We start from the raw sequence: 288358 nt of genomic DNA, 5'->3' as shown, positions 1-288358 counted from the left end.
GGTGGTGTCATCTGCATATCTGAGGTTATTGATATTTCTCCTAGCAATCTTGATCCCAGCTTATGCTTCATCCAGCCCAGCATTTCACATGATGTACTCTTCAGATAAGTTAAATAAGCAGGGTGACAATATACAGCCTTGACATACTCCTTTCCTGATTGGGAACCAGTCTGTTGTTCCATGTCCAGTTCTAACTGTTGCTTCCTGACCTGCATACAGATTTCTCAGGAAGCAGATCAGGTGATCTTGTATTCCCATCTCTTTCAGAATTTTCCACAGTTTGTTGTGATCTACACAGTCAAATACTTTGGCATAATCAATGAAGCATAAGTAGATATTTTTCTGGAACTCTCTTGCTTTTTCAATGATCCAACAGATGGTAGAAATTTGATCTCTGGTTCCTCTGCTTTTTTTAAATCCAGCTTGAACATCCGGAAGTTCATGGTTCATGTACTATTGAAGCCTGGCTTGGAGATTTTTGAGCATTACTTTGCAAGTGTGTGAAATGAGTGTAATTGTGCAGTAGTTGGACCTTTCTTTGGTATTGCCTTTATTTTGGATTGGAATGAACACTGAACTTTTCCAGTCCTATAGCCACTGCTGAGTCTTCCAAATTTGCTGGCTTATTGAGTGCACCACTTTCACAGCATCATCTTTTAGGATTTGAAATAGCTTAGCTGGAACTCCATAACCTTCACTAGCTTTGTTCACAGTGATCCTTCCTAAGGCCCACTTGATTTTGCATTCCAGGATGTCTGGCTCTATGTGGGTGATCGCACCATCATGGTTTTCTGGGACATGAAGATCTTTTTTGTATAGTTCTTCTGTGTATTCTTGTCACCTCTTCTTAATACCTTCTCCTTCTGTTAGGTCCATACCATTTCTGTCCTTTATTGTGCCCCTTTGCATGAAATGTTCCCTTTGTATCTCTAATTTTTTTGAGATCGCTATTCTTTTCAATTCTATTGTTTTCCTCTATTTCTTTGCATTGATCACGAGGAAGGCTTTCTTATTTTCCTTGCTATTTTTTGGAACTCAGCATTCAAATGGGTATATCTTTCCTTTTCTCCTTTGCCTTTCACTTCTCTTCTTTTCTCAATTATTCATAAGGCCTCCTCAGACAACCATTTTTGCCTTTTTGCATTTCTTTTCCTTGGGGATGGTCTTGATCACTTCCTCCTATACAATATCATGAACCTCCATGCATAGTTCTTCAGGGACTCTATCAGATCTAATCCCTTGAATCTATTTCTCACTTCCACTATATAATCGTAAGGAATTTGATTTAGGTCATGCCTGAATGATCTAGTGATTTTCCCTACTTTCTTCAGTTTAAGTCTGAATTTGGCAATAAGGAGTTCCTGATCTGAGTCACAGTCAGTTCCCCACCTTTGGCTGCAAAGCATATAATCAATCTGATTTCGGTGTTGACCATCTGGTGATATCCATGTGTAGAGTCTTTTCTCGTGTTGTTGAAAGAGGGTGTTTGCTATGACCAGTGCATTCTCTTGGCAAAACTCTGTTAGCCTTTGCCCTGCTTCATTCTGTACTCCAAGGCCAAATTTGCCTGTTACTCCAGGTAGCTTTTGACTTCCTACTTCTACATTCCAGTCCCCTATAATGAAAAGGACATCTTTTTTGGGTGTTAGTTCTAGAAGGTCTTATAGGTCTTCATAGAACTGTTCAGCTTCAGCTTCTTCAGCATTACTGGTTGGGACATAGACTTGCATTACTGTGATATTGAATGGTTTGCCTTGGAAATGAACAGAGATCATTCTGTCATTTTTGAGATTGCATCCAGGTACTGCATTTCAGACTCTTTTGTTGACTATGAGGGCTACTCCATTTCTTCTTGGTGATTTTTGCACACAGTAGTAGATAGAATGATCATCTGAATTTAATTCACCCATTTCAGTTCATTTTAATTCACTGATTCCTAAAATGTCAATGTTCACTCTTGTCATCTCCTGTTTGACCACTTCTAATTTACCTTGCTTCATGGACCTAACATTCCAGGTTCCTATGCAATATTGTTCTTACAGAATCAAACTTTACTTCCATCACCAGTCACATCAACAACTGGGCATGGTTTTTTCTTTGATTCTGTCTCTTCATTCTTTCTGGAGTTATTTCTCCACTCTTCTCCAGTAGCATGTTGAGCATCTGCTGACCTGGGGAGTTCATCTTTCAGTGTCATATCTTTTTGCCTTTTCATACTGTTCATGGGGTTCTCAAGGTAAGAATACTGAAGTGGTTTGCCATTCCCTTCTCCAGTGGACCACATTTTTTTCAGAACTCTCCACTATGACTTATCCATCTTGGGTGGCCCTTTATGACATGGCTCATAGTTTCATTGAGCTAGACAAGGCTGTGGTCCATGTGATCAGTTTGATTAGTTTTCTGTGATTGTGGTTTTCATTTTGTCTGCCCTCTGATGAATAGGAATAAGAGGCTTATGGAAGCTTCTTGATGAGAGAGACTGCCTGAGGGGGAAACTGGGTCTTGTTCTGATGGGCGGTGCCATGTTCAGTAAATCTTTCATCCAATTTTCTGTTGATGGGCAGGGCTGTGTTCCCTCCCTGCTGCTTGACCTGAGGCCAAACTATGGTGGAAGTAATGAAGAAAATGGTGACCTCCTTCAATAGGTCTTGCCACACTCAGTGGCCCCGACCCCACAGCAGGCCACCACCGACCCACGCCTCCACCAGAGACTCCTGGACACTCACAGGCAAGTCTGGGTCAGTCTCTTGTGGGGCCACTGCTCCTTTCTCCTGGGTCTTGGTGTGCATAAGGTTTTGTTTGTGCCCTCTATGAGTCTGCTTCCCCAGTCCTGTGTAAGTTCTGGAAACTCTGTGGTGGGGTTAATAATTAAATTGGGCAGAGTCAAAGATACACATAGGAAAGATACACAAAGATACACACATCAGGAAAGAAGGTGGTTAAGCAGAGGTAAAACGAAGAGCAACAGGTGTTCGTTTCTCTCATGGAGTTTACAATCTAGTAATCTCAAAAGCCTCCCCACCTTATGGCTCAGACGGTGAAGCATCTGCCTACACTGTGGGAGACCCGGGTTCGAGCCCTGGGTTGGGAAGATCCTCTGGAGAAGGAAATGGCAACCCACTCCAGTACTCTTGCCTGGAAAATCCCATGGATAGAGGAGCCCAGTAGGCTACAGTCCATGGGGTCACAAAGAGTCAGAAACGACTGAGTGACTTCACTTCACTTGACTTCAATCTCAAAAGCAGATATGCACTTTTGCCAGCTAGAACTCTCTACTCCACTCTGATTCTGATTAATTTCTACTTATCCTTTAAGAATCATTTTAGGGGAACTTCCCTGGCTAGGAGTGGATATGAATTGATTTGTCAGTGCAGGGGACATGGGTTGAATCCCTGGTCTGGGAAGATTCCACGTGCCACAGAGCAACTAAGTTCATGCGCACAGCACTGAAGCCCACTTGCTCTAATGCCTGCCAGCCACAACTAGCAAGCCCCTCTGCCACAGCTACTGAGGCCCCCAAACCCCGAAGACAAGTCACAACCACCGAGGCTGCATGCTACAACTACTGAAGCCCATGTGCCTAGAGCCTATGCTCTGCAACAAGAGAAGCCACCACAATGAGAAGCCCGTGCCCCTCAACTAGAGAGGAGCCCCCGCCTGCTGCAACTAGAGAAAGGCTGCATGCGGCAATGGAGACCAAGCCTGGCCAAAAATAAATAAATGAATACAGCAATGTGTTAATGTCAAAAATAATGAGTATATATATACATATATATATATACGAATCATTTTAGAAACAAATTATTCCATTAAACTTTTCCAAGTTATATGCTATGATGATCAGATTTATGGATTAATTTGGTTCAGCTACAGTCCTCAGCTATTTGATCAAACAGTATTTTAGGTGCTACTGTGAAGGTATTTTGTTGACATATGATTAAAGTTCATAATCAATTGACCCTAAGCAAGGAAGGTTATCTGAAATAATCTGGGAGGGCCTGCTTCAATAAATTGAAAGGAACATACAGCAGAGCTGGGGCTTCCCTGTGAAACAGTAAATTCCACTTTTGAACAGCAGTGTCAGCCTTTGCCTGAAAGGTCCAACCAGCTCTTATGATGGTCAGCTCTGCAGATTTCCAATTGGTCTTGACAATCGTGTATGTCTGTTCCTTGCAATACATACATTCATACATACACCAGTGAAATAATGACTGCACCAATGAATGTAATAATCAGTGAATTAATGAAAATTAACACTTGTCTGGTTAAACGCTGACCAATACAGATGCTTCTATCTTATTTCTAACATAACACTTATTACTCTCCTATTATAATTGTCTCTATTATAACTAGTTTTTGGAAACATAATAGATAAATTCTCCTTGCTAGGAGAACACCTGTCACATAGTGAATTCTGTATGGATTTGTCTAATTAAATTAGTTTTAGATAACTGTCATTAGTAAATATCCTCTAAGGATTAAGCTTTTGGGTGTTAGGAAGACCTCAGTTTTTGAGTTTTGTCTCTCATTAACAGTGAGGTTTCAGGCAAGTTATCTAATACTTTTTACGTTTTATTCTCCTGCTTTAGTCTGGGATGCTATGACAAAAACATGATAGACTGAGTGGCTTATACAACAAACATTCACAGCTCTGGTGGTTGGAAGGTGGAGGATCAAGGTGCTGACAGATTCAATGTCAGGTAAGAACCTGCTTCCTGGTCATAGGTTGCTATCTTCTCACTGAGTATAGTGAAAGCAGGAAGGGAGCGCTCTAGGATCTTTTCTCTGAGAGTGCTAATAGGGCTTCTCTCTCATGACCTAATGACCTTCCAAAGGCTCCACATCTAATAATATTACACTTGGGGTAAAGGCACTAACATATAAATTTGGGAGGGACATAAACATTACATTCATCTTCTTTTCAGCAAAAAAGGTAGTGATAATATATCTACCACATAGAGTGATTTTAGGAGATATGAGAATAATTGCATTAAAATAGCATACTCAGAGAAGGCAATGGCACCCCATTCCAGTACACTTGCCTGGAAAATCCCATGGATGGAGGAGCCTGGTGGGCTACAGGCCATGGGGTCGCTAGGAGTTGGACACGACTGAGTGACTTCACTTTCTCTTTTCACTTTCATGCATTGGAGAAGGAAATGGCAACCCACTCCAGTGTTCTTGCCTGGAGAATCCCAGGGATGGGGGAGCCTGGTGTGCTGCCATCTCTGGGGTCACACAGAGTTGGACACGACTGAAGTGACTTAGCATAGCATAGCATAGCATAGCATACTCACTGTCAAACATTAAGAATATGATAAATATTTGCTATTCTTGTTCTTATAATCAACTGAAATGTAGAACAACTCTATGTGGCCTTTCTTTGAGAAATGTCCAATTAATTACCCAAAAGCAATTAATCTTTGTATCTGTGCCTTATTCCTGATGCTAGATGCCTCAGAGAACAGCACCTTGGCTGAGGTGCCTGCTGACCCAAGTCTCTGTAATGGACAGCCAATAACTAATAAGGTGCTGATCCCACTTTTAGGATTCTCTCACACATGCATGCATAATGAATCCAATGAAATCTCAAACAGTACTTTCTTTTCATAAACATACCAAATCCATACAAGAATATACAACACCTCGCTCACTCAACTCTTCCCTGAAAAATGCAGCAATGATAAATCCACCACCACCAAGGGCACTCATATCTATGTGGCCCTATCCCTTCAAAGCATTTTAATATTAAACAACCTTCTTTGAACCTTAGAGTAATCATTTAATGAATAGAGAGCATTTGCAAGTTCCCTTGGGCATTTGATGAGACAAATGATTTTTATATTGGTCTGTCAATTGTGTGAAGGAATTTATTTAGACTCCATGCAGCTTAGATAAAGACACTGGGGAACATCTCCCACTTACAGACTCTGTTTGCTAGTGTCTCTGCTGTGAGAATCTAGATCTTATGTACTCAAAACGTTTTCTGGGAGCACCAAAATACAGGGATGAAATATTGCCTTTTCTTTTCAAGTTCCAACTCTAACATTATGAGTTGTACACCCTTGTACAATTCACTTAACCTTTCTGAACCTCAATTTCTTTAACTGTAATGTTGGCAATAGTAGCATCTCCCTTAGAGGATTGTGAGGATTATAGTTACTAACATAGAAAGTAGCTCATAGGATCCTTTCAAGAAATGTTAGCTACAAACACCTTTTCTTTCGAGAGGCCATTGTATGGCGTAGGAGAACTGCTGCTGCTGCCTGCTGCTAAGTCGCTTCAGTCGTGTCCGACTCTGTGCGACCCCATGGACTGCAGCCTACCAGGCTTCTCCATCCATGGGATTCTCCAGGCAAGAACACTGGAGTGGGTTGCCATTTCCTTCTCCAATACATGAAACTGGAAAGTGAAAGTGAAGTCACTTAGTCGTGTCTGACTCTTAGCGACCCCATGGACTGCAGCCTACCAGGCTCCCCCATCCATGGGATTTTCCAGACAACAGTACTGGAGTGGGGTGCCATTGCCTTCTCCCTGTAGGAGAACAAGCTGACCCAAATGCTTATTCCCCAACCAAGCTCAACAGAGACACATAAGATGACATATTAACAAGAACAGCCAAACAGTGAATAAAGAAAGATTATAGCAAATGTCTATATTAATGATGTAGAAAGGTCATGGTTACAGAGTATTTTTCATTTCACAAATTTCCACCTGTGATTAAGGAAAGCAAAGTATACCTATGCTTTTCCTTCATCAATATCAGTGCCTACTCATGAGATCCATATGCTAAGTACAGAGAAATCTATCAAGAATATTATTAGAAAGACATTTTTAAAACAGCAGTGAAAAATCTTAAAATTTATGAGTTTTACTTATTTCCTTCATTTCCTAAGTTATAATCTTTTTCTCAAAGGATAGATGCTCTGATATAGTATCATAAAAACAAATAAAATATGTTTAACCCTTTCTTGCTAAACAATGTGAGCAACACTGCCACTTTCTGAATTTCTTCTCCATATTACATCCATTCTGAAATCTGAGCTCTAATAAATTTTTTAATATAAGATAATGTTATTTATTTCCCAGAACCAATAGCTTAGTTTATGTCTTGCAGCTGGTGTACCATATCAAAAATTCTGATAACATTATTAGGACCCTAAAACATCTTCATAAGATAGAATATTGAACGCTTCTATTGGTCATTTTCTGAGGCAATTTGATATTGTCCCATTTGGGGAAAAATAGAGCACTTATATAAGGGCTCTCAGAAGCAGATCTTTACTTCTTTCTCTCAGCTGCAAAAAAAGAACTTACTATCTGACATCTACCAACTCTGTTTCTTTCTGTGAATATAGCAAGCCTCAGCACCTTGTCCAGCTCTCTATCATCACCTTCACCCTATTCCCACATCTGTCTGCACATTTCACTAACTAACCTAATCTTTCCCACATCCTTCCACTCTATCCTCCAAAATATACAGACTGCCTTATTTAAAAAAAAAAAAAAAGAAAACCTTTATATCCTTAACTTGTTCATTGATGTTTCTGTTAACCTTTCTCTCCCCACTTAATTGAATGTGATCTTTCCACAAGGATACCACTTGCCCTAAGCCCTCTCAAGTAGAAAGTCACTTTTTCCTCCTGCACTCCAACACCTCAAGGCTAAGAAACAGGCAGAGTATTCCTCATACTATTTTCACTCCCAAGCTAATTTTTATCCTTCCCCCCACCCACACACAGACACAAAAAATCTTAGAACATAGGTTTTGAAGTTTTAATCATCGTAACTAACAACCACTATCCCTTCCCTTCTTTTGTAGATGTCATTTCCCAACCTCTCCTTGCCATTCCTCTCATTTCTTTTAAAATGTTAAGGTGCTCCTAATATCTGTCTTCACCTCTTATCTGATCAGGTGTATCCTTGAAAACACTTTAGATACTCTTGGATAATCCACTCATGACTCTGATCTCTCTTTTTCTTAACTTTCTCATTTACAGTTATCTTTTCCATCATCTCAATTCAGCCACCAGTTACTATCACCAGTATCATTCTCAATATTTGCAACTTCTTCTAGCATTCAAACTTATTGCTTCTAGAAACACCATGTAAAAAAAAAATCATATTTTTTTATATTGCCCATTTATTAACTCTAATTTCAATTAAGGTATAATCTCATATATTACAATGAACTGAGTATTAGATTTCTGCTTACTCCCCATACTAGCAAATATTTAATGACAGCTGGTATTTTTTCACTTCTATATTCTAGTGGATATCTGGTAATATTTCATATAAGTTTAAATTAGCATTTCTTTGATTACTAGTGATGTTGAGCATCGCTTCATGTGCTTATTGAGCATTCACATGTTTAATTTTATGAAGAATCTGTCAAATCTTTTAATATTTGTGTATGTGAAAAATATGTGTTCACATAAAGACTTGTACGAAAGTGTCCATAGAAGTTTTAACTACAATTGCATGAAAAAAGAAAGTGAAACTGAAGTCTCTCAGTCATGTCTGACTCTGCAACCCCATGGACTGTAGCCTGACAGGCTCCTCCATCCACGGGATTTTCCAGGCAAGAATACTGGAGTGGGTTGCCATTTCCTTCTCCCGGGGATCTTCCTGACCCAGGGATAGAACCCAGGTCTTCTGCATTTCAGGCAGACTCTTTACCATCTGAGGCACCAGGGTAACCCTACAGCTACACGCTGCTGCTGCTGCTGCTGCTGCTAAGTCACTTCAGTCGTGTCCGACTCTGTACAACACCATAGACGGTAGCCCACCAGGCTCCGCCATCCCTGGGATTCTCCAGGCAAGAACACTGGAGTGGGTTGCCATTTCCTTCTCCAATGCATGAAAGTGAAAAATGAAAGTGAAATCCCTCAGTCATGTCTGACCTTAGCAACCCCATGGACTCCAACCTACCAGGCTTCTCCGTCCATGAAAGTTTCCAGGCAAGAGTACATACAGTAACACAAATATAAAAACCATTATGTTGAATGAAAAAAAAACAGACAAAATAGAGTTCATACTGTATGACTATTTGTTTGAAGTTCTAAAACAGGCCAAACAAGCCATAGTGACAGAAAACCTATCAATGTTTGCCTGGAGCTAGAAGCAGGTGGGTGTAGGTATAGTTTGCAAAGTACACAGGAAACCTTTGAGTTGATGAAAATGCTATATCTTAAGTTAGAAGTAATTTCATGAATATGCACATATTAAACCTCTGAATCAGTTCAATTTATGGTATGCAAAATATACTCTAATACATATTATTTTTTAATGAAAACATATTAATTTCAACTTGGGCCTAATAGGAAACACTGAATAAAGTAATGTTTACCCCTCACTGCACTCAGTGTGATTAAAAATTCAAATGTTACAATGAAAATAAGGCTATTATTTGGAGAGTTCTATATATGACTCTGTATATCAGGGTAATATGTGGCTCAATCATTTTCACTTTGAATGAGAAAATTGGGGCCATGATGCAATTATGAGTTTATAACTCTGGTGAATAAGAATGAATGAGAAACTGAACTTTGCTACCTAATGAAGTATGCATGAAGATTATTTATCCAGATGAAAAATAACAAAAAAAGAAAATTTTACAGAAGAGTAATACTTTTAGAAACTCGCAACCAATTCAAAACTATTCAATAACAAAATATAAAAAGGTAGAGTAACATTTTGTGTTGAAGGAAAACTATTAATTAGTATAATACATAATAAAATATATAGTCATATATATGTTATGTAAAATGTTTTATAAGCACTATAAAGTATTATTTTGGATGTTTCAAATATCCATAAGAGTATCACACTCTTACTGTGTTTATTCTACTTTGGGGATATAAAAGTTGTTTAAGAAAAAAACTCTAAGGCAAAGAGCTGTAGTTGGAAGGATCCTCAACACTTAGTATCATTAACAGCTCTATGTCTGTTGGTGAGATATTGCACAAGGGTGTTTTTACTTATGTATATCCTAGACAGTATTGATGGTTTCTCTGAAATGTGAAACCTGATTATGTGAATTTGCTTCACTATTCTGTGACATTGCTTCAAGCTGTTTTTGTGCCTGATCTATCAATCTCTTTCAACTACTGTCATTTGAAAATGGGATTTCCAGACACCAGCCCAAGGACTTGAAAGCAAAACAACTCACTAGTCTGTGAAACTAGGTACTGGTGTTTCCTTTAAAAAAAAAAGTCATTTATCAGCTGCCTGTCCTTTTCCAAGAAAGAAAATCATGAGAATTCCAGTGCCATTCTTATCCTCAATCCTGGCCTCTCTGCAAGCTGTTATCTTCATAGTACTGGGATTCTGACATTTCAAAATGATTTGCGTAAGTGCAAGTCTTATTCATCCATTGTGGCAGTTGCTTACTGTCCTCTTCACTGTTAAGACCCATGTTCTTCAATCATGGGAACTTGTATACTATTTCTTTGGTATAAAGTCATCTCTTTTAATCTGTTCTACATTTATGAAATAATAGGTATTCTAATACTGCTTTTCCTGGATGAATCCTAAATTTTCAAAACATTCTCCCCAAAGCAGATGTAATTTAATCTGCTTTTGAAAAATCTTCCATGGTTTTTATCATCTAACACAAAGAATTTGTGGGAAAAATAGAAATAAAGTTTATGCTCCTGGAAGCTCAGCTTTTCTAATAATGAGTAGATTGATACTAACTTTCTCATAAGGAAAAGCCCCATGCTCAAGGTTGTCTTCTCATGCTACTGCTGCTGCTAAGTCGCTTCAGTCGTGTCCGACTCTTTGCAACCCCATGGACTGCAGCCTACCAGGCTCCTCCGTCTATGGGATTTTCCAGGCAAGAGTACTGGAGTGGGGTGCCATTGCCTTCTCTGTATCTTCTCATAAGAAGGACTAATCCATGGAAAGAATTTAAAAAACAACAAAATTTAAGGGAAAATGTAAAAAATTGTAACACAATTGGAATTGGATTCTCAGAACAAAACGAAACACAGAACATGCTAGAAGTAGTTTTCCATGTTTAATGCCTAAGAATTTTCCAGAACTGATGAATGAATCTATTTCATAGATTCCAAACCCCAGAAAACCCTGAGCAGGATAAATTTTAAAAATAATAAAATTTAATATACAAAATAACAAGTGGATACATTTTGAAACTGCTAAAAATCAAAGATTTTTCATCTTAAATGAGCAAAGGTAATAGAGGTAAATCATCTTCAAAGGAGAAAGATTGGTATTTCTTAATAGAAACTAGAAAAGCCAACTGACTAGACAATAGCATTGTTTAAGTGTTGAAAGAAAAATATTGTCATATTAGAATCTTATATCTTACAAAAGTATCCATCAAAACATGAAGTTTAACCAAACATTTTCAGACACACAAAATCACAGATAAATTGTCACTTGAGTGTCTGAACCAAAAGTAACAATAAAAAGAATTTCTTGGGCTCAAGGAAAATGATGTCAAATGGATGCACAGAAATGTTAAAAGGAAAAGGTCCACTGTAAAGGGTAAATGTTGACACACTGCAGTGTTCAGTACAGTTTAGATATGTGTATTCCTTGATGGTACCTGGTGGTTTCAAAACCGCAGTAGCCAAAGATTTTTACTCTTTTATGTATTTCATGATAGAATATATCTGGACCATCCTGATCTCTCTTACCAAAAAGCATGAGACATAAATAAAGCTGAGTGTCATGTGTCTTACTGTAAAAAAGCCTCCATTACTCCATGGGGATGCATCATGCTTATAAAAATCATCTAGGCTGCTGTTCCCACTCCTTCACTCCTCCTCCTTGTAACTGTCTTCTTCTCTACTGCTACTGCTAAGTCACTTCAGTCTTGTCCGACTCTGTGTGACCCCATAGATGGCAGCCCTCCAGGCTCCCCCGTCCCTGGGATTCTCCAGGCAAGAACACTGGAGTGGGTTGCCATTTCCTTCTCCAATGCATGCAAGTGAAAAGTGAAAGGGGAGTCGCTCAGTCGTGTCTGACTCTTCGCGACCCCATGGGCTGCAGCCCACCAGGCTCCTCCATCCATGGGATTTTCCAGGAAAGAGTACTGGAGTGGGGTGCCATCTCCTTCTTCTCTGCAGCACCACCTTTTACCTTTCTTACAGAAAACAGGGAGGGTCCCTGGCAATGCCTGCCAGAGATGCTGCTTTGATCTGGACAGTGACCCTGGGGTATTGAACCACTCAGTCATTCCTGAGTACGGAAGGACTTGAGCTCTGATCCAGATCCCATTACCTCCTATGGTATGTGACATCTAGGGAAACACTATACTTTGAGCTTCAAATGTCCCTTTCTATGAGATAGGGGTCATAGAAATAGGTATGGCACAAGATTGCTGTGCTTTGACCATCCCAAAGCTCTGGGTTCCAGGTTCCAGGTTTTCATCTCCCTCATAGTTCAGGGACACCCAAGGAAACATGAAAGGGCTTCCTTGGGTTGTATCCTGTGAGACCGACAGCCCTTTCCATCAAAGTGTTGGTCACTGGAATGAAAAGAGGGCCAAGTTAAGGGTGTATGAGAGCATTGCGATCCTGAGTGATTGGAAAGCACATCAAAGAATGTTTTAGGGTTCCAGACAGCTTTGACGCTGGAATGGAAATGAATGGCTCTGTGGCATCTAAATGAGGAAAATTGATGGGAATCAGGTGTTCATTGGTGACCACTTAGCCTTAACAATCACATCAGCCATCTCTACAGATACTAATGTAAGAGTCGCAGGGAAGAAAAAAGTGGGAAATGTGGGCGTGCCATATATATTCCTGAAGGGGACAGTATTTTTGCTTACAAGAAGAGGACTTTGCATGCTGTCTTAAATAAAATGGAACTTTTGGGAATCTAGTAACCACACACTATTGTATTCAATTCTGCTTCTACGCATTCAGGTAGAATGTGAAGTCTGACTCAACTAAGTCTTATGATCTTAGTTTTGAACCACACCACTTGCCCTTAACAGACAAACCATACTAATGGCCTTTGGTGAGAGTTTCTTATTGTAGGCATTTGTTGATATTTGGCTCTTTATATATTGTAAGTGGTGATTTTTAATTCTCATAATACTGTCATGTTTAAAATAGTTCTAAAAATTATTTTACACTGAAATAAAATATAGTAGTGGAATGGGAATTATTCTTCTGTATGATTGCCATCAACAATATTCATTGGATACCCTCTGTGTGCTGGAAACTCTGGAGAAAATTAAATATAAGATATTACCTTATATGCTTCTTTAGTTGGGAGGCTAAAAGGAGTCCTCCTGTATGCTTCTCTAACTAAGGGGGTAAAAGTGACTGTATGTATTCTCACACATACCGTCTGGTACAAGGCAATAAACACCAAATGAGAATGATAATTAAGTGGTTTCTAAACTGACTGGTCATTTAGATCATCTCAATAGTTTAAATTTCAAAAACCTTATTCCAACCCCCAAAGACTGATCTGATCATTTGGATTAAGCTGATTCTTGGGCATTGGAGTATCAGTATAATTTTAACACAAATTTTTAATATTATTTACACCTACAAAGTAAAATTTTTAAATTATAAAAATGTAATGAGATATGTTTTACTCATCATCTGTTCTCTTGTCTGCTTTCTCACAAGCAAACATTTTTACAAGTATTTTAATCCTGTGTGTGCGCACACACACACACATATCTTTTTTTGAAAAAGTTAACCCACATATACACTGTTCTTTTACTTTTTCACTTAATGGAACTTGAGATTGTTTTATATTCTCAGGTAAAAATTGTTGCAGCCCTTTAACAGACCAGAACCTGGTGGTCCGGAATCAACGATAAGAAAGTGAAAGAGAGAGAGAGAGAGAAGGAAAGACACGGGGACCCAAGCTCTGATGGAGCAAGGGTGCTTTATTAGCAGAAATGCAGGCTTATATATCATTAGTAAGATGATTACTCAGCTATTATACAGGATGAAATTTTATCAATAGCCACAATATGGATAGTCTAATACATACAAGGTCACTGACGCTGAAAAGAGTCACTGCATGTCTCATCCTATGACCTGAGTCCTGAGAACTGCGTAGAGCTCCACTGGTTCTCGGAAGAGGAACTGATAAGGAACAGAGAATCCTTGAGAAATAGAAAACAGCATGCAGGAATCCTCCTGTTAAATGTTCCCTGACAAAAAATAAAAATCATGTGCACAAACTGTGTCAGTATTGAGACCATTCCTTTTATGCCCAAGTAAGACTCTGATGCTGCGAGGGATTGGGGCAGGAGGAGAAGGGGACGACAGAGGATGAGATGGCTGGATGACATCACCGACTCGATGGACGTGGGTCTGAGTGAACTCCGGGAGTTGGTGATGGACAGGGAGGCCTGGCGTGCTGCAATTCATGGGGTCGCAAAGAGTTGGACATGACTGAGCGATTGAACTGAACTCAACTGAACTAAGTGGGGAAAAGATCATCAGGCTGAAAGAAGGACAGGGTGAGAGGTATGGAGAAAATAACATGAAAATTTACATTACCATATGTAAATTAGATAGCCAATGGGAAGTTCCTGTATGACTCAGGGAACTCAAACAGGGGCTCTATAACAACCTACAGGGTAGAATGGGGAGGGAGATGGTAGTGTGAGGTTCAAGAGGGAGGGGACATACGTATACCTATGGCTGATTCATGTTGATGTTTGACAAAAACCAACAAAAGTCTGTAAATCAATTATACTTCAATTAAAAATGAAGAAATTTTTTAAAAATATCAGACATACCAAAGTATGTCAGTTAGGAATTTTAACTGCAAACTACTCAAATTGGCTCCAAAATCACTGCAGATGGTGATTGCAGCCATAAAATTAAAAGAAGCTTACTCCTTGGAAGGAAAGTTATGATCAACCTAGATAGCATATTCAAAAGCAGAGACATTACTTTGCCAACAAAGGTCCATCTAGTCAAGGCTATGGTTTTTCCAGTGGTCATGTATGGATGTGAGAGTTGGACTGTGAAGAAAGCTGAGCGCCAAAGAGTTGCTGCTTTTGAACTGTGGTATTGGAGAAGACTCTTGAGAGTCCCTTGGACTGCAAGGAGATCCAACCAGTCCATTCTGAAGGAGATCAGCCCTGGGATTTCTTTGGAAGGAATGATGCTAAAGCTGAAACTCCAGTACTTTGGCCACCTCGTGCGAAGAGTTGACTCATTGGAAAAGACTCTGATGCTGGGAGGGATTGGGGGCAGGAGGAGAAGGGGACAACAGAGGATGAGATGGCTGGATGGCATCACTGACTCGATGGACGTGAGTCTGAGTGAACTCCGGGAGTTGGTGATGGACAGGGAGGCCCTGGCGTGCTGCGGTTCATGGGGTCGCAGAGTCGAACACAACTGAGTGACTGAACTGAACTGAACTGACTCAAATTCCAAAGAAGAGGAATTTTCAATGCAACCAAAGTGAAGTGCAATTGCCAACATGCATATGATATTTCAGTCATAAATATGAGACTAGATATGAAGCAGGACTGAGTGGACTTCTTCCAAAGCAAGAAAATTTCAGTTTCTTACTTATTATAATTCCCATGAGAACTTTTGTTAACTGTAATACTACTGCTTGTGGCCAAAGTAAAAATGATGTCCCAAAATATGATTATATCAAAAGTGAAGGAAACCAGAATGTTTGAAATAGAATATAAAATGAAGCTTAACAATATTTAGACTGAAATAACTGGAAAGTCATGGGCTCTCCTATGATGAAGACAATGGTCAATGAAAACTGGATTTCACTTCTTTCTATTTGACACAATCTAGTTTTCTTTGTCTTTTCAGTTTTGAAGTAAAAGTCAATTTCATCTGAGAGGCAAATGCTGATGTTATTGTTATTACCTTAGATTTTAGAACCAATTATTGACAGAAAATCAAAATCGAGAATCCCATTAAGAGAACTGGCAGGAAATTTCTGCCTGATTTGTGTAAAGTTACCATCAGCATTTCAACTGAATTGTTAGGAAGATGGAGCAAATGTAATGCTTTTAATAAAACAAGCATGTATATGGCATGCAGGATAATTCATTTTTCTGCTGTAGCTTTCATTTTTTCCCTATAAATTTGGGAAGTTGAACTAGATCAGAAAATTATGATTTGTGCCCCAAATCCAGCCTGCCACCTGCATTCACATATAAAGATTTATTGGAATACAGTCACACCATTTATTAGTACATTGTTTGGGGCTGCTTTTGTCCATGATGTCAAAGTTGAATAGTTGCCACTGGGATTATATACATGGCCATAAAGCCAAAAATATTTATGGAAGTTTATAAACTGCTAAATTAAATAATGACTAGCAAGATTTCACATTTGTGGAACACATGCTATATTCCACAAACTATACTAACAACTTTCTGTGCTTTATTTCATTTGTATTTGTAAAAATGTATAATGACTACTAAACTTTAGTACCTAAACTCATCTCAGGGGAAGTAATCCTAGTTCAGGTAAGATGGTTTTAAGGTCCTCATTCCTTATACAACACTTGTCAGTCTAATTAAGGACTAGGTGTATTTATGGTATGTGTATATTTGATAAGATATGATGGATTTAAGAAGTAAAATGCATGAGTAAAATAATTGTTAGGCTATTTGAGGACAGGCATGATGTCTTTCTATTTCCCTAGTAATTATCACAGAACTGTCCTGTAGTTGGCACCTATTAAAATTTGCATGAATGCATCAAGTCTGTGATCTTAAAGCCCCTTAATATTATATGAGATGACAAAAGACAATATAAAACCATAATAGAAGCCAGATATATTGTGGTATACTCCTCTAAGAGACATAAGAAAAGTAAGATGTGTTACTGGAGGGAGCAATCAAAGTTGAAGCTTTCTATAATGCCTTTGAACCAGAAAGTGAATAGGAATGGAATGAAGCTTGGACCTAGCTGCAGAATCTGTCTTCCAGAGCACAGCCTTAAAATTCCAGTTAATTCTCCAAGGCATAGAGTGCTTACTGTCACACATCTGGAGAATACAAGTACTAACTACCCTTTCTGCATGTTTTCTTGTGTGTGAGGAGACCTCCTAGACAAGGAGATTGCTTTCTAACTAGAAAATGTTATGACTTATTCCTCTGGCCACACCTCATTCAAAACAATCAACTGAAAAATTTCTAACTTCCTGTAGTACTAATAATTCTCAAAGCAGTCTCACAGGGATCAGTTTCAAATCCGAACCAGAAAAAGTATTAAGAGATGTTATATAGATTTCATGTATTAGAGTAAGAGATCCCCAACCAAATCTAGGGGTTGCCAGAGTTGGTTAAATATTACTTTTATGTATTCTCTGGTTTTATGTGCCTATCACTTTGAAACTCTTATAAATGAAAGATATTTGCCTGTTCCCATCTGCAACAATAGCCCTTCACTAACTCAAAAACTGTTTACACTTGAATGATTCAACTCAGCTTAACACTAGGTCATATTTGTGACCATAATGTGATCGAAAGACACAAGCAAAGAACACTTAATCTCCTCTGTCAAATCTCCAGTATTATATTTTATATCAACTAGTCCATGTAGGAGCAAAAGCCAATAGTGATTAAACTTCTGCAAGTCATAAAAGGAGGACTGTGATGAGGTGCCAGCCACCCACTGATGATTTCCTGGGATCATCAAAGCTTGTTGTCTTGAAGGAAGGAAGGGTCGCGCTGTTCAACTATCATAAGTGTGAAGTGAGGATAGCAGCAACACAAACAAGGAAAGGAGCAAGCAATGAGCACACAGAATCATAAAAAATAATTGACCTCAGAAGCCAGAATACCAAGTGACTGACAACTTCCCCCATGGTCATACGTGTGAATGGAAATATGGGAAGCTTCCTTTCTTAATATTACAAGACACTGAAAGTCCTGTATTTCATAAAACACACACACACACACACACACAGCCAGTAAAATACATGCACTTGGGTTAAAAATACATCTCACATTCAAGGAAGTTCTAGACTGATTTTAAATCTTAGCATGCACCTGAAATATGGTCAAAATTGACTTTTCTTCTGATTGACCTCTCTCAAACCTACGTACCATCCCAGTGGTTTCAGAGTCCTTATAACAAAATCCTCTGCTTTTAACTTGAGAACCCAGACCACCTGCATCCACAAAGATTGGGATCTATTTGTGTCAACATGACTCTTTCTTATTTGCTCAAGAAGATTCTTAGCCAAGAATATAAGGCTATAAACCAATAAATCACTTCACTATTGGTTCCAGGAATTTTCTAAAAGCCAATATATTTGATTGAATAGTTTGCTCATCTGAGCAAACAGTCTCTGCTCTAGGAACAATGAGTTGGTCACTTAGCCAAAAAACTCACTTATCAAACAGCTATTCATCAAAACGCCTTATAAGACTTATTCCCCTGTGTCCACCGAACCAAAAATACTACCTCATGAACTTTATCCAAATCCAACTCAGAAAATGCCTTGAAGGACCTGTCCTAAACCATTAGGTCTCCCAAAGTTCAAACTCCTACCAATATCTACTCCTGACTTCTTTTTGAGGCACTATTGAGACTGGCAAAGTGCTACTCTCCCTTCCTGCAATAGGTTTAATGAGCTTTGTTTTGAACAGTAGTTTATCCTGATGGTCTTTTGAGATGTTGATAGTCAATCTTTCCCAACTATATACCTGTCAGCTGCAATCTCCCCTGCTCTCTGAATAATTAAACTTCAGTAAGCATGGTGGGAATGTAGAAGAACAAGCTACTGGGGATGTAAATATGGAAAACCTATTCTACCTTCAGACATTTAAACTAGCTTGTCAGAAACAAATAAGACCACAATTTTATCTAAAATCAAAAAGGTGTTTTTGTCATATATGTGTATATTCATGAATCATCAAATACCTTTAAAAGACTATCGTGAGATTTTATGATTCACATTTCAGATTATTTAATAAGAAGTAATAATACCTGAAAAGATAGGAAAAAGAGAAAGAGACATTCCAAACACAATTTGTAATATACATTTTGTTATTTTAAATAGCTTCTCAACACTCGTTCCCACCCCCCCACCTCAATTCCCTTACTTCCTCTCCTGGTAAATGGCTTTGTTGACATCGGGTGTCCAACAATGCTTTGGAATTTTGGACATATTTTGGAATGTTAAATCCCCCATGTTAGCTCAATTTTGTCAGCCAGAAAATTTCCTCCTTTCCATCCTTCATCCTTGTTTCCTTCCTTCCTTCTATTCCCTTTCTTTCTTTTTCTTCCTTTCTTCCTCCCTTTCCCATTCCCATCCCTCCCTCTTTCCTTCCTTTCTTCCTTCCTTCTTTCCTTCCCTCCTCTGATTTGCTTCTTCTGTTTTTTGTATTAATAATATATAAATATTATAATGATATTATAATATATTAAATAGTTAAATATATTAAAATATATTTAATATATTAAATAGTTCTAATGATGCTATGCTAGTCTGTATCAATGAATAACTGGAAATGTTATGTGAAATATGCTTTATAAAAGATAATTTCATGACAGAGCTAGTTTTAAACTTTTCTGCTCAATTATATCTATACCATTTGACCTCTGGGAGATAGTGAAGGATAGGGAAGCCTGGCACACTTCAGTCCATGGGGTCATAGAAAGTTGGACATGACTGAACAACTAGACCTCATCGTCAGCTCTCCTAGGGGTCACACGCTCTGAGTCACTCTAAGAGTTTTTATTTATTACTGGTTGATTACTCATTTAATTCTTCCTGCGCTGTGTTATGCTGTCCTTGGTTGCTCAGTTGTGTCCAGCTGTTTGAAAACCATTGGACTATAGCCCACCAGGCTCCTCTGTTCACAGGGATTCTCCAGGCAAGAACACTGGCGTGGGTTGCCATGCCCTCCTCCAGGGGATATTACTAACCCAGATCTCCCATGTTGCAGGCAGACATTCTTTACTGTCTGAGCCACAGGGGAAGCCCAAGAATACTGGAATGGGTAGCCTAGACCTTCTCCAGGGGATCTTCCTGACCCAGGAATCAAACTGGGGTCTCCTACATTTTAGGCAGTTCTTTACCAGCTGAGCTACCAGGGAAGCCTTAAGTCTTTCTGCTCAACCCAAATAACAAAATTAGCTATGTATTAAGTGTTGTTTCCCTGTTGGCTCAGATGGTAAAGAATCTACCTGCAATGTAGGACACCCAGGTTCAATCCCTGGATTTAGAAGATCCCCTGGAAAAAGGAATGGCTACTCACTCCAGTATTCTTGCCTGGAGAATCACCATGGACAAAGGAAACTGGGCTACAGTTCATGGGGTCACGAAGAGTTGAACACGACTGAGTGACTAACCCTTTCACTAAGTGTGGTTGTTTAAAAGAATGATTCATAAAAACATCCTACTATTACATTTTATGTTTGTTTTGTTGTGTTTTAAAATGTAGGGTTTTTTATTTTGTAGATATGGTGAGGCCAGCGGATCAAGAGATGATTACCACTGGAAAAAATAGTTTGTTACTCACAGTACTCCAGAGAAGGGGGCACACCAGGCCACACAGGACTACATAGGAAAGCAGCTAGGTTAATTAGGAAGCAGCAGTAAGGGGAAAGTATAAGCAGGAGCCCCAATTGTGGTTTTTGCGGGAAAAGTAAGACACCACAGGATAAGTAGACTTAGAATAAGCTAGTCTGAAATATTTCTGTGTACAGCACTTCTGGGTGATTAAAAGGTATTTTAGGTTTTACCATGCCAGTAGTCATATAGCGATTTTCAATTATGGTTTCAATTTCCATTTTCCTGATAAAAAATGATGTTGAACACTTTTATGCATGTTGGTTAGTACCTCTCCAGGATGTTCTACCATTTTTCACATTGAATTCTCTGTGTTTTTTCCTCAGTTAATTTGTAGAATTCCTTTACCTTTTCTGAATATGAGTCCTTTGACAGGTAAGTATTTAAAAATATTTCCTCCTAATCTGTGACTTCACTTTTATCTTTCTTAACAATGTGTTTTGACAAATAGAAGACCAATGTATGGTGGCTCAGATGGTAAAGAATCTGCCTGCAATGTAGGAGACCTGGATTCGATCCCTGGGTCGGGAAGATCCCCTGGAGGAGGGCATAGCAACCCACTCCAGTATTCTTGCCTGGAGAATCCCCATGGATAGGGGAGCCTGGCAGGCTACAGTCAATGGGATCACAAAGAGTCAGACACGACTGAGCAACTAGGCACAGCACATGTAGTTTTTTACTTTTATTTATTCTTTATCCATTCATCTGTTGATAGACACTTAAGATGCTTCCATCTTAAGCAGCATCTTAGCAATATGCTGCTTTGAACATGTATCTTTTTGAATTAGTCTCTTCAGTAAGTAGACAGTTACATTTAAAAGAATGAAATTAAAACATTCTCTAATACCATATACAAAAATAAACTCAAAATGGATTAGAGACCTAAATGGAATACTAGAAACTATAAAACCCTTGGAGGAAAATATAAGCAGAACACTCTTTGACATAAATCATAGCAATATTTTTTAATCTGGCTCTTAAAGCAAAGAAAATATAAGCAAAAACAAGAAGGCAGACCTACTTGAACTTAAAAGCTTTTGCACAACAAAGGAACCCATTGACAAAATGCAAATATAGCCTACAGAATGGCAGAAAATATTTGCAAATGATATGAACAATAATGGGTTCAGTTCAATTCAGTCGCTCAGTCGTATCCAACTCTTTGTGACCCCATGAACCGCAGCATGCCAGGCCTCTCTGTCCATCACCGACTGCCAGAGTCTACCCAAACCCATATCCATTGAGTCAGTGATGCCATCCAACCATCTCATCCTCTGTCGTCCCCTTCTCCTCCTGCCCTCAATCTTTCCCAGCAGCAGGGTCTTTTCAAATGACTCAGCTCTTCGTATCAGATGGCCAAAGTATTGGAGTTTCAGCTTCAACATCAGTCCTTCCAATGAACACCCAGCACTGATCTACTTTAGGATGGACTGGTTGGATGTCCTTGCAGTCCAAGGGACTCTCAAGAGTCTTCTCCAACACCACAGTTCAAAAGCATCAATTCTTCAGCACTCAGCTTTCTTTATAGTCCAACTCTCACATCCATACATGACTCCTAGAAAAACCATAGCCTTGACTAAACAGACCTTTGTTGACAAAGTAATGTCTCTGCTTTTTAATATGCTGTCTAGGTTGGTCATAACTTTCCTTCCAAGGAGTAAGCGTCTTTTAATTTCATGGCTACAGTCACCATCTGCAGTGATTTTGGAGCCCCCAAAAATAAAGTCAGCCACTGTTTCCACTGTTTCTCCATCTATTTGCCATGAAGTGATGGGACCGGATGCCATGATCTTCATTTTCTGAATGTTGAGCTTTAAGCCAACTTTTTCACTCTCCTCTTCCACTTTCATCAAGAGGCTCTTTAGTTCTTCTTCACTTTCTGCCATAAAGGTGGTGTCATCTGTATATCTGAGGTTATTGATATTTCTCCCAGCAATCTTGATTCCAGCTGGTGCTTCCTCCAGCCCAACACTTCTCATGGTGTACTCTGCATATAAGTTAAATAAAGGGTTAATATCTAAACTATATTAATAACTAGTACAAATTAGCATTGAAAAACAAACAACCCAATCAAAAAGTGGACAGAAGACCTGAATGGATGTTTTTCCATAAGAGAAATGCAGGTGGTCAATAAATACATGAAAAGATGTTTGACATCATCAGGTAAATGCAAATCAAAACCTCACACCTGTCAGAATGGCTATCATCAAAAAAGAACACAAATAACAAATGTTGGCAAAGATGTGGAGAAACAGAAACTGTTGGTGGAGATGTAAATTGGTGCGGCCACTGTGGAAAACAGGATGGAGTTTTCTCAAAAAACTAAAACCAGAACTACCATGTGATCCAGAAATTCCACTCCTGGGTATACATATCCAAAAGAAAGTATTTCCTACCAGTTCTCCTTGAAATCCTCAGATGGATATTATGACCTTGAATTTTGTTATAAACTATGGTAAGGACCAAATGTGACTGATCAGAAAAATATAACAACCACATTAAAAAACTCCACTGTGTGGCTACTTTCCCATAATCCTTCATTATTTAATAAATATATATTGATTTAATATATTAGGAGAAGGGGACAACAGAGGATGAGATGGCTGGATGGCATCACTGACTCGATGGACGTGAGTCTGGGTGAACTCCGGGAGTTGGTGATGGACAGGGAGGCCTGGCGTGCTGCAATTCATGGGGTTGCAAAGAGTTGGACACGACTGAGCGACTGAACTGAACTGTACTGAGACTATAAAGCTGAACAAGAAAAACATGGTCCTGAACCCTCAGGAAACTTCGGGAACTTCTATTATAGTAGGGTAAATGGGTCAATTCATAGACCAGAAAAATAATAATTGCAGGATATAATGAGTGAAATAAAAGCAAGTGCTTTGACAGAGAAGAAAGGGGCCAGGCCAACCCTCAGATAATAACAAGTGATCAGGGAAGATCACTGCAAGGAAATACAGAGCATCCACAGAAAATTAAGCTAACCATACAATCTAGCCAAAGAATTGATGCTTTTGAACTGTGGTGTTGGAGAAGACTCTTGGAATCCCTTGGACTGCAAGGAGATCCAACCAGTCAATCCTAAAGGAAATCAGTCCTGAATATTCATTGAAGGACTGATGCTGAAGCTGAAACTCCAATACTTTGGCCACCTGATGCAAAGAACTGATTCATTGGAAAAGACCCTGATGCTGGGAAAGATTGAAGGCAGGAGGAGAAGGCGACAACAGAAGATAAGATGGTTGGATGGCACACTGACTTGATGGACATGAGTTTGAGCAAGCTCCGGGAGTTGGTGATGGGCTGGGAAGCCTGGCATGCTAGATGGGGTCACAAAGAGGAAACAACTGAGTGACTGAACTGAACTGAACTGCAATCTATCCAGGCAACTTCACATGCAAATTGCTCACTGAGGCAGGTAAGAGAGCACATTGACAGGAGGGAGGTCAGTTGCTTAATTTGCTTATTTATCTGACTTTGAAAGTGGAGCAGACAAGACTAGAAATAAGAGCAAGTTTGTAAAATACTGCAAGTGAAATCCCAAGATGGGCTGTCAGTCGTTCTCTCCAGGAAAACCATGTCAGTATCACTGGGAGTCCTTAAATCCTGCTTGTGCCTACACACATAAAGGCATAAAATAAAATAATTCTTATGGCACAACAGACACCCAGCCTACAGCCAGGAAAATGTCCAGAGATCCAGAGAGAACATTTGGTCTCATGGACTTCGATCTGGCCAACCTATAGTCATGGGACATAAACTATTCCAATTTCCCCCAATTCTCTCTGGCTGAAGTTTATTTTAGCCTTGCCACTGATGGGTTTATTATTTTTAATGGTGTTCTGGGCAAAAGTACAACCTATTTCTCAAACAGAGCCTTGGTTTGTTCCACAAAATAATTTAACTTCTTCAGAAGACCCTGAAACTTTCTCAACTAATATAAAAAGAACTTTGAGATCTAGCACATTGCATTTTCATCTAAACAGTTCATATTTAGAGTGTAGAGGCATTTTTGTCTAGCAAAGGAAACACCAAATTTTTCTTCCTCTTTTATTAGCTCTAAGTTAAAAAAGAAACATTTCTTTAAATTTTTTTTTGTTATCTTTTGGAATTCTTTTTTTTCTATAACTATTCTGTGCTGCTACTCTCACAATAAAATAGAGAACACAGCACAACTATTTTCTATGAAGGCTCTGGATTCTTTTCACCAAGGATTCTCTGAACTTGATGTATTTCAGAATGTTAAGATACATGAATTAGAATATCTGGTGACTAGATCTCAGTCTCTTATGATCAAAACTCAACTAAATATTTACAAAATCTGCAGTGAGATGGCCCCATGGTGTCCAATATTCAGGTGTAACAGAGAGGAAGAATGCTAGATTTTTCCCCCGTTTCCATCCTCAAGAGTAAAACTGGAAGAAACATTGTCGGTGAGATATTGTTTTCTTTGGACTGATACTCTGAGCAAAGGCTTGAAATCACTCCTAGATGAAAAACAAGTGCCTCAGAGAATTCAAGAAGAAATACTGAAAAATGTGTTTATGAGGTTAAAGTTAGCACAATAAATTGTTTAATCCTCTCTAGGTGGAAACTAGATAGATAAGCAAAAATTGTAAATATATGTTTATGAGGGAGAGTTATATGCTGAGTTGTTTCCTATCAAAATTCTTATGCTGAGGTTCTCACCCCATTCCCTCAGAATATGATTCTATTTTGACATATGATCTTTACAGAGCTAATTAAGGTTAAATGAGATCATTAGGGTGGGTCGTAATCTAATATAACTGGTGTCTTTCTAAAAAGAGACTAGGACGCAGACAAACATAGAGGAAAGAGCAAATGAAGACGTAGGGAGAAGACGCAGCACTGTTCTCCCTGAAGATAAATAGGTAGATGTCCCAGGTGACATGTAGTAAAGAACCTGCCTGCCAAGGCTGGACATGTAACAGAAGCAGGTTTGATTCCTGGGTGGGGAAGATCCCCTGGAGAAGGGCACAGCAACCCACTCCAGTGTTCTTGCCTGGAGAATCACATGGACAGAAGAGCCTGGCAGGCTGCAGTCCACAGGCTGGCACGGAGTAGGAATGACTGAAGTGACTTAGCATGCAGCACGCAGGCATGTATCCTCTAAAAGTCCCCTGCCTTTAAGAACACAATACCCAGGCATGAACAAAGCAGGTTGGCTAGTTTGATTAAGATTAAAGTGCATGTAGAGAAGAAGTGGACAATACATTTGAGAACAAGGGGTACTAAAAAGGGCACTGACTGCAAGTTAGGCAGTCTGGGCTTTTGCCTTGCTTCTGCTACTTAATAGACTCGCCAAACCTGAGTAAGTCATTCCACTTACTGAGGCTTCTGTTTCTTCATCTGAGAAATGGGTATCATAACATTTTCACTTTTACCCTCAGCAAAAGTTATGAGAATCAAAAGAGACTGTGAATAAGAAGATGCCTTGAAAACTAGTGCACTGTATAAATATAAATTGTTTTTTCAAAAATTACAGTTTGTGCCCCAAATAGAGAAAACTAAACTCACAAAGCAAATGCATTGTTTTTATGTCGAGACATTTGCATTTCCTTCAGAATGGGGTCTTGTTTATAGCAAGAGCATTTTCACACTAGAGGAAGGATACTAATTAGCTATCTGTAAAAGCGAAAGGGTAACCTTTCTATTTTTACTATAGAAACTGTAACTTAAACTTATGCAAGTAAATTTGTATTAAATTCCATGCAGCATTTTGTTCTCTGATTTTCTGCTCTTAATTATGGATCGCAGCTATTTGATTACTATAAATGTATACATGCATATTGTTCAGAAATATTTTATGTTCATTTAAGGTATGACTTTTATTGTCTTTTATTATGACTTTTATTGTCTCTTTGGTAGACCTGTTGGGTAGACTATGTCTTGTGTTTCTGAGAGAACAAGATGTTTTCTGATATACAGAGAGGCATATTAAGCTATGGAAAAATATAATAATATACCCATGTAGCAGCATATTCCAAATTCCTATTTCCATTAATATAGAATTAAATAGAAAATATCTTCTCCTATAGAATTTACTGGCAAGTCATCTTTTAGCATGCTAAGAGTGTCTCTACAAATTCTGAATTTCACAATTCACAATTTGTGATCTAATAGTTTAAAAATGTTGCTGTTTAGTCGCTAAGTCGTGTCTGAGTCTTTTGTGACCCCATGCACTGTAACCCACCAGTTTCCTCTATCCATGGATTTCCCAGGCAAAAATACTGGAATAGGTTGCCATTTCCTTCTCCAGGGGATCTTCCCAACCGGGCATTGAGCCTGATCTCCTGCACTGGCAGGATTCTTTACCACTGAGACACCTATGAAATTCATTTAAAAAATAATCCTAGCTAATATTTTTGATAGACAATTATGTGCCAAGAACTGTGAATTCTTTACATGCCTTAACTCATTGAATCTCTAAAACAAAGCTACAATGTGCTTGTTATTAAGATCCTACTTTTATAGATCAGGAAAGAGTGTGTATCTCTCAGGATTAATCAAAGGAAACAAAAACTACTCTAAGTGTTTATGGCAGAATTTTTAAAAATCATTCTGCTTAATCATTCACAATTTAAAGAAAACTCTTAATAGACATTTTTAAAGATTAATGGCAGACACTACATATCAAAGCACATGGAATGCATCAAACATAGTCATTTGAACGATTTTGTCATCTTAAATACTTACATTAGAAGATGTTGAAGCCTCAAGATGAATGAGCTAAGCATTCACACTAAGAATTAGGTGGTCCACTAAAAACCATAAATAAACCCAAATAAAATGAAAGAGAAGAGAGAGTAAACATATAAACAGAAATTCATATTTAAAAAAAAACAGCAAGAAAGTTGGTTCTTTTAATAAAAATTGTAACAAAGTTACCTATGTTAACATTTTTAGAGAAGAGAGTAGATGCGATATTACAAATGAATATAATCACAGATAGTATAAAGGATAAAAAGATGAGAATATTAACAACTCTTTGTCATTCCTAAGGAAAACATGCAATTTACAGGAAGAAATTGAAATTTTGAATAGTTACATAATCATTAATGAACTTGAAGCAGTGATGAATCTATAAACCAATACCAAGGTCCTTTTGGTTATAAAACACAAGTTCTACAAAACTTTGCACGAATTTCTGTACCTATTTTCCTGATCAACAGAAATGGATGATTATTCCTCAATTCAAAGTATGATACCAAAACTAGACAAATCATTATGGGCTTGCTTCATTCGTAAATATAGAACCAAAATTCCTAAAAAATAAAAAAAAAAAAGTTTAAAATTATAATGAAATAGTGCATTAAGAAGATAATGTATTCTGACCAAATTGGATTTATGGCAGGTATACAAAAATAGTTTATAAAATCTAGTAATGTAATTTTCCACAGTAATGGTCTAAAAGAGAAAATTATATAATCATCTCAATAGATGCACAAATGTAACAAAATGCAAAACCTATTCAAGATAATAATCTATTAGTACATTAGAAATAGAAAGGAACCTCCTTAACCTAATAAAAAATATATCTCCCAAAATCATACATTACTCTGAAGCATTAGCTTTAAAATCAAGACAAGAAAGCAAATTTATCACCTTTTTAGCTTTGTTTTTGTTTTTTTATTTATTTTATTTCAACTTTCAATGATTCTTTTTTTTTTCTTATTGGAATATATTTGCTTTACAATGTTTTGTCTGCCATAAAGAGTGAGGTAAGTCAGAAAGAGAAAAACAAATATTGTATATTAATACATGTATATGGAATCTAGAAAAGGGTACAGATGAATCTATTTGCAGGGCAAGAATAGAGATGCAGACACAGAGATATCTATCACTTCTAATCTACAGTGTGTTGAATTTTAAAGCTACTAGCATTAAGCAAATGAAAGAAACTAAAGTCACAAGAATTAGAAAGGACAACATTAAACTGATATATTCGCATGTACTCTCATTCACCTACAAACCCCAGAAAATGCATAGAAAAATAATTAGAAAAAATAGCAGCAGTTAATAAGGTGAATGGATATAAACATTACATAAAAGTCAGATATATTTTTATTCTCCAGCAGCAAAAATGAAAAAAGCATATTTAAAGAGAGGATTCCATTTAGAACTGTATCAAGTAAATATTAAGTGCATAAAAATAAATCCAAAAAAATCATGTTCAATATCTGCAAAGGAAAAATTTTAAAACTCTGTGAAGTGGTATTCAAGAGTACCAAAGAGATATAAACCATGTTTATGGACAGGCAGACTTAATGTTATGAAAATGTTAGTTTTCCAAAAATTAATCTATAAGATGAACAAAATTTCAAAAGCCTTCCTCAAAATGTTGGGGTTTTTTTTAGTGGAACTTTACAAAGACTATTCTAAATGTGTATGACAAATTTGGAGCTGAGCATACCCAGGAAAATTCTAGTAAAAGCAAGAGGGAAGTATTCTCCTTATTATATATCAAGATTGATTATAAAATGTAAATAATCATGGATAGATAATAAGAATACAGGTCTTTGAGATGACAGATATATTACGTAAGATGAAGAAAGCAGAGATTAGAAATAAGTAATAAGTCAATTTGAACACTCTTTGCCAAGGCCTTTCTTTGGGATTGGAATGAAAACTGAACTTTTCCAGTCTTGTGGCCACTGCTGAGTTTTCCAGATTTGCTGGCTTATTGAGTGCACCACCTTACCAGCATCATCTTTTAGGATTTGAAATAGCTCAACTGGAATTCCATCACCTCCACCAGCTTTGTTTGTAGTGATACTTCCTAAGGCCCACTTGACTTCACATACCAGGATGTCTGGCTCTAGCTGTGTGACCACACTATCATAGTTATCTGGGTCATGAAGATCTTTTTTGTATAGTTCTTCTGTGTATTCTTGTCACCTCTTCTTAATACCTTCTCCTTCTGTTAGGTCCATACTTTTCTGTCCTTTATTGAGCCCATCTTTGCATGAAATATTCCCTCGGTATCTCTAATTTTCTTGAAGAGATCTCTAGTCTTTCCCATTCTATTGTTTTCCTCTATTTCTTTGCAATGATCACTGAGGAAGGCTTTCTTATCTCTCCTTGCTATTCTTTGGAACTCTGCATCCAAATGGGTATATCTTTCCTTTTCTACTTTGCCTTTCACTTCTCTTCTTTTCACAGCTATTTTTAAGGCCTCCTCAGACAACCATTTTGCCTTTTTGCATTTCTTTTCCTTGTGGATGGTCTTGATCATTTCCTCCTGTACAGTATCATGAACCTCCATGCATAGTTCTTCAGAGACTCTGTCTATCAGATCTAATCCCTTGAATCTATTTCTCACTTCCATTGTATAATCATAAGGGATTTGATTTAGGTCATACCTGAATGGTCTAGTGATTTTCCCTACTTTCCTCAATTTAAGTCTGAATTTGACAATAAGGAGTTCATGATCTGAGTTACAGTCAGCTCCCAGTTTTGTTTTTGCTGACTGTATAGAGCTTCTCCATCTTTGGCTGCAAAGAATATAATCAATCTGATTTTGGTATTGACCATCTGGTGATGTCCATGTGTAGAGTCTTCTCTCGTGTTGTTGGAAGAGGGTGTTTGCTATGACTAGTGCATTCTCTTGGCAAAACTGTATTAGCCTTTGCCCTGCTTCATTCTGTACTCCAAGACCAAATTTGCCTGTTACTCCAGGTAGGTCTTGACTTCCTACTTTTGCATTCCAGTCCCCTATAATGAAAAGGACATCTTTTTTGGGTGTTAGTTCTAGAAGGTCTTGTAGGTCTTCACAGAACTGTTCAACTTCAGCTTCTTCAGCATTACTGGTTGGGGCATAGACTTGCATTACTGATATTGAATGGTTTGCCTTGGAAATGAACAGAGATCATTCTGTTGTTTTTGAGATTGCATCCAAGTACTGCATTTTGGACTCTTGTTGACTATGAATGCTACTCCATTTCTTCTAAGGGATTGGTGCCTGCAGTAGTAGATATAATGGCTATCTGAGTTAAATTCATCCATTCCAGTCCATTTTAATTCACTGATTCTTAAAATGTCAATGTTCACTCTTGCCATCTCCTGTTTGACCACTTCCAATTTGCCTTGATTCATGGACCTAACATTCCAGATTTCTTTCCATATTGCTCTTTATAACATTAGACTTTACTTCCATCACCTATCACATCCACAACTAGGTGTTGTTTTTGCTTTGGTTCCATCTCTTCATTCTTTCTGGAGTTATTTCTCCACTCTTCTCCAGTTGCATATTGGGCACCTACCAACCTGGGGAGTTCATCTTGCAGTGTCATATCTTTTTGTCTTTTCATACTGTTCATGGGGTTCTCAAGGTAAGAATACTGAAGTGTTTTGCCATTCCCTTCTCCAGTGGACCATGTTTTGTCAGAACTCTCTGCCATGATCCATCCATTTTCTGTGACCCTACATGACATGGCTCATAGTTTCATTGAGCTAGACAAGGCTGTGGTCCATGTGATCAGTTTGATTAGTTTTCTGTGATTCTGGTTTTCATTTTGTCTGCCCTCTGATGGATAGGGATAAGAGGCTTATGGAAGCTTCTTGATGGGAGAGACTGCCTGAGGGGGAAACTGGGTCTTGTTCTGATGAGTGGGGCCATGTTCAGTACATCTTTCATCTAATTTTCTGTTGATGGGCGGGGCTGTATTCCCTCCCTGTTGCTTGACCTGAGGCCAAACTATGGTGGAGGTAATGAAGATAACAGGGACCTCCTTCAAAAAGTCCTGGGCATGTGCTGCCACACTCAGTGCCCCCGACCCCACAGCAGGCCACCACTGACCCACGCCTCCGCCAGAGACTCCTGGACACTCACAGGCAAACGTGGGGCAGTTTCTTGTGGGGTCACTGCTCCTTTCTCCTGGGTCCTGGTGTACACAGGGTTTCATTTGTGCCCTCCAAGAGCCTGTTTCCCCAGTCTTGTGTAAGTCCCAGTGGTTTTATGGTGGGGTTAATGGCGACCTCCTCCAGGAGGGCTTATGCCATACCCAGGCCCACTGCACCCAGAGTCCCTGCAGCAGGACACCCGTTCCTCCACAGGAGACACTCAGACACAGTTCCAGTTCAGTCTCTGTGGGTTGGGCATGTGTTTTGTGCCCTTCCAGGTCTGAGCAGCTCAGGCAACCAGGTGCTTGGTGGACGCATTGTCCCAGGTGGGCCATGCGTCTTAATCACCTTCCTGGTCCTGGCCGCTCGGTTTCTCCAGTGCACCGTGAAAGCACCTTTTCAGGTGTGCCGTATGTCTCCTCTGGAGAGCTGATCTCGGGCTGCAACCCTCCTGGCAGGTGTCAACTATTCACGATCTCGGGAAGACATGGTTAGCAGCTGGGAGCCTGCTTCCAGTTTGGTGAAAGATGCCATCTCTGGGGCTGAGATTGTAGCAGCCCCTTGCCTTCCAGCTCTGGATGTTGTAAGCCCATCTCTCTGCCTCCAGGTGGGGAGGGGCCGGTATGCAGCCAGCTACATTTCCTTTGGTATTGGCTCAATCCTTTGTTCTGTGAGCAGGCCAGGCTTCAGGCTAGGGTGTTAGGTTAGAGCTTTTCTCAAGAAAGTTTTCTTTTCTGCAGTTGAGGTTAGGCATGTATTCTGTGGGGTTTTTGGTTTTTTTCTCCTGCTGGTGTTGCCTTCTGAGATTACAAAACTCCCCATAGACCTGCCTGTAAGAGGGTTTCCTACTGTGTGGAAACTTCTCCTCCTTCACGACTCCCTCCCCAGGTCAGATCTCCATCCCTAACTTTTTTGTCTCTCTTTTCGTCTTCTATATTTTGTCCTACCTCCTTTCCAAGAGAGTGGGCTGCTTTTCTGGGTGCCCGGTATCCTCCACCAGTGTTCAGAATTTGTTTTGTGGAAGTTGCTCAACATTCAAATCATCTTTTGATGAATTTGTGGGGGAGAAAGTAGTCTCCCCATCCTATTCCTCCTCCATCTTGAAGATCACTTTGACTGTGTGGATCACAACAAACTGGAAAATTCTTAAAGAGATGAGAATATCAGACCACTTGACCTGCCTCCTGAGAAATCCGTATGCAGGGCAAGAAGCAACAGTTAGGACTGGACATGGAACAACAGACTAGTTCCAAACAAGGAAAGGAGTGTGTCAAGGCTGTATATTGTCACCTTGCTTATTTAACTTATATGCAGAGTACATCATGCAAAATGCTGGGCTGGATAAAGCACAAGCTGGAATTAAAATTGCCAGGAGAAATATAAATAACCTCAGATATACAGATGACTCCACCCTTATGGTAGAAAGCAAAGAAGAACTAAAGAGCCTCTTGGTGAAACTGAAAGAGGAGAGTGAAATAGTTGGCTTAAAGCTCAACATTCAGAAAACTAAGATCATGGCATCCAGTCCCATCACTTCATGGCAAATAGATGGGGAAACAATAGAAACAGTGAGAGACTTTATTTTGGGGGGCTCCAAAATCACTGCAGATGGTGACTACAGCCATGAAATTAAAAGATACTTGTATTCCTTGGAAGAAAAGCTATGAGCAACCTAGACAGCATATTAAAAAGCAGAGAAATTACTTTACCACTGAAGGTCCATCTAGTCAAAGCTATGGTTTTTCCAGTAGTCATATATGGTGTAAGAGTTGGACTATAAAGAAAGTTGAGTGCCTAAAAGTTGATGCTTTTGAGCTGTGGTGTTGGAGAAGACTCTTGAGAGTCCCTTGGACTACAAGGGGATCCAACCAGTCCATCCTAAAGGAAATCAGTCCTGAATATTCATTGGAAGGACTGATGCTGAAGCTGAAACTCCAATACTTTGGCCATCTGATGTGAAGAATCAACTCATTGGAAAAGACCCTGATGCTGGGAAAGACTGAAGGTGGGAGGAGAAGGGGATAACAGAGGATAAGATGGTTGGATGGCATCACCAATGCAATGGACATGAGTTTGAGTAGGCTCCAGGAGTTGTGATGGACAGGGAACCTGACGTGCTGCAGTCCATGAGGTTGCAAAGAGTTGGACATGACTGAGTGACTGAACTGAACTCAACTGAACTGAGTAAGTCAATAATTAGTCAATAAGTAATAAGCTTCCCTGGTAGCTCAGTTGGTAAAGAATCTGCCTGCAATGCAGGAGACCCTGGCTTGATTCCTTGATCAGGAAGATCTTCTGGGGAAGGGATAGGCTACCCATTATGGTATTCTTGGGTTTCTCTTGTGGCTCACCTGATAAAGAATCCTCCTGCAATGTGGGAGACCTGGCTTCCATCCCTGAGTTGGATAGATCCCCTGGAGAAGGGAAAGGCTACCCACTCCAGTGTTCTGGCCTAGAGAATTCCATGGACTGTATAGTCCATGGGGTTGCAAATAGTCAAAAACAACTGAGCAACTTTCATTTTCACTTTTCAGTCAACAAGTAAAGTAGGGGAACTTGGCTATTTGTATAGGAAAAGATGAAGTTGGATCCCTACCTGATACATTATGCAAAATCTACTCCATATGAATTAGGACTTAAATATGACAAATAAAAATTAAAACTCTTAGAAAATATAGGTTATAACTTTTTAGTCTTTGAGATATGAAAAAAACTTTTATATGTTTACTGTAAAAAAAAAATTTAAATCGATAAATTATGCTGTGCTACATTAGGGTCAGGAAGATCCCCTAGAGTAGGAAATGGCAACCCACTCCCATATTCTTGCCTGGAAAAACCCACAGACAGAGGAGCCTGGTGGGCTACAGTTGCAAAGAATCAGATACAACTGAGCACACACACATTAAAATTAATAATTTTGTTCAGCAAAATAAAACTTTAAGGACTTTTAAGAAAGTGAAAACACAGGCCCCATGCTTGCATGATATATTTATATTACACATAGTGGACAAAAGATTAATATCAAGAAGATATAATATAATATAAATTAGCATCCAAAACAAATACAAATATAGAAAAATGGGAAAAGAAATGTTAGAGTTCTTCACAGAGCAGGAAACATATGATCAATAAATGTGAAGAGCTATTCATTATATCAGAGAGAGAAAAATTAAGACCATAATGAAATACCATTTCACATCCTTTCAATTCACAAAACTTAAAATATCCGAACATTCCAAGTGTTAGAAAGGATCCACGAGATCACTAAATTTTTTCTGATGGGGATAAAAATAAGCACAATCACTTTGAAAAAGTTTGATTTTATAGTCAATTATTGACTTCTCATATATCTGAAGGCTCAGTAATTCAACTCATTTTGTACACAAGAGAATCTCTTGTGGAGGTTTAATAGAAGTTTCATTCAGAATATTCATAGCAGTCCTCTCTGTGATAGCAAAAACTTGGGAATACCCCAGCAGCCCACTGAAGACTATATAAACAAAATGTGTTTTATTCACATGACAGAACATTGCATTGCAGTTAAAATGAATTAACTACAGTGTCATGCAACAAGCTAAATGAATCGTAGTCATATATTAAGTGAAATTCTAAGTCTCAAATGATTACATGAAGCATGCTCTATTTTAAAAGCTGAAAATAACTTTTAAAAAAAGACATAGTGCTTTAGGAATGATTATAGAGGCAATGAAAATGAGAGCAAGGGGACAATCATAGGAGTCAGAGGAGCGGGGATTCCTCTGGAGGACAGAACGAAAAGCGTGAAGCATATAGCTGGATATAGATTATTTTCAAGGTCTTGGTTGTAGTTTTGCATGACAGGCTCACGGATGCTTATCAAATTATTGTTTAGCTTATATATACTAGTGTGACTATGTTAACTGCAACCTCCTAACTTATCCCCCTTTCCCCTTATCACATTATTAAAAACAACTAGCTGAATATATAAATAAACATGGGGCATTCATTGACCATAGAGAAAAGTGTATCAAAGGATAACAAAAGAAAACTGCAATGTTTATATATTGAGTATTCCTAAATACTCAATAGAAACTCTCCTTTATATTACTGTGTGAACAGCCAAGGTTGGAACAGTGCAACAAAAAACAATTACAGATCATTAATCATGATCTAGATCTGTTCCAAAATGATTTCAATTTCTAAGGAATTTTGCCCTAAAAGTTATTCTCCCTGGGTGCATCAGTCCCTCAGTTGCTACACGCACTTCAAAGGATCCCAGTTTATGACAATTTAAATAATTTATACTCAACAAGTAAAGCAAAGCATGAAAATTAAAGACATCTTAAATCATTTTAAGGTTGCATAAGCATAATAGAATAATCTGAGAAGTAATTACATGATACCATGGGTGTGAATAAAGTCTAGCTCATGAATTAGGTTGCCTGTATCCTTTCTTAGTTCTCTACAAATGAGTCTGCATTTTAGAAATTTAAAGAGAGTTTAAACTAAGACCTCAGTGAAATTCTCTTTAGGGGCGAGCAGGCTGGCTCCTGAGTAGATGTCTGATATATGAAACAAAAAAAAAAAAAGGCATTTTTCAAGACATTTCTTTTTTCTCTTAGATAGAGGAAACATCCCTGTTTATCAAGTTCATCAGCATCTAAAATATGTTGCAGAATGACAATAAAGCTGTCATGGAGAAAATAATCCTAACCAATTTACTTCAGATGAGTCAACCCACTGTGTTATCTTCTCCAAGGGAGTGAAACAGTAACACCACAGGAGCAAACGCAGCAGGTTTAGAGGAAGGAGGACTATTATTTCAGTGGTGAAGTGAACCTGCTTAGCAGGGTCAGCGAGCAATTGAGAGCCTCCCTTTATCACAGTATACTGATAAAAGATAAGTTTAAACTGCCTTTCAAATTAGCAAACCACATATAATATGTTAAGTTTGCATTTGGTGGAAAATGCTCAGAGATCCACCTTGGGTATGAGACACAAATTTAATAGCTTTAAACCACTCTGTATGGATAGAAAGAGTAACTTCCTAAGTTTCTGCAGGGAAAAAAATAAAACCAAAGAATCACAGTCTGATACCTGTGGCTGTAAACTGATGTCATTGACAATGAAGAGTCCGAAGAGTAAATAGGATGATTTGAGTCAAGACCAACCACCCAAATATATTCCTATAGTGCTTGATTCACCTCGGGCTGCCATCACAAATTGCCACAGATTCAGTGACATGAAACAACAGAAATATATTCTCTCACAATCCTGGAAACCATTAAATACTGGATCAAGATGTTAGCCCATGGTTATTCCTGCTGGAGACTCTGAAGAAGAATCTGCTCCATGGTTCTCTCCTAGATTCTGATAATTGCTGATGATCCTTGGTGTGCCTTGGCTGGTAAACTCCTCTTTCCATGCTCTCTCCACTTTTTAATGGAGTTTTCCCCTGGAATTCATCACATAATGTTCGCCTAATGTGTCTGTCTCTGGGTCTCTTCTCTTTTTACAAGATATCAGGTATACTAGATGAGGGTCCACCCTAATCAAGCAGGATCTCATCTTAACATGATTACTTCCACAAAGATACTATTTCCAAATAAGGTTACGTTCATGGGCCCTGGATGTTGGCTCTTTAATATATTTGAGGTGGGGGGGAATTCAACCCACAACACTAATCAGTGGGAAAGTTTCAGGAGAAAGAGAGAGAATTATGGTCATAAAAAATAAAATTTCCTTCCCTGCCCTTTTATTCTGAGAACATCATTTGATTAAACATTCTGGGAATTAATAAGTTCCCAACAGCAAAGACCAGTAATACATTTATATGTCTCATAGGCTAAGAAGGTAACACTATTGAGTGAAATAGACTGCTTAATATGAGTTGATTTATTCACTTTATACATTAAAAAAAAAAACAGCCTTAATAGAAAGTTTAATCCCTACCTTCTTTTTCAAATCACCATGTACCTTTTCCATATATATTTTCCATGCAATTTTCATAATTCTCATTATGGTTTGTTTTACATAGGCATCTTGCATTGAACCTTTGACAGAGACACTTCACTGGAAATGTAGAAATACTTCTAATTTCCACAAGGATATATGTTTTGTCTCAATTTTCTTGAAACACACACTTAGTCTAGCATATATCCTCTAACTTTTGATAGAATTATAGGCAGAAAATCATTTCCCTACTCTAAGACAAACTATAGTAAAAGCATAATGACATGCAGTGGCTGACACACAACTTCAGTGATAGGTGTCAGTAGGGAAGAGTGGGGTTTGCCACACCTGTCCAAAAGAGGAAGACGCTACTTAACTTCAACCAGTTAGCGCCAGAAGAGCAGGCATGGGCAGTCCTGAATGCAGGATGTCCAGATAAGACATTTTAAGAGAAACTGGAAATCCAGTTCTGGTTTTTCAAGAGAAACTACAAAACCACATTTTTATGAAAAATCTCCAGATTTTTTAAAAACATAAAAATATTATTTTATGAAAGCCAAATAAAACACAACTGTGAATTACATTCAGTTATAGACCACTTGGACTGCAAGGAGATCAAACCAGTTAGTCCTGTATGTTAGTTCCTCAATTGTGTCTGACTCTGCAACCCCATGGATTGTAGTGCACCAGGCTCCTCTGTCCATGAAATTCTCCAGCCAAGAATACTGGAGTGGGTTGCCATGTTCTTCACGGGATCTTCCCAACCCAGGGATAGAACCCAGGTCTCCTGTATTACAGGCAGATGCTTTACCATTTGAGCTACTAGGGAAGCCCAGTCCTAAAAGAAATCAACATATCAACCTTTAATATTCATTAAAGGACTGATGCTAAAGCTGAAGTTCCAATGCTTTGGCCACCTGATGCAAAGAGTTGACTCGTTGGAAAAGACCCTGATGCTGGGAAAGATGGAAGGCAAAAGGAGGAGGGGGAAGGGAGGTGGCAGAGGATGAGATAGTTAGATAGCATCACTGACTCAATAGACATTAATTTGAGCAAACTCTGGGAGTTACTGAAGGACAGGGGAGTCAGGTGTGCTGCAGTCCATAGGACCACACAGAGTCGGACACGACTTCGTGGCTGAAGAAATAGGCTACTACTTGTATCCTTGAGACCACCAGGACAGCCATTTGAATGAATAGTTTTCCCTTTGGAAAGATTGGCTTCCCTGCCTCCTTTCCCATTTCACCACTTCCTGTCACTGCCTCTTCCTCTTTCTCCTTATCCTCTCTTTCTCCCTCCATGACTATGTTCTGGCTCTCAAAATATGCTCTCTTCAAACAGAATTTGAAAAACTGAACCTAAGTAATCAGCTACTAAAATTAAACTCTTGTTGCCTAATTTGTAGAAGAAAATTTAATCTATGAATAGAAGAATCTCGATTTTAAAGTTTTCTTCCTCAAACCAGCCCATGTGTTTTACCACTGACAGGAGACTTGATTATGTACAGTTTGACAGCTTTAGCTCTCTGCAACCCATCTTTATTGGATGTTATTTTCCATTGCATACATGAAATTAGACACTTTTTTTTTGCTAATATACAGATTTTTTGATAGACATTCATCATTCTCATTAGCTACACAATAAGAAAATCTTTCTTCTTTTATCTTCTGAAATCTCAATTTCACAAAACAAAGGAAAACGATTCTCTTACTAGAAAGTTCAAAGAATGACTCAAGTACCCCAGAAGAAGTTGAAAATGCCAAATGCTCATGCTTCACTATCAGATGCACCAGCTAGAATTTTGATACCCAAGTTAGGACCAAAAAGTAGCAGAATCTGTCCACAATCCTTTCTGGTGAGAGTGCTAGACAAATTGACCAACTTATAGAAATCCACCTTGACAGGCAGCAGGGAAAGTAATGGTTCTAGCTATAATGAATGATATTCAGCATTTGAGAACTGGTGGTGTCAGCTTGAACATCTATACCCAGGAGCAATGTTCAGTGGCAGTCCCCAGAAGGTCTTCATGTCCCATGGCATAACATAGGCACTGCTGCTGGCCGTGAAATCTCTAAGCTCAATTTTCCACATATCCAGAAGATTATGGATGATGTTGGGAAAGACTGAAGGCAGGCGGAAAAGGGGATGACAGAGGATGAGATGGTTAGATGGCATCACCGACTCAATGGACATGAGTTTGGGTAAACTCTGGGAGTTGGTGATGGACAGGGAGGCCTGGTGTGCTGCGATTCATGGGGTTGCAAAGAGTCGGACATGACTGAGTGACTGAACTGAAACTAAAAACTGAATTTCAAGTAACCAGATAATTTCTGTTGCTTGTAACCAAGTTGCTTGATTTATATAAAAATTAAATGGTAACAGTTATAGTATTTGTCTCATGATGCCTAAGAATTTTGCCTGATGAATAGCTTCCAGAACCACTGTTCTAGAGATGGAAGCAAAGCATAGTGGTTATTATTATGGACTCCACCTTAAATCCTGGCTCTGCTAACTCTTTGCACTTCAGTTTTCTCATATGTAAAAAAAGGAGTGGGTGCAGTAATAATGAACAATTATGAAATTTTTGTGAGGATTAATTAGACGCTTGAACACAATGAACACTCAATAAATGTTGCCTATAGACATTATTTTCTCCTGAGCTATGCCACACAATTAGATGGAATTAGCCATTCCATCTGGATGGATGATAAAGACATAGAGCCAGAGAGGAATTACAAGGTCTTGAAGCTGGAGTACTTAGGGTTTCAATCTCTTTTGAAAGCAGTCCGCTGATACAGGAGTTGGATTACCCCAAAGTCTAAAAGCTTAAGAGAAAAACTGCAAATAATATCTGTTGTTTTAATGCTTCCCTCCAAATTCTAAAAATAAAAATCCTAGGAAGTCTCACCATTTCCATTCCTACAGTTTTTCCTCAAGTCTGGTATTCTCACAAGGCTCTTGGGATCTTTCAGAGAATACAATTGGAGATCTCTGCCAGTAGAGCTTATAGTATAGAACAAAATATATAAATAAATTAATGATAAAGTAGTAGGAAGGTAATTCATATGGTATTTGCACTGTAGTAAGTATTAGGGGATATAATTGAGCAAGATAAGGGAAAATCTACAGTGTCTGGAGTCAGAAGTTATAGCAAGTTACAATTTTAGAAGAGGTTGATATTTGAGTAGAGTTAAGGAAATCAAGAAACTACCTGTGTGTGAATAGCTCTGGAAAGAGCTTTCCAGGAAGAGGGAACAGCCACTGCAAAGACGCTAAGAAAGTTACATGCCTAGTCTTTTGAAAGAAGAGCAAGGAGTTTTAGATGGAGCAGAGTCAGTAGGGGAAATTCACTGGATGAGATCACAGAGACAACTAGGGATTATTTTGTGGAGGCCTTTGTAGTTATTACAATGATTTTGACTTCTTCTGAGTGAGATGAAAAGCCACTGGAGAATTTTGAAGAGAACCAACCTCATACAGTTTATGTTCTAATAGCATCATTCTAGCTACAATGTTGACAATAAACTATAAACAGAGATAAGGCAAAGATAGAAAGAGGGAGACCTGTGAGGCAACCACTTCAGGAATCCAGCAGAGCAATGACAATGTCTTATCCCAAAATGGTACTAGTATACATGGTAAGAACTGGTCATACTCTATTTACAGTTTGAAGGTAGAATCAGTAAGAGTTCTGGATACTGATGTTTAGCTCTTCCCTGTGTCTTGTCAATCCCACTTCTGTATTTTGTCTTATCTCACACCAATGGCCATCTCTCCCGCTACATTGATGTGAGAGGTTCACTTCAGACATTATCATCCTACTTTCCTGAATTATCTTCCATGGCCCTTCACATATCTTACAATATAAACTCCTTAATATAACTCTCAAGACCTTTTATGAACTGGCACCTGTCCATGCACAGACTTTACCTACCTCTATCCCTGCAAAAGCGCAGTTGACTTCAGCCAAAGGATACTGAATGACGTGCCCTGTACTCATATTGCTACTTCACATGTCTGTGCCATCAGACCTACATTCCTCTTCCCATAACGTCTCTCTCCAGCACTTCATCTTGCTGACTTTTACTAGAGATCACTTAATCCAGTGTTTAATTAAGAAAAGTGATTTCAGGGAAGGAAAAAAAATGTCAACAGCCAACTACAGAATATTGACCACATTTATGAAAAGCTGGGAGCATAATTAGATTTCTAAGTTCATTGGATATGATTAAAAGAGATGAAGATTTCGTATGTGCAGAAGTTTCAGTTAACTACACATCAGCAAAAGCATTATAGCAGAAGGAAATTCAGAAAAAAACACTCTTTTTGTGTGTTAAAGTACACTCTTCATATCATTTAGTCAAGGAGTGACCTTAAGCATTCTCAAAGGACCCTTTCCATTGGAAAAAAAGTAGACTCTCTACCCATAACCTGCATCCAAGAGAATTTGAGGAAATGATCTGATATAAAAGTAAGTAGGGGAGTGATATAACCTGCTTACGTTTTTAAGATTATACGGGTTCCGTTGTATAGGATGGCAAGGAAGCAAAATTTGAGACAAGGACACCACTTAGGAAGCTATTGCAGTAGTGGTTCATGCATGAAATTGTGAGGCCTTAGACTAGGATTGTGGCTCTGAAGATGGTGAGCAGCAGCTAGATTCAAGATGAATGTCAAAAATAGGGTAGGTATAGCCCACTTGTGAAGGCTTATTCATGCTCAGATATAACAGCATGAGAGGAATCAAGAGTAACAGTCGGCTTTTGCTTGAAGCAATGATGTCAGGACAGTGGTTTGTACAGTGCTGTACATGATGTTGGAAGGTCTCTGTGAAGTCAGACATACACTGATATACCTGAATGTGAGTGACCAACATCTCCCTTTCTGCCAACCCTTTGGACAGCTCCATCACCTGGCTAGAATCAGTGCCTGTTACCTGTGGCTATGACATTTAAGAGTAAGATGCCAGATTAGCCATCTTCTCAACCTTGGAAACTTGTCCTGTAAGTTCCCACCATGAGTGGTTACTGGGAATGTCTCTTCAAATGTGCCCAGACACTATCTGCACCAGGCTGGTTTATAATCTAACACAGAAAGAACATTAAAACAAGAAAGAATTCTAGTGTTCAGAACACCAAACCATCTACAAATGTTCTCCAAACTTACCTAATTATCATAATAACTTGCTAACAATGCAGATCCCAGGACTCACCCTGGATCCATTGGGTCAGAATTTCCCAGAAAGGCAACTGTAAACTCATTATTTTTCTTTTTTAACAAGTTCCCCCAAGTTAGACCAATGAGGAGCTCAGTTTGGGAAACACTGGTCAACACCCAAACCTTCATTACAAGAGGAAATGAAAAGCCCCAAGGAGTTAAGTAATTTCAAAAAGAAACAGTTCCCCTCCTGCAACTGAGAGTTTTACTTTTTTGCTTTCTTCTTTTAACTTTCCTCACTCCCTGTGCAATATATAGAAGTTACACGTTTTTGATCAATTTCGGAGAGGACTTGCTAACACTTCCTAATCATGTCTCTCAGGAGAAGTGACTGGAAACCTGAAATGGTCTCGGGAACTGCTCTATCCTTTCCTCATAAAAAGCTCACCTTGAAACAGAGGCAGACAGTCTCTACTCTAGGAAAATTATTTCTTCTTAATTGGAACCATCTAGAGAGATTTGGACCCATAAAGTCTCTCTGCCAAGTCTAAAAAAAAAGAAAGCTGTCCCTTTGTCCTTATTATTTTCGAGATGATACATGTGATCTAACGGTTTTTGCACACCATGAGGCTCTCGTGGACATCAATAGGCATTATGCATGTAAAAGGGCAGCAGAAGTAGCTCATTATCTCCAGCCCAAGCAGAGAGAAATGCAATAATCATCGTTCTCTGCTTCTCTTCAAGCTTTTAACTGGCAATGGAAACGTAAGTAACCTTAATGCCTTGGGTTAGGTTGAGTAACACCTTTTTCAGTTGCCAGATGGGATTCAATACCTGCTTGAAGAGCACAGAGGACTCAGTGAAGGAGCCATGGAATAGTAGGAAATATTCTTGTCTCCAAAATGGAACAATTTGATTTGACTGAGAAGAACAGTGAAACCCCCAATAATACTTTCCAATACGCCCAAACTCTTAAGTAAATGAGGACTCTGTGTGTCCATCAAAGTTTAAAGTTATCTACATCAAAAATAAAAGTTGACTGGAGAAAATGCCAAAACCGACTTCAAAAACATTAAGTCAAATCACTTTGCTTATCGAGTCTTCTGTTCTTTTTCTGGTCTAGACATTGCTGTTGAATTGATAGAGCTTTATATCATACGAAGCCAGTTAGGTCTCAATTACCTGTTCCAATGACAGAAGCCCGGCACAGATCATTTAAAATAGAAAAGGCACATCTCTGGATCAAAGCCTTGGCTTTTCTTCCCTCTGAGAAGCAATATTATCCTCACTTTTAGTCTTTCTCTTTTCCTGTTTACATTCTGAAGCTTCCAGGAGAAGAGAGTCATTCATTCATCACTTCCTTTGCTGAAGCAAAAATTATAAGAAAAAACACTATTTTTTTCCTAATAATGATGGTTTCCTCCTCTCCACTTGTGTAGGCTCTCAAACTGCCTACTCTGTTGTATCTCACTCTTTTCCCAAAGGAAAAAATCCTTTTAAGATTCTTTTGGTCAGCATCCTTTCAGAAAGGTGATCTTTTAATTGAGAACTGGATTTCAGGATTAAGATTTGCCCTGAATATCTGTCAATACTGCTTCAGTCACCCAACCATTAATATCAGCGGTATTCCTTTCAAGCCAAGCTAATTCAGGCCAGTCATGCCATCAAGCATGATAAACAACAAAATCGATATTATGAAAATTGAGATGACAAAGATCTCAATTTCTCTAAGTAATTCATTGAGAACAGAGCTTTACTTTTGTCTTTGCATTCTAAGCTACAGTAAATATTCTGTTCTTTTTTCTTGCTGCCAATAAAAAACCTGTTTTTTTGTTTTAGTTTTTGAAATACATTTTGGCCACAGCCTTTTCAAATGCAGTGAAACATAGAAGGAGGCCGGCCTGATCCTTGCTCTCCTAGGGCTATTTCCAGAGCATTGATTTATCCTTGAATCACCATGTTCCCTGGGGTCTTTCTGCTGGAGACCAGGCCACTCAACTTCACACCCACTCCATGTACTCAGAGCTGATACCTCTCACTTCCTGCTGTAAATACACATGTGCACATCCCTAACACAAAATTGCATACCTGGGTATGAAGAAAGAGCTAAAAGCCAAGCATCCTGCCTTCTCAGGTGGTAATGGACGAGAAAAAAAGCCAAGAAGGAATGTAAGTATTCTTTTCATGCTTCAGGCTGTGTCACAAGCCTATTATTGTTATCAAATCACCTTTCTTTCTATAAAACCACCCTGGCCCCTGAGCTAGATGATTCCTTAAGAGGAAGGACTGTGATTGATACTTCTTTGCATGACTCTCAGCTCAATGCCAATCACACAGTAATGGTCAAGAAATTCTTATTAATGGGCAGAAAATGTGATAGGTTTTTTAAATCATATAATTTAAACCCTTTTTTAAAAATAGTAAAATGTTTTCAGAAAAATGAAATGTAATCTCTAAAGTCACATGTATAACCAACAGGAGCCTAAGGCAGGACTAGAATCCAGGAATTGAATCCATGAACATCTAGGCTTTTTGTGTTTCAAGAGCATGGTCAAATAGATCCTCAGAATGATTCAGATATAAGAGATGTGGAGTTCCACACTTCCAGCCACTCAACTAAGGTGTCCTGTCAGAGAAGCAGGCCAGAAATTCAATTTGACAGGGATGAATTGGGCACCTTCTACATACAAAACTCAGTGTCAGGCATTTGGAAGAAAATATAGTAAAGTATATTGGTTTATTTATACTTCACAAAAACAATGACCCAATTGTCTTTATATAGATCACATACTTAATGAGTATAAATGTGTAGTAAACAAGTACATCTTGAATGATTTTTATGAAAAATAATGTAGTTACTCAAAGGACAGAGTATTTTTATTCATTCACTCATGTATTCACTTATTCAAAAATACATGTTGAGAATCAAACATTTTCCAGGCCATCTCTCAGACAATTTGAATACAAAAATGAATAATTCCCAGCCATTATTCTTTGTGACTTTACATACCAAAAGAAAAGTAAGGACGACAGAGTGAGAAAAATGTTATGGCAGCAACTCTGCTCTGTAACAGACCATTGGCATGGAGATGGAAGTTCATGAGAAAGAAGAAGTCAGCTCATAAAGTATTTTAACTTGGAAGACACTCATTGAGCAGTTAAAGGTGAGATTTGTTTCAGATGGAAGGGAAAGATTAAGACACGAAGACTTGGCACCACCTTGATGAAGGCTGTGGAAGAAGAAAGGGATGAAGTCAGGGAAAACAACAGGAAAGAATGGGGAGAAAAAAAACAGATCAAAATCTTTAGGAATTGATAAAGATTTTGGATTTTATTCTGTGAGCAGTAGAAGCCAATGAAAGTTTTCCATCAAAGAAAGAATTTGATCAGATTTGAGGTGAAATGGGGAGATATGCTCAACAAAACATAGACAGCTAAATGATGCTTGAAGTTTTGAATTAGAAACAACTGACTTTTGAATACACAGTAGAGGTTTGATAAGGAAGCAGGAAGGAGGTAAAGAATTTGATAACAAGTTAGATTTTGGACTTTGTGTTAGGCAGAAGAAGGACTCTCCACAATGTCTCTGCTTTAATCTCCATAACCTGTGAACACATTACCTAACATGGCAAAAAAGATTTGCAGATATTAATAAAGTTATGAACCTCAAAGGCACAGATACTTTCCCAGCTTCCCAGCTATGGTCAGAGAGAGGTGAAATGAAAGGAGGGAGAGATTCAAAGTGTAAGAGGGATACAACTCTCCATCTCTGGCTTTAAATATGGAGAAAAGGGGCCAGGAGTTATGGAATATGGATGGCCTCTAGAAATGGGGAATGGGCCTCAGCTGATAGCCAACAAAGAAGGAGAGATCTCAGCCCTATAAAAACAAGGACCTAAATGATGTCCAAAAGCATAAATAAGCAAGGAAACAGATCCTCTTCTAAAAGCTTCAGAAAGAAACATAGTCTTACTGACATCTTGACTTTAGTTTGGTGAGATCTGGTGAGACCTATATCAAACTTCTAACCTAAAGAACTACGACATAATAAATTTAAGTTGTTGAACCCACCAAGTTTGTGGTAATCTATTGTGGCAGCAGTAGAAAACTAATACAGATTTGAAGACAAAAAAAAAAAAGTCTAAAGAATTCCCAGAGAGGGAAAAGAAGAAGAATCTTCCAGAGATTTTGTAAAGGAAGAATTGGAAAGGTAAAGAGAAATCAGAGGAAATAATAGAACCAAAAGAGGAAAGAACTCTGAGAAGGAATGATCCAAACTGCTAACTGCAAGATGTCAAATAATATTGGACTGGTAGCCTTTGCCAAAGATAGTCTTCAAATCTGTGAAAAGACTCTTTGAAGGATTAAACTAAAAGCTAGAAACAAAGCCTGTGCCTGGTGGACTGGCATCCCATAAATGAGTTGGTAATTTGCAAGAGATGATTTGACTCTAATTTGAATCAAGAGAGGAAAAGTCCATAGAACCAGTAAAGGCATGAAATGTGGTTTCTGTCTTCCTTTTGGCTTTATGTTTCATGAACATACACCCTAATAGGTTAAACCAGTTAGTTTTAAAGCACTTAAAGTATTATTTGAAAGCTAAAAAGGATAGTGATTTTCTCTATTCCTTGGGGTTCCAATGGCATGAAGTGCAGCTGCCAAAGAGCTAAAAAAACTCTAGTTGATCACCCTATTCTCCCACACGCTTTCAAACTTCTGAATGACTTTAATTTAAATACAGCTCTTTACACCTATACCAGCCGGGCCTATCTTACTCAACTTTGTATCTCCAGCACCTAATCAATGGTGGGAACGTAGTAGATCTGGAAGATTTCTTTCCTGACAGCATTGGTGAATAAAAAAGCCTCATTATAAGTTGGTGAAGTCATAATAATATCCAAAACACGAATTATCACATGACTTTCAAAGACTCCCATTACCATGCATAATATTCATTATATCTGAACCTAGTTCTATTAAAACCCATACAAAACAAAGTTAACAGTAGCATAGAGATAATATTCAAAGTATTACATGTTCCCACATACCTCACAGAGCTTTGTTCCAGAGAATAATTGTTCCCAGGAAGTACCTTATCCTAACAAGGCTGGTTTGGCACACAATTGTGATGTATGTCCTTGACTAAATTCAAATTCACAGAACACAATACATATTTTATTTTCCGAAATAACAGAGCATTGTCTTGCCCCAAGCATTCCTGGGAATACTTGGGTGTTATTTGAAAATCACTTTGAGATTCTCTGGGCAGCTTTTTTCAATATTTCCCCAAGTAGGTCTTCAGTTCTCTTTACCCACATTATCCTTAGCTGCCTTCTCTCTTTAAAGCTTGCCTCAGCTAGAGCCTCCAGGGCTCTCTCACAGCCCACCTCCACAAGAGCCTAAACTCGTCAACTTACTTATATGGAATTTAGAGACTGCTGGGGGATTTAGAGACTATTCAGTCCCACCAAGAAGAAGAGAAAATGGAATCAAAGGAACTGAGGTGAGATGTTCAGGAGATAAGGCTTATTAATGGCAAAGCCAGGCTGCAATCCTTGTTTATTGACTCAAAGGTGAATGTTCTTCCCACAACATACAGAAAGATGCCCATTCTTTTTTATAGGATTCAATCAACTTAGACAAAGTTTATATTCCTTGCCCCCTTTGCAGAATGATTCTTCTGGTTCTTTCTCAAAGTATTAGGCTGATTAATACTGTCCAATGCAACCCACTCCAGTATTCTTGCCTGGAAAATCCCACGGATGGAGGAGCCTGGTAGGCTGCGGTCCATGGGGTCGCTAAGAGCCGGACATGACAGAGTGACTTCACTTTGACTTTTCACTTTCATGCACTGGAGAAGGAAATGGCAACCCACTCCAGTGTTTTTGCCTGGAGAATCCCAGGGATGGGGGAGCCTGGTGGGCTGCCATCTATGGGGTCTCACAGAGTCGGACACGACTGAAGAGACTTAGCAGCAGCAGCAGCAGGAAGGCTCAAATAGTAAAGAATCCATATGCAATCTGGGAGACCTGGATTCTATCCCTGAGTTGGGAAGATCCTCTAGAAGAGGGCAAAGCCACCCACTCCAGTATTCTTGCCTGGAGAATCCCCATGGACAGAGGAGGCTGACAGGCTATAGTCCATGGGGTCACAGAGTCGGACACAACTGAGTGACTAAGCACACAATGTGTAGATTGTTAAACCAATCATAAAACCCCATGGAAATCAATCCATGATATCCTCAGTTGTGGACTTGTAACATCTTTTGGAATTCATGTTATTTCCCTCTCCAACTCACTTCTTTCTACTCAAATTAAATTACATCATTTAGTCTATTTATCCATTCTTTTATTCATTCGTTATTTATTTCTATTTATTCATGCATTCAATATTTTATACTTATAAACATTTATGTATCATTTAATATTATGACAATCTATTCCTAAGCACTAAAAATACAGAGATGAAAACAGAAATGCATGTGTGTGTGTGTGTGTGAGTGTGTGTGTGTGTTTGCTTGCTTCATGCGAAAGGTCACCAAGAGATTTGGTTTTATCCTCTTTATGTGTTATGCTTTTACTAGTGATATGGACAAGTTTATAGGCCCATGCAAATGGGAAAGGGGAAGGAGATTTCAAAATAGGAAAATCTGAACAAGAATTTTACCCCCCAAAATAGCTTTTATTTCTTCAGTGCAAGTGATTTACAAATAGCTTAATTTGTGACTGTCAGGTATATTCTGTTATTTCTTTGTAGTGATAAGAGTTTCCTTGGAGACTGGCAAAATCCAGGCTGGGAAACAGATTTTTAGACAGATAAAAAGCCATCTTCTATTTCAAGCATAGCATTTGGTCTCCTCCTTGTACTATATATGTGCTCAGTCACGTCTGACTCTTTGTGACCCCATGGACTGTAGCCTGCCAGACTTCCCTGTCCATGGGATTATCCAGGCAAGAATATTGCAGTAGATTGTCATTTCATCTTCTAGAGGCTCTTCCTGACCCAGGAATCAAACCCATGTCTCCTGCATCTCCTGAATTGACAGGTGGATTCTTTACTACTGAGAAATCTGGGAAGCACTTCTTCTACTAGATAACTACTTAAACATAAGAAAGATTTGATAGATAGATGATAAATAGATACATACATTCTTTCAGGGATTTCTGGCCCAAGATTTAGATGGATGCCTTTCCCTTTGCCACGCTCCAGTTAATCAACTGATTCTTTTTATATTTAGAACATGAAAGATTCCTACAGTTTCCATGATTCCCCAGATTCCAAGATTCCTCAAATGTCCCTTCAGGTGAACGTGCTCTGAGGAGCCTGAGCAGCTGACAGCCCCCATCTGCCACATGCCAGAGCAGTTATGTCTAGACCAGGTTCCCCTGGGGGCTGCTCTCTCTTATTAACTGAGCACAGCAGGGGATGAGAGCTGGACAGTTTCTGCCCAACACAGCTTCTCTGCTGGGCAACCTCTGCTCTGAGACTCTTGTCACCCTGGCCAAGACTCTCAGAGCTGCATGGAAATCTGAAACTCCTTCTTCCTAACTATTTACCCTCCCTTCTCTTCTTTCATAAAAGTCATTCAGGCACTGTGGGTGAGAGTCCCTTATGCCTGTTCCCAGTCTCAGAGGCAGAACTCAAGGAGATAAATATTAGTCAAGGGATGTTTTATACTTCTTTTATGGCTTCTAAGAGCTCTCTTGATAAGTTTTCTTTTTAATTTCAAAATTCTATGCTACAAAGAAATCCTCATCCATATTCTACCCATTTTAGGAAAGAAGAGAAAACGGTCTACAGGCAAGCCTTGTGGGTATGCCATGATTACTGCTTCCTAAGAAAGGAGGTGTTTGGATGATGGACCATGATTGTATTGAGTCACAGGTTTTCTTGAACTGAGGAGCAGGGAGGGGTCTTGAAGCCAGGATTTTTCTGTTGTGTAACAGAAATGTTGCAAAGGAGCAAAGCTAACTAATTCATCTAAATAAAGAATGAGATGTGAGTTCAAAAGCCTGTTGGTGTTTCTGTTTCTTCCCTCTGTCATAATTATATAAACCATCTTTTGTAATGAAATTGCCAAGGTCTTTCAGGAGTCAGGAAACACTTGTGATGTTCTAGGGGACAGACTATGGCCTGAATCATGCTCTCCCAAAATTCGCATGTTAACAACTTAACCCACCATATGACTATATTGGGAATTGAATCTTTAAAGAAGTGATTAAGATTCAATGAAATTGTAAGAGTGGGACTTTAATCTGATAGGACTGGTGCCCTTTTTTATTAATTAATTGATTTTTTGATCTTGCAGCATGTGAGATAGTAGTTCCCCAACCAAGGATTGAACCTGAACCCCCTTCACTGAAAGCACAGAGTCTTTACCTCCGGACCAGCAGGGAAGTCCCAGTGCCCTTATAAGAAGAGGTAAAAACACCAGACCTCTTGAGCTCTCTTTATCATGTGAGGACACAGTAGGAAGGTAGCCATCTACAAGCCAAAAGCAGATGCTTCAGACGGAAACCTACCTTGCTGATACTTTAATCTTAGACTTTCCAACTTCCACAATTATGTGAAATAAATTTCTGCCGTTAAGCTATCCAGTCCAATTTTAAGATAACTAATACAGGCATTAGGACAATTATCGTCTGTATTTTTCCAAATATTGTCATAGGGTAGGTGGCCAAGAGTCTCCTAATACAGTGACATACAAAGATACCTTTTAAGGAAAAAACCATTAATTTTCTCCTTTGGTTAATTTCCTATTAGATAACTTTTACTGCTTTTATATATTAGTTAAAATATATAACTCAGTACCATTTATTCTTTGATTAATTCAGAAGCATCTGCAAAGTTCTGCTAGCACCCAAATAGTATCTCAAAAGAAAAATATTATAAAAAGAGTTAAACTTTCACAATCAAGGCTACGGTTGGTACAAAAGTGTATGTGTGTTGGCGTGGGGCAGTAACATGTAATAGACAAGAGACAGAGATATATAGATAGAAAAAAAAAAGGATGCCTTTAAAAATTCCACTAATTGCTATTTGTTTTCCTTTTAATAGAAAAATGTTGGAAAATAACAAAGAATAAAAAGTTAACGGGAAGCCCCCTTTCTAACAGACATTTTTCTCTTACAATCAGTTAAAACAGTGATTTTATCTCTAGTAAAGCAAGGTCATGTTTTGTTTGTTCTCTGCAGTAAGTTTAGATGGAGTTCCTTAGAAAACTGAGAATGGAAAGGCTGAATGACAGTTGCAAAGTCAACTGTTGGAAAGTCAGGCAAGATACACTAAATGAAGAGTGGTGATCAGATTCCCCTCACAGACTCGAATAAGCACAGACCCTAGGACTGCTTTTTTTAGACCATGCTCCTCAGGATCCCTGGATTTCCTAGAGATATATCACGGGACTCCTGGAGTGGGATGGGGACCCTAATCAATTGATACTTAATGTTCCCTTCCTCAGCCCCTCTCTATTTCATAAAAATGTTTTAAAACCAAGCATGGTAGGTGCCTCCCCAAAAATGTTCAACTCCTGGTCTCCACATTGTGTGAATATATTGCCTCACATAGCAAAAAGGACTTTGCTGATTGATTACTGATTCTGAGACAAAAAGATCATCTTGGATAACACAATCACAAAGATCCTTATAAGAAAAAAGGGAAGTAGGAAAGAGTCAGAGAAGCAGATGTGACAGCAGAAGCAGAGAGCCAAGTGATGGAAGGGAGCATGAGCCAAGGAATGTGGGCAAAAGCAAGGAACCAGATCTCCACGAGGGCTTCCCTGGTGGCTCAGTAGTAAAGAATCTGCCTGCAATGCAGGAGACCTGTTTTCAATCCCTGGGTCAGGAGGATCTCCTGGAAAAGGGAATGGCTACTCATTCCAGTATTCTTGCCTGGAGAATTCCATGGACAGAGGAGGCTGGCAGGCTATAGTCCATGGGGTTTGAAAGAGTTGGACACAACTGAGTGACTAACATTTTCACTTTCTTTCAAATCTCCTCTAGAGCCTCCAGGAGGAATGGAGCCCTGTTGACACTTTGATGTTAGTCCAGTGAAACCCATTCTGCATTTCTGATGTCCACTCTGGACTTCTGACTCTCCCAGTTATAAGGTAATAAGCATGTATTAAGTCACTCAATTTGTAGTAATTCACTACAGCAGCAGCAATAAACTAACACACTGATGAAATACAACAAATATTTCTCTAACTTTAATATATATAAGCTTCATCTAGTATTTTTATAAAATATTAATTTCCAGACTCCATTTCCCAGAATTCTGATGTAAGTTGTCTTCTGGTTAGTCTGAGAACATGCATTTTTAAGGAATCCTTCTCCCTCCGCACATGATTCTGATTCCAGGTTTTCAACACTGAATGAAACCAGATTCACCATAAACAATCTCATAAGATACAGGAAACCATGATACTAGCTAGAATAGTGTTGCCACAAATATCCCATCCACCCTCTAGTACTTTCAGCAAACATCCCTAAGAAAGATGCATCAGACACTGAACTCTGCCTGTGTTTCACAGCAAGCTTCCAGTGTAAGCTTCCATCTTACAACCGTTCGTTGTGACAGTACATTGCAATGGAGGAGTTATTATTTACCTCACCAAAGAAATAATAAGTATAAGGAAATATAATTTAAAAGATCTGGGTCTTAAAATCAGTAGAGATTGATCGCACACTCTTCTGAGTCCCTGTCTAGATGCATGGCACTGGACTTCTCATCTTTGAACCTCGGTTTCCCCACATGTAAGGTGAGAGTTTTTAACAATCTCATAAGTACTTCCAGCAAGAATGTCCTTATGGTCCACTTGAGTCTACTTGAAAGCAAGCAAAAGACACCAGCAAATTCCACTTTTTTTTCCTTTTGTCTCTAATCAACTTTGCTTCCTAAGGACATTCAAGAATGTATGGAATGTATGGAAAAGGGTTTCTTTTCCACTTTCAGGTGTCTACATTCTTAGGAAAATTATATCCCTTCAAGGGGAAACATATGTACACCCAGAATATGCCTAGTTTCAATGACTATTTCTTTACAGGCACACTTTCCCTCCAAAGAAGGTCATGACATATGGAGGGCGTGCCTGTTCATCTGGCAGACCTACCATCTTCAATTACTCTGAGACTCATGCAGCATCCTATTAATCATCTGGTTCCTTTGTTTCACTACTTCTTTCTCCCACTAGACTCATCCTTATCAGTCCTTTGGTTTGGCGTAATTCCTAGAACAAGGTAAGTAACTACCTTTCTCCACTCTGAACTGCTTAAAACAGACCTGGAACATTAAGCTTACATTGGAGAGGGAGATGGCAACCCACTCCGGTGTTCTTGCCTGGAGAATCCCAGGGACGGGGGAGCCTGCTGGGCTGCCATCTATGGGGTCACACGGAGTCGGACACGACTGAAGCGACTTAGCAGCAGCAGCAGCAGCCTGGGGTGGGTGAGGGGTTGTTATCACATCTCACAAAAGAATTATAATGTACAATTAAGAACACCTACTTTAGAATAAGAAAAGGCCCTAGTTCAAATCCAGGCTCTGCCAATGACTAATACTAGATATGCATCTTTGGGAAAGCTACTCAACTTCTCCTTACTTTGGTTTCCTTAACTACAGATATAGAGAGATACAGATTTATATCTAAATCTATAGAATGAAGATGACAATACCTAATTCACATCATTGTGGACATTAAAGGTAATGTTTGTAAGGTACCTGGCACCCATTAAAAGCTTAATATGGTAGATTTTATTTTCCCTATTATTCTGGTCAGTGAACTTTGGCATGTCCAGAGCTTAGGGATCTAGGATGGCTAGACTCAAAGTCATAGCATAAAATTATAAATATCAGGAGTATTTGGCATAAGGAGACAGAACACAGGAGACAAAATAATTGTCTTTAAATATATGAAAAAACAAATTACATATGTTTTCTCCATTTACTGAGAACAGAGCAAAATTTGATAGGAGGATTTCTTTTCAGCCTAACAAATAATTTATTGACTTCTAGGACTGTGTGGGAATGGAAAGGACTCCCTTGAGAGGTAATGAGTATCCCATGGCTGAAGGAATTCAAGGGAAGCCCAGCTAGCCCTTTGGTGGGCATGTAATATAAAAGATTCAAGCATGGAATGAACTATTGGATTTTCATGACATTTAAAATACCTTCTAAGACTGAAATTCTATGGTTCTGTGATTATTACCAGCCCCAAAAGAGGAAGCAGGAGAAAAGTTTTAAAAGGTGAAAGAAAAACCAATCAATTTGGCTATCTACAAGAAATTCTTGAGAGAGACAGATGGGCTACAAATGTTGGCAGCATTAGTAAAACTAAGGATTGGGGATTGAAACATTCTGCACCTTCCCATTTACCATGGCTCTTAAATGTGCTTTTCTCAGTTGTAGTCCTGTAATGCCAAATACATTATGTAAAACCTAAGTGTATGGATAGATTGTGAGAGACTCTTTAAAATGTAAACTCAATGGCAGAGCCCATTACATGAAATTATGTTTACTTAACTAGCTAAGGGCTTCAAAGCAGTTAAAACACATAAACCACCTTTTCTCCAGCTGAGAGACCATGAAAATGGATATAAAGAGTGTTAACAAGTATCCAAGGATTTGTAAAATGTCAGGCCCAGTGAACTCTTGAGTTTTAAGGAAGTGTACATCCAAGTGTTTTGAAGTCTTAATAAAGGCTGCATATTGCTCTCTCACTAGATCACTGTCTTTGGCCCTCTCTCTCTTCTTCAAAATGATTCAAGCATGTCTCATAGAAACAAGAAGTTAGTAGGCTCATAATTGAAAAGAAATTATGGTAGATACTTTGGACATTATTTATAAAGAAAATTCAATAGAAGCATTTGAAAAAAGCTGATGATACATGTACGTACATGTACCTACACACACGCGTGCACACACACACACATACACACATATTACAGACTAACAGACTAATATCCTTCTCTAACACTAACAAAGTTAGGTGTTGATCTTAGGGCCTGACATAAATGCTAGGATGGATTTTCACCATGTATCAAATCACTTTTTAAAAAACAACATTCTTGAACTGTGGTATTGGGGAAGACTCTTGAGGCCCTTGGACTGCAAGGAGATCCAAGCAGTCCATCCTCAAGGAAATCAGTCCTGAATATTCATTGGAAGAACTGATGCTGAAGCTGAAACTCCAATATTCTGGCCACCTGATTCGAAGAACTGACTCATTTGAAAAGACCCTGATGTTGGGAAAGATTGAAGGTGGGAGGAGAAGGGGACAACAGAGGAGGAGATGGTTGGATGGCATCACCGACTCAATGGACATGAGTTTGAGTAAACTCCAGGAGTTGGTGATGGACAGGGAGGCCTGGTGTGCTGCAGTCCACGGGGTCACAAAGAGTTGGACACAACTGAGCAACTGAAATGAACTGAACTGAACTGAAAGTTTGCAAAGGGCTTTCAAGTCTATCTTTATTCTCACTCCAGTCTCTGTTGAACCAGGCAGGAAGAAAATTTGAGGATCAACTGTATTCTTAATATTATACATGGCATGTGTGACCAGCACACACACATAGAACAACATACACTTCTGAAACATTCAAAGTGGAGTCATCCAAAGATGCTGATGATTTTTTGTTTCATACAGTGATTATTATCAAAGTGCTACTCACATTTAGAATATTCATTGAAAGACAAGAAATAGATTATGAGTCCAGAATATCTTGCAATGTTCAAGGGCTTTTCTGTCACTCAAGAATGTATATATGCTTTTGAAAAGAGAGAATTTTATTCTTTGCAGTTTCTATTTAAGCAAATTAGAATGACTCCAGTGTTAAGCTTTGGTGACAAGTTGTACATTTAGTTTCTAAAAGCCTTTAAAAAGAATGCGTAGGTAATCAACAAGAAATGAAAATCTATCCATTATGCCCTGATTCTATCTGCAAATGGTACTATAAATAGGACCTAATAAAAGGACCAGAACAAAGCCCTCTAGTCAGGAGCTGGGCCCCAAATCATCTGAAATTCTATTTAGGAGATTAGATTGAAACCAATTCAATCCTTAAACAGAGGAACTAACATTAGACCTTAACAGAGATAACAAGATACGGTGATAAATGACATCAGAGGTGACCAGTAAGCCTAACAGGACTGGAAAAGCCTACAAGTCATTCAATTTGCTGCTTTTCCAAGTAAATCACTAATGTCCACAAGCTGGCTCCACAGGAGCTGTGGGTGTGACTTATGACCAAACCTGAGAGGCTGAACGGTGTAATTAATGGAACATAGAAAGGATCTAACACTGCCCACGCCTCTAAAGCAATCACTGCTGAATGCCCATGGAATGAACTGAAATCTCAAGTTTTTCTCCAAGGAGCTTTCCTTTTCAAATGAAATTTAATATGACATAGCTTTAAACCTTTACTATGAATAAAAATCATAATAATAACTAACATTTATTGAGCACATAGCATGTGTGGGTATCAAAATTCAGAACACCATGAAAAGGAAAGAATTCTAGATTTAGGCAGGTGTCTTAGGTTATAAAAAGTAAAAATGGCAAGGCATGAACACTGAAGACAAGAGCAGTATCTTTTTTTAGGATTAAAGAAAAAACTATTGAAAGCAACCCTGGATCTGGGAGAGCTCTGAGAAGTAGCTGTTCATCAACAGCCGCTGAATGCAGGGAAGAGCAGGGGACATGCAGGAAAGCAGGCTGCCAGCTAATAGGTATGATGCTCCAGAATGCTCTGTGTTTATGTGAAGGAATTTACAACCCAGCAATCACTACCGCAAAGCTTATACTTATCTCTTTACAATGCGTGCCTGCTCCTGGAGTTTTCCTGTTCCCTAACTCAGCTGTCGAGAGAAAGAGGGGATAAAGTCCCAGTAATAAGAACTGGAAGACAAACCACTATATTTAGATATAGATTTAACCCTCTGTCTATATAAGTAGTGTCCGTGAGGCACAAAGCTGCTTAATCTTCCTCTCTTTGTATGCTTCCAAATCCCATCTCGTTTTGCATCCTGTGTGCTCTGCACAAATGCCAATCCCCTTGGATTCAACCCTGATGTCAAATGACAAAGGGAAACATTCCCACTTGAACTCCTTCCCTTTCAGCCTTTTTGCTTCAAGTCTCCTTCAAACAAAGAATGCCTCTAATTCCCAGCTTGAGACTCCTTTCTTACATGACGGGTAGCCTGGTGTGGCCAGGCACTTAAGGAAAAAAAAGGCAATGCCTTAGATTTCCCCCATGATGTAAATTAGAGAGTTGCAACCCCATCAGGGTCCTCCAATGAAGCTGCCCGCTGAGTGAGAAAGTATTGGATTTCCATCTGTGTGCCTCATACCATTGGTGGCTATTGTTTAAATAAACATTACTTTGTATTGCATTTTTTAAAAATTCAATACATGTTGATGCCTGGTTAAAAGGAAAGAAAATTGCAGTATTAAAAGACTAGTATTTTCAGAGTCTTGTGATGTAAATTGCTAATTTAAAACCCAAAATATTGTTAAAGTGTCTTTATTTAATAGCAGGTGATTGCAAGCTGTAATTTGCAAGCTGTAGATGCAGATGGTAATGTTTTTCCTCCCTTTTCAGCACTGCAGTACAGTATTTATTGCAGATCTATGCAGACACAGAACAGCCAACTGTGAAAGAAAACATTCTGCAAGAAGATTAACCACAAAGTTCATAAGACCAACATGGCTTTTGAGACCTGAGCCACTCTGTCAAGGCAGGATCCTCTCCTTCCAAGCTTAGAGAATGTTTGCTCACCAAAAGAAGCTGAAGGTGACGTCATTGGTCTGCCAGGTCCCCACTAAGGTTAAAATACATGAGTGAGAAAGTGATATTTAATTTGGGCTTCATTTATTTATTCTCTGGCAGGAGAGAATCCAGGGAAGAGATGGAATGTAGAGATAGGGTTAGAAGATAAAATATAGGACTCTCAGTTAAATTTGAAGTTCAGACAGACAAACAATAATTTATTAGGATAATTGTATCCCAAAGTGCTTGGGACATCCTTACACTAATAAATTATGGATTCTTTATCTGAACTTCCAATTTAAGTGAGAGACATGTATTTTAATTGGGAGACATATATAGGAGGGCATGGCAACCTACTCCAGTATCCTTGCCTGGAGAATCCCATGGACAGAGGAGCCTGGTAGGCCATGGTCCATAGGGTCCCAAAGAGTGGGACACAACTGAAGTGACTTAGAACGCATACATAGACATATTTTTATTTGCTCAATCTTGCAACTCTATGTAGCAAGAAAGGGTAAGTAAATAAATCTCAATGTCATTTTCAGACAACAGACATGGCACTTGATGTTTATGAACACTGGGCTAGGGACTTGCCTTTTGCTGCCCATGTAATCATGGCGAAGATTTATCAATTAGCCTTATTTTGAAGATTCATAATTGTGGTTCAGAGACCTTTGGTAACCTTCCACATAGAGTTCACAGTAAGTCTGGACTTGGTGAGCAAGGTCTCTGTGACTTCAGAGCCTGAGTTCTTTCCATAAAATGATGCTGAGGGTTCACCTTTGTTCATTCTATCTCACAATACTCAGGGCATCTGACAGAAAATCAGTGCTGTTCACCAGCTCCTGGTGGCCTCCCAACTCTCTCAACCCTGTAACAAAACAAACCAACAAACAAACCCATCTATATCCCCCTGTGGGTGTGTGCTAAGTTGCTTCATTCGTATCCGACTCTTTGTGACCCCAAGGACTGTAGCTTGCCAGTCTCCTCTGTCCATGGGAATCTCCACTCCAACTGGAGTGGGTTGCCACACCCTCCTCCCAAAGATCTTCTTAATCCAGACGTTGAACCCAAGTATCTTACATCTCCTGAATTGGCAGGCAGGTTCTTTACCACTAGTTATGCCTGGGAAGCCCACCCCAGTGACAACTAAAGCACTATTTGCTTTCATTTTTATTTTCAACAAGGATAACAGCTGTTTCCCCATGCGTGTCATCCAAGTGAACTCCTGATAATTATTATATTCTCTTTGATTTGATTGTAACTGATTACCAAAAGACCTGGGAAGTCTGGCCTTCTTTGAGCACTTGACCTTACACATTTGTATGGAATTCCAAAAGTGGTGATGTAGGACTAGAGCAAGAACAAGAAGGGGGCTGTTGACTGCTGACTCAGTAGCCACACCTCCCTTCTTTCCTGTTGATTCAGTGTCCACTACCTTACCGATGACTTCATAGCAGGTCATGATTGAGTGGTAGGGCTCCTCAACAGGCGTATTGTTGGCATTTGGGTGACCTAATTCTTCATCCCAAGGGACTCCTCTGAATATCACACTTCTCCTTCCTGTATCCTGGATCCTTAGTACTGCAGTTGGGCATTTAGTCACTTTGTAAACCTAGAACAGCCCTACTCATTTCTAATACTTCTGTTGGGGCAGGGACACCTCCATCAGGCAATCTGGTTATCTCTTTACCTTAGCAGTCATGGTTTGGTGGCCAGAGTCATCCAGGTCGGGCCAATGTAGACCTGAAGGGAAGTCCACTTGGAGCTTCTAAGAAAGGTTTCCTCACTAAAGGAAAGAGAGTCAGGGACAGAAGAGTGTCTCTTTCATCACTGGGTGTGCTTGTGTCTGTGTGAAATGTGGAGCTACCACAGCAATTTTTCACCCATTAGGGCAAAAACTGAAACTGGGAAAATGGCAAAGTGCAAAAATGGAAAAATCCTGGGCCCATTATGACATCACTGAGCTGCAAATTAGCAAACCTTGGGGCTGCCTGACTTGAAGCGTGCTGTCCTTTTTAAAGGCTCTTGAATGTGGGGGAGGGGGAGCACTCAAGCCACTTGCAGCTCAGAGGACCCAACTGTTCCATGATCCAAGGGCCCTGGACGTTTGAAGGGAGGGCAAGGAAAGAACTATGATGGGTGTGGGGTGCCAGAGACAACTTTGGCACATGATGGTACAATTATAGGGGGAGAGGGGAAGGGGTGAAATCAGAGTAGTGGAATTGGAAGCCTAACTCTATCCCTAAATAACTTTGCAATCTTGAGTAAGGTCAATCATTATCTCAGCCTTACATTTCCAATCTGAAAACTATAAGGATGAAATTTACAAAAGGTTTTAGCTCACACCGTTGGGCCACCCTACACCGACAGGACTGCTGTTTTTCACTGGTCCCTCCTCCTGACACCTGTGTGGTTCAGCCATACAGACCACTAACCCCACAGTCTTATAGCCAGGCCTCTTCACTCATCTCACCTGTACAGTTTCTGAGCCACTTGAATTCAGCAACCCAACCTAAACCCACTCCCTTCACCCAGCTCCCTATCTGCCTACACTGCAGCCATGGCTCCTATGAAAAAGCTTGTGGCATAGGGATCAATGAAAAGAAGCAGATCCTGACGTTTCCTCTTGACAGTGCCCATCCTGTCAAAGATGGAATCATGGATGCTGTCAGTTTTGAGCAGTTTCTTCAGGAAAGAATCAAAGCGAGTGGAAAAGCTGGAAATCTTAATGGAGATGCTGTAACAATGGAAAGAAGCAAAAGTGAGATTACCATAACTTCTGAGGTGCCTTTTTTCAAAAGGTATTTGAAATATCTCACCAAAAATATTTGGAAAAACATAATCTATATGATTGGTTACAAGTAGTTGCAAAGTTACAGATTGCATTACTCCAGTTTAATCAAGATAAAGAAGAGGAGGAATATTTTGTATGATGTCTTGAATAAAATTTGGGCTTCCCAGGTGGCTCAGTGGTAAAGAGTCCACCTGCCAAGGCAGGAGACGAGGGTTAAAAACCCATCCCCTACCATCCTAGGAGATGTAGATATTGTATTTTATGGCTCTAATATGAATGTCATTTGGGTCAAGAATCAGCCTCAGGATCTCTGCTATTTCTACGCATCTTTATGTCTGCACCAAATGAATGTCATGCTAATTAAAATACCAAAACCCAGTTCTGAGACACCCACAGTTAAAAAATTACCAATTTTTACTTTCAAGGAGCACCTAGTATACAGAATACATAAATGTTAACATTGCATCCCATCCTGTTCAACTTCTTATTAACATTTATTTGCAGAAAAATAAAAATTACTTCTCTTCATCTACTTAGGAGTATTATATAAACCACTTAGATACAGGATTCTCTAGTGCCATCTAGGGGATTTCAGACCAAAAAAAAAAAAAAAACGAGAATCGTCGGCTCAACTGAAAGAGAAAAACAAGAACTGAAAAATCAGCTATGACTCACAATGTAATTTCTTATACATCCCCAATAATGTTTCAGTAATCTTTTATTTTACAGTTTGGATGGCTGAGCAAGATCACACATGGTGCAGCATCTGGGGAACACATTAACGAGCAAAATGTATGACATTGCACCCGTGCTCTGTAGCCTGATATTTCAAAAACATAACCTTGAGAGAAAATGTTTCCCTATTAAAATCAATGCTTCTTTCTAAAACCAAATCAAGCAGGGTTTGCTAATATTTTAAAATGTGTTTTCTACATTCCTGGTTCCTACATATTAATCATGTGCAGTTAAGAATCCCAGCAAGCTCCCTATAAAGTTAAAGAGAAAACCCAAAAAGTGATGCACTTTGCAAAGACCTCATCTTCATCCTCAGGCCTGAGCACAGTGCCAAGCAGATTGAGGTCACAGCTAAGATTTCATTTTATTGAACCGAGGTCAGTGAAATGAAAGTGAATGTCACTCCGTTGTCCGACTCTTTGCAACCCCATTGACTACACAGTCCATGGAATTCTCCAGGCCAGAATACTGGAGTGGGTAGCTGTTCCTTTCTTCACGGGACCTGCCCAATCGAGGGATGGAACCCAGGTCTCCCACATTGCAGGCAGATTCTTTACCAGCTGAGCCACCAAGGAAGGCCAAGAATATTGGAGTGGGTAAGCTATCTCTTCTCCAGGGAATCTTCTTGACCCAGGAATCGAACTGGGGTCTGCTGCATTGCGGACAGATTCCTTACCAGCTGAGCTACTAGGGAAGCCCAAACTGGGCTCAGTAGCTTCTAAATGGTGTTGATTGACAATATGCAGTCCATCACTTCAAACATGCCATGGGTGACCCAATTACAGTAGTCTCCATGGACCTAAATAGCACATTTCTTGGGGAGGTTTACTTATATGATGACACTGTGAGGCACTTCTCCCTTAGGGGACTGCATTTAATCCTTCCCTCCAAACCTCTGATTCTTATAAATACCTATTCCTATTTTATACATAAGAAAACTGAGGCAAAGAGAATGGAATAGCCTCTTCAAGGTAACACAGTAAAAAAATGTATAAGCAAGGTTTCAAATCCATATCAGACTTCAGCCTCAAGCAGTGTGCTTCTTCCAATAAGTGGAATTTCAAATATAGTATTTAAATATGTCTACCAAATATCTTACAAACTATTTCAGCCAAAGGGAAAGTGCTCATCAGGCTGAACCCTGTGAAATTCCTGACATTCAATCATTTTGTGCTACTGAAAGAGCACTTACATGCGATTCAGCACATGGGAAGGCAGACTCAAAGAAGTCTGGGGAGAAAAGAGACCTGTGTCTAAGGGTGTGCAGTACCCTGGGCTCTGCTATGTGAGCACCACCCCCAGACTCCAACCCCATGCATCTTTTACATGCAGCAGAATTCCCACACAATCAAAGAGATGGTCTTCATGGAGAAGCCTAGGAAGGGAAGAGATTTGTGTCCAGGTCAAGAATGGGGCACATGAAAAGTCTGACCACCTGGACAAGGGGGCAACATCTGACCTGGGTTCCTGGTACCCACATGTGAAATGACCCCCATTCCAGGCCTTAGGTCACACCTGCGGGGAGCCCACCAGGGCCCCAGTGCTGGTGTCCCAAGCTGAGGACTGCTAGCCTTCCCTCCCTGCTCCTTGGCAACAAATCTAAAGTTCTAACAACAATTCCATCTGGTAAGGGTAGCCCTGGTAAACAGGTCGCAGGTGCCTGTCTCTCTGCTGGTTTTCTGCCCTGAGGTCACATCCTCTCTGTCTTCTCCCTCCTCCAGACACTGTGCTGTGCTTCTACACACTTCCTGCCTGCAGCTGGCAAGCTCCTCGAGCTTTCGATCTTAACTTCCATATTCCTTTCCCTAGGAAGGGTTCACCTCACCTCCAAAGCTAAATCCATGTCCCTTTTATGTGATCCTTTAAGGCTGGTAGGAGGAAAAGGTAGCTTTTGTTACGTTTGATTTGCCATAAGCTTTTCAATTCTTCACTACTGCAGACTTTCTTCATTAAACTGAATTACCTCCAATGATGCAGCTTCCTCATGTATACTCATGTGCCTGTCAAGATGAAGGTTCCTAAACTTCACCTCCAAATGTATTGATTTTATTTATCCCACAAGTATTCTGTGATAGTAGGCACTGGCAAGGCAGCTCTCACATAATTTCTTCAGACTAACTTTGCTAATATCTGGCTTAAACAAATGTTCTTTCTCAGTTGCTTCATTTAGCTGGAATAAGTCTCCGTGAATGTGTTGAGTTTGATGGGGTGATCAGGAATAGATGATGGGTGGGTAGATATTTTATCTAGCAATGGGTCAGAGCACCTTATTATTTTACAAAACTGAAAAGCATTGACTGTTTAACGGTGACTCTCAAGCAACCCTGATGGAGCCGCAATGGGCCTTACAAAGGCCATATACTTGAAAGTAGAAATGATCAAGGCTTATTGGTTCTCATTCCAATAAAGCTAATGACTTCTGCTTAATATGCAGTCAAAGGCTAATTGGTTTTAAGCAAAGATTTCATAACTTACTTATACTTTGTTTCAAAATACTTTCTCTCCATCCTTACCTTTCAAATATAGCAGGGGAAAATATAATTTATATATGAGTATATATAACCTCCTTCTTTTGTTCAATCCATCTCCATCTACCCATGAAGGAAATATTTTGCAGAGTTGTCAAAGGAAACGAGGATAGGGACAGAAACTGGGGCCCACAGAAATGGCTGTGCAGAAGCACTTCATGGAAAACTAAAAGACAGGAAAGAAAACAAAAATTGAGCATGGACAGATGTTGTGGCAAACAGGAGAACGAGAGGAGTGTGAGCAAAGAATTTAAGAAATACTTTCATGGATGATGAAGCGGAGCATCTTTGACTTTATTGAAAATTATCAAATAAAATAATATTTCTCTATTATTTCAGAATGCTGAACTATAACCAATCAATTATGACCCTGCAGTGAGACTAGGCTATGTGGAGCCCTAAGATTTACTCCTCATAACCTGAGGCAAAGAACTGACTCATTTGAGAAAACCCTGATGCTGGGAAAGATTGAAGGCTGGAGAAGGGGATGACAGAGGATGAGATGGTTGGATGGCATCACTGACTTAATGGACATGAGTTTAAGTGAACTCCAGGAGTTGATGATGGACAGGGAAGCCTCATGTGCTGCAGTCCATGGGGTCGCAAAGAGTCAGACACTATTGTGTGACTGAACTGAACTGAAGATTTACTCAGATTACACTAATGTGATGTACAATAAGAAAGACGAGTAGAATTGTGACTTTGTATAGAATTATCCTGCCCAATTAGCCTGCCCTATTTCCTCTAGGGCTGCAGGATTTATTGCATTATTTGGTTTTCTGATTTTTATTGTCAACTCTACACAGCATCCTGACAACCAGTGTCTCTGCTGTTCCCCTTGCCTCAAATATCCCTCACCTGAAAAATCTCCTTACAGTATCAATTCTGAGTTCCCCTGAAAGAGAAGAGGATTATAGATAGAGAATGAAATAACACTTGAGATTAGACCTTTAGTGGGAATCTACCCAACCATTTACCAGGGCCTCAGCTAGTCTGCTGGAGAAGGCAATGGCAAGCCACTCCAGTACTCTTGCCTAGAAAATCCCATGGATAGAGGAGCCTGGTGGGCTACAGTCCATGGGGTCGCCTTGAGTCGGTCGCGACTGAGCGACTTCACTTTCACTTTTCACTTTCATGCAATAGAGAAGGAAATGGCAACCCTCTCCAGTGTTCTTGCCTGGAGAATCTCAGGGACGGCAGAGCCTGGTGGGCTGCCGTCTATGGGGCTGCACAGAGTCGGACATGACTGAAGCAACTTAGCAGCAGCAGCAGCAGCAAGTCTGCAAACCATCAGGATGCTCACTAAAACCCAAATCCCAGAGTTCCATCCTCAAAAATGATGACATCCAGACATTCAATATTTGAAGGCCCAGTGGTTTTCTTTACAGCCTTATTAACAAAGAGAACACTAAGAAAGTTCTCTTTGCTGACTTCTTTCTTGGCATTTCTTTTTTTTTTTTTTTTTTTTTTGCTTGATTGTTTTCTGTTGACATGATCTGTCAACAAAAAGGCACTGAAGGCGGTAAGCCTCATTTTAATTGTTCACAACGCCTTCTATCACCTTATACCACTGGCTTATCACAATCTTGGTCACTAATTTTGGACTTCACTAAGCCCCAGTTTTCCTAGTCTATGAAGTGAGATGTTGCAGCTTTCCTTTCTTCAATATATTTTTTTTAATATCCTATTGGATGGTTTGAGATGCACATTAACTATTCCTGACCATGAAAGGCTTATTACATTTTAGGCATTTAGCTGTTTAGCTAAATTTATGGCATTACATTATAAGTTTTTGATATAATATTCATTAGTGACATCTGAAATGTGTTCACAAGTACACTGGCATTTATTGGAACTAAAAAAACTAAGTTGGTTTAACTTTTACACTGTCTACAACTGCATATTTCTGACTCCGTGGGCTTAAATCGGTAACTTTACCTCTTTGATCTTCATTATTTCATGAATAAAATGACTATTAGAAAATTATGTTAATAACGATGGAAATGACTAAAATAAACACATTAGAATCTTAGTGGTTTGATACAACAGAAGGTTTTTCTTATTCACATAGTGTTCAGTATGGGTGTTTAGCATTGTCTTCCGTGCAGAGATTCAGGGATGCAGGCTCCTTTCATCTTACAGATTTGTCTTCCCCTTCACTATGGCTCAGAGGTTAAAGCGTCTGCCTGCAATGAGGGACACCCAGGTTCGATCCCTGGGTTGGGAAGATGCCCTGGAGAAGGAAATGGTAACCCACTCCAGTATTCTTGCCTGGAGAATCCCATGGAGGGAGGAGCCTGGTGGGCTACAATCCACAGGGTTGCAAAGAGTCGGACATAACTGAGCTACTTCACTTCACTCACTATCTGTAGGACTTCCCTGGTGGCTCAGATGGTAGAGTCCACTTGCAACACAAGAGATCTGGGCTCAATCTGTGGGTCAGGAAGGTCCCTTGGAGAAGGGAATGGCAACCCATTCCAGTATTCTTGCCTGGGAAATCCTATAGACAGAGGAGCCTGGTGGGCTACAGTCCACGGGGTCTCAGTCGGACACAAATTAGTGACTAAACAACAACAAATGGGCATATATGACTCTAAGCAAGCCTGGAAGAAAACTTGTGTTGGCCCAGGAGAAAAAGAAACTAGGGTCTTATAAATTCATAACATTATCTGCCAAAACACTTTTTTCAATGGTTGTGGAGAGGGTCATATGAGATAATGAGCATGCAAAATTACTTTGTAAATTATAATCTGCTATGCAACTACAGAATGCTATTTTTATTATAATTACTATATGTAACGTCTCTGTGAATACCTTACCACCAGGGAGTGGTAGCCTCCTTGGAAAGAAGAGAGTTTATGAATATAAAAAACACAAAATTTGGGGATTAAGCAAACTCTAAAAATTATGTTTTATGAAACAGGGTAATCAGAGCCCTTTCCTCCAACTTGGGTGCCCTGGACTGCCCTGAAATTTCTTCTTCCTCCATGGTAGTAACAAGTTTTGTATGCAGAGAAACAATTACCGAAGCACTTTCCAGGTTATCTCAGTAGTCAGATTATTCACTGTAAAATTGAAGTTTATTTATGATACCCTTCAATGCCAGAAACAATGAGTTGGAAATATAAAAATGAATCTACCCATAGTATTAACTAATTAACTAAAAAACTGTGGTTAATATTCTCTAAGAGTAAAGCACTGTGCTGGGAAGATAGGGCACATCGGAAATCATATAAACCAAGATAAAAACAATTCTCACTGTGATTCCTTCAATCAGATTTTTGAAGGTCTCACTTCTAAACCATTTAATGTTTGAGATCGGGTCATAGTATTTTTTTCAACAGCCTTCTCACAAAGTAGCATGAGCAGCCCAATTATTCCACTAATTTTCAAAGAGTTCACTTCTGTTTGTGTCTTTTAAATGATGGAACATGGAGAAAATGAAAATCCAAAAGATTGAATTAATTATATTGAATAGGGATAAAGCAGGAATGATTCATTCATTTATTTAATTTTTAGCCAAGAGAAACCTTGAAGGGACTTCCTATGAGGCAATTAGCCATTCAACCTTTGTAATTTCAAACAAACTAAGTGAATCAGACATTTAAAGGGGTTTACAAAGATCTCACAAACTATAGGAGGTAGAGTACAGATGCATTTGCAGACCACTGCGTTGACTAGTGGGGATGATGGCGCTGGTTGAGAGTAGTGATGTGGGTGTGTCTCTATGTCTTCATATTACATATAATCTCCACACTTGTAAATAGCCTGTGTTCAATGGATAGGGTATGAGTAAAGCAGTCCAAGTTTACCCTTATTCCCCAGCATAACTGATGGCTCAGTGGGTAAAGAAGCTGCCTACAGTGCAGGAGACACAGGAGATGCAGGTTCGATTCTTGGGTTGGAAAGATCCCCTGGAGGAGGGCATGACAACTCACTCCAATATTCTTGCCTGGAGAATCCCATGGACTGAGGAGCCTGACGGTCTATAGTCCAAAGGGTCATGAAGAGTCAGACACAACTGAACAACCAAGCATGCACACTCACTCTGTAGAGTGTTCCCAGTTTGGACAATTCATTATATGGACAGGCTGTCAATGGATATGTGTTCATGGCTTGATAAGCAGAACTTGGGAAGCTGGCACTCATGTCACCTCATAACAGCTTCAAAGATGATTAAAACATCAAATGCACAAATAACTGAGCACAGAGAAAGTAACAGTATCTCCAGCTCACAACTAAAATTCTTACTTTCCTTCTCATTAACATGGCCAGAGAGATCTGCAGCAACAAGAAGATGGCCAATCAGCACTGATTTGTGAACTGCCACCCCAGAAATAGGAGGTGAGTGGTTATTTGAGAATCTGTATGAACTTGTATCACCATTGCTAAAAGCCTGAACTTTGGCACCCGAAGTAACTTGTCCAATTTTATTAAAATGCAGTATTCCTTGCTTTGATCCAGTAAAAATAATGACTCTATATCAATTAAGTCCTTTACTTATCTTTTCCAAGGGTGAATCTTGGGTGTACTTATTTATTGCCTCATGATTGATTCTGAACTTTATTAATCATAATGATAACGTTTCATATGACAAGAGGTCAGAGAGAACTTGGGCAGCATCCGGTTCTACACACTTCAAGTTACAGCACCCAGAGAGAACTAAAGCATTAGCTTATTGGAAACCTGGGGGGACTCTCCCAGTCCCCAACTCCTTACCTATATCCAAGTCATCACAACACCAACACTTGACTTCTGCTGGTTTCCAGTTCCTGCATTAGTGTTTGGAAGCATTAATACTGGAAATGTATTTCTTTCTCTAGAAGAATTAGGAAAGAGAAAATGAGTTTGGCATTCAGACAAGATCGAGCAAGTTCAGGGTGGTATGACCATAGACTAAGCTAGCATTCAGTTAGAGAAAGATCAGTTCACCCAAGCCATTCCTCCTAATTTAGGGAATAACTGTAAAACTCTTGATTCCTCCTGAGATAGCATCTTGCTTGAATGTGTGCTAAGTTGCTTCTGTCATGTCTGATTCTTTGCAACCCTATGGACTGTAACCCACCAAGCTCTTCTGTCCATGGGATACTCCAGGCAAGAATACTGGAGTGGGTTGCCATGCCCTCCTCCAGGGATCTTCCTGACCCAGGGGTCAAACCTGTGTCTCTTATATTTCCTGCATAGCAGTCAGGTTCTTTACCACTAGCACCACCTGGGAAGCCCTGAGATAGCATCAGTCAACAGCAAATGATATGCTTTCTCCTCTTAAATGTTCTCGGAGCCCATGCTCTTCCACAATCAGCCATAACAATTCTCACAACCCTCCATGTAAGGATCTTTCCTTTGTTCACTGTTGTGTCCCCAAGACCTGACCTACTGTCTACCTGGGATCTCTTTCAGACATATTTGTAAATTCATGAAGAAATGATGAAGTTCCCAAAGGGAAAATGCAACCAGAATATGAGTCTTCTGGGCAGTAAGCAGCCACGTGTCCCCCTCACTGCCAGGACTCTGTAGAGTTGAGGAACCACCAGAGTCCCTGGGAAAACTGCCTTAGAGCCCAGAGAAACCAAGTAAGAAAGAGGTTTGCAGAAAAGTTATTAGCACTGCAAAAAGAAAGGAGTCGTTCCTGGGTGAGAATATTAACATTACAGAGACACAGCAAAAAATATATGCAAGAGGTGAATTGCTTATTGCGGAGGATAATGAAAGTGAAAGTGTTAGTCACTCAGTTGTGTCCGATTATTTCCAACCCCATGGACAGTAACCTCTGTCGGTGGAATACTCCAGGCAAGAATACTGGAACAGGTTGCCATTCCCTTCATTCAGGGGATCTTCCCGACCCAGGGATCAAAACCCACATCCCCTTTATTGCAGGCAGATTCTTTATCATGTGAACCATCGGGGGAGGATAATAGCATTTGGGATTGAGTGGAGGTGGTTGTTGATAGCTATAGACAACAGAAATAAGAACACAAACTGGCTTAAATAATCCTAATGTTATATTTTCTGACATAATTGCTAGCCCAGGGTAGCTAGGCTTGTGGGCTGGAGAATTCAGAGTCAAAATGTCATCATGGGTCCAGGTTCCCTCCAACCCCTGGCTTCTCAGAATCCTCACTATCAACATGACCTCGGAATGGCAGCACCATGGCTAAAGCAAGTGTCAAATCTAGATAACAATGCCCACAGGAAGAAGAGAGACAGACACTCCCTGTGGCTCTCTTTGTTTTATTTATGTATGTGTTGTTCATTTATTTTTGAAGAATGCATGCTCTTTATTACTATTAATGAGGCTGGTAATCCCCTGACTATCGTTTTCTCCCTGAACCAGAGCAAACATAATTCTTAGAGTCAGAAACTGCAGCTTTCCTTTACCAGCAATGAAACTTTTCCAAGAAGCTCTCAGTCTTTCCACTCACATCCCATTGATTGGATTCCACTTCTTTTCCTAACACATTCCTCAAAGCAAATGGAAATCCCCTTGCTGCTCTTATAGGGGCTGTGACAAGCTTAGGCTAAAGCCTATGACTGCATAGGGTGAACACCTTAAAAAAGAGTTATGCTAGAGAGAATAAAAAGAAACTGCTGTGTCAGCACCCATTAGGACTCCAGAGTAAGAGCATCAATGATTAATTAGCAACCAGGGTTAACTCTGTGACATGTGAAGACTGAGGCAATCCCAGAGAAATATCTCACACAGGCAAGGTACTTAGTTTAAAAAATCTTTCCAGATCTCTGAAGAGGATAGCTACTGTTATCCTACTATCCTCTTTCCAGATAAGGAAACAAAGGTTCAACTGACTGACACATCAAGTTGTATAATCAGGAAGTGGCAGTTGCGTATGAGGAGTCACACAGTTAGTGAAAATGTGTCTGGTTCCCTGTAATCAAAATTCCAAGTCACAGAGTTTTGAAAGAAAACTTGCAAGCAAATGCCCGAGACCCTATGAAGCCATATGTTAGATGTATTTCAAGAATCATAATCACATTCTTTTGGTACATCATTTATTCATTTATTCAGTGACTTATTATGTGCAAGACAAACTGCCAAATACTTGAGACTAAAAAGATGAAAAATACTCCACCTCTGTGTAAAGTCCTGAGTTCACCTAACAGGTAAGAGTAAAAGGAAATCATCAACCCTATTTCCTAATCCTAAAATGTCATCAATTGGAAAACATGCAAAACCACACTGAAAAAGGAAAGGGGAGAGAAAATGCAACGTTAAGTGCACATATTGATTGTAAACTGCATATAAGTTTCAGAATGGTTCTAACCTGGAGGGAAAGACTGTCAGAAGAGGAGTGCTCTGCCAGCCAGAGCACAGGTTCTATAATAAGGGAGACATGCAATGCTTCATGCAGGCACAGAGCTGAGTGTTCTCCAAGGAGGGTGTGGGGGTGATCGATGGGGAAGTTAACATTTTAAATACGAGCACAGGAAAATGAGCTTTCCAGATAGAGAGAATCCAGGAAGAAAGAACACAATAAGAAAACTGGTGCAGGTGAACCGAGTTCCAGGGTAGGAATAGAGATGCAGATGTAGAGAATGGATATGTGGACACAGCGAGGAAGGGGAGGGGGGAATGAATGGGGGATGAGGTTTGACATAAATACACTGCCACGTGTGAAATAGCCAGTGGGAGCCTGCAGTATATCCAGGGAGCTCAGCTTGGTGCTCTGTGATGACTTAGAGGGGTGGGATCGGGGCAATGGGAGGGAGGCTCACGAGGGAGGGGATATATGTATACAATATAGCTGATTCACGTTGTTGTATTACAGAAACTTCCCTGGTAGCTCAGCTGGTACAGAATCCGTCTGCAGTACCGAGACCCTGGTTCGATTCCTGGGTCAGGAAGATCCACCTGAGAAGGGATAGGCTACCCACTCCAGTGTTCTTGGACGTCCCTGATAACTCAGCTGGTAAAGAATCTGCCTGCAATGTGGAAGACCTGGGTTCAATCACTGGATTGGTAAGATCCCCTGGAGAAGGGAACGGGTCCCCACTCCAGTATTCTGGCCTGGAAAATTCCATGGAGTGTGTAGTCCATGGGGTTGCAAAGAGTCGGACATAACTGAGCAACTTTCACTTTCACTTTTCACTGCAGAGACAAATACAACATTGTAAAAGAATTATACTCCAATAAAATATTTTTTAAAAACCATGGTGTGGGAAACAACAGTGAATAATCAGTTCATTGTGGCTTCAAGGCAGGATCTTCCTCATTAAGGCAAGGGAAAAAAGGCACAGTGAGAAAGACAGTGAGAGAGAGAGAAAGAGAGAGAGAGAGAGAGCTGGGTACACATATAAACTAGGGCTTTTCAGCATGAAAATTTCAGCTACCCAATTATTCATTGAGCTACTGGAGCCAAATGCCTCTTGATGAGAGTCCTTAGCCCCTGCACTTACTGGCCTGGTCCTATAACTTCATTTTCCTAAGCCTCATCCCCATCCTGTGTAACAGTGGCAGAGTCCCCAAGCCTGCTTCTCAGGAGGACCTCTCAGGGCTTACTGCCAAGCTACCCAGGAGGCCAAGAGCTCAAAGCTTGGTGTGTGACAAGCATCCAATAAATGATAGCAGGCTAATAAAAATGAGGAAAAGAGACCATTACTCAGCTTGACATTCAAAGAAACACCTCTCTTGGGTGCCACTCACACCCCTTCAGGAGAGCAAGAGGGTTTAGACAGAGGGACTGTGACCCTAAATGTAAAAACAGCCCAGTGCACCTCATTTCTGCAACCACCTGAAAAAAAAAAAAATGGCAGGGTTGAATCTAGGGAAGAACAGAGTGGAGATGACAGAGAGAGAATTATAAGCTGTACCACCTAGTAATTTCTGGAGATGGCATGGGTGGGGGAGGATGAGAGAATCTCCCCTGAGGTGTGGATGATTTCAAAATAAGGAGACTGGTGTCCCATTTCATTTGAAGATGGTTGAAAAATGGGAGGTTTACAAACGAATCAGTGGAGTGTGACAGAACCAGATTGAAGTGTTTCTTGTCAAAAGAATGGCTCTCACCCATTCTTTATGCTCTGAAGGCACTGAAGGGCACTCAGTATGATTCAAGGCCACTGAATGGAGAGGCACAGAGGCTGGTGGGCCATCATGCTGGCACACTACTCTGGACAGCGGTCCACAATGTGGGCTGGCAGAAGCCCAAGTGACAACCCCTCCACCCCAAGAAGCAGAAGTAAAGCTGAATGCTAATGGAACATGGGTGGAGATGGGGACATGCGTGCCCCAATATAACACAAGCTCACCACCCTAGCTGTGAACCCAACATTAAACAAGTCCGGATAGAGACAGTGTATGCCACCCAGTCCCCCCACCAGATTCCAGGTCTTCCTGCTGTGAGCCTTGAACAACTCCCACCATGGGGACTAACCCAGTGATGATTTGGAAAACTGTCACCAGCAGAAACTCAGGACATGAAACACACAGGCTAACCTCCTTCCCCATAACCCAGATGCCATCCTGGGAGGACGAGAAGAGGAAACTCACTGAATATCTACCCCAAGGACACTAGGCTTTAAACCAGTAGAACTTTGGGATTATGTTTTCTGCCATGTGTTAGTCTGTTCAGATAGCTGCAACACAACAGCAGAGACTCGATAACTTATAAATAACAAACATTTGTTTGAGGCTGGGATGTTCAAGATCAAGATGTGGATAGATTCAGTGTCTGGTAAAGGCCCACTTCCTGGCTTATTGTATCTTCAAGTGGAGGGTAGAGAGTGAGCAAGCAGGCTCATCTGTCTCTTCTTTAAGGGCACTATTTACTTTCTTAAGGGCTCCACCCTCATGACCTAATCAACTTTCAAAGGTCCCACCTCCTAACACCATCACTTTGGGGGTTAAGGTTTCAACAAATGAACTTGGGGGGACATATACATTCAGCCCGCAATATAAGAGGCCATGAGAGGATTCATGAGTTAAAATGAGTTTAATCATAAGAAACCCAGGAGTTGAGAGAATTTCAGCTAACATTATTGAACCTTTGATTTTGTCAGGGGTTAGGTTACACATTTACATGGATTGCCAAATTGAATCCTCCTAAGTAGATAGCTGCTACTGTTATTTCTATTCCACAGGTGAGAAAACTGGTGTAAGAATTCTGTGCTCTTATGTACATATTGAGCAGAAACAGGAGTTAAAGGAGTAATACGCCATTTTATTCTATCTCTAAAACACAGCAGCAAACATCACCTTCATGGGGGAGGAGTGCAGATACCACCGAACACCCTTGAAATACCGTCTCGTAAAAACGTGTGTTCCCAGCGCATGGGGTCTCCCCGTCCATATCAGATGGGAAGGACAGCAGTATCCAGGCAAATGTGTGATAGGGTTTTGGCCAGTGCCTCCTGTTCTCAGTGGAAAGCCTGGACTCTGGATCTGAGCTGACCAGTCTTGTCATCCTACGTCTGTGTCAACTGGGAACGTAATTCCTCTGTGCCTCCCTTTCCATGTGCATCCAAGAAGATGAAAATGCCAATGTGTCAGTATTGTAACAAGGACGGGGAGCAAGATATGCACAATGATTTGTGTAACACCTGGCACAGTGCTGTTACTTTTGCCATCTCCACAGCCTCATTCTCAGATACCTGTTCATGTATTAATAGGGAGCAAATTTCTCCTATTTTATTAGATTAAGATTTTCCGTCTGTCAAATGAAGATTAAGATTTTCAATGGGTCAAATCCCTTTCCTAAAACAATAAGAACATCATTTTAACTTTTTCTTTATTTCTAAACTCATTCTCTTCAGAAAACATGTGAGATGGTCAGGGAATGAAGCCAATATATTTTGTGAAATATTAGTTATTAAAAAAAAAGAAATAAAACATCAAGAAAGGAGATAGAGTCAACCTGTTCTTCCAAAAGGTCATGCCAAGCTATAGCGTCTAAAAACAACAGACCTTGATCTGAGTGTCTTATGAGCTAAAACAAAGTGTTTGTGTTGCTCCCGAGAATTTACACCTTTAAAGCATCTTCACCTACATGTTTTATTTGTTCCTCTCAGGAATCCAGTGAAGAAGAAATTATACTCCCCATTCAGTAGATAAGGAAACTTAGATTCCAGAAAGCAAAACCATCAGACCCAGACATCTTAAATCCTTGTTCAATGGCTGTTTGACTCTTCTGTTACCCCTTAGCTACCTACTTTCCAGGACAAGGTAGAATTCTGAAGCAGAAGAGGACTTTCGAGGTTATATAGTCCAGTTTTTAGAGAGCTGTTTTGAATTATGCATGTGTTTCAATACTCACATAAATAGTATTAAATCCAATAAAATAATATTGAAATTCATGGTTATCAGTGGTACATGCTTGACAACACACCTGGCCACTTCCTTTGGGTTTGAGGTTGTATATTTTATGACACAGAGTAGCTAGAAGATCAAATTATATATTAGGGCATGATCCAGGTCCCTTTGGTTTTCTCATTTTGGGCATCAAGTGTCTAACAAGATTCATATCATTATCCCTGATAAGTCATGAATTAGGCATGTTTTTAAAAACTCTCCGTGGTTAAATAATACTTAGCAACATCATCCTCCAGAAGCACTTCTCTCCAGTCATGATTAGCCCTTTCTAATGATTCCGCTCAGCTAGGATTTTTAGTGTTTTTAATTGTGTATTTTTTTTTTTTTTTTTTTTTAATTTTTCAGCACTTTATTTATTTATTTTTTTTTTTGATAAATTTAATGCCTTTTATTGCCATACCTCATTTTACTGTGCTTTGCTTTAGTGAGCTTTATAGATACATGTTTTTTTTTTTTTTCCTTGTTAATTTTCTGTTTAGTTGATCTATCCATAAGTGTGAGTGGGGTATTAAAGTCTCCCACTATTATTGTGTTATTGTTAATTTCTCCTTTCATACTTGTTAGGATTTGTCTTACATACTGCGGTGCTCCCATGTTGGGTGGATATATATTTATAATTATTATATCTTCTTCTTGGATTGATCCTTTGATCATTATGTAGTGACCTTCTTTGTCTCTTTTCACAGCCTTTGTTTTAAAGTCTAATTTATCTGATAACTCCTGCTTTCTTTTGGTCCCAATTTGCATGGAAAATCTTTTTCCAGCCCTTCACTTTCAGTCTGTATGTGTCCCCTGTTTTGAGGTGGGTCTCTTGTAGACAACATATGTAGGGTCTTGTTTTTGTATCCATTCAGCCAGTCTTTGTCTTTTGGTTGGGGCATTCAACCCATTTACGTTTAAGGTAATTACTAATAAGTATGATCCGTTGCCATTTACTTTATTGTTTTAGGTTCGAGTTTATACACCATTTTTGTGTTTCCTGTCTAGAGAATATCCTTTAGTATTTGTTGGAGAGCTGGTTTGGTGGTGCAGAATTCTCTCAGCTTTTGCTTGTCTGAAAAGCTTTTGATTTCTCCTTCATACTTGAATGAGATCCTTGCTGGGTACAATAATCTGGGCTGTAGGTTATTTTCTTTCATCATTTTAAGTATGTCTTGCCATTCCCTCCTGGCTTGAAGAGTTTCTATTGAAAGATCAGCTGTTATCCTTATAGAATTCCCTTGTGTGTTATTTGTTGTTTTTCCCTTGCTGCTTTTAATATTTGTTCTTTGTGTTTGATCTTTGTTAATTTGATTAATATGTGTCTTGGGGTGTTTCTCCTTGGGTTTATCCTGTTTGGGACTCTCTGGGTTTCTTGGACTTGGGTGATTATTTCCTTCCCCATTTTAGGAAGTTTTCAACTATTATCTCCTCAAGTATTTTCTCATGGTCTTTCTTTTTGTCTTCTTCTTCTGGAACCCCTATGATTGAATGTTGTAGCGTTTAATATTGTCCTGGAGGTCTCTGAGATTGTCCTCATTTCTTTTAATTCGTTTTCTTTTATCCTCTCTGATTCATTTATTTCTACCATTCTATCTTCTAATTCACTAATCCTATCTTCTGCCTCTGTTATTCTACTATTTGTTGGCTCCAGAGTGTTTTTAATTTCATTTATTGCATTATTCATTATATATTGACTCTTTTTATTTCTTCTAGGTCCTTGTTAAACCTGTCTTGCATCTTCTCAATCCTTGTCTCCAGGCTATTTATCTGTGATTCCATTTTAATTTCAAGATTTTGGATCAATTTCACTATCATTATTTGGAATTCTTTATCAGGTAGATTCCCTATCTCTTCCTCTTTTGTTTGGTTTGGTGGGCATTTATCCTGTTCCTTTATCTGCTGAATATTCCTCTGTCTCTTCATCTTGTTTAAATTGCTGAGTTTGGGAGTCCTTTCTGTATTCTGGCAGTTTGTGGAGTTCTCTTTACTGTAGCGTTTCCTCGCTGTGTGTGGGTATGTAGAGGTGGCTTGTCAAGGTTTCCTGGTTAGGGAAGCTTGTGTCGGTGTTCTGGTGGGTGGAGCTGTATTTCTTCTCTTTGTTCAGTCGCTATGGGGAGGAGGGAGGGATGCTGCTAACAAATGACACTGGCGTGCGCTCGCAGTGCCTCAGCCACACTGGGTCTGCCCGCTCACGGGCGCGTGTAGCCTCCCTGCCCACACTGCTCAGGCTCTGGGTTGTTCCGCCGGGAACAATCCGAGGCTGGCCCTGGGTTGCATGCACCTCCCAGGTCCAAGCCGCTCAGGTTCAGGCACTCAGGTAGTCCTCAGAGCGCAGACTCAGCTGGGGCTGCGTTTTGTGCTCTTCCCAGGTCCGTGCAGCTCAGGTGATGAGGTGTTTGGCGGCGCCAATGCTGCGACTTATCGCCTCCCGCCACTTGGTTATCTGGGTGTAAAACCGGCGCACCTTCTCAGGCAGATGTTGACCGTCAGACCCCAATAAGTTTTAGTTAGCAAAGAAGCCAGTTTTATAGATAATGTCTCTCTGGGGCTGCGATTGCCCCCTTCCGGCTCTGGCTGCCTGTCAGCGGAGGGGAAGGTTTGCAACCGGCTACCTCTGTTTAGTCCTTTGTTCATCTGGCGGTGTCTTAGGTTAGGGCTGGCTTTTCGCATGGTAGATATCCCACAGTCTGGTTTGCTAGCCCAAATTATTTCGCTCAGATAGCGCTCAGGGTATTCGGGCCAGATTCTTACTCTCAGCGATGCAGCCCGTGCAGCGCCTCCCTGCCCAGCCCCGCTTACTAATGGCGGATGCAGGCGTCTGCGCTGCTTCTCCGCTGGAGGAGTTACCGTAGGGCTCATAATCTGCAGTTTTAATTGTTTATTTATTTTTCTCCCTGTTATGTTGTCCTCTGTGCTTCCAAAGCTCGCACGGATTCGCAGTGAGAAGGTTTCCTGGTGTTTGGAAACTTCTCTCTTTTTAAGACTCCTTCCCGGGACGGAACTCCGTCCCTCCCTTTTGTCTCTTTTATTGTCTTTAATATTTTTTCCTACCTCCTTTCGAGGAGTTGGGTTGCTTTTCTGGGTGCCTGATGTCCTCTGCCGCATTCAGAAGTTGTTTTAATGGAATTTACTCAGCGTTTAAATGCTCTTTTGATGAATTTGTGGGGAGAAAGTGTTTTCCCGTCCTACTCCTCCGCCATCTTGGCGCCTTCCCTAATTGTGTATTTTATGATATTTTAATTTTATGTTTATTCATTATTAATCATCTTTATTATATTTTAATTGTCAATGCAGCATCCTAAGCAGTGAGAGGGAACACTTCACATATAAGAATATTAATTTATTTGCCTTAAAATAACAATTAGGACTTTAATAAAATTACTTCTCTTAATAGGTCTCTGTGGAATGCTAATTCCCCATCCTTTAATGAACTAATGAGATACGAGGTGAATTTCATTAAGCGCTGTGCTCGCTTCTAACCAAAAAATTGTGAGCAACAATAGTAAACCTTCAAAATATTTACCTAAAGGTAAGTTGCTGATTCCCTCTAAAAGGAAACCTAAGAGTTGTACACAAAGAACTAACCTAAATGCATCCTCCCTCATTCTGGTGACTGTTGAGAGGATTGAATACACTGACACTGCCCATCCCATTGTGGGCTCCAAACCACTTTGCAGTTTACTTGCTCCCCTATAAGGAAAGGGCTCCCTATGAGCACAGTTCAGTTGTCACTCAGTCGTGTCCGACTCTCTGCGACCCCATGGACTGCTCCAACCATCTCATCCGCTGTCATCCCCTTCTCTTCCTGCCCTCAATCCTTCCCAGCATCAGAGTCTTTTCAAATGAGTCAGCTCTTTGCATCAGGTGGCCAAAGTATTGGAGTTTCAGCTTCAACACCAGTCCTTCCAATGAACACCCAGGACTGATCTCCTTTAGGATGGACTGGTTGGATCTCCTTGCAGTCCAGGGGACTCTCAAGAGTCTTAACCAACACCACAGTTCAAAAGCATCAATTCTTAGGTGCTCAGCTTTCTTTATAGTCTAACTCTTACATCCATACATGACCACTGGAAAAACCATAGTCTTGACTAGACAGACCTTTGTTGGCAAAGGAATGTCTCTGCTTTTTAATATGCTGTCTAGATTGGTCATAACTTTCCTTCCAAGGAGTAAGCATCTTTTAATTTCATGGCTGCAATCACCATCTGCAGTGATTTTGGAGCCCCAGAAAAATAAAGTCTGACACTGTTTCCACTGTTTCTCCATCTATTTGCGTGGAGTGATGGGACCAGATGCCCTGATCTTAGTTTTCTGAATGTTGAGCTTTAAGCCAACTTTTTCATTCTTCTCTTTCACTTTCATCAAAAGGCTCTTTAGTTCTTCACTTTCTGCCATAAGAGTGGTATCATCTGCATATCTGAGGTTATTAATATTTCTCCCAGAAATCTTGATTCCAGCTTGTGCTTCATCCAGCCCAGCATTTCCCATGATGTACTCTGCATATAAGTTAATTAAGCACGGTGACAATATACAGCCTTGACATACTCCTTTTCCTATTTGGAACCAGTCTGTTGTTCCATGTCCAATTCTAACTGTTGCTTCCTGACCTACATACAGAGCACACAACTCTGCAAAACATCCTCAGTTGCAGGACCATTCAAGGTGCACACCTAATTAAATAATATTGACTATTGATGATGCTGTCTTGCACCCAAAAATGTCACAGAGCTCTAAAAACATCATGTAAGCCCCACAAGTTCTCAACACCAGGAGAAGACTGCTGGTCCAGTCTTATAAACAGGGGAACTGAAGGGCAAGGAGAGGAAGCCACTTCTGTGATGCTTCCCGGACATGGTGGAAAGTCACATGGAAGAACAAGCTGGCCACAAGCAGGCTGAACTTGCCTGGCCCTTCATTAAACATGGACTATCTTAATGGCTCTTGAATTTGCCATTAAGTTCTCCTACTTATGTTGTCAACACAGGAAAGTTGTGTGTGTTCTTTCGAATGAATGTATTTTTTGTATTAAAAAGCAGAGACATTACTTTGCCAACAAAGGTTTGTATAGTCAAAGCTATAGTTTTTACAGTAACCATGTATGAATGTGAGGGTTGGTCTATAAAAAAGGCTGAGCACCAAAGGATTGATGCTTTCAAACTGTGGTGCTGAAGAAGACTCTTGAGAGTCCCTTAGACTGCAAGGAGATCAAATCAGTCAGTCTTAAAGGGAATCAACCCTGAATATTCATTGGAAATATTGTTGCTTAAGCTGAAATTCCAATACTTTGGCCACTTCCCAGATAGCTCAGTTGGTAAAGAATCTGCTTGCAATGCTGGAGACCTTAGTTTGATTCCTGGGTCAGAGAAGGAATAGGCTACCCACTCCAGTATTCCTGGTCTTCCCTTGTGGCTCAGCTGGTAAAGAATCCTCCTGCAATGTGGGAGACCTGGGTTTGATCCCTGGGTTGGGAAGATCCCCTGGAGAAGGGAAGGCTACCTACTGCAGTATTCTAGCCTGGAGAATTCCATGGACTATAGTCCATGGGGTCACAAAAAGTCAGACACAACTGAACGACTTTCACTTCATTCACTGACATGAAGAACTGACTCACTGGAAAAGACCCTGATGCTGAGAAATTGAAGGCAGAAGGAGAAGGGGTTGGCAGAGGATGAGATGTTTAGACAGCACCACTGTCTCAGTGGACATGAACTTGAGCAAATTCTGGAAGATAGTGGAGGACAGAAGAGCCTTTCAGGCTACTGTCCATACATGCATGCTAAGCTGCATCAGTCATATCCAACTCTTTGTGACCCCGTGGACTGTAGCCCGCCAGGCTCCTCTGTCCATGGGATTCTCCAGGCAAGAATACTGGAGTGGGTTACTATGCCCTCTTCCGGGAGATCTTCCTGACCTGGTGACTGAATCCGAGTGTCATGTTTCTTGCATTGGCAGGTGAGTTCTTTACCACTAACACCACTTGGTTGGCCTAGGCTACAGTCCACGGGGTCGCAAGGAGTTGGACACAGTGTAGGGACTGAACAACAACTCCAGCTTTTTTGTATTGCTGTCAAGGTTTGTTTTAATACCACCCATTGATCTTCAGCTTTCTTGTCACTTGACAGTTTTAATAATCTGCTTCCATGTTGCAGCAGTAATTTTTCAAGTTGATATTTCCTCTTTTGGCAGACAATGCTACAGCTAATATGGAATTAACCTAATATTCTTCCAGTATGATTTTAAAAATAATGCCATTATAATGGCTTTTTTGGTCATATCTGTTACTGTAGGATTGTGATATGTTCTTATACTGTTAATTTTCCAAATGCATAATTTATAAAAATCCTTCCCCAGAAGAGAAATACAAATGTTAGTAAATCTTCCCATGTAGGTAGAAGTTTTTGTTTTGTTTTGTTTCAATCAATGGTTAAAATAATTCCCTTCCCATGACTTTATTGTTTTCCTTTGAGGTCTCTGAGAGTAAACTAATTCACTTCAATGGAATCACTGCATTAGTCTATTTACCACACTGAAGTTTATAGTACATGACTACTAAATGAGACTAGCAGGAAAAAAAAAAAGCAACTCCATGAACTCTCAAGTAACAGTATGTTTTGTGCCCCAACACCCACTCCTACACACACGCACACACACACACACACACACACACACATCTTTTGCAGTGTAGTTTAGGCTCCAGACATCTTTTAAAAACCATTTGGTAACTGATTAGGAGAATGAGTCCCTCTCATTCTTTAAATGACCCATTAAAATATCATTGTAAAACCTTCTACTATAAAGTCCAATTCCCATGATATTATGAAACCCAGCCCAAGGAGAAGAACCACAGAAGTGTTATTTGTTGAGACTAGAAATAAGAAGGCTTTCAGAGCTCTCATTTCCAAGTTCTCTTTTGATCAATCAAGAAGTGAAGTCTAACAAAGATGTCATAAATCTAAAGGTATTTAACACCATAGCAACCTAAGGAATAAATCTTACAACAGCAGGACCCACTTCAAAGAGCTGAAGGTAAATGTGGGAAGTAAAATTGTCTTCAGCAAAGTGACAGAAGAGAGGGACAGTTCCAAAACACACTTGGGTTAATTTTATTTCTCTTTCCATGAATCAATCATGAATTCTTAGAGGAAAGTGTTGATCAAAATATCTTTACAAATAACAGAAATCAATAAGGGTGACACCAACATGTAGTGTGATTTTTGAGAATTAAACAATAAAGTCAACATTAAGAAATGTAAAATATACAACAGATGCCTGAAAGACACAATGGTTTTGTATAAACAAGCAAGTAAATCATAACGGACTTTATGTAATGAAAAGTAGCTGCTAAGTCACTTCAGTCGTGTCCAACTCTGTGCAACCCCATAGACGGCAGCCCACCAGGCTCCCCCGTCCCTGGGATTCCCCAGGCGAGAACACTAGAGTGGGTTGCCATTTCCTTCTCCAATGCATGAAAGTGAAAAGTGAAAGGGAAGTCGCTCAGTCGTGTCCTACTCTTAGCGACCCCATGGACTGCAGCCTACCAGGCTCCTCCGTCCATGGGATTTTCCAGGCAAGAGTACTGGAGTGGGGTGCCATTTCCTTCTCTGAATGAAAAGTAGAAGCTTATCTAAAGAATGAGAGGACCAAGCGCAAGGGATGGAGAAGGGGCTCCTTGAAGTTTAGGAAAGCAGAGTCAGAGAGCCTGGTGTTGGCAGAAGAGGGGGGCCCTGGCCCACAGGCTTGAGTCCTCCCGCTCCTGAATGTCACTTTTGTGGAGAATAGACTTGAATTACCTTAGCTCATTATTACTAGACATTAAACACCACCCTGACACAAACTCCCTTTGTTGTAGTGCTGTGCCAACCAGTCAGTCTTCTAATTCTCAACTCGCTTCCATAATAGATGTGCCGCCATTCTAGTCTAGTTATGTTGGTAGTTAAATTTATCTTGAGAAACCACCCAAAGTGGCATTTCAGTTGATACTTTCTCAATTGTGAGTTTGTTTAATCTGGTTTATAGAAACAACTGGAAAAATAATAAAATATATCTGAAGAGTTTAGGTCTGAAACTGTCTTTTCCATCTTCCCCTCTTAGGCTGTATCTCTTCCTCAGAGTCATTGAATTTCTGTTGCCCGCCCACCTCCATCACATCTCGGTGCCCATTGCTAATTGGCCCCTCTAGTTGATCTCTGAAGCTTCAGACTAGCCCCCGATATTAAGTTATCCTCACTTCCCCAGTTTAGAGGTTTTAGATCTCCAGATTACAACTGTGACTAAGACCCCTGACATCTGGGCAACCTACCCAGCTTTAATCCAATAAGAAAAATAGATCAGATAATGGAGGACTCAGCCTTCAGGCAAAAGATATTAAAGGTGACAAATTAAAATGAGACTCTATGCCCCATGGCACCAGCCAGCTCACTGCAGGACATCTGCCATCTCTGGTCTGCATCCACTGGATGGCTTTGGGGTCCTCTTACCACTGAGACAATAAAATAACCCCTACAAATGTCCAAAATGTCCCCTGGGAGTGGTGACATTGGTTGAGAAGCACTGTTTTAAGATTTCTCATAAGCACAGATCGCTGCCCTCCATCAAAATAAATAAATAAATAAAGCAGCCCATAAAATAAAAAAAAAAAAAATAGAAAGAGACCCTAATGCCTCCTTAACAATTTTGTTATATTTTCTTCTTCTCTTCATTGTCTTTTCCTCAGACTTGGCTGAAACGCAGAGAGAAATCTCCTGACCTCAGCCCCTACTGAAACCTACCAGCAGACTTCCTGTTATTCTTAGCTGGAAAGCCTGATTAGGATTCTGTGTCTCATATGAAACTGGGGACCCAAAGGTCGAAGGGACAATTTGAAATGTTTTCATCAAATAGCCATGACCCTTTAGGAAAGCCATCTGATATAGAGTCAAGGAATTTACGAGCTAGAAAGGACCTGAGAGATCACCTAATCTCATCCATCTATTATGACTCCATGTACATGGCAATGGCAACCCACTCCAGAACTCTTGCCTGGAAAATCCCATGGACAGAGGAGCCTGGAAGGCTGCAGTCAATGGGGTCGCTAAGAGTCGGACACGACTGAGCGACTTCACTTTCACTTTTCACTTTCGTGCATTGGAGAAGACAATGGCAACCCACTCCAGTGTTCTTGCCTGGAGAATCCCGGGGACAGGGGAGCTTGGTGGGCTGCCATCTATGGGGTCGCACAGAGTCAGACACAACTGAAGCGACTTAGCAGCAGCAGCAGCAGTACATAACAAGACTTCTCCAAAATCACATATATAAGATATGAAAGGGAAAATCATACTCACCCTCAAATGCAAATGTTTTTCCATTCCACCAAGCCTTTTCTTCTTAATTTTATTCAGTTCAGTTCAGTTTGGTCACTCAGTCATGTCTGACTCATTGCGACCCCATGGACTGCAGCACGTCAGGCCTCCCTGTCCATCACCAATTCCCGGAGTTTAGTCAAATTCGTGTCCATCGAATTGGTGATGCCATCCAACCATCTCATCCTCTGTCGTCCCCTTCTCCTCCTACCTTCAATCTTTCCCAGCACCAGGGTCTTTTTAAATGAGTCAGTTCTTCACATCAGGTGGCCAAAGTATTGGAGTTTCAGCTTCAGCATCAGTCCTTCCAATGAATATTCAAGATTGATTTCCTTTAGGATGGACTAGTTCAATCTCCTTGCAGTCCAAGAGACTCTCAAGAGTCTTTTCCAACACCACAGTCCAAAAGCATCAAGTGTTTGGCACTCAGCTTTCTTTATAGTCCAACTCTCACATCCATACATGACTACTGGAAAAACCACAGCTTTGAGTAAACAGATCTTTGTTGGTAAAGTAATGTCTCTGCTTTTTAATATGCTGTCTAGGTTTGTCATAGCTTTTCTTTCAAGGAGCAAGAATCTTTTAATTTCATGGCTACATTCACATCTGCAGTGATTTTGGAGACCAAGAAAATAGTCTCTCACTGTTTCCATTGTTTCCCCATCTATTTGCTACTTTTTAATACTTTGATAATTAATTTCATTATTAGCAAATAAATGGGTTGAATTTTAAAAGATTGTTACAATCTCTTTACAGTTGTAAAGATTGTAACAATCTTTTTAACAGATTGAAGCAATCTGCTATAGTCTCAACAACTCTTCTGAGTTGTTGAGACTATAACAACCTCGGCAATGTTTCTAGTATCAGATTCCTATCCCTATTTCAATTGAAATTGTAGAGAGAAGGAACTATTAGGGCACTATTAATTTGCAGAAAGTTCTGGTAGCATTGCTCAGCTTGGGGAATATAAGACATTATCCACCACCTATGAAACACATGCTGCCTGAGAATGAAGCCAGCACGGAGAAGGTAGATCTGAGAGCTAGAGACAGCATCCTGACAATGTCCCTGGGACATCTGGAAACAGGTAAGCTTAAAGTTAGGCCTGACTTCACACCTGAAAATTGCAGTTCTATGAATTTAAGGAAAAAAATCTCATTTTTCCTTCAAATAGTTTGGGTTCTGTCTCTTTCACTTGAAATCAGGAAAAAACCTAATACAATGATAACATTTTCATGCAACTTGAAGGAAAGTGATGGTCAATGATAAGGTTCTGAATTACAGAACAAAGTATTAAAAAGTGGACTGAGTATTCCAGAAAGCCTTGAGTCAGAACTGTGATTTGGGAAGAAAACTATCTTCTCTAGAATCCAGTTTTCTCATCTGTAAGACAAGACAGTACCTCCCTCACAGCGCTATGGTGAGAACTAAATTAGTTTATAAATGTAAAATGATCAGATCAGTGTCTGGCACGTATCTACATACCAGTGTGCATTTTACATTGCTGTTGTTGTTGAGTCGCCGTCATGTCCGACTCTTTGCAACCCGATGGAATATAGCCTGCCTGCCTCCTCGGTCCATGGATTTCCGAGGCAAGAATACTGGAGTGGGTTGCCATTTCCTTTTATATTGGACATTAATTAGAAATGAAAGCTAAAGTGTAAGTTATGGCAAAGGCCACTTGGGCTACACTCAAGTTGGGAGACCTCATTACTCCTGGCCCAGCACCCAAGGAACCTGGGGGAGCCCCAGATAGCAGGGGTTAATAAAAGGGCTCACTTCCACAGCTTTGAGAATCACATACAGATTCCAAAAGTGACCCTGGCATGTGAGTGCTTCATTAATATGAGTGCATTTGTGTGTACATTTTAGCTTTACTTTTTACATTTTGGAAGAATCAAGATCTTATTTTATGCTGTGGCAGCTATAGTCATCATACTGCCAATTGAGTTCTTCAACCCAGGTCCAAAAAGACAGTGACTTGTCTCTCTCATCACTTTTATTACAGTGATCATGCCAAGCTCCTAGGTTTTGAGGAAATCCCTTGCCTGTCTCATTTCCAGGCAGAGCACCAGTCAGAAAAACTGAGTAACAAACTTCTCCCCTTAGAAAAACACTTCCTCGTCACAATGAACTGACAGCATTCTTTTGAACTCTGCCTTTCCCATGTTTGTGATGTGAATAGACCTTGCAATTAATTATCAACATGAATAATATATGACTGTGAGCCCAAGAAATAAGTCAAAGGTTCCAAACTCTTTTTCTCTAGTTTCACCCATGAGTGTTCTTGCAAATCCATGTTCCATTTTAAACATGTCAACACATTTGGGGATAGAAACATTTTGGTGCTGGTCTTTTCAAAGGTGGCTCATTAGTGAACAACTCATGCAATTGATAAGTTACCGACCGAGGATGGAGACTCACATTTCTTATCTCTGCCTTTGCATGTTCAAGTGTCTCAGATGTACCGATGAAACTTTATTTTCTGTCTCCGACTCTGTCTCTCTCCTCTTTCTCGTTTTCTCTCTCTCCTCTGTGTATCACAATAATTAGTTAGAACAGACTGGAGTTTTGCCAACATGTAATTCTCTTTTATCTCCAAGTGTGTCTTTTGGTCACCTTTCTTTTCCTTCTTCCACCCTCCCACAAGTTGGTGAGTGGCTCAATCGTGTCCAGCTCTTATGACCCCAGGGACTTTAGACCACCAGTCACTCTGTCTGTGGGATTTCCCAGGCAGGAAAACTGGAGTGGGTTGCTGTTTCTTTCTCCAGGAGATCTTTCAGACCCAAGGATCGAACCCAGGTCTCCTGCATTGAAGGCTGATTCTTTATGGACTGAGCCACCAGGGAGTGACAGGCCTTTTTGATTATAAATTGAGGCTTTGCGGCAACTGCAAGATTTCAGTTACAATATCTGATATCTTAAGACATAATAAGTATTCAGTGAAGGATATAGTTCGAAGTTCCATAGGAAAAAGAGATTGGGCTAAAACAATAGTGTTTTTTTTTGTTTGCTTTTTACATTCTGGCTGTAAGGCATGTGGGATCTTAGTTTCCCAACCAGTGATCAAACCCATACTTCCTGTGGTGGAAGCGCAGTCTTAATCATTGGACCACCAGGCAAATCCCAGTGACAGACATTCTTTATGACAGCACTCGAGCTAAGTTAAAATGGTGATGCTCACTTTTTGGGGCATGCTTTCCAGGTATCCTTTTTTTTTTCTCTCTCATTAATGACTGTGAAAACCAATATGGGAAGTAGCATGCAGAGGCTAATTTGGTTGACTGACTAAATCAAATGGGCTGTTAGTGAATTACTAGCAGGGCTGTAGATTTGCATGAATAATCTTGGCTGATATCCATAACATCGCAGTAACACTTCTGCTAGTCTGTGTTTCATGAGGGCTGACTGGGCATAACTGCTTCCTCTCTGGTTGTGCCAGTGAACTAACTACCATTCCTGATGCTGACTGCTCAATGCATCAAAGAGCCCCACTCCTCTGAGCCTAACAGAGGTGGGAGAAAACCAGGGCATTCTGTTGCTTTCTTGACAAAGGAAAAGGTACAATCCTTCCTCCTTCTTCAATATCTCTAGGCAACCATTTAGCAGACAACAGAGCTCAACCCCTGGAAGCAGAGACCTAGGCTTCAGTTCCAACCTGATCAGATACTAGTGCCGAGGACTTTAGCAAATCATTTCAATTCTGTGCCACTCATTTCCTCATCTGCAAAATGAACTTACTAATGTCTACCTTTCAAGGTTCCTGGGAGAATCTGATGACAGATAAAAAGCAGGAGCCTAAGAAATAGTAGTTCTTGGTAAAAATTTTGAAGAAAGTAAATGAAAAAATTAAGAAACAAAATTTCAGATATATATATATATATATATATATATATATATATATATACTTCTCAGGTTGCTCAGTGATAAAGAAGCTGCCTGCTAACGCAGGGGATGTGTGTTCGACCCCTGAGTCAAGAAGATCCCCTGGAGAAGGAAACGGCAACCCACTGCAGTATTCCTGCCTGAGAAATCCCATGGACAGAGGAACCTGGTGGGCTACAGTCCATGGGGTCACAGAAGAGTGGGATATGACTTGGCAGCTAAGCAACAATAGCAATATGTATACATACTTTGCAGTACACTTGAGACTAATGTAACATTGTAAATTAACCATACCTCAATTAAAAAAAGAAAGAGAAAAGGAAACAAAATATTAATAGTATCAAAGCAACAATAATACTATTGTTATTATTAAACTAATTCTATGAGATATTATCAACAAGATTATCTAAAAATGATTCCAGGGGTTCTCTCTGGATTGTGTGAATAAGAGCTAGCTAGCACTGGGGTTTACTCCCTCCCTCAGCAAGAAAAACTTCTCCTTCATTCAGCTGCCAGTGGGAAAGGGGTGTTCTTCCCAGCAGGAGGACCTGCAATGACCCACACATCCCAAAATCTATGGGTCCTGGGGAAGCTAGTTTTCCCAGACAACCCCTGTAATAGCAGCACCTAAGTCCTGAGAATCTGGATTCCAGCAGCATATCCGTCTTTTCCCTCCACATCATACCCACTTGACAAGGCCCCTGTCCCATGTTAGATTTTCTGTCTTTGTCTGTCTGAGCTGCTGTAACAAAATACAGTAGACTGGGTAACATACAAAACAATAAAAATTTCTTTCTCACAGTCTGGAGACTGGAAGTTTAAGATCAAGGGGCCAGAGAGGCCAGGTTCTGGTGGAACCCTCTCCAAGTGTCTTCACATGGTAGAAGGGATCTCTGTGCAGTTTTATTATAAAAGCATTAATTACATTCATGAGGGCTCCATCCTCAGGACCAAATTACGTCCCCATATTCTACCTCTTAACGCCAACCCACTAGGTGTTAGGGTTTCAACATGGGGATTTTGCGGGACACAAACGTCCAGATGTAGCCCATTATAAGAAAGCACAGGAACAGGGGACAGGGTTCCTCTTCTGATATTTATCCCAGAGGTTTGCTCAGCAGAGTACCTGGTCCTCAAGCACATTTCCTTGGGGATCATGAAAGATATCAGGACTGTGCACTTTATTTTCTTGCTAATTCTTGTGTAAATTTCCCAAACGGAACCTGTTCCTTAACCACACCCTGTGATACTGAGGAATTTTTCTGGAACCTATGGTACTTAGTCGCTAGTTGTGTCAGACTCTTTGCGACCCTTTGGACTGTAACCCATCAGGCTCCTCTGTCCATGGGATTTTTCAAGTAAGAACAGTGGAGTGGCTCGTCATTTCCTTCTCCAGGGGATCTTCCCGACTAGGATTGATCACACCTCTCTTGTGTCTCCTACATTGAAGGCAGATTCTTTACCCACGGAGCCATTGGAGGAGCCCTGGAGCCTATTGCACAAGTGTAAAACTCTGGAATCTTTTTTGCCAATCAATTCTAAAGATCCATCAATGAATTCTAGTTACATTATCTGTCGTTATTGGCACAGATTTTCTTCTCTGGCCAGAGCACTCTACTAACCTCAGGAGGGCCAATTAATTAAAGTCTCCTCAAAGTGTTTGGTTTTTGTCATTATCATGTGGTCATTTCATATATTTAGGGGGAAGGAAAGAGATACAATAGATTTAGCAGGACAGAACAAAAATATATCCTCAGTGGTACCTGTGTCGCCCATTGATTGATAACAAATTATGAACCAGGCACTATACAAGTCACTTAATAGATAGTGTCTTACAAAATTCTGACTTACCCTCTGATAAGAGAACTGGGATTCGGAGTGGTTAGATAACTTGCCTGAGGTCACACAACTGGTGAGTGATGAAAAGAGTTTGAACTCAGCTCTGTTCTTGTAATAATAATTTATCCTGCTTCCTAAACAACTTGAACAGCCAAAGGGAAACTCAGAGCAGATGAATTGGGCTGGACTCAACACCCACACAGTTAGTCTCTTTCTTTCCAGTCACTAAAAAGGTGCCCCAAGGGCCTGAGAGTCTACATGTGTCTCTGTAAGTGATCATTTATTTCCAGAGAGTGACTTAGTCATTAAGGAAGAAAACAAGTAGAGTAGTTCTAGACACACAAATCACTTTGCAAAGTATCTTTGTACACTGATCAGCTCTCATAAAGCTCATATTTAAAGCCCTGTCACATTCAAAATGTTGGAAGTATAAGTCGAGCTTTTACAGTGAATAGGAAGAATAAGGACAGAGTTTCTAAAGTTATAGCAAAGTCTACAAAACATGCAAATGAAATAAAATGATATTTTTCAAGCTTCACAAGCTTCATAGTCTTTCAAATATTTACAGTTTTTAGGGACTAAAAGTACAGTACCCTTAGAACAGCAAAAAGATAATAAATGAGCAAGTCAGCACTACAAGTCACTTGAATATGCTTTATAAATTCCATTAATATTACCATAAATTGTAAACATGTTGATCCAGAGGAAGGTAAAAATGGAGCTCACATTTGTTTAGGACCAATTGTGCACTAGATTCTGTTCAGGAATATAATCCCACTTAATCTTCAGAGAGTAAATATTTGTATTTATTTTTGGCTTCCCATCATCTTATTCCCTCCCCTACATTTGAGTAATTCTCCTCCTGATGAGTCTTGTTGCAAGGCTGAAACTGCCTCTCAGTTTGGAAGTTGCAACCCTTGCAGCCAAAGTCAATATGCTCCAACTTCAGAAAACCAGTTACGCCTGCACCAGAGTATGAACAAGGAACCAGTGAGAAAAAGCAGCAGCAATTCCACCACTATCCGTGATAGTGTCCCTTGACAGCGTCTCTTGACTTTGGCCATTATTCTTTCTGCCTCCATGCCTGATTCCTCATCACTTCAGGTGATTCAGTGAATCCCGTTTCTGCTTAACTCAGCCAGACTAGGTTTCTGTTGTTTGCCACTCAGAACCCAGCCTGATCCACCTTACAACAATCTATCCTTTGGTAGGAGTATTATTATCCTATTATATAACCAAGACAATGCAGCTTTGAGATCTCTAGTGATCTTTCCAAGATCACACAGGTTGTAAGGACAGAATTGTGCACAATAGATTCTGTGTTCTGATAAGAACAACAAAGTGGTACCCAAAGCTTGTGTTAGCACTGCCATCACTTGATGAAAGCTACCCAAGGAGACAGCTGCCAAATGGCTCCTTCTCTGGAGTTGGAGTTTGCAAGGTTCAATTGTTAAGCAAACTGACTTATTTTAAAATACCAGGATCATATGCTGTCTTTTGTGAGGAGGCACTCTGACTATCCCAAGTAGAAGTGAACTTCCTGGGTAATACTGTGTGTTTTGATATTGACATTGCTATTCTGGTCTTGCAAAGCCATCCACCTAGGACCTTGTGCAGAGTTTAACCTCAGGAGATGCAGGAAGCTTCATCTGAACTTCAGCCCTGCTAACTCCATGACAAGGGAGAGGGAGGATGGGAAGAAGGAGGAGAGAAGGTTCTTCCTTTATGCCCCAGCACAAGAGAACTTTGGGGGTTGGGGGTAGGGGGGAGCGGGTGTGCAGCTTCTCCAAATGGAGGCTGAGTTTCACAAGGCTGGGATCTGTTTTCTGACACAAGGAAGGAGCAGTGAAGAAAAGTCATTGCAGAACATGAGCTTGTCACCTCTGTGTTTACCAAGTGCTCCTTATTTGTACAAGGCAGTTAATGGGAGTACATTTAAAGGAAGCTGGAGGAATCCAGTGTTTTGAAGCTCAAGTTTTTCTATCTTCCATTGATCACATATCTCAATAAATAGACTTGCTGGGTAGAGAGTGGCCTGAGTGACACTCCAAGCAATGATGACTGGGACTTCCCTACCAGCTGGCAGAAGACCCTGCCTCAAATGAAAATGAACACTGGTTCTTGTGTTTAAATACAAAGAACACTGCAATGTGTCCTCCAGGGTCTGACAGATCTCTGTTAGAATGAAACAGGACCCACCAGTGCCTCCGTAGAGGCCCTTGCTTTTCAGATGGGAAAGGCTGATTCATTCCACCTCCCCTTAAAACCTTTGAACAACTGGCCTGAACATCCTTGTTGTCTTCAGAATATGGGCTTCAGGACGTGCTTGGGTTCATGTCTTCTGAATGGAATGTGCCTGGGTTCACACTCTGCTTCTGTGTTTGTTACTCCTAATTTTTGCCCAAGTTCTTTGCTTTTTATGTATCTCACTTTAGTTATCTATAAAATGAGAATTATAACAGGACCTACCACACTGGTTTGTCATGAAGAATAAATGAAATCCTTCCTTTAAAAGTTCTGAACATAAACTCAAAATGATACCTGTCTACAAATATCCATGTACCTCTTGGCTTCTAGAGAAGGATGAGTTAAAATTTTATGATTAGCTCAGTGCTTCCAAAGTCCCAAGCACCCCAGCGTGGCCAAGTTACCCCTCCACTTCCCCGAGCCTCACTTCCATGTGTGTGAAAATAACCAGTGGTAGATTGTTGTTGTTCAGTCATTAAGTTGTGTCCGACTCTTTGAAACCCTAAGAACTGCAGCATGCCAGGCTTCCCTGTCCTTCACTATCTCCCAGAGCTTGCTCACATTCATGTCCATTGAGTCAGTGATGCACCTTATCCTCTGTCACCTCCTTCTCCTCTTGCCCTCAGCCTTTCCCAACATCAGGGTCTTTATCAGTGAGTCAGCTCTTGGCATCAGGCAGCCAAAGTATTGGAGCTTCAGCTTCAGCACCAGTCTTTTCAATTAATATTCAGGGTTAATTTCCTTTAGGATTGACTGGTTTTATCTCCTTGCTCTCCATGGAACCCTCAAGAGTCTTCTCCAGTACTATAGTCCAAAAGCATCAATTCTTCAGTGCTCAGCCTTCTTTATGGTCCAACTCTCACATCTGTACCGTGACTACTGGAAAACCCATAGCTTTGACTATGCAGACTTTTGTCAGCAAAGTGATGTCTCTGCTTTTTAATACGTTATCTAGATGTGTCATAGAATTTATTCCAAGAAGAAAGCCTCTTTTAATTCTATGGCTGCAGTCACTGTCTGCAGTGATTTTGGAGTCCAGTAAAATTAAATCTCTCACTGTTTTCACTTTTTACCCATCTATTTGCCATAAAGTGATGGGACTGGATGCCATGATCTTTGCTTTTTGAAAATGGAGTTTTAAGCCAGCTTTTTCACTCTCCTCTTTCACCTTCATCAATAGTCTCTTTAGCTCCTCTTCACTTTCTGCCATTAAAGTGATATCATCTGCATATCTGAGGTTATTGATATTTCTCCTGGCAGTCTTGATTCCAACTTGTGAGTCATCCAGCCCAGCATTTTGCATGATGTCCTTTGAATACAATTTAAATAAGCAAGGTGACAATATACAGCCTTGATGTATTCCTTTCCCAGTTTTGAACCAGTACATTGTTCCCTGTCCAGTTCTGTTGCTTCTTGTCCTGCATATAGGTTTCTCAAGAGACAGGTAAGGTAATCTGGTAGACTATAAGAAGATCCATGGGCTTGAGGCAAGGGTCAAATGCAAAAAATATAGAAGCTGTCAAATCAACTAAAAATCGGCAGGGATGATTCAACATTTTCCTAGATAGAAATCAGGCTTCTTGCTGTTTTTTGAGCATGCAGATGATATTCTCACCTCAGACCTTCACCCGCACTGGGCTCTCTATTTGGAACTCTCTTCCACCAGCACTTTCCACAGTTAGCTCCAGCTCAAAGACCAAAGACCACTTCCTCAGAACAGTCTCCCTGACTACTCTATCTTAGTTAAGCAACACGCACACACACACACACACACACACACACACAAACTAGTCACTTGCCCTGCATTGTTTTAGGAACCCCACTGATTATATATTTGACATACTTATTTGTGGTCTGGTTGTTCCCTGTCCCCCTCCCACCCCCACCCCACTGGAACATAAACTCCTTGAAGAGCCCTGTCTCTCCTGCAGCTAGAGGAGCAGCTGGTACATGGTAGGTGTCCAGGAATACTTACTTGATGCATTAAAGAATGAATTCTCTGTTACTCTAGTGTTTACTATATCAGTTAACACTGTGGCTGTAATCTTCTACTTACTTGGGTCTCAAGGCATTTGAGTGGCCAGGCTTTGTCAAGGTCACCCAAGGGCAATGATTTTCATGCTATGCTCTCTGGCACAGCTTCCTAAGCCAGACAATTGCTGACACATTCAGCTCTCAGGGCCTTCACCTCCCTCCTAGAGCAGAGTTCTTCCCATATTCTGAATGGGGTTTGATGAGGAAAACCTTGAGAAGCACTGCTCCTGGGAGCCTGTGTGATTCCAGAGAGGTGCCCCAGGATCCCCAGCTTAGCATGGTGTGGCATGGTGTGGTGTGGTATGGCAGGAATCCAGTGGCTTGACTCCTGGGTGCCCCACCCCATTTCCAACACAGCATCTCCACTTCATCGCTTCTTTATGCACTAAATGTCTAGAAATTGTGATATGCAAGAAATGAGTCAACAGCAACTTAAATCAAGACTTGAGTGATCCAGGCAGATGCAGATTATATCCTCGGAGGCACCCTTGCAGACCCTCTACAAAAATAAACATCTACCTTTCAGTGGTGAGTGCCTCATTGACAACAGTCCTCTAAATCACAAATTATCCTGCAGAAGGTCATGTGTCCTTGAACCTTAGAGAGAATGAATTCATTAACCCATTTTCTGAAGAATTTGCAGGAGAGCTGCTGTCTTAGGGAAGTGAGACAGAGCCATAGCACTAGGACATGATCAGAAAAGGCGTGAAGGGAGGGGGGACACCAGAGACCAATGGCCTCTCCCAGTGTCGCCCCTGCTCACACTGGTTATTGGTAAATGCTGTCCCATTGGCCCTACTCTGTCCCTTGCACAGACCTGTTGGCCTGAAGCCATTCATGAGCCGGCAGCCAACACAGCTTCTCATGCAATCCTTCTCCACATATCGTGCCAGGGAAACAGATTTTCAATGGCCTCCATCTGTAGGATATTGCTACCCATTCAGGGGTAAATTTCTAGTTCGGGGTAGCATAATAATTCCCATTAATGATGATATTATTCATGCAGCTAAAATCTGCATGCCCCCAGCTAAAACATTCCCCTGTAGAGGCTGCAACCCTTATCTATTCAGAAATCCTTCATTACAGGTGGGTAATGCGTTTGCTCTGTACAGGAGTGTGACACACAGTAATAGCCTCCCTCATTGTGCCTCTGAATCCTTTAAAACACCAGGGGATTTTTATGTGCACCTTTAATCACTAAGCCCAGACTTCTGTTTGCGAGCATCCTGCTATCAGAGCAGATGATGAGAAGCGGTGCTTTCAAGCCCTGTGTTAGGAGGGTCTCATTTATCGCAAATATCTTCTCCACTCATCCCTGGTGCTGTTGACATTTTGAGCTAAATAATTTTTTGTTGGGGCAGAGCGGCACTATCCTGCACATCGTAGAATGCTTGGCAGCATCCCTGGCCTCTACAAGGTGCCAGTAGCATCCCATCCACAGTGTAACAATCAGAAGTGTCTACAGATATCAAATAGCCCCTCTGGGGCCGAACTCACCCCAGTTGAGAAACAGGAACATAAATATAATGAAAGGAGAGGAGAGATATCCCCTATTGTCCTAAAGCCCAAAATGTGAAACCCAGTCTACACACAAAGAACCCACACAAAAGCAAGAAAGCAGGTATTTTTCGTGTCAGATGAAACAGGTAAGTGGGCGTCCTAGGTGGCTCAGTGGTAAAGAATCTGCCTGCCAATGCAGGAGACATGGGTTCTATCCATGACTCTGGAATATTCTTTGGAATAGGAAATCGCAGACAACTCCAGTATTTTTGCCTGGAAAATTCCATGGAGAGAGGAGCCTAGTGGGCTACAGTCCAAAGGGCAGCAAAGAGTCAAACAAGACTAAGTGACTGAGCACAAGCACAGCAACAACGGTCTCCAAGTAGCGACGGGAGCAGGAAAATTAACTTGGGTTTTATGGGTTTTAAATTAAATAAGTTAAGAATCCCTGATGAGAAAGGGTGATAGAGATCATTCTGGACGACTCCCCCATGATACTTGGGAGAAAACTCAAAAATGATAAGTAACTTCTGAATGGTCTCACAGTAATGATGACAGAGCCTGGACTCATTATTCAGGTGCCCAGACTCCCAGTTTTTAGCTTGCTTCTTTCTAATTTATTCATTTATTTATTCATCAGGCATGTATTTTACATTTAATCCAACGTAAAGGACTGAGCCAAGGTTTGCAGATGAAAAAAGAGGCATATTCCCCAATAACGACAATGAAGACCATTCATCAGATACCTCTTATGGATCCATGGATGAGGCGCTTTAGGTACATCATGTCAGTCAATCCTCATTTAAAAAAAAACAAAAATCTATGAGGTTGGTACTAGTTCCTCACTGGTGATATTGATGGGTGCAATTAGACAATGGAGCCCCTTAACTCAAGTGACATTTACAAAGCCCAGCATTGTAACTGGAAATGTGCCAAGTGTCCTTTAGGAGTGATGTATCCACCAGAGCAGAGAGAAGTCTACAGTCCCTCACTGCTGGTAAAGGAACCATCACCATCTGCCAGCTACACATGATGAGTGGCAAAAGAAGGGACAGCAGCAGCAGCACAGAGCTAGGGTCAAACCCTGGCTCTGCCCTTTTTCTTTGCATCTTTTGAGCTAATCATATAAGCTCACTGGACCTTGGTTTCCCTGTTTGTAAAATAAAGACTTTAAGACATTCAGTAGGCAGTTAGTGTGGCTATGAAATAGATCATATCTTAAAGTCACCTCATGTAGCCCCCCGTAAGAGTGAATGTTCACTATTTCCTTTTCTTACTTTTTCTGCATGTTGGTTTCTTTATCTATAAAATGGAGATAATAAAAGTAGTTACTTAGTAAAGTTGTGAGGACTAAGAATGTATATATTGGATTAGCCAGAAAGTTCCTTCAGGTTTTCCACACAGTATTTCCATACCAGAAAATGTATAGGGACTAGAGGTTAATACATATCAGATTTAGTTATTTTTTCAAATGCAAATAGCTCTGGAATAACATTAGTAGATGAATCAAAGGTGAGGATTCACAGATGCACCAAAGAGATGAAATATGCTTTCCTTCCAATGCCCACTTCCCTTCCTGCTCATTTTGTGGATGAACAAGTAAGAAATCTAAGACCTTAAAAATGGAATAATTTTCCCAAGAGTTCTTGGTAAGCTGCTTTGTACCTCCAAGAGCTACCCTGAATCTGGCTGGAAGAAAGTTTCCTGTGGGTCAAAAAAATGACATACATACCGGTCACAGACTGTCCATATTGAGGTCTCACTACAAATTTCATTGTGCAATTATTTAATTTGAAGAGTCAAAAATTACTCTGTTGTAACTAACAACAGAGTAATGCCCATGTAAAAATACTGCCACAGCTCCTGCAGGGTCACCCCCAATTGGAGATGCCACTGAGTCACTCAGTTCTCAGCAATTATCACTGCTTCAGAAAGCCTTTCTCTGACTATTCTATCAAAAATAACATGTCTTCCACTAAAGGTAACATTGCCTATATCATATCAGGCTTCTCAAAATTGATGTATTGAAATCTAATCCCCAGTAGGGTGGGGTTTGGGAGGTGATTAGATCACAAGGATGGAGACTCATGAATGAGATTTAGTGCCCTTAAAAAAGAGAGCCCAGAGAACCCCCTTGGCTCTCCCACCATGCAAGGATACAGAGAGAAGACAGCCATCTATGAAACAGGAAACCGGGCTTCACCAGACAAGGAATATCTGGCACCTTGATCTAAGACTTCCCAACCTCCAGAGCTGTGAGCCATAAATTCTGTTGTTTACATTATTCATGAACCACCGAGTCTATAGTATTTGTTTATAGCAGCCCAAATGGACTAAGGTACTTGGCTAATTGCTTATGTTCTCAGAGGTTTAGGTTCTTCTTCTGCAAAACTAGGATAATAATACATTCCTCAGAGACTTCTTACGATGACTAAATGAATTAATACGTGCAAAGTGCTTAGCACATGTCAGGGCCAAAAAGTGATATTTATCATTATAATTCTGAGCTTGCTTAGGTGTAAACCTCAAGAGGAAAAGTCAATACCAGTGCAGGCTTTAAAAATACCCCTTTGAAAGGTAAGAAAAATTTCGTGCAACAGGACTCCATAAATTGCTCTTTCACTGTGCCTGACAGTGTTAAAGCAGCTTCCCCAAGGACCTCTAATTCATCAGGAGAATCTGCTTCCTCCCTCACGTTTCTGCTCGCTCTCTTTTCTCCCATCTGCACCATTAGCAGGGAGCAGATTGCCAGAGACCTGGGAAAGCACCTGGAAAGCAGAAACGCCATACCATGAGCGGGTGAGGCTCTGGAGCCCGTACAGGTAATGGGGTCGAAAATGAAGATGTATTAGGGAAGAGGAGTTACAACTCTGCTGATTAAGTGATGAAGTGAATGGAAATGAAAAACACGGCATCAATTATTAAGTGATCTTCGCAGCTCCAGGCAAAGGTAACGGATGAAGGAGGCTGGATACTGTTGAAGGTTATAGAATGATCCGGCACCTGTAACCTGAGGCCTCGCTGTGACACAAAGGAGGTGACTTTACTCCCAGTGTTTTCTATATTTGTTCATGGTTTCTATCTTTTCAAAGATGTTATCAATTCTCTGGTTAGCTGGCTCTGCTCACTGAATAAGTATAGGAAATATCTTCAGATTAACACACAGATAAAAACACAAGTTTCTGCCTATAACCTGAAAAATTGAGCTGAAATATTTCAATAAGCCATTTTGGATTCTAGATGCAGTGTTGTGCTTAGTTGCTCAGGCATGTCTGACTCTTTGTGACCCCACGAACTGTAGCCCGCCGGGCTCCTCTGTCCGTGGGATTTTCCAAGCAAAAATACTGGAGTGGGTTGTCTTGCCCTCCTCAGGGAATTTTACCAACCCAGCGATCAAACCCAGGTCTTCAGTACTACAGGCAGATTCTTTACCAACTGAGTTTGTAGGGAAGCCCAAGAATACAGAAGTGGGTAGCCTATCCCTTCTCCAAGGGATTCTCCCATGAATTTTAGTTCAGTTCTGTTCAGTTCAGTTCAGTCGCTCAGCTGTGTCCGACTCTTGGCGACCCCATGAATCACAGCACACCAGGCCTCCCTGTCCATCACCAGCTCCCGGAGTTCACTCAAACTCATGTCCATTGAGTCAGTGATGATGTAGATTCTTGTAAATAGAAACTGTTGTGAAAATTTGCCCCATGTATAGACACTTTGGGCTTCCCTGGTGGCTCATACGGTAAAGAATCTGCCTGCAATGCAGGAGACCGAGGTTCCATCCCTGGGTTGGGAAGATCCCCTTGGAGCAGGAAGTGGCTAGCCACTCCAGAATTCTTGCCTGGAGCATACCATGGACAGAGGAGTCTGGTGGGCTACAGTCCATGGGGTCACAAAGAGTCACACACAACTAAGCAACTAAAAACGCACACACACACACACACACACACATTAATAGGTACCTTGGGAGGGGGAGGCTTGAGTATATTTATCAAGTGATGTATTCTTCACTACTTTAAGTTGTGATAGTGGTTTCTCCCCTGACCACAGGTACTTGCTTGAATTGAAATTTCTCTCTCTGTTTTTCTCTGTCTTCTCTCTTTCTATCTCTCTCTGTCTCTCTTTTTTATCTAAGGACACAGTCTCTGGCAGTTTCCTAGAGGAAAGATTTTGTGGCTTAGAGGTTGGGTTAGCAAAGATCATGCAAGATGCCATTGCAGAGGAAAGCAAAGAAGAGATACCTCACAACTCCTGGGAGAGACTGATTGTCTTGGCTGGCAAAGACTTTCCCAGTTCCCCCATCTCACTTCCTAGGAGCCTCATTGTGCTTCCTGTTCTGTCCAGGGATTACAGGAGAGGGAACCTGATAATTAACTCTCTTCTCCTTGAAACTTTCTTAGTTTGAGGGAGGATCTCAAGTCTCACAAAGGTAATTAGCTGATTTATATGAGGCTAGAAGTCTCTTAATCACATTTCAGACAAATGGTCATTCAGACTCTGCTTGAATACCTCTTATGATGGTAAACTCATTACCTACAAAAATAGGTCATGCCATTTCTGAACAATTCTTCTTGGCCAGGAGGCCAATTGGTACAAATAAACATTTCCATTAATTAGTCAATCAACTAATAACATTAATTCAAAGCTAAGGATGAAAACACAGCCAGAGCAAGAAAGGTTAATCACAATCCGATTATATATCCTTCCCCCAAACCTTCTTTCCTACAGCACCGCTGGCCCATGCACTAAACAATGAATCAGGAAGCATGGAAATCTTTTTGTCAGTTTGGTCTCTGTCCACATTTGAACAGCTAGAAGGATAGTATCAAAAGAACAACAAAAACTTACTTAGGAAACATTATAAAGCACTCTGCCTCCATTAGATTAAAGCTGGGGAGTCATAAAAAATGCTTTTGTGGCTCTTTTTGTCCATAGTTCTTTGTGTAAAATTGTGTTTTTTATTCTGGTGACAGAAGTAATATGTTTTCATTGTAGAAAATTCAAAAACATGGTAAAGCACAAAGAAGAAAATAAAAATCATCCATAACCCCACTATCCACAGATAAATACTGTCATATTGAAGTATATGCTTCCAGAGGGTTTTGTTTCTTTGTTATATTACTTAATCGGGATTATATTTTTCATAGTGTTTTATAATTTGCTTTTATTTAACATAACAATCTATTATGAACATTTTAACAAGTTACTAGATTTCTTCTTCAATGTAATCTTTAATGGTTATAGTATTTGTATACATACAGGTATATAACCTGTTTATACATACTTTTGTTTACAGTATACACATATGCCATCTGTTTATATATCTGTTTGTAATGTTGTTGATGGGCCCCTAGGCTGTTAGCAGCTTCACATAATATAATATTACACATGACAGATCAGGACCTCTGGGACTACAGAGGAAGAGCCCAGAATCTAGACTTCAAGGGTCAAAGAGAGTTTCCTGGAAGGTGTGACAATGAATATTACTTTTCAGATTAGAACGTACAATAGCATACATTATCTGTTTAGTCTTCATGGTCAACCAAGACGGTCTTACCATTTTCCTTGTCCAATTAAACTTTAGACAAACTTTTTCCTGACTCTAAGCCCTGACCTCCCATCTCTTAAAGCATTTACTTCAGAAAAATCTGTCAGTTCTTTCTTTGCTCCTTTGACAGGTCAATCTTTTTAAAAGCTTCTTGCCAATTTTAGGGAACAAGAAGGTCTTTCTCAAGGACCTGGGAGCCATTCATTGGAAATGTAATCTTGGAGGACAAGGATGCCCCTTTGTCTAAGTTTCCCTGATAAGGCAGGAGCCTAACTTTGGCAGGCACCTTGCTCCAAGCTAACTACCTCAGATCATGAGAAAGTTTACTTTTTCTTTCAGTGAAGCCAATTAGCAAACACAGATGGCCTGGAATTTGCCCTCATGTTTGCTCTTAAAAGCTCTCCAGTTCTTGGTTTCAGCAGTTAAGCTCAAACTGTGTTCTGGCCTCTCTTCCTTATTGGAATAGTCTTCAGTAGAGTCTTCTTTGCCTATTAGACAATCTTTGTCTCAACACCATGAAAGTTTCAAGAGATGTCATACCTCATTGTGCAAGTGAGGAAAACATGCCAACAAGAGAAGTAAAGTAGCTAAGAAATTTGAGAGCACCCAGAGTGGATACTAGTAAAGTGTTTGAGTTATCTTTGAATGGCCACATGCTGAGCTGCTATAAAGAAGTTGAGATTAACTGAAGCAGTTGTGTTATGCCGATGAGAGTTCTGAAAGTTCAGTGGCTGCTCTGTGGCTTCTTCACCCACAAAATGAGAACAGTAATAGTACCCAATTACAGGGTTGTTGTGAAGGTGAAATGAGTTAGCACATGAGAAATAGCCATTCCTGGTACACAGAGAGTGCTGTTCTTATGAACAGCATTACAATTATTACCAAGGAAGAGCACCGATTCTAGATTCAAAATAGACTGGGAACCAATGCCAGCTGCATCACTTACTGAGTGAATTATGCAATTAATTTGTGTCCTTATAGATTGTTCAAAGGTTTAAATTGAGTAGTACATGCAAAACAAATCATTTACATTGGTCCTGTGGTGAGCAGAATTCTAAAATGGCCTTTAAGGTTGCTAGTACCAACTTATTCATTTAAACACTAATATAAAACCTGTAACCTGTAATCTATAACCCTTTATAGGCACCGCTTATAAAGGAATTTTGTAAATGCAATTAAAATCCCAAATCAGTTAACCTTAAAATACAAAGATAGCTGCAAAGGTATACTCTAATCACTCATGCCTTTTAGAAGCAAAAATTTCCTTGGCTGGTCAAAGAAGAGAAAGAAAAATTCCAAAAGTGAGAAAAATTCAGTGTGCAGTTGATGTCTGAAGTTGTAGGGGGCCACACGGAAGGACCTGAGAGCAGCCTCCTGGGGCTGAGGGTGTATGCCTGTGTGCGTGCTAAGCCGTTTCAGTCATGTCCAACTCTTTGCAACCTTATGTACTGTAGATTGCCAGGCTCCTCTGTCCATGGGATTCTCCAGGCAAGAATACTGGAGTGGGTTGCCATGCCTTCCTCCAGGGATCTTCGCAATCCAGGGATCAATGCACATTTCTTATGTCTCCTGCATTGGCAGGCGGGTTCTTTACCACTAGTGAGCAGCAAAAACCATTCCTACATCTCAGAGAACCTACGCTCCAGAGAACTGAGTTCTCCCAACAACCCTCATGAGAGTACAAGTAGGCTTTTCCCCACATCCTACAGATGAGAGCACCACTTGGCCTATATCTTCATTGCAGCCTGTAAGACTGTAAGAAGGTAGCCAAGCCTGCCCCAACTTCTGATCTACAGAACCATGAGATAATAAATGAGAGTCATATTAAGCCACTACATTTGCGTTCATTTGTTATGCATAAGTAGAAAACTAACACAGTCCATTAGTTACATGGGAAGTTTCTTTTTTTACCCCAAACCTCTTTAACCACTGTCAAACTCAAATCAAAGGCAGATCCAGGGGCAGCCATGTAACACACTCTTTCCGGGTGCCAATATCCCCTGACCCAAGGTCAAAGTATTACACTATTCCCCAAAAGATACCCTGGCCACTCAAGCCGATGTCCTGGTTAAAAGTCTAGGGCAGCCTCCAGAGTCCCTTTGAACATATACTTGCTTTTCAAGCCTCAGCACCAGTGTACTAAAGAGATCAGACTGTTTTCAAAATTGAGAATCTCAGGCAAGTCCATTTGTCCCTTTTTATTGACATTTCTGACCTTGCTGGAAAAACGTGTTATATTCTGTTATAAAAATTATCAGAGAGTGCAGCTTGCTGAGTGATGTTTTATATTAAAGGACAGAACATTCAATGCCACTCTCCTTGAAGAAGTCCTACTGCCACTAAAAATCTCTAGGATCTTGGTGAGACTTTTTTCCCCCCTAATGTCAAGCAAGTCCTCTTTGTTAAGTGGGCCTCAATGTTAGCAAGTAGGTGGAACCATAGTGTGACATTTTCTTGATTGAATCTCTCCAGCAAGTTTAAGTACAGTTTTAAATCTAAAAGAAAGGCTTAGGCCTTATAAGAAAAAAAAAATTATTTTCTAAAAGTTCTTGGTGATTATCAAGGATACTTGTGAACACTGAGTTTGTTTAGATGTTGCTTCTTTTGACAAGTCTCAAAACAAAACCCCAAATCAAATTAGGATCAAATAAACATAAGTCCTCTGGGCTCTACATTATCCTATTCAGATGTCTTCAGATAGAAAACTTGTTCTGTTTAGGATAACCCTACTATATATCTACCCTAATCTACAGTGAAAGAGTGTCCATGTTGGCCAGTATTCATTCAGACTTTAATTAAGTGTTTACTGATATATGTTAGGGACAATGACAGATGCTGGAGATGCAAGTTTGAAGGAGATATAATCCATATGTTGAAATAGAAAAGGCAGATATTAACCTGTATAAGGAAATCAAGCTACCCTTTCATCCTTTCCTATGAATGGATCAAAATTAAAAGCTGATGGGATTCCCTCATGGCTCAGATGGTTAAAAAAAATAATAATAATTAATTAAAAGCTGTATTGTGTTTTACAATAAGATAGTTGGACAACTGAGGGTCAACTCCTACTGGCCTAACTACTAGCTATGTAACCTTGGACAGATCATTTAAGTTCTCCAAACCCCACTTCCGTCATCTATAAAATGGTGGGGGGATATAATGATAATAAGATAATGAAAGTATTGTGCTGATGCAAGGAGATGGTCCATGTAAAACACTTAGCACAGTGCCAGGTCCATAGCAAACAAGGGGTGATGATGATTACCATTATTATAATGGTGATGATAATAAAAGGCCTTACTTGGCACATACTAGTACTAGGAAGATGGATTTTTCTGTATGATTAGTGAAACAGCTAAAGCTCTGGCTCCCATGAGCTGTGGCTTTTCTAATTTGTCCCTGTAGATTGCTTGTCAGCACAGGGCAGGAGGTCTCAGTCTTCCTGCAGGGATGTCATTCCCACCTGGAGAGGTTTAGGGTAATAAGGCATGAGACCTGTGAGAAGACATGTTCAGTTTGGGAAGCTTCCCAGAAAAGGACAATTTTCTAGGTGGACTAGAAGAGAAGAACCAGTGTTGACAAAATGTTCTGATCCATGCAGAGGTAGTTGGAATGGCTAGATCGTGTGTGAGAGAAAGGAAACAGTAAAAGTGGAGACCACTAAAGTAAGGAGAATCTTGTGAAAAATGTCCTGTACCATGTCAGGGCGTTGAATGCTGAAGCATATTGTGTGGGGTTGTGGTATGTTCAAGTCTACACTTTTAAAAAGGTCACCCCTAGCAACCATGAGGTTGGATTTATAGAAAGGCAAAATGAGAGGCTGGGATCTCAGAAGGCTTTTATGCTGGAGAGGAAGGAAGGGGGTGGTTATGAAAACAGTCATTATGATGTGGACTGTGGCACAGAACCATAAAGGAATATGACATAGTGTAGTATGGACCCTACATGTATAGTAGACCATGACCCCTGTAAAGTAAAAAGCCCCACAGTGTCTTGCTGATGCGACAGTAGGAGTTAACTGCTCTCTACTTTTTGAGCCATCTTCTCCCCTTCTGATGTGAAAATCTGAGTTTCCAGTTACTCTCATGACTTAGCCTCCATCTCGTAATCTCTTGGTCCATGTTAAGCCTTAGTCTAACTGCATACTTTGTGCAAATCTCCAAGACCTAAAGAGTTTTTTCAAAGGCATAAAAGGTAACTAATTTTACACAAACCACATTTCCACTTCTTCATAGCCTGCCTTCCTCTGGAGAGAAAGAAACCAAGTTTGGGATAATTAGGATGTGGGGAATGGTACTATCCCAGTAACAGCTAGCAACTAGGGTTATGACTCTATTACCACTTCCTGTGCAGGGAAGATATTTTCATTTTAAGGGCTGCAAATTCCCTATTAAACCAAAAAAATATGAATTAATTCACCTGCAGCATTTTCTGTTGTTGATTTTCTCTTTTGATCCCCTTATCTTCCTAGTCATTCTGAACTGAATTCAAATCAGTACCTTACACCTTTGCAATGAACAACATTTAAATAAATTTCTGGTTTGAAAATTGTCTTACTGATTAATTTTCATCTTTAAAAGATATTACCAATGTTGTATTTGCATTTAGTTAAAGAAACCAGGGCTTCCCAGGTGGCTCAGGGGTAAAGAAACTGCCTGCCAATGCAGGAAACATAAGAGATGCAGGTTCATTCCCTGAGTTGGGAAGATCCCCTGGAGAAGGGCATGGCAACCCACTCCAGTATTCTTGCCTGGAGAATCCCATGGACAGAGGAACCTAGCAGGCTATAATCCATGGGGTAACAAACAGTCGGACACAACTGAAGTGACTTAGCATGCATGCAAAGAAATGAAATTACTCCCACTCACAATACCTATACCTAGGTGAAGAATGCACAATTGGCAAAAGTTATAATGATTTACTCTTTGGTTGATTTATTGATTCTGCTTTTCAGATCTGATAATAGAGAGTAGTTTTTATTATTATTATTATGCTTTTATATTTCAAAACAAGATATATCCTGAAAATCACTATGAAAACTAAAGTGCACTCATTTTTAAGTCACAAATGAGCTGAAATTGATAAAAATAGATTTTTTTGTTTTTACTTCTAAGTCTGTGCAAGAAACTACTAGCAATTCAACAGGCATGAGAGTAATAAATATTTCTTGATTACAAACATTTTACCAGGCTCCAGAAGATTGTCCATTACTTTTTTTTTTATTTTATTTTATTTTTAAACTTTACGTAATTGTATTAGTTTTGCCAAATATCAAAATGAATCCACCACAGGTATACATGTGTTCCCCATCCTGTACCCTCCTCCCTCCTCCCTCCCCATACCATCCCTCTGGGTCGTCCCAGTGCTCTAGCCCCAAGCATCCAGTATCGTGCATTGACCCTGGACTGGCATCTCGTTTCATACATGATATTTTACATGTTTCGATGCCATTCTCCCAAATCCTCCCACCCTCTCCCTCTCCCACAGAGTCCATAAGACTGTTCTATACATCAGTGTCTCTTTTGCTGTCTCGTACACAGGGTTATTGTTACCATCTTTCTAAATTCCATATATATGCGTTAGTATACTGTATTGGTGTTTTTCCTTCTGGCTTACTTCACTCTGTATAATAGGCTCCAGTTTCATCCACCTCATTAGAACTGATTCAAATGTATTCTTTTTAATGGCTGAGTAATACTCCATTGTGTATATGTACCACTGCTTTCTTATCCATTCATCTGCTGATGGACATCTAGGTTGCTTCCATGTCCTGGCTATTATAAACAGTGCTGCGATGAACATTGGGGTACACGTGTCTCTTTCCCTTCTGGTTTCCTCAGTGTGTATGCCCAGCAGTGGGATTGCTGGATCATAAGGCAGTTCTATTTCCAGTTTTTTAAGGAATCTCCACACTGTTCTCCATAGTGGCTGTACTAGTCATGATTTCCTATGCCTGGACTTGAAGAAAAATTTACATTTGAACAAAAGAGGTTCTAGCATCTGTTCTAACATATATTTTTGATGTCACCAATTTGTTCCATTTTCAATCTCCCCATCAATATTTGGTATGCTTAAAAGTTGATCTTTAATCAACATGATTATATAATTTAATGACATAGGAAATTGCCCATTAAAGTTAATTTCAAAATAAAAGCAAAATGAAGAGAGATAACTATTTAAATAAATGTATTGACTTCTTTAAAATCTCAGCTAAAATGTATATTCATCAAGGTCAGTATCCACACCTATTTGTTTCTTGTTTCTCTGATTCCCTTTTGTCATATTTCTATAAATAGTGCTCCATAAATTTTAATTAAGTAATTGTAGTCATGCCGCAGGTTGACATTCATGTCCCACACTCAGCTAGAACATACAACAGTGAATCAGGACAGAGCCTCTGCCACAACCACAAGAAACAAGTAGCAGCCCAAAAACCCAGACTCTAGATGTTAGTCATCTAATGAGACACATAACTTTCAGCAATTTCTATTCCATTTTCTTCACATGGAATTTTTTTGTCCACTAAGACCTCACAACAACATTTTTTGTACAAATATGCTATTTTATCTAAGCAGAGACTATGATAGATTACAATAGCTCTTTGGTCAAATATTAAAAACATAGGGAAACTTGGGAAGATAGTCTTTTGGTTTCCCCAACCCAGAGTGCTTAAGCTGATTTTAGGCAATTAGCTATCAAGGCTGAATTTTCTTCCTGCCATTTGTTTTGTTTTCTCTGGAGGAACCAATCCATCTACTGCTCCTACAAATATTCCTGAGGCATCTACTATTGGCCAGGCCCTATGCCAAATGGGAAAGTAAATAACAAATACAGTCCCTGACCTCAGGTAGTTTATAATCAGGTAGAGAAAATCTGTAACCGCTTAAAGTATTACATTAGTTTCTGACTGCAGTTCCCTGTGAATATGACCTGACAGGAGGCTGTGAGGTAAAGCTCAAAGGAAATCGTGTGTGTAAAATGATAAGTTTAAAGCCTGGGACAGTTCAAGTACCCCCACCAGCCCTTGCATAAGATCATGGAATCAGGGCCCCTGGGTACAGACACTGGGAGTGCTGAAAGAGCCTCTTTCCTGAGAGATGAGTGGAAATGGTACTATTATGGGTGACTGAGAATGCAATGGAACCTGGAAAGAAGAGGTACTGAAGATATTATTTTCCATGTGGAGCTTTTGAGAGGATAAAGCTAAAGCCAAAATAATTTTCTTTCCTTGAATATCAACTGTTAAATACCAATTCTTCTTTTGTGTACATTCTTCATTTTCTTGGCACTTGCCTGCCTTTCTAAGGTAGTTCTATAAGCCCTTCGCTGAATGACTTCAGTAGTTACTGTGCACTAGCACTACCATGCCAAGAAGTGTGCACAAGGCACCCTGCTGAGCCCTCCAAGGAAGAGCTGCTCTGCCCGGAGAAGGAGGGTGGGGTGGCCTTACCGTCGGACTGCAGGCATGTAACACAGCACATGGGCTTGGACCAACACAATTCTCTGCCAAATTTCTAGTCACTGGGATATTACTCTTCCAAAACCTGCAGGTCATCCTGGATCTCCTCTCTCTCTCTCTCTGTCTCTCTCTCTCTCTCTCTTTCCCTCGATTCTTTTGTTTCATCAACAATCAAGTACTTAAGATTCTGCCTTCTAAATACTTCTCAAAATGGCCTCTCCTCTCTACCTGACTCCATTGGACTTCGGCTGTGGCTTCCTTCTTTACTTTGTTGCCTTCAGCCCTTCAGCTCCTTAACATGTTTTCCAAAGTCCTTTACAACCTGTCTCTTACCTGACTCTCCTGCCACATACTCCACAGTGCAGTCTGCACTTTTTCCTCCAGCACACATGCTGGTCTTTGGTCTAGGATGCTCTCTCCAAACTCATGTTTCTCCTTTGAGGAAATATAATGACATTATCTCCACATATGGTGACTAACTTGTCCAGATTTATATGGGAATTGCTAGGGTTTACACTGGAAGTCCCATATCCCAGGAAATTCTGCTCAATAGCCCCCTTCCCTGGTGGCTCAGATCGTAAAGCGTCGGCCTACAATGCGGGAGACCCGGGTTCAATCCCTGGGTTGAGAAGATCTCCTGGAAAAGGAAATGGCAACCCACTCCAGTATTCTTGCCTGGAAAATCCCATAGACGGAGGAATCTGGTAGGCTATAGTCCATGGGATCGCAAAGAGTCAGACACAGCTGAGCGACTTCACTTCACCCCGCTTCTCTAAGCTTTCCTCTCCCCTCAGGTCAGTACATCTTTGTGCTCCCATAGTGCAGGCATGCTGTCCTCACCACGCTGTAGTCTAATTATAGATTTATTTATCTTGACTCACCCTTTGACTCTAAGCTCCTTGAGGGCATATTTATTTTCTTCTTTGAATGCAATAAGCACTTAGTAGGCGGAGCCTGGCAGGCTGCGGTCTATGGGGTCACACAGAGTCGGACACGACTGAAGCGACTTAGCAGCAGCAGCAGCAGCAGAAAGAGAAGGAAGGAGAGAAAGACGGAACAAAAGAAAGAACACAAGACCGAAGTTATGTTATAGTAAATCTCGTTGAACTCCAGCTGACAAAGACATTAAACACTTCTCCATCACCATGCTTTTTAAACACGGAGTATCTGTTGACTTAGTTTTTCTTCCTAAGTGCACTTCTTTCTACAACGCATGGGGACTTCCCTGCAGGAAAAATGGTTAAGACTCCATGCTTCCATTGCAAGTGCTGCAGGCTCAGTGTCTGGTCAGGGAGCTTAAAATATCAGGTGCTACATGGTGAAGCCAAAAATAATAATAATAAAAAATAAAGACAATTTTTTTAAAAAATTAAGAAAACATTCATGGGAGTAGAGAGCAGTATACTACTCAATAGGATATCTTTTCCAGGAATATACTGAGTGGGGACTAAGAATAAATGCTAAAAAGCTGCTGTAACAAATAAGTACCAACACTTCAATAGTGGGACATAATAGAAGTTTAGTTTTCATTTAGATAAAGTTGAATTTAGAAAGCAAGTGCTCTTCTACAGCAGACACCTCTCCTCCATGTGGTCAGAGTCCCAGGCTCTTTGGGGCTAATATCTCTGCCATTCCCTTGAATTTAGAGTCCTCTAAGCCTAGACAACACAGAAAAATAGCCTAGAGGATAGATTATGGGAGGCTACATAGGTCAGTCCTGATGAGGTTTGTGCACATCACTTCCCTCTCAAGCCATTGGCTAGAACTTGGCCCATAGCCACAACTATCTGCATAGAAGCTGGGAAAGGCAACCTGTGTGCCCAAGAAGTAGCAAAAACAGGTTTGATGAATGACTACTCAGCTTCTGCCACTTCACTGAAACGAAATGTACTCCTACTAGCTGGGCAAACTTGAGGAAGGAAGTTAGTCTCTCTCAGACCCAGTTTTCTTACCAGTAAAATGGGAATAATAATGGTGCTTAACTCGAGGTTGTGAGATGAGGCTCAGATGAGGTAATAGATGTAAAATGACAAGCAAAGCCTGACATAGTCTATGTGCTTCATAAATGTGCATTAATTATGATTATGATTATTACCTACTGCTATTACTATTATTACTGGTATTACCACTACCACTTTATGCCAAGGACATTTTGAGCAAGAAGTTATCATTAAAACTGTTTTCTGGAGCCCATAAAAATTTTCTTCTGGAGCCATAGCTGCCTTCACACAGTCGGGTCATTTCCTCCATCAACCCCAGCCTCAGGTCTTCCAACTGCCCTTTTTAATCCTAAGCCACTAGGAGGAGAGAAGCAGAGAGTTCAGTTCTTTGACCACATATATACTAAATAGCAAGCTTTACAAGTGGCAGTATTATCCATCATCAGACAATGATAAACTATAATGAAATACAATTTCACTTGTACTCAACCATGTATTTTATGAAGCAGCATAAAGTTTTACCATTAGCCTCAAAACACCTATGATTCCTTTTGTTCTATTTTCCTGGGCACCTTCAACAAAAACAACTATTGATTTTGAGTTGTCTGAAGTACACTCTGTAAAAAATTACCCTCAGTCCGTGGCTTTCTTTTTACTACACTCCGATAATGAGGGAAAATAGGAAAGCAGAGAAATACACATCCAAGAGAGTTGCATGGAATCTTACGGTTAATGGCAACCTCCATTTTAATTGTCCTCAAACCTGAATCTAGAAACCAAAATCCTAGCACTGCAGATCTGTCTCGAATAGAAACCTACATTCTTTCTAATACCAAACTGAGTCAAAACAGAGACAATAGAGAAATATTATTTCAATTTCACAAAAGACTCTTCTCTTCATAGGTTTTTAAATGACCCATTATCATATTTGATCCTCACAACACCCCATGATGGAGATAACATGTTCCATGTTTAATAAAATAAAGTTTTGAAGTTAGTTAAGAGGTTGCTCAAGGTGATAAAGAAGTACTATGCTGGTAATAAGAACCCAATTCTTCTGTTCTAATTCTTGGACCATCATTCATTCCTCATTGTGGAATTCTTTAAAAAGTCAGGAGGATTTAATTCTGCAATGGATGCAAGGATAAGGTGTGAGTTCCAAGAGTGAAGCCCTTAGAACTGAAGTCACACAACACCTGAACCAGATCGTACTTACTCCAGCCGCCAAAAGGAACACGGGCAGCCATGAAGTCTCCTGCATCCTTAGAGGAGAAAGATGCATCTCTCCCAGCTTTATTTGGGGTCATGGACTTTGGACTATATTGAGGTTGTGATGTGTTTTTCACAGTTCTTGGGTCCTTTGTCTCTCCCCCTAAGCCCACATATTTCCAAGCTTGGCTCCTTTGGCATACACTCTTCTACTTAGGGGCATCCTGGTTTTTGATAGTGCATGATAAGAATTCCACAATGAGGAATAAGTGATGCTCCAGGAATTAGAACAGAAAAATTGGATTCTTGTCACCAGCATACTACTTCCTTACTACCTTGGGCAGTAGACACAGTGGCTTGTATGAAAGGAAGCTTTTCAAACAGTGGCGGTTTATTTCTTTTCCTTGCTTATTTCCCCAAAATGCCTGCAGAAAAGAAAGATACTCAGCATCTGAGCGGCTGTGGACAATTCACAAGGACATGCTTATTTCTTCCTAAATGATGGGAATTTATTTTCAGATTATAATTTAAAACACAGAGCTGACCCCAAACCATTATCCCAGTTACTTACTAATCCTCTCTAGCTTGTGTATTTCATGACTGTGTGCAATTTCCTTTGTTTTATTATGTTGCGTTTTACCACCCCGCTCCCCCCGACTGCTCTGCTCAAGCTTGATGTAAGGTATGTAGGTGGGGGTGGTGGGTACACATGGAGGCATCTGCACTGCATCTGTCTCACCACAGCACTGTCACCTATGAGCAGAGATCCTTCTACAGAGGCACTAAAACCACCTCCAGGAGACACAGATGCTCCATAGCTTCCTAGAATCATTTGGAAACAAAGTTGCCTGTGTACACCCATAATTGTCAAACTCATTTGTAGCCTCTGCATTGCCACCACCAACCCCCACTGCCTTCTCTTACCCTAAATTGTTCCCTGAAAATGTAAGTTCCTCCCAAGCATGTGTTACCCAAAGAATAAATGCAATCATCTTACAGAAGCATTTTTGCAGGAAGACAATAATAAAGAATGACTAGAAGAAACTGGTGGCAAGTCAAAAGCTAGTAGCAGCTGATAGCTTTTGTACAACCTGTCTCAGGCAATTTGGTAAGGGTGATTTCAACCCACCCACGGGAGACACCCAGCCGGTTAATCGTCTGCCCCAATCTGCATCAGATCTTTCCAGCAACGGCCTCCTCCCCCAAGTCATCGAAATGAAAAGGCAAGTTAGTACACCTTCGCCATTAGCTGTTCACTGCAGTGCCGTCTTGTTTCACCTGAACTTTGTCATTTGGAGGCTAATGTTAGATAAAAAAGATAAAAGGCTGCTTTACATTTTATCTAGCCTGTTTTTGGAGTTTGAAAGGCTTCTGTTCTTCAACAAAGCCCTCAGTAGCTTGGCAAATGTGACAAGTGTGATTAGGCTGGAACGTCATTTTAACAGTCAAACTCAAGGTAGTGCGAGTTTCACAGGACAATGAGAACTATCGCTAGAGCCCTTCCTCCATCACCAGGTCCTGGCAGAGAGCTGAGTGCTACTCCAATATGCATTCCCATCAACACACAGCACAGAGGTCTTCAGGGCACAGTGAACGCCTTTCCAATTGAATTGAATGCAAAGGAGTTTATATTGAAATAGCCAAAGGATCCTTTTCCTCTCAAAAAGGTCTCCTGGTGGGTGATTTTCATTTTAAGGTCTCCTGGTGGGTGATTTTCATTTTCTCCTTGGCCTTTTCTACATTTTTTTCAGGTTCTCTGACACAAACATTTATTACTTTCATAATCACTTACTTGAAAATCAGTTGTATAAAAATGAAGACTCCTGAGACCCTGCCTCCAAGAGGGTAAATTTCTATTCTGAAAAATACATAAAATGCAGGTTTTGCTGTGATCCCTACAACCTTAGATTTATGAAATGATCATCAGCATAGAGAGAGGGAAATGGTGTCCTGGACCAAATCCTATACATCTCTGTAGCTCCCAGGACACAGTGATATATTAAAACCGTATATGTACATCAGGTACCTCATATACATACGTGCAGTACACATGTGTGCAAAAGCTCTGACTAAAGCTTCACAGTTTCAGCTTAAGCATTTAGGTAACATTTATTTCCTGCTGGAAAGGGAATCTAATCCCTAGTTTCTGGGAAGTATGTCACCTTTCTGTGGCCACAGAACCAAATATGTCTTAATAAGAGTCCTCACAGCATAACTGATGAAGCCTCAGTTTTCCTTCACCCCCAAAACTTTAGTGTCTTTTTTTTTACCAAACTGAAAGGGTCAGGGTTGTTGTCACCATCTGAAAGGATTCAAGTCTGCTTGAGTAAGCTTTCACTGCACTAGAGAGCTTCTGGGGGCTCCACAGTCAAGGAGAATACATGTACCTCGAATTCAGTGGAGAGAAGGGTACTGGTCCATCCACCACTCAGTCTGGACAGTGGCAGAGATGCTGCCTGCCTTTTCTCTAAAGTTGCCAAGATTTTTTCCAGTTCTCTTTTGATTGGAAACAAAACTTGGAGAGAAATTCACACCGCCATCCTTTCTCTTACTGAATTGATAGCTTTGTTCTTGCCCCTGCTGTTCATCAAAGGCTCCTCCAGAAACCCAGAGTGGTACCTGGCTCTAACTAGTTTTCTTGGGAAAGCAGTGTGTAGAGGTCAGTGGAGGGCACTGGGGTCTTGACTCAGGTAAAGCACGAAGGTGGGGAAAGAACCCAGGCTGAGGGGACTCAGGGGCTCACCGCATCCAACCCTCTTTCCCTCTCCCAGATCAGCTTCTTTCTAGGCATCAGCTGTGTTTTCTTCAAACTCCAGTAAGAAAGCTTGGTGGCTTTGCTCCTGGAAGTTCTTATCTCAGATGCTTTACACCTCACAACTGGGATTAAAACTTCAGTTTGAAAATCTAGGGAAGGCTTCTGACCTGGCTGAGGTTGTTGTGAGATTAGGATTCCAAAGCAACACTACATTCATTATCTCACTTGAACACTACCAGAATCCTATTTAAAAATATTATTGCATGCATGCTCAGTCACTCAGTCATGTCTGACTCTTTGAGACCCCATGGAGTATAGCCCACCAGGCTCCTCTATCCACGGGATTTTCCAGACAAGAATACTGGAGCAGGTTGCCATCTCCTCCTTCAGGGGATCTTCCCGGACCCAGGGATCAAACTCATGTCTCTTGCATCTCCTGCATTGGCAGGTGGATTCTTTACCATTGCATCACCTGAGAAGCCCACAAGTATTATTATGTGTTTCAAAATGAGGAAACTGAGGCTAAACAGACTTTCCCAGTGTCTTGCAATTCAAGAGTGAGAGCAGAGAAGCCCCTGCAGTAGAAAATAAAAATAGAAGGCAATAATAAATATGCTGTAATAGTTAAAATCAATATATTGTTTTACTGAAACCATAATAAGCATCTTTTATGCATTACCTCATTATCCTTTCAGCAACTGAATGGTGACGTTTCTGTTATTATCTTCATTCTACAGAAGAGAAAACCAAGAGATAAGGGGGTTTAATGACTTGCTTAAAGGCACATGGTAAGGGAAAAAGACTTGGTCACATGTGCGCTCTGAGCCACTAGTCTACATGGCCCCGTGCCTAAGAATCTGCTAATCTATTAGCATGCAAAAGTCCACTTTATGAAACAACAAGGATAGATGATATATAATTCATTGAGAAATTGTACAGGATACACCATGAGTTCTACAGGAATTCAGAACAGGAAGAAATTAAATCCATGGGACCTAAAGTAGTCAGGAAAGATGTGATCAAAGTTCTAGACTCCAAAGGATATGGGCAGTTATTTGAACAAAATGTCGGAGTGATAGCATTTAGGGAAAGAGGGCAGCATTAAGAATGGAATGCAGTCAGAAATAACTTTGGTATTTTTGAGGATGGAAAGAAGAAAATGAGTAGACTGGAAAAGCCAGTCTCTGGATCTTTTTTTCCCATTACTTCATGTTATGATCATTACTATTTTTTTTAATAACGTGGAGCCCTCCTTCAGAATCTGATAAAGGCTATGGGCTATATTTCCTCATTAAAATGTGCATACACTCTGATACCACTTACATGTAGAATCTAAAAAAATGCAGCAAACAAGTGAATATAACAAAAAAGAAGCAGACTCCTACAAACTAGTGGTTACCAATGGGAAGGGAGGGAGGGAAAATACAGGGGTGAGGAATGGGAAGTATAAACTGCCGGGTGTAAAATAGACTACAAGGATGCCTCGTTGTACAACACAAAGAACACAGCCAATATTTGTGGATAAAATGATTAAAATGGTAAATGTTACGTTATGTATATATACCTTACCAGCATAAAAAGAAGAGACAAAAAAAGCTATCCCAAAAATAAAATGAAATAATATTCAGCATTCTTAAAAGGAAAAAAAATGTACATCACCTTAAAAATTGTATCGTGCGTAAACACTATGATTGACCCTCCCCAATATAGCATTTCCTTCCCCAACCAAGCCCATGGCACCCCACTCCAGTATTCTTGCCTGGAAAATCCCATGGACGGAAGAGCCTTGGAGGCTGCAGACATGGGGTCGAAAAGAGTCGGACACGACTGAGCGACTTCACTTTCACTTTTCACTTTCATGCGTTGGAGAAGGAAATGGCAACCCACTCCAGTGTTCTTGCCTGGAGAATCCCAGGGATGGGGGAGCCTGATGGGCTGCCGTCTATGGGGTCTTACAGAGTCAGACACAACTGAAGCGACTTAGCAGCTTAGCAGCAACCAAGCCCATCCATGAAAGTTTGCTGCAGAACTCCTGCACTACAATGTCCTAGGTTGGATTGTTTTCTAAATTAAACAGAACCAGGTACTACCAGTCTACATGAGGACGACTCAGAACTGGAAAAACTGGATTCTATGTCCTGGTAATTTCAGCCTCAGTCTAGGTTCTCAACTTCTATGTCCTGAAGTACTCTGCTTCCTCATTTGGAAAATATTTATGGAACACCAAGGACTTACCCGGTGGCTCAGAGGGTAAAGAATCTTCTTGCAATGCAAGAGACCTGGGTTTGATCCTTGTATCAGGAAGATCCCCTGGAGGAGGGCATGGTGACCCACTCCAGTATTCTTGCCTGGAGAATCCCATGGAGAGAGGAGACTGGTGGGCTACAGTCCATGGAATCGCAAAGAATCAGGCATGACTGAAGGAGTAAGTACAAGGAACTGCGAGGCTTCCCAGGTGGCATTGGTGGTAAGAACCTGCCTGCCAGTGCAGGAGATACAAGAGATGTGGATTCAGTCCCTGGGTCAGGAAGATCCCCTAGAGAAAGAAATGGTAACCCTCTCTAGTGTTCTTGCCTGGAGAATCCCAAGGACAGAGGAACCTGGTGGGCTACAGTCCATGGTATCTCAAAGAGTCAGACACGACTGGGTGACTTAGCACACACTCACTTGAGTCCCTGCTAGGGAGGCTCATGCTGGGCTCTGGCAGGACCCAGTCTCCAAAGAACTCATGTCTTGGTTCTCACCCTGACATTTCTGTCCATCATCTAACCTTACCTTTCTCATTTCTACATAGGTGGAATGATGCTTTATCATTTGAAAGGGTTCAGAGTATATACTCAGAGAAGGCAATGGCACCCCACTCCAGTACTCTTGCCTGGAAAATCCCATGGACGGAGGAGCCTGGTGGGCTGCAGTCCATGGGGTCGAGAAGAGTCGGACACAACTGAGCGACTTCACTTTCTCTTTTCACTTTCATGCACTAGAGAAGGAAATGGCAACCCACTCCAGTGTTCTTGCCTGGAGAATCCCAGGGATGGGGAAGCCTGGTGGGCTGCCGTCTATGGGGTCACACAGAGTCGGACACAACTGAAGCGAATTAGCAGTAGCAGCAGCAGCAGTGAATATACAGATATACTAAAGAGTATACTTATATACTCCATTATCCTAATACCTACATACTTGATTCACCTCACATTTGCCTGCTGAACAAATCCTTTCTGGATCATTTCACTCTTACCTCCATGTTTTCTAAAATTCAACTCTGTTTATATGTGGGTGCTATTGACATATATGGAAAGTCATGTGGCCTATCAGAAGCCAGGCACCTTCAAAGCTGGAAAGTTAAAAACTTGACTCAACCACTTCCTAGCTGGAAGATCCTGGGGAAAATGGAACTCACTAGCCTTGGTTTCTGAACCTGATAAATGGGAGTAACAATCTACATTTCACAGTTATTATTTTGAAAAGAAGTAATCGATATCAGGTGTTTAGCATTTAGTTGCTATTATTCTTTAGTTGTCAAGTTATGTCCGATTCTTTGCCATCCCATGGACTGTAGCCTACCAGTCTCCTCTGTCCATGGGATTTCCTAGGCAAGAATACTAGATGGGTTGCCATTTCCTTCTCCTGGAGATCTTCCTGACCCAGGGATTAAATCTGCATCTCCTGTATTAGCAGGTGGATTCTTTGCCACTGAGCCTTAGGGAAGCCCTCGGCATTTAGTAGCTGTTCAGAAAATTATATAGTATATGTATTTTTTCATTTCTTCCAACATGTCTATTGCTTTTACATTTTAAACTGTTGGAGAGCAAAACAAATCAACAAAAGTGCTAGAATCACATGCATCATTTAATCCTGGGCAAGGGATGGAATTTCTTGTGGCAACATTAAAGAATCAGTTAGTGCTTTCTTCAAATAACTCAAAGTTTGGCATTACTCCTGACTTTCAATTATTAGCTAGTGTTGCCCAAATCCAGTTTTAGCTTCAAATGTGATACATGTCCTAATTATTTGGCTAACTGTGTAATAACAGACACTTTACTTTAAAGCATCAGTTGTGAATCCTTATGTTGCTAAGGATATATTTCAGTGCCAGAGGACCTTGTTAGATCATTTCTTATAATCAATTAGTTGGCATATAGGCAAGACTATAAATTCTTTAACTGTCCTCTCCCTATAGGTTTTGATAATTTTCTTTCTTCTTTTTATTGAAGATAAAACACCCAAGAAACACCCTAAGCAGTTGCCATCACATTTCAGATAGTTTAAAAGTTTTATCCTTTTCTGACTCAGCTTCTCATCGAACAGAAAGCAGGGGTCCACTGCAACCCCTCCCTGCCTCACAGCAGAAAAACAAGCCCACTCTGGGCTCCCTGAGGATTCTGGACAAAAGCACACAGGGCTTTGGCAAGTTACTGTGAATGCAAAGCACCACCATTAAAGGAACTATTTGAAACTAAATTGATTCTTTGTTCTTTCGCCAATTGGCTAATCCTCCTCTTGAGACGCAGTTCCATTTCAGAAATCTAAAAACACAGCTCTCGGATTGAGACTTAAAAGAGGCGAGGGATGTGCTGACATAGACATTAAGTAGGATTGAGCCGCCCAGCAGCTGCATCCTGATGAGCTCGTTCAGGATTTCCCCAGACTCCGCACTCCTGGAGCAGAAGAGAGAGAAGAGAAGGGAAAGTGAGAGGAAGGTCTGGGTGTCTGAGTCTGTGTTGGTGCTGCCCAGAGTGGCCCGTACCCTGCACCCCACCCACTAAATTCCAGCAGTGACCTTTTCCTCTGCTGGACACTTTTTAAACAGTTCCTGACTTTCATGAGAAAACTCTGGTGTCCTGGTCTCCATCTTCACAATATGGTCCCGGGGAGAATCCTTAGGTGTAAGCAGCAAAACCGTTCAATCTGCCACATGTAGTTCGCATTGCATTTCTTTTAAGGGAGGATCAGGGGGTAGGGGAAAGGGGAAACAGAAAAATGGGGGGGGGGGGGAAGGGAGGTGGACTAATCTAGGAAAGCAAGGGTGTGGCCAGAACCTCATGGAGATCTCTCTGAGATCTTCTGAGTATTTATAACAACTTTGTCTTCTTTATTTTTAAGCTTTTGCATTATTTCATTATTACACGGTGTCTGTTCAATGCACAAATGTAGAAAGACAAAATAGAAAAAAAAATCATAATCCCCAAATTCTTTCATCCTTCCAGTCATTTGTATGCATATATATGTATATATGGGCTTCCCAGGCGGTGTTAGTGGTGCCAGTGCAGGAGACATAAGAGACCTGGATTCAATCCCTGGGTCTGGAAGATCCCCTGAAGGAGGGTGCGACTACCCACTCCAGTATTCTTGCCTGGAGAATCCCATAGACAGAGGAGCCTGATGGACTACGGTCCATGGGGTTGCAAAGACTAGAACGCTACCAATGAGACTTAGTACACACACGTATGTATATATACATCTTTTACATAAATGAGATATACTGTATGTATTTACTTAATTATATATCACTCATTCATTTGGGGCTAGTAAATTATGATAATTACTTTTATGTGTCAATTTGACCAAGCCATGGATTCTGAGATATTTAGCTAACTATTATTTTTTAAGTGTGTCTGCGGGTGCATTTCCAGATTAGCATTTGAGTTAGTAAATTAAAGCAGACTGCCCTCCCCAGTGTGGGTGGGCATCATTCAATCCCAAAATTCACTCTCTCTGATTAACTGAGCTGCAACATCAGTTTCCTGTACCATCAGTTCCCCTGATTCTTGGTTTTCAAACTGGGACTGGAAATGCACCACTGGCTTTCCAGAGACACAAGTTTGCATCTCTGGAGAACCCTAATACATAAATACACATTCATGCTAATATTTTTAGTGGTTGCATAGAATTTTGTTGTATTACTCAGCTGTGGGTCTTTCCTGGCAGCTCAGCAGTAAAGGATCCGCCTGCAATGCAGGGATCAAAAGACATAGGTTCGATCCCTGGTTTGGGAAGATCCCCTTGAAGGAAGGCATGGAAACCCACTCCAGGATTCTTGCCTGGAGAATCCCATGGACAGAGGAGCCTGGTGGGGCTACAGTCCATAGGGTCGCACAGAGTCAGACACAACTGAGTGACTGAGCTCACTTGTACTCAACCATAATTTAATTTTTTAGTTTCCTGACAGGACATTTATATTGTTTTCAAATTTTTAACTATTATAAACAACTAAGAAAAACTTTCTTGATCACATATTACTGCACATTGTTCTGAACATCCTGATGGCCATGTGGCTTAATCATCCCTGCCCTGTCCCCAGATTCAGTGCCTGGATTATGATAGGTGATGTAGGCCCCAGCTGTTGCCTGGGATGAAGGAAAAGACAGCACCACACACTCCATCCAAAGAACTGACAGGGGCTGGGTCATTTTAGGCTTCCTTAGAATTTCTAACACCAACACATCCTTGAATTATGATTGAACAGTTACTTCTTGGGGAACACAAACAGCATGTGCTTCTCAGACATCAGCTAATTCAACCCTACTAACCACTGCTGCTGCTGCTGCTAAGTCGCTTCAGTCGTGTCCGACTCTGTGCGACCCCATAGACGGCAGCCCACCAGGCTCCCCGGTCCCTGGGATTCTCCAGGCAAGAACACTGGAGTGGGTTGCCATTTCCTTCTCCAATGCATGAAAGTGAAAAGTGAAAGTGAAGTCACTCAGTCATGTCCGACTCTTAGCGACCCCATGAACTGCAGCCTACCAAGCTCCTCCATCTATGGGATTTTCCAGGCAAGAGTACTGGAGTGGGGTGCCATTGCCTACAGCGTTGGGGAAACACCTGATAAGATAAACTCCAACCCAATCTACAAAGAATCTAAGTCAGAACTGACACTTTCAGCATCCACCTTAAGGGACTCAGAACAATGAGATCATATTACATGGTTCTTTTATTCTCACTCTGTTTTGAATGGTTTTACATTTTTCAATTGAAAAAACTCTTTTTTTTTTTTTTTTTTTTTGCTGCACCGGGTCTTAGTTGTGGCATGTGAGATCTAGTTCCCTGACCAGGAATCAAACCTGGACTTCTTACATGGGAGCTCAGAGTCCCACTGGACCACTGGGGAAGTCCTTTGAATGGTTTTATAATCATGTTTAGACATAGCAGCTGTAAGATGGATGGAGTTGGGAAGCTGCACTGGGGAACGAGTGAATTGGAGCAGGTGAATATAACTGTCTCCAGTCAGCAGTGGCATTGGTACACATCATAAAATATTCAAAGGCTTCCCAGGGATGTCAACTTATTCATAATTGACTTAAATGAATCACTGAAAAAAGTCCTTTAATCTCTCATATAACATGTCTCTAAAAAATAAAGCTGGAACCACAGTTCAGTAAAAAACAAAAAATATATCCAGCAAGGGTTTCAATCACCTAGATGGATTTGTTGTTTGGTGTGGTGGCTTCATTAAGCATTCCACGTTTGAAGGCACTCAAAACTTGGTCTCAATGGTCTTTAATGAAAGACATATCTAGGAGGATAAAAAGGCATTGTCCTTCATGTTATCATTGGGGTTTTAACTTATTTTTCCTTCAGAAAAAAAAAAGAAAGAAAAAAACACAAAAGAAAGGAAGAGAAATACTTAAACTTCTCAACTTCACTGTTTCAAAAATGTTTTAAAATTCAAATGCAAGTGTTTAGAAGAGCCCCAGATGGAAACACCTTCTGTGTGGCTTCTGCCCCTGGAATCTCTTTGCAGAGATGTAACTGATAGTGCACACTGTGGCAGCTGATGGGCACCAATTGGGCACATCCCTTGGTCATGCTGCTGCTGCTGCCAAGTCGCTTCAGTCGTGTCCGACTCTGTGCGACCCCATAGATGGCAGTCCACCAGGCTCCGCCATCCCTGGGATTCTCCAGGCAAGAACACTGGAGTGGGTTGCCATTTCCTTCTCCAATGCATGAAAGTGAAGTCGCTCAGTCGTGTCTGACTCTTCTCGACCCCATGGACTGCAGCCTACCAGGTTCCTCCGTCCATGGGACTTTCCAGGCAAGAGTACTGGAGTTTGCCTTCTCCATACTTTGGTCATAGTGGGAGTTTTCATCATGAAAATTGGCAAATGTTACTAATCAGAGCTCTCCCTCCCACCCCCAGAGCCAGTTGTTAAGCATTCACTAGTTCCTGCCCCATCCCTGCCCACAGCCCAGTAATCCGCTTCCTCTGACCAAGCATTGCCAGTGCAGAGAAGAGCTGCTGGCTGGCCACACACACAGTCTTTGGAACACTGAAGAAATACATCTTTATCAATCAATAAAAGAGTAATCTTAGATTCATGAATAATAGGCATTTTTCTCTATCCTCAGAAAGGACTGAAATTCTACTTATAATTCTCATTTTCACTTTAATGTTCCCAAGACACATTGACACCCTGAACTCTCACAGTAGTTAGAATAAGAAATTAAATTAGGAACTCTTGTGCAGCTTATTATAAATTGCTCATTTGTCAAACCATTAAAGTTTTCGGAATGGCTGTGACTCTTGCCTGGGTTGTTCTGGTCAGTGAGCAAAGCATACAGGCAGGTGCGTCCCAAATGCATGTCCCCAGTAAACACTCAGTTTTCCAGTGCAGTGATTGGTTCATAGTCTACAAGCCCCAGAGTTGGATCCTAGGTGAGAGCTGCTACTTCTCTGCTATGGATTAGCCTTTCCACATGAATGCATTAATAACCATCATTAATAATCACACGAGCATGAAACTGACAAACAAAAGATTTGCAGGTCATGGCTCTATCACACACAGTTTCATTTGTTCACTGATTTATTAAAATTTCATGGCTAAGATAACACAAATTTTAGCTATGCTAACATACATGGCTCTTAATTCTTTCTCTGCCAGGCTGCATTAACAAACAACATTCTCTTTGAATTTTTAAATTTTTTTAATGGAAAAGAAGAATAGAGAGCAAGATATGTATAAAAAGCTTAAAATATCCCACCAAAAACCAATAGAAGTTTTAATAGAATACTAAATATACAGTAAAGTATCCCACCAAAGACCAATAGAAGCTTTAACAGAATACTACATGTACACTAACTGGCATTCTAGTAAAAATTTGGAATCTCCAACTGGCTGCTTGGGCTGAAAGAAAAAAAAAGAAAAGAAACAAAGAAGATAAAAAGAAAAGGCACCGCTACTTTTGTTTCTCGGAGTCCAGTTGTTTGTTGGAAATCTTTCAACTCAGAAAGATTGAACTCATCCAGTCACCTATTGTAGCAAATCACCGAATACTTAGTGCCTTTAAACAACACAAATTCACGATCTTACAGTTCTAAGAGTCAGAAGTCTAAAATAAGTCTTAGCTTAAATCATGGTGTAGGCATTCCCTTTGGGAGATCTAGATTTTATTAAAAAATTTAACTTTTTTCCAGCTTCTACAGGCTGCCTACATTCCTTGGCTTGTGGTCCCATCAACCATTTTCAAATCCATTGATGTATCACTTTTAAATCAACATCTCTCTTCCTCTCTCTGTCCTTCCCTTGGACACTTAAGATTACATTTGGCCCACCTAAATAACCCAGGACAGATTCCCCTATCTCAAGATCCTTTACTTAATCACAACTGCCAAGTCCCTTTTGTCATATAAAGTAATATGTTCACAGTTTTTGAGGATTAAGACATTGCTCTCTTAAAAGGGCTCACTATTTTGTTTCAGTTCAGTTCAGTTCAGTTGCTCAGTCGTGTCTGACACTTTGCGACCCCATGAATCACAGCACGCCAGGCCTCCCTGTCCATCACCAACTCCAGGAGTTCACTCAGACTCACGTCCATCGAGTCAGTGATGCCATCCAGCCATCTCATCCTCTGTCGTCCCCTTCTCCTCCTGCCCCCAATCCTTCCCAGCATCAGAGTCTTTTCCAATGAGTCAACTCTTCACATCAGGTGGCCAAAGTACTGGAGTTTCAGCTTGAGCATCATTCCTTCCAAAGAAATCCCAGGGCTGATCTCCTTCAGAATGGACTGGTTGGATCTCCTTGCAGTCCAAGGGACTCTCAAGAGTCTTCTCCAACACCACAGTTCAAAAGAATCAATTCTTCGGCGCTCAGCTTTCTTCACAGTCCAATTCTCACATCCATACGTGACCACTGGAAAAACCATAGCCTTGTTTACCACAGAGCAAAAATTGCCTTTGGAGGCAGGGAAGATAGTTCCTCATGGTGTGTGTAGGGAAGTCAACTGGAAATACTATTGCCTATATTTATTTGTAAGATAGAGCACGGCCATGTGGATATCACTAAGGGGACTTCCAGGTAGAACGGTGAAAGTGTCAACTGGTTCTCTTGAGTAAAGAAGAGAGAGATTATTTACAGAGAGAATTGTTCAGTTTGCAGGCAGAATTGCAAGGAAATATAGATGTAATGGGTTGTAATGCAATGGGTTGAAAAACAAAACCCAGGATGTAATGAGTTGAAAAACAAAACTATTTCACCTTTTCACTATCATTAGTCAGTGAAAGATTAAAACGTGAGACCTGGCCTCAGGGTTAAGATCAAATCAGAAGTGTATTTATAAGAGCTTTTGTTAAGACCTCAGAAGGATTTAGCAGAGTGCCTAGTTAGACCCTCTCCATGAGAATAAAGAATTTCTAAAAATTTTAAAGGCCATGTCCCACAGCACCCCGACACTCAGTCCAAAATAAAGGTCTGCCTCAAAAAGAAGTACGTGTGTGAGTTTAGGAACATGGGGTGAACATAGTCAGACTCATAGAATTCCCACTGAGTGACCAAATGTAATAATGTATCAGCTTGGACTAACAGGGGTATAGACAGTTTAAAACGAATAGAGTCTGGGCTCTACCAGCAGCAAGTGGATGGAGAAAGCTACCTAGCTGCAAATACAGGCCATTTCTTTTGGAAAAAGAAATATCAGAGGGTAAAAACAGAAGCTGCAGAGAACAATGGATTAGGAAACAGCTAGGGGTGGGGTGGGGGGTGGCAGAATTGGACCCTCAGCAAGCAACAGTTCTTTATTTGGAATAAGGAGCCCTAATATGGTGGGCCAGGCTGGAGTTCAGAATTGTTATGGACCCATGACTGCTATGAGACCCTCCTACCCTTTGTATTTTGCTTCACCTTATCTTGCTTTGTTTTTCTAAAGAGGGGCAGAATGCCACTGGCAGTGCCTCATTTGTATATATCAGAAGGGTTTCCCAGGTGGCTCAGTGGTAAAGAATCCGCCTCAGTGCAGAGACGTAAGAGATGCCGGTTTGATCCCTGGGTCAGGAAGGTCCCCTGGAGAAGGGAATGGCCACCCATTCCAACATTCTTGCTTCGAAAATTCCATGGACAGAGGTGGGCTACAGTCCATGGGGTTGCAGATTCAGGCATGACTATGTGAATTCCTTTGGCCCATAAGACACCTGCAAACAGAAACAGAGACTTGAAAAGAGCTTATATGTTTGGGCTTGTCCTCTTGTAATGCTGCCCCCATCATGACTCAGTCTAGCCTCCTTGAGGATGAAGAATCACATAGAAAAAGAGGTCCAGCCATCTCAATGCAGTCACATGAATGTGCACAGGCAAAACCAACAGAAGAGATAACAGCAGTAGATAACTAATGTAGGAATTTAGTGTGAAGATGGTCCCAGGGCTTCCCAGGTGGCACTAGTGTTAAGAACCTGCCTGTCAATGCAGGAGACATAAGGGACATGGGTTCGATCCCTGGCTTGGGAAGATCCCTTGGAGGAGGGCATGGCAACCCACTCCAGTATTCTTGCCTAGAGAATCCCATGGACAGGGGAGGCTGGTGGGCTACAGTCCATAGGATCACAAAGAGTTGGACAGGACTGAAGCAACTTAGCTGGTGCCGCATTGTCCCAGGAGCTCTTGAGAGCAAATGAACTTAAGTACCACTCTAAATATCTTTTCTAGAATCTGGACCCAGACTACCTCCTCATCTACTCTAAAAATCAACCTACCACTCAACTGGTACCATTGCCTTCACTGATACTGGATTATCATTCATAAATCCCATTCCTAAAATTGAGTCCAACTCTTGCCCTCACTTGCATCCACCTTGAGACTCCCAGAATCATATTTTAAAATTTGAAGAACAGTTGTCAATAGTTTTATGAGGTTTTAAAATAACATCATCCTTATAAGATGTCATATATGGGTCCTTGGGCCTTCTGTTTTCTAATAGCTCAGATTACAAAATTATCACGTGTCATGAGAGTAAACCTTCTTCATCGAGAGGAACTTCCGTAATATGCTTTTTTAGGAGACACTTTTCTCCCTCGAAATATTTTGTCATTTTTACAAAAAAAAAAGCTGTTAATATTTTACGTAGCTTCTTTTTATCCTCCAGGTCTTCCTGAGCCTGGACTCCCAAGCAAAGTCAAGAAAATTAGAAACTTCTCTACCACATAGATTAATGAGGCAGATCCACATACTTCACCACCCAAGTCCCTCCTGGGAAGTAACTCCCATGTTTAGAAAAGGGCTCTTCCAGGTGGAAGCAGGCTATAGCACCAATGGGAAAATTAAAGAGCAGAATGACTCAAACAGATTCTCTTACTCACTGCCAAGGACACTGGTAAGAAACAAGTTTTCACTATTATATCATTTCACCTGCTTCTCTCCTCACACCCATGAGATGAGCAGAGCTGGTCATCATCACCACTTTAGAGATAAAGAAACTGAGGCTTCAGAGGACTAAGCGATGGCCAGGAGATCATGGAGATTGTATGAGGCAAAGCCACAGCTTCAGCTCAGGTCCCTCTTTGAAACAGTATTTTGACAATTATCACTGTTTGGAGATGTCTGGACCCAAGCCTTGAATCTTTCTCATATGAGCAGGTAAATTTGAGCTGATTTTGTAATTTTATCTTTTATCTGTGGATGATAGTAGTTGCATTGCAGAGTCATCATGAGAATTAGATGAAACAGTGGGGGGGGAAACAGAGAAGCAGCTGTTTAATATGTAAGAACTGAATCAGATTGTATGCATGCATGCTAAGTGCTTCAGTCGTGTCCAGCTCTTTGCAACCCTGTGAACTATGACCCTCCAGGCTCCACTGTCCATGAGATTCTCCAGGAAAAAATACTGGAATGGGTAGTCATGCCCTCCTCCAGTGGATCTTTTCGACCCAGAGCCTGAACCTAAGTCTCTTACATTTCCTTCATTGGCAGGTGGGTTCCTTACCATTAGCACCACCTGGGAAGTCCTATGTTGTTGCTCTTGTTCAGTCACTCAGTCGTGTCTGACTCTTTGCGACCCCATGGACTGCAGCACACCAGGCTTCCCTGTCCTTCACCGTCTCCCAGAGTTTGCTTAAACTCATATCCATTGAGTTGATGCCATCCAACCATCTCATTCTCTGTCGTCCCCTTCTCCTGTTTTCAATCTTTCCCAATATCAGGGTCTTTTCCCATGAGTCAGCTCTTTGCATCAGATGGGAAGCCCTTCAGTTCAGTTCAGTTCAGTTCAGTTCAGTTGCTCAGTCATGTCTGACTCCTTGTGACCCCATGAATTGCAGCACGCCAGGCCTCCCTGTCCATCACCAACTCCCAGAGTTCACTCAAACTCATGTTCACCAAGTCGGTGATGCCATCCAGCCATGTCATCCTCTGTCATCCCCTTCTCCTCCTGCCCCCAATCCCTCCCAGCATCAGAGTCTTTTCCAATGAGTCAACTCTTCACATCAGGTGGCCAAAGTATTGGAGTTTCAGCTTTAGCATCAGTCCTTCCAAAGAACACCCAGGACTGATCTCCTTTAGAATGGACTGGTTGGATCTCCTTGCAGTCCAAGGGACTCTCAAGAGTCTTCTCCAACACCACAGTTCAAAAGCAGCAATTCTTTGGCACTCAGCTTTCTTCACAGTCCAACTCTCACTTCCATACATGACCACTGGAAAAACCATAGCCTTGACTAGACCGATCTTTGTTGGCAAAGTAATGTCTCTGCTTTTCAATATGCTATCTAGGTTGATCACAACTTTTCTTCCAAGGAGTAAGCGTCTTTTAATTTCATGGCTGCAGTCACCATTTGCAGTGATTTTGGAGCCCCAGAAAAATAAAGTCTGACACTGTTTCCCCATCTATTTCCCATGAAGTGATGGGATCAGATGCCATGATCTTCGTTTTCTGAATGTTGACTGAAGCATGTTAATATCTCTGCCTCTGTTTCCACAACTTTAAAATGGAGATAAAGATAATAGTCTTACATCATAGGATTTGGGGGAAGATTAAGGATGAGCTAATGTGTGAAAAGCTCATCTAACAGAATCTGGCTTATAGTAGGTATCAGTTTGGCCTGTAAGTCACATTCAATTGGGTACAAGTCCTGGGTTCTTTCCCCTGCTCCATGCTACCTCAAAACTTTAGGGTTCCCAGGTTCAAATATCCAGTTTGCAAACCAAAAGACATAACTCCTTTTAGGTGGCACTATTTTTAAAAAATAGAGAGTTTGTCTCTGCTTTGATGAAGCACTAATGATTTTTCTGTGTGTGCCTGACTATAACTGACTGTATGAAATAAATTATTTGCTATGACAGGGGAAAAGACTGAACATTTTTTAACAAAAGAAACAGTTCCACACCACCTAAGAAAGCTCCATGGTCCCCTGTGGAGCTGAGCAGACACTGGTAAGGATCAATGTCTCGGAGAGCCTAGACTGTACATTAGCCATTCAGCAAACCTCTATCAGCCTTCTGAGACTCTGAGCTCTAGGGATAAAAGAGGATGTCAATCAGAAATGCTAATAAATCCTGAGTCTGAAAACAAAGGAGTTTAAAAATAATGACAGAATTCAGTGCATAATCAGGGGAGTTCTATTATATGCCTGTTTAATTTTTTTTTATTTTTTGTAATTAAATTTATTTATTTTAATTTCAGGATAATTGTTTTACAGAATTGTGTTGGTTTCTGCCAAACATCAACATGAATCAGTCACAGGTATACCTATGTTCCCTCCTTCTTGAACCTCCCACCCACCTGCCTCCACATCCCACCCAGCAGGCTGTTAAACAGCCCCAGTTTGAGTTCCCTGAGTCATACAGCAAAGTCCCATTGGCTATCTATTTTACATATGGCAATGTACATTTCCATGCTACTCTCTCTACACATCCCACCCTCTCCTCCCTCCCCCGCACACATACAGACATAGTTTTTATAAACTTTAAAGATATACTTTTAGGTTAAAAAAAGAAAAGTCAGAGAGACGGGGAGATAAGGAAATAACCACATGAGGAATGCAGTTAATCTCAACCAAAACCCTACTCGCCATTACTACAGCCGGGCATGACAAGGACAGGACAGTGACACAGCCACCTCACAGTAGACTCACGAGCCTCCCCAGTGGAGTCCCTCGCCTCACCGAGGTGTGAATGGAGGGCAGAGAGGGGGCTGCTTTTCATATAGCCTGTCTCAAAGGCAAGCTAACATCTTCCCCTCGTGCCCAACCAAAGCAAGATCCATCTGCTTTACTAATGACCCAGTTTTGTTCCTTTCTACGGCTGAGTAATAGTCCATTGTATATATGTACCACATCTTCTTTATCCACTCATCTGTTCATGGTCATTTAGATTGCTTCCAGGTGGGTGTGTGCTTAGTCATGTCTAACTATTTGCAGCCCCAAGGACTATAACCCGCTAGGTTCCTCTGTCCATGGGATTCTCCAGGCAAGAATACTGGAGGGGGTTGCCATTTCCTACTCCTGGGGATCTTCCAGACCCAGGGATTGAGCCCATGTTTCCTGCAACTCCTACATTGGCAAGCAGATTCTTTACCACTGAGCCACCTGGGAAGCCTTGCTTCCGGTCCTAGTTATTGTACATAGTGCTACAATGAACACTGCGATACGTGTGTCTTTTTGAATTATGATTTTCTCAGGATATGTGCCCACTAGTGAGATTGCTGGGTCATATGGTCAAGGCTCTGTGATGATCTAGATGGGAGGGAGAGCGGTGCGGTGGGAGGGAGGTCCAAGAGGGAGGGCATATATGTATACATATTGCTGATTCGCTTTGTTGTACAGCAGAAACTAACACATGTTGTAAAGTAATGACACTCCAAAAAAATATATAAAAGTAAAATTAATGCCAAGAAAAGATGCTCCATCTGCTCTTACACTGGAGGAGAAACAGCCTTCAGTGGATTTCCTGACACAAATGTCACATCCAGTGAGCTGCCTTCCTAAGAGTTTTTAAGGGTAATCTTAACAACAGGAGATGTTCACCTCAGCTGCAACTCCATTGTTCTGTATTCTTAGAATGTATACAACAGTGCTTCAACCCTGGATCATTAATGTAACCTAGAAGAAATAAGAAACTTCAGTCTTCCTTCTAGAATGCAATTGATCAGGCCTTGTCAGTTCACACCCATACATTTAATTGGATTGCATTTTGATAGAACACAGAATTGCAATCTTGTGTACAAAAAAGGAAAACAGAGATATTTATTATTCCTTCACCCATCCTAACAATTATCGTGCTTCATCCTGTACGAGTAACAGTGCATTCACCCTTCAGCCACTGGGCTTTGGCCACATTCCTGTGATGAAGTGTAATATTTGCAATAATGAAACTCAGCAGGAGTCATTTCTTTGAAAAAAAAATGTAGAATAACTGTAGTACTACGCTTTCATCATCTGCTATGAAAGTAATACCACTGTCAGGAGGATTTGCTTTAAGTTTATCTGAAACTAATTTATACAGAATGGGATAAAGTACTGCTTCTCCCTGGAAATTGTGTCTGAGTGAGGAGAGGGGAGGAGATACAATTAAAGAGCCTTTCCAAAGAGAGCTTTTAATATAGGAGATTCAGACAGATAAAATATCTGTTTTCAATAGAGTTAAAATTCCTTAAACTTGAAGCTTTATTTTATATATAAAATAAAAATGAAATGATCCTATTGTCTCTTTCTCAGCTTGATTATCAGCATTCAGTTCAAATTTGGCCCAGATTATGTTATCAAGAAGCAATGCAAACAAAAAAGAAAAATAAATTCTAAGTATTCAATTGATAGCTGAATATCAATTGATATTATCAATTGATAGCTAAGTATTCAATTGAAAGCTGCTCAATGAATTGCATCTCATTTAATTGATAAAGTTATTAGTATTATTCCCATTGTAAAGATGAGGAGCCTGAGGTTCCAGTAAATTAAGTGACATACTATTGTCTCATAGGTGATGGAACTGGGATTGAACTTAGTTAAGTCTCTTTACCCCAACATGGCTTTTTTTTCATATGACTCACATCCCTGAACCATAGGACCATACCAAAGGTAGCTAACTTTACTCTTTGTGTAATCAGAGATAGATCTACTATATCCTGGGCCACTGACTAAGAAAATAAAGAAGAAATAACATCCTCAGGCCCTCTCTCCTTGGCCATTTTATCTATGCTTGGATAATCTGGGACAAATCCAAAAGTTATAGTGCGCTGTCTTTCAAGAGCAACTCTTCCTCTCTAACAGCTGGTGGAAAACTGCATACAATCTATGGAAATCACAAATCAATTAATCAATCTGCTGGCCAAAATCAGAGCAAAAGATATTTTAAAACCTGTAATAATTCACTTAATCTTAAAGGTGTAAAAGGTTTAGAAATTTAAGAATGTGTCATTATAAAAGGCATGTTTGGGTACCACTGAAATCGCACCCAGACTGCTGAGCATTCAGCAGAGAAGAACTGGCTCAATGTTTAATGTATCAAGTGCTCTCTGTGGTGGCACCTGGCCCTCTCAAGGCCTCCTCCTCTGCTCAGCCTCAGGGAACCAGAGGAGCAGCAGCCTCTAAAAAGCACTGGGAGCAGCAGGAAAAAAAAAAAAAAACAACTAGGTAACTTGAGATTAACTTTCTATCCCTCGGGCTGATAAATGCAGAGTGGGCAAAAGCAAAAAATAGAAATTTCCCATCACCTTCTTGCAATCTTCCCCCAGGATTCTGCAAGACCACTGTGCTGTTGATGGTAGCAAGATGTATTCCCTCACCCAACCACAGAAGACTGGCTTCTTCAGCAAACACCCTGTTTTTCACACACCTTGATTCTGTCTTTTCTAGTTTTCAATTTTCTAATCCATTTCTTCCAATAGCTTCCAAGAGAAAAGGGGAAAATGCTTTCAAACTCTAATGTAAAAGTATACAAATGAATAATCATATGCAATCGTATGCACTTCTGTATGCTTTTAAGTGAGTATTTTGATTCTGTCGACAAAGCACAAAATGAAGTGGGTACTAGAAAATAAATTCATTCCTCACACATAATTCAGGCCTTCCAAAATCAAATGGAAGCCCAAATTATTTGATCAAGTGAACCTGATAATAACCAGCTCTGCATTGTCAGTCAATTGCATGTGGGAACAACTTGGTGGAATGCCATTGCTTATGACTGTTATCATGGCCATCTACAATGCAGCATTTAGACACTTAACAAGTTCTAAATAAGCATTGTGTCTCACCACTTACAATGGTCCTAAATAATGAATTCTCTGAGGTTTAATTTATTAATCTGCATAATGAGTAAGTTCAAATAAATAAGCCCTGATATCCTTCCCAGCTATCTTATTTTCTAAAAATAGTCTAAGACCCTCAGTATGCCTGAAATAAGGGCATTTTGTAAATTATAATTTAAACCAAATGAAAAACAAGAAATTATTTTAAGGAAGCCATCAAAACAATGGACAAAAGTCAAAGGAACTGATTGTCTTGGTTAGCTATTGTGAAATAAAAACCACATGAAATTTAATGCAATACACAACAGTAATCAGTTATCAGTATTTCCTCTCACAGTCTTGGACATTTTAGGTCTTGGAGGTGGGTGTTGTTCAGGATTTTCCATGAAGTTGGGGTCTGAAGTGCCTTGGGGCTGGAGTCATGCCAAGCTGTCCTCACTCCTCAGTCAGGTTCTTGACACCAGTGATCAGCTGGGAAACAGCCAACGCTGCCCAAAATACCTTTGGGTAGCCTGTACTTTCTTGAGGCATGGCAGCTAGATTCCAAGAGGGAGCATTGCACAAGAGAGAGCTAGGTGGGTTGCCTTTTATGACCTGGGTAGTCACGTATTTTCACATCCCTGCATTCCTCCATGTTTAGCGTTCAGAAGCAAGCTACTAAGTCCTATCCATATTCAAGGAGAAAGGAAGAAGTTTATACTTCTTGATGAGAAGAAAGTCAAAGAATTTACATGATTTTTGAAATTACCACATTGGCTTTGGTCAAATCACTTAATATTTATGGCTTCACGATTCAATAAATTATGAAAATATGTATTTTGATGTTTAAAAGTCAAATATAAAACAGCAATGAATTCACCTGCATTTCTACAAATAGTTTCTCTTTCAAGAAAATAATAGCAATAGTATTATTAGCATTCATTGTGTGATTATTATGCTAAATGCCTTAAATATATTTTAAATTCCCTATGTCATAAATGTAATTATCATCCCCTTCAAACCTTATTGGGCTTCCCTGGTGGGTGATACAGCTGCACCTAAAACTCAGAGTAATATGTTAACATTTGAGAAACCTAACAAAATCTATGTTTGCAATTGCTCACATAAAGAAAGACTGTAAACATTTCTTTAGAGCTCTGCAACAGTAATGTTATTTTGGTTTAAAATGTGTTTTCAGTACACTGATCATTATCAGGGAATGTTACTTATTCTTTATATGGAGAATAAATACAACCATCTCAAGTCCCTTTCCCAAGTTCCTCTGGGCAATTTATTCTGTAGAATAAATCATCCCCAAAGGAGTGTGCTTTGAGGACAAATGTATGTTCCCATTCTGCCAGTAGACACTCCAGAAGAACCCTTGAAACCACTTTGGAGGATACCCATTCAATAAAGAAAACTTACCCCTATCAGAGAAGACCATGGGCAGTTATGGCAGGCCAGGCTGCAGGGAAATTCTGAAAGCAGAACTTTATCAGAATGCCAGAGCCCAAACCCAAGTGTTATTGAGCATGGAAGAAGCCTGTTCCTTCCACAGAGCATTTCATGCAGACTGGCCTCATTATTTTAAAAGACAGTCAGTCACAGCCTTAACAAGAGGTGCATGTAAAAGCCAGCTCCAGCATGATCAGGCATTCAACTGAAAAGTGAGTGTGTGCAAAGGTCAGGGGTTAAGTTAGACAGAACATGTCCCTCCCCTCCCCAATTATTGACATATTGACTGAGCAGAACAGTCAGAAAGCCAGGCCATCCCTCAGTCCTCCAAGTCCACACCACTTTACTGCAAAGGGAAATAGCCTTGCAACAAGTTGGAGAGCATGATGCTGATTATACTAATCAAATGTCGCTCTTTCATCATTTCCAAATCACCAAAATGACCATTCAGAAAAGGTCAGCTTTAATTCAACACAATCACCCACAGGGAGTATGGAATCCATGCTATATTAGGGTTGGATTAAAAAAAAATTAAAGAAAAGATAAGTAACAGTACAAAACACCTAAAGAAGAAAAGGAAAAGAACAGATACTGTTCAACTTCCCCCTTGGAATTTATCCCATTGAAAAGTGTTTCCATGCACATTCAGCACCCAAGGAGGCTGGGGTTTTATTATATATCAGTAGACAAGCAAATATGAATAAATCAAAACCTGAATTTGCTTGGACAAAAATATGCCTGAAAAGAAATCAAACTGGCCTCTTATGATACACAGAAGTCCAGATAAACTTAATAACAGAGTTTATTGAAACGGTTGCCATGCTGTTAGACTTTTGCCAGTCCCTGCTACCTTGTGAAATTTCTGTTATGTAATTAGCTTGCAAACATCCCCTGACTGCTCTTATATATGCTCTCCAGGGATGACTAGGAGGGCTCCATGATTGTTCTTGCTTATTGCAGAGCAAAGGTATCAGGGGGTTGTTTAAGATGTGGCAATGGCTATTCCAAGGTCTGGACCACACTAAGTCACCAAAAAAGGATTTGAATCCAAACTCTGTGGCTTGTTTCTAATAGACCTTGCTCAATATAGCTTGAGTACCCAAGTTTTCTAATGTTCTTTAGAAATATAGTGAAATTCCAGAGCAGAGAACATGACCCCCAAAAGTCCAAGTTTCAACAAATGAACAATATTTGTATAAATTTATATATATTTGCATATATACTTATATATATATTTGTATATTATATATAAATTATATATAACATATGTAATCTGTTATATATATAATTTATATATTTGTATATTTTATATATATGTATTAATTATAAACCATTGAGTCACCGCCTTATTTTCTACTTTCTCATACTGGATGTGTTACTTTTTTTCCCCTTCATAGTAGGTGGTCACTTTTCATTGAATACAAAGACTCAGAATTAATTTTAGAGTTAATTAATGTATGTTGATAAGTGCATACTCTATGCTAAAGACTGTGAAAGGCACTTTCAACTGCTTCTACCTTATTTAATCTTCCACTCCTTTATTTAATCTTCCAGCTTCTCCCTCTACTACATGATGTGGGTAAGTTAATTGGTGTCTTGGAGCCCCAGTCTCTTCATAGGGACAACAGGAATAACTGTTGTACCTACGTCATAGGATTACTGTCAGAATCAAATAAAATAATGATGAAAGTGAAATGGAAGTGTTAGTGGCTCAGTCGTGTCCTACTCTTTGAGACCCCACGGACCACAGCACACCAGGCTCCTCTGCCCATGGGATTCTCCAGGCAAGAATACTGGAGTGGATAACCATTCCCTTCTCCTGGGGATCTTCCCAATCCAGGGATCAAACCTGGGTTTCCCACATTGCAGGCAGATTCTTTACCATCTGAGCCACCAGGGAAGCCCCGAAATAATGATAGTGTCTATATATAAGAATTTTTTTGTTGCAAACAAATTTAAAAAAAAAAAAGACTTGAAGAAAAAAGGTTTGGAGAAAAAAATGGAGGAAGTAAAAAGATTAATGAAAGCCTCAGGACAATGTTCTCAGCAGCTACAGATTCCCAGAAAGTGTTCAGGGCAGGAAGCATGCTACCGTATCACAGTGAAGGCACCAGCAATGAATGAATTCCAGCTATATCTGCCAGTTATTTGCTCAATATATATGACTCCCAAACCAGAAGCTCTGGTTAACCATATTTGAATTATGTGACTTTCCTTTGGGGCTTCCCTGGTGGCTCAGTGGTAAAGAACCTGCCTGCCAATGCAGGAGATATGGGTTCGATCCCTGGGTCAGGAATAGCCCGTGAAGAAGGAAATAGCAACACTCTCCAGTATTCTTTCCTGGGAAATCCCATGGACAGTGGAGCCTGGTGAGCTATAATCCATGGGGTTGCAAAAGAGTTGGACATGACTTAGCAACTGAATAAACAACTTTCCTTTAGGTATATTGGGTGAAGTAAAGAAAGATCTGGCAAAAGGAATCCCATCAACTCCAAGGTTGAGAAAGGAGACCCTGAGTTGACACCCCCACTAAGAGGCCACAGACCTAGGGAGAGTTAAATCTCCCACAGGACACGGAACCCTATCAAAGGGAAAGAGAATGGGTGCCATGTATCAGGATAAAGGAAGTCCACTACTGTATGACATACATGGTGCATGTGGGAACTCAGTAAGCGTCAGTTATCTATACCTTCCTTAGGATGTAGCTATGGTTATTCCATTCTGCAAAAATAAATAAATAAACTAAAGTTCAGAAAGGTTAGGTAATTTTCCCAAATTACATTTAAAAAATATTAATAAGTCAAACAAACTATCTGAATTCCAAGGCCAAACATTTCCAGTGGGAAGAATGCGGGTGAAGAGTTGAGAAAAAATAAAGAGCTATATAGTGCAATGAGTAACAAACAAAATATGTTTAGGATTTTAGTTATTAAGCTTGCTTTTTCCTTGGGCAAGGCCTGAATTTTCAATGTCTTGCTCTTCTGCAGTCTTTTCTGTGATCTTTGGATGTGCATTCCTGTGGGGATAAAGTATCATTATTCCCCCTTGGGGAAGCCTTCTGTTCAACAAAAGAAAAGCCAAACTTCTTCAGAGAGGTTAGAAGGTGCAAGTACAAGCTTTAACCATGTGTTTTCTGATGAAATGGTAGAAAGCAGTAAATGTTGATGAAGCCAGACACACATGAATTTTGCAACTCATCCCACATGAAGGGAAGGCCACCTGAGGCAGCTGAGATGGCAGAAGGCATTGGTATCTTATGACGGTTATCTGGACATGTTTCCCTGAACCCTAGACCCCAGTCATCTCTAACTGATAACAAAGCCTGTTATCAGTAAAAATATTAAAATTGAAGGAAAATAATGCATTCGTTTTCAAGGGTTACTTCCTCATTCCTACCCCACAATCACAATTCAAAGAAAATTCTAAGTGCAGCTTGTAGCAAAGGTCTGAGCACTTCAGACAGAGTGGAGAAATGCTAGTGGTATATATGCTGCCCTCAATTCTAGCATGTTGCTGCTGCTGCTAAGTCACTTCAGTCGTGTCCGATTCTGTGCGACCCCATAGATGGCAGCCCCCCAGGCTCCCCCATCCCTGGGATTCTCCAGGCAAGAATACTGGAGTGGGTTGCCATTTCCTTCTCCAATGCATGAAAGTGAAAACTAAAAGTGAAGTCTCTCAGTCGTGTCCGACTCCTAGCGACCCCATGGACTGCAGCCCACCGGGCTCCTCCGTCCATGGGATCTTCCAGGCAAGAGTACTGGAGTGGGGTGCCATTTAGGACAGTTTACTAAGAGTTCCCTTTGCAGAACTTTAGGGAGAAACAGGAATAGAATTTAGTGAAGTTGGTTAGATCCTTGGACATCAGGACAAACACTCCTGTGAAGGAAAAAAAAAAAATGAGGTCAAAAAGTATATGAGGGGATGTGGGGCTTGGAGATGGTATATGGCAGACATTCACTGTAAAGAGGAGCATCCCAGTGCCCAGATTCTGCCTAGAGTCAGGGGATTTCAGGGTCAGCAGTGAGGGGTGCGTTTTGAGGGTGGTGATCCTTGTTTCAAGTACCAGGGCAGCAGGAAATATTCACCAAAGGTGTCGATTTTCTATGAGAGATGAACTAGTGAGAGACTCAGCTGGGACAGGAGTAGCCAGAGCTAAGAACAGAGAAGGTGCTAAGGCAGGAAAACAAGAGGATAGCAGACAACCCTAGGGAAAAGAGAAGTGTGTCATCAGTGGGAACAGAAAGTAGGAGGATGTTCACAGCCCCAAAGAGCACATGAGCAGTCAAAGAACCAATGGGAATGAGAGGGCAAGTAGATAAGCCATGGTATAACTGCTCTTTGTGCCGACGTGCTCGTAGGGTACTGACCCTGTGCAAGCACTCATATTTTCTCATAACAACAGAGGAGGTGTATTATTGTCCCTGTTTTACACGTAAGGAGACTTAGCAAGGGCAAGTAACTTGTCCGAGGTCACACACGCTACAGTAGAAGCAGGGCAAAACCCAGTCTGTCTCCACAGCCCACAGTTTGCATCAGCGCACTATGCCCATATTCCAACCTACATGTTGATATACACATGTCAACATACAACTGTCATGTGCATTTTTCTCTACAATTCTTTATAACAACTGCATTCTATCAGACATATTACCTTGAAGCTTGAATTTTATTCCTTAATATCATATCTGGGATATTTCTTGTCTGTTATCTGTTCCTTTGGTAATTTTATCATGTTACTTAGAATATCACAGTGCACTGGTCAGCAAACTATAGCCCACTGGCCCAATTTGGCCTGCCACCTATTTTTGTAAATAAGTTTTACTGGCACTCAGCTACATTCATTTTTTTATATTTTCTATGGCTACTTTCCTGCTTTAACAAGAGTTGAACAGTAACTACAGATGTTATATGGCACAGATAACATTGGTATATTTTTATAAACTTTCTTTGATTACTAGAAAGAGAATGAATATCCTTTCATATGCTTATCGTCCATTGCATTTTCTCACCTATTGCCGCTTTGCTTTGCTCACTTTTGCACTATTGTTAGGAGTACAATGTAGGATGAAGCATACTTTCTCTGCATACTGCTGGAATTAGCTAAAATCCTGTCCCCAAAACTTATTAGTTGTGTAATATAGGGCATGGCACTTGATTTTTCTGTGCCTCAGTTTCTCAGTCTATAAAGTGGGATGATAATATTGTCTCTGTTTATTACAATTATTACAAGAATCAAGAGAAAACTATCCTTTTTATTTATCACTTCTCTTTTTCTGTTTTTGACATCCTGTGTAGTCAAACAGTAAGAGATTTTGCAACTTCCTTTTCAAAATTCCTAAAACACAGAATTTTTAAAGGCACTAAAAAGTGTGTTGTTGGCCTTTGGGTAAGATCAAGGAGGCCCATAGCTAATGGGAACAGAAGATCTTGCTGATGTGATTCCGGGTGGTACAAGAATAAAATATCTTGTTTAATTTCTTTGCTCACAAACCTTTCCTACATCAGTCCAAGAAACCATAAGTGAATCTTACTGTAATAAGTTAGGGATCACCTTCTTAACATTAGTTTCATTGTATCGACAGTAGGAGACAGAATCCAAAATCCACTGAGACTGTGGTCTGCCTTGATTGGAAAAAAAAACATTTTTCCCCTAAATTGCAGATTTCCTGCAATTTGGAAAAATATTTATATCCCTCTCATTGCTCTTATTATCTATATTAAACTTATGTCCTCTTTTAGCTATTAAATTGAATGGCTTGAGAACAAACTAAGCATTTGTTTTATCTTTGCATACCTCACAGGCCCCAGCAGAATATGTTACACAAATAGGTGCTCATTAAATAATAGTTTACCATCAGATCAGATCAGTCGCTCAGTCGTGTCCGACTCTTTGCGACCCCATGAATCGCAGCACGCCAGGCCTCTCTGTCCATCACCAACTCCTGGAGTTCACCCAGACTCACGTCCATCGAGTCAGTGATGCCATCCAGCCATCTCATCCTCTGTCGTCCCCTTCTCCTCTTGCCCCCAATCCCTCCCAGCATCAGTCTTTTCCAATGAGTCAACTCTTCGCATGAGGTGGCCAAAGTACTGGAGTTTCAGCTTTAGCATCATTCCTTCCAAAGAAATCCCAGGGCTGATCTCCTTCAGAATGGACTGGTTGGATCTCCTTGCAGTCCAAGGGACTCTCAAGAGTCTTCTCCAACACCACAGTTCAAAAGCATCAATTCTTCAGCGCTCAGCCTTCTTCAAAGTCCAACTCTCACATCCATACATGACCACAGGAAAAACCATAGCCTTGACTAGACGGATCTTTGTTGGCAAAGTAATGTCTCTGCTTTTGAATATGCTATCTAGGTTGGTGCCGGGGACCAGCCCCGGCTGATCCAGGGTATTCGAAGGAGAGACGGCGTAGGCGAAGATCAGGAGACAATTGCTTAATTAAACGTTAATTAAGGATATAAAGAGTAATAGAATGAGGATAGCTCAGTAGGAAAATTCAGTGGAGAAAAGAGGCTGAGTAGCTTGGTTTACGCGGGAGACCAATAAAACTTCAAGACAAGAAGTTTGCACCACTTACGTAGGCCGCAGGCGTCCTTCCGTTCTCCCGAAGGAGAGGAGTCACTGAGGCCTCCCCGGTCGGATCTTAGAAGCCCAGGCATAATTAGTAAGCATGGCGGGTTCCGCGCTCCAGATGGAGACTCAACCAGAGTGAGAGAGAGAGCGACATGGGGAGACCAGTATTTCGAGAAACTGATCCCAATTCTTTATTTTCCATGGTCTACTTTTATACACTGAGATGTTATGCAAAAGTCATGCGGGGTCAGCAGTCCTGACTTTTATCAAAGTCAGGTGCTTCATACAAATGTATACAGAGGTCTTAGGGGTGTTACATCATCTTCTGGCCAGGGGGGCCTGCTGACAATTTATGACCCTCTCCTTGTGACAACGGTCAGTCAACCAGGACACTTATTTCTCCAGGGGTGATTATTCTTAAAACAGACGCCACCCAAATAAAGTTACATTCCTACAGGGTGAGGGTGTAGTGGGTTTTAGTTAAGGAAAGAATTTACTTAGCCTAAGGTCTAACGTGATTAATATCAAAGGTTAATACTTATTTCTTCTATATATTCATTAACGTGTGTAAGGGCAGGGGATGTGGAGACTTAGCAACAAACATTGGCTCAACAAATGAAAAACCCTTCACCAATACAATTTCTAATCAGCCCATTATACTTATACTAATAGTTTTCTAACTTTTCTAAGGAACCTGTTTTTAGAAGGTTTAAAGCAACTTGTGCCTCTCATGGTTGGGAGGCTGTGAGCAATCACATGTGGCCGGACAAGCCTGTCAGGCAGGCTAGAGAACCTTCAGAGGAGTTTGTAGGTTAAAACACTCTTATCATGCCCAGGAATTATTATTAACTGGAGCTCTAGGTTAACTCCTTCTCCGAAAGAGGTGGTGGGGGACAGCCCCCCGTAAAGTCAGAGATGTAGGTGAGAGCACAAAGTAGTAAAGTAGGCAGGCTCTGGTTATGGGGGTAGATGCTTGAGGAGTTCCAGGGGGACTCCTGAGGCTCGATCCCACCTTTGCGTATGTCGAGCCTCCTTCCTCATGACCTTTGTCACGGGCGGAGTACCTCACTCTGGCCCCCAACAGGTTGGTCATAACTTTCCTTCCAAGGAGTAAGCGTCTTTTCATTTCATGGCTGCAGTCACCATCTGTAATGATTTTGGAGCCCAGAAAAATAAAGTCTGACACTGTTTCCACTGTTTCCCCATCTATTTCCCATGAAGTGATGGGACTGGATGCCATGATCTTCGTTTTCTGAATGTTGAGCTTTAAGCCAACTTTTTCATTCTCCACTTTCACTTTCATCAAGAGGCTTTTTAGTTCTTCTTCACTTTCTGCCATAAGGGTGGTGTCATCTGCATATTTGAGGTTATTGATATTTCTCCCGGCAATCTTGATTCCAGCTTGTGTTTCTTCCAGTCCAGCATTTCTCATGAAGTACTCTGCATATAAGTTAAATAAGCAGGGTGACAATATACAGCCTTGACATACTCCTTTTCCTATTTGGAACCAGTCTGTTGTTCCATGTCCAGTTCTAACTGTTGCTTCCTGACCTGCATACAAATTTCTCAAGAGGCAGATCAGGTGGTCTGGTATTCCCATCTCTTTCAGAATTTTCCACAGTTTATTGTCATCCACACAGTCAAAGGCTTTGGCATAGTCAATAAAGCAGAAATAGATGCTTTTCTGGAACTCTCTTGCTTTTTTTATGATCCAGCGGATGTTGGCAATTTGATCTGTGGTTCCTCTGCCTTTTCTAAAACCAGCTTGAACATCAGGAAGTTCACAGTTCACATATTGCTGAAGCCTAGCTTGGAGAATTTTGAGCATTACTTTACTAGCGTGTGAAATGAGTGCAATTGTGCGGTAGTTTGAGCATTCTTTGGCATTGTCTTTCTTTGGGATTGGAATGAAAACTGACCTTTTCCAGTCCTGTGGCCACTGCTGAGTTTTCCAAATTTGCTGGCATATTGAGTGCAGCACTTTCACAGCATCATCTTTCAGGATTTGGAATAGCTCAACTGGAATTCCATCACCTCCACTAGCTTTATTCGTAGTGACGCTTTATAAGGCCCACTTGACTTCACAGTCCAGGATGTCTGGCTCTAGGTCGGTGATCACACCATCATGATTATTGGGGTTGTGAAGCTCTTTTTTGTACAGTTCTTCTGTGTATTCTTGCCATCTCTTCTTAATAACTTCTACTTCTGTTAGGTCCATACCATTTCTGTCCTTTATCGAGCCCATCTTTGCATGAAATGTTCCTTTGAAATCTCTGATTTTCTTGAAGAGATCCCTAGTCTTTCCCATTTTGTTGTTTTTCTCTATTTCTTTGCATTGGTGGCTGAAGAAGGCTTTCTTATCTCTTCTTGCTATTCTTTGGAACTCTGCATTCAGATGTTTATATCTTTCCTTTTCTGCTTTGCTTTTTGCTTCTCTTCTTTTCACAGCTATTTGTAAGGCCTCCCCAGACAGCCATTTTGCTTTTTTGCATTTCTTTTCCATGGGGAGTGTCTTGATCCCTGTCTCCTGTACAATGTCACGAGCCTCATTCCATAGTCCATCAGGCACTCTATCAGATCTAGGCCCTTAAATCTATTTCTCACTTCCACTGTATAATCATAAGGGATTTGATTTAGGTCATACCTGAATGGTCTAGTGGTTTTCCCTACTTTCTTCAATTTAAGTCTGAATTTGGCAATAAGGAGCTCATGGTCTGAGCCACAGTCAGCTCCTGGTCTTGTTTTTGCTGACTGTATAGAGCTTCTCCATCTTTGGCTGCAAAGAATATTATCAATCTGATTTCGGTGTTGACCATCTGGTGATGTCCATGTATAGAGTCTTCTCTTGTGTTGTTGGAAGAGGGTGTTTGTTATGACCAGTGCATTTTCTTGGCAAAACTCTATTAGTCTTTGCCCTGCTTCATTCGGTATTCCAAGGCCAAATTTGCCTGTTACTCCAGGTGTTTCTTGACTTCCTACTTTTGCATTCCAGTCCCCTATAATGAAAAAGACATCTTTTTTTGGGTGTTAGTTCTAAAAGGTCTTGTCGGTCTTCATAGAACCGTTCAACTTCAGCTTCTTCAGCATTACTGGTTGGGGCATAGACTTGGATTACTGTGATATTGAATGGTTTGCCTTGGAAACGAACAGAGATCATTCTGTCATTTTTGAGATTGCATCCAAGTACTGCATTTCAGACTCTTTTGTTGACCATGATGGCCACTCCATTTCTTCTGAGGGATTCCTGCCCTCAGTAGTAGATATAATGATCATCTGAGCTAAATTCACCCATTCCAGTCCATTTCAGTTCGCTGATTCCTAGAATGTCAATATTCACTCTTGCCATCCCTTGTTTGACCACTTCCAATTTGCCTTGATTCATGGACCTGACATTCCAGGTTCCTATGCAATATTGCTCTTTACAGCATCGGACCTTGCTTCTATCACCAGTCACATCCAGCTGGGTACTCTTTTTGCTTTAGCTCCATCCCTTCATTCTTTCTGGAGTTATTTCTCCACTGATCTCCAGTAGCATATTGGGCACCTACTGACCTGGGGAGTTTCTCTTTCAGTATCCTATCATTTTGCCTTTTCATACTGTTCATGGGGTTCTCAAGGCAAGAATACTGAAGTGGTTTGCCATTCCCTTCTCCAGTGGACCACATTCTGTCAGATCTCTCCACCATGACCCGCCCATCTTGTGTTGCCCCTCAGGCATGGCTTAGTTTCATTGAGTTAGACAAGGCTGTGGTCCTAGTGTGATTAGATTGACTAGTTTTTTGTGAGTCTTTTGTGAGTATGGTTTCAGTGTGTTTGCCCTCTGATGCCCTCTTGCAACACCTACCGTCTTACTTGGGTTTCTCTTACCTTGGGCGTGGGGTATCTCTTCATGGCTGCTCCAGCAAAGTACAACCATTGCTCCTTACCTTGGACGAGGGGTATCTCCTCACCGCTGCCCTTCCTGACCTTCAACGTGGTCCTCCTGCTCCTCTAGGCCCTCCTGCGCCCGCGCAGCCGGCTCCTTGGACGTGGGGTAGCTCCTCCCGGCTGCCACCCCTGACCTTGCACGTGGGGTAACTCCTCTGGTAGCTGCCCCTGACGTCGGACGCGGGGTAACTCCTCTCGTCGCCGGCCCTGATCTCGGACGCTGGGTAGGTGGCTGCGACGGGCATGCTAAAGCGCAGGCGGCTGCGATGGGTAATTATTAGTGGTTATTACCATTAATAACAATGTAAATAAAAATCAACTATCCCACCTGGTTTCTTTCTTTCCCCAGAACAAAATTTTTAAAAAGGAATTTTAGTCAATTTAGGGCTTTGTGTTATTGGGTTATGACTAATTGATTTCCAGGTTGAAGGGTGGCTTAAACATCAGAAATGTATTTTCTCACAGATCTGGAGCTTGGCAAGTCCAAGATCAGAGTGTTGGAAGGTATCATCCAAGGCTTCTCTCCTTGGCTGGATGGCCTCCATCTCATCATGTTCTCATGCGGTTTTTCTCCTATACACATGCATGCATCCTATACACGTGCATCCCTGTTGTCTCCTTTTGCGTCCAAATTTCCTCTTCTTTTAAGGACACCAGCCACATTGGATTAGGAAGCACCCAAGACTTCATTTTAACTTAATCACCTCTTGAAACACCCCATCTTCAAATACAGTCACATTCTGAGGTAATGCAGGTAGGGCTTCAACATATGAATTTGGGTGGGAGATGCGATTCAGCTTGGAGCAAAGAAAATCTCTCTCTCTTTAATTGGAGGCTAATTGCTTTACAAAGTTGTGTTGGTTTCTGTCATATATCAACGTGAATCACATGTCCCCTCCCTCTTGAATATCCACCTACTCCTCACCCCATCCCTCACCTCTAGGTTGTCACAGAGCAGTACCAGGTTGGGCTCCCTGTGTATACAGCAACTTCCCACTAGCTATCTATTTTATTACATGTGGTAATGTATGTTTCAATGCTACTCTCTAATTTTGTTCCACCCTCTCCTTCCCCTGCTCTGTCCACAGGCTTGTTATCTATGTCTGCATCTCAAAGAAAATCTCTTTAAAACAAGTATAAACTATACTCATTGACCCACAAAACTGAGTACAAGTAGATGATGGAGAGATGTTCAGAGGATTAATACTCGGAATTCTAAGTGACCCAGATTATACAGCCCGTCTGAAGACTTGAAGCTGAGTCATAGAGCCAATTATCTCAATTATCCTCATTTCACTGCAGCGATACTTCAGGGGTTATGAGTAGTATTACTTTTTAGAAAGATTAATTATAATGGCAAATTTCACCAAAAAGTCTAAAAATAATTTTAAGTATGTTGCCAACCCTACAGGTTATTAAACATCTTTAGACTAGAAAGAACAGAAAAGGCACTTCTAAAATTAGAGACCTCTACATCCTGCATGGTGGGAGGGAGATGAGGATGAATTTGTCTCTAGCTGTGTATGATGATGTGAGTCTCTGGTTAACTGATGTTTTCCTGGCCCCATGCCTTTGCTTAGGTTCATTCCTCTGTTGAAGTCCCCTTTCCTTGACCCATGAAAAAATGTTGAACCTAAATGTCCCCTTCACCATGAAGCATCCCCTGATCACTGCAGCAGGAAAGGATCTCTTTTTTTCTTATATTTCTCAGAATGACTTAGGAGTGAAAACTTAGCTCTTGTAATGAAAACCCCCAGAAACATTGTGGCTTGGATAAGATGAAAGTGTATGGATTTCCAATATAAGATTCTTGAAATAAGCAGTCCAGGCGAGCCCCCATCATTTACAAACCCAGACTCCTTTTGTCCTTTGGTTCTGCCATCTTTGGGGTCATTATCCTTATCCACGTAGTTGAAGCTGAGTCACATAAAAGAGCTCAGAGGAAGTAGAAATAGCAAGAATCCAGGGTCTGTGATGTTCTTTTAAGCAAGAGAGACAAAATTTGAATATGCCATTTTTGCTCACATTTTACTCATAAAATTTATCTCATGGCCACACCTAACTGCACAGAAGGATGGTGTACTACTTGGGGTTCTCCAGAGAAATAGAACCAATAAGAGAGAGAGAAAAGGGGGGGATTTATTACGGGAATTGTCTCATGCAATTATGCAGGTTAAACAATTCTGTAATCTTCCATTTGCAAACTGGAGGACCAGGTAAGCCAGCAGTATAATTCACTTCAAGTTCAAAGTCCCGAGAACCAGGGCATGATGCTCTATATTCTACAGCAGGAGAAAATGGTTGTTTCTGCTCCAGCAAAAGGAGAAAATTCACACCTCCTCTGCCTTTTTGTTCTTTTCAAGACCTCAGGTGAATTGGATGATGCCCACTTGCATTGATGAGGGCAATTTTCTTTCCTCAGTCTACCTATTCAAATGTTAATATCTTTTGAAACACCCTCTCAGACACAATCAGAAATAATGTTCTACCAGCTGTCTCCACACCACTTAGCTCAGTTAAGCTGACACATAAAATTAACCATCACAGCTGGGAAGTGTATTTTCTCACCAGAAGAAAGGTAACTTTTGGGTAACTAGTTGTCACCACTCCAAATTCTTATAACACTTCTAAAACACCTTTTATCAGAGTTCCTTGTGAAGGTGTTTTATTTCCTCAATTCATTGTAAACTCTGCAAGTGCAGAGATGACTAGAACTCATGAGACTGGATGTTTTGTAGCAAGACGGCTCAGCGGCCCACACTTGTGTTTAATAAAAAAGAGCTAGATGAGTGAAATGTTCACCTTATTTACACAGAGGCCATGGATACTCTGCCTGATCACTCTTCTTGTAACACATACTTCAATTAAAATGAATCACTTATAAATATATCTATTTAATATTATTTTCTCCTCGTGTGTACCATATTCCTTTGTGATACTATAAGTAAAATGAGGACAGGGGCCAGGTCTGCAGTCTATGTTCACTTGGCAAGTACATAGAAAATATTTATTAAATAATTAATGAGTGTATTTGTCAAATGGTGGTGATGGGTTCTTAAGAAATGTAGAGGTGAGGGTAGTAGTAAGGAGTGTGCTAGAGACTGGAAGGCATTTCCCTTTTCCCCTGGACAGGCAATTGGACCTGTTGGTGACAAGTGTGGTCTTGAGGGTGGGTTCTGGCCAATGGGATGTATGGGTGTAAGGGTAAAAGTGAGGTCCTTCCCTTCTAGCCCCAGGCCATGTAACCCCTCCAGGGCCACCTTCTACCTGCGCATCCTCTGCCTGCTGACAAGATACAAGAGAAGACCCTGAGGTCTTGAGGGATGATGGAGCCATCAGATGGAAGGACAAAGGTCCCTGAATTATCATGTAAAACACTGCCAGCCAAGGACTTGCAAAGAATAGGAAGCAAGTTTCTACGGTCCTGAGCCACTGGTGTTCTCCACCTACCCTAACACAGAAAGAAAATCCCAGAAAAAACAATTTGATATTTCTTAATCTTTTTCAGCAAGATGCTCCGCTTCTTTCCTCATTTCCAGACATGAAGTTCACTAACCAAAATGCCTGAAATTCTCACAATTGAAAATTCATTATTTTTAGATTTTAGAACCTAATTTTTGCAACAGTTTCACTGCAGTTAATAGGCATACAGTAAACTATACATATCTAAAATGTATCAATGTAATATTTCTCCACATGTAAACACCTGTTAAAACATACCTACACACATGTATCATCTCCAACAACTTCCTTATGGCCTATTTTAATCCATTCCTCCTTTTCTTCCCCATCCTCTCCTTGTGACATCCTCCTCCCCAGGCATCAACTTATCAGTTTTCTGTCACTATGCGTTAGGTTGTAGTTCCTAGATTTTTATATAAATGGAACCACACAGTATTTACTGGGCTTTTTCTGGCTTCTATCATTCACGTAATTATTTTTATATTCTTTTATATGGTAAGGTATATCTACAGTCTATTCCTTTTTATTACAGAGCAATCCTCTATCATGTGGATATACCTCAATGTCACCACCTGTTGATGGACATTTCAATGGTCTCAGTTTGGAACGATAACAAATAAAAACCATTATGAACATTGGTGTACAAGCCTTGATATGGACATATGTTTTTGTTTCTCTTAGGTAAATAACAAAGACCTTAAAGGCTGAGTCATACAGTAGGTATTGATATATGCTTAACTTTTAAAGTAAGCATCAAAGGAAATGTACCACTTTACATTTCCACCAGCATTGTATGACAATTCTATTTCAACTATATCTTCCCCAACAGCTCACATAGTCAGTCTTTTAAATTTTAACTGTCTTAGTAAGTATATATGGTATCTCATTGGCCTGAGAGAAAAATCTTGAAGCTACTTTTAAAATGCCATTTTGACATTATGAAAAGAACATGGACATTAATGGTAGAAGAAATGGCTACATGTCTTCAAAATAACATTTTTGTAAATTAAAACTCTGTCAAACAAGGGGGCATTCTAGGGAATGGCAGCTGCAAGGACTTAGAAGTATAAAAGAGCTTGTGTGACCCATGACAACCATTCAATAGTGCTAGAGTTTACAGTGAGAAGTCCAGATTGGCAAGAGACAACTCTATAAAAGCAAGTGGTGGCCAGTTCATAAAATGTATGGCATGCCATATAAATAGCTTCAGATTCTGATCTTTGAAAGGGAAAGCCATGATGGAGGAGAGTGCCATAATCAGATTCATGAATTAGAACTGGCAGATCTTTTAGGAACCAGCAGAGATGTAAACCCTGTGGAAGAGAGTCCTCTAAGAAGATTTCTGCGTGAGTGGGTCCGAGATGATGAGAACCTGATCTAGGATAGCAGTAGCAGGGAGAGAGGATGGAAACCAAGATACAGAGGAAAGAATTAGCCAGGTTTGGGAGGATTCCCTGGATTATGGGTGACTTACAGGTTTTTGCTTTGAGCAGATGGATAAGCAGGGTGTTTCCTTGTAAAATAAGGAACAGGGAGAGAGGATGCAAACAGTTGTGTCAAAGAAGATGATAAATTTTTTCCAGGACATTCTGAGATTAAGGTAACTGACTATCAAAATGGAAGCATTTGGGAGTTAACTTTTGCTTCATTTATTCAAAACAAATGTATTAGTCATTGTTTATGTGCCAGACATTGTAAAGAAATGTGGGGCTGGAAGTAAGACTAGACTGCTGATCTAAGTCGCTTCAGTTGTGTCCGACTCTGTGTGACCCCATAAATGGCAGCCCACCAGGCTCCCCTGTCCCTGGGATTCTCCAGGCAAGAACACTGGAGTGGGTTGCCATTTCCTTCTCCAATGCATGAAAGTGAAAAGTGAAAGGGAAGTCGCTCAGTCATGTCCGACTCTTTGCGACCCCGTGGACTGCAGCCCACCAGGATCCTCCGTCCATGGGATTTTCCAGGCAAGAGTACTGGAGTGGGGTGCCATTGCCTTCTCCTAGGAACTAGATATCTCGATTTCAACACTGGTAAGCCAGCCAGTCAGCTAGTTATTTTTCATTTATTTTGGATAAGTCTCTTAAATTCTTACTTATCTTTAAAACTGAGGTAATAATACAAATTTGGCCATATGCAATAGAGTAAAGAACAGTATTATATCAGATATAAGATGATAATTCAAAGTAGAAAGTGTTAAGAACCCTATAGGAGATTCAAAGGGTTCTGGAGACCCAGAAGAGTGTTTACTTAAAAATTGTCTTTGGCCTCACATTGTAATATAAGACTACTTTGCCCATATTATTTACAGTCATACGTGAGGGGAGGGTCTTAAAGGAAAGAGCCATAAATGCACTGTGATGATTTGATGAGACAGAGAGAACGCCAGGTCACAGTATTCCAGATGTGGTTCAGGCAGCAAGAGGACTGGAGAAATTCACGCTATTCCTCCTAGAGGCCAGTACAAAGGGGTGTCTCAGTTCAGTTCAGTCACTCAGTCGCATCCAACTCTTTGCGACCCCATGAATCACAGCACACCAGGCCTCCCTGTCCATCATCAACTCCCGGAGTTCACTCAGACTCATGTCCATCAAGTCAGTGATGCCATCCAGCCATCTCATCCTGTGTCGTCCCCTTCTCCTCCTGCCCCCAATCCCTCCCAGCATCAGAGTCTTTTCCAATGAGTCAACTCTTCGCATCAGGTGGCCAAAGTACTGGAGTTTCAGCTTTAGCATCATTCCTTCCAAAGAAATCCCAGGGCTGATCTCCTTCAGAATGGACTGGTTGGATCTCCTTGCAGTCCAAGGGACTCTCAAGAGTCTTCTCCAACACCACAGTTCAAAAGCATCAATTCTTCAGAGCTCAGCTTTCTTCACAGTCCAACTCTCACATCCATACATGACCACAGGAAAAACCATAGCCTTGACTAGACGGACTTTGTTCACAAAGTAATGTCTCTGCTTTTCAATAAGCTATCTAGGTTGGTCATAACTTTCCTTCCAAGGAGTAAGCGTCTTTTAATTTCATGGCTGCAATCTCCATCTGCAGTGATTTTGGAGCCCCCAAAAAATAAAGTCTGACACTATTTCCACTGTTTCCTCATTTATTTCCCATGAAGTGATGGGAGGAGAGGCCATGATCTTCGTTTTCTAAATGTTGAGCTTTAAGCCAATCTTTTCACTCTCCTCTTTAACTTTCATCAAGAGGTTTTAGTTCCTCTTCACTTTCTGTCATAAGGGTGGTGTCATCTGCATATCTGAGATTATTGATATTTCTCCTGGCAATCTTGATTCCAGCTTGTGCTTCTTCCAGCCCAGCATTTCTCATGATATATTCTGCATATAAGTTAAATAAGCAGGGTGACAATATATAGCCTTGACGTACTCCTTTTCCTCTTTGGAACTAGTCTGTTGTTCCATGTCCAGTTCTAACTGTTGCTTCCTGACCTGCATACAGATTTTTCAAGAGGTAGGCCAGGTGATCTGGTATTCCCATCTCTTTCAGAAATTTCCACAGTTTATTGTGATCCACACAGTCAAAGGCTTTGGCATAGTCAAGAAAGCAGAAATAGATGCTTTTCTGGAACTCTCTTGCTTTTTCCATGATCCAGAGGATGTTGGCAATTTGATCTCTGGTTCCTCTGCCTTTTCTAAAATCAGCTTGAACATCAGGAAGTTCACAGTTCATGTATTCCTGAAGCCTGGCTTGGAGAATTTTGAGCATTACTTTACTAGCGTGTTAAATGAGTGCAATTATGCGGTAGTCTGAGCATTCATTGGCATTGCCTTTCTTTGGGATTGGAATGAAAATTGACCTTTTCCAGTCCTGTGGCCACTGCTGAGTTTTCCAAATTTGCTGGCATATTGAATGCAGCACTTTCACAGCATCATCTTCCAGGATTTGAAATAGCTCAACTGGAATTTCATCACTTCCACTAGTTTTGTTCATAGTGATGCTTTCTAAGGCCCACTTGACTTCACAGTCCAGGATGTCTGGCTCTAGGTCAGTGATCACACCATCATGATTATCTTGGTCATGAAGATCTTTTTTGTACAGTTCTTCTGTGTATTCCTGCCACCTATTTTTAATATCTTCTGCTTCTGTTAGGTCCATACCATTTCTGTCCTTTATCGAGCCCATCTTTGCATGAAGTGTTCCTTTGGTATCTCTGATTTTCTTGAAGAGATCTCTAGTCTTTCCCATTCTGTTGTTTTCCTCTATTTCTTTGCATTGATCGCTGAAGAAGGCTTTTTTATCTCTTCCTGCTATTCTTTGGAACTCTGCATTCAGACGCTTATATCTTTCCTTTTCTCCTTTGCTTTTTGCGTCTCTTCTTTTCACAGCTATTTGTAAGGCCTCCCCAGACAGCCATTTTGCTTTTTTGCATTTCTTTTCCATGAGGATGGTCTTGATCCTGTCTCCTGTACCATGTCATGAGCTTCATTCCATAGTTCATCAGGCACTCTATCTATCAGATCTAGGCCCTTAAATCTATTTCTCACTTCCACTGTATAATCATAAGGGATTTGATTTAGGTCACACCTGAATGGTCTAGTGGTTTTCCCTACTTTCTTCCATTTCAGTCTGAATTTGGCAATAAGGAGCTCATGATCTGAGCCACAGTCAGCTCCCAGTCTTGTTTTTGCTGACTGTATACAGCTTCTCCATCTTTGGCTGCAAAGAATATTATCAATCTGATTTTGGTGTTGACCATCTGGTGATGCCCATGTGTAGAGTATTCTCTTGTGTTGTTGGAAGAGGGTGTTTGCTATGACCAGTGTTTTCTCTTGGCAAAACTCTATTAGCCTTTGCCCTGCTTCATTCGGTATTCCAAGGCCAAATTTGCCTGTTACTCCAGGTGTATCTTGACTTCCTACTTTTGCATTCCAGTCCCCTATAATGAAAAGGACATCTTTTTTGGATGTTAATTCTAAAAGGTCTTGTAGATCTTCATAGAACCATTCAGCTTCAGCATTACTGGTTGGGGCATAGGCTTGGATTACTGTGATATTAATGGCTTGCCTTGGAAATGAACAGAGATCATTCCATCGTTTTTGAGATTGCATCCAAGTACTGCATTTCAGACTCTTTTGTTGACCATGATGGCTACTCCATTTCTTCTAAGGGATTCCTGCCCACAGTAGTAGATATAATGGTCATCTGAGTTAAATTCACCCATTCCAGACCATTTTATTTCGCTGATTCCTAGAATGTCAACATTCACTCTTGCCATCTCCTATTTGACCACTTCCAATTTGCCTAGATTCATGGACCTGGCATTCCAGGTTCCTATGCAATATTGCTCTTTACAGCATCAGACCTTGCTTCTATCACCAGTCACATCCACAACTGGGTATTCTTTTTGCTTTGGCTCCATCCCTTCATTCTTTCTGGAGTTATTTCTCCACTGATCTCCAGTAGCATATTGGGCCCCTACTGACCTGGGGAGTTCCTCTTTCAGTATCCTATCATTTTGCCTTTTCATACTGTTCATGGGGTTCTGAAGGCAAGAATACTGACAAAATGTGGTCCACTGGAGAAGGGAATGGTGAGCCACTTCAGTATTCTTGCCTTCAGAACCCCATGAACAGTAAGGGGTGTCTAAGAGACACATATAAGAGAAAACATATAAAGCAGCTCAGGATCACTACGTCTATGTGATTTTTGCACATTAGCAGAAACTGTTTGTAGGTTCACAGGCTGTTCCCCTGCTACAAGGGTGCTTGTGTCAGTGAGAAGAATTCTATAGAAATCAGAAACTAGAAAACCAGTCTCAACACCACTACAGAATAGCTATGTGACCTTCAATGTCGCTTACCATCTCTGGTTCTCTAGCCCCATGTGGAAAGGAGAGGTTTAAATGATTCTACCAATCCTGCCAGCTCCAACAATGAATGTCTTTATGAAGTCTCTCTGGACACATCAGTCCTTGAAAAAGTAGCTCCTTTCCTTTGCTCATAAATCTAGTTGTTTGCTCACCAAGATTAAAGAACATAATAAATATTCAAGCCAGGAACTGTTTGGGCTGTGACGCAGTTTAACAATGCTAATCTGCTGCGTGGCAGTCAAAGTCTGCATCAGTTCCACATCTTTGTGAAGATATCCTTATCACCCAATGCTTGGGTCATTGTAAATTCAAATTTGCATTGGTGACTTCATTTAGCCATCTCCCTGCCACTGGTTCATTAACTGGGTCTTCAGCATATAGGAGGTCATCTATGTAGAGGGAAAGTAAATGTCTCCATATATTTTGAGAATCTGAATGCTATTTCAGAACTATAGCAAAGTGATCCAATCTGTCACCTTGGGGATCTGGATTTTCTGAGGAAACATTAATTGTTGCCCTGGTCTTGGCTAATTTTTGCTAATTATTCAGGACTTTGAACAGGCATATTGCACTGAATATGCTGGTAGATGCAATGTGAAAATCTGAGAACCTGTTTGGTGGATTGGAGAAAGCTGCCTTCGAACTTAAATAGGGCAGACTATCTTTGCAGGCAATATAGTGGAAAACTACCTTTGTCAAAATGTGCATGCTCTGCAAATGAGAGGTTGCTATTTTCCAAAGAAGTAATCTTATAGTTGGGGGGAGGGGAGGTGCTCATATAACTCTCACCAGTATCTATTACTGTAAAATGCCAGAAGCAATTATGATGTCATGTGTTGTCTAAAATTGGAGCAGTCAGACAGCTTGAGATACAGTCAGAGCTAATAAACCAAATAAAATCTGCAGTTTTACTGCATCATTTTCTTTCTTTACACAATTATAAGCACAAGAAAGGCATCTGCCACATTACAGTCAATTTATTCCTTCTTTACTTTCTCTCTTCTTTCTTCCCTTTGTTAAAAAGGAAGCATGTGAAGTTGAATTGGTTAGGGATAAATTTCAAAGGTTACAGTGGGAAAACGAGGTGCTGTTATTAAGAAAAACACCTTCCTGGAGAGGTCCAATGTAACTTTCTGTTGCAAGCCTTGAAAATACTCCCCTGATTAAAATATGCCTTCCCATTTTGTACCTGCTTTAGCATCAAGCATTTGAGAAAGGAGCAGAAAATAAGAGATGCCTGCCACTCAGGATCCTTCTAATAAATTCTACCTAAGAAGGTCCAGCACTAAGGGCTAATTTCCAAGGTATTTCCTTAATCAGATTCCTAAAGCCAAATGTATGCGTCTTTAATTTCCTTTGGATCTGACAGCATTAAGTTGAGAAAAGTCAAGAGCTTATTTTTTCATTTTCTGTGTGTTAAAAAAATTCGCCCTTTCCATGTGATTTTCAGATGAGATCAACTGTTTAATTTCTCTCAAAAGCTAACAGCCAGAGGGCAGTGAAGGAAACCTAGGGACCCAGAAGCCAAGAGGATCCTCTGACCTTGTTCTTGGCAAGCCAGACAAGCTACTTCCTTAGAGTTTAATGGAGCAATATATTCAGAAAAAGGGTTTTTGTTTCGTGTTTGCTTTATCTTCCATCACGAGCTGTAAAATCCTTCACATCTGACCGATTAAAGAAAAGAATACATCACAGTACATCAGAATGCACACCATCATTTCAATTGGACCCAAACAACCTTCAAGGTCACTGATTTCTACCAACCTCAGGCTCCCTTGCTTTCTTTATCCATCTCTCACCAGCCCTGCATACCGTGAAAAAAAGCTTCATGCAAGACGCAAGCATCACATTAATTATGTGAACCACATCTGCACACAGGTTGTGGGAGCTCTCAGACCGCATCTGTTGAATGCCAAGGCCAAAAACACCCAGCTCCACAGGGATGTTGTTTGCTATGCCCTTTTGCTCATTGGTAGATTGATTTTCATGTTCTGGCTAAACAAATAGCTAGCAATGCTGAGCATCGTTCCTTGCTTTGCACTGAAGACCCAATTAGCAAGCACAGTCAATGGACAGGTCAAGAGTTGAGGTTCAGACAGACTCCTCGAGGCCAAACCTCTCTGTTTGAACAGCTTTCCACTGACCTTTGTCCTCATCACAGGTGATCTCCTGTGAAACATGTCACCGAGCTCCATGTGCAAAGCCAGAGAGGAAATAAATAGCAGTTTATCCAAATATCATGTGTCACTGCACAGACAAATCAAACTGCTCTGGAAAGATCTTTACTGATAAAGAATGAACTGCTGGCACAGAAATGTAAAGTTGTGGGTCAGAAAAGGCTGTAAGCTACAGAGGTGAATAGATACATGGTGAATATTTAGAGCCGGCCTGTGTTACAAGTAATTTAAATGGGATATTACTTTTAACTCATGATAGACCAGCTTTGTGGATGTGGGTGTGTTGGGGATCCCCTGTGAGTAAGTAAGTGATGGAAATACCTTGCCATCAGTTACACTTCAGTCTGCTGCTATAAATTCACATCGGATTTACAGCTTTCTGAACCTTCTCAGCAGAGTTACAGAACAATAACACAACCAGAATGACAATCTGGCTAGCTGTCTTACCCAATACTCATTTTACAGACTATAGTCTTCAAGACACCAAGGGACTGTAACGTCCAGAAAATAAATCCACCAGGGGTCAGAGCTACAGGGATCGTGTTTAGACATCTGACCCATGAAACACACTTGTGCAGGTAAGATTCATCTATTTGTCTCCTGTGAGGTGCTGTTGCATAGCAGACCCATTTCTACAGAGGCTGCCCCAGAAGGACAACAAATTAACCATCAGTCCATCCACCAAGTCCCTCTGTGAGCCAACAGCTGGGGTGGTCTGGGATCCTCCGCCCCAGGAGTCATCACTGCCTTGTCCAGATGATGATGGCAACGGATTTCCAAACATCAAGGATTTGTCTCTCTTTGAGGTTTGTAAAACCTCCAAACTCTTTAAGCTGATTCCCCTCAGACACTGGAACAGAGAGATGGTGATTAGAACAATGAAGTGAGAAGCCACACATGGATGGCCCTTTCATGAGAGGGCGAATATTTTCCAAAAGCTGGACTTACTCAACCAGACGTATTCATGACTGGTTTCAGGCACTGAAAATGAAAAGAAAACAAATAAACCTAAGCAAAACTAACAATCGTCCCTGACTTCACAGCACTCACACTTTAGTGATGTAGGTGAGCCATCAGTAATTATCTGAAACCACCACCAATCACTAGGCTAAGACAATCCCTGGAGGTGATCTCAAATTCCAATAGCTATTGACCTGAACTCTTTAATATTCTTCTAATCACTGTTATCCTCCTTTCTCACTGCCAGTAGGTTAGAGTCACCAACCCTCCATCAGTTCCTTCCAATGCACATGAACTGAGTACACTGAAGCATGGTCTGAGATCTACCCAAGTGAGTGGAGTGGAGTTCAGTCGCTCAGTCATGTCCAACTTCTTGCAACCCCATGCACTGCAGCACAACAGGCTTCCCAACTCCCAGACTTTACTCAAACTCATATCCATTGAGTCGGTGATGCCATCCAACCATCTCATCCTCTGTCATCCCCTTCTCCTCCTGACTTCAATCTTTCCCAGCATCAGGGTCTTTTTAAATGAGTCAGTTCTTCACATCAGGTTGCCAAAGCATTGGAGTTTCAGCTTCAACATCAGTCCTTCCAATGAATATTCAGGACTGATTTCCTTTAGGATGGACTGATTGGATCTCTTTGCAGTCCAGGGGACTCTCAAGAGTCTTCTCCAACACCACAGTTCAAAAGCATCAATTCTTCGGCGCTCAGCTTTCTTTATAGTCCAACTCTCACATCCATACATGACTACTGGAAAAACCATAGCCTTGATTAGATGGACCTTTGTTGGCAAAGCAATGTCTCTGCTTTTTAATGTGCAGTCTAGGTTGGTCATAACTGTTCTTTCAAGGAGTAAGCATCTTTTAATTTCATGGCTGAGGTCACCATCTGCAGTGATTTTGGAGCCCCCCAAAATAAAGTCTCTCACTGTTCCCACTGTTTCCCCATCTATTTGCCATGAAGTGATGGGACAGGATGCCGTGGTCTTAGTTTTCTGAATGTTGAGTTTTAAGCCAACTTTTGCACTTTCCTCTTTCATTTTCATCAAGAGGCTCTTTAGTTCTTTTTCACTTTCTGCCATAAGGGTGGTGTCCTCTGCATATCTGAGGTTATTAATATTTCTCTCAGCAATCCTGATTCCAGCTTGCACTTCATCCAGCCCAGCATTTCTCAAGTGAGGCAAAGGCCAAGACATCTTCACACAATGTTATAGTAACTTAGTTACTAACTTGTTTAGTAGCTAACTTGGTCAGTGACTTAGAGTACATTTGGTTTGTTACAATCCACAGCAAAGACTCCATACTTTCAAGAACATGGTGTTAAAAAAACTACCAAACAATTCTGAAATTAGACTAGCTTTGGCAAAATTTCCACCCTACTTTTTCAGCCACATTTTATCTGCCTGCTCCTATTTTTGTCTGTTGATCCTACTCACTAAGCCCATACCCACTGCTCAGTCAGTGGTCACATCAGGTTTAAAACTTATTTCTTTGCATACGTTTCCCCCTTGTGGGGGAAGCATACATCTAAGTTTCTGGTGATTTCATGGTTCTGCCTAGAAAGCAGATTCATCTTCATATTATGCAAAGAGGAAGAAACACATAGAGTCTAATCTAGAGAAGTTTAAAATGCCTTTGAACTCAAGTATCCCTCTGCCTCTAATCCCACCATTAGAGTTCCACTGGTTGAATCTTGAAGAATAGCTTTTGTGGTTGTTTACCAAAATTATTCAGATAAAAACAAATATCCAATGGGAACTTAAATCTCAATTCATGTTGTAGGAAAGGGTTCCCTAACCACCTTATCCCATCCAAGCATGAAGCTTGGACTTTTCTTCCCATAGCATCTTTGCCCCTCTTGGTGGTGTTGTTCAGTCACCCTGTCAAGTCAAACTCTTTGTGACCCATGGACTGAAGCACTCCATCTCTCACCATCTCCCAAAGTTTGCCCAAGTTCATGTCCATTGCCTCGGTGATGCCATAAAGCCGTCTAATCCGCTGATGCCTTCTTCTTCTGCCCTCAATCTTTCCCAGTATCAGGGATTTTTCCAATGGGTCATCTGTTTGCATCAGGTGACAAAAATACTGGAGCTTCAGCTCAGCATCAGTCCTTCCAATGAGTATTCAGTGTTGATTTCCCTTAAGATTGACGGGTTTGATCTCTTTGTTGTCCAAGGTATTCTCAGGAGTCTTCTCTATCACCACAGTTTGAAGGCATAAATTCTTTGGTGCTCTGCCTTCTTTATGGTCCAGCTCTCACAACTGTACGTGACCACTGGAAAGACCATAGTCTTGACTATACGGACTTTGGTTGGCAAAGTAATGTCTCTGATTTTTAACACACTGTCTAGGTTTGTCATAGCTTTCCCACCAAGATACAGATGTCTTCTGATTTTATGGCTGCAGTCACCAGCCTCAGTGATTTTAGAACCCAAGAAAAGGAAATTTGTCACTGCTTCCACCTTTTCCCCTTCTATTTGCCATGAAGTAATGGAGCCAGATGTTATGATCTTAGCTTTTTTAATATTTAGTTTTAAGCCAGCTTTTTCACTCTCCTCCTTCACCCTCATCAAGAGACTATTGTGTTCCTTTTCACTTTCTGACATTAGAGTGGTATCATCTGCATATCTGAGGTTGTTGATATTTCTCCCATCTATCTTGATTCCAGCTTGTAACTCATCCAGCCTGACATTTCTCATAATGTGCTCAGAGTATGGGTTAAATAAAGGATATCAGTAGATAGCCCTGTCGTACTCCTTTCTCAATCCTGAACCACTCAGTTGTTCCATACAGGGTTCTAACTGTTGCTTCTTGACTTGCATACAGGTTTCTCAAGAGACAGGTAAGATGGTCTGGTATTCCCATCTCTGAAAGAGCTTTCCACAGTTTGTTATGATCCACACAGTCAAAGACTTTAGTGCAGTCTATGTAATAGAAGTAGATGTTTTTCTGGAATTCCCTTGCTTTCTCTATAATCCAGCAAATGTTGGCAATTTGAGCTCTGGTTCCTCCTGACTTTTCTTTTGGTGTAATGACATCTATTCTTTATTTTGGGGCTTTTATGTATATCATGGGCTTCCCAGGTGGTAAAGAATCCACTTGCCAAGCAGAAGATGTGGTTTTGATCCCTGGGTCCGGAAGATCCCCTGGCAAAGAAATAGCAATCCACTCCAGTATTCTTGCCTCAGAAATCCCATGGACAGAGTAGACTGGCAGGCTATAGTCCATGGGGTTGCAAAGAGTAGGACATGACTGAGCAACTGAACAACAACAATTGTATGTCTCAGGCCACAGAAAAAGGTGGATGTCCTCCCAGAGCAATTAGATGGCCTCGGTGAGGTATCGTAATAAGTGCCTTTCCCTCTGGACAATCCATAAACTACCTACAGGCAACTCTCCATGGAAAGTCCACATCTCACAGGGGCAATAAGGCTAATGGCCCCACTAACGCGGTTTCTCTGCCCACCTGAAGATATACATTAACAATATCTTCTATGGATTGGTTCTAGGACACCCTGTGGACACCAAAATCTACAGATGCTCAAGTCCTTTATTTACATATAACCTACTCACTTCCTTCTATGTACTTTAAATCATCTCTAGATTACTTATACAACCTAATGCAATGCAAATGTTATGTAAATAGTTGTAAATACAATGGAAATGCTATGTAAATAGTCACCAGCATACAGTAAATTCAAGTTTTGTTTTTTGAACTTTCTGGAATTATTTTCCTGAATATTTTTGATCTGAGGTTGGTTGAGTCTGCAAATGCAGAACCCATGGATATTGAAATTCAGCCATACTCTCCATTGGCAGCAAGTGATCTGCCTATGATGACTGGGCTTCAAGGATGCTCCCTTGTGCTCTGTGTGGCTACCTGTATTCTTTACCCCATACCACCTCTCCACCTGATTTACATCACCTTTCCCATTCACTCATCTGCCTCCTACTTCCCCTCCACTAAGGTCACCCATCATCCCTGCTTTTGCCTTTCATGCAGGGACCTGCCTTTAGTGATGTGGGAAGAAGAGCAGCCTGACTTTCTAGTTCTTACTCTATCCTCTCTCCAATTTTCTTGTTACAGCCCTGCTTTCTTAGGACCCACTTTCAAGGTCAGAAAATCAAACTTGATTGTTTCTTGAAGTTCCTAAAAGTATTGTGGATGCCTCTGATTAATAGGGAGAGATAGGGAAGTTGAATGGGGTGATCATGTAAAGAAAATGGGACTAAAAGAAATGCAGACTCTAATACTTCAAAGTATTATTTGACTTCACCAAATATAGGCTTTTATCATTTGAAAAGGGAATTCCCTGGTGGCCCAGTAATTAGGACTCTGCACTTCCACTGCAGGTGGCATGGGTTTGATCCTGGTTGAAGAACTAAGTTCCCACATGCTGCCCAGCACAGCCAAGAAAAAAACATAGTGAAGAAAATCAAAGGACCTTGAGTTGACTGTGCTAGATGCTAGAGTATCCCTTCCTCATAGGGCTGTTACAGTGTTAAGATAATACATGTAAAGTGTTTAACACAGTACCTGACACACAGTAGGTGCTTGATAAATGTTAGCTATGTTGTTATTATTGAGAAGAAAAAACTGAGCTGGAATTACCCAAGGAGAGAATAAAAAAAACAAAGAAAAACACCACTGTTCAATCTTAATGATAGCCAATAAGACCAGCCTGCCATCTTGATTTCTCCTTCCTTGGAATCCTTTGACATAATTTGTCTCTCATGGCAGCTAGGAAGCTTCATCCTACTTACCTTCCACAAATTATTAGACCCCAAGAAAGCTTTATCAACACTTTATCAACCTCAAAGGCTGAGTTCATTTTTGACCTATTCTTTGAAATTTTCCAGCAAGGCTTTTGCTGTGCCTGTAATTATATCGAAACACTCTTACAGAAATTCAATGTCAACATGGTATTGTGGCAGATAATACTGTTACAGAGTGGCACCATATGTCTCTAGTGACAGGATCCTGCAGGAAGTGGTCCCCTTCAAGCCACCACAGAGACCCTCTGACAACAGGTAAATACTACAAAACTATTCATTAGAACCAGAATATAACATGCCATCACCACAGGGAAAGCCAGTTTAAAATCATAAATGTCAAGACATAATTAGCTTAAAGGTCAGGTTTAATTACAGTTGTTGAAACTGAAATACACTAATTATTGAAACCATGTCAGAAAATTATTTTAATGGAGTAGAATGTTTTGTCAGTGCCTTTGTTTCTACAGAAGGACGGTTCTTAGTGCTTGATGGAAACAAAAAAAAAGATGACGGGCATTTGCTTCCCTGCATGGATGGAAGCAGAGAGCAAAACCGACAATAGGGCTGATAAAAGGAGCCCAGAACTCCAAACAGTTCCACAGAGCAATAGTCCATGTTATTGTATTATTAATCATTTTCTTATAATCTGTGCTTTAGATATAATTTTAATGAAGCTTCAAGGAAAGCTCAATGCATTACATTGTAACAACAAATGAAGAACATTTATCACTGGGTTCATAGGTTTAATGGTAAACCAAATCAGTAAATAAACAACTGATGAGAAAATAACTCAATAACTGTAAAAAGTTGTCATACCTGTATGATTTCTAAGATTTCTACTAGGAATATTTATTGACTCACCTAAATATTTTTGTTGAGTTTTATCATCTTTCTCCTTTGAGTTTCCGAGGACGAGAGACATTTGAACAATCTTTCATTTAATTGAATTTTGTTTTGTCCCCTGTTTTGTTTAAGAAAAAATAAGGGATAATACCTCTTAAAGTTCAGCTTTGTTTGAAAAAGCAAATAAAAGGAAAAAACTCCACAAGAAATGCAAGTGATAAGTAACCATGCGTTACCAGAAGCTCCTCATAATTGGTAAGAAAAGTCCTTTGGAAGATTCGGTCTGAATACTGATATATCCCTATAGGGGAAAAAAAAGTTTTATGTAGTGTAGTTTTCATATGGAGATTAGCACTCCTGAGGAGAACTAAAACATCAGTTTCAGAAGGAAAAAAAATTGTTAAAATGAGGCAAAAATCTACAGATTATGTTTTGTCAAAATGCAGAACAAAGGGCTAAGGAAACAGTATTTTACTATCTGAAAGACACATTGGGAGAGACTGTTTTTGTTAAGAGAGGAGAAACTGCATGACTCCAGAGCATTTTAAATAGCTCCAAAGAACCCGCTTATGACAAAGCAAGAGCTGAGCTATTCCCCAGTAAGCTACAGACAATGCCAGCAGAGTCTGCACTCCGCTCTAGTTCAATAATGGAAAAAGAAAATGACATTTAATTAAGAGTCGCCTGCCTTCCAGGTACTTATGACATTGAAATCAGTGTGGACATAAGGCATTAAAGCTGACATCAACATAGTTCACCCAAGAAGTCATTTACTTAAGATTTACAACTGACTGTAAGAGAAAAGTGAAAATTTATGAAAGGTTTCCATCTGGCAGTCTATATCATTAGTATTCACACTGATAGCAGCAATGATTTAAATTTCATAATCTAAGTGAAGATATGCATCAAAAAATTCTCCTAAAATATGTCTAATAGCTCTAACTGACTGCTTTATTAGAGTCTGTCCGTGAAAAAAAACGTTAGATATCAATGAAGAAGTCATCAACCGTTAATTTCAGTCTATTCAACTAATATGCATAATAAAGTGGCAATGACGGGGGCCGAAACCCCCACCCAAACTCTCTGAAAGAGACACAATAAACTAACTGCCTTCCATTGCTTTAAGAAGTAAAAACTGATTGCCTTGTTTGATCTGGTTATAGCAAGCATTTCAAGTCATAGCAATGATTATTTATTAAATATTACTGACTATTTTGGAGAATGGAGGGGAGTAAAAAAATGCAGCCTTTGGCGTGTGTTGTTCAGGGCGTATGAATAAATCCTGTTAACAGAGAGGAGGAAATATGTATAAATCTCCTACTGCAGAAGAATCACTGTGCCATCCATTTTTCTGAATTAAAGCACACTGTCACTGCAAAACACCCTCATGTTGTCAGAGTAAGACTGTGTAAGAAGATAAACCCTGGATACCCTCTCTTAAAACTGTAGACAGAGAAGTGTTTAAAACAAAAAGAAATGTGGTTTGCACAGCAGAAAACAAAATTAGAATACCATTGGATGGTGCTGGGTACAGATTAAAAACATCTTTAAAAGAGGTTAATATAATTCCAGGAGTTTCATTAAGAGGCTGCAGAAATAAAGGAAAGAACAAGAATTCCAGAGTCAGGCTGCAGGCAGGCATTAAATTTGGCTCCACCGCATTTTAGCTCTATGACCTTGTGCAAATTTATTTATCCTCTCTGGTTGTCTGTATTCCCCTCTGGAAAACAGCACCTAGCTCACTGGGTTGTTGGACTAAGTGAGTACGTGCTCAGACGTGTCCAACTCTTTGTGACCCTATGGACTGTAGTCCACCGGGTTCTTCTATCCGTGGGATTTTTCTGGCAAGAATACTGGAGTGGGTTGCCATTTCCTCCTCCAGGGGATCCTCCAGACCTGAGGATCAAACCTTCATCTCCTGGGTCTCCTGCGTTGTCAGGCGGATTCTTTACCACTGAATCACTTGTGAATCCCAGGTAGATGTTATATAGGAGGTTCCCAAAGCAATAGTTCATAGAGAGGTTTCAGCTATGCAAATCTTATCATGGATGTAAAACTTTTTTCTCTATTTGTGGATAATTGCTTTACCATGTTGTGTTGGTTTCTGCCGTACAACAACGTGAACAAGCTGTAAGTTTATAAATGTTTCCTCCTTCTTGAACCTCCCCCTGACCCCTCTCCCCCATCCCACCCCTCTTGGTTGTCACAGAGCACCAAGTTGAGCCCTCAGTGTTATAAACTTGAACAGAAATCTCACTTAAATAGAATTGGGAGACCAGAAGGGGGAGCTCTCATGCCCTACAATATTAATAGCAGAGTCCAAAAGAAAGAAGACTCCTTTCCTAGCAAGGACTCAGCCATAGCAATGAAAAGCCATGGGCTCCATTTACTAGAGCCCTCCTAACTTTGTTGTCCCCTCTGTAAAAGTGTTCTCCTTTCCTGGCCATGGGGGGATTCACACATGATTCCCCATGGCTGCAGACCCCTAACTGCAATTCTCTGATATTCACAAATAAAACCCATCTTTGCTAGAGAAATATCTGGCAGTCTATTCATTTCAGAGCAACATGGCTCTCCATGGAACTGAAAATGCATTACACTAGGCTCTATGGAACTCTTAGACCCTTCCAGTCCCAGAAGTTAGCTGCGGGAGGTGAAGGAATAAAGTTTCAAAGACACTGTTGGTTATCCATCCAACCACCACCCCTCCCTTCTCCTTGCTAAGAATATGTCAATTGCATCCAGATACACCATATAAATGTGCACAGGAAAACAGGTGCCTCTCAAAACTCCAGGGGATAACCATGAGTGGTTTTACTGGCGGGGGGGGCGGGGGGGGCATATATAGTCATAATTAGTACTAAATAATCACCAAATATTTCTGTCTCTCTGCTGCATATGAACAAGGTCATCTGCACTTCCTGGCTTTTTTGTGCTTGGATGGAATCACGTTAAAAGTTGCAAATGATAGATGGGGAATACAAGATTTGGATTTAGTGGCTTATGTGAAATCCTCTCTTTTCTCTCTGATACAGTAACCAGTTATTTTTAAGATGGTGGCTGTTCACTCATCCTAAGTCTGAATGATGATGTGGAAAGAGACGCTGGCCAATTCATGATAGATGTGGAACATGAGCAGTAAGTAAACCTCTGTCACTGCAGCCCACTGAGACTTTGGTGTTGTTTGTTCCCATAGCAGGCCTGAAGTCTCCTGACTCACGCAATAGATGTTTCTACTGGGACCTGATAAAATGATGGAGGAATGAAAAGAGAGAGATGCACAAGGAAAAGACCTCATTCTTCCAATTCCTGTGCAATTGTGTAAGCAGTCAATTCTACCAGAGTCAGGGAGGAAGTAACGAGGTAAACATCATAGAGAAAGTAAGGCTTGAAATAAATTGTGATTTTAAAATATTTGAGCCTACCAAGTTGATTGAAGGGGAGGGTGAAAATATTGCAGAAGGAGAGACCACATTGAACAAGTAGACAGAGGAACTGGTACTCTCAGAGATTTGTCTAAAGAGATAAAATATCAGGGAAGTTCTTATATAGTCTTCACGGAATTTGGAATTTATTTGGTGAGTTAGAGGCTGTCCTACTGTAAAACCTGTGACAATTGATGATGCAATTCAGGACACATATCCCTGGAAAATCCCAGAATTTGAGTGAAATACTGAATGACATCATCACAGTCATTGCTGGTAGTTGCCACATGTTGTATCTCATGACAGAGAAGAAAACTACAGATAACCTCATTTCTTGCTATTCCATTCAGGAAAGATGTTGGAGTTCAAAATGACAAAATTCACATTGAAAATTAAATTACTACTGATCTTCAATAGGTTAACTCAATTAGTAGCAGACAGTTCAGTTCACACTCCACCAACTATCCTAATGCACTGATAGGTCCTTACAAAGAACTTCCATTGTGGGTAAGGGGAGGATCAAAAGATTTTAAGCGAGGAGTAACAGAGCTGGAGAAGTAATACATTTTAGAAAAATTTTTCTAGCAACATGGGATGGATGGAGTGAATGGGGTAAGATGATGGCTAGGGCGTCATTTAGGAGACTAGCAGTCATAGTTGTTACAACTTACAAAGAAAGACAAAAAAAGGCATGTGTCTATATGACACATTTTGAGAAAGAGAAAATCTGTCTTTCTTGGTGTCTGTGCTTAATTGAAAACTATGCTCAAATAAGTTTTGTTTTCCTCCCAATAATCTGTCAGTGATGGTACTTATCCACTTAGTTCTACCTTCTGTCTCTCTTCTCTCTCCATCTCCATTCCCTCAGCATTCCTTCATCCCTTCCTTGGGAGAACTTGTAAGTATGTTTCAAGACCTTAAGCAGCTGTGCTGTCAGTGGAATGGAGTGGCTTCCTCTTAATGCCCAGAAACCCATGATGATAACAGCCCAGGTTATGATGATGAGGCCCTGATCTGAGATAATGGCAAATAAAAGGAAAAGAAAGAGATACAGGACGTGAGTGGTAAACTATAGAACTTGGTACACCCTGCTTATCGTAGGTGGAATCCACTTTCTGATTGAACAAATTCCCAGAATATTGTAAGTACTCAACAAGTGTTGCTGAATAAATAAATAAGTTTGAGAACCAAAATGCAAAGCACTGAATGTATGTTAGGATGAATCAAATTGAGTCAACCATGACTCTCACCCTAGAAGATTTTCTGTCATTACCATTAACCTGAAACCTTAAGACATGGATAGCAAATATCTCCTTCATTTTATGCACTCATGGGATTCACTTTTAAGTTGACTACAACAATTTTTCACTTTTGAATCTAAACACACCATCGGAAGCCTTCAGAAGACAATGCTCCAGAAAGTCATTGCCAATTGATCCAAACTGGCAAGGGAAATGGAATCCAATTGCCTATTCTCAGACTTACCAATATATTTGATGAGTTGAAAAGGAATTAAGCAGCAAACTGAAAAAGAACGAGCTAATTCTGTGTTTTGTTCCTATGCTCCCTTTAACTGTATTTCTTGAGATTCTTTCCTAATGAAGGAAAACTAAAGCATTTGCCATCAGCAGATGCCAGCTGACAAGTTTTCAGTCTCAAGAGGAGTAACAATGAAGGGGAGGCCTATGTGGGTTGAGAAAGGATGGGAAGGATGAAGTGAGTGGGTTAGCCAATGTAAAGAACTTATTTTGAGAGAAAAAGATGAAATTTGTTCTATTTATTTTGTTAACACAAAATCTGCAAAAATGACTCCTACACAGATCTTTTCAGTATAAACCATCTAAGACAAATAAAGATTATGAAAACCACATCAGACAAGAAATCAAGGACCAGAACATTTAATCCTGCTCTCACAATGAATTCATAGAGTAACCAGAGATATCAACCACCTTTCAATTTCCCTATTGGTAAACAGGGGCTCAGAATTTCTTCCAATGATAAAAACCACTTATCTAATGTATACCAGACATTCTAAGCATTTTGCATATATTATGAAAGCCTGGTGCATATCTCCCTTGGAACCAGGAATGGTGAAAATGCATTCTCCTTTTACTTTATTTGTATTATTATCCCCACTTGATACATGGCAGAAATCAAGGCTCAGTAAGATTAAGGAACTCATGTTCACATCATATAAAAAACAAAGTCTGCCTGGTCCCAAAGCTAATCAGAGTAATCACTATGTTATATAGAACCTGCTCACTGTCATTTTTCAAATTACATCCAGGCAGTTGGTTGGGCTAAGACTGAGACTTCAGAAAACAGTACAATCCCCATGTGTGGTGGTAACACTTCTGTTTAAGAACATAACACTGACAAGACTGAAAATGAACACCATTCAGCAGACACCGCCTGCTTAATGACTACCAGTGTCCTGCTATATGCTGACTGACATTGGCATATAAAACATTTTATGAGGCCTTTATTGACCTGTTAATGTCACTCCCGGGGCTAATGGAGTAGTACATTATCCACAATGGAACTGTGGAAACCTCTATCCAGTGGCAGTCACTAGGACTAACTCAGAAACATACAGTTAACCTGGGCTGCCTGCCATCGGATAAATGAAGAACTTTGGCTGCTTTATCTTCCTACAACACAGATAACAGTAATGTCCTGGTGAAAAGACTGATTCTTTTTTTAAGAAGTAAATATCCCCTTAGCATTCACAATTACTAGATGATTTCACACTGTTGCCAGGCAAGAAATAGGACATTCTGGAAATGTCCTCTCTCAACATTTGGCACCTCAAACCCAGAGGAAGAAAAGAACTTGGCAAAATCACTTAGAAGGATGAGAGATGTAAGTACCATTATGAACCATTTTCCAGTGGTAAATAACCAAGCTTTTATTGGGTGAATGTAATTAGAGACAGATTTCAGTGCAGCTTGGATACAGCTGTTTCTGTCCTTCCAGTGCCAGGCTTTTGCTGGATCGTTCTGTGGCCATTGGCAATTTAGCCAATCAGTTCTGCTTGGTGCACCCATTTGATCTCCTTCTTCACTGAGATGATGGACCTGCTTATTAAGACTGCTCAGAACTCCAAACAAGGTCCCCAGATCTCAAAGGCACCTTGAAGTATGTGCCTCCAATGGCATATCTTATCTTGATAGTGTTTGTTCTGGGTTTGCTTGTGCTTTAGGAGGCGCTTGGGGAAAAAATTCCTACAAACAGGCTGATGCCTCCCTGTCACCGCCAGGTAAAGGTTTTGCTTCTCCTGGAGATCAGAGGAATTAAAGAACAATGTCTATTGTCTATTCTTCTGTAGGAAGAAATGAAAGACCTCTAAAAAAGTTAAGAGATAGAGTGTCCACAGCAAAAAGAGATACATGCAGATGCTCAAGTCTCCTATGTTTTTAAACTATGATTGCTTGCTGTTTATGGATTCATAAAATTAGGGTACCTGATGCTGGGAAAGATTGAGGGCAGGAGGAGAAGGGGCAGCAGAGGATGAGATGATTGGATCACATCACCAACTCAATGGACATGAGTTTGAGCAAATTCTGGGAGATAGCAAAGGACAGGGAAGACTGGTGTGCTGCAGTCCATGGAGTCACAAAGAGTCGGACATGACTTAGTGACTGAACAACAACAACAAAAATTAGGAGAAAGCTTGTTTCCCAATGTCCCAAATATGAGCTTATAAGATACTGATAGGACATCAGGATAAACTCAGTTTCTGTGCCTTGAATGAAACAGTAGAGGGATTAAGAACATCCTCGGTCTTACATAAGTCACCCTTTACTTGTATGTAGACTTAAGACAAAAGCTTCATAGACATAAGCTTCAGATTAACCCCCTCAACTATTCACCTTAACAACAGGAAAGCCTTATCAACTCCTGGGCCCAATATTTTTTAGATGGAAAAAATCTCATAGTTCTATATAGGTCAGGAAACAATATAAATAGTGCTTGTATTTGTTGGGAAACAAAGGAAGAGAAAACCCTTAGACCAGTCTTTGTCTTTTGGTGTTTTGCAATTTTAGTCTCCTTGTTAACAGTAGGAATCAAGTGCCATCTGGTCAGGAGAAGAGAAGCGCCACCAATTTGCACAGAGCCGAAAATAATCTCTCTCCACCCTAGATGGTGAGTAACTACTAGAGGACAGGAACTGTTATTCTGCTCATAGTCCTTGCCTCACAATGCTGAACACAGAACTGTTCCTCAAAGTTACTCTACAAATGTTCGTTGGATTGGATTAGAGTAGACAACAATACTCTAAATGTCTCTTCCTCAGTTTGTAACTGAAGGGAGGAACACTATTTTGTTAAAGCTTTAAATGTAGTTCTGTCTTTGTTTGCAAGGCAACTGCAAGTGGTACACCTTCTTCATTCCATTGGTATTTGAGCCCTAAAAATAAAGAGACTGAATATATCATTGTCTACAGGGAAGAAGATCAATCCTGGGTGTTCCTTGGAAGGAATGATGCTAACTCCAGTACTTTGGCCACCTGATGCAAAGAGTTGACTCATTGGAAAAGACTCTGATGCTGGGAGGGATTGGGGGCAGGAGGAAAAGGGGATGACAGAAGATGAGATGGCTAGATGGCATCACTGACTTGATAGACATGGGTTTGGGTGAACTCTGGGAATTGGTGATGGACAGGGAGGCCTGGCATGCTGCAATTCATGGGGTCACAAAGAGTCGGACACGACTGAGCGACTGAACTAAACTGAACTGAACAGGGAAGAAGTCCTACAAACTCACTGAACAACAATCTCAAGAGGTCAACTGGTCAACCTTCAAGCCAGTGATAATCGCAGTGACCACCCCCCCTTTCCCACGGCTCAAAAAGGCATTGTATTTAGAAAAAATCAAATTCCTTTCTATATAAGATCCTATTGCTACATAACAAAGTACCTCAAGTTTAGCAGCTTGAAACAACAATTATCTCACAGTTTCTAATAATCAGGAATCTGGAACTCGTTTGCTCAGTGGTTCAAGCACAGGATAAGATTGCAGTCAAGCTGTTGACTGGAGTTGCAGTGATCTGATGGCTTGATTGGGACTGGAGGATCCAGTTCTATAATAACTTATATGGACTTAAACAGGAAGCTACATTTTCTTACCATGTGAGCCTCTTTATAAGATTGTTCACAAGATGGCAGCTGGTTTCCCCCAGAGCAGATAATCCAAGAAAGAGAGAATAAGAAAAAGAGAAAGAGAGGGAGAACACACACCCAAAATACAGCCCATGGTATTATTTATAACCTAATCCCTGGTGTCCCATACCATCACTTCTACCATATTCTACTGGTCACATGGACTAATCCTAGTACAGTGTGTGGAGGGGCCACGTGAAAGTGTGACAGGACACCACCCTGGCTTCCACCCTTACCCAAACCCATAACGTACAACACGGTCCCCTCTTCTGACACCTCCAAATTCACCTCATGCCATACTCCCCATGCAAACCCTACTCTAGTAACTTGCCCTTTTGACAGTTCCTAGACAGTTCCTTGAAGTATTTCCTTCCTCAGTTTCTTTTTTTTGGCTCTTTCCTATGCCTGGAATGCTTTTCAGCAGTTCTCCAAACAGGCAAATCCTTTTCATCAGGTTAAACATCCCCTTATCATATAGATCTTTCCAAACCATCTACTTTAACGAATCTCTTCCATTATGTGATACTCTATGGTTTGTTTGTTTTCATAGCATATTTGGACTTACTTTTACTCATGTATCTACCTGCTTATTTCCTTTCTGTAAATATAATAAGCATTATGAAGATAGGGATACTGTCTGTCATGCTCACAGTTGCATCCTGGGTAGCTGGTACTAAATTGGTGCTTGATAAATATTTGTTGTCTGAAGAAAAAGGTACAGGCAATAGATCTTCCCAGTCAGTATCTTGTACTCTAACCACCCTTACCCACCCTTGCACAGTGGGCCAGTGGGCATTTTCCTAAATCAGACATCAAACCCCAGGACACCTATTCCTTTCCATATCCTCCATCTCATGATTCAGCTTCCTCTAAGCAGCCACAGACAGAGATCCAAACTGGCTTAGCACCTCTAAGGTTTCCGTCCCCACCTTCAGGTATGGCATTAGGCTTTTCTTTTAAAGTTCCCATAATGTCAACCCATAATCAACTCACCACCTTCCATCTAACCTAGCCTTTCTTGCTCTGCTGTACCAAGTTTTCTGCCAGTTGCCTCATATTCAATTTCTACTACTTAGACCAATATTGTCAGGTAGCTGCTTGGGCATTCTGTCTGCGTGGGCTCTCAAACTCAGCATCACCCAAGGATATTAAATTCCTGACCTCGCTCAGGTCCTCATTTTACAATCTTGTGCCAAGGCTTGTTCCACACCCACACTTAGCCAGAACTCCCAGAACCCCTGCTTGAGTCCAACAAGCAAGGCTCAGCCTGAATTAGAACAATGTAAGAAGTTCAGACAAGTGCTCGTTTCTTGTTTTTCTATGGCCTCTTGTTCTCTAGCGATCTAGTTATCATTTGAACTCCCACATATAAGGTTTTCAAATACTGAATTGGTTATTTTTCTTCCATTGGTTTTAGTTAGAGCCTAATTGCCAATTGACTCATTGGAAAAGACTCTGATGCTGGGAGGGATTGGGGGCAGGAGGAGAAGGGGACGACAGAGGATGAGATGGCTGGATGGCATCACTGACTCGATGGACATGAGTTTGAGTGAACTCAGGGAGTTGGTGATGGACAGGGAGGCCTGGTGTGCTGCGATTCATGGGGTTGCAAAGAGTCGGACACAACTGAGCGACTGAACTGAACTGAATTGCCGATTTTAATCAGGTGTGATGTATGCACAACATTTGATTGAATGTTCCCCTTCCTTTAACCCTGATTCTACATTGTGAAGTGAAATCTGCCAGTAGATCTAGGTTCTAGACCAAATGCTAAATTTATCATCAGTTTCCTGATCTGTAAAGTAATAACACAGATGTTTTGAGATGCTCACCAAAGCCTTCCTAAACTTTCTAAGTGTAATATAAAATGTCAAGGCACATGCAGCTTTCTGTAGTTTTTGTTTGTTTGTTTAATCTCTGATTCTTTAGGTACTTCTGAAATCAGATGCCAGTTCCCTCAGCAACAGACATGACATCCAAAGCCCCAGTTCCCCCTCTGCATGTATTCTCTTGACCCAGGTAGCCTCCTTGCTCTGCCTGGAATTTTGATTCTCCTTTCCTCAGAGATGTGTTAGAATCATCTTCCATAGAGGTGAACAGGTCCCTATCCTGAGACATGTACTAACCTCTAGAGACCTTTACACCAATCAACCCTGACAAGGTTGTCCCCATCATTAGCACAGCTTGACTTTCTAATCAACTGAGACACAAAGTCTGTCACATTCAGAGAACACTGAAGGATTTCTCTATTAACTCCCCAGATGTGTCCAGAGACAAAAAGAAAGAAATGAAAAAAGAAGTAAGGACGCGGGAGGCGGCGGCCCTCCATTGGTCGGGCTAGTCGGCCAATCCCTGGAAGTCCGGGGGAGGCGGTGGGGGGCAGTTCGTGCGGGACTCCGGAGCCGAGCGGGAGCGTCTGGGGGACCTCGTCCGACCGAGTAGCCGAGGCACCGCCCGCGTCCCGCCGCCGCGTCCCGGCGACTCCTGCGCCGCCCAGGAGAGCGAGCTCCTTTTAAAAAAAAAAAGAAAAGAAAAGAAAAAAGAAGTAAGAAATCTAAACTGTTTAAACCTGAGTGCCAATATACAGGTACTCTGTCCCCTTTTACTCACTGTTACAAAATACATTCTTAAAATCAGTTTATACAAAATGTTTTCAATCCTTTTTGCTTTCAGGGTCTATAAACAAGAACTCGTGTTAAGTTTTGGACTTTCAGAATGACAGCTGGAGTCACACTCAGGATTTGTTGAGTCTTTGCTTTTTTCTTTTTTTATTTGCAACATTTTATTAGTTTTAGGTTTACAGCAAAGTAATTCATATTTATATATATGCAAAGAGTTGACTCATTGGAAAAGACTCTGATGCTGGGAGGGATGGGGGCAGGAGGAGAAGGGGACAACAGAGGATGAGATGGCTGGATGGCATCACTGACTCGATGGACGTGAGTCTGAGTGAACTCCGGGAGTTGGTGATGGACAGGGAGGCCTGGCGTGCTGCAATTCATGGGGTTGCAAAGAGTCAGACACGACTGAGTGACTGATCTGATCTCATCTGATATATATATATATACACACTCACACATTCTTTTTTCAGATTCTTTTCCATCATAAGTTTTAAGATTTAAATATTATAAGATTTAAATTATTAAAAGATTTAAAAATTATTATTCTTTTTCAGATTCTTTTCCATCATAAGTTTTAAGATTTAAATATTATAAGATTTAAATTATTAAAAGATTTAAAAATTATTTTTTAATTATAATTTTTAAATTATAAAAAATCTTATTATTATAAGATTAAAATATATTCCCCTGTGCCATACAGTTGGTCCTTGTATTTTTATCTATTTTACTTATAGTTGTCTGTATCTGTTAATCCCAAACTCTTAATTAATACATGCCCCTCCACCATCCTCTTTCCCATTTGATAATCCTAGTTTGTTTTCTATGCCTGTGAGTTTTTTTCTGTTTTGTAGAAAGGTTCATTTGTATCATTTTTTAGATTCCATAAGTGATATCATATGACATTTGCCTTTCGCCGCCGTACTTTACTTAGTGTGATAATCTCCAGGTCCGTCCATGTTGCTGCCAATGGCATTATTAAGTAACCTTTGTGCAAAAATAAAAGAAAAAAGTACCTTATTTAAGCAGATGTTTCTGCACGGACAGTTGGCTTGGTCCATGGAGAGATCTTCTATGAAAAGTAGAACAAATTTCTTTAGGGCAGATGCAACTGTGACGTTGTTAGAGGACACGGTGTGTCAAGCAGAATGGTGGCTGTATTTCAGCCCCTCCTCACCTTTGGCTTGGCTGAATATTTGTTGAATAAAAAAGCAAATCATAAAATAATATTCTGTGCATATTGCATTCTGTGTTTCCACCCACATTCATTGTTTTCTGTTATATTTGGGGTATATAAACAATCAAAAGAAGAAACTAGATTGTCTCTACCTGAAGGCAAAGTATCTTATCTTTTTTATAATTTTTAATTCAATAACAGTGCCTAAATCCAAGAGTCTTTTCATCTCTTTACACACACACACCAGACAAGCTCCCAGGAAAAATCTCCAGCTAATAATTATCACAACACATTCGAACATATCTACTTTCATTACCAAACAATGTGTGATAAGCAAAACTACAGTCATTCTGCTCAGGCTCCCGGTGCCTCGGGAAACTTTTCAAGTTTGTGAAAATGATAAGAGATTGGTCTTCCTCAGTCTGAAACCAGTTTCTCCACATTCTCTTAAAACAACTTGTTTCAGAAAATACTTTTTTCTAATCTTCTTTTTTTTTTAATCCTTACTGATATTTTCCTATAGAAAAACCAAGAGATAGTTCAGAGTCTGTAGTTAAAGAAGGCCACTTGTGCATTCCTATCAAGGGTTTTAAACTAAGAGGATTTCTTCAAAGTCCATCATGAAAGAGTCTTTCAGTTATGCAACACACCAAGAAAAATAAAATGCCTCAGAATTATCTCCTCCGAGTACTAGTCTCTTCTGCTTCCTACCACACACATATTTTAGCTACTGTGCCATCTGTTAAAATTCATTATTAATTATTTTACTTTTCTTCTGGAGTTAATTGTTGTTAATCTGCCTTCAAGACAGGTTAGAGTCATGCAAGCAAATGAACAACTCAAGGCAGAAAATACATTTCACAGACCTGGTTCATTGTCATAACTCATCCAATTATTTTCAATGAAATGGTTATTTTAAAAACTGGCTAGAAAGAAGGGAGCCATGTAACTTTGAGAAAGTTAAAAATAATTCCTTAATAGTATAGGATTAGATAGCTATTGTTCTATATAGATATACAGACAAAGGCATAGGTTACAGATTAGGGCTCTATAAAATAATTATTTGCCCTAGGGAAAAGGAATAAGCAAATCATTGTTTTACTTTATAGAATATATAGAATTAAATGACAACTGCTTTGCTCTGAAAAATGAACAGGTATCGGGTATCATATATCACGTATCCCAAATGTTAAAAAAAAAATATGTATCAATTAAAAGGAATGATTAAAACAGCAAAAAAAATTTAATTTTTAAATCTTAATTTACTGAAATCATTCTTATCTTGTTTTGGATTCTCTTATAAGCAGAACCTATGACATACTTTATGTGATTTTGCATTGCCTGAGAATATTCTTCAAAACTTGGTTCTAGAATCTTTCTTTCTCTATATGTAGTTATGCTTTCATCTGCTTCTAAGTATTCACTTGCTTCCATGGTTTAAGTTACCATGGATTTGGCTCTCAGATACTTCTTCAAGCAACCCCAGGGCTGTTCTGCTTGGAATTCAAACCAAGATATCAAAACTCAATTTTATCATCTTGGATTCCAATAAATCCAGCTCTTCACATTTTCCTACCATTGACGTAGGAATCACCATCTTTATGTCTATGCAGCTAGGCATTCTTGAAAATAATTTTTCATTTGCCCCTCTCTTTTGTCTACAGATCAGTTTCCCAATACTGTAGATTCTCAGCAATATAGTTGTTCTTAATCCATTTCCTCTTTCTCAGTACTTAGCATCGTGGTTCTACCTCAGTTCAGTTCAGTTGCTCAGTCGTGTCCAACTCTTTGTGACCCCATTGACTGCAGTAGGCCAGGCCTCCCTGTCCATTACCCACTCCCAGAGTTCACTCAAACTCATGTCCATTGAGTCAGTGATGCCATCCAACCATCTCATCCTCTGTCATCCCTTTCTCCTCTTACCTTCAATCTTTCCCAGCATCAGGGTCTTTTTAAATGAGTCAGTTCTTTGCATCAGGTGGTAGGAGTATTGGAGTTTCAACTTCAGCATCAGTCCTTCCAGTGAATATTCAGGACTGATCTCCTTTAGAATGGACTGGTTGGATCTCCTTGCAGTTCAAGGGACTCTCAAGAGTCTTCTCCAACACCACAGTTCAAAAGCATCAATTCTTTGGTAATAATTAGAGGTTCTACCTCTTATTATATTAAACCCAAATTATTTCTACAGCTACTTTCTGGTCTTTAATCCCCGACTTCAAAAGGATCCCCATCAGTGGATTAGGACTTATAGAAACATAACAAAACTATACACTAGCTGTCTAAGAAGGATATCTTCTTCCTGAGTTTTTTCCCAGATTCCTGAGTTTTCTTTTTCCATGATTATGTATGCATGCTCAGTCATTTCAGTCATGTCAGAATGTTTGCAACCCTATGGTCCATAGCCCTCCAAGCTCCTCAGTCCATAGGGTTCTCCAGGCAAGAATACTGGAGTGGGTTGCCATGCCCTTCTCCAGGGGCTCTTCATGACCCAGGGATAGAATCCACATCTGCTGCATTACAGGCAGATTCTTTACTGCTGAGCCACCGGGAAAGCCCTTCCATGATTACAGTAGTGACCTATTGTTTCCTCTTCCAGAACATCCAGAAAAATTTTACTTTCAAACTTCCTTTGAATTGAGGCTATCTGACTGAGTTCCAGCCAGTGAAATGGCTATAATCCTTATGGTTATAAATATCTCAGGCAGGTGTCATATTAGGCCTCGAAGGTGGCAAGAAGCAGCCCAATAAAGAAGCAAGCTGAGGAGCTGGACAAGGCATTCAGTCAGAAACAGAAGGAGGGGCAGAAGAAACTTGAGGAGCTAAAAGCAAAGGCCATAGGAAAAAGTCACCTGGCTACAGGTGGAATTAGGAAATCTGGCAAAAAGTAAGCTGTTCCTTGTGCCTGAGGCAATGATGAGCCTTAGTTCCATTCCTGTTTGAACATCTGTGTTCCCTGCCATAATATCTGTTGCCACCTATAGCTAGAATGAAGTATTGTCTTGGAACCTATTGTAAATTTAAGGATAAAATTTTGTAAAATATAAACTTTCACAGGATACCCCATATCTCTCTGTGACTGGTTACATTGGTGGCCACCTGTTCCAAATGGTATAGCTAAAAGATAAAGAAGAGCCACCCTGCCTACATGACAGTGTGCTTGAAGAAAGAAATAAACTTAAATGTGTTCAACACCCATGACTCAAGGGTTTCTTGGCACAGGAGTGACATTATTACATGTCGCTTCATTCTACCTCCTGATCCCCAAGCCCTTAGATGAGGTAGCCAAACACCGTGGGAGCAAAAAGTGAGTAACTTTCTTAATCAACATTCATGCAAAATGAGAGACTGAAAACTAAATTATCTTTAATTTAAATGAATCAGGAAATAAAAATGGATCCAGATTAAATTACTATAGGGTTATGTGACATCATCAGTACATTGCAAAGGAAGACATAAGACACAGCACTCCACCAAATTACCCACAATGAGGCTCAGTCAGCTTCGGTTACTTCAGGTCTTAACCGGCTTGATTTTTCAGTAACAACGGGACAGGAGGTAGACATCTCAACCATATTGACTCTTTTATTCTACAAAGACTAAGAAAATCTTCCCAGCACTCCTCTCAACCTTTGACTGAAGTAAAATATCCACATTCTGTTCCTAAAAGTTTACCTTGTTTTCCACTTTCTTCTAACTCTTTCAGATTATCTCATGGGTTTGGACTCTCTGCCTGGCTCGGCTTCTCCTGATAGCACTGCTCTTTAGGTCGTTTTGGGCTCCAGGCTCGATGGCCTGAGGGCTAGCCCAGAATATGCATTTCAGCTAGTCCAGGCTTTGGGAACTTCTGCCTGGACTTTGAGATTCTCTCCTCATTGGTTCTGAGATACTTTAGTCCTTTTAATTGAGACTCTGAACCCTGCCCACACACTTATAAATAATTTTTCATTAAATCATCTTTTTTTTTAATTTTATTTTATTTTTAAACTTTACATAATTGTATTAGTTTTGCCAAATATCAACATGAATCTGCCACAGGTATACATGTGTTCCCTATCCTGAACTCTCCTCCGTCCTCCCTCCCCATACCATCCCTCTGGGTCGTCCCAGTGCACTAGCCCCAAGCATCCAGTATCGTGCATCAAACCTGGACTGGCAACTCGTTTCTTACATGATATTTTACATGTTTCAATGTCATTCTCCCAAATCTTCCCACCCTCTCCCTCTCCCACAGAGTCCATCATCTTTAAAGTACCAATTGAGACCTCTTTTGTTCTCTGCCAAAGTGAAACTGAAAGTGAAGTAGCTCAGTCGTGTCTAACTCTTTGCGACCCCCTGGATTGTAGCCCACCAGGCTCCTCCCTCCTTTGGATTCTCCAGGCAAGATTACTGGAGTGGGTTGCCATTTCCTTCTCCAGGGGATCTTCCCAACCCAGGGATCAAACCTGGGTCTCCCACATCACAGGCAGACGCTTTAACCTCTGAGCCACCGGGGAAGGAACTTAGCTAATTAAATAAAGGAAAAAAACAATGGAACCACCACAGTCTTTGTTGTTGTTGTTCAGTCGCTAAGTCACGGCTGACTCTTTGCAGCCCCATGGACTGCAGCACGCCAGGCTCCCCTATCCTTCACTATGTCCTGGAGTTTGCTCAGACTCATGTCCATTGATTCAGTGATGCCATGCAACCATCTCATCCTCTGTCACCCCCTTCTCCTGCCCTCAATCTTTCCCAGCATCACAGTCTTTTCCAATCATTTGGCTTTTCATATCAGGTAGCCAAAGTATGTGTAGATTTGGCCATTATAAACCTGGAGTTGTATAGTTCAATCAAAACACCCTATCCAATAAAAAAAAACAGCACAACTACTCAAGTGATTAAAAAGTAGCTCATGGACTTCTGTGGCAGTTCAGTGGTTAAGACTATGCACTTCCACCCAACAGGGCACGGGTTCAAACCCTGGTCAGGGAACTGAGATCTCACATGCCTCATAGTGCAGGGGAAAAAAAAATAGTTCAAAGCCACTTGTAATCCACCACAGCAGATACAAATCTCACTAGAAGCAAGGTGTTACACAGGGTGGATCCAGATGCATGGCATGGGCTCTTCCCCAATGACATTCTTTATGTTAAATAATAATAATAATTAAAAATAAACACCTTGCTCTGGTGCTTCCATTGCCATTTCAAAAGAACTAACTATCATTACAAAGGATTATTTACAAACACTGGTCTTTCCTGGTTCTTAAACTAAACCCAACAGCATCTTAGTTTGGGAAGGCCACATCTTTAAGCAGGGAGTGAACAATACCTTTAGCCTTGCAGAAACTCAGATGTTACTTTGCAGTTTGTATTACAGTTGGTCCTAGGTATGGTGTGTGTGTGTGCTAAGTCACTTCAGTCATGTCTGACTCTTTGCAAGACCCCATGGACTTTAGCCCACCAGGGTCCTCTGTCCATGGGATTCTCCAGGCAAGAATACTGGAGTGGGTTGCCATTTCCTCCTCCAGGGTCCTTCCCCACCCAGGATCAAACCTGGCTCTCCTACATTTACTGCATTGGCAGGTGGGTTCTTTACCAATAGCACCACCTGGGAAGCTCCCTAAGCATGTTATTTGCCCAGAAAACAAAGAAGGGTTTGCAATTTTTATAATACAGTGTGCTCCACACAGAAGACACAGAGATGTCTTGTCTCTCTGCCAAGCAAAGGACATTGAACCATTCCAAGTGCCTATTTGTAAGGTGCAGGGTTAAAGTACTTTTCTGCATGTAGATAAAACCAGCCAATGAGTCAGTGAAAAAAATTCCCCGTGAAATAGCTTTTAGATGTACTTGTTCATTGTCCATACAAGCATTTATCTTAAAAGGATATGCTCATCTGTTCCACTCACTAACGTTTATACCTATCCAAACCACAATTAAATCCTCTTGAAAATTTTGTTTTCATGATTATTATGGACCTTAATCATGTTTATGGCCAAAACCAGTTTAGTCATTTGAACTAGGCATCTTTTGCAGAACAGGCCACCTCATTGTAGACAGACCATATAACACCTTCTAGACAAATGCTCCCCACAACCTGTCCCCAAAGCAATATGAACTCAATGTTCTATGAATGAAGGGGAGGGGTAGGAGGACTTTCCAAATATTTTTATTCTCGGAGATATGCATATATGCAAGGGTATGAATATATAACATTTCAGTATTGTTGGAATATACATATATATTTCAACTTGTTGCCAAAATATACCAGAAGTTTCTCTATAAAAACATGTAATCTTTGCAGATGTGGCACTTTTAAGTCCACAGTCTTTGCAGGACCCAATCAGAAGACTCTACTCAAAGAAAAATAGGACAACTACCAAAGTAGTTAAAAAGGATGTCAAACCCACTTGTAATCCATCACAATCTCTCCTTTTCTCTATACTTCTCTCTCACCTTCATCTTCAACCAACGGTGATTTTTTTTTTTTTATTGAATGACCAAAAACTTTTTCCCTCACATATCCTCTGTGGTTCCTACATGGATCACTAATGTTGACTGGCCTAATATGTTGACTCTCTCAGCCAACAATAATCTTTCTCTTGTTGGGAGCAGAGAGAGAAGAACCTGGAAAATTGAGGATAATAATACATGTGGACAGTTTTTCTCTAACACAATGCTAACATTTAAATAAATATTATTTAAAAGTTGTAAATTTTACTATAATCAACTTTCTATTGTGAGAAACAGAAATTCAAACTAGCTCTAGAAAAATAGAGTAGTGGAAAGGGAGAGTTATCCTTCCTATAAGGATACAATAGGCATTTCGGCATTCAAAGACAAGAAATTAAACAGAGCTGGGCCTTCCTGGAAATTGTAAATTTAGAAACTGAGTCTTCTGTTTCTCGGGGACCTATCTCCATCTCTGTTTATGAGCTCTCTGTTCTCTTATTCCTCTTCCTGAGTTGCTTTATTTACTCACCCTCCACTTTGCCCATAACGCGGACATCAGCCTCTGATCTTTCAGATCGGGTCTTCTTTACTTAAATCACCTACTATGCATCTTAGTTCAAAATCAAACCCTCCCCCCCCCCAAAAAAATTAAGATTTAATTTAGTGAATTGATTTACTGCCTTGGGTTAGGGATTCTTCCCTGGCCCAAGAAGCCAGAGCTAACAAACAGGATCTCATGGGATGTAATACTTCCACTTGCAGAAAAAACATCATACTTTCCAGCCACACCTTTGAAATTCTGAAGTCTAGATGAGAGCTGCTAGTATAATCCTGATGTTTGATAGGCTGGTGACAGGTTCTGCTAGATGAACTGACTCACCATCCTTTCCAGCTTCCTTCTTAAACTGTGGACAGCTAAGAGCCACATTTCCCAGACTCCCTTGAAGACACATTTTGGATATAAACTGGTTTCCATTAAATCTTAAATACTGCCCTGATATTTTGTCATGAGATTTTAGAAGGTGAGCATGAAAAACAGGGCTTCCTTCTTCCTTGGTATTTGCCATTGCAAACATGGTCATGAAAAATATTGGGATTTACTATGTGTAGGAGCATTTGAGGTCTAGCCCTTAGCCTCACGTGAGTGGGGTAGAAAAAGCCAGGAAGTTGACCCTGAATCACAGACAAGGTGATGTGTTCCTGGGGACACTGTTCCAAGGGCAGTCTCCTCATTCCCCACATTGTTGGCACAATGAACAGTTTCCCTGATAGCAAGCCTAACAGGCTTGTTCTGGAGGTCATTTCCAAGGGCTGGTCCACGTCTGAAACATAGCCCTTCCAAAGATTGTGTAAGCACTAGATTCTTATATTAAAACTCATTCTACTAAAAGTAGCCACAGTGGTTTATATTTCCTGCAACTGAAAAGTCACTGGGCCCAGATCAATAAGATTCAGTGTAGCAATCAAAATCTAGAGGAAAAATAAAGCTGAAAGTCAAGAAGTGTCTCCCAGGAATAGAAAATTACTGTGAGGTTATCAAGAAGCTTATTCTCCGTTCTAGTTGCCTAAACATGGAGGGAGCTTTGGATACAACCATAAAATATCCTCTGTTAAAGGAAAAAACAACTGGACAGTACTTAAAGCAGTAAAAACAGATTTTATTCAGGAACTATAGCAATAAGAGGAACAAGACCCAAGTATAGAACCAGCCTCAATCTGAATATAACAAGGAAAACTAGAGATTTGTAGCCCAAAAGCAGGGTAGGGTGTCAGTGGATGGAAAAAAAAAAAAAATAGTACAAGAAAACATTACGGACAAGGGGATTCTGGTGAAACAGATTCAGTAGGATTCTTGCTGAAAGCAAACTGAAATGATCAGATACAACCTGGGGGAACACACAGGATGAGGGATCTTATCAGATGATCGAACACTGAGGGTGGAGGATTCTCTCTAAAGGGATTTAGCATGATTTTTGCAAAAATTGGGTGATACAAAGATGGACATGTAAGTTCAAACTAGTTGAGGAGAGCATTCAGAGGCATCAGACTAAAGTTAAGTCAAGGACAAACTCTTTGTCCCCTCTACTCCAACCCCAAAGGTACAGATCTGGGTTCATATAGTGGAGGTTTTAAGGAAATGAAGGAGTAAGCCCAATCTCTTGATAATTAAGTAAAATGACTGTCACATTCTGAGACCTACAACAAACTAAGAGAATAAAGTTAACATTGATGAGGGAAAAAACATCATTCCCCTGAACAGTCAAGATGATAAAGTTCTATTTGAGAACTTTAATAGGCACAGAAACCACAGGAACAGATAAAAGCTAGACACGTGAATGGAGACTAGCCAGAGTACCTTCAGCAGGTGCACTTCCATAGATAGCAGATCATGAGACACTCAGAACAAGTAGGCAAGGTGTTCACTCTCATCAGTCAATGGTGCAGCCCAGCCCTCCTAGTCTGAGTCTCGGGGCCATTCCTACTGATATCACTGGTGGCCATATTTCTGATGTTACAGGGGAACACACTCTTTTTATTTTCCTTGACGAAAGTAACACAGATCTAAAGGAAGATTCAATTAGATATTTTCTTATCAGGGTTCTACCATGATGTGAGAAGTAAAGGGAAAATATGTGGATTTGAAAAATGGGAAAAACATGCATGAACATAAACACAGTTAAAAATAAGAAAATGATAAAAGGACTTGGAGACTGATATAAGAAAAATAAGAAAGATCAATTTCAGAAGGAAAGAGAATGAAAATGGCAATGGTAAAATACAATTTAGTAAACAAAATTTATTGAGTACCAACTCTGTACCAAGCATTGTTCTAAGGCCTGGCGATATTGGAGTGAGTTATAAATACAAGGAGAAAAGACATGGTCTAATGAGACTTAGATTCTGATAGTGAATTAGGATAAAAATCAACAAAGAGCTTTTTTAAAGCAATTTTGACATTGTCCTTTAGAAAATCAGGAGCCATATTTTTAATTTTTGAAAAATAATTCTGGCTCATGTTAGAAATGGATTAAAAAGAGATAACACTCCAATTCATCTATTCTTGCAGTAGATAAAATAGTTAAGGGGCTATTGCAATGGTACAAGCAAAACTCATTATCATCTTCACCACCATCATTATCACTTGATCTTCCATAATTACTTTTTAATTGTTTTCATCACTTTCTATCTTGAATAATTAGGTAGCATGAATCACATTGGTAAAGGCAGAATAGGAAGTTTTCTGTTTCCGTTTTGGTTTAGGTTTTCAGAAAATAGTTTTCTGTTTTGGTTTAGGTTTGGAAGGGAACTCAGAATACTACCGTGGCCTGTTGAATTTGAGGGACCTATATCATAACCTGGCTTCCCTGGTTGCTCAGCTGGGAAAGAATCTGCCCACAATACAGGAGACCCAGGTTTGATTCCTGGGTCAGGAAGTCCCCTAGGAAAAGGGATAGGCTACCCACTCCAGTATTCTTGGGCTTCCCTGGTGGCCCAGACAATAAAGAATCCACGTGCAATGCAAGAGACTTGGGTTCTATCCTTGGGTTGGGGAAATCCCCTGGAGGAGAGCATGGCAACCCACTCCAATTTTCTTGCCTGGAGAATCCACATGGACAGAGGAACCTGGTGAGCTACAATGCATGCAATGGTAAAGAGTCAGACACGACTAAGCAAATAAACACACATATCATAACTAAGTGAAAGTGAATGTATTAGTCGCTCAGTCATTCCGACTCTTTGTGACCCCACAGACTGTAGCCCACCAGGCTCCTCTGTCCATGGGACTCTCCAGGCAAGAATACTGGAGTGGGTTGCCATTCCCTTCTTCAGGGGTTCTTCCCAACACAGGGATCAAACCCACATCTCCTGCATTGGCAGGCAGGTTCTTTACCATCTGAGCCACCAGAGAAGCCCAACTAAGTTAAGGTTAGCTCCAAATATCAATAATTATAGTTTGAGAAACTGTAATTAGCATATAGTTTATGCTTTCCTACTGGGCTTAACGGAGAAGGCAATGGCACCCCACTCCAGTACTCTTGCCTGGAAAATCCCATAGATGGAGGAGCCTGGTAGGCTACAGTCCATGGGGTCGCTAAGAGTCAGACCAGACTGAGCGACTTCCCTTTCACTTTTCACTTTCATGCATTGGAGAAGGAAATGGCAACCCACTCCAGTGTTCTTGCCTGGAGAATCCCAGGGACGGGGGAGCCTGGTGGGCTGCCATCTATAGGGTCGAACAGAGTCGGACACGACTGAAGCGACTTAGCAGCAGCAGCAACTGGGATTAAGGAAATGTTTGCCAGCTCAAGGAAATCCAAGCTGTCAGTTTCTCCACAGTATACACCACTGAGGGCTTGGAGCTTCCCCTGATCTTATGTTCTACTCCCATCGTACTAACCCTGTCTTATCCCTCCAAAAATTCCCTCCAAGGATGAACTCCCTGCAACTGTCACGAAGAGTTTTCATAATCTTGGAGAATATTAGCAGTCCAATGATTTCTGAGATGGGGAAACCTCCAAACAGGCTTTTAAGTCAAATCCAAGTAAATTAGGTGTCTGTGTCCAAAGACAACTAGTATATAACCAGGACCTAGTACCAAGTCCAAAGTACTGGTGCCTGAAATGAGTTTGAAATAACTATAATACTTTAAAGAAGTTTAAATATATCCTCTGTACTGGGAGTACCACATTATTTATTTCTCCCCACACCATCATCACCTTGCCAAGCTTACTAGCTCTATTATGCCCTAATGCACCTGCCATGTGACCCTGCCTCCTTTGACTACAGTTTATTGGACCAGAAGTAAATGACTGCACCAAATTGGGCTATTAGATTCTCTCTCTTGGAAATCACTTAATTAAAGCAATTCATTCTGAAAGATCATTAAAAACACAAAGGCTGCCCTTTTTAGGTGGTCTGTTGTGAAGAACCCAGATACAGGCAGATGAATGACAAAGAACCTGGCGAAAAGCCAGGAGATAAGCATAAATGAGAGACCATCTGACCAAGGATGAGAGAGGTGAAACAGCAGTTGTCTGACATTGTCCCAGGTCCTGGGAGCTCCCCAGTGATCCAGGGGCACCAGGGACCAGAGGAACTAGTGTGTAGATGCCCCTTGCCCTCCCCCTTCATCTCCCCATCTCTTCTGATGACAAATTGAAATTAAACTGGAACATCCAAGTTCAGTGTCCAAGAATAGATTAGGAGGCCATGGAGAATCTGGTCTCAAATGCATCTCTGCACCACTGAGAACTTGAACTTTCTGTGAACGGTACCTAGCCAAGGATACCAGCAGTTTTTAAAACACATGCCAGCTGAAACTTTGTGTCTCAACGTCTCCCCTTGTAACTATGCCACCGTGTCCCACTCCAACAGATTCCTACTTAACAAGCACCATTTCTTCTTTTCAGCTCCAACTATAATTCTTGATAAACAACTCGTGTAACTACTATAATCTTGCCATTTCTGCCTTTCATCAGCTTCCCCCACTTTGAAGTCTGGGGCAACACAGTAGAAGTGCTTACTGAATCTATGTTTCCTGGGCTGCAGTCCTCACAAATCCAAATAAAAACCTTTGATTTCATTCAGTTATCCATTTCTGACATTTTGGTTAACACTTCCAATCATCTTACCTCCTTTGTACTTCAAGGAAGTTTATCTCTTTGCTACCTAGTTGCTTTTAACTGGAAGCAAAGGAAAAATTCTGGCCAGGCAGAAGAAAACAGAAGTCTTACTTGAATCAGCAACAGAAAAAAGTCAGAAAATATGGATCAAGATAGATAAAAATTCTAAGAGCACAGATATCAGGAAGAGTTCTAAAGTAGTTTGTTGAAGTAAAAGAATCTAGAGAAGGCTGGGAATTAAGACACATACAAAAGGGATTTGTGAAAGTGTTGCTTTAGCTAATGAATTGTTTTTGTTGTTTAGTCGCCAAGTCACATCTGATTCTTTTGTGACCCCATGGACTGTAGCCTGCCAGGCTCCTTTGTCCATGAGATTTCCCAGAGAATACTAGAGAATGAGAATCCTAGTGAGAATATTAGAGTGGGTTGCCATTTCCTCCTCCAGGGGATCTTCCTGACTCAAGGATCAAACCCACGACTCCTAAGTTGCAGGCAGATTCTTTACCACTGATCCACCTGGGAGTTTACAAATTCAGTTATTTTAAAATCATCTTCAAATGACCCAAGAAAATAATATTCTTATTTGATATATTTCAGAGGCTAGACTATGCATGCTTGTGTGCTGAGTCACTTCAGTCATGTCTGACTCTTTGTGACCCTATGGATTGTAGCTCACCAGACTCCTCTGTCCACTGTGATTCTCCAGGCAAGAATACTGCAATGCATTGCCATGCCCTCCTCCAGGGGATTTTCCAGATCCAGGGGTGGAACCTGAGTCTCTCATGTCTCCTGCATTGGCAGGCGGGTTCTTTACCACTAGCGCCACCTGGGAAGCGAAGTCTAGACTATGCTGGTACAGAAATGTTGTATACTGAGTCATAGTACATAGGCCCTAGGTTTACATGGGGTGAACCTATATTAAATTTTCAATCTTTTAAGCTAAATTGAGTGAAGTCCCGTTTCTTGTTTCTGAATCATTCTTTGGATATCATCTTTAAAATTTTAAGATTCAATCCCAAACTTATCTCATTCATCAAACCATCTCTCCATCCTTTGCTGTAGTACAGAGTTGGGTATCTTGTTCTTATTTTACAGAGAGAAAAACAGAAGCTCTGAAATTCTATTTGGAATAAAGAAATACAGAATTTGACTATCTTTTCTATTAGCCTGATCTCCTTCTAATTTAGATGGAGTTTTAATAATTATTGAAAGTAAAAATAAATGGATGAATATTAAATAGTAAAACAAGTATTAACACTTCTGTCTCTGGATTTTAATTCCCAGTCCTCTAGCAGACTGACTTGCCCCCCACTCACTATTCAATGTCCCTTAAATTTAATGGTATCAAGCCCACTGCCATTTCCATCTTTCTTCATTCAATAGCTGGAGAAATTGTCATTGGTATGCAGACTGGTCTCAGGCAAGGAACATTACTCTTTAATCTCCTAATTTTAATTGGTATGCCATCACGCAGACTGAGGCTGCTAATGGCCTAGTTTGTAGATTAAGATCAGCAGACCTGAACTACGGTATGCCATTAGTTACAAATAAAGAGAGGAAAAACACTGAACAATGATAAAAGAGGCCATTCCAAATCAGACAGAAGATGATTCTTCCTCATCTTCTCCAAGGTTCGTGACCCTATTTCAATGTCCATTTGTAACACGATCCAGATTAATGCTTTCTGCTTGGTCAGATAATTTCAGAACAGTTGGTAAATTGAAATGATTAGTTGTGTGTTTACCACTGTTATTGGCTGGCCCAGAAAATGTTGCTGAATTGTTTGCTCATAAAAGCATTGTTCCAACTGATAGAGTTGTTTCTTTCACTAAGAAATAAATATTTTAAATGAAAAGACTATTTCATTATTTAAGGAAAGCATGTTTTTCTCCAATGGAATTATGACTTCTAGTGTCTTTTCACCCTCCAATAAGGAAAGAATCCAATATAAGTTGAGCATTCATAGAGTTCACACATATATCTGTCACCAGTAAAGTTCCAAGTGAAAAAGGAATATATGTTTAGATAGATAATTGATAGACACACATATATATAAACACATAGATGGACAGATAGATAGATAAGGGAGACAGTTATCAGACATTATGAGACAGGAGTAAAATAGTTTACTTTCCTGACCATGGCAGTGGTTCTTATTTTCTCCTTGTGAGAAGTTAAATAAAAATCATTGCCAAGGTTAAGAAAATAGACAAAAAGGAAAGAAGGTCGCGTTACTCTGAAAACAAAACTAAGGAAATACGGTAGTTTTATTCCTAGTTTGTTAAGGACTCTCCATACTGTTCTCCCTAGTGGCTATATCAATTTACATTCCCACCAGTGATACAGGAGGGTTCCCTTTTCTCCACACCCTCTTCAGCACTTACTGTTTGTAGATTTTCTGATGACAGGCCATTCTGACTGGTGTGAGGTGATACCTAATCATAGTTTTGATTTGCATTTCTCTAATAATGAGCAATGTTGAGCATTATTCATGTGTTTATTAACCATCTGTATGTCTTCTTTGGAGAAATGTCTGTTTAGATCTTCTGCCCACTTTTTAATTGGGTTGTTTGTTTATCTGGTATTAAGCTGAATGAACTGCTTGTATATTTTGGAGATTGATCCTTTGTCAGTTGTTTCATTTGCAAGTATTTTCTCCTTGGAGATTCCTTTAAAAACTAGGAATAAAACTACCATATGACCCAAGAATCCCAGTACTGGGCATATACCCTGAGAAAAACATAGTCAAAAGACACGTGTGCTTCAATGTTCATTGCAACACTGTTTATAATAGCTAGCGCATAGAAGCAACCTAGATGTCCATTGACAGATGAATGGATAAAGAATTTGTGATATATACACACAATGGAATATTACTCAGCCATAAAAAGGAAGGCATTTATTAATGAGGTGGGTGAACTTGGAGCCGACTATACAGATTGAAGTAAGTCAGAAAGAGACAAATATTATGTATTAATGCATGTGTGTGGAATCTAGAAAGATGGTACTGATGAACCTATCTGCAAGGCAGCAATGGAAACACAGACATACAGAACAGACTTATGGACACAGGGAGGGAAGGAGAGGGTGGGAAGAACTGAGAGAGTAGCACTGAAACGTATGCACTACCGTGTGTAAAATTATTAGGTTGGTGCAAAAGTAATTTGGGTTTTACATTGTTGAACTTTGCCATTTGATATTGGAACACATTTTTAAATAAATGTGTCTATGTTACTTTAAAAAAGTTAACTTGTATCTCAACTGAAAAAAAATCTAAGGAAATAAAATACAATAACATGTTAATGCCTATTAAGAGTTGAGTTGTGTCCCCTGAAAAGATACAATGAAGTTCTAATTCTCAGTGCCTATAAATGGGACCTTATTTGAAAAATAGAATCTTCACAGATACTCAAGTTATAATAAGGACATTAGAGTGTGTCCTGATTCAAAATGACTATTTTTGTTGTTGTTCAATCATTCAGTCATGTCCAGCTCTTTGCAACTGCATGGACTGAAACATGTCAGGCTTCCCTGTCCTTCACCATCTCCTGGAGCTTGCTCAAACCCATGTCCATTGAGTCGGTGATGCCATTCAACCATCTCATCCTCTGTCATCCCCTTCTCCTCCTGCCTTCAATCTTTCCCAGCATCAGGGTCTTTTCTAATGAGTTACCTCTTCACATGAGGTGGCCAAAGTATTGGAGTTTCACCTTCAGCATCAATCCTTCCAATGAATATTCAGGATTGATTTCCTTTAGGATTGACTGGTTTGGTCTCCTTGCAGTCCAAGGGACTCTCAAGCATCTTCTCTAACACCACAGTTCAAAAGCATCAGTTCTTTAGCACTCAGCCTTCTTTATGCTCCAACTTTCATATCTGTACATACTGGAAATACTGACTACTGGGAAAACCATAGCTTTGACTATAAGGACTTTTATTGGCAAAAAAAAATGACTATTATCTTTATTTTAAAAAGGGAAAATTGAACACAGAGACAGACACAGTGGAAAGACAATGTGAGGACGCACGGGGAGAAGACAGCCATGTGTTTTCTGGAGTGATGTATCTACAAGCTAAGGAACACAGGATTGTTAGAAAATACCAAAAACTGGAAGAAACGGAGGAAGGTTCTCCCCTAGAGCCTTGAGAGACAACACATCCCTGCTGACACCTTGACCTGGAGACCTTGGACTCCAGAGCAGTGAGAAAATAAATGTCTGCTGTTTAAAGCCACCAAATTTGTGGTGCTTTTTTTTTACAGCCCTAAAAGCTCACACAATGCTTACTTTAATTCCACACACACATACCTTATTTTAGTTTATTTCTTACAAATTGAAGGTTTGTGGCAACCCTGAGTTTTGGGTGATTGTTAGCATTTTTTAGCTACAAAGTATTTTTAATTAATAATTGTGCTTTTTTTTTACACATATAGTGCTATACACACTTAATAGACTCAGTTCGGTTCAGTCGCTCAGTCATGTCCAACTCTTTGCAACCCCATGGACTGTAGCACACCAGGCCTCCCTGTCCATCACTAACTTCCAAAGTTTACTCATGTCCATCAAGTCAGTGATGCCATCCAACCATCTCATCCTCTGTAGTCCCCTTCTCCTCCCACCTTCAATCTTTCCCAGCATGAGGGTCTTTTCAAATGAGTCAGTTCTTCACATCAGATGGCCAAAGTATTGGAGTTTCAGCTTCAACATCAGTCCTTTCAATGAATATTCAGAACTGATTTCCTTTAGGATTGACTGGTTGGATCTCCTTGAAGTCCAAGGGACTCTCAAGAGTCTTCTGCAACACCACAGTTCAAAAACATCAATTCTTCAGTGCTCAGCTTTCTTTATAGTCCAACTCTTACATCCATATATGACTACTGGAAAAACCATAGTTTTGACTAGATGGACCTTTGTTGGTAATGTCTCAGCTTTTTAATATGCTGTCTACATTGGTCTTGGCTTTTCTTCCAAGGAGCAAGCATCTTTTCATTTCATGGCTGCAGTCACCATCTGCAGTGATTTTGGAGCCCCAAAAAATAAAACCTCTCACTGTTTTCACTGTTTCCCCATATATTTGCCATAAAGTGATGGGACCAGATGCCATGATCCTAGTTTTCTGAATGGTGAGCTTTAAGCCAACTTTTTCACTCTCTTCTTTCACTTTCATCAAGAGGCTCTTTAGTTCTTCTTCACTTTCTGCCATAAGTCACTTCCCCACTATCTGCCTCTATAGTCACTTCCTCACTATCATTCTTCTAGCCTACCTGTGTTCCCTCCTTTGCTAAGAAATTTGGTTTTATAGAAGGTCACAGAGAAATAACAGAAAGTAATGTTTCTTGAGATCATTCATAAGCCATGTTCTTTAATCCTTAAGCAACCCTGAGGGCACATGTTATCACTGGAGCTCTGAGATGTTGAGTGTTTTGCCCAAGGAAGCACAGCTAGAAAGAAATACAGCTGGGATTTGAGCCAATGGAAAGCATGCTACTACCCTAGGCACTCTACTGTGTCACACTGCTGCTACGAACTTTACAGAGTGAGTAAAACAAAGTACTAAAATTCTTGGTCTCTGGCAAATAACTTCATCGTTTCAAAGCCAACATTGCCACAAGCTAGAAAGGAAGATTCTGGGGACTGGAGAGAAAGGTAGGTATGGGGATTGGTGAGGCAAGGGGATGGGATTGCTCCCAAGGTCCTGCTCCTCTTAGCTTTCTGGGGCTGGCCCTCAGGATCCCTGGGTATTCACCCACATAGGCTGGGGAAAAGTACAAGGAAGGCAGGCTCATTGCTCTCCTACAAAAATTATTATATTCTTCAGTCTTCTCCAGAGATCCAGCTTTGCAATGAACTACACACACACGAAACAGACTGTTTTTGCAGAGATTGGCCTCTAAACAGATGTCTAGACCCATTTTTGGAGCTGGCATTAAAAATAGAGCAGGATATCCAGAAACCATCCCTGTGGGTGCAAAGTAGCTGAAGATGTATCTGGGGCGGACAAAGGTATGTAGGGAGAACAGAGGCCAGGAAGGCTGCTCCTTTCCCCTGTCAGATAAGAGACGATTCCTGCCCTCATGGAGGCGGAGGGTGACTGGCTGTTCCTCCTGTCACAGGAGGCTATTTGAAGCTCTTCAAATGCACCAGGAATCTCAGAGAATAAAGATTCTGCTGGCCTCTCTCTCTCCTTTCCACAGCCACAGTGATTGAAAATAAGCATCAGCCTTGGGAGCCTATTGGGATAGTTTGCTGTTGTTTTGTTCTGTGTCAATGATAATATTTTTAAGCCTGTGCCTCTGAGACACTCTCTGAAAATAGTTGACAACAACCACAATAAAAACACTTAACTTTCCATACAAGTAAAATCATAGTGACTTCTTTAATAACAATAATGACCATCATATTGTTCCTGATTGTTACACACCAAGCTCTGAAGGAAGTGTCTTAGTAGTAGTCACGTTGGTCGCTCAGTCATCTCTGACTCTTTGAGACCCTGTGGACTGTGGCCTTCCAGGCTCCTCTGTCCATGGAATTCTTCAGGCAAGAATACTTGAGTAGGTAGCCACTCCTTCTCCAGGGATCTTCCCAACCCAAGGATCGAACCTGGGTCTTCTGCACTGCAGGCACATTCTTTACTATCTGAGCCACCAGGGAAGTTGCAAGTACTAAATCATAGAATCCTCTCAGCAACCCAGTAAAGTAGTTGTTATTATCCCCAATTTATGGATGAAGAAACTGAGGCTCGAAGAGGACAAATGAACTTACTCAAGGCCAAACAGCTAGAAAGTGGCAAAGCTCAGGATACAATTTGCAGTTTATTTTGACCCTAGAGTTCATGTTCCTCTCCCTAGAAATGAAGACAGGCAGTTGAATGGGAGGTTCAACTGGTTCACCCTGAAAGAATCAGAATCCCTATTCCAGTCCACATATTGTGGGAAGGATCCTCAGGGAGTAGCAATGTCTTCTTGTAATAAACAAAAACCTCTTCCTGTTGCTCCTCCAAAAGCCCCGCATCCTGCAGGGCACTCATGTGATTAGCTGGTGTGACCAGAAAAAGTGAGGAAGCTCCCTCATCTTTCCCATTCAAGCCAAGGTGAGAGATGATGAATGTGAGGCTCCAAATGAGCAGGTCATGTGTTTCCTGAAGGAGCATCACTATAGCAAACAAATGATCCTCAGCCCTCTTTTGCAATGCAGTCAGAACTCTCCTACTGCATACCCCATTAGGGACAATGACCTCCAGAAAGTTGTAGGGGATTGTGGATTCAGTTCATTATCTGACAGGCACACCCATTAACAGCTGAGGCTAAATCCAAGGCACCCACAAGAAATGAATCTGAAAAATGAAAGCATTTCTCACTCACTTTAGACTCAGAGCAGTGCAGCACAAAGATACACTCAGAAAATATTTGTGGTAGAGCTAGATAATTGACTGGATGGTAAAGAGAAATTATTAAATCTTTGGTAAGCAAAAAATCATCAACAGTCATTGTTGGAGGGAAAGTGTTGAAAGAAAGCAAGAAATTGGAGACGGATGAACTGTCTGAAGGATAGGAAACAAGAGCACCATCCATTCACTCAGCAAATATAGAATGGACTATATGTCGATTCTATAATTTTTTTTACCAAGTTCCCACCATATGCCATGCACTGTCTACACATTTAGGGTACAATGTCAAAAATCTCTGCCCTCATGGAGCTTATATTCTAGAGGGTAAAATATAGTTGAAAATATAAAAAATCAGTAAAGCAAATGGTATTCTGCTGCTGCTGCTAAGTCACTTCAGTCGTGTCCAACTCTGTACAACCCCATAGATGGCAGCCCACCAGGCTCCCCCGTCCCTGGGATTCTCAAGGCAAGAACACTGGAGTGAGTTGCCATTTCCTTCTCTAATGTGTGAAAGTGAAAAGTGAACGTGAAGTCGCTCAGTCATGTCCAACTCTTCTCGACCCCATGGACTGCAGCCCACCAGGCTCCTCCGTCCACAGGATTTTCCAGGCAAGAGTACTGGAGTAGGGTGCCATTGCCTTCTCCGTAGTATACTGCTAATGGAAGCAAAGACAGCAAAGAAGAGGGAAAATGTTGCAGTTCTATAGAGTGCAGTAACAAAAGGCTTTACTGAAATGATATTTGAGCAAGGAAAATCTGGGAAAGTTGAGAAGCAAATCATGCAGATCTGGAGGAAGATAACTGATGTCAAAGGAACAGTCAGTACCAATGCCTGAAGCTTGGAGTAACGAAAGAGGGGCAGGTATGTTTGAAACAGTGACAGAGGGAAAAAGATTAGGGAGGTGAGATCAAAAAGGTTAACATATAACTAGGTTCCCTACTGAACAATGAAAGTGAAAGTCACTCAGTCGTGTCCGACTCTTTGCGACCCCATGGACACAGTCCATGGAATTCTCCAGGACAGAATACTGGAGTGGGTAGCCTTTCCCTTCCCCAGGGGATCTTCCCAACCCAGGGATTGAACCCAGCTCTCCCGCACTGCAGGCGGATTCCTAAGCACAGGGATCTACTTAATGCACTGTGGTGACCTGTTGGAAAGAAGTTCAAAAGGAAGGGGATATATATGTGTGTGCGACTGATTCATTTTGCTGTACAGAGGAAACTACCACAACACTGTAAAGCAACTACACTCCAGTAAAGGCTAATCCAAAAAACAAAGAAAACAGTCTTGCTGTGGACAGATGAAACTTTTTTTTTTTTTAATGGTTATCATAAAGGGGCAGGTCACAGGGCTTTGGAAATTCTACTGCACCAAAGGAAGATTTTGAGCAGAAGACTGGATTGGTCTGACTTCCACACCCTCCCTTCTACGTCCAGACAGGAGAAGGGAGAAAAGAATGGTATCCAGAGACCATCTAGAGGACGATTGTAACTTACTGTTGAAAGGCATAACATTGTTGAAAGGTGGTTCAGTGGTAAAGAATCCTCCTGCCAATGCAGGAGATAGGTTTGATCCCTGGACGGGAAGATCCCCTGGAGGAGGGCATGGCAACCCACTCCAGTATTCTTGCCTGGAGAATTCCATGGACAGAGGAGACTGGAGGGCTACCGTCCATGGGGTTCACAAAGATTTGGACAGAATTGAGTGACTGAGCATGCATGCATGCATTATTGAAAGGTCTCACATGATGCTGGTATGGTGATGGCAGCATAGATGGTAATAATTATCACATTCTTGGTGCATTTTCCAAAAGAATGCCTCTAGATTTTCCCTACTTGCTGAATATGGGCATGAAAACAAACAAGGAAAGAAGCCACAGGTGATTATTTATATATATTATTGGCCTGAGAAATTAGAGTTATAAACTTGGATGGGAATGCCAGCAATGGACCAATTATGGAGGGAAGCTGAGGACTCGGATGTAGATATGTAATGTCTGAGGTGTCTGTTCAGTGGTGATGCAAAGTGTTGGAGTTGCATGCATGGATCTGGAGCACAAGGGAGAAGTCTGGGTTGGAGACAGAAACTTAGGAATCACCAGTTACATATGATATTTAAAGTCCTGAGACTGGCTAAGTCCACACGGAAGTGGATGTATATGGAGAAGAGAAGAGACAGAGATCCGAGGCCTGGAATTCTCCAACATTTGGAAATCAAGAAGAAAAGATTTTGTTATGAGATCCCAATGAAGTCCTCCCCAAGTCGGGATGGTGCCCCAGAAGCCAAGAAAAGCAAGGAAGAAGAAGTAAGCAAGAGTGACAAATGTTGCTAAGTCAAGTAAAACCAGAACTGACAATCAGCTGTCAGATCTACCCAAGAGCTAACTGGGTGAAGCGGTTGGAGTCGAAGTCTGGCTGATGGAGCCTTTGGAGAGAATGGGAAGAGAGACAAAGGAGACAATGAAAACAGACCAAAACTATAAGAGAGGGAGAATAGGAAAAGGAAAAAGAAGGAGAAAAGGAATGAGCGGCATGCCAAGGAGGCAGGGACATGAGAGAAGCCCACCCTGGTGCAAGCAACAAGGAGGTGCATTACCTACAAAGAATCTTTAGACAATTTTTTAAAGCTGACTAAAAGCCAGTCTGCTTTGTATTATCACCATGGTACAGGTATTCTAAACAATATCAGCATAAAATACTCCCACTCGTTAAAGCAGGCGTCTCTCTCTTGCCACCTTCACCCTTTGGGTTAACAATTATAAAGAATGGAAGGAAAAGAGTGCTTTTTAAAAAACCTTATTTTTACCTGCACATAAAACCCCTCTCTTCTTATTGTGGTAGGTGAGATAAACGTAACATAGCCATTGTTGTTACCTCCTTCCTGACGACAGACACAAAGGTACACTGGATCACCTCCCAACCTCTTGATCTGAGATCTTGAATCATTCCCTTTTGTCTCATGAGGACTGTAAATTTCCCAGACATGCCTCTAATAAAATAGAGCAGACCTTCAGCAGCCTCTTTCCTATATGGTGTTGAGAAAGACATCATGTTTTATAAAACATATACCTGATTATTTCCCTGTGGTCAAGATGACTAGGTGTCCACTGAAGTCACTCTAGTAATAGAACTGAAGCCAGATCTTGGCTGTCCAGCCAGACTGCAATTAGCTGTGGTCACAAGACTACAATATCGTCAAAGTAATGTGAGTAGCAGTGGCGCATGCCACCTCTATGCCTGGGACTTTAATCAACAGGTGTACTTTCTCTACATTGTCTTTCCTCTTCCTCTTTTCTGGAACCCAGAAGGCAGCCGTAATGCACTTTTGAGGATGAAGAAGACAGTGTATTGGGGATGAAAAAGAAATGACTTAGCAAGAGATGAGACCCTAAATGATCATATAGAACAAGCCAACCAACTAGATATGGCAAATGGAAGAAAATCAACTCCTGTAAACTTTAAGTCATTATTCTCAGGGTCTATCTGGGATGGAACTTTGCACCTGCCCTGACTCATATGTTTATCTGTCCTCAAAAGTGTCTACAGCCCTTCAATGCCTAGAACATAAAGTGCTGGTTACTCAGTACAACAATGGGCTTCCCAGGTAGCTCAGTGGTAAAGAAACTGCCTGCCATGCAGCAGGCAGGGGTTTGATCCCCAGGTCGGGAAGATCGCCTGGAGGAGGAAATGGCAAACCACTCCAGTATTCTTTCCTGGAAAATCCCATGGAGAGAGGAGCCTGGCGGGCGACAGTCCCTGGAGCTGCAGAAGAGTTGGACGCAGCTGAGCAACTAAACCACAACAAAACTCAGTACAGCACATGGCGGGGGACAGGGGGCTCGGCGCTTCACTGTGCATCCCTGTCTTGCACCATCCTGCATCCCCAGATCCATTTTCAGTGATACCGAATTAATGTTCTCAGAGACCCAGCACAGAGCCAGCACATTGGAAAAAAAAAAAAAAAGTGTCTAATTGATAGTAACCTGAAGAAGTTAAGGCCCTAAAAGAATAAAAGAATGATGTCTTTTTTCCCCTGTCTTCTTCAGTAAGTAAAGGAGAACACAATATCAAGATTGCATCTTCTCTCCTTAATAGAAGGGGAAAAAAAATGATTCCAAGCTGAATAGGGTAGAGGGACAAAGTCTGCAGGCATTTTGAGCATATGGATTTTTCAATGTGATCAACACGTTTCTTCCCTTTTCCTCAAGAGAAATTCACTCCTGAACTATTCATTCATTCTAGTAGCAGCCAGAGCTGCAGCAGTGTTTTCACTTCCAATTATAAGCTAAGAGCTTTACATGGACCTATGATTAAGAATATACTTCTGTCTCCTTAACAACTAGAAAGTCTGCAGTTACATGATGTTGCTGCTGCTGCTGCTGCTGCTAAGTCACTTCAGTCGTGTCTGACTCTGTGCAACCCCATAGACGGCAGCCCACCAGGCTCCCCCATCCCTGGGATTCTCCAGGCAAGAATACTGGAGTGGGTTGCCATTTCCTTCTCCAATGCATGAAAGTGAAAGGTGAAAGTGAAGTCCCTTAGTCGTGTCCAACTCCAAATTAATTACAACTTAGAGTCATATTGCGTAGTTTTTGAAATTCTTCCACATCCATAGGCTCGTTTGCTTTCATGCATGTCTTCCTCCCTCTATCCACTAGAGTTCCTGGGGCCCACCGTAGTGCTTAGTCCTATATCTCTATTTTTATATTGATTTTTGTTAGGTCCAAAGCAAATGTTTTGTACATTTAATTGATCTTGATCCTCATAGCAACTCTGGGAAAGGCGAGGCAGATAGCAATACAACTATTAGACTGAAGAGGAAACTGAGGCTCAAAGAAGTAAAAGGACCTTCTCATACAAGTTCCCTTCTTAGACAATTCTTATACAAGTTGCAATTTGCTTATTCCTCCCTTGTTGTTGAACTTCTCTCAGGAGAAAACAGTGAGCCAGATCAGAATCTTAACATGTCATTTCCATTTATATCTCATATATCTAACTCCTTGTTGGGTTTCTTTAAGCTTCAAAGTATTAAAATGCCTAGGGAGGAGAAGTACTTTTAATTATCTTATAAATTATCACATGCACTTGATTTACAGATGCAAGCAATAACCAGAACACAGAATAAAGGGTAAATTCTCCCTCCATTTTTCATCCAGGCCTTCTTGGATGAAAACTAAAGTAGCACTTTCAGTTTTCAGTTCTTCCTTTAGTAAATTAGACCCCAGACCCCGGATTTCTCAGCCTCAGCAAAAATGTCCATGCCCTCACATGGCACAAAAATGATGAGACGCCTGACATCAAAGGACCACAGTGGTGTGTGGACCAAGGCAAGAGGGGAATCCTCAGGAATAAGGTTTGTGTGAAACCCCCATGATCTTTGTGTTATTCAAAGAAAGTTAATCTAACGGTTAAAAGTATTTATGATATTTGAGATTTAAAAAAATAGAAGATTATTTCTTGCTCAAGTAAAGTCTATCCGGGTGGTCCCAATTAGCCTTCCCCCAACCCAAGCACCCCACTCCAGTACTCTTGCCTGGAAAATCCCATGGACGGAGGAGCCTGGTAGGCTGCAGTCCATGGGGTTGCTAGGAGTCGGACACGACTGAGCGACTTCACTTTCACTTTTCACTTTCATGCATTGGAGAAGGAAATGGCAACCCGCCCCAGTGTTCTTGCCTGGAGAATCCCAGGGACGATGGAGCCTGATGGGCTACTGTCTATGGGGTTGCACAGAGTCGGACACAACTGAACCGACTTAGCAGTAGCAGCAGCAACCCAAGCTTGTTCTTCTAGGCTCCCTTCTCTTCTCAGACCTCAGTGGCCTCAAACAGCAGAGGGAAGAGGGGTGGGAGAGCCAAGCCTGGAAGCAACACACATCACCTCCACTCATGTACTGAAAGCCAAACTCAGTGACTCACCCATGACCACTTGTCACAGAGCCTGGGAAATTCTAGGTATCCCAGAGGAAGAGGAAGGAGGCTTGGCCCATCTAACTACATGGGTGGAGGTGGGGAGGAAAATCCCTAATCCTGACTGTGATTGTATTCTTATCAAATTAGCAGGGTAGATAGTGTAGCTTTATTTCATTAGATTCAAAAAAAGAAATGAACATTTCTCATACACTTGGAGTTTTGGAATATGACTCATATTTGCTACAAGCTACTGCCTTTATTTTGTGATTTATCAACCCTGGATAGCACCTGTTAGCTCCTCACTGTGAAGGATGAAGAATTTAGTTCATCTATTCTGTCTTCCACCTTCCCTCCCTGCCTTGCTCTTCAAATTTTGTTGGTGATATTGTTATATTTGTTTGCTTTATGACTTGAAATATGACAAACAAACTCTGTGTTCTGGAGTTTGAAATTTAACCAATATCTGTTGACTTCTTGCTATGAAATATGAGGAAATTACTTTCTTTCCTATTTTTACCTCTCTTTTTCTTCTCTACCCTTCTTTTTCAGTGGTTGTTCTTTTTCAGGCTTGCTGTATTTTTTATTTTATTTTATTTATTTATTTTTAATTGGAGTATAATTACTTTATTATATTCTGTTAGTTTTTGTTGTACAACAGCGTGAATTAGCTATGTGTATGTATATATCCCTTCCCTCCTGAGCCTCCCTTCCAAACACCCGACCCCTTCCCTGCAGGTCATTAGAGAGCACCAAGCTGAGCTCCTTGTGCTATGCAACAACTTCCCATTAGCTGTCTGCTTTACACATCATAGTATATAGATGGCAATGCTACTCTCTCAGTTCATCCCACCCTCCCCTTCACCCACTGTGTCCACAAGTCCATTCTCCTCACCTGCACTTCTGTTACTGCCCTGCAAATGGGTGAGTTGTTATTTTAAATTGTCAAGGTTTATGACCTTAACATTCTATTCTATAACTCTAATATCAAGTGTACCAGCTTTTATTTACAAAATTAATGCACAAATTGAAAAACAGAAAACATTTTCATGATTATGCTTATGTATTATTTAATGCAGAATCATATAGTATGGTTCCAAAGACAGCAAAGGAAATGTAATGTATGCTACTGAGGCCCTGTTGGTAAAGGGAAAACCTTTTCAATGTCTTTAAAGAATGCTTCTCAAACCTGAATACACACCCAGAATTTTGTTCAAGTGCATTTGGTCTCAGGTGAGGTCTAGGATTGCATTCTTAATAACCTCCCAGGGGATGCCAATAGTGTTGGCATGCACCACTCTCTGGATATCAAGACCTTCTTTTCATATCTTTTTGACTTTCATCATTTCTTCTGGGTCATAGCAAACCCCTAGTGTTTTTAAATCCATTATTGTCTTCCTTTCTTGAATTTCTAATTCCATGTAATCTCTGCATTCCATTTTCAAGTCCCAACAAAAGAATGTTAATCACTTATCCAGGACTTCTTTTTCAGTTGACTATATGTTTCGAGATATTTAGGTGAAAGACTTTTGACTCTGTTAGTTCAGTACTCTGTGACCAATTCACACCCCTTTCTGAATCCATTCACTCCTATTTCCCTGCTTAGAACTTCAGAATTAACATTCCAACCCAGTTCTAATTAAACTAGTTCCAAACAAATGACCTGGAGAAGGCAATGGCAACCCACTCCACTACTCTTGCCTGGAGAATCCCATGGATGGAGGAGCCTCGTGGGCTACAGTCCATGGGGTCGCTAAGAGTCGGACACGACTGAGCCACTTCACTTTCACTTTTCACTTTCATGTATTGGAGAAGGAAATGGCAACCCACTCCAGTATTCTTGCCTGGAGAATCCCAGGGACAGAGGAGCCTGTTGGGCTGCCTGCCGTCTATGGGGTCGCACAGAGTCGGACACGACTGAAGCGACTTAGCAGCAGTAGCAGCAGCAAACAAATGAACAGAGTTTTGAAATATGTTCATCAATCAAGTCAACTGACTCCAAATCACCATTTCTATCAAAATATGCCAATCTGAGGCTTTATCAAAACTAAAATGTTTCCTCCTTGAAATCTGGTCCTTAGACCTGACCCCTTGAAAGCATAACCCACACCCTTCCCAAAAATATATCTCATTTGCTTTCCAGAAAAATCAGTTTAAAGTTGTTTTCTCATCCCTGTGACACTAACAAATGATACAGAGGAGAAATCATCTAGTTATTTTAAAAAGTTCTTCTGAAAAGGACTATAATTCGTTCTCGTTTCACAAACTACAGCATTAAGAGAAATGTGATAAATCCATTCTAATGAGAAATACTGTTACAAGAAAGAAGAGTACTCGGTTAATACATTTTAAAATAATCATAAAATAATGCCAAAGAGTACTCTCGATTCCACATCTTGAGATGTGATTAGTCATTTTTTTCCTTTATCCCACAAACCCTGATTACACAAAAGCAATTATGAGGAAATGTGTAATAAAACAGCAGGTGATACCTAATGGAATTCAGAAGACTGCCCAAGGGGAGAAAAAAAGAGATTCATTCATTGCTAAGCATCCCTAAACACTATACTTTAGGAAGACTAGTGAATATTAATTTTAAATATTTAGAAACTCAAGGGTGTGTTGAATACAGATCACCCGCCTCCCCTCCATTCTCAGCTTGGGAAAAACTGAGTCAGCAATCCTCAATGCCCCAAACTTCTGCAGGGTTTAACCCCAGAAGGGCACTCAGAGCACAATTTGATTTAGAAGTGTAATTAGGAACTCTTCTTTTACTTAGCTGAGTCACCTGGTGTCTTATTGCACACTTCTACTAAAATTAAATGCATTAATTTTTTAAATTGAGTCAGGGAGAGACCCATCTGCAGTGTAATCAAGGTAAATTATATTATTAAGTGTCAGAAGGCCCAAGACACAAAATAAAATAAAATAAATATGTATAAAAGACTAACAATGCCCTAGGCAAAGAGCTAGGAAACTGTTGATCATATTATTATTTGAAACTATTACCAGCCCTAAACTACAAAGGTTGAAGCAGAGGCACAAATATTATTTTTCCTAGCAGACCATTTTCTCCAGTGCAAAAGAAAACATACTAAAATTAGAGCTTCTGGTTGGCTATTTGATGAGATCCTGAAATAAGTACTTAGCTTTTTAAGCTATAATTTACATCTCATGGGAGTCAATCTGTAAGGCTCTGCATTGTCACCAGGAGAGTGCTGGCTTCCAGAAACTTCACATCCTTGGGTCTGCTCCCCTAATAGAGCAAAGCACTCTACTCACTTGCTTCCAAAATTCTATCTGTACCAATAAAGACATCTTCCAAAATTAGAACTCATTGGGGTCCAGGGCTCACTCTTAATTCTAGGAAAGTTTCATGATGATCCCCTGCTCAGGGTATTTCCTGGAGTTTGCAGGCATTCTGTTCAGAAATGGGGGACCTTACAAGTTTATGGAATTCACAAGGATCACAGGCCCCTTTCCACCTAAGGGAACATAACAAATATTATGCATTTTCCAACGACATGAAAAATACTGAGGCAAGGACAAGGATGTTGTTAAGAATGAAAAAGGACTCAAGAAGGAAAAAGAAATGATGAGCCAGAATACAACAGAATGAAGTCCAAAGGAAAACGCAAGGAAGCATTCCTTCCACCAAGTGCAGGCAGGTTGTCTAAGGCACAAGGAGTGGTGATGGCTAAATGCATTCAAAAGGTGTCTTCAGGGCATGGGGACATATATATGGAATGGAAAATATATATCAATCTGGAAAAATATATCAACCTTTGCTCTTCTACTGCTTCAAAATGGCTTCTGCTGCAGGTTTTGATTTAGGGACATGAGGTGGTGGTGGTTGGTGGTTTAGTCACTAAGTCGTGTCTGACTCTTGTGACCCCATGGACTGTAGTTTGCCAGGCTCCTCTGTCCATGGGATTCTCCAGGCAAGAATACTGGAGTGGGTTGCCATTTCCTTTTCCAAGGGTTCTTCCCGACCCAGGACTTGAACCCAGGTTTCCTGCATTGCAGGCAGATTCCTATAATCAGGTATATTATTAATATGTGCATGAAGACCAACGACCTCATTGGGGATGTTAGAGAATATATATAATAGACCCTGTGTTACTGTTTCTTGTTGTCCTTTAGTCTCTAAGTCATGTCTGACTCTCTGCGACCCCATGGACCATAGACTGCCAGGGTCCTCTGTCCTTGGGGTTTAACCAGGCAAGAATACTGAAATGGGTTGCCATTTCCTTCTCCATTAGTGACTTATGAGATCCCAATAAAGCAACAAAGTTTACTAAACTTTTACAAAATTAAGAATTCCTTGGTATATCCATGTGCCCACAGAGATGCAGGACAGGAGTTAGCACACAATAAGCCTAGGGCCTGTTTTTGTAAATAAAATTATTTTGGAGCACAGCCATGGCCATTTATTTGACTGTTACCTATGACTGCTATTATGCTATAGCACTAGATTTTAAGCACTGCAGCAGAAACCATGTGGCCCTCAATGCTTGAATCACTTCATGACTGTCTACACAAAGCGTTCTGCTGACCCCAAGATAGGTAGCAGACCCCTCAGTCCCAAAGCAGTGTAACTGACTTTTAGGACATCGGATTTGGCCCATCACCTCTAGTTTGGGCTTCCCTGATGCCTCAGGTGATAAAGAATCTACCTGCAATGAGGGAGACCTGGGTTTGATCCCTGGGTTGGGAAGATCCCCTGAAGAAGGGAATGGCAACCAACTCCAGTATTCTTGCCTGGAGAATTCCATGGACAGAGACTACAGTCTATGGAGTAGCAAAGAGTTGGCAGCAACTGAACAACTAACACTCTAGTCCAAAGAGGGTTTGAGACATAATTGCTGACAGCATTTTATCTGCTACACATAGTGAACATGGTTGCACAAATCTTAAAAGCAGGCCAAAGAGCTGACTAGTTGTGTGTGTGTTTTTGGTTTTGTTTTCATTTTATTTATGTATTTTTGGCTACATGGGTCTTCATTGCTGCGGGCAGGCTTTCTCTAATTGCAGCGAGCAGGGGCTACTCGCTAGCTGTAGTGCTCGGGCTTCTCTCACTGAGGTGGCTTCTCTTGTGGAGCATGGGCTCTAGAGTGTGTGGGCTCGGTGGTTGCAGCACATGGGTTTAGTTGTGCTGCAGCAGGCGTAATCTTTCTGGACTAGAGATTAAACCCATGTCCAGTGAGTTGGCAAGTGGATTCTTAACACTGGACCACCAGGGAGGTCAGATTACGTGTATTTTGATCCTAGCTCTGCCACTTACTATCTGTGTGACTTTGGGCAAATTGTTTACCGATTCCATGCTTCTGTTTGCTCACCCATGGCAGACAGCTACTACCCTTGACTTCAGGTATTCACGCCCTTCTGTAATCCCTTCCTGCATAGTGTAGGCCAGACCTAGTGACTTGTATCTAATGAACAGAACATGGCAAAGTGATGTGATGTCACCCCTGAAATTGGGTTACAAAGACTAAGCCTGTCTGTCTTGTTCTCCCCTCTGTTCTCTCTTGTTTGCTGCCACGTAAAAAGATGCCACATGAGAGCTTCACATGGCAAGGAATTAAGGGAGGCGTCTGGCCAACACCCAACAAGCACCCAAGTCCTCAGTACAATAATCTACAAAACACAAAATCCTCCCAACAACCATTTGAGTGAGTTTGGACTTAGGCCCTGTGATGACCACAGTTCCAGCTGACACCTTGAATGCTGCTTTTGAGAGACCCTGAGTCAGAGGTCCCCAGCCACAATGTAACTGGATTCCTAGAACACAGAAATTGTGAGATATTTAATGTTTCGTTGCTTGCTCTAAGCAACTCCATTTCATGATAATTTCTTGTGTAGCAGGCTACTGTTTAATATTGTTATAACAAGTAATGCATGCATACAAAGTGTACACAATTATGTCTGACAAATGTCTTACAAATATCACCTATTATTAGGTGAAAACCTTTTTTTTTCTTCCTTTATTTATACTTTCATTGCTTCAATTAATAGGACCGTGAGCTAACTACATCAATTTGGCAAGTCACTTTACCTCACTGAAATCAGTATCTTCACTTGTCAATGTGGATAAGAAAATAATGCCAAACTCAGGATTTTCATGTGTATTTATGATGCATAAAATATTCCATAGATTAAGTGGCTTATTAAACAACATAAATATATTTTCTTGGACTTCCCTGGTAGCTCAGATGGTAAAGAGTCTGCCTGAAATGCAGGAGATCCAGATTTGATCCCTGGGGTGGGAAGATCCCCTGGAGAAGGAAATGGCAACCCATTCCAGTATTCTTGCTGGGAAATCCCATGGACAGAGAAGCCTAGCTGGCTACAGTCCAAGGGCTTGCAAAGAGGCGGACACAACTTAGTGATCAAACAACAACATATTTTCTCACGATTTTGGAGGATAGAGATCCAAGACTAAAGTGTCAGCAGGTTTGGTTTCTTCCTGAGACCTCTCTCCTTGGTTTTCAGGTGGGCACCTCCTCACTGTGTCTTCAGGTGGTCATTGCTGTGAGTGTGCATGTTTCCAGGGGCTTCCCAGGTGGCTCAGTGGTTAAAACAAATTCACCTGCCAACGCAGGGGATGCAGGTTCAATCCCTGGGTTGGGAAGATCTCCTAGAGGAGGAAATGGCAACCCACGCCAGTATTCATGCCTGGAAAATCTCATGGACAGAAGGGCTTAGCGGGTACAGTCCTTGGGGGTTGCAGAGTCAGACATGACTGAGCAACTGGCCACAAACCAACATGTTTCTAGTATCTCTGCTCTCTCTCTCCATCTTTTTTCTTCTCTGTCCTAATCTCTTGTTATAAGAACAGTAGTTGTATTGATTAGAGTTCACCCTTATATACCCATTTTAACAAATTACCTTTTTAAAGGCTTTCTCTCAAAATACAGTCACATTCCACATTACCAGGGTTTAGGGCTTTAACATATGAATTTGGGGTGAAGTGGGGTTGGGTGGTCACAAAGCAGCCTATATGAAATGGATAATCCAAAGAAATTAAAAAAAAAAAGGAAAAAAAAAGAAAGCCCATAAAAGGTACAAATCCAGGTTAGCTCTTATTGGTTTTCTTTCCAAAACATTTAATTTTGAGCCATAATTTTAAGCTATAAAGGGCTGTAGAGGCCCAAAATTCAAAACCCCTTACTTCAGAGATGAAGAACAACCTACAGAATTCCATGTTAATCACAGTAGAGAAAGAAATACAGGGCATTTTTAAACTTCCCTAGAAATACACTCAATATTTTCTCTGTCTCAGCTCTGTTCTTCTGCTCATGTTAATCCTTTTAACCTTGAACATGGTCAGACCATGACCCTTCAGATGTTAATTCTAGACTCCTCTGTCCAGATAAAAGAAGAAGAGGGAGTAGAAGTCATTAATGCTGTGCTGCTCATTAACTATTTCAGACTTTCTGTCTTCCTGGCCACTTGTGCTGGCCAATGAATGGTGAAAAAAAAAAAAAAAGCATATGTCATTTCTGAGCCAATGTGAGATTCTCCTGCATTCTGTGTAACGGTGCCACAGCTCCTGATGATATTCAAAATAGAGATCTCTTAAGAGACCAAGATAAATAGATCTCCTGCTTATCTTCCCATCCAAAAACCCACAATGGAATTTATACTGAATGAGAAGTAAGCCTTTTATTTTAAGATGCTGAGTTTGGTAACCAATAGATGCTATTTGTTACCACAGCAAATTTGGTCTATTCCACTAATAAAAAGACCCATTGTTTTATGGACTACTCAAGTATTGTTCAACATGTTTCTTTATGTACTTTTGTAAAAAAAAAAAAAAAAAGTTGAAGCCTAATTTAAGAGAGAAAAAAGAAAACAAAAAACAGTTGACAACAGTACCCTAAGCCTGACCTTACTTTGTACACTTGCTAATATTAGCATGTTCATTTTTAATAATTACCACAAAGGTACTTTCATCTGTAAGAGAGTTTTGTTCTCTTATTAACACTCCTTTCTGATTCCAAAAATAAAATATGTTTATTGAAGAAAATATGAAAATTCAAAAGGCATAAATAGAAATTTTAAATCATTCATACTCCCCAAACTCAGAGATAACCACTATTAGTTTTGCAAATAGCCTTCCTGTCTTTAAATTGGGAACCATATTTTCTGTTTAGTTTCCTAATCTTCTACTTTACCTAAAAACGTATTGTCAATAATTCCCCTTATCATTAAATATTCTTTCCACCATTTTAATGGCTGAATAGTATTCCATCACATGGCTGCATAAAGATTTGTTTAATAAACCCCTTAGAGTTGAATTGTTTCTAGTCATTTTCCACAAAATCAACATTTTCCTAAATCTATAATAATTTTCTCAAAACCAGTTTGTAAAATGTGAAACCTTTTGATCTATTTTTGCCAAACTGCACTTTAGCAATTTAAGTATATGTCACAATCCATCCAGCAGTATATGAGAGTATTTATTTCTTATATGCTCTTCAACATTAGAAATTCATCAATATTGTCTCAAACATGAAAATCACTTTCAAATTTCTTTAATTAAATGTTGAATGTCTTTCCTACCCCACTATAAAAAATATTTTTTTCTAGATCTTTTATTGTTTAATTTGTTAATATTTCTTTAGATAAGCCAACAAGGTTTTGTTTTGGTTTGGTTTGGTTTTTTGTTTGTATTTAGTGTATAATGTGAAAGACACATATAACTTAGTTGCCAAATAGCCATTTTTTCTAAAACATCTATGAAATAAACTATCCACAGTCTCCATATATTAAGATTTGTTTCTTGGCTTTTCTCAGTTATGTAGTATTTTAATTACTAAAACTTTTATAGTATTTTCTTAAGATTTTAAAAAATGCATATGTACACCTCAAGGATAATCATTGGTTTTCTTTCTCAAATTCATCTTTCAGTTCTTCAGATTGTTTTAATTTCTGTTCTCCTCTTTTGATGTTCACATGAGGTGAGAAGATAAAGACTTAGGGCTTTTATGTTAGGAGCAACCCCTGAGCAGGTGCAAAAACTATCAGTGGAGGAAGCTTTAGACTCGTTCCACAGGGCAGCTGACGGCATGATCATGGCTATGAGACAGAGTCTCTTCTTCCCAAATGAGGTTTCATTCTTTCAGTCTGAAAAATATTTATTTAGTTCCTTAATGTGCCTGTGCAGTGGATAGGATACCATCCCTGACATTTCCACAATAGAGTGGGAGAAACAGACAAAGAGGCAATTGCTACATATTGCGATCAACTGCTGCAACAAAGCAGAGCACAGGACTTCCTGAGCTCAGGTCCTTCTGACAGGCAAAACGACTGACAGACTAATCACAAGTAGGCAGGCCACACTTTGGGAAGCCACAAACGAAAGTATTGAAAGTCTCTGTCCTTTCCACAGAAGAGTCAGGATTTTTCACCCACATAGTCCCACAGCAGGGCAGCAGGTCTAGGCTCTAGGTGATGCCAATAGCGCACTATACCGATCTGCCTTCGCCACTGATTTTATTAGGCATGCACCACTACAAAATAGAAATACTAAATAATTTACTGAAAGCCCTTTCTTCACTGAAAATACCATGCATGATTAATTTTGTCCTTGATAGTGAGATGCAAGCTGAATTGTTTCTGTCTAATTGGCAGTTCCTTTCAACAGCTTATTTTCATTAGTAAGCACTTGTCATTGCTTTTCTTGATGCAAAGTAAACATCATAATGATTCCAAATGTTTTTAGGAATGAGATGAGATGTGCTGCCTGTGTCTCCAAAGAGAGGCAATTTCATAGACAGTCCCTCAGGGAATATGAACTAGGACCTTGCCATTCATAAAGTGGTCAGCTTCCCTCACTAGCTTGTTAGAAATACAGAAACTGAGACACTGTACCAGACCTACAATATCAGAACCTTTAACAAAAAATCCACTGACGCTGTGCACATTGAATATGAGAGGTTCTGACCCAGAAAGTATAGGGAAAACTCATGGCCCCAACTGTCTTTCTCCTCTCACAATTCCATCACAACAGATCGGTGGCCCAGCCACTGACCTGAAATATGCAACACAGAGAAAGGATACAACCAAAAAATGAAGATGCCCCTCTCAGTTTTGCCACTGGAGCTGTCCTTGAGGGTCCAGCAATCCACTGTTGTCAGCTTGTCCACCCAGGGAAGCGACGAACACAGGTCTGGTGTTTTTTAATTTGGAAAAATACAATAGCTAACATTAGATATTTTCTAATATTTTTTGGATTCTTCCACGTAATGGAGAACTTACCAGCTATGAAAAAATTATTATAGTAAATGATATGCGGTAAATGGCTATCACATTGCAGTGGAATACTTTGTTAGAAACATTCTTGCTTCCCTCTCACGTCTGTAGAATTCTAGAATTTTAAAGCTGAAAGAGACCTCAGAAGTCTTCCGATCTGACCTCCACCTTCCATTTACTACTTATCCAGTCTTTGCTTGAGCATCTCTGTGATGGGGAGCTCACTACTGGAGCAAGGTGGCCCGTTCACTTTATGAAAGTGTGCATGGATAGAGAGCACCTTCTTCTTCTTGTTTAATAAGCATGTCTCTCTATAGCTCCTTTCCCATGAGCTGGTGTTCTAGTCTTTGGAATCCATGAGTAACTTAACCTCTTCTTCCACAAGCCAGTCCTTCAAATAGCTGAAACCACTCACTATGCCTTATCTTCTGAAAACTCAGCATCCAGATATGTTATAAGCTGTAAGAGGAAAATCAACTACAATTAGAATCAACAATAATTTCTTATGGTTTGGAATTTTCTGGTCTGGCTACTTCCCCCTGATTACAGTTCAGTTTATATCCAACAGGATCCATGTGTTAATACTTTGATTCATTTATCCAGCAAATATTTATTGAAAAATTGCATGCTTACTGGCAGTCAGGCACTGTGCCAGGCACTAGAGATACAGAAATGAATATAATCAACAAAATTGTAACTCTCATGGAGCTTACATTCTAGCTGTGGGAGAGCGCAACCAAAAAAATGTAACAATAATAGGAGTATATTACCCTAGAGAACAGTGTGTTAAGGTGGCACTGGTGGTAAAGAACCCACCTGCCAATGCAGGAGATGTAAGAGACGTAGGTTTGATCCCTGGGTTGGGAAGATCCCCTGGAGGAGACCATGGCAACCCACTGCAGTATTCTTGCCTGGAGAATCCCATAGACAGAGGAGCCTGGAGGGCTACAGACAATAGGGTTGCAATGAGTCCAACACGACCGAAGCAACTTAGCATGCGCACATAAGAAATGGTAATTGCTGTGTAAAAAAACTAAAGCTGTGTAGGAGGGATAGAGAATTGCTATTTTATACAGAATAGCCAGAAAAGCCAATATTTGAGCAGAGACCAGAAGGAAGTGAGAAAGTAAACCATATGGATATGGAAAAGAGCATTCCCAGAGAGAGGAAACAGCAAGGACAAGCCTCTGAAGGAGGAGCACGCTTGGTGTGGTCATGGAACAGTAAAACAGCCGGTACAGCTGGAACTGAGTGACTGCAAAGGTGAGGAGTCAGGGGCTGATTACAGAGACTTAGAAACATTGAAAAGACTTTGGATTTTTTTTTTCCTTTGCAGTAGAAATCCAGTGGTAGGTTATAAGCAAATGAATGACATAATCTGATTTAACGTTAGATGGACCCCTCTGGCCACTGTGTAGAGAATAACTGGGCAAGGTGAGGAGGCCAGCCAGGGATAGAAGAGCAGCAACGAAAACAAAGAGAATGAAAAAGCAACCTATGGAATAAGTGAAAATATTTGCAAACAATGTATCTCAGAAGAGGTCAATTTTCAAAATGTAAAAGGAACTCTTACAAATCATAGCAAAAAAAGTCAAATAACACAATGAAGAAACGGGCAAAGGGCATGAATATACATTTCTCTAAAGAATACATAGAAATGGCCAACGGGTATATGTAAAGATGCTCAACATTACCAATTATTGGGGAAATACAAATCAAAACCACAATGAGATGTCACCTCACAACTGTCAGGATGACCTTTATATAAGTGGCAAGTGTTGGCAAGAATGTGAAGAACTTGGAACACTTGCGCACTGTTAGTGGGAATATTAAATTGATGCAGTTGCTACATAAAGAAGTATGAATTGTCCTTTAAAAACTGAAAATAAAACAACCATGTGTTGTATTCAGTCACTGAGTCTTGTCCAGCTCTTTTGTGACCCTGTAGACTGTAGTCTGCTGGGCTCCCCTGTCCATGGGATTTCTCAGGTAAGAATACTGGAGTGGATTGCCATTCCCTTCTCCAGGGGATCTTTCCAGAGTAAGTGTCAAGCCAATGTCTCCTGCATTGGCAGGAGGATTTTTTACTACTGAACCACCAGAGACACCAACAGCCGTATGATCCAGGAATCCCACTTCTAGGTATTTACCCAAAAAACCTGAAAACAGAATCTAGAAGTGTTTGTATTCCCACGTTCAGTGCAGCAGTGATTATAATAACCAAGGTTTAGCAACAACCTAAATGTTCATTGACAGTTGAATGGATAAAGAAATTGTGTGTATGTACAATGGCATATTATTCGGTTTGAAAAAAGGAAGAGAATTCTGATACATGTTACAATGCAGAAGAACCTTGAGGACATTATGCTCAGTGAGATAAGTCAGCCATAGGACAAATACCTCATGTGTGCTGTGCTGTGCTTAGTCACTCAGTTGTGTCTGACTCTTTGCGACCCCATATACTGGAGCCTGCCAGGCTCCTCTGTCCATGGAGATTCTCTAGGCAAGAATTCTGGTGTGGGTAGCCACGCTCTCCTCCAGGGGATCTTCCAACCCAGGGATCGAACCCTGGGTCTCCTGCACTGCAGGGAGATTCTTTACCATCTCAGCCACCAGGGAAGCCCATGGTTCTACTTGTATGAGGTATCTAAAGTAGTCAAACTCATAGAAGCAGAAAGTAGAATGGTGGTCACAAGGAGCTAGAGGGAGGGGGGACTGGGGAGTTGGTGTTCAGTGGGCATAGAGTTTAATCATGTAAGATGAAAAAGTTCTAGAAATATGCTGTCCAATAATATTCATATAGTTAATAATACTATACACTTGAAATTTTGATAGGAGAGTAGATCTCACGCTGTGTGTAAAAACAAAAAGTAAAGCAAAATTTGCCAGCAATAGTCATGAACACATGTGCATTAAATATAAATTTATTAATATGAATTTTCCTTTATAAAATTGGATAAACCATTTTGGATGAAGCTTGGGCCATCAATCTAGAATGCCTATTCCTTTCTTCTAGTTTTATTATTCACAACCTTCATAACCGTGAGCAAGTCTCTTACCTTCTCTGAGCCTCAGTTTCCTCAGTAAAATGATTAAGATAAATTAAAGTTCTGTGGGTCTATGAGTGCCAAAGGGGAGGGGGGATAAATTAAGAATTGGGATTAACATATATCCTTACTACAAAAAACAACAATCACCTACTGTACCACACAGGAAGCTATACTCAATATTTTATAATAACCAATAAGGGGAAAAAATCTGAAAAAGTATGTGTGTGTGTGTGTGTGTGTGTAACTGATTCACTGTGCTATGTACCTAAAACTCACAACATTGTAAACTGTACTTCAATTTAAAAGAATTATAATAGAGTTCATCCTACCTTAAAGTCTTACAATTCTGAGTTTCTCATTTATTCAGTATAATCTTAGTGATAAAAGCCACAGTGATCAACTAACTAATTTCATATTTTCAAGTAGCTCATGGAGGCAATTTCTTTCTTAGCCTATTCTCCTGTGCTAAACTGTATAAATTTGGCTTCTACATGTGCCTCAAGCAAAATGGTTGACAGAAACTGATGAACCTATCCCGCTCTGAGTCATATGATGTAATTGTCGATAATCCTAATTCTGGATCATAGTTTGCTTGTCCATAATTATGGCTGCAATTGAATACTTTTAGCGTTAACATTAGCCCGGAGTTGCCAAGCTCCCTCCCTATCTTAGGGAAACGGAACTGTGAGTACATCTCAAAGCAAGGTTTGCTGCTTTTTTGCCCGGAACACTTTTTAATTGGGTATCATTTGGAAATTTCTAAATCCCATTTTGGAGCTTCTGGTCACTGCGTTTCTTAGTGAAGCCCAAAAAGCTGGTTATGAGGCATGCCTAAACTGTGCAAATGTCAAAACAAAAATTACTATCATCCCTGATTTCTTCACAAAGTGAAAAAGAGGCATCATCTTGACCCTTTTTTAATATATACTAATAGAAACCAAAGATGGCAAAGCTGCAAGAGAAAGCACTCATGAATTCGGGATGGAAATTGCACTTCTAATTTAAACTTTTCCATCTAGTTAGCAGGGTTTAAAATCACTGGGTTTTTCAGAAACCCACAGACTATGTAAATGTGCAATTTGAGTATATTCACCCAAGTGCCTGCCTAGAAACCTTAGTCATCTTTACCTTCCACCCTCTCCTCCCCACCCACACCTCGTGAGTCAACAAACTCTACCCTTTAACTCTCTAGTGATGTGGAAATCTACTCCCCTGCCTCCCACCCCCATTCTGCTGAAAATGCAATTAAGAATCTCAGTACTTCTTAAATAGGTAAGTGGTTGGCTTGACCCCAGGCCTTCTCCACCTCCAAACTCTCCTCTATAGATATAAGAGTTGGCTTTAACAAAGCACAAATTGGAGCCTGTTCTATTACTTAAAAATACAAGATGGCTCTCCATAGTACAAAATAATCTAAAACCTTAGCTTGGTATTTTCTACCTCTTTAGTTCACTTCTCAAACTTCCCCCTCATCCCTTCCAGGTTTCTAGACCTTACTCCAAGGCCTATTATTTCTCAGCCTCTAGAACCCTCAATGGTCCATGATGTTGCAAATATTCCTCTTGTTAGCTCTTTTCCATGAACTCCAACTTTATACACTGATATCCTACTCATCCTTGAATATGAAATTCAACCATTATTTCCTATGAAACCTTCCCTAATCCTTTCAGAACAGCTCTTTCCAACATGCTTCTCTAGAACAATTCTTTCCTTCTTTTTTTTTTCATTCACTAAATCTAAGAAACAATTAAGTTCTGGGGATATGGCCATTAATAACATAATCATGGCTTTCTTGTGGATTGTTTCTACCATATGTTGTTGCTGAGTTGCCATATGTATGCCAGCCAACTATCTTTTTGACTGTATTTTTAAATTTTATTTTACTGAAGTATAGTTGATTTATAATGTTGTGTTAATTTCTGCTGTACAGCAAAGATATTTATATATAACCCACCAGGCTCCTCTGTCCATGGGATTCTTCAGGCAAGAGTACTGGAGTGGATTGCTATGCCCTCTTCCAATGGATCTTCCTGATCCAGGGACTGAAGCTGCAACTCCTGCATCGCAGGCAGATTCTTCACCACTGAGCCATAAACATTCTTTTTCATATTCTTTTCTAGTATTTCACAAAATATTGAATATAGTTCCCTGTGCTATACAGTGGGCTTCCCTGTTGGCTCAAATATAAAGAATCTACCTGCAATGCTAGAGACTCAGCTTCAATCCCTGGGTCAGGAAGATTCCCTGGAGGAGGGCATAGCAACCCACTCCAGTATCTTTGTCAGGAGAATTCCATGGACAGAGGAGCTTGGCAGGCTACAGTCCATGGGGTCACAAAGGGCTGGACACGACTGAGTGACTAACACACTTTTCATACATTAGGACCTTGCTGTTTATCCATTCTCTATACATAATAGTTTGCATCTGCTAATCCCAAACTCCCACACCATCGCTCCCCAACCCCCTCCCCCTTGGCAACCACAAGTTTATTCTCCGTGTCTGTGCGTCTGTTTTGTAGTCAATTCGTTTATGTTACGTTTTAGATTCCCCATATAAATGATATCATATGGTATTTGTCTTTCTCTTTCTAACTTACTTCATTTAGTATGATAATCTCTAGGCCCACCCATGTTGTTTCAAATGGCATTACTTCATTCTTTTCTATAGTTGAGTAATTTTCTTACCCTCTCCTTTCACCTGTCGATGGACATTAGCGTTTCTTCCATATTTGGCTATTGTGAATAGTGCTACTATGAATATAGGGGTGTGAGTATTGTTTTTAAATTAGAGTTTGCCTGGATATACGCCCAAGAGTGAGATAGTTGAATCACATGGCAACTCTATTTTCAGTTTTTTGAGGAACCACCATACTGCTTCCCAGAGTACTCATATTTTAATTGGTGTTCGGTTTCTTTCCTTGGACGACAAACTCCTGAGGAGGGGATTATGTTTCATTCAGTTTCCAGCACGGTGAGTGAATCTCAGCTAAAATCTATTGAATCTTATTTAAATTAAATTGGCTCATTACTTGACTATATATATGTTTGTGTAAATATATATTTGTACTCAAACCAAGTAGCTTATAAGGCCTTGTAATTTAGAAGCCATACATTGTCCTAAACATCCCCCTTGTGCCCTTATTCATCTTAAGACCAGACATTAGCATAAACACCTCATGAAATTTATCAAAGATAACGTACCGAAGCACTTGCTACAGTGACTAGCATTGAAAAAGAGCTAAATCAACACAAACTCCTTTTCAGTTTAATTGGAGTAGATTTTAATTCTTCTGATTGATAATAAGCTAGTATTTGTTTAAGCTTGATGGACTTTTCCAATAAGAATATCCAACAAAGCAAGAATTTCCTTCAGATCCATCTCATCAAATGGTTACCATTCAATTAGAAATATTAGAGGTGCTCAAAAGCACTTGCAGAAAATGGTGAATGTTTAAATTCCTGATCTTCATATAAGACTTGGTAAGCAAGGACTGGGTGATGTAAGACCGGGATTCTAGAAGCAGCTCTGACACGAATTGAATTCTGAAAAATCACCTTATTTCTTTCCATATTCTTATCTGTTGAAAATGGGGATATTAATACCACTTTTCCCTCCCTTGTAGAGTTCTGTGGATAAAAGTATAATACCTGTGAAATTATCCTGGGGAAAAAAAAGGTAAAGACTTATCAAATGTGAGGTGGTATTTGTAATAGTGAGAACTCACGGCACACTCTTATGACAGGACCATCTCTCAGGGATGTCCCCAAGCGAATATGAGGCTGCTCAGCAAAGTGATACACATATGGTCAAGGATTTAGTGTGAAGAAATAATAAATCCTTCTCGAGTCCTCTTGGGGCAGATAAGGAACAAGTACAGCCAACCCTCAGTGACCTGTGATAACAAGGCTGGGGATAATATGGATAAACGGATTTCACAGATTATCCAAAAATATAACTTTCACCATTTACAACCTCTAAACTTTTGCAGAAATTCCTTAAAAGAAGCCAAATTACTTTCACCTGGACTCATAACTTATGTGAGTTTCACTGCCAGTTCCTACCTCTATCTGTGCCCAGACACAACTTAAAAAACAAAGAACAACCAGTAGAAATACTGATGGTAGTCTAGTCACTAAGTTGTGCCTGACTCTTCCGATCCCATAGACTGTAACCCACCATGTTCCTCTGTCCATGGGATTTCCCAGGCAAGGATACTTGAGTGGATTCCCATTTCGTTCTCCAAGGGATCTTCCTGGTTGAGGAATTGAACCTGAGTCTCCTGCATTGGCAGGCAGATTCTTTACCTACCAAACCACCAGGGAAGCACTGAGTAGCTGTCATAAAAATTGCTGGTCTATCCAAGAAAGCTCAGCACATTTTGTTCCCAGAGACCTATGAGGTATTTGTCCTGTCCATATTTTCCTGGGGCAAGGAAGAAGCAACTGGGACCAGCAAACCCAGAAAATTCTGGTAGTGACCTCAAACCGTGGTGATTTCCCCAAGTTATGTGAAGGAACTTGTCCCCACTCCAGTACTCTTGCCTGGAAAATCCCATGGATGGAGGAGCCTGGTAGGCTGCAGTCCATGGGGTCGCTAAGGGTCGGACACGACTGAGCAATTCACTTTCACTTTTCCCTTTCATGCATTGGAGAAGGAAATGGCAACCCACTCCAGTGTTCTTGCCTGGAGAATCCCAGGGACGGGGGAGCCTGGTGGGCTGCCGTCTATGGGGTTGCACAGAGTTGGACACGACTGAAGTGACTTAGCAGTAGCAGTAGTAGTCCCTTCAAATGATCCTTCCCAAAGCAACAATGAAATCAGTTCTGGGCTAGTTCCTCGTCCAGAACTATTCTACAGATGTCTCCAAAAGTGGGATGGGAAATGGCTTAGAAATAAATAAATCTGTTATTTGAATTATTCAACAGTTCTCTCCCTGATATTCCCAATGAGAGAGAGGTCTTCCTGTCACTTCTCATTATGATAGCTTTTCTTTCCCTTCTTTTTGCCATCTTTTCTGCTATATTGCCAAGATGATTCAAAAATGCTGTGAAAAACACCAAAGGAAGAACCATCTGCAAAACAGCAGCCCTGTAGGTTCTACAAGACTTCCTCTTATCCAATAACTCAAGATCAAAACCTGGGCAAGTTAAAAAACAGAAAATCACTGATAGCCTCTTCTGAGAATGAGAGTAACAGTGAAAAAATAGATTAATGATATTCCTGCTTCAAGGGGCTTGTATCCACTCATCCACTGATTCAACAAATGTTTGTTGAGTATTTGCTCCATGTCAGATAGTTCACAACAGAATGCTTGGGATCTGTCCATCCAGTTTCTAGAATACCATCAATAATTGCAATGTGTGATTCCCCTCCAGCATCTGTCCATTTTGCATCATGTCAGTGAAATAAGTAACTGACACCTTGAAGAGAGCGCAAGGTAGGTGAACAACCATCCTTGTTAGTCCAGGACTATCACGATTCTACCTAAGACTTTCCATTTTAAAACTGAGCAAGTCCTGAGCAAACAGGAATAAATTGGCCCCTCTAGTGCAAGGCCCAGAACCCATTTCAAATCTCTGGCTAATGGCTAGATTTGATCTTTGGCAATCTTTGTGTGAGCTTTGAATTTTTTTTTTTAAATCTTTAGACCTCAACTTCCACTTCTGTAGAATAAAGTTGCAAGACTAGATTATCTCTAAGGATTACCTTCCAAGTTTAATAGTCTAAGAGTGAATTTAACATCTTTTTAGGATTAAAATGGATCTCAGTGTGCTACAAAGCTATAGGAAGCTCCCTGCAAATCTCTGTCCACCAGTGAAGATAACAGCAAGTTGAAATCCTGTTGAATCCCCAACAATTATAAGGATCACACCTGAACTCAAGCTACTCCTCTAAATTAAGCATCAGAGTTCTTTGCCTCGGTGCCTGGGTTAACTCAGCCCAGAACAGAGAATATTCTATTCAGAAACTTGCAGAAAACCTTAGAGTCTATTTTGGAAGAATATAGTTCAGAATTATATTTAGCTGTGTTACTTTAGCAATTAGACAGAGTCATGACCTCAGAGTATTTAAGGTGAAACAGACCTTTGTTGCTGGCAAGTGCCTTGGTATCTTAAGATTGTAGAAGGAATAAAGGAGCACTCCCGACATGAACAATCACTTCTTTGGAAGAATCGTAAGTAAAAAATAATAATAATAATAGGGGTTGGGGGAAGCGTGATCCCAGTTCTAAAACTAGCTTGCTTTACTTTAATAGCCTTATCATAAAATGGGCAGACGACATACTTCTCAGGGTCATGTGAAGAGAGACTTGTTCCTTTTATTAAAGTTGTGTATGTGTATGTGTAGTCTTATATTCATCCATCCTTATATTTTATACATATGGATTTATATATGAATGGATTTATTTTATAAATCCATCCTTATACTTTACATATAATGTATATATTTATATATAAAATATCTATACACTATATGTAATATATATAATACATATACATTCCTACAATGTTCCTGTTACATTCTTACATATAAAAAGCATTTCAAATGTCATACATGTTACACAAATCTAAAAGAATATGTTGTGAAATAGTTTCAGAAGAATTCTCTTTAGCTCCTTCAAGTCCTATCAGATCATGCTTTTGGCTAACCCAACACAGTCACCCAGATTAAAATAGGAAGTAAGTTGTCAATGTTCTCTCTCTCGGAGGAGCATTTACCCTTAAATTTTTGTGGACAAAAAATAAGAATCCCTCTTAATCCATAGAATGCTGTGCTTTAATCTCAAGAGTCCCCTTGTCTGAGGATGCCTTCTCCAACTTGAACAGATGCCCACCCCAGTCCTTGCTTGAGAGCAGCCAGGAGCTCAGAATTCAGATGCTCTGAAAACAGTGCTTTTTGCCTTAATGCATTTAATCCCTGGCTTGGGAAGATCCCCTGGAGGAGGAAATGGCAACCCACTCCAATATTCTTGCTGGAAAATACCATGCACTAGGAAGGCTGGCAGGCTTACAGTCTGTGGGGTCACAAAGAATTGGATAACACTGAGCAACTGAGCACACAGGAGCACAGTGCATCTTCACAGATTCAGCTCCTATGGATTCCCCTGGTTGCATCCTTTGTGATTCCTGAAGTTAGTAAGGAGCTAACCCTCTTCTCTCTTATTATTTCCACACACACATACAGTAGGCACTCAACAAATGACAGTGGGGGTCCTTCCTCCCTTTTTAAAAATTTATTTATTTATTTTGGGCTGCGCTGGGTCTTTGCTGCTGCCTGGGTTTTTCCTTAGTTGCAGGGAGCAGGGGCTACTCTTTGTTGAGGGGGGCAGGTTTCTCATTGCAGTGGCTTCTCTAGTTGCAGAACACGGGGGGCTCTAGCGCACGTGGGCTCAGTAGTAGCAGTTCCCCAGCTCTAGAGCACAGGCTCGATAATTGTGATACACAGACTTAGTTCCTCCCCAACATGGGGGATCTTCCCCCACCGATGGAACCCTGTCTCCACCATTGGCAGATGGATTCTTTACCTCTGCAGGCTCCTGGGGAAGCCCCCACCCGCTTTCTCCCTTATGCTTTTCTCTACCCTATGTAATTGCTAACTCGTTAGGTCATGGATAGCATGCTTTAAAAAACAGTTTTCCTGATGTCCCTGAAGGCGTGCTCTAGGCTGACGATGGCCACGAAGTTCCTCGGAGGATTACCAGAGCAAATTCAGGAGGAAGACGGGTGAGTGAAGTCGCACTTTGGCGCAGGGATGTGCATCCTATTTGCAACCCAAAGAGGCTCTCTCGCCTTTAGATTGGCAAATAGTCCAAGAACTGCTGAAATTCCTGCTTGGTAGTGAAAGCCTATTGCTCTCCCAGTCCTTACATCAGGGGCATTGCAATGCTGTCCTGAGTTTGATTTAACTTCCTTGCAGATACACGGGAACAAGTTGTTGAAAAACAATTATCTCAAGACCTCCCTCAAAACTGCTCTGTTTTTCAACCCCATTAGGGCTGAGATAGCAGCACACAATTTCAGGATGATTTATCTCTCAATACTGATCTGCTGCTACATTACTGGACATTTCCTCCACCGCCGATTCCATCAATCAAGCAGTCATCTGAGCGCTTCTGCAACCCGCACTCCTCTGACAGGGCCGCGCTTGCTATTTATCTTACAGGCCGTCTCTCACTCTTGTCAGTTTTAATTCCGCTCCATCCTCATTCTCTTCTCCTGTCCCCTGAGGGCTCTCTGTCTGGGATATATTATTATTCAGTATTTACAGGGATGTCACTTGAAAAATGTCACCATTGCAAATGACAAAAATTTGGGAATTTGCACAGAATTGTCTGTACCCCAGCCACCATTTTGAATTTTTATACCAGGATGTGAATTCTGCAGCTACCCATGAATCTTTCAAACCACTGACCTGGTTCAAAGAAGCCTTAGGGCAAGAGTATGACACTTGCTAAAATTCCTTCTAATTTAATTGTAAAGTTTCCACTTTTGAGGAGGATTTATTCAGTTCCCTATATTTAGAAAAAATATAATTTAGAAACTCTCCCACCATTATTGGCATCGTCAGGCAAGTCAATGTGCAAGGTTTATCCTTAAGCCTCTATAATGTATAATTATGGGTTGTCCACGCCCTATTATCAAATGTCTATCTCTTTTCATGATGAAATTGAAATGCTTATTTTAGCTAACACCCAAGTAGCATTTCTGATGTTTCACAATCTGTTTTAAGCATATATACTCACATATGTTAATCCTTAAATCAAACCTACATTCCTCATTACCGTCAAAGAGGATATTTGGACAAACTAAATAGAAGGGGAAATCAGATTTATTCAACACATACTATGAGCTTGGCTTTTTCACAAAAAATTGTCTTTCAAATGCTGAGCACAATTCTGAAGTATTAATATAATCAACTACATATTCATAGATGAGAAAGCTGAAGTGTGCCCAAAGGTTTGCAGACTCAATGAGGTCACTAAGCCAGCATTTTAACCCATATCTATCTGATTTCAAGTCACTCGCTGTCTCTGCTTTTAGAAAGAGATCTGAGGCTATTCTAGGTTACTGTCAAAAATTCTTTGAAACTTGTAACATCAGTCATAGGTCAGTCATCTTTTTATATCACCATCAGCCTTGGTGGTGATTCACTTGTCCAGATTCATTATGAGAGGCAGAAAATGTGCTTGCCTTTTCCCCAGACTGGACTAGAATGATCTAAAATTCCAGCGTGGTCCACAAATTGGGTTTGCATTGGTGCCAGGCCACATGAGGGGATCCAGTTTAAGAATAAAGGTAGCCTTCTCATGGTCCTTGATAGCTCAGCTGGTAAAGAATCCACCTGCAATGCAGGAGACCCCAGTTCAATTCCTGGGTTGAGAAGATCCACTGCAGAAGGGATAGGCTATCCACTCCAGTATTCTTGGTCTTCCCTTGTGGCTCAGCTGGTAAAGAATCTGCCTGCAATGCGGGAGACCTGGGTTCGATCCCTGGGTTGGGAAGATCCCCTGGAGAAGGGAAAGCCTACCCACTCCAGTATTCAGGCCTAGAGAATTCCATGGCCTGTATAGTCCACAGGGTTGCAAAGAGTCAGACAGGACTGAGTGACTTTCACTTTCACTTTCTCATGGTCCAACCACACTCACTGGAGTTGTTCACCTGGATCTGGGACCCAGGGTCCAGCCAGGGAAATAAATTCACTTAACTTGCTTTGTTCAGTACAACTGTTTCTCCTATAGGGCTTACATGGGGCAGTGACTGGTTGATAAGAAAAATAACAAGTATTTCTTGGTCTTCCAGCCAATCTACCATACCACAGATGATTTAGAGGAAGTTCAGGGGCCAGCAGAGTGAGGTATTCGGGGCATGAATTAGCAGATCATGAAGGCAATCCACACAGAGTATTCAACAGCAGGGAGGCCAAGCAAAAAGGATCAGGTGGCTAAAGGAAGACTGGAGGCCAGTATAAGAGGAAGGTGAAGATCACAGGAGAAATGTGGGCACACTTAAGGAAGTCCAGGTGTGGTCTACAAAAGCTAATCCCTGGTCTCTTGGATGACTCAAGGGAGATGGATGGAGCCCTAATCTCCAATAATTCAATTTTCTGGACAAGTTATCAGGACATACTACTACTAATAAGATCTTACTCAGTGGCAAGCACTTTTGCTTTATGTGTTAATAACTCTTTTGGTCTTCTCAACAATCATATAGTTCAGTTCAGTTCAGTTCAGTCACTCAGTCGTGTCTGACTCTTTGCGACCCCATGAATCACAGCACGCCAGGCCTCCCTGTCCATCACCAACTCCCAGAGTTCACTCAGACTCACGTCCATCAAGTCAGTGATGCCATCCAGCCATCTCATCCTCTGTCGTCCCCTTCTCCTCCTGCCCCCAATCCCTCCCAGCATAGGAGTCTTTTCCAATGAGTCAACTCTTCGCATGAGGTGGCCAGAATACTGGAGTTTCAGCTTTAGCATCAGTCCTTCCAGTGAACACCCAGGACTCATCTCCTTTAGGATGGACTGGTTGGATCTCCTTGCAGTCCAAGGGACTCTCAAGAGTCTTCTCCAACTCCACAGTTCAAAAGCATCAATTCTTTGGCACTCAGCTTTCTTCACAGTCCAACTCTCATATCCATACATGACCACAGGAAAAACCATAGCCTTGACTAGACGAACCGTTGTTGGCAAAGTAATGTCTCTGCTTTTGAATATGCTATCTAGGTTGATCATAACTTTCCTTCCAAGGAGTAAGCGTCTTTTAATTTCATGGCTACAATCATCATCTGCAGTGATTTTGGAGCCCAAAAAAATAAAGTCTGACACTGTTTCCACTGTTTCCCCATCTATTTCCCATGAAGTGATGGGGCCAGATGCCATGATCTTCGTTTTCTGAATGTTGAGCTTTAAGCCAACTTTTTCACTCTCCTCTTTCACTTTCATCAAGAGGCTTTTTAGTTCCTCTTCACTTTCTGCCATAAGGGTGGTGTCATCTGCATATCTAAGGTTATTGATATTTCTCCTGCCAATCTTGATTCCAGCTTGTGCTTCTTCCAGCCCAGCGTTTCTCATGATGTACTCTGCATAGAAGTTAAATAAGCAAGGTGACAATATACAGCCTTGATGTACTCCTTTTCCTCTTTGGAACCAGTCTGTTGTTCCATGTCCAGTTCTAACTGTTGCTTCCTGACCAATCATATAAATCAACTGATATTCCTCTCCCCAATGGATATATAAATTTGTTCAGTATCTTTAGGCCCATATCTGAATGAACCAGACATTCCACAGCTGATCACATGAACTCTAGAATTTACACTCTCAATCACTCCCTACTCATCACCACCTCTTGGGGTTGAAATGAAGACTAAACAGCAAACACTTATTATGGACTGTGATCTGCAATGGAAAGCACAAGTCCAGGCAGTTATTTTAACCCATAAAACTTTTACAACAATACTATGAGACAGTGTGATAGCGTTTGGTCAGGAAAACAGAAGCTACCTTGAATGTTCCAAGTATCAGTAATTCCAGTGCAGGGAATTTCAAGGCCTTCCTTACACAGTCTTTTGGAAAGGCTGGGCAATGGATTTTAGGGAAGCCACATAGATCTGATGCGTCTATGCAAATGGGCTCAGCACCCATCCTGAGATTAACGCACATCCTCCGGGCCTCTGGGACACTCTCACGGCCTATCTTGCAGGCAGCTCTGAGACAGAAAATTCTCAGTAGGCTCACCTGAAAGCCACTTTGAACCTCGCATCTTCCCACCCACACATCTGCCTGTAACTATCTCTTTTGGGGACATAATGTGCCCTTCTCTTTTGCCAGGAAAATATCACACCAGTGTCTCTCTTCATGAGATGACAGCCAAAGCCGTATGTGAAAGGATATCCTGGGAACAGGCTTCTTCACAGTGCACAGGAGATTCAGAAGGTGGTACAGATGCAGTAAGCTAACAACAGATAATCTGGTAGAGTTGGATATAATTGTTATTCCCATTTGGCAGTTGATGCAGCTGCGGCACGGAGAGATTAATCGATTTGTCCCAAATTACAACAGAAAGTGATAGAGTCAAGATTCACATCCAGAGTCTGGCTCTAGAACCCTCTCTCTCACCAATGCATGAGACTGTGTTCATGAAAGACTTAGCCCAGTAAAGCTCAGCACAGATTATACACATTACACTAAGCTGTGGTTGTTGTTATTGGGCTTCCCAGGTGGCACAGTGGTAAAGAATCCTCCTGCCAACGCAGGACACATGGGTTGGATCCCTGGGTTGGGAAGATCCCCTGGATTAGAAAACAGAAACCCACTCCAGTATTCTTGCCAGAAGAATCCCATGGACAGAGGAGCCTGGTGGGCTGCAATCCATGGTGTCACAAAGAGTTGGACACAACTGAGCACTGAGCACTGTTGTTATTATTGTTGTTGTTCTTATTATTGTTATATTGTATTACTATGTTTGTTTTTCTCATAATTATCATAACTGGGGTTGCCCAGCTACTAGCTAAAATATGTTGACTATGCCCACCAACATTCTGTCCCACATTAGCCACCTTCCAAGGCCACCTAGGTGGATTTTCTTGCCCTAATGAATGTACCATTATAATTTAGTCCCAGACTTCTAAATAATCTTTTAAAAAACAATATCCTGAGTAGCCACAGGTATATATGTATGAATATGAGCATGCATGAATATGTACACACACACATGTTTTGTGAACAACAGAAAGGTAACTATTTCAATGGATTCAATTGATGTTGGTGAGCTTCTGAGAGCAGGCAGTCCCAGCTGTCCAATTATTGCAGGCAACCTGCCCCCACATATTCACTGCACAAAAATCATGTCAAATGCACTTGGAAACAACCCTAGGCTGCAGCACACTGAGAAAGAGAAGCTGGGAGTTGGACTCGCTGGCTTTGGGCTGCCCAGCACAGCCTGGAATGCATGTGTGGTCTCTGATTCCACCTCTAGATACTGCAGGGAAGACTCTGTAATTGAAAAAGCCTGCCCAAGCAGAAAGTCTGCCTTGTTTAATAAACAGTGTCCTCTGAAGAAGTTCAAAATTTACCAGAGAAGAAATGCAGCCTCTCGTGTTCCCATCAGTGTTTTAGAACTAGCTGAAACAGATCTAGGTCCCAGCTGCATTCTTTCCTTTACAGCTTTACCCGTACAATTTGGCAGCTAGATCAGATCAGATCAGTCGCTCATTCGTGTCCGATTCTGCGACCCCATGAATTGCAGCACGCTAGGCCTCCCTGTCCATCACCAACTCCCGGAGTTCACTCAGACTCACATCCATCAAGTCAGTGATGCCATCCAGCCATCTCATCCTCTGTCGTCCTCTCCTCCTCCTGCCCCCAATCCCTCCCAGCATCAGAGTCTTTTCCAATGAATCAACTCCTCGCATGAGGTGGCCAAAGTACTGGAGTCTCAGCTTTAGCATCATTCTTTCCAAAGAAACCCCAGGGCTGATCTCCTTCAGAATGGACTGGTTGGATCTCCTTGCAGTCCAAGGGACTCTCAAGAGTCTTCTCCAACACCACAGTTCAAAAGCATCAATTCTTCGGCGCTCAGCCTTCTTCACAGTCCAACTCTCACATCCATACATGACCACAGGAAAAACCATAGCCTTGACAGATGCTAAATATCTAGAATTAAACATGCCTGCCATTAATCCAATGGTCAGAACCTTTTTGGCTTCAAGGTAAATGATCAATGCGCTCTTTCTTTATCCCTTTTTCTTCATTGCTACTGTCTCCAATCATGCTTAGGGGGTAAAAAGGAAGAAGGAAACAGAGGTGTTTACCTTCACTCAGCAATTTCATGATTTCTATCAGACGGTAGGAGCAAAAATAATTTGGAAGATTTCAAATGAAAAAGTTATAGAGCAGAGCACATGGTTGCTAATGCATTTGGTAAATGTTGGGGGGTGGGAATTATGCATGAATACCAAATTTCCGTGATAGGAAGGTGAACAGCTCGTTTAAGGACTGCAGATTCAATGCTGGAAATCACATCACTCTGAACAGGTATACAGTATTATATTCCAATTGAAAAAGGAATAGCATGTGAAAGCACTGGGCAAAAAAGGCAGCAGAAGACTATTGCATCTTTAATAGGATTTTTTATTCAAATGTGCTGAGCCAAACCATTTAAAATTGCATTTGAATAGTGAACAGATAACATCATCATTTAAAAAAAAAAAAACCTGCCCACTTGTGCAAGATCAACAGAGGGCCTACAAAATAAAAACAGGGAAAAGGAGGTGTTAGCTCTGAATAGAAAATAAAATTAGATATGACTTCTCAGCCATGAGGCCTTCTTCAGGCCTCAAAAAGGTAAAGCAAGGTGAACACCATCTTTTGTTAGCACAACTCCAAGAAGATTTTGGAGTCTGGAGGTCCTTCCTCTTCAAAGTATTGTTATCAAAGATGAATTTAATTTTGGTGACGATTTATCTTGCTTCTTCCACAAAATTGTTTTAGTCTTATTCATCAGTTTGCATTATTGGTATTGAATATGTGAGATCGGGAAAAGGGAAGGAGAACATATGATCGGGGTGGAGAACAATGCAACCAGGGGCAGACCCTCTAGCATTAAAATGCCCATGATTCAAGTGTAGAAGGTGTCTGAGGAAGTCCAATGAACCATAGGAACCACTGCCCCTGCTAGCAAACCCTGTGTTTCCTCCCAAATGAATCCTTCTGTCTGACCAAGTTCCTGCCTAACTGAAGGCTAGGCAGCTAGCTTTGGTGTGCTGACTTCCCTACAGTCTGTGTTTTCCTACAGTCTTTTTTGAAACAGTATTTCCCCATATAGAGTATACAGATCCAGGGCTCTGGGACCTTTGTCTACTTTAATTAGCATTCCTCAGGAGAAATTCATACAGAAGAGAAAGAATTCCTTGAGTAAGTGAAGGCATACATGGCTGTCAACTGAGAAATTCCTCAGATTTTTAGTGGAACTTCTGAACCTAGGATTTTCTGATCTGCTCATTAGGCAACATCATTTTTCTCTTCTCTGCTTAGAGGATCTCAATGGCTTGCAATCAAGGCTTATGTCCTTGAGAAAAGCATCAGTATTGAGGGTTGGAAATTTACACCTGGAAAGACCAACATGAAGGTCTCTGGTGTACCTCAGGCAGAAGACACACAGTCTGAAGCTTTGGGAAAACTATAGCTTGCCCGTGAAACAGACAGAGGCATGATCAGAATCAGCACAGCAGAGACAGAAGGTCATGGTTTTCTTACATGATGTAATAGGGAAGAACAAATCTGACTCCATATTGGAGTCACACACTTCTTACACACACCAAGTGTCAAAATATGCTGGTACCAGTTACCAGCTGGTACCAGGTATCCAGCTAGTTTAGAAACCTGATGAATTTCCTGCTGGATTAATCTTTCAGGTCCTAAAATATGTTCTTCAGAGGCTGATACTTGGAATCACATGAGTTCATCTGGCCCGGTGATTTCTATTCCAATAGTTTCTGGACTCACTTGACCCCAGAAACACCTACAAAAGCAGCAAACAAGAATCAGCATTGTTAACAAAAGCCCCTCGGTGGGCATTAGGCATACAACTTGCTGCTGCTGCTAAGTCACTTCAGTCGTGTCCAACTCTGTGTGACCCCAGAGATGGCAGCCCACCAGGCTCCCCCGTCCCTGGGATTCTCCAGGCAAGAACACTGGAGTGGGTTGCCATTTCCTTCTCCGATGCATGAAAGTGAAAAGTGAAAGGGAAGTCGCTCAGTCATGTCTGACTCTTAGTGACCCCATGGACTGCAGCCTACCAGGCTCCTCCATCCATGGGATTTTCCAGGCAAGAGTACTGGAGTGGGATGCCATTGCCTTCTCCCACAACTTGCACTAGTCCTCTAATCTAACCCATCACTTAATTACCAAATAAACCCCAACAATTGAACCCTGAACTTGCTTTCATGAAGTCTAAAGATACTACTTCCTAACGATAGCTCAGTCAGCAAAGAACCCACATGAAATGCAAGAGACCTGGTTTCTATCCCTGAGTCAGGAAGATCCCATGGAGAAAGAAACGGCAACTCCCTCCAGTATTCTTGCCTGAAGAATCCAATGGACAGAGGAGCCTGACAGGCTACGGTCCATGGGGTCACAAAAGTCAGACACGACTTAGTGGCTAAACAACAACAGCAACAACAGAAGAGGTATAAAGAGTTGTGGTATTCCAATTTTGTCATATATATTTTATTTTCAGTCCCACAAAACACATTCAGGCTCTGTGTTGGAGAGCTATAGGGTTTAGATCAGCGTGTGTGTTCCATGGAATGATATCATTCCCAAGGAGGCAAAATTTGATTCTTGAGAACATAAAAGCCTTATATATTACGTTGGTTTATGGTCCTCTAAAGGGCCACAGTACATAAACAGATACACAGCATATCCATGGTATTACAATTTTATGGAGATGGGGAAGTAATTAGAAGGGGAAAAAAATGTCTCCAAAGGTTTCTTAGAAGAACAAAACAATTAAAATGTTTAGAAATATCAGGAAGTTGAAGAACTTGGGTATGGAAAAATGCAACCATTTGTAGCTACAACTAAGCTGTGCCTGTGTTAAAATATGGTACGGCCATAATTTTTCAAGACAAAGCATAAATCTAGGTATTTAGAAACAATTGCCCAGTTTTTAAATGTTAGTTTGTTTTGAAAGAAAATCAGCAAGAGCCCTTTGTACTTTGTAAGCCAAAGAAAATATATCTCCAGGGCCATGTGGCCCACCAGATGTCAGTATACAGTCCATATCCTCAGGGGAAATTTGAAGGAATGGTTACGTCCTTAGAGCATTTGGTGGTTACTAATCAGTTAAATTAGACAAAGAGCAAAAGCATTATTCATGTTGTACTCTTTTAAGAAAAATGTTCACCGTTTACTCCATAAGTGAAACCATTTGCCTATTGGCAAATTTTAAGAAACATTTTTCTGGCTTCTCAATATTTACCAAGGTGTCAATAATCTTTGCAAAGGGGCCTTAGTCATTCCAAAGCTATTTTTAAATGAACAGAACAATTCTCCCATGAGAAGCATGCCGTGATCCATTCAAGCTTTGAAAGTTGCGCTTTTCAAACTAGCAAACCCAGCTCCTGTATAAGAAGAGATTTGTTTATTCTGCTTATCTCAAACCACAGAGAATACTGTCCCTGTCTTTAAATGGTCAGATTTCTGCATACCATATCTTAATTCTGCATTAGAAAGATAACTCCAAAAAGTTAGAGACTGTTTACTGAAGTTGTTATATTCACACAAAAGGATGTTAAATATTTGATGATAATCTTCCCGCTCTTTGAATTAATATGAGTGCCAATCTAAACAGCACATGTTGAACAAAAATTTTGTTTTAATTGCATTTCCTATGTTGCCTTCCCTTCACATATATTCTAAGAAGAAAATTAAAGTCTGCTCTAAAAAGTATGTCTTCCTGCCTCTAAATGACATGAAGACATTAGTTTTGCTTTAATCACTCTTCATTTGAGCAGCTTAGGAAGGCTCAGCATGAATTTTTTATGTATCAGATCTCTTCTTCCACCTCCTCAATCCTTTCCTGCTGTTTTCTGCGTTTCTCCCCCCATTTATCCAAGTCATCCTTGACTTTGGATAATCTATTTCCTCCAAGATATTTGATGGGTTTGTAAAGTATTTTTACTCCCAGTTAGCTGGAACACAATGCTCAGTATATAGGAATATTGGTAAACTCAGCAATTCAACAGGCAAAAATAGAAAGTGTCAAAGTGGTGGAGGATTTTGGAAACTCTTCTGATGCATTCCCACTGGGTTCCAAGAGGTCCTGACGAGTCTGAGGAGCACGTTCATATCCAAGACGGACAAGAACTTTGTTATTTCCTCTGTGTCCTCACCTAGAGGAGTTGAGTTTGGGAATTAAAATTTAATAAAGGATCAAGTTTGAAATTCTGTACCATATCCAATACTTATAAATACACCACAGAGATATTATCTAGGTATTATAAATAATACATGTAATGCTGATTAAAATTTTGATGTAAATTTCTAAAAACTTTATTAAAGTTGTAGAATAACTGACATAGGCTGTTTACAGTTGGATGACAACTTAATTAACAGTTGCTGTCTCCCCTGCAATAAAGATGAGAACTACACATTCTCCACTTTATTTTTATCCCTGAAGAATGAGCCAGAAAACACAAAATATCCCCCTTTTAAAACACCAAATTACCTTCCTTTCAAAACAATATGAGTATTAACTATGAAGCATGATGGTACATAATCTTTGCCTAGACCAATAATCTGGAAAATACAACTCTCTGACGTTCGACTGGTAAAGAGCTAAGGGGCTAAACAGAGAACACTTATGCACACTCAGTCCAGAAATGATCCTTTATATCTTGATACAGAGAAAATTTTCAATTTTCAGGTCACTAAGCAATTTAATTCTGTGTTAGAGATAAAAATTAAGAGCACAAAGCATTAGCACACACCAAAAAAACCTATATATACAAATACATTGCACACTGCTAGTTTCAAGATTCTTGCTTAATGAGACTTTTGCCTTTTTAAATGAGAAATCCTAGAGCAGTACTGAAAATAAGATGATGTTGAAATTAATATAGATAGTTGTTACTTTATTATTGCCTTTTTCCAACAGTTTTGATACAAATAAAATGCTGTTGACTTAGGAATTATAAAATACTAGTTCTTAAGGGAAAGTGTAATCACTGAAGCAGGATCCATTCATTCATTCATTCATTTATTCAATAAGTTTACTACTATAGCAGGCATCAGGAGAGTTAGAAGGGTCAGCTAGATGCAATTCCACTGAAAGGAGTTTACAGAGTAACACAAGACGCATCATGGACACAGATAACTTCGTAGCACAGAGACTGAACCAAACACACCTGGATTCAAATGCCCCCTCCATTTGACCTCTCTGATGCTCAATTTCTTCATCTATAAAGTATGAATAGCAATATTACTTCATTGAAAATTTGTTATGTGGTTTCAGTGAGTTAATTCATGATAAATATGGAGCTCAATGTCAAATATATATTAAGTTCTCTACAAAAAGTTAATTCTTCTTCATCCTGTAACTGCAGTGCTGTTGTGAATGTGGTTGTTGTCCAAAGAATTAATTGCCAGGTCCTGAGCTCTTAGCATATCACAAGGAAAACCTGCTTAATCAATACTCAGATCTACATCCTTTCAAAGCACCATGATTATCCTGGCTTTCCCTCTAGGCTCAGCCATGTATAATAACTATCTCCTTAAACCTTCAAATCTGATTCATGTTGCTGTCTACCAGCATTAAACAAGAGATGTGAAATTCACCATTAAACAAAATAAATATGTGCTTAGGGTGCAAAGGGACGGGAAGGGAGGCACCTCAGAGTTTTTCTCCCTAGCTAACGTGTCCTTAACTCTTTCACAGTCAATCTCGACTTGACTGGGGTTTTTTCTTTATCATTGTCTTTGTCATGTTTAGCTTTATATTACTTTAAAAAAAAGTTTTGGGGGACATGGTGGGTAATTAAAGTTTAAAATTTTGGTTTCAAGGTGTGCTTAGACATAACATTTGTTTCCATTTCATGAAATGAGAGTTTCCACTCCCCTTTGTTTGTAAACACAGCTGGCTGGATCTGGCTAGCATTTAACTCATCAGCCGATTGTGTAACCCATACTTAAGCTTCTTATTGTAAGTGATGGAAGGGCAAAGCGAGAACCATTGCTGATCTGGTCTCAGGGCATTACTTAACCTTCCTCCAGCCGTGTCGTCAAACATGGGGCTATATAGCCTCTCTTGTCTTGTATCCTGATAAAGATTTTCCCATATACATGTGAGTCTGACTCTTCTTGCCCAGATGGAGGACCACATTCACTGTTTTCATGAAGTTCAAATTTTCAAGGACCACTCAACATTGTCCAATCCAGCCTCCTGTTGGAGGTCTAAATCCCCTTTCTCTTTTCGCTGCTAAATCACATCAGTCATGTCCAACTCTGTGTGACCCCATAGATGGCAGCCCACCAGGCTCTGCCGTCCCTGGGATTCTGCAGGCAAGAACACTGGAGTGGGTTGCCATTTCCTTCTGCAATGCATGAAAGTGAAAAGTGAAAGTGAAGTCGCTCAGTTGTGTCCGACTCTTCGCGACCCCATGGACTGCAGCCCACCGGGCTCCTCCGTCCATGGGATTTTCCAGGGTAGAGTACTGGAGTGGGGTGTCAGTGCTTTCTCTTTTTAGTTGCCTTATGAGTCTCTAGTCCTGCTGTGTTCTGCTGTTTACTGTTCCTACAGCATTTTGAAGTGCCTTTGAAGTCCCTCTACTGTAGCCTAATCAGTTTGTACTGTCACTATCGGTTTATGTGTTTATCCCTTCAAGATTACACCACACTCATCTTTCTGTCTTTAACAATTGACTCACACATACATAGTGAATGCTTAATAAATATTTTGAACAAATGAATTAATAATTTAATTCAAAAATCAATCAAAGTAGCTGAAAGCATATTTAATGCTTTTTATCCAGGTTCTAATTAGATTGAGCCTTAAGAATCTAGTCAATCAGGGTCTCTTTGCAAAATCCCTTCATCACTGAAGTTTCTAGACCTGAAAGGCCAAGTTTGATGACTGATAAATCTCAGAAGATTAATAGTGTCCAAGATACTTATCCTCTCAGACAACATGAAAAGCAGTTAGAATGTTCTGGGTCACTCAGATTGCCACCTTCTCTTACAGTTGATTCTGATGACATTAGTTAAATATCAGTTTACTTTAGATTCTCATCTTCAACTACTCCACCTTCTGCATTTCTTTCCAGAAAAACAGGTCAATGCAACTGTCTATTCTTGCAGATTTTTACCAGTTGTCCATATTCCCATGTCAGTCCTCATATGTATCTAAGCGCAGGATGTGGCATAGTTTATTACTTTCTGCTCCTTGAAACATTTTCTTCACTTAATCACTTCTTTTTTGGCTGGTTTCTCCTTATCCCCCTACCCTCCAAACACAGGAAACACTTCCCTATCATCATTCACTTTAGACACCTCATTTATTGTCATGGTTTTAAATACCAACTATATATGGAACCTGGAGGAGGAAATGGCAACCCACTCCAGTATTCTTGCCTGGGAAATCCCATGAATAGAAGAGCCTGGTAGGCTACAATCCATGGGGTTGCAAGAGTCAGACGTGATTCAGCAGCTAAACCACTACGTGTAGGTAAAGTATCTCCACCTAGACACCTAACAGGCATCTCTAACCCATCATGTCTAAAATTACCCTCATTCTTCCTGCCTCATCATAGCAACTCTTTTCTTTTTTGTGGTTACCCAGTTCAAACTCCTTAAAATCACCCCCTTAGCCCTGTCTTCCCCTCATCTACTCTTCTAATCATGTCTACTCTAACTGTAAATCCTATTGATTCTACCTCCAAAACACATCCAGCATTGACCACTTCTCCCTACTTCCACCCTGGTCCAAAAAGCATCACCTCCGGCTTAGATTATTATGATAGTTCCCTAGCTAGGCTTCCTGCATCTGTCTGTCCTCCCTCTAGAGTCTATTCTCAACATATTGACAAACAAAGTGATACAGTGAGCTAGATGATGTCACCTTGCTGTTCAAACCTTCTGACAGCCCCACAACTCATCAAACAAAAGCTGACATTTTACAACGGCCTCTAAGACTCTGCAAGATCTTGTCTACTGTCACCTCTCCACCTCTACAGCCTCATCTCCTACCATCACCTCCTCACTCTGTTCCAGCCACACTGACATCTTGTTCTTCCTGAAACACACCTGTGTCTAGATCAGGATTTGCCACCTGTGGGTATTTGATAACTATTTGTGGAAGGAAGGAAAGAAGAAATGGAGGGAGGGAGGGAGGAAGAAAAGAAGGCAAGAAGGAAGGAAGAGGAGAAATGGAAAATTGTTCAAACATAAACACAAAATGTACTCAAAAGCAAAGTGGCTGTTTTTAAAATAATATGCTCTGTTATTTTAATAGTCAATAGAAATACTCTTTAGAATATGTCCTTGCAGAATTTGGATTTTGATACTAACTTTAAGACTAAATTGTAGGTTTGTAACCATCCATACTATTCAGGGTTTTTAGAAAATCATCTAAGTGTCCAAAGGCAAATGGAAGGGACACATTATAGATCCTCAGAATGATTTCAGAAATAATCAAGGCATTTTATACAACAGGAAAAAATATTCTGAAGGATTATGTAGAGGAGCACAGGCCTTTATTTCATGGACAAATCAAAACTGCAGTGCTGAAGAAATTGATGTTATGTCAGGGAAGAAGTATACAACTTAAGGGGAAAAAAAGAGGTTAAGAGAAGACAAATAAACAACTTCTGATATTAGATAAAGAATTCAGAATAAGTATGTAGAAACTTGTAGTTGACACAGACTGTGTCAAACCTAACAGACTGACTTTAAAGGCATTCTCATTGTGCTACAGAAAACTTGCATCTAGATCTGTGAAACTTCAGTTACTGAAATGTTAACAACTTTTATACCATTTAAAAAAAAAAAACCATCATGACCTCAAATCTCATAAACTGGGGAAATAAAGTAAACGGGGTCTGAACAATGAGCTGAAAGATTCTGCAAAGATCCAAGACACTGTGAATAGATCTCTACTGAGAATGAGAAGCAAAAGGCTGATGTCACCTCTTGAGGGACAAAATTCAAAGTGACTGTTCAATATTTGATGTAATTGCTTAGAGTGCGCCTAATACGACATAGCATCACAGTGGCTCCTTTTTTCTGTCTGTCTAGTCCACTTAAGTGGTTTATCCAGATAACTAAACCTTACATGATTAAGTCGTGAGCCTTTTGCTTAAATATGCCTAAAGTATATTAGTTCCTTGCCTACATTTTCAAGCAGAATTTACTGAACATAATTTAACTTATTTCTGATGCTTAGCTGTTGTCAAGGAGACATTTTGATGTGTGTGTGTCATGCACTCGTGCTCAGTCGCTAAGTCATGTCTGATTCTTTGCGACCCCATGGATTGAGCCTGCCAGCCTCCCCAATCCATGGAATTTCCCAGGCAAGAATACTGCAGTGGGTTTTCATTTCCTTCTCCAGAGGATCTTCCCTACCCAGGGATTGAATCTGCATCTCCTGCATTAGCAGGCAGCTTCTTTACCACTGAACCGCCAGGGAAGCCCACAGTTTGATGTAGCAATTAAGAATTGGATTTTTTCCAGCTTTATTAACATGTAATTGACAATTAAAACAGCATGATATTTAAAATATACACCATGGTGATATGATATACATATATGTGATATAAATACACATTGTGAAAGGATTCCACCATCTAATTAATTAACATATGCATGTTGTGGGGGTGGTTTTGGTGAGAACATCCAAGTTCTACTCTCTTAGAAAGCTTTGATTATATAATATAACTTAAATATAACAAAATATCATGTAATAAGTTATATATAGTAATACAAGATATACAATGTTAGATATATAATGTTACCAACTATATGTAATATGTTAAACCCCCCTCATTTTATAGCTGAAAAGTTTGTACCCATTTACCAATCTTTCTCTAGTTCCTCTGTTTCTGATAAACCCCAACCCCTGAGCTTCTGGCAACCACTTTCTACTCTCTTCCTAAGAGTTAGTCTTTTTTTTTCTTTTAAGAGTCCACATATGGGGATTTCCCTGGTGGTCAAGTGGCTAAGACTCCACAATTCCAATGCAGGGGGCTGGGGTTCAAACTCCGGTCAGGGAACTAGGTCCCAAAGGCCCCAGCTGAGAATTCACATGCCACAACCAAAACCTGGCAGCCAAATAAATAAATGAATTTTCTTTTTAAGTCCACATATGAGTGATATCATGCCGTATTTGTCTTTCTCTGTTTAGTTTCTTTTAGCATAATGCCCTCAAATTTCATCCATGTTGTCATAAATGACAGCATTTCTTTTTTTATGGCTATATAAATTCCACTGTATGTATATATATATGTGTGTGTGTATATATATATATATATCTTTCTCATCCATTCATCCACTGATATATCCTTAGGTTTCCATATCTTGACTACTGAGAAAATACACATGAAGTAAGGTGGCTCAAGAAGTTGCCAGGATGACTCTATGGACGTGAGTTTGAGTGAACTCCAGTTGGTGATGGACAGGGAGGCCTGGCATGCTGCGATTCATGGGGTCGCAAAGAGACACAACTGAGCAACTGAACTGAACTGAACTGAAAGGATACTTTGCAACAAGTAACAATACAAAAGTTTTCACTAAAAATAATGTCTCCAATTATAGAAGGTTCCTGATGGTTTATTGATTCACAGGAAATCCAGTCAGAGGCTGGAGATACCACAAGCAGATCCCTCAGAGGGAGTGAGGAAGGACTCATCCTTGATGCTTACGATTCTGTGACCAAAATATGATCTAGATGCCACCAGGCAGAGAAGCTCAGATTGCTAATACATTTCCTGCCCAGGTCTGAATGAGCTCAGAAATTGAGTGAAACTGGGGGAGACCATCAAATCTATCTAGTCAACTCCCAGGAAGGCACAGGTGAACATAATACTTCTTCCCCTGGCCTAGCGTCTTGAAAACTGTGGCCCTGCTGATAAAAGGTGGTATCTCCCTGAAAAGGAAATCAATTAGTACATGCAAACAGGGTCTATGCCCTTCTCAGCCCACTGGAGTTGGCATTTCTCCACTACATAAAGAAGAGAACAGGAGCATAGCATTCACCTCTCTCTTCCACTAAACAAAGCCCAGACATGTAGCTTAGTTTAAAGTGCCTTCAAGACTAGAACCCTCTGGGACTTCCCTGGTGGTCCAGCAGTTAAGACACCATCCTTCTACTGCAGAGGGCACAGGTTCCATCCCTGGTCCTGAGGACTAAGATCCCACATGCCCTATGGCTTGGCCAAAAGAAAAAAATAAAATAAGGGAGAACGAAAGTTTAAAAAAGAAAAGGACTGGAGCCTCGTCACTGCAGGCACCCTCCTCACCATCACAGCACTTTCCACTGCCTCTAATTCACGTTAATCCATCTCAACTCCAATGTGAGTCGGGAACTCTTGAATCACAGAGCTTTTCACCATACTTTCAGTCTGGCAATCACCCTGCCTCTGTGGATAATTCTACTTTTTGAATTCTTCAAACGTCATCTGTGCAGTCTTTTGCAGAAACCCACACCTCATTTGGTCCTCACTACTGGCAAATATCAAACCCTGAAGATGTGTTGGCAACTCTCGCTGGATTTCTGGCTCCATGCAAAACCGCTCATTCCCATAGTGCTCGGATATCGTCCCCAGGTGCCAATCACATTATCTTGATGAAACCCGTCATAGATTCTAAGTCTAGTGGGGGAAATGGCCAAGAACTAAGGCAGTCCAATGTCTGTTTAGCCCATTCTAAGGTATCATCTACCTGCTATTTCCTCCTATCCTGGGTCTTCCCTGGTGGCTTAGTGGTAAAGAATCTGCCTGACAATGCAGGAGATGTGCATTCAACCCCTGAGATAGGAAGATTCCCTGGAGAAGGAAACAGAAACCCACTCCAGTGTTCTTGCCTGGGAAATCGCACAGACAGAGAAGCCTGGCGGGCTACAGTCCACAGAGTCACCAAAGAGTCAGCATGACTTACTGGCTAAAAAACAACAAAGGTATTACTGCCAGCTATTCCTCCTATCCCAGGTCTTGGTTTATTTTTAAAAGAAGCCTCTTGTCCTCCGACCTTCTTTATTAATAGCTGAGAATGTCACCCATAAAACTTTTTCCCCACCCCTGCTTTGACCAAATAATGCATCCTCCCAATCCTCCAGTGGCATTCAATATCATATCAAATTCAAATAAATCACAGTTGACTTTAAAGCCCTCCAGCAATTCATGTCTGCCTATATCAACTCCCACACTCCTCAGCTGCTCTTGTCACATAAACCATCTCACAGCCTCTTTCCTCTACTACTTGCAATTCTTTCCCTTCTCCCTTGCTCTCTCACCCACCTGAATCAACATCCCATCACCAACTATCGAATTACTTATTTTAGAGGAAGCAGAAAAGGTTGAATAAGGTATCTTGGTTCATAGCCTCATCCTGCTAATTCCTAACTACATGACTTTGTCAAACTGCAATAATAGTGATGAGAACAACACAAGCCTTTAACCAACACTTTTAGGTGTTCATCCAGTTAACCCTATGAGGGAAAGGCTAGCATTATCCAGATTTTGAGGATGCAGAAAATCACCCAATTTTACTAAATACACATTTTCTTATGTGTAAACTAGAAATACTAACATTTACTTCTCATAGATAAAAGTAAAACATGACATGAACAGCACACACATTTATGTCAATTTCCTTTCCCATCACCAAACCCATCTTATTCACCATCTATAATGATAGAAATAATAGAGCTCTTCTCCAGCAAGATTGTCCCTTTCTTATCTTCACAAGGCATAGTAGCTAAATACCAGAAAACAAATGGTATAATCTGCTGTGAACCAGAAAAGTAATGACCTTCAACACAGCACATTGTTCCATGATCAATGGTTGGAAACAGAAATTGGACTTTACCTTTAGGAAGGACAGGTAATTCCTACTAAAAGTAAATTGAGGCTTTTTACCCTCTGCTTCTCTCTCTGGAGAGAAAACTTCTTTCCCACCTGTTTTGCTGAAATTCCTTCCTCAGAGGACAAAGATTTCATTCCACAAAGCCAGGCTTAAAATGCAAATACCATTGCATGAGCTAATACTTTGATGTGCTTCCAAGTTACTGGTTTCATATCTCTTCTTGCCAACAGGACTTGGCAGAGATGATGAGAATCAGAAAGGGAAAGAGGGCACCAAAATGAATGCGTCCACTTAGCTATTTGACCCAGAATAACAACATTTGTCACCATGCCTAGTATAGGAAAAGGCTATGGCAATAATCAAGCTAAAAGATACGAGTTTTTATGTGACTTCAGAGCAAACAGAAGATTGATAAACTATGATTACAGGCTATCTGTAGCCAACCAAGAAGACAACTCAGTTTATAAGGTGGCACATCTGTGCTTCTCCTCTACATCCTTGACATTAACTGATTATTAATTTTCTTATATTGACAGTCCTCTAAAGTCATTGCAATTGCCAATATTTCACATGTTTCAACGTAGGGCTGGAATTTACCTTCCTTAAGTAAATAGCATCTTGTTGTAAAGATTATTGTTTTCCTCTAGCTAGAGACACAGAATAATCACTTCCTAATGTCCAAAATCACTGTTCTGAAGTAAACAAGGTGGAGGAACATTTGATGTTGTGGGAGACAGCCTCTACGATGACCCCAGTGATCCCCATCTTCTGGTTTAACAGCCTTGCATAATCCTCTCCCCTTAAGGGCAAATTGAAATTACTGACATGCTTCTAATTAATGTAGAAAAGCAATGGGATGTCCCTCGTGAGATCAGGTTATAGGAAAACTGGCTGCTGTCCTGGATGTTCATTTCCCTTCATTCACTCACTCGCCTTGAGGAATTCGGCTGTCATGTTTTGAGCTTCCCTATGAAGTCCACCATTTCTGTCCTTTATCGAGCCCATCTTTGCATGAAATGTTCCTTTGGTATCTCTGATTTTCTTGAAGAGATCCCTAGTCTTTCCCATTCTGTTGTTTTCCTCTATTTCTTTGCATTGATCACTGAAGAAGGCTTTCTTATCTCTTCTTGCTATTCTTTGGAACTCTGCATTCAGATGTTTATAGCTTTTCTTTTCTCCTTTGCTTTTCACTTCTCTTCTTTTCACAGCTATTTGTAAGGCCTCCCCAGACAGCCATTTTGCTTTTTTGCATTTCTTTTCCATGGGAATGGTCTTGATCCCTGTCTCCTGTACAATGTCACGAACCTCATCCCATAGTTCATCAGGCACTCTGTCTATCAGATCTAGGGTCTTAAATCTATTTCTCACTTCCACTGTATAATCATAAGGGATTTGATTTAGGTCATACCTGAATGATCTAGTGGTTTTCCCTACTTTCTTCAATTTAAGTCTGAATTTGGCAATAAGGAGTTCATGGTCTGAGCCACAGTCAGCTCCTGGTCTTGTTTTTGCTGACTGTAAAGAGATGGGAATACCAGACCACCTGATCTGCCTCTTGAGAAATTTGTATGCAGGTCAGGAGGCAACAGTTAGAACTGGACATGGAACAACAGACTGGTTCCAAATAGGAAAAGGAGTATGTCAAGGCTGTATATTGTCACCCTGTTTATTTAACTCATATGCAGAGTACATCATGAGAAACGCTGGACTGGAAGAAACACAAGCTGGAATCAAGATTGCCGGGAGAAATCTCAATAACCTCAGATATGCAGATGACACCACCCTTATGGCAGAAAGTGAAGAGGAACTAAAAAGCCTCTTGATGAAGGTGAAAGTGGAAAGCGAAAAAGTTGGCTTAAAGCTCAACATTCAGAAAACGAAGATCATGGCATCTGGTCCCATCACTTCATGGGAAATAGATGGGGAAACAGTGCCAGACTTTATTTTTTTTGGGGCTCCAAAATCACTGCAGATGGTGACTGCAGCCATGAAATTAAAAGACACTTACTCCTTGGAAGGAAAATTATGACCAACCTAGATAGCATATTCAAAAGCCGAGACATTACTTTGCCAACAAAGGTTCGTCTAGTCAAGGCTATGGTTTTTCCAGTGGTCATGTATGGATGTGAGAGTTGGACTGTGAAGAAGGCTGAGCACTGAAGAATTGATGCTTTTGAACTGTGGTGTTGGAAGACTCTTGAGAGTCCCTTGGACTGCAAGGAGATCCAACCAGTCCATTCTGAAGGAGATCAGCCCTGGGATTTCTTTGGAAGGAATGATGCTAAGGCTGAAACTCCAGTACTTTGGCCACCTCATGTGAAGAGTTGACTCATTGTTAAAGACTCTGACGCTGGGAGGGATTGGGGGCAGGAGGAGAAGGGGATGACAGAGGATGAGATGGCTGGATGGCATCACTGACTCGATGGACATGAGTCTCAGTGAACTCCGGGAGTTGGTGTTGGACAGGGAGGCCTGGCGTGCTGCGATTCATGGGGTCACAAAGAGTCGGACACGACTGAGCAACTGATCTGATCTGATGAAGTCCACAAAATGAAGAACTGAGGGAAGAGTCTTCTAATCAACAGCCAGCAGGAAACTGAAGCTCTCACTCCAACAGGCTGCACAGTAGGAACTCCTTCCTACAGTCACTTAAGAGGTTCTGGACATGAACCCTCCCTTAGTCAACTTTCAGATGAGACTGCGGCAGCATGGCTACAACCACACAACCTTGAACCAGAGACACTCAGATAAGCCTCATCTAGATTCCTGACCCACCCTGGTGGTGGTGATTTAGTTGCTAAGTCATGTCTGACTCTTGAGACCCTATGTACTGTAGCCCATCAGGCTCCTCTGTACTTGGGATTCTCCAGCCAAGAACACTGGAATAGGTTGCATTTCCACCTCTAGAGGATCTTCCCGACCACCTTAACTGTGAAATAATCAGTGTTTTCTCTTTCAGAAATCGAATTCACGTCTCCTGCATCTCCTACATTGGCAGGCAGATTCTTTACCACTGAGTCACCTGGGAAGTCCCTTGTATCTCAACAGGAAACAGCTCATTGATTGGCCAGTTTGCCAACAGTCCTGATTTCTCAAGTAGATTTCATGGGGCAAGAGCTCTCCTTGGGGTTAACTTGCTCTTCACCTAGGTTAATTTAAATAGCAGTTGAAAATTTAGCTTGAAAGGATAATTACAACATTTCACCTTCTTTTATCTCAGGTTATGTAAATGAGGCTTTCGTCTTCTCACAGTTCATATTATATTAATACAGGGAATAAAAAGGTCTCACTATATTGTGTGCTGTCAGTCACTTTAGAAGAATATTCTCCAATAATCATAGTGGGTACAAATTGGACAAATTTCCATCATCATGAGCTGTGTCTATTATCAACAAGGAAACACATAAACTTATAGCTTGGCAGAGTTCTCACCTGAGCAGTGAAAGGTGTCAATTTTATCAGATTGCAAAGTTGGAGGGGCTTTTTTGACATTTATCAAGTATTAAGAACATTTACTGTATAGCTAGGAATAGCCCTGAAGAAGCAAATTCAACTTCTACCCCCTTTTAAACCATGACTTTCATATCCTGCTGAAGGTGGTGAAAGCACTAACCCTGAGTGACGGGCCCTGGACCATAGCTTTATCCTCTGCTTTGCACCACAGCTCTTCTGGGAGATGCTGTCATTCACAGTATTGAACAGTGAAATGTGATGGTTAGACAAATGCAGCATCGTCGAGTTTAATAAACATCAGGAGGAAGCTGGCAGATAAGTTTTAACCCCAGGGCATTTTTAGAAAATCAAAATACTGTTCTATGTCCTCCTAGTGTTAACGCAATACCATGTGTTTAAACTAGAGTTTAGAAAAAAAAAGAAACTAAAACTTTTCTATTATACCTAAGGCCAGGCTCAAGGTCTTATTCCTCCAGGAAACCTTCCATGATTATCTCAACTCTAAATAATTACTCCTTCAAGTGTGGGACCAGAAGACATTACTCATTCCATTGAAAGGCAGTGTACAAAAGTGGTTAAGGGAGTAAGTTCCATGAGTAGGCCACTTGGATTCAAATTCCAATGAGCAGGGGCTCACTAGCTATGGAGGTTGGAGCAAACAACTTAACCTCCATAGGTTGGTTTCATCAATAAAATGGGGAGAGTATCTGTGCCCTAGATTGCCTTAGATAATCATGCAGAGAGACCGCAGCTGCATGGGCCCTCTAAAAACATTTGCTCTTGAGCAATTACTGCATGCCAGACAGAAACATTGACGTGTTATATCTCCGTACCTCTACTGTATTGTAAAACCCCTTGTGGATGGACCTAGGGTCTGTCATACAGAGTTAAGTAAGTCAGATAGAGAAAAACAAACGTCATATATTAATGAATGTATGTGGAATCTAGAAAAATGGTACAGATGAACCTATTTCTGAGGCAGAAATAGAGACACATACATAGAAAATGGGCATGTGGACACAGGAGGGGAAAGGAAGGATGGGACAAATTGGGAGATTAGGGTTGACATATACTCACTATGATATATAAAATAGACAGCTAGCAGGAAGCTGCTGTATAGCACAGGGAGTTTCAGTTCGGTGCTCTATGATGACCCAGAAAGGTGGGAGAAGGAGGCATATCCAAGAAGGAGGGAATACGTGTATCCATATGACTGATTCACTTCATCATACAGCAGAAACTAACATAGCATTGTAAAGCAACTATATTTCAATTGAAAAAAAAAAAACCCTGAGTTAAATCTTATTACCTCCATCTTACAAATGGGAAAGTAAGGCTCATAGCACTTAAGTAACCAATTCCCACATACACAGTTGTAGAGGCAATATACACAGTCGTAGAGGTAATATATGAAACATGGCATCTGGGGTCCAAAGTCCACTACTACAAAATATCACAACTCTTGTACTTGTGGAAAGTACTATCTTCAGTTTTCAATAATTTATTACACCTGAATACATACATATCTATCTCCCTTACTGTACTGTTGAGTTACCCTGGGGCAAGTACTGTTTCTCGTTCTTCTTGGGATCCCCAATGCCTAGCATAAAACACTTAGCCCGTAATAGATGCTCATTACATTTTCTTGAAATAAAATAAGTTGGCAAAGTTGCAGCTGCCCTATAGGAACTGTAACCCTTCTTTAAAGAAAAAGTTTTACCAAAAAGGAAAGGCCACAAATTTCCCCTCAGCAAAGAAAACTGTTGAAAAATGAATAAACACACTTGTGGGCCCTGAGCTGTCAAAACCAAAATAGGACTTAGATTCTGCCAGATACATCTCCCCTCAAGCCCATCAATCAGCGTATACATATTGATTATCTTCTGGGTGCTAAAATAACCTCATGATATCAGTGACTTACAAACAGCCAGATCAACCTTATTTCTGACACACAAAGGAAGAGTACAGGTGACTATCGAACCCTAGAGGACCTTGGAAAACCTCTATTTCCAGTTATCCATAAAAGTTTATAGTTCCACAACAAGCTGCTTGTCACATGTTAGTCCCTTCAGTAAATGAAGTTGCTATTTTCAGGTCCTACTGAGGAAACGTGGTCCGTGGATGCTGTTCCTCTCTAAATGATATTTGTCAAAAATGGAGTTAACCCTTAAAATGTGAAGTAATGAGAAGAGTAATTTTGTCCTATTTTTCTGTGATAGTTGAGATGAATTCTTAAAGTTCTAAAGATATTGACAAGAAAGAAAAACAACATTTGTCAGAGAAGTAAAGAATCAGTGATAGGGATGATCAGATTTTCAAACACAAAAGAATTACATTGAACCCCTACCTCACATCACAGCCTTTTATCCCAACCTATTCAAGTAACATTTAAAGAGAGGAGCTTTTGCTTATTATTTTATAAACTAAGTCCTAAAGCTAGGCTTGAATATATTATCATTTAACTCTCATCATAATTGAGGTATTCTATGTTTATAACAGTTAATTGATGTGTCACTTTCTCAATAAAAAATTTAATCGCATAAAATGACATACCCTTTCTTCTTTCTGTAACTCTCACCAGAAAGAACTTAGCTGTGCCCCAAAGCACACTGGCCCCAGCCAATCACAGGGTGGCTGCTGCCTGAATGCAGGTAACCTTTACAGAAATGACTCTGCAATTTCAGAGCCTTTTTAGTCATCAATATTTCAGAGAACTGAGGCCATTTTTGAAAATACAGATTTGGGTTCAATCACTAGTCAGGGAGCTAAGAAGATCCCACAAGCCACACAGGCACCTGAAAAAAAAAAAAAAAACACACACACAAAAATCACTCCAGGAAAGATTTCTAGATCTCCAGAAACTTACCTCAAACCTGAAGTGGCTTTCAAAAATAGAAGACTTGTGTTGAGTTCTATGGGCTTCCCTGGTGGCTCAGACTGTAAAGAATCTGCCTGCAACAGAGGAGACCTGGGTTTGATCCCTCAGTTGGGAAGATTCCTGGAGAAGGGAAGGGCTACCCACTCCAGTATTCTTTCCTGGAGAATTCCATGAACAGAAGAGCCTAGTGGGTTACAGTCCATGGGGTCACAGAGAGTCAGACACAACTGAGTTTTATGGAGGTTTGGGCTTTCAAAATGCCAATCCCTTTGTTTCTATCATTTTCCTTTCAAACGTTAAGGGTTTCATCAGGCCAACATCCATATCCTGCCATGCTTGTAACCTAGACAGGTTCACAGCAAACCACATGAGGAAGATGGGTTCTCCATAACATGATTTTGGTGTAATTCACAAGAATAAGATATAAACCAAATTAAATCACAGCAAGAGAAAATAAAGATATAGCAGGAAGATAAGACCAGGGGAAAGAACTAAATAAAGCCATGAAAGTGATAAGATCTTAGAGGAAATAATACTGAGCCAAAAATAGAGTTGTGAGGTTCTGGTGGCCAAGAATTTACCTTTTTAGATAAACTAATATGATTATAAAATCCAGGTTTTTTGAGAAAAGAAAAAAGATATACGATTTCCTTCCAAGAAGCAAAGCTTTTTCCTGAAACTTTAGTACATACCAGTGCTGTCCAACAGAAATATAATGTCACATATGCAATTTTAAATTTTCTAATAAATACATTTAAAATGTAAATAAAATGACATTAATTTTTATAAAATCTTAATATATTCAAAGTATTATCATTTCAGTATATAATCAATAGACAAATTAACCATGTGGGTTTTTTTTGCATACTAAGTCTTTAAAATATAATGTACATTTTACACTCATAGCACTTCTCAGAGGCACTAAATTTTCACTGGAAATACCTGATCTATTATATTGGTGCAAAAGTCATTGTGGTTTCACACCGTGAATTTCATTATGACTAGGCTCAAACACATCTTTATTAATCAAAGTAGGAACCATTATAATCTACATATTTTTGCCAAAGAAAAATAAGTTTGCTTATTCCTGTAGCATAAAAATTCATACTTCAGGATTCAACGAACTCTTGGAAAGAATGTTCTGCCTCCTGCTCATCGTGGAAGCGTTTTCCCTGCAGAAAGGTGTTAAGATGTTGAAGTGGTAGTCAGTTGGCAAGAGGTCAGGTGAATAAGGCAGATTAAGCAAAACTTCATAGCCCTATTCATTCAACTTTTGAAGCGGTTGTGCAACACGCTGTTGGGCGTTGTAGTGGAGAAGAACTGCACCCTTTCAGTTGACCAACGCAACTGCAGGCGTTGCCGTTTTCAGTGCATCTCACTGATTTGCTGAGGATACTTCTCAGATATAATGCTTTCACCGGGATTCAGAGAGCTGTAGTGGATCAGACCGGCAGCAGACCACCAAAGAGTGACTATGACCCTTTTATTGTGCATATTTGGATTTGAGAAGTGCTTTGGAGCTTCTTTCTGGTCCAACCACTGAGCTGGTCATCAGCAGTTGTCCTATAAAATCCACTTTTCGTCACACGTCACAATCCAATAGAGAAATGATTCATTGTTGTTGCATAGAAAAAGAGACAACATTTCAGACTTTTTTTTTTTTTGGTCAGCTCATGAGACACCCACTTATTGAGCTTTTTCACATTTCAATTTACTTTACATGCTGAATGACCACGGATGGTCTATGTTGAGTTCTTTGGCAACTTCTCATGTAGCTGTAAGAGGATCAGCTTCCATGATTGCTCTCAGTTGGTCGTCATCAACTTCTGATGTCTGGCCACTATGATGCTTATCTTCAAGTCACTCATCTCCTTTGCAAAACTTCTGGAACCACGACTGCACTGTATGTTCATTAGCAGTTCCTGGGCCAAATTCGTTGTTGATGTTGAGAGTTGTCTACGCTGCTTTATGACTCATTTTTAACTTGAATAAGAAAATCACTCAAATTTGCTTTTTGTCTAACATCATTTCCTAGTTTAAAATAAATATTAAATGGATAGCAAATAATAAGTCATTAGCAAAAAACATAAAGTGAGAAATGAGTATTAAAATGATCTATAAAATAACCACATTTATTAAGAATGTATTCTGATATTAAACAGCAAATTTCAACAATGCAAAAACAGCAATTATATTTGCACCAACCTAATACATCTTGATTTCACAAACTGTACAGAGGGTTCCCTGGTGGCTCAGACAGTAAAGAATATGCCTGCAATGCAAGAGACCAGTGATCAATCCTTGGGTTGGGAAGATCCCCTGGAGGAGGGCATGGCAACCCACTCCATAGACAAAGGGGCCTGGAGAAGCCCCATGGACAAAGGAGCCTGGGCTACAGTTCATGGGGTCTCAAAGAGTCAGGCACAACTGAGCAACTAAGCACAGCACAGTAGAAAAAGTAGATTCACATAACCAAATTATTCCAACATACTTAAAGCTTTTCCAATTGCTGAATATTCATTTTTAAATTTAAGTTAATTAAAAATTAAATAAAATTTATTTTCTTAGTTGCATTAGCCATATTTCACATGTGGACAGCACAGTTCTAAATGAAAGAGTTGTCTAGGTCTACCTAGAGGATACAGAGTAACACAGAGTACAATGTCTTCAGCAATCCCCCTGCAAAACTTTGATTACATCTGTCAGTGTAAGCTGGGGGCACAAAATCCAACTCGGTGTCAAGCAGAAAGTCAAGGCTTTGAGGTCCACTCACCCCAAACTCTGATGATTTGGAACAAAAGAACCTCTCAGATGCCCTCCACTCTATTCTGTCTACATTACCTCCCTTGACTGAATTTTTGATTCACAGACTAAAGAAGATAATGTTCATATGCAAGAGTCTAAAGTTCTAATAAGGTTTTTCTTTTTTTTTAAGTATGTATTTTTACTTATTTTAATTTTAATTTTTGGCCACTCCCATAGCTTGCAGGCCCTTAGTTCCCTGACCAGAGATTGAACTCAGAGCCATGGCAGTGAAAGCATCAAGTCCTAACCATTAAACCACCAGAGAAGTCCCAAGTAATGTTTTTCTTGATTAAGAATAATCCATGTTTTTTTAATAAATAAATACAATTTTTATAAAAGAATAATCCATATGTTTTGAAAGTATGATAGTAGGAAATTGATAAGTACATCCAAGAACAAAGTATACAAAGTTCTTTTGAGAATTAAAAAAATTACTTTTAAAAGCTCATGAGTCAAATAGAAATACATAATTCTAATACTATTTAAGTACTCTTTAAACAAAAAATAATATAGAAAGCATCCTTGTTTATTTTTATCAAACCACCAGAACCCTGGGGCTTCCCTGATAGCTCAGTTGGTAAAGAATCCACCTGCAATGCAGGAAACCCTGGTTTGATTTCTGGGTCTGGAAGATCTGCTGTAGAAGGGATAAGCTACCCACTCCAGTACTCTTGGGCTTCCCTTGTGACTCAGGTAATAAAGAATCCGCCTGCAATGTGGGAGACCTGGTTTCAATCCCTGGGTTGGGAAGATCCCCTGGAGAAGAAGCTCTATACAGTCAGCAAAAACAAGACCGGGAGCTGACTGTGGCTCAGATCATGAACTCCTTATTGCCAAATTCAGACTTAAATTGAAGAAAGTGGGGGAAACCACTAGATCATTCAGGTATGACCTAAATTAAATCCCTTATGATTATACAGTGGAAGTGAGAAATAGATTTAAGCGACTAGATCTGATAGACAGAGTGCCTGATGAACTATGGATTGAGGTTTGTGACACTGTACAGGAGACAGGGATCAAGACCATCCCCGTGGAAAAGAAATGCAAAAAAAGCAAAATGGCTGCCTGGGGAGGCCTTACAAATAGCTGTGAAAAGAAGAGAAGCAAAAAGCAAAGGAGAAAAGGAAAGATATAAACATCTGAATGCAGATTTCCAAAGAATAGCAAGAAGAGATAAGAAAGCCTTCTTCAGAGATCAATGCAAAGAAATAGAGGAAAACAACAGAATGGGAAAGACTAGAGATCTCTTCAAGAAAATTAGAGATACCAAGGGAACACTTCATGCAAAGATGGGCTCAATAAGGGACAGAAATGGTATGGACCTAACAGAAGCAGAAGATATTAAGAAGAGGTGGGAAGAATACACAGAAGAACTGTACAAAAAAAGAGCTTTACAACCCAGATAATCATGATGGTGTGATCACTGACCTAGAGCCAGACATTCTGGAATGTAAAGTCAAATGGGCCTTAGAAAGCATCACTATGAACAAAGCTAGTGGAAGTGATGGAACTCCAGTTGAGTTATTCCAAATCCTGAAAGATGATGCTGTGAAAGTGCTGCACTCAATATGCCAGCAAATTTGGAAAACTCAGCAGTGGCCACAGGACTGGAAAAGGTCAGTTTTCATTCCAGTCCCAAAGAAAGGCAATGCCAAAGAATGCTCAAACTACCGCACAATTGCACTCATCTCACACGCTAGTAAAGAAATGCTCAAAATTCTCCAAGCCAGGCTTCAGCAATATGTGAACCATGAACTTCCTGGTGTTCAAGCTGGTTTTAGAAAAGGCAGAGGAACCAGAGATCAAATTGCCAACATCCACTGGATCATGGAAAAAGCAAGAGTTCCAGAAAAACATCTATTTCTGCTTTATTGACTATGCCAAAGCCTTTGACTGTGTGGATCACAATAAACTGTGGAAAATTCTGAAAGAGATGGGAATACAGACCACCTGATCTGCCTCTTGAGAAACCTATATGCAGGTCAGGAAGCAAGAGTTAGAACCGGACATGGAACAACAGACTGGTTCCAAAGAGGAAAAGGAGTCCGTCAAGGCTGTATATTGTCACCCTGCTTATTTAACTTCTATGCAGAGTACATCATGAGAAATGCTGGGCTGGAAGAAGCACAAGCTGGAATCAAGATTGCCGGGAGAAATATCAATAACCTCAGATATGCAGATGACACCACCCTTATGGCAGAAAGTGAAGAGGAACTAAAAAGCCTCTTGATGAAAGTGAAAGAGGAGAGTGAAAAAGTTGCTTTAAGCTCAACATTCCGAAAACTAAGATCATGGCATCTGGTCCCATCACTTCATGGGAAATAGATGGGGAAATAGTGGAAACAGTGACTGACTTTATATTTTGGGGCTCCAAAATCACTGCAGATGGTGATTGCAGCCATGAAATTAAAAGATACTTACTCCTTGGAAGATAAGTTATGACCAACCTAGATAGTATATTGAAAAGCAGAGATATTACCTTGCCAACAAAGGTCCGTCTAGTCAAGGCTATGGTTTTTCCAGTAGTCATGTTTGGATGTGAAAGTTGGACTGTGAAGAAAGCTGAGGGCCGAAGAGTTGATGCTTTTGAACTGTGGTGTTGGAGAAGACTCTTGAGAGTCCCTTGGACTGCAAGGAGATCCAACCAGTCCATCCTAAAGGAGATGAGTCCTGGGTGTTCATTGGAAGGACTGATGCTAAAGCTGTAACTCCAATACTTTGGCCACCTCATGTGAAAAGTTGACTCACTGGAAAAGGTCCTGATGCTGAGAGGGATTGGGGGCAGGAGGAGAAGGGGACGACAGAGGATGAGATGGCTGGATGGCATCACTGACTCGATGGACGTGAGTCTGAGTGAACTCCGGGAGTTGGTGATGGACAGGGAGGCCTGCCGCGCTGTGATTCATGGGATCGCAAAGAGTCAGACACGACTAAGTGACTGAACTGAACTGAACCCACTCTAGCATTCTGGTCTAGAGAATTCCACAGACTGTATAGTCCTTGGGGTCACAGAGAGTCAGACACAACTGAGTGACTTTCACTCGGTCACTCACTCACCATAACCCTTATAACAAATTCTTAAAAAATATTTCTTAAATTTAAGAAATTACACATACTGAATTAAATTTATAGTGCCAATTTCTTTCAAGAATAGATCCAAGAATTCACTAATGAAATTTGAAAATCATTTATACTGGTTTACTCTTCTCAGCATCCTCATCTCTCTAATTCAGTTGTGGAAATAGATAAATTCAAGTATATTTGAATTGTCAAGGATTAACAGTAGAGAAATTACCAAAACATAAGCAGTACTCTTGCCTGGAGAATCCCATGGACGGAGGAGCCTGGTGGCTGGCAGTCCATGCAGTCACTAAGAGTCAGACGCAACTGAATGACTTCACTTTCACACATTGGAGAAGGCGATGGCAACCCACTCCAGTGTTCTTGCCTGGAGAATCCCAGGAATGGGGGAGCCTGGTGGGCTGCCGTCTATGGGGTCGCACAGAGTCGGACATGACTGAAGCGACTTAGCAGCAGCAGCAGCAAGCATTAAAAAAAAAAAGGAGCCTTAATCAGAATTTTCTAAGAGAAAACATAAAATTTCCCCCATATTTTTCATTTGCCGTAAGTTTTTAAATGCCTGTCCTGTGTAAAAATTAGTTTTGCGAGAAACTTTCCATTTAAATCAACACATCCATCTCTTGAAAAGAATCCCATTGGAAAAGGGTACTCAGGTTCCATATTGACTCTAGCAGGTCTCCTCCTCTGGCAGCCAGAGATGATTATCTACACCACAGGGTGCACAGAATAAATAAAGATTAAATGATTATCAAAATGTGACCAACATCTGAGCAAACAGCATGCACCTTGGCAGGAGGGATACCAGCATTAAGGCAAATCACATCCAACTGTGGAAATAAACTTGTCAGATACAGGCTCCGGCTGCATCCCAAGCTACAGACCTTCTCCGGGGCTGCCAGGCTGCAGAGGACGATTCCAAAATGGTTCAGCAGCACCGGGCCACCTCCCACGGCCACCTTTGGCTTCCCTTCACAGCTGCCTCTGCTCCCTGTCAGTCAGTTTCACTGCTGCATGTGTCACAGACAGCCTAACGTTTGAACTCACAAGTCCTAATTGGAAGGGACTGGGAATAGCAAACGGCAGTATTTGTGTAACTCAAGTGTGAGGTCTAGGGAAGAAAGAATCTTTGATCTGTTGGACTCCACAGCCAGGAAGGATGAGAGCTATTTGGGGCAGGCAACCCTGAAAGGAATGAGATCTCTCAAAGGGAGTTCTAGGGGCAGGTTTACTGGGTGCCAAGGATTGTGTGAAGAGCATTGTCTCATCTAATCCATGTCCCTATATGTGATGTGATGTGAAAGTCGTGCCCAATTCTTTGCGATCCCATACTGCAGTGGGTAGCCTTTCCCTTCTCCAGAGGATCTTCCCAAACCAGGAATCAAACCAGGGTCTCCTGCATTGCAGGGGGATTCGCTTGCAGTGTAGGAGACAAAGGAGACCCAGGTTGCATCTCTGGGTGGGGAAGAGGGGAGGAAATGGCAACCCTCTCCAGTATTCTTGTTCGGAAAACTCCACGGGCAGAGGAGCCTGGTGGGCTACAGTCCATGGGGTCGCAAAGAGTGGGACACAGCTAAGCACAGCACAGCAGCGTGGCCCTATGGAGTAGGTTCTATTATTATCCACGTTTCAAATAAAGAGACTAAGATACAGAGAAAGTAAGAAACTTTCCCAAGGTCACACAGCTAGGAAATGGCGGAGCTGAAATGTTAACCCCAGGTGGTGACTCTAGAAACTTCCCTCTTTAATAGCAATGCCACACTGCCACCCCATGGCCTGCTGGGAAAATCCACTTGCCAAGGGAATCCAGTTAAGTGAGAGTTTTAGCAGATGTTAACCTCACGGATGGCAGAGCTCCAGTAAGAAAGGACTGATGGTGGGTAGGGACTCCTTTTAAAAACAAACAAACAAAAAAAAAACACTTGACAATTGTTTGAATTACAGATAATAAAGAAAAAGTAAACTGTGAACACTATAAGAGAAATAACTTTAAAAATCGGGAAAGAGGGAATATGAGAATACTAATCTTTTATGGCAGAAACTCAAACTCAAAATGTAATTTTTTTAAAAAAATGATAGTGATTCCAACTTGTCAATATTTTGCATAATCTTTTTAGTGGAATATTTTAGGAAATAACATCTCTTACAGTAAAAAAATAAATCCGTTTAAAATTTCACCTTTTATCTTCATTTTTCTCTTCTGTTCAGTCAAATAAAATTAAACTTAAAACACTCTTAAAAGAGCACTGATAGTCCTATCCTATTTTAATATAAATATGTATAGATGACTCATTGGAAAAGACCCTGATCCTGGGAAAGATCGAAGGCAGAAGGAGAAGAGGGTGGCAGAGGATGGTTGGATGGTTGGATGGCATCACTGACTGAATGGACATGTGTGTGAGCACACTCAGAGAGAAAGTGAGGGTCAGGGAAGCCTGCAGTGCTTCTGTCCACGGGGTCAAAAACAGTCAAACTGAACGACAACTGAACAACAACAGCTAAACAACATCAGGGTGGATTCCCTGGCGGCTCAGCATGGCTCAAAGAATCTGCCTGCAAGGCTGGAGACCTGAGTTTGATCCCTGGGTTGCGAAGATCCCCTGGAAAAGGGAATGGCAACTCACTCCAGTAATCTTGCCTGGAGAATCCCATGGACAGAGGAGACTGGCGGGAAAGAGTTGGACACAGCTGAGCGACTGACACTTCCATTTTCACAACAGCAACAATATAGAACAGTATCTGAAATGAGGTGGATTCCTCATATGAACGGTGTTTATTTCTGGATGAGAGTATTTGGAAAGATTTTCTTATAATTAATATTGTTTCCTTTATTAATTTTTCATTGATTCAATTGTTGTTTATTTATTGAGCAGGTACACTACACCAAGAATTGTTCCTGGCTCTGGGGGTATGGGTGTGAACAGAACAAGTCTGGTCCTTCTTCCGCTCCACAGGGAAGACAGATGTTAAACATGTAAGCACCTGCTCCCATGTCAGTACTTTAAAAAGAGATGATAGAGTGATGACAGGTCCAACTATTTTTAACAAGGTGATGAAAGAATCTTCCCATGGTAGGAACACTGAAATCAAGAATCAAAAAAAGTTCAAGAGGGAATCACTGTAAATACCTAAAGAAAAACACCGATGTAGAAAGAAAAGCAGATATAAATGTCTTGGGGCAGGATATAACAATTCAAAAAAGGATGTCCGTAAATCACAATGCTAAAGCTTTCCAATTTGAACCAAGTATTTGGTAAATCAGATGGCATGCTTAATTTCATGCTATGTAATACATGACTAATATTCAAGTTCAGTCTAGCTCTTATTTATTTTCATTTTCCTGTAGCCTCCCCCGATTTCCCCAGACTCACCGAGCAACCTCTTTACACTTGGATCCAAGTTCTTGTCCCCATGGAACCCTGAATTTAGCAGATAGCCTGCTTTGGTCTTTTCCCAGAGCAGTGATGGCCCAAGTGGAGTTGTTAAATGCTTACTTAGCTAAACTAATAGCTACATTGAAATTTTATTGACATTAAACCCTTTCAAAGGTATCTGACAACCTGGCTAAAAGCAAATATACTGTGTGAATCTCCCTCATTAATGAGGCAATTAATCCTGAGAATTAGCCAGCTTCACGGAGGACCAAGTGAGTTGCTATAAAAATGGAATTCTGGCTTCTCCCAAAATGCCCAGTCAGGAAAGGCAGCCCCTCGCAGTTGAGGAAGCCTGGGAAGATTGACAGCTCAGCTTATTGATTTCGGATGTCAAGAACAACTCCCAGGGGGCTGGTATCAGCCAGTCAGAAGCAGAATTTGATGAGGCAGATGGGACCCTGAGGGAAAACATCGCAAGGCGGAGCAGCGAAATGCCCCTTCCCTGACCTTCTCAGGCACGATAAGAGATGGCCTGGTTCTCATTTTTACAGGATTCATTCCCACCAGGCTGCATGTGAAGAAGATGTCAGCCCAGAAGAGTCTTGCTCTTTGGAAAAAAAAATTAAGCTTCTTAAGTGCAAAGTTTTAAACTGCCACCAACTGGCGTGTGCTTCAGGGAAGCAGGTAGGGGCAAAACATCTCATGCCCAGACCCACTCTGCCTCCAGTTTGGATTGTGCTATATGTATTGAAGCGTGTGTGTGTGTGTGTGTGTGTGTGTGTGTGTGTGTGTGTACCCTCTCCAACCTGAGAACAGATTCTAGCAGCTTTTCTCAGGATATGTCCTTGTAAGGGAGGCCCCTCACCTCGCACCCCATGACACCTGCCATCAGAGGCAGGTGGTGGGATTATTCTAAGCAAATGAAACAGCAGGTCGTTTCCCCTCTCCTAAACAAACAATTCTCAGACACACTCGGGTGGAGGAGTGCCTGGGAGCTGTCGGGGTTCTGCCATGCGAAATAATGATGTGCTTCATTCCAGCTTACAAGAGAGAAAACGCTTCCTCTGGCAGGACGCATAACTGCATGATGTGTATTTCAAGTGAAATCTCAACCAGAAACACACAGGCCCCTGAAATAAAATGTGAACTGTGAGGGTGTGGCTAGGAAAGCTTTTTGCATCAGAGCACCCTCTCAAGTGTCAAGTGTTCATTTACTTTCTCATCTCTTCACATTATTTGCATTTAAGCTCTGTTGTTGTTGTTTAGTCACTGAGTTGTGTCCATTTCTTTGAACCCCATGGACTGTAGCACACCAGGCTCCTCTGCCCACAGGATTTCCCAGGCGAGAATACTGGAGTGGCTTGCCATTTCCTTTTCCAGGGATCTTCCTGACCGTAAGCCTTAGCAGATGCCAAAGTTTTCATGGAAAATTACCAGAAGACAATTTTAAGTCATCAGCATTCTAATCTCACTGTTAACTTTGTTGTTTCTATAAATTAACTAAAGTTTCCTTTGGTTGTTTGATTCTAGAAGTAGAACAGCTCTGTTCAAGGTGGTCAGCAGGAACATAGTGTAAGCTTCACACCACAGCTTTTGATTCTGTGAAATAGTTTTCATTTTCTTGATGCCACACACTTCTCCCTGCTCCCAGCGAGCCCACTGTCACTCCCAATAAAGTTTCAAATGAGTGAAGGGAGGATCTTGCCTGGCAGTCCAGTAGTTAATTCACCTTCCAATTCAGGGGGTACCAGTTCAAGCCCTGGTCAGAGAGCTAATATCCCACATGTCTCACTGCCAAAAAACCAAAACATAAAACATAAGCAATGGTGTAACAATAAAAACCTTTTTTAAAAGGAGTGAAGGAAATCATTGGGATGGCTATGAGGCTGCAGGGTACCCCGCATCCACTCTCTCAACCTGCCAAGTTAAATGAAGTGGAATCAAGGAGAGCACATGGCAGCCTAGCTAGATTACACAACCAGCCTCTTTTTGTCCCTTTGACCTAGTTGTGGGGCATGGAACGCGCCTCCTCTGTGTTCCCCATTCCCCTTTCCAATGGCTGGAACCTGAATGTGACATCAAACCAGCTTCAAACATGAAGAAAATGGCAGCACCCCAGACGACAGCAGACCAGCCCACCTGGACTGTTCACAACAGGACTGTTTCATAAGAGGAAAAAAAAAACTGCTTTACTCATTAAGCCACTGTATTGTCAGGTCTCTGTTATAGCAGCTTGTGTGGGCTCAGTCACTCAGTGAACCCCACGGATTATAGCCCATCAGTTTCCTCTGTCCATGGGATTCTCCCAGCACAAACATTGCCAATAGCTTGCCATTTCATTCTCCAGGGGATCTTCCCAACCCAGGGGTTGAACCCGTGACTCTTGTGTATCCTGCATTGGCAGGCAGATTCTTTACCACTGAGCCACCTGTTATAACAGATTCAGTTCAGTTCAGTTCAGTTCAGTCACTCAGTCATGTCTGACTCTGCAACCCCATGAATTGCAGGACGCCAGGCCTCCCTGTCCATCACCAACTCCCGGAGTTCACCCAAACTCATGTCCATTGAGTCGGTGATGCCATCCAGCCATCTCATCCTCTGTTGTCCCCTTCTCCTCCTGCCCCCAATCCCTCCCAGCATCACAGTCTTTTCCAATGAGTCAACTCTTCGCATGAAGTGGCCAAAGTACTGGAGTTTCAGCTTTAGCATCATTCCTTCCAAAGAACACCCAGAACTGATCTCCTTTAGAATGGACTGGTTGGATCTCCTTGCAGTCCAAGGGACTCTCAAGAGTCTTCTCCAACACCACAGTTCAAAAGCATCAATTCTTCAGCGCACAGCTTTCTTCACAGTCCAACTCTCACATCCATACATGACCACTGGAAAAACCATAGCCTTGACTAGACGGACCTTTGTTGGCAAAGTAATGTCCCTGCTTTTGAATATGCTATCTAGGTTGGTCATAACTTTCCTTCCAAGGAGTGTAGCAGATAGTCTTACTCTAATCTATTATAGGAATTAATCACAAGACCTATGCTGTAAATGAGCTTCCCTGGTAGCTTAGCTAGCAAAGAATCCACCTGCAATGCAGGTGACCCTGATTCAATTCCTAGGTCAGGAAGATCCCCTGGAGAAGGGAACAGCTACCCACTCCAGTATTTCTGATCTGGAGAATTCCATAGACTATATTGTCCATGGGGTTGCAAAGAGTCAGACATGACTGAGCGACTTTAAAAAAAGAAAAAAATGCTGTAAATACACAAGACATGCAACCATTAAGGCTACTTGGCTCTTAACTCCTTGTTTAATATTTCTCTTGGTTTGTTAATTCCTCCTTTCACCTATTAAAATCCCTGTCCTTCCAGGTTAATCTCCAACATCACCTCCTCCAGGATGGGAACCAATCATACCAGCAATCTGTTCCATTATCTCACTTAAATGCCTCATACAGAGCCTGGCCTGTAGGAAGTACACAGTTGGTTTCCTTTCTGGTAGTTGTTTAACATCATCCAATGCAAGACGTCAAGTTCTTCTTGTGAATTTAGATATACCTTTGAGAATTTTGGCTTGAATGATCACCTGGCTCGTGTAGCCGTTAACTAAGATGAATAACAAAACTACAGAGAGAAAAAGAAGGTCGGCTGGAGTGGGAAATTTGGTCACCTAAGCAGTCCTCCAGGAAACTAGCCAGTTCTAGAAGAGAAATTGAAAGATGTTCTAAAAGAAAAAACAAAAAGGAAAAAAAAAATGTAAAGCCATGTTTCAAAAATAATAACCAAGACTAGTTGGGTCAAACAGCCCAGAACTGGAAAGGAGAGGGAGAGAGGCTACCAACCTCATTGGCCTTAATGTAATGAAGCAATTTGCAAACAATCATTATTGACTAAACAAAAGATTTAATTCCAAATACAATCACTTTCCCATGGCCTGAGATCCCCAGTTGATCACCTTTATCTCTATGTATTTGCTTTTTCATCTGAAAAATGGGAATAATTTCCATCTTAAAAAAATAAGAACAATGATATAACTAAACAGAATAATACACATGAGAGAAACATATAAAAAAGAAAGAGGCATATGTATGTGTGTTTTTATGCTTTACATTGCATTCAAAATGAGTGGGAATGTGGATAGTATCTCTAGAGATAGAGATAGGATGGTGCAGGCTGGGGAATGGAATAAAAATAAGTTTAGAATGTTGAATAGGACAGTGTGAGGTGATGAAATAGGAACCTAGAAAAATAGAACAGTAGTGAAAACAGGTATTTTTTATCAAGCACAGCCCTTACTTCTTTTATCCCCCACTGCTGTCCTCCCAGTTCTGCCACACACACACACACACACACACACATACACACATGTGCACAACACCTGATGAGTGATGGGGCTTAGACAGGGAACCCACAAGAAGTAGAAGTCAAGCTGGCAAAGCACACACTTCAAACAGAAGTTGAACAGAGATGGTTTATGAGATCATACAGCTTAGCAGGTGCTATGGATCAAGAATAGATTTTCACAAATGGAGGATATAGACTTTGGAAAAATGAAGAATTGTTCACTGGACATAAAATTTCAGTTATGCTAGATGAATAAGTTCTAGAGATCTGCTCTACAACACTGTGCACTCAAAAAGTAAAGAGAGTAGATCTTGTCTTAAGTATTATTACCACAAAAAAAAAAAAAAAAAAATGGGGAAAAAGGACACAGAAAGCTTGGGAGGTGTTAGATTTGTCTGTTACTTTGATTGCCGTAATGTGGTTGTCATTGTTCAGTCGCTCAGTTCATGTCTCTATGACCCCATGAACTGCAGCACTCCAGGCTTCCCTGTCCTTCACTATCTCCCAGAGCTTGCTCAAACTCATGTCCATGGAGTCAATGATGCCATCCAACCATCTCACCCTCTGTCGTCCCCTTCTCCTCCTGCCTTCAATCCTTCCCAGCATCAGGGTCTTTTCCAATGAGTCAGCTCTTTGCATCAGGTTGCCAAGGTATTGGAGCTTCATGGCCCCTATAATTACTTATAAATGCTTTCTCTGTCATAATTTCTTTTCTGCCTGTTCTCCCAGTAGCTTTTTTAAGCTTTCAGGTGTTTTATTAATAGCATGGGCATTTCCTTGGCCAAAGGTGGCTATTCTCTTATCCCCTTTGGTTCCTGGTTCCCTTTAAAATTCCTAAGAAAGAGAAATTATGTAGTTTAAGGTAACCGGCATATAAGTAGTTCATTACTTTCCCAAACCATATACAAAAATAAACTCAGAATAGATTAAAGAACTCAATGTAAGACATGAAACCATAAAACATCTAGAGTATGCTCTTTGACGTTTGTCTTAGTAATATTTTTTTTTAATATGTCTTCTTAGGAAAAGGACACAAAAGCAAGAAAAAAAGGGACTACACCAAACTAAAAAACTTTTGCACAGCAAACAGAACTATCAACAAAATGAAAATGTAACCAACTGAACGGGAGAAGATATTTGCCAACAATATATTCTATAAAGGGTTAATATCAAAATATACAAATAGCTCTAGGATGTGGACTAAAGGGAATCCTTATGTGGTGTTGGTGGGATTGTAGATTGGTGCAACCACTATGAAAATAGTGTGGTGGTTCCTCAAAAAATAGAACTAACATATGAATCAACAATTGCACTTCTTAATATTTACCCAGAGAAAATAAAAACACTAGTTCAAAAATATATATGCTCTCCAATGTTCATTGCAGCATTACATACAATATGTAAGATATGAAAGCAATCTAAGTGTCTGTGTATGTGTGTGTGTACAGACATATGCAATGGAATATTACTCAGCTTATAAAAAGGTATCTTGCCATTTGCAACAATATAAATGGATCTAGAGGATATTATGCTAAGCAAATCAAGTCAGACAGAAAAAGACAAATTCCACATGGTCTCACTTATATATGGAATCTAAAAAACAAAACAAAGTGAAAACAGACTCACAGATACAGAGGAAAACTGGATGGTTGCCAGAAGGGAGGGATGTAGGGAGTGGACAAAATAGATAAGTGGGATTAAGAGGGACAAGCCTCCAGTTCTGTAATAAGGAAGGCACGAGCATGGAATTCACAGTGTAAGAAATATGGTCAATAATATTGTAATAACTGTGAATGAGGACAGATAGCTATTAGACATGAGGTGGTCATTTCATAATGTATGCAAATATCAAATCATCATGCAGTATATCTGAAATTAACCTAATATCAGACATCAACTACATTTCAATACAATAAATAAATAAACAGTAAAAGTTACATCTAGCTGAGTTTTAAAAAAAGAACAACAAAAAGAAAAACCATTAAGTCACAAGTCACCAGCAGGACTATAGTGTATCATAGATTTACTTGAATACAGACCATTTGAAATTTTTACTTAACTTAATCATTTTATTTATTTGCAAAATGCTATTAACATCTTGCTAAACAGTGCTCCATAGAGCACCATTTGCAAAATGGAGTTCCAAATAGTGGTTCATGACCACAGCTATGAACTGTGATGTCAATGGTGGCTCAGTACTACTGGCAGAGCACAGAAAACCTGAGGGTTGTGAGCTGTTCTCTGCGTGTTCCCCAGAGCCCCCTCACTTCCTGCCCTGTTACTGGAGGATGCTGTAACTCCTGTGCCCATTCAGTGCATCAGATCAGATCAGATCAGTGGCTCAGTCATGTCCGACTCTTTGCGACCCCATGAATCGCAGCACGCCAGGCCTCCCTGTCCATCACCAACTCCCGGAGTTCACTGAGACTCACGTCCATTGAGTGGGCGATGCCATCCAGCCATCTCATCCTCTGTCGTCCCCTTCTCCTCTTGCCCCCAATCCCTCCCAGCATCAGAGTCTTTTCCAGTGAGTCAACTCTTCGCATGAGGTGGCCAAAGTACTGGAGTTTCAAGAGTCTTCTCCAACACCACAGTTCAAAAGCATCAATTCTTCGGCGCTCAGCCTTCTTCACAGTCCAACTCTCACATCCATACATGACCACAGGAAAAACCATAGCCTTGACTAGATGATTCAGTGCATAGTCACTTGCTTAGCACAGTGAGCATTATAAAACAAAGCAAGAACTTTTTTATCTTGCTCCTACAGTGCTTACAGTCCAGCGAGGGCATGCAAATGCACTCACAGCCCCAGTGAAGGGCATGATGGGGTAGTAAACACACAAAGTGCTCTGAAGGCCAGAGGAAGGGTGAAAAGTGAGCTCTTGTATGTTCTGTGTGTGCATACACACACACACACACACACACACATACCTACACTTCACCTGGGGTGTCTCCATGGTGCTCAGGATAATATTTGAAACACCACTCCACTGCAAGTCAGCAGAATTATGTGATTCTGTTACCAGCATCAGTATTGATTTACTTCCCGCCCTGAGAGAAGCTCTATAACCTCCCAGGGACATAATCCCCCATTTTCTCTGAAGGAAAGTCCCCTCTTGACAGAGGCCTGGGGAGAGTCTATTACCTCGCTGTCACAAGCCAGGGTTTCAGACCAAACACAGACAGCTTAGTTTTCAGCCTTTAGCTCCCAGCTAATGAGTCTGCAGCCTCAACCTCAGGCTTAAGTTCTTCATCCCTGGTTTAACAGGACCCAGACGGCTGAGCCCCTACCCCAGTGCTCTAAGATGACATGCAGTTCGGGTTCTGCAGCTTAGTTAAAGCTAACCCCTGTGAGTTTCTGTACTGTTCTTTTATTGAGTCAGCAAAGTATAGTCCTCTGTTATGTATCCCTTTTCTTGTTCCAGAAGGAAACTACTTTGGATCAAGAGACATACCCACTCTTGAACATCATCTGTTGTGTGTGTACTTAGTTGCTCCGTCATGTCCAGCTGTTTGCAATCCCATGGACAGTAGTAGCCCACCAGGCTCCTCTGTCCCTGGGATTTCCCAAACAAGAATACTGGAGTGGGTTGCCATTTCCTTCTCCAGGGGATCTTCCCAACCCAGGGATCAAACTCGCGTCTCCTCTGTCTCCTGCAGGTGGATTCTTTACCTGCTAAGCCCTCAGGGAAGCTGATTATCTATTACAACAGTCAAAAATTTTGCCCACTCTCTCTTCTCTCACAGCACTTACATCTAATCTAGAGTCCTGTCCACACTCTGCTTTTGACTGAGGCTTTTTGGGAATTCCCTGCCTCCACCACCAGACTATTACTCCTGTATTGGTCCAGTGGAAGCTCCCAAATTTCAGGTGGCAATGGGGACCAGCGGGCGGTAACCTGATTGGCAAACCTCTTTCTAGGGGTTTACCTAGAAGTTCCGTTTGTGTAGCGAGCACACTGCAGCAAATTCTCCTGCAACTCTATATATTTCTTTGGAGCTGTATGAAGCTGATTACATTTCAAGCTCCCAGTGTTTACTACCACTCTCTGATAGTATTTTTATGTGTCAGTTTGGCTGGCCATCAGATGCCCATATAACACATTACTTCTGAATGTGCCTATGAGGGTGTTTCCGGATGAAATTAGCATTGGAATCTGGACTCACTAGACAGCCCTCTCCTATGCAGGTGGGCATCATCCATTTCATTGAGGTCCTGAATAGAATGAAAAGTAGAAGATGGAGGAAATTGCCCTTTTTGCTTCCTCCCTGCCTGCTTAGGCTGGGACATCTTGTCTCAACTTCTCAGCCCTCAGACTGGGATTTAAAACTTTGGCTCCCCCAGTTTTCAGGCCTCTGGACTCAGACTGAATTATACCACTGGCTTTCCTGGATCTCCAGCTGGTGGACAGCAAATCATGGGACTTATCAGCCAATGTCTCATCATTCTACATATATATTTTTTGTTAGATAGAAAGACAGATATTTATTCTACCAGTTCTGTTTCTCTAAAGGATCTTGGCTAATACATACCCTATGTTGAGTTTGGATGGATTTGGGAGAGTGGTGAGGATGAGGGGGACAATAAAGCCCTTTCCCAAGGTCACCCTTGGAGTTGCCCATGGCTGGAACTAAATCCTGTTCATTATAGTATCTCAAAGAACACCTAGCACAGTAGAGGCAGGAGTTGCAACATTTGACTACAAAATAACACCTGAGATGGAGCTATGATTCAGAGAAGTGAAGTTGCTAAGTCGTGTCCGACTCTTTGCCACCCCATGGACTGTAGCCTACGAGGCTCCTCTGTCCATGGAATTTTTCAGGCAAGAGTACTGGAGTGGGTTGCCATATCCTTCTCCAGGGGATCTTCCCGACCCAGGGATCACACCCAGGTCTCCTGCATGGGAGGCAGATGCTTTACCATCTGAGCCACCAGGGAAGCCCTGATGATCCAGAGAAGGACACAGCAAAACAAAGCTGGTGAAGGCACAGGTCCACAGAGCTGGGCCTGAGCAGGTAGAGTCCAGACTATTACAATAAGGCAGTACCCAAGGCAGCCATGTGGCAGTGTGCAGAAATATCAAACAATAAAAGAAAATCAGCCTAGCATTAACAACAATCCCACTGATCCCTAGGAAACACAGTGGGTCACCTCTAGGCAAGCGCTCTAAAAATTAAGGGAGAAATGTCAGTGCTACCAAGTCGCGGTCAGACATTAGAGCAAATTTAAGTTCTTTGTCTCCTGAGTGCCAAGCTCTCTCCAAAGGCATCTTGCCCATTAGCCTGCTAGTGTCTTGATCTAATACCCTTGAGGTCTCTAAGTAGCAGTTTTACAAGGATAATTGGAAGGGTATTACTGGCTGCCTATTTATCATCTCTTGTTCACCTAATACCATGGTACCTACTCAGATGAACTAGTGGACTCTGTGCTAAAGGTGCCTCAGCTAGAAGCTTTGCAGCTTCTCCAACAGGAGACAAAACAAGATTGTCCTCAAATTCTCTCATTTTGGACCAATCCTGTGGAGCAATTCTGCTAATTAATCATGATTACTCTATACAGTAAGCATATTTGAGGAGATTAATCTGCGCTAGCCTCGGGTAGTGTCCTAATTAACAATATGCTGAAGCAGCATTCTCCTTGTGAGTGTAAATACAGCTTTAATGCCATTTGCAAAACAACATGACTTTAAAAAAACTTTCTGTCTTCTGACTTTTCCGCCTTGTCATCTTGGCTGGATAATCTTATACCAACCAGAAGCAGCAGAATATGTGGCTCAGCACCTTAGAAGATCTTAATCAAAGAAAGAAAGAAAGAAAAGAGTGCAGGCAGGAAAATATCAGAGTTAGGAAATCTTAAAGAGCAACATGGAGAAGAAAACGGCAACCCACTCCAATATTCTTGCCTGGGAAATCTCATGGACAGAGGAGGCTGGCAGGCTACAATCCATGAGGTCACAAGAGTCAGACATGACTTAACAACTAAACAAAGCAACAACAAAGCAAAAAGCAACTATTCACCCTCTTCTATCAGGTTATAAGAGCTGAAATATCTGGAGTTGAATTAGTTATGATAGATAATGCAGACAATACATTTCTTCATCCATGTTTAAGGGGAAATGAAGCAGAGGCATTTGTAGGAATGCATTGACCCCCATCCCATTCATCCAAGCTCATGTGGCCCTTGGCCTTCCTTTAAAGCCCTCCCAGCTCCCAAGCCTCCCTCTACATTTCACTTTCTCTGTGCTGTTCTTAGTCGCTCAGTCGTGTCCGACTCTTCAGGACCCCATGGGCTATAGCCTGCAGGCTCCTCTGTCCATGGGAATTCTCCAGGCAAGAATACGGGAGTGGGTTGCCATTTCCTTCTCCACACTTTCTCTGTACCCCAGCTGTTTAAGTTGATCTTGGACTCCCATATCATGGAGAAACACATGCTTACTTTAATAACTCACTGAGGCTCCATAATATGGATGCCCCATAATCCATTCATCAACTCCCTTACTGATGAGTATTCAGATGCCTTCAAGATTTTCCATTGCAAAAATATTGCAATTAACATCTTTGTACACATATGCTTAGCTAGTTTGCTTTTCTTTTTGTAGGATGAATTAACAGGAAATTGGAAAAGATTTCTGGGTCAAAGAATATGTTCACTTTTAAAATATTTTTTCAACAGTATATAAAAATTAATAATCCTATTAGTAATGTATAAGATGTCCTATTTCCCCACATCCTCACCAACACTGATTGCTACCAACTTTATAAATTTCTGCTGCTCTTCTGTCCAGTATGTTCTCTCATTCTTTTCAGTTGCATGTTCTTGATAAACCAGCAAGCTAAGCAGCTTATCATGGTTACTGTCCACATATCATTTCTTTTCTGAGTTGCTCATTCCAGACTTTTACCTAGTTTTCAGTTGAGTGATATGTCATTTCCTCATCAGCTTGTAAATTATGGTTATTAATCCTTGTCATTCATATGTGCTGCAAATATCCTCTCAGTCCATTGTTCAACTTTTTATTCTGTCCCTGTTGCATTTTTCTGTGAAGAAATTTGAGTTTTTTTTTAATCTTTTTATTATTATTGGCTATGCTGGGTCTTTGTTACTGCATGCAGGTTTTCTCTAGTTTTGGAGAGCAGGGGCTCCTCTCTAGTTGTGGAGCGTGGGCTTCTCATTGCAGTGGCTTCTAGTATGGAGCGTGGGTCCTAGGTGCACAGGCTTCAGTAACTGTGGCATGAGCTCAGTAGCTGCAGTTTGTGGGTTCTAGAGCATGAGCTCAGTAGTCATGGTACACAGGCTTAATTGCTCCATGGCATGGGAACTCTTCCTGAACAAAGGATCAAGCCTGTTTCCGTCTCCACTGTGCCACTAGGGAAGCTTGTAGTTTTAAGTGATCAAGTCCATCAATATTTCTTTTATAAACTCACAAGGTGAAACTTAGGGGTGATAAATGTAACTATTGTCATCCCTTTATCAACCTCCTGATTGAAGCTCAGAAAATCTTTATTGCCAGAAATTTTGAGGTTGGGAAATTAAGATAATATAACAGAAATCAAGAAACTGAAATCAGAATTGAACCTATGAAAGCTCATTTAAATGTATTTTTCATTTATGAAAATAAAAGAATAATTATATTATTAGATTAGTAGCATGGATATTATGACATTAATTTCCATTTAACTTTCTTGAAATTTTGAGTTTCTTAAAATTTCAGTGAAGCGCTTGTAAATTCTATTTCTTTTTTTCTTTGCCTGGTTCTCCATTCAAATGATCAATGCCTTCCTGATTACATGACTCAGAAGCTGCTTTCTACCTCCTCCCTGGATCACATGCCTGTCAAATATTCTCTCTCACATCTCAGCTCTCAATTCCTCACCTCCTCCTCACAGATGTCACCTGAATATCCTGAGTCTGCTGTGCTTCATTTTCCTTTGTCTTCCCCAAGGATTCACTGCAAAACTCTCCATCCTTCCTCCGCCATCTGCTCTACCTCCCCTATCTATTCCAACTCCCAGTTTCCTCTCTTTCTGATTATCCTCAGCAGAAGTGACTCACAATCCACGCAATTCTGTTTTTCTGGAACCAAAATTCCAACAATTACCAAACAGGTGTGCAGAAGTAGATTTCATTCCAATTTAGCATTTTTTGAAGTTGGAGAAAGATTATTGCACTTGAATTAAGTTCAAAAAAATCATAGGCACTAGTATGGAAGAAGTAATCTAGTTTAATAACTGTTCATGTAAAAATTATCTAAGGGTATTAGTTTTATACAGGTTTGAGCTGACAAAATTATAATAACAACAGAAATGGAAAAATTAGTATACCTCAAGAGAAATATATATTCAGATCAGTATTCAGTCCTCAGTGATTACAGTGGAGGATAGGGAATTATCTTCATCAATCTTCATCTTCATCATCCAAACATAGCCAACTAGAATAGCACTAACAAGATGGGCCCAGACCAAACTGGTTCTCCACAGTGAGTGGGAATTAGGGCTGCGGCAGCATTTCCTGAAGTACCTGGTCATGGAGACTGAAAATCCAAAGTACTGTTTGAAAATATAAAGAAGAATATTTGTTTCCCACTTCTCATGTTTCCTTCCATGTTGTAGGGAGCCCCTTTAGTATAAATCTCCTGGGTCTTCTCTACCCTAAATCCAATTCAAAATGATGGGAAGAGGAGTGGGATGATATATCTGGCTGGTAAGTTTGGGAGGATCAGCTGGCCAGATTTCCATACCACTCCCCTCAAGCCCTTCTCGTTATTTGAGAGGCATGCAATCTCCTCTCCACCTTCTGACTCTTCATCTGTCAACAGCAGTACTCCACACAGGAAATAATATATTTTGGTGAGGGGATATGCCTAGTGGCTCAGATGGTAAAGAATCTGTCAATGCAGGACACACAGGTTCAATCCCTGGGTTAGGAAGATCCCCTGGAGAAGGAAATGGCAACTCAACTCCAGTATTTTTGCCTGGAGGATCCCATGGACAGAGGAGCCTGGTAGTCTACGGTCCTTGGGGTCACAAAGAGTCAGACCCATCTGAGCAACTAACATTTATGTTTAATTCAGGTGACAGTGAGCTTCTGGTGCATGAGTCAGGAACCCTGGGAAATAGAAAAGGTGTAAGATATGGGGCAGCAAAGTCTTCATGAACCTGTTGAAGCTTCTGATGGACAAGGGCTCCCAGTGTGGGGCTGTGGGTGTGAACGTGCAGACACAGTGTTATGGTCTTGTTGGTTCCTAAATGTTTACTTTGATCCATCCATACAAGTCTTTTTTACACATGTGCAGTAGGCGTTAACTATCAGGTCAGACCAGAGGCACTAAGCATCTTGGCAACAGTGCAGATTTCTTTGCTCAGAACAGCCTCTTCAGTGTGGCAGATTCTACATAAAAATCTTGAGCAAAGTCTTCTGAGTCTCATCAAAGACAGGGAGCCAAGGGCCTCAGCAAAGGCAGAGGCCATAGGGCTCCAGCTAGGAAAGGGATCTCACCCAGCACCAACCATTGAGGGTTTAGGAAAAGAGAAGCCCGGCCTTTGCCCCTGAGCAAATGCCTACGTTATCATCAGGCATAGAGACTGACTTGGATACAGGTTACTTGCTCTTGACTTTGAACTTTGTCTCAGCTTTTCCTCAGCAGGCATTATCTTAGGTCAGGTTCCCCAAATTGCTGCTACTGCTGCTAAGTCGCATCAGTAGTGTCTGACTCTGTGCGACCCCATAGACGGCAGCCCACCAGGCTCCCCCATCCCTGGGATTCTCCAGGCAAGAACACTGGAGTGGGTGGCCATTTCCTTCTCCAGTGCATGAAAGTGAAAAGTGAAAGTGAAGTCGTTCAGTCGTGTCCGACTCTTATCGACCCCATGGACTGCAGCCTACCAAGCTCCTCCGCCCATGGGATTCTCCAGGCAAGAGTACTGGAGTGGGGTGCCATTGCCTTCTCCAAGGTTCCCCAAAAGCAAACTCTTAACACAAGGATTCACATGCAAGCAATTTATTAAGAGAGTGCTTCTAGAAGAAACTGATAGGGGCTTAGGAGAGTGGAGAAGCCCAGCAAAGATGCCATTTCAGGTCAAGCCCTAGCCTCAATCTGAACTCTCAGTGTTGTCGGAACTACAAATTATCCTGCAGAATTTGTCCTGGCTTAAGGTAAGAATGCCGGGCAAGCATACTCTCTAGCACAAGTATGAAAGCCAGCACTCTTATAGTCTGTGAGGATGAGATGTCTTATTGAGGATCTGATCTTGATTCTGTATAACTTCTGAGACCTGAGTTGAAACTCTGCTCTACCCAGTCATTGAAAACTCTTCTAAGTAAAACTGAGCTGAATAACAAGCTGACAATATGAGACAGCATACAGTTGTATCCATACTAGCAGGATCTCCAACAGCCCTCTGGTAACCTTGACAATGAAAGCCACACACTAAGGATGGCTTGGACAGAAAAAGAGAAAAGGTTTGGGTGCCTGACAACTTCATAATGCTGCTCCAGCTGGTATGAATCCCCTACTTATGGGTTTTGTTTACAGGAGAAAACAAAGTCCTAATTCATTTAAGTCCCTACAATCGGTCCTCAGTTCCTATCAAACAAAATAACTACCTCATATAGTTGATGAACTACTCCAAGAATTATTAAATCCAAAGTTACAAAAATGTTATAAATAAAACATTTTTTTTGCATTTTTGTTTTGGTGTTTTGGATGTTCAGAGATCATCATATTTTTAATTCCCAGAATTATGTTCAGCCTGTTATGTGCTTCCCTGGTAGCTCAGATGATAAAGAATCTGTCTGTGATGCAGGAGACCTGAGTTCAATCCCCGGGTCTGGAAGATTCCCTGGAGAACGGAATGGCAAACCACTCTAGTATTCTTGCCTAGAGAATTCCATGGACAGAGAAGCCAGGCAGGCTGCAGTCCATGGGGTTGCACAGAGTCAGACACAGCTGAGTGACTATGTTTTTTGTTCTGTGCATGTTAATTATTTTATTCATACATTTATTTACTCATTCCTTCAGCAAATATTTATTGAGCATCTGTAGCCTGCCAAGAACTGTGCTCGGCTCTGGGAATGTTTCATAAACAAGACAGAGTCCCTTCCTCTAAAAAGTGCAGATTTAGTGGGAGAGGCAAAGCAGGGAGAAAGATAACACAGTGCAAAGTGCCAAACACTATGATAAATATCTGAACAAAGAGGCTGTGGTATCCCAGAGGAGATGGTTTGTTTCTCTGGTAGCTGGAGGGAAATGTGCAAATAGCAGCACACTTGGCAAAAAAACCACCAAGGAAAAGATTATGTCTGCCCTCACTCAGCTCTGAGGGCCTCCGAGTCATCAGCTGGGTATTGCATCTGCCCCTTCTGTTAGGAAAGAAACTCCTGGAGCAACCACATCTGTAGGCATAAGAACGAATAAACTAGAGGCTGGAGGTGGGTCTGTGATGTGATAAAGCCACCTGCCACCAGCCACACACATGATCGTTTCTCTTAGCCTCAGCTTCTAGTTCATTAAAGGAACTGCAGACAAAAGTTGTCCTTGAGAAACCTTTGTAGTCTCCTTTTTTCTCAGTCTTTTACCGCATCCTTGTGGTTTGGGCTTTTTATTTTTCCCCATGAAGATGTCCTTGTGAAATTTAGCCCTCAAGATTAAATCTTACCTTCTAGTCACATTTAATGTTTTCAAACCCACAGTGAGTTTATATTTAAATGACAGTACAGTTATTCCCTAAGAAGAAGATTTTTTTTCTGAATCACTTAAAGAAGGTTATTCTCTTGCAAAGTTTTCTCTTTAAGGTCTCTGTTACAAGAATCAGTTACAGATGTTAAGGTTGGAGGATAGTCTCTTGGAATAGACTTTCCCAGGACTCAAGGAGGGGAGAAGAGGGAATGAGCCATGTAATCTTTCCAACCAGATATTTTCCCCAAGTGGGTCTGCGTGTGAGCATGCATCACTTCAGTCATGTCTGACTCTTTGTGACCCTATGCACAGTAGCCCACCAGGCTCCTCTGTCCATGGAATTTTCCAGGCAAGAATACTGGAGTGGGTTGCCATTTCCTTCTCCAGGGGATCTTCCCAACCCAGGGATCGAACCCAGGTCTCCCACATTGTAGGCAGATTATTTACCATGTGAGCCACCAGGGAAGCCCAAGAATACTGGAATGGGTAGCCTATCCCTTCTCCAGGGGATCTTCCTGACTCAGAAATCAAACCGGGGTATCCTGCATTGCAGGCAGATTCTTTACCAGCTGAGCTACCAGGAAAGCCCGAGATAGTATGGCAAATACGGTCTAAACACAGTCTCAGAAAGAAGACAAAATGAGTTTGATGGACAGCTAGACAGTCTCTTCCATATGCCTCTTTAAAAAAAGTTACTAGCTTCCCATCCAGGTAACCAAGAAACCAGGAAATCAAAAGAGAGAGATTTATAAGTTGAAATTACAAATCTTTCTCCTAGTCAATCCTCTCCCAAAGTGAGATTTCTCATTTAAGGAATTGCAATCAATCAAGAAAAGATCAATGGCTATATTTTGAAGCTTTGTCACTACAGCTTACCAAATTGAGGCTAAGAGTGAGAAAGGGAAATAAAAGCCCAAGAAAAACATACACACACACACACACACACAAAATATTATTAGCCAAAGAGACAGCAGTTGTGTACCAGAACCTAGGCAAACCCACTATTGCAAATTAAAATGCTAATAGGTCCTTAACTCTTGATAAAATATTAGCAGTGTTGTAAGTACACTCACTCATCTCCAGGAGATCACGCTTAATGAGTATAACTTCCTGACCTTAAGGTTTCACTTGTATTTTTCAAGATGCCCCTGAGAGTCCTTATTCTGTTGCCATTTAGCCATTGGTCACAGGATAACAATGCTCTTTGATATAAGTAATTGCTTAGAACAGTCAATGCTCTCCAGGGTTTCCTTCTTCTCTAGAAAGACAGTATCTCCAGGTTTGGAAGGACTTAGAGAGGTCATTTAGTCTCTTCTTACCTTCAGGCTGAGACGTATTTAAAAGCTGTCCCCAAAAAAATAGAAATTTGACCTTCACTCACTAACCCTTTCAATTTTCATCCACTCTCCCTAGGAAGAATTCTGCTTTTGTTTAATGGAAGGATCATTGCAGTTAATTTACTTTCCTCTTATTTTGTCATCAGGGAGACAAGAGATATTTAGATACCAGTATTCTAAGTTCAAGAGCCTTTTGAAAATGTGAAGATCCAACATGTAAATTCACTTTATTGAGCACCACTTATATGACTGACACTCTACTTAGCACTGGGAGTATAAAGGTGGATAAGTCTATTGACTGGAAAGTAGAAAATTACTTGTTAGCAATAATAAAATATCAAAATTTCCAAATAATATTTCCTGAAAAGAAATATATTCCATAGTTCTTTTTTATTGAAGTATAGTTGATTTTGGCTTCCCTACTGGCTCAGACAGTAAAGAACCCACTTGCAATGTGGGAGACCTGGGTTCAATCCCTGAGCTGGGAAGATCCCCGGGAGGAGAGCATGGCAACACACTCCAGTATTCTTGCCTGGAGAATCCCCATGGGCAGAGGAGCTTGGTGAGCTACAGTCCATGGGGTCACAAAGAGTCAGACATGACTGAGCGACTAAGCACAGCACAGCACAACACAGAGTTGATTTACAATGTTGTTCCAATCTTTGCTGCACAGCAAAGTGACTCAGTTATACATATCTTTTTTAAAAACTATTCTTCTCCATTATAGTGTATCACAGGATAGTGTACATCGTTCCTGTGCTATACAGTAGGACCTTGTCATTTATCCATCCTATATATGATAGATAGCTTACCATGATTCCTTTTTAACAAGGAACCTCAGAATGGTATAAACACAAGGTGCAAACATGAAGCTCTTCCTACTAGAAATCAACCAAAATGGAACCTCGGAATCTGGAAGGACAGCCTCACAGCTGTCTGGGAACTGGCTGTGCTTGGCCGCCTTGGCAATTAGGAAGCCATCCTCAGCCTTCTCCTACCCGGTGCTATTCCCAACAAATCACTGAGCAACACCTTGAGTTCAGAATTAAGCTAAGTGCTATTACAAATACAAATAAGGGCAAGACTTGATTTCTGCCTTCTGGAAACTGAAATAGAGGCAGTCTATTTCAGAAATGGCAATTACATTTCCCCAGCACATCAAGTCTTATTGACTGATGATGGTTGAGCTAAGTGCTATGTTGAAAATTATAAAGCTTGATCTAAAGTCAATGAGAAAGTACCAAGTCTAATTAGCCATATGTGCCAGGACGTGGACTATGGGGGTGAGAGCATGCTTTCTAGGTGTTTTCTTTCCCCATTTAGTATAACAGACTCAGACTTTACCCAGATGGAGGAAAATTACTTCCCCAACCTACCACTTGCCATTATCAAAGTTTCCTGCAGGTCCTGCAGACAAAGATAAGATCCCAAAAGGAGGCCCCTGAGGCCTCAAGAACTTGGCAGTTGGTCCTTATATTCCTCCTATCACCCGCAAGAGGGACGCAAGCGATTCTGTTACTTTTCCTCCCTCTCCCAAAAGAACACTTGAATCACACAGAATCTAATCTTCCCCCATGTATGTTTGGTGTGATAATGCCTGAAAGCAAAAGCAGGTGCAAGCTGGAATTACAGAAACAAACATTCTCAATAGCCAAAACCGCATTTATTTTCCTTCCAGTTTTCTCACTCTGACTCACCTCCCGTAGAAGAGGCCCCCGTGGCCCTCTCTTTAAAATGGTGACCTGAAAATGTATACACACGTCATTCCCGAGACAGCCTGACATTTTCATCAAGAGCTTTATTAAAATCTAACAGAGAAAAAAAAAAGTGATTACAGAAATGCTAATGGTGTTAAAATAGTTGGGTCTCCAAAGCACGGATCTGTGATCCTAAGCATACCAGCAAACCACAACTAAGAAAACACTCTTCGAAATTGCTCACCCTCGAGTAATTGCCCCCAGTCCTGTTGCTGTTGTTAAGTCACTAAGTCGTGTCTGACTCTTTGCAACCCCATGGACTGTAGCACGCCAGGCTACGCTATCCTTCACTATCTCCTGGAGTTTGTTCAAATTCCTATTCATTGAGTTGGTGATGCCATCAAACCATCTCATCCTGTGTGGACTGGAAAAACCAGTAAGGGCCTTTGCTGGCTCCCTCCTCAACTTCTAGAAGGCGACTTCAAGTGACTTTTGCTATCCTGACCCTGCAATTTTGTCCAAGTGCAAATTCCAGCTCTCTTTTCCTAGTTCCCCACTCCCCACTCCTAGGGCCCTCCTCCTCAATTTCAAATCTTAGTCACATACGCTTTTGTTCCTAACTCTGTCTCTATGAAATAGTATGAAGTAGGAGAAAACTGTAGTCTTGGTATGTTTTAATGCCAGAGGCTATTATATTAGAAAGACTGTTAAAAAAAAAAAAGGAAAAAACAGCAGTACAGAGAAAAAGGCAAAAGTTATCTCACATATTGTTAAATACCTTCAGGTAGAAACAGAAACTATGAGAAGTGAATAAAAAATATGTTTTTCAGTGCATGTATCAATACCTTATTAAGAATTAGCATGTAAAAATAAATGCTTATTAAACTACATGGTGGAGGATAGACTAGGAACAAAGTGAAGGAAGCAGCTACAAGGTTGAAGAAGTTTCCCTCACTATTGAGGGAAATTCTTGATACATGTAGTACATGAGGTTCTGGTGAGAAATTTTCAAGAATTTAGAAATAAGGAAAATAAGACTGGAATTATAACTTTAAGACTAATAAAAAAGGGATCAGAGAAGAGATAAGCAAAGTCAACCTAAAGAAATAGAATAACTCATGCAACTAATTCCCTTTATTCAGAGTCCATGTTGAACAAACAATATTTTGACGGTCATTTGATTTCCCATGTAGTCTCTAGTGTGTTGAGTTTTATCTCATAAAAAGATACTGACATATACACACTACTGTATATAAAATAAATAATAACTAGAGTAACTAATAAGGACCTACCAAATAGCACAAGGAACTGTACTCAATACTCTGTAATGGCGTCTATGGGAAAAGAATCTAAAAAAGAGGGAATATATGTATATATACAACTGATTCATTCTGATGTATACCTTAAATTAACACAACATTGTAAATCAACTATACTCCAATAATTTAAAAAAAAGGGTATTTCCAAGTCCCAACAGCCACACTTAACAGTAAGTGTGACATTATTTGGAAATTGGAATTTTTGCAGATGTAATTAAATTAGAAGTCTTGAAATAGAGTCATCCTGGATTTAGAGTCATTGGATTTAGTGTCTAGAATCCTAGATTCTAGTGACTAATGTCATTGGATTTATAATGAAAAAGAAAAATTTGAGACACTGAAACACACACAAAAAAAGAAGGCTATATAAAGATGGGGACAAAGATTGAAGCTATGCTTCCATGAACCAAGAAATACCAGAAGTCACCAGAAGCTGAAAGAGACAAGTAAAGATCCCCCATAGAGCCTTCAGGGGCAATGGGGTCCAGCCAAGGCTTTGATTTTGGACTTCCAGTCTCCAGAACTGTAAGAAAAGAAATTTCTGTCATTTTAAGCCATCAGTTTTGTGCTAATTTGTTGCAGCAGCCCTAGGAAATGAACACCTGATCTTCTTTAAGGAAAGAAAACACTGATCTAAGGTCTCAGATGTGCAGCCCTTTAACACTGACATTTATCATTCCTAACTTTAAAATCTGCAGATATAGATATACAGATAAATAAATAGATAGATAGACCTGTTTATATATATCTGGAGAAAAGCTTCCCTGGTGACTCAGACAGTAAAGAATCCACCTGGAATACAGGAGACCCAGGTTCAATCCCTGGGTCAGGAGGTCCCCTGGAAGAGGGCATGGCTACCACTCCAGTATTCTTGCCTGGAGAATCCCATGGACAGAGGAGCCTGGCAGGCTACAGTTCATAGCATCATAAAGAGTCAGACATGACTGAAGTCACTTAGCACACACACACATCAGGACAAAAACATGATCTGAAAGGGTACATCACCCCAGTGCTTATTGCAGCACTCTTTACAATAGCCAAGATGTGGAAGTAACCTAAATGTCCATTGACTGAGGAATGGATAAAGAAGATGTGGTACACACAATGCAATATTACTCAGCCATTAAAAAGAAAGAAAGAATGCCATTTGCTGCCACATGGATGGACCTAGAGATGTCATACTGAGTGAAGAAAGTCAGACCGAGGAGAAGCATCCTACGACATCCCTTGCATGTGGAATCTGAAAAGAAAGGATACAAATGAACTTACAAAACACAGAGACTCACAGACTTAGAGAATGAACCTTTGGTTGCTGGGGCAAGGACAGTTAGGGAGTTTGGGATGGACATGTGCACACTGCTATATTTAAAATAGATAACCAAAGAAGACCCCTTGTACAGCACATAGAACTGTGCACAGTGTTATATGGCAGCCTGGATGGAGGGATTCAAGGGGAGAATGGATACATGTATACGTATGGCTGAGTCCCTTCTCTGTTCACCTGAAACTGTCATTACATTGTTAATCGGCTATACCCCAATACAAAATAAAAGGTTTTTTAACCAATCAGCATTTGATTTCTATACAACGATCTCATACAGTTAGTATATTAGGTGGAATTCTGCTGCAGTGATAAACAAACCCAATATCTAAGTGCCTTAACTTGCTACAAGTTCACAGGGCAAGCAGTGGGGGGAGGTGGGGTGGGGATAATGCTCTTACTTATTAACTCAAAAGTTGAAAATCCACCCAGTTGAACTGTACCATGTGGTAGAACACAAGGCCTCCTGAGTGACAACAGCAAAAGAGAATGCACAGGAATTTCACACCTACTCATCTATGTCTTAAACCAGAAGAGGAAAATACAGAGTCCACCAACAAAAACTGATCACTCGGCCTTGCCTTATTGCAAGACCAATGGAAAATGTAGGTGAATAAATGAAATATTTTGCATACATTACTTTTACTGCCATACTCTTTAAATGTGAATATTGTTGTTGCTGAGTCACTAAGTCATGCCCAACTCTTTGCAACCCCATGGACTGTAACCTACCAGGTCCCTCTGACCTTAGGATTTTCCAGGCAAGAATATTGGAGTGGGTTACCATGCCTTCAACAGGGGACTGTCCCCAACCCAGGCATCAAACCCACATCTCTTACATCTCCAGCACGGGCTGGCAGCTTCTTTACTACCAGCGCCACCTGGGAAGCCATAAAATGTGAATACACATGGGTTAAAAAAAGACTCTTCCTTTAGTAGATTCAGAACAGAAAACAACTAAGCTTACAAGACTGAAGGTTAGTTCTTAAACTGAAGAAAATGTCTCTTATGCTGCTTAAGGTGGCTTTCTCTAGCCACATACCATCCACTATTTTAGCACTATGTGCAAAGAAAATATCTTTTTAATATTTTTAATTTCATAGTACAAAAATACTGAAGGAGATCCTCAAGATTCATCCCAAATCTGATACTTGGAGGCTTTAATTTCTGACATCCTACCACTTCTGGCACCCTGGTATATATGTGCAAACCATTCCATCCACCACCACCCCGCCAGATACTCTGCAGCTTGGATTCCCTGGGATCCTCAAGAAAGAAGGTATGCCAGGATGCTGAAATTCTTGTCAATTGCAGGACCAAGACCAGAAAAATTTTTATGCCAAACTTTTACTACAAATTCTTTAAGAAGTCTCCATTGACAATTATGACTTGCAACTTACTAACTGGAGTCAATTAAACATAAAAGAATCTTTGATGTTCTGACTCATGTAATACCTAAGGGTCAATCTTAAGATATCCCAAAGATATCTCTCAAAGACTTTATTTTGAGGGGCCCGAACTACAGGAACTCTTCCAGATCTGTTCTCTCCTTCCAGAAATCATTTGGAATTACACCTTTCCTATTTCATCAGGTCTCCAGAGTCTGAACCCAATCTAAGTTTACTTCCCACCACTTTCAGATGAGAACAACAAAATCCAGATCTCAATAATTACCACTGAGTATGATTTAGAAGAAAAAAAGTAAACATTCTTCAAATTGCAATCCGCTGCAATTTCCAGCTGAGGTAAACAAACTCCACAAACACAAACGTTTGCAGAAAATTCTTCTGTGCTGGTAAAAACTCTTTTAAAATTGATGCAGGTGGTTCTGGTGAGAATCCAGTATAGCATTTGGGTATTCCCTTAAGGGCAAACTTCCTTCTTGCTACTTAAACTGTTATTTTTGTCTACAAATTAATAGGCACAGTTAACCTGGATTTGGGTTTAACTGGTGAATGGGGAATTGGGACCTCAGAGACTGCTACACAAAAGAGATAAGCTAGGTCTTCCCCAGAAGGCACTGTCAGCTCCCTGTGATGACGCCTTAAGGTCAGAAATAAATGTCTTGCCTTGCAAGGGAATTGGCCTAAAGGAAGAGCAAAGGAGATCTCATTTAACTTACAAAAACCATCCCAAAGTGATGGAACATATTAGAAGAAGTGTCGTGTCCTGTCACCAGCCTTGCAGTGTTCTGTTACCTATTTGAAAATGAAGACTCTGGAGACCTCTACATAACTACCCTCATCCAATAGCATTGTTCAACACCACCAGGATCCAGGTTCCAAACACTATTGCATAAAGCAGAGGAAACCAGTTTCTGTCCCTCAAAGTTTGGCTAAACGGGTGACACTGGTCTAGATAACTGATTAACTGAATGCATCAGTGAGTAACATTCTTATGGTTAATTTAGACTTGAAAACAAGGCTGTTAATACAAAAGTTTTTGAACAGTCCTGCATTAGCAGTCTTTCTTAGGAATATTGACTTGATGAAAATAAATATATTGCTTTGTCCTCTTAGCAGTTTCTGACGAGGGTTTGAGAAATCCAAATGACAGTCCAAATTTAAATTATTCAGATTCATCTGTCAGTAAATGATTACCAACTATCTCTTTTGATAGACTAGCCAGCATCCCTCACTCTTATACAGAAATAATAGCCCAATTTTGTTCAGTGAAATACTCCTTCTTTCACTCTCATCTGATGATGCTTAGATTATATCAATAATAATGCCATACCTGGTCTGGCTAATGAGAACATTACATCCTCAGCTACCATGATGGGTCAGGGATGGATAAGCAATTAAAACTAATGACTTTTGCTTGAAACACAGAGAGACAGAGACAGAGAAATATAGAGAAAAGCTCTCTTATCTTCTTATCTTCTGGCCTGGATTAGTTGGAGCCAGGTTGCCACCAAGAGGAGAAGGCTGAGCTGACAACCAGAAAAACAAACCATGGGAAGTAGAATGGAAGGATGGAGAGACACCAGGACCTGACAATCATTTGTGACATCATTTGAGCCTGGAACCAGCCACACATGAAGCAGACAACCCCTTAGCTTTTTAAGTTCTTAAGTCAATGAATTCCCTTTTTTATGTTTGTTTAAATATTTTGCTAGGGATTCTTTTACTCAATATTGAAGTAATAAGACTTAGACATAGTTCTAACATAGTGAAAGTATTTTTAAAATACAAAACACATAGGCTATTCCCCCAGGAAATTTACATGCTAGGTAAAATAGTACATATGGTACCCAGGGGTAGACATTCATTGTTATGAATTAAACAACCTGTCACTCTGATAAGTTTTCATGAAAATTAAGACTATAGAGCCTGACAAGTTCTCATAGCTTCACAGGAAAAAGAACTGGGGTTACCCAAGGTCCCATTTTTAATCCTGGCTACTGAGTACAAAAAGGACCCATTTCAATGATGATGTGAGAACCTTGTTAGAGCAGATTTAGAGAGACCTTGAAACCTCCACCCACCACCATCATTTCTGGCTTTATTGTTCACAGTGCATGGAACTTTAGATTCTGAATTCTAAGTTCTTCAGGGTAAAGACCTAACACTGGAATCTCAGCTACACAAAGCACAAAGACTGTCAGAGATGCTACATAAATTATACACAGCAGCAGTGATGAGAGGAAGGCATTACAAAGAAATTGTGCTCCTCGGAGTTTTATGAACATAATATTTCAAATCGAAACTAGACAATCTGGGAAACAATTTGTACTACATAAGAATGGTAAAACTAGGGAGTTAAAGTCTGTGTTTCTAATATGTTATGATTAACGTAGGAATGGAAATAGAAATTTTATGATCTGGATCACTCTCCCTCAGTGGAATAATGTCTCATACTTATTTTTGTAAACTATATGGAAACTAATCTTCAGATTAAAAGCCCAAATCTTTCCATGGAGCCATTTCTTCTATGTCCTATATATCTAGAAAATTAGCATATAAGCTAATAAGATAAAAACTTTACATTTTTAAAGCTATTCAGTTTTGATGTTCTAGTTTGGAAAAAAAATTGAAATTACAAAGATATGTTATTTTTCAAAGTTTGGCAGAAAATGGTACAAGCAAAACTGGAAGATCATAAAAGATGAACAAATGGAAGGTACAGACGTAAATCAAATGCTGTCTTCTAAAGCAATGGTCCCCAACATTTTTGGCATCAGAGACCGGTTTTGTGGAAGACAATTTTCCACAGACCAGAGGTGGGGAGTATGGTTTCGGGATGATTCAAGTGCATTACATTTATTGCACACTTCTATTTCTAATATTATTATACCAGCTCCACCTCAGATCATCAGGCACTAGATCCCAGAGTTTGGAGACCCTACTCTAAAGTTTTCTCCATTTTCTCTCTCTACTTCCCCTAGCAAAAAAAAAAAAAAAAAAACATTGAAATGGTCCATAATTCTTCACATATGGTCCCATCACTTCGTGGCAAATAGATGGGGAAACAATGAAAACAGTGACAGATTGTTTTGGGAAGGCTCTAAAATCACTGCAGATGGTGACTACAGCCATGAAATTAAAAGACACTTGTTTCTTGGACAAAAAGCTATGACCAACCTAGACAGTGTATTAAAAAGTAGAGACATTGCTTTGTGACAAAGGTCCATCTAGTCAAAGTTATGAATTTTCCAGTAATCATGTACGGATGTGAGAGTTGGACCATAAAGAAGGCCGAGCACCAAAGAATTGGTGCTTTCAAATGGTGCTGGAGAAGACTCTTGAGAGTCCCTTAGACAGCCAGGAGATCAAACCAGTCAATCGTAAAGGAAATCAACCCTGAATATTCATTGGAAGGACTGGTTCTGAAGCTGATGCTCCAATACTTTGGCCACTGGATGTGAGGAGCCAACTGATTGGAAAAAACCCTGATTCTGGGAAGATTGAGGACAGGAGGGGAGGGGGACAATGAGAATGAGATGGTTGCATGGCAACATTGACTCAATGGGCATGAGTCTGAGCTAGCTCCAGGAGATGGTAAAGGACAGGGAAGCCTGATAAGCTGCAGTCCATGAGGTCTCAAAGAGTGGGACACGACTGAGTGACTGAACAACAGCAAAGTGCAGTTACTTTTACCCTGTAAAATGTCCAGTTCAGATCAGATCAGATCAGTCGCTCAGTCGTGTCCGACTCTTTGCGACCCCATGAATCACGGCACGCCAGGCCTCCCTGTCCATCACCAACTCCCAGAATTCACTCAGACTCATGTCCCTCGAGTCAGTGATGCCATCCAGCCATCTCATCCTCTGGCGTCCCCTTCTCCTCTTGCCCCCAATCCCTCCCAGCATCAGAGTCTTTTCCAATGAGTCAACTCTTCGCATGAGGTGGCCAAAGTACTGGAGTTTCAGCTTCAGCATCATCCCTTCCAAAGAAATCCCAGGGCTGATCTCCTTTAGAATGGACTGGTTGGATCTCCTTGCAGTCCAAGGGACTCTCAAGAGTCTTCTCCAACACCACAGTTCAAAAGCATCAATTCTTCGGCGCTCAGCCTTCTTCACAGTCCAACTCTCACATCCATACATGACCACAGGAAAAACCATAGCCTTGACTAGACGGACCTTTGTTGGCAAAGTAATGCCTCTGCTTTTGAATATGCTATCTAGGTTGGTCATAACTTTCCTTCCAAGGAGTAAGCGTCTTTTAATTTCATGGCTGCAGTCACCATCTGCAGTGATTTTGGAGCCCCCCAAAATAAAGTCTGATACTGTTTCCACTGTTTCCCCATCTATTTCCTACGAAGTGGTGGGACCGGATGCCATGATCTTCATTTTCTGAATGTTGAGCTTTAAAGCCAACTTTTTCACTCTCCACTTTCACTTTCATCAAGAGGCTTTTTAGTTCCTCTTCACTTTCTGCCATAAGGGTGGTGTCATCTGCATATCTGAGGTGATTGATATTTCTCCTGGCAATCTTGATTCCAGCTTGTGTTTCTTCCAGTCCAGCGTTTCTCATGATGTACTCTGCATATAAGTTAAATAAACAGGGTGACAATATACAGCCTTGACGTACTCCTTTTCCTATTTGGAACCAGTCTCTTGTTCCATGTCCAGTTCTAACTGTTGCTTCCTGACCTGCATACAAATTTCTCAAGAGGCAGATCAGGTGGTCTGGTATTCCCATCTCTTTCAGAATTTTCCACACTTTATTGTCATCCACACAGTCAAAGGCTTTGGCATAGTCAATAAAGCAGAAATAGATGTTTTTCTGGAACTCTCTTGCTTTTTCCATGATCTAGCGGATGTTGGCAATTTGATCTCTGGTTCCTCTGCCTTTTCTAAAACCAGCTTGAACATCAGGAAGTTCACGGTTCACGTATTGCTGAAGCCTGGCTTGGAGAATTTTGAGCTTTACTTTACTAGCGTGTGAAATGAGTGCAATTGTGTGGTAGTTTGAGCATTCTTTGGCATTGCCTTTCTTTGGGATTGGAATGAAAACTGACCTTTTCCAGTCCTGTGGCCACTGCTGAGTTTTCCAAATTTGCTGGCATATTGAGTGCAGCACTTTCACAGCATCATCTTTCAGGGCATTTAATAAAGTGAGATAAAGAGAAAAGACACTCCAAAACAAAGGGGGCAAAGCATGTAAGCAACTTTCCTATCCACTGTCTCGTCATAGAGTTTAGCCCATCATAAGCATTAATATTGGTTTGACAAAATTATTTATGTATTAAAATTTTTTAATGACATCCTTCTGAGAAAATGAGAAAATATTATTTTTATTTCAGTGTGGGGATAAAAAGAACACGATAAGATAACTGCTTATTGGAGGTCAGATAATGCAAATGACTTAAGATGAGTTACCCCCCATTTCCCATTGACCACCTGCACCTTCTCCTGGGTTTGATATTTCAGTTAATATCACCACCCACAAGGCCCCTCTTGCTGAAATTGTCAGAGTTAAGCATAACCCCCTCTGCTACTTCCCGTCCTATACAAGTTGTCACTAGTTGCTACTGACTTGGCCCTTCTCTGACCCCACAGCCGTAACCTTGGTCCATCTTTGTCTCTCACCAGGACATTCAGAAAGTCAGTTGGTTACCAACCCGTCATACTTCTGAGCATTGCATTGTGCCAGATTCTGAGCAAAGGGCAAGCAGTTCTGGAAAAGAAATTATAGGATTTCCTGCTCAAAAAAAAAGAAGAAAACAAACTTATAGTCTCAAGGGGATGATAGAAAGTATATCGAAGTGCTACAATAGAAGTAAAAAGAGGTTGCTGTGACTGCACAGAGTTCAGGCATCCATCAGTTTTCTCACTGACAAATATTTTCATGTTGAACAAACTATGCCAGGCATTAGGCTAGCACAACTGGAGAGCAGCTGTGATCAAGACAATTAAGTTTATACTCTACCCATGAAGCTTATACTTTCATGGAGGTTACAGACCAAAATTTGCATAGACAATGAGATAGATGATAGGTAAGTAGGTAGATAGGGGTGTGTGTGTGTGAGAGAGAGAGAGAGAATCAAGTAATATTAGTGTCTCTAAAGAAAAACGCATCAAGGAGAGAGATCAGTGCAGGTGTTAGTATAGGCAGTGATCAGAGAATGCATCTCTGAGGCGGTCCAATTGGAACTGAGACCTGGAAGAAGTGAGGGAAGATGTCAGACAGATAACTCTGCAAAAACTTCCAGGCAGAAAGCACAATAAGTACACAAACCTGTGACGGAAATGTGCATTTCCCTCCAACCAGGACCCAAGGACAATCTCAGGAAGATGAAGCACAAGCTAACCTGAAGGATGAGTGAGTTGCCAGATGGAAATGGAGATGGAGTGCATTATAGCCAAGGGCAGATGCGGGCAGAACTCAGCCAGGAAAAAAGGAACATTTTATTCTGTTGCTCCAAGTGCTTAGAATTACCTAGGTACCAGCTAATCTTGGTTCTGGGCCATGAGCTTCCTACCCAGTGAACTCTCCAGGGTTTATGCCTCATCTTTGCTTGATTTAAACTGTCTTTCTACACCAGCACATCACCCACAAAAGCTGTGATCAGATGCTTCTTATTAAAAGTTGACCCAGTCAGGCTCCACGGTTAAGGCTTTGGCTCTTTTCCAAAGATTGATTGGCCTGAAGTTCTTGATGAAGGTAAGGGGCTGGGCAAACCTCAGACCTGGCCCACAGACCCCCAGCGATGTGCTGGGTAGCTCCCTGAGAATGGCCACCCTCCTTTCTGAGCAATAAGTCAAGACAAGGGGTCAGGCCTTGCTCTGTTTCACTGATTCTTTACAAGAATAAACACAGCCTCAGTTTCTCCTTCTGTTATATAAGCACCAATAGTTTGTGCCCTCCTCCAGCTTTCCAGGGCTCAAGGAGGGTAATTACACAAAGTCTGGAAAGCCTGGTGAACTCCTGCTACAAGGCTTCCTGTAAACACCAGACTAAACCTTCAGCAGTGGGCAGAGGGTTGATTTCCATTTATACGTCAGTACTCTTTATTTTTTGCTACAGAAGCAATTCCATTGCACTAGAATTCACGACTGGAGGAAAAAATCAGTCCTGATTTTGCTTCCGTGTAATCAAGAAACAGACAGCCCACAGATCTATCCCAGAGGAAGCCAGAAGGGGCCAGGGGAAGTATCACCAGGCAGAAGGAGCCAGGCGGGGGAGGTGGGGGACTGCCAAGACAGCATGAAAAGGAAGACATGGTTCAGCCAGACCACAAGAGGGGAAAGGAATGCGGGATCACAGAGTGATTAGGCAAACACCCCTCATTACACTCACATTCCCAGGAACAGGAGGCCTGGAGAAGCATCCATAATACCCTGAGCAACTCATCCTCGCATGTCTTAAACCAATGACTTCTCCTCGTGATCCCCTTTAGTCAACAGAATCACCCACGTCACTGTCACCTTGCTAAGAGCTTGAGTGGCCTCCTTGATTCCCCTCATCCCTCAGAATCAATCAGCCACTAAGAAAGGAACTGGTGATACATGAGGTAGGGCTTTAAAGACAACTTGTAACTGGGCAAATGGGACTGTTCTGCCCAGAAAGTAGCCAAGCCAGATGGCACCAGGCTCCTGGAAGGCAACTGCCTGCCCAGCATTTGCTCCAGTCTCTGACCACCTCACCTGTTCTCCAGATCCTGCTCTAGGCTCCCATTTTCCCATCTGAGGTGGATGACTGCTTATGAAACCTTGGGCTTCTCACCCAGGGGCCACGCCCACTGGACGCATTTCGGGCACTGCCCTCACACTGAGGAAGGCACACCAGCTCCTCCTCCGCAGTTTGAATGAGTCCTTAATTCGTCTCATCACCTGCAGTTAACACCTAGGTACAGTGCTGCTAGGGATTCCCTGGTAGCTCAGCTGGTAAAGGATCCACCTGCAATGTAGGAGACCCTGGTTCGATTCCTGGGTCAGGAAGATCCCCTGGAGTAGGGATAGGTTACCCATTCCAGTATTCTTGGGCTTCCCTGGTGGCTCAGATGGTAAAGAATCTGCCTGCAATGTGGGAGACCTGGGTTCGATCCCTGGGTTGGGAAGATCCCCTGGAAGGCATGGCAACCCACTCCAGTATTCTTGGCTGGAGAATCTCATGAACAGAGAAGCCTGGTGGGCTACAGTCCATGGGGTCGCAAAGAGTCGGACACGACTGAGCGACTAAGCACAGCACAGCAGCTCAGCACTCCTGTGTGTGTCCCACGCCATTCTGAGCACCAGGGACCTGGGTGCATAAGATGGAGATTTCC

This window comes from Bos mutus, chromosome 6 (genome assembly GCF_027580195.1).
Source record: "Bos mutus isolate GX-2022 chromosome 6, NWIPB_WYAK_1.1, whole genome shotgun sequence".
Taxonomy (NCBI): domain Eukaryota; kingdom Metazoa; phylum Chordata; class Mammalia; order Artiodactyla; family Bovidae; genus Bos; species Bos mutus.
This window is presented reverse-complemented; position numbering follows the sequence as displayed.